This window comes from Schistocerca serialis, chromosome 3 (assembly GCF_023864345.2).
Source record: "Schistocerca serialis cubense isolate TAMUIC-IGC-003099 chromosome 3, iqSchSeri2.2, whole genome shotgun sequence".
Lineage (NCBI taxonomy): Eukaryota > Metazoa > Arthropoda > Insecta > Orthoptera > Acrididae > Schistocerca > Schistocerca serialis.
Window position 1 is genome coordinate 1,072,063,919 of NC_064640.1, and position 288,358 is coordinate 1,072,352,276.

The following is a 288,358-nucleotide window of genomic DNA, read 5'->3' on the forward strand; positions in this document are numbered from 1 at the left end:
CCGTGCAGGTGAGCGCCACAATCAGGACTGCATACGACCGAGGCACACAGGGCCAACACCCGGCATCATGGTGTGGGGAGCGATCTCCTACACTGGCCGTACACCACTGGTGATCGTCGAGGGGACACTGAATAGTGCACGGTACATCCAAACCGTCATCGAACCCATCGTTCTGCCATTCCTAGACCGGCAAGGGAACTTGCTGTTCCAACAGGACAATGCACGTCCGCTTTTATCCCGTGCCACCCAACGTGCTCTAGAAGGTGTAAGTCAACTACCCTGGCCAGCAAGATCTCCGGATCTGTCCCCCATTGAGCATGTTTGGGACTGGATGAAGCGTCGTCTCACGCGGTCTGCACGTCCATCACGAACGCTGGTCCAACTGAGGCGCCAGGTGGAAATGGCATGACAAGCCGTTCCACAGGACTACATCCAGCATCTCTACGATCGTCTCCATGGGAGAATAGCAGCCTGCATTGCTGCGAAAGGTGGATATACACTGTACTAGTGCCGATATTGTGCATGCTCTGTTGCCTGTGTCTATGTGCCTGTGGTTCTGTCAGTGTGATCATGTGATGTATCTGACCCCAGGAATGTGTCAAAAAGTTTCCCCTTCCTGGGACAATGAATTCACGGTGTTCTTATTTCAATTTCCAGGAGTGTACAAGCACCGGTGCAGCGTTTTTCAAGGAAATCAAAAAACGGTCAGTAATGTTGAGATCTGCTGACTGCTGGCCAGGGGTGATGCGACAATTCGCCCTGGCGCTGACAACACCAGTGCTGGGCGATGCGAGCCGTGTGGAGCCCCGGAGCCCCGTCGCCCTGCAGGCGTCGCCCTGCAGACGCCGACCTGACCAGCCCAGCCAGCACGGCCTCGTGACGCTCGGCAGCAGCGCTGCCTTGTGGGCCGACCGCGAAGCCCGAGCAGTGCCGCGATGTGGCTCCCGAAGTCATCACTGAAGCCTCGCTCTTGGGACGTAAATTCGGCCAGAAACTAGAAACAACGTTAAACGAGATTCATCCGACCAAATGACATTCTTCCATTCGTCCATAGTCCACAGTCCTGGCTCGCGCTGCAATTCCTTATTCGTGGAGCGCCCTTCGTGTTGTTTTGGCGCTGACAGGGTACGTGAGCGCGACATTCAGTTTTGCCACAATCCTCTTCGATGATCATCCGTCACGATCACTCAACACATTCGTCCGCGCTGTGACTTAGAAGATGACGTATTTTTCTCTTTCCCTGTATGCAGCATAAATCTCCGACACGGTGCCCCTCGAAACACCAAACACTTCGGCTGCCTCGCATAGGGAATAACAAAAATGTGGAACATATTCTTAAACTTTGACCCATTTTCAGGGGCATCGTTTATGAGGGTGCTGCAATTAATCCACCCACTGTTACAACGAAGAAAACCAGATTCCTAATTTATGCCATTTACAGATGCTTGGCAAATTAAGTGCAGCATGTTTACTTTTCCTCAGATTTCTATTTTTTAAATCGATACCAAGAACAACATCCTGCGGTAGAGGATGGCGCTGTATAAATAATGTAACTTAATATCTAGGCAATAATAATCAAATATCAAAAGTGGTACAATTAGGCAGCTTTCCCCTAACATGTTGTAACCTCTCCACTATGTTTGTCTCTAGCTGAAATTTAGCCCCAACTTTATAACACTTAGTGTGAACTGAACTGATCTGAATGCAGCTTCACTTTGTATTAAATGTGCAACGGAAGTAAAACAATTATCCGCCCCTCAGCAAGATTTCCACGTACACTTTGTGATCAAAAGAATCTGGATATCTGGCTCAAAATAACTTACACGTCCGTGGCGCCCTCCATCGGTAATTCTGGAATTCAATATGGTGATGGCCTGCCCTTAGCCTTGATGACAACTTCAGTAGTGGCTCAAAGTGACGCTACCTTATATAAGATGGTGGCGATGACGTCATCCAAGATCGTGGCGTGTAGACTTGGAAACAGCCCATGATGTCATCAAAAATAGCTGCCATGATATCATTCGAGATAGTGGATTTTGGTGGGAAGTCTGAATTTTTGGCGGGAAGATAGGTCACTTGGGCTACCTCCATTAACCTAACCCCCCCCCCCCCCCCATAAAAATGTCGGGGGGTGGCCAAGATAGATACAAAGGCCGCACCTACCACGGTAGTGCAAGTTCATATGCCAACTAGCTCTGCAGATGACGAAGAAATTGAAGAAATGTATGATGAAATAAAAGAGATTATTCATATAATGAAGGGTGACGAAAATTTAATAATCATGGGTGACTGGAATTCGGTAGTAGGAAAAGCGAGAGAAGGAAACGTAGTAGGTGAATATGGATTGGGGCTAAGAAATGAAAGAGGAAGCCGCCTGCTAGAATTTTGCACAGAGCACAACTTAATCATCACTAACGCTTGGTTCAACAATCATACATGGAAGAAGCCTGGAGATACTAGAAGGTATCACATAGATTACATAATGGTAAGACAGAGATTTAGGAACTAGGTTTTAAATTGTAAGACATTTCCAGGGGCAGTTGTGGACTCTGACCACAATCTATTGGTTATGAACTGTAGATTAAAACTGAAGAAACTGCAAAAAGGTGGGAATTTAAAAAGATGGTGTGGTGTCACCGCCAGACACCACACTTGCTAGGTGGTAGCCTTTAAATCGGCCGCGGTCCATTAGTATACGTCGGACCCGCGTGTCGCCAATGTCAGTGATAGCAGACCGAGCGCCACCACACGGCGGGTCTAGAGACTTCCTAGCACTCGCCCCAGTTGTACAGCCGACTTAGCCAGAGAGGGATCACTGACAAATACGCTCTCATTTGCCGAGACGATAGTTAGCATAGCCATCAGCTACGTCATTTGCTACTAATATTATGAAGCATGTACCGTAACGAGAGATGTTCTACAATTGTGGATTAAAGTTAAGTATTACATCATCTACGTACTTTGTTTGCAATTCTCAAGATATTGTCCTGTTCCAGACCTCACGCTAGTCAGCGTGTAATTAAACGCGTGCATTTCGGCCTCCTCTAGAAACACAGTGTTGGCTCTTCTGCCAACACTACAGATGGGACCTGGATAAACTGACTAAACCAGAGGTTGTACAGAGTTTCAGGGAGGGCATAAGGGAACAATTGACAGGAATGGGGGAAAGAAATACAGTAGAAGAAGAATGGGTAGCTGTGAGGGATGAAGTAGTGAAGGCAGCAGAGGATCAAGTAGGTAAAAAGACAAGGGCTAGTAGAAATCCTAGGGTAACAGAAGAAATATTGAATTTAATTGATGAAAGGAGAAAATATAAAAATGTAGTAAATGAAGCAGGCAAAATGAGATCGACAGGAAGTGCAAAATGGCTAAGCAGGAATGGCTAGAGGACAAATGTAAGGATGTAGAGGCTTATCTCACTAGGGGTAAGATAGATACTGCCTACAGGAAAATTAAAGAGACCTTTGGAGAAAAGAGAGCCACTTGCATGAACATCAAGAGCTCAGATGGAAACGCAGTTCTAAGCAAAGAAGGGAAAGCAGAAAGGTGGAAGGAGTATATAGAGGGTCTATACAAGGGCGATGTACTTGAGGACAATATTATGGAAATGGAAGAGGATGTAGATGAAGATGAAATGGGAGATACGATACCGCGTGAAGAGTTTGACAGAGCACTGAAAGACTTGAGTCGAAACAAGGCCCCGGGAGTAGACAACATTCCATTAGAACTACTGACGGCCTTGGGAGAGTCAGTCCTGACAAAACTCTACCATCTGGTGAGCAAGATGTACGAGACAGGCGAAATACCCTCAGACTTCAAGAAGAATATAATAATTCCAAACCCAAAGAAAGCAGGTGTTGACAGATGTGAAAATTACCGAACTATCAGTTTAATAAGTCACAGCTGCAAAATACTAACGAGAATTTCTTACAGACGAATGGAAAAACTGGTAGAAGCCGACCTCGGAGAAGATCAGTTTGGATTCCGTAGAAATGTTGGAACACGCGAGGCAATACTGATCCTACGACTTATCGTAGAAGCTAGATTAAGGAAGGGCAAACCTACGTTTCTAGCATTTGTAGACTTAGAGAAAGCTTTTGACAATGTTGACTGGAATACTCTCTTTCAAATTCTGAAGGTGGCAGGGGTAAAATACAGGGAGCGAAAGGCTATTTACAATTTGTACAGAAACCAGATGGCAGTAATAAGAATCGAGGGGCATGAAAGGGAAGCAGTGGTTGGGAAGGGATTAAGACAGGGTTGTAGTCTCTCCCCGATGTTATTCAATCTGTATATTGAGCAAGCAGTGAAGGAAACAGAAGAAAAATTCGGAGTAGGTATTAAAATCCATGGAGAAGAAATAAAAACTTTGAGGTTCGCCGATGACATCGTAATTCTGTCAGAGACAGCAAAGGCCTTGAAAGAGCAGTTGAACGGAATGGATAGTGTCTTGAAAGGAGGATATAAGATGAACATCGACAAAAGCAAAACGAGGATAATGGAATGTAGTCGAATTAAGTCGGGTGATGCTGAGGGAATTAGCAAAACTCCTTTCCTACTTTAAGTGTCTCATTTCCTAATCTATTTGGGGAGCAAAATAACTGATGATGGTCGAAGTAGAGAGGATATAAAATGTAGACCGGCAATGGCGAGGAAATCGTTTCTGAAGAAGAGAAATTTGTTAACATCGAGTATTGATTTAAGTGTCAGGAAGTCGTTTCTGAAAGTATTTCTAAGGAGTGTAGCCATGTGTGGAAGTGAAACATGGACGATAAATGGTTTGGACAAGAAGAGAATAGAAGCTTTCGAAATGTGGTGCTACAGAAGAATGGTGAAGATCAGATGGGTAGATCACATAACTAATGAGGAAGTATTGAATATGATTGGGGAGAAGAGGAGTTTGTGGCACAACTTGATTAGAAGACGGGATTGGTTGGTAGGACACGTTCTGACGTATCAAGGGATCACCAATTTAATATTGGAGGGCAGCGTGGAGGGTAAAAATCGTAGAGGGAGACCAAGAGACGATTACACTAAGCAGATTCAGAAGGATGTAGGTTGCAGTAGGTACTGGGAGGCGAAGAAGCTTGCACAGGTTAGAGAAGCATGGAGAGCTGCATCAAACCAGTCTCAGGACTGAAGACCACAACAACAACAACATGAAATCCCTTGACAATAGCACTCAACACTTCATGTGAATAAAGAGCTTGTTGTGTTTCACAGGAACGATGTTTTCGAAACCTATGTTGACTGTGTGTCAATAGACCGTTTTCTTCGAGTTAATTCATCATGTTCGAACACAATATATGTTCCAAAATCCTGCTGCATATCGACGTTAACGATATGGGCCTGTAATTTAGTGGATTACTCCTACTACCTTTCTTGAGTATTGGTGTGACCTGTGCAACTTTCCAGTCTTCGGGTACCTATCTTTCGTCAACCGAACAGTTGTATATGATTGTTAAGTATGGAGCTAATGCATAAGCATACTCCGAAAGGAACCTAATTGGTATACAGTCTGGACCAGAAGACTTGCTTTTATTAAGTGATTTAAGTTGCTTCACTACTCCGAGGATATTTACTTCTACGTTACTCATGCTGGCAGCTGTTGTCGATTCGAATTTTGAAATATATACTTCGTCTTCTTTTGTTACGGCATTTCGGAAGCCAGTGTTTAGTAACTCTGCTTTGGCAGCACTGTCTTCGATAGTATCTCCATTGCTATCGTGCAGAGAAGGCACTGATTGTTTCTTGCCGCCAATATACTTCACATACGACCAGAATTAATTTGGATTTTCTGCCAGGTTTCGATACAAAGTTTCGTTGTGGAAACTGTTATAGGCATCTCGCATTGAAGTCCGCGCTAAATTTCGAGCTTCTGTAAAAGATGGCCAATCTAGGGGATTTTGCGTCTGTTTAAATTTGGCATGTTTGTTTCGTTGTTTCTGCAACAGTGTTCTAACCCGTTTTGTGTTCCAAGGAAGATCAGTTCCGTCGTTTGTTAATTTATTTGGTATAAATCTCTCAATTGCTGCCGATACTGTTTCTTTGAATTTAAGCCACATCTGGTCTACACTTATATTATTAATTTGGAATGAGTGGAGATTGTCTCTCAGGAAGGCGTCAAGTGAAGTTTTATCTGCTTTTTTTGAATAGATATATTTTTCGCTTATTTTTCGAGGATTTGGGGATTACAATATTCAATCTCGCTACGACAATCCTGTGTTCACTAATCCCTGAATCGGTTTTGATGCTCGTTATTAACTCAGGATTATTTGTTGCTAAGAGGTCAAGTGTGTTCTCACAACCGTTTACTATTCGCGTGGGCTCATGAACTAACTGCTCGAAATAATCTTCGACAGATTTGGTTTGAATCCGTGTGGTTCTAGGCGCTTCAGTCTGGAACCGCGTGACCACTACGGTCGCAGGTTCGAATCCTGCCTCGGGCATGGATGTGTGTGATGTCCTTAGGTTAGTTAGGTTTAAGTAGTTCTAAGTTCTAGGGGAGTGATGCCCTCAGATGTTAAGTCCCATAGTGCTCAGAGCCATTTGAACCATTTGGTTTGAATGTTTATCTAACAGTTGGCAGATCATGGTCGAAGTGATTGCTATGGCAAGCAAAAATCTACAGATAGCAGAGATTCAATGCTGGCGCCTGTTTTGACCAGAACCGAGATGGAACTTGATTTGACATCCTAAAGTGCATGGATGTTATTTCCACATGAAAAAGTCTCTCTGGAGACAAGTGCAAGATCTAGGAATTACTCATGAATACAAAGAAATTGAAGAAGTGAGACAACAAATTCGCAGGTCTACTAAAGCTAAATCTCTAACGATAACAACAGTCGGCGCGACATAAAACACGAAACGCAGAATTTTTTTCGCTAGGTTGTTACGACGATGAGTGAAGATATACTGAGCTGAAATTAAACACATCAGTGAAATGTAAACTTTGTTTCTGTGAGTGAACTGCCAGTCACTTTATAATGCTTCTAAGACACATAACACACACTTTAACGACAAAAGATAAACTCATGAGCTCGTGTTTAAATGTTACTGAATATCTTGGGGATATTTGCTGCGATGAATTTCGAATTTCTACATAATTGTACAAGGAATTCTCTATTTGGTTACCTACACATCAAATGTTTCACTCTGGTTCAGACTGGCGGTTACGCAGTGGTGTAGCTAGGTAGTTTGGTGTCCGGTGCAGATTTGTCCCCCCTCCCCCTCCCCCCCCCCCCCAACTGCGAACCTCACAAAAGCAGAGAATGCAACATTTGTGTGTAGGAGTTTTTTCATATGCGTGACTATGTGATCAAAGTATAATTTTAACTACTTCGCAAACAGCTATTTATGCATGAAAACGAATAAGTAAAGTGAATTAAAAAACAGTTAACTTATTATTAAAAAAGCCGATCAAGTAACGGCAGTTTTCCGTACTGACAGGTGACTAGTACGTAGCTTAGAATTTCTTCACTTTTTGTTGGCTTCAAATTTTGAAATTACCTCATCAATATCGATATCTTTAGCTAGCCCATTTTTATTGAGTAACTGCTAAATTAGACAGTCGAGTCTTACTCGTAGGGGACTCAAGGTAATTCTTAATTAATTTAACTTTTGAAAAAAAAAGAAGATTCTCTTACAAAAAGCTATCGAAACACAGAAAGTTAAGAAAATCTTAGCACCAAAATAAAGTTTCTAAGAGCATCATAAAAAATCTTCTTAGTCGTGAATTTTGTACAAGGAATCTCATAATAATTGTCAACTGGTTTTTGTATAATCGTGGCAATTTCCGTTTCAGAAATTTGAATAAAATAATTAGTGTCTAAAACATCATCTGATACACGTTCCATGGTTTTGCAAGGTGTATCGTTTTCTTGTGCCCTCTTAACATTGGACTTCTCAGTTCGTAGTTTTCTACGTATACTGAAGAGCCAAGGAAACTCGTACACCTCTGTAATATCGTATAGAGCCCCGCAAGCACGCAGGAGTGCGGCAACACGACATGGCATGGACTCGACTAATGTCTGCAGTAGTGCTGGAGGGAACTGACACCACGAATCCTGCAGGTTTCGCCGGCCGGAGTGGCCGAACGGTTCTAGGCGCTACAGTCTGGAACCGCGCTACTGCTACGGTCGCAGGTTCAAATCCTGCCTCTGGCATGGGTGTGTGTGATGTCCTTAGGTTAGTTAGGTTTAAGTAGTTCTAAGTTCTGGGGGACTGATGACCTCAGCAGTTAAGTCCCATAGTGCTCAGAGCCATTTGAACCAATCCTCCAGGGCTGTCCATAAATCCGTAAGAGTACTAGGGCGGAGATCTCTTCTGAACAGCATGTTGCAAGGCATCCCAGACATGCTCAATAATGTTCATGTCTGCGGAGTTTGGTGGCCAGCGCAAGTGTTTAAACTCAGAAGAATGTTTCTGGAGCCACTCTGTAGCAATTCTGGACTTGTGGTGTGTCGCATTGTCTTGCTGGAATTGCCCAGGTCCGTCGGAATGTGCAATGGACACGAATGGGGGCAGGTGATCATGCGTAAGTACTTGTCACCTGTCAGTCGTATCTACAAGTATCAGGGGTTCCGTACCACTCCAGCTGCACACGCCCCACACCATTACAGAGCCACCACCAGCTTGAACAGTTCCCTGCTGACATGCAGGGCCACGGATTCTTGACGTTGTCTCCATACCCGAGACTCGTCCGACCGGGCAACATGTTTTCAGTCATCAACAGTCCAATGTCGGTGTTGACGAGACCAGGCGAGGCGTAAAGCTTTCTGTGTGCAGTCATCAAGGGTACACAAGTGGGCCATCGGCTCCGAAAGCCCATTTCGATGATGTTTCCTCGAATGGTTCGCACGCTGACACTTGGTGATAGCCGAGTATTGAAATCTGCAGCAATTTGCGGAAGGGTTGCACATCTGTCACGTCGAACGATTCTCTTCAGTCGCCATTGGTCCCGTTGTTGCACGATCTTTTTCCAGCCTCAGCAATTCCGGAGATTTGATGTTTTACCGGATTCCTGATATGCACGATACAATCGTGAAATGGTCGCACGGGAGAATCCCCAGTTCATCGCTACCTCGGAGATGCTGTGTCCCATCGCTCGAACGCCCACTGTAACGCGACGTTGAAGATCACTTAAATCTTGACAACCTGCCACTATAGGTGCAGTAACCGATCTGACAACTGCGCCAGACACATGTTGTGCTTATACAGGCATTGCCGACCGCGGCGCCGCTTTCTGCCTGTTTGTTTCAGCAAATACTATCCTCCATGCATTTATCAGTGACTTGTCGATTATGTATATAGATTTGAAAGACGGGATACAGATAAATTCAATAGAGTGGGAGTCTGTAATTGTCTTCGTATAATATGTGTGACCAAACCTTTTTGTTTACTATAAAGTTACAGTAGGAGACCATGTTAAGTGTGTCTAGGACATGGAGAATGATTATGTCTGATTTATATTTTATTTCCAGAAGGATGGACAACGAGTAAAGATGTGGCTCCAGAAAATAAGGAGGAGTAATTTTGTCTCTATGAAATATTCCAAAGTGTGTTCACAACACTTTGAAGAGGAATGTTCAGACAGAGAAAAATTTGGACGTGTGTGGCTGAAGGTAGATGCTATACCAACTATTTCTAATTTTCCGCAGCACCTACTACCAATTTCTGCATTCAGCTTAAATTCATTTTCTGCACAAATCAAATAAAAAACACAAATGTGTAGCTAATCAAAGTACACATTCATCTTCTTTGGTGTATTTTGCCTTCAATTTATTTTCTTCACCATTTGATTAAGAAGCGTAAAATATTAGTAAACATGTCCCCAAACTCTTTCATTTGTGTCACTTTCCACTTCCCTTAATGGTGTTATATGGGTTCACTGTTACATGACCAACTGTATTTGCTTTACAGTACATTTATTCTCCGATCGCCTTTTTCCCCCCTTCTTACTCAGTCTACTATTTATTTAATAAACTGAGAGCAAGTACGTAAAATGCGTTAAATAAACACTTCAAAGTGTCACCTGTAAGAAAAATTGTGCTTTAGGTTGCAAAAACGAGAAAATAAATACGCAGAAATGGCAGAAAAAAGGACAAATTAGCAGGGACCTAATCGCTAATGTGTGGCAAATTCAGTGTTTGTGGGACACTTGCAAAAGTACTAGCGTACTGTCAAGTCGTTTTGCAAGACTATCACTGCAAAATTGTACGACAGGCTCTGTAATACTATAAAGTGCCGTGTCATATCGAAAACTACCAAAAATCGAGTGCATCTGAACTGTGACACATATCGCAAAGAAGCAAAATGCAATATCAGTTGCCCTTAAAAGTTACGTAGCTGGTTTATTCCCGGTATCAAATAGATACTGTTAAAATGTCTGCACAACATATGTAAATAATCCACGACACGTACGAAAAGAATCCGTCTGTACTGGGGATGTAGTGACTTTCTAGATATACAGGACGCTAAGTCTCAGGACTGAAGACGACAACAACAACAACAACATACGGACAAACACACGACTTCCCGAGATCACGTGACCGGGCTGGCATTGTATGTTGACAACACAAAATCTGTTCTGCGCATGTGAATGCTCCTCTTCTTCTTCTTCTTCTTATTCTTCTTCTTCTTCTTCTTCTTCTTTAGTGGCCAATCCAAGGACTGGTTTGCAGCTTGTCTCCAGTCTGTGCGTCTTTCAGCTTTTCTCTTCATTTCTTCATAGGTGTTACATCCCACACCTTTCACGATTTGATCCATGTACCTCAGTCGTGGTCTTCCTCTCGGTCTTTTTCCCTCGCCATATCCCTCTATGATTGTGTTCAAGAGTCCTTTATGTCTTAATAGATGGCCTGTAAATTGCACTCTTCTTCATCATCATCATCATCATTTAAGACTGATTATGCCTTTCAGCGTTCAGTCTGGAGCATAGCCCCCCTTATAAAATTCCTCCATGATCCCCTATTCAGTGCTAACATTGGTGCCTCTTCTGATGTTAAACCGATTACTTCAAAATCATTCTTAACCGAATCCAGGTACCTTCTCCTCGGTCTGCCCCGTCTCCTCCTGCCCTCTAGTGCTGAATCCACGAGTCTCTTGGGTAGCCTTGCTTCTCCCATGCGTGTAACATGACCCCACCATCTAAGCCTGTTCGCCCTGACTGCTACATCTATAGAGTTCATTCCCAGTTTTTCTTTGATTTCCTCATTGTGGACACCCTCCTGCCATTGTTCCCATCTACTAGTACCTGCAATCATCCTAGCTACTTTCATATCCGTAACCTCAACCTTGTTGATAAGGTAACCTGAATCCACCCAGCTTTCGCTCCCGTACAACAAAGTTGGTCGAAAGATTGAACGGTGCACAGATAACTTAGTCTTGGTACTGACTTCCTTCTTGCAGAAGAGAGTAGATCTTAGCTGAACGCTCACTGCATTAGCTTTGCTACACCTCGCTTCCAGTTCTTTCACTATGTTGCCATCCTGTGAGAATATGCATCCTAAGTTCTTGAAACCGTCCACCTGTTCTAACTTTGTTCCTCCTATTTGGCACTCAATCCGTTTATATTTCTTTCCCACTGACATTACTTTCGTTTTGGAGATGCTAATCTTCATACCATAGTCCTTACATTTCTGATCTAGCTCTGAAACATTACTTTGCAAACTTTCAATCGAATCTGCCATCACAACTAAGTCATCCGCATATGCGAGACTGCTTATTTTGTGTTCACACATCTTAATCTCACCCAGCTAGTCTATTGTTTTCAACATATGATCCATAAATAATATGAACAACAGTGGAGACAGGTTGCAGCCTTGTCTTACCCCTGAAACTACTCTGAACCATGAACTCAATTTACCGTCAACTCTAACTGCTGCCTGACTATCCATGTAAAGACCTTTAATTGCTTGCAAAAGTTTGCCTCCTATTCCATAATCTCGTAGAACAGACAATAACTTCCTCCTAGGAACCCGTCATATGCCTTTTCTAGATCTATAAAGCATAGATACAATTCCCTGTTCCACTCATAACACTTCTCCATTATTTGCCGTAAGCTAAAGATCTGGTCCTGACAATCTCTAAGAGGCCTAAACCCACACTGATTTTCATCCAATTGCTGCTCAACTAATACTCGCACTTTCCTTTCAACAATACCTGAGAAGATTTTAATCAGCGTTGTGGGTAAAGAGATACCGCTGTAGTTGTTACAATCTTTTCTGTTTCCATGTTTAAAGACTGGTGTGATTACTGCTTTTGGCCAGTCTGATGGAACCTGTCCCGACTCCCAGGCCATTTCAATTATCCTGTGTAGCCATTTAAGACCTGACATTCCACTGTATTTGATGAGTTCCGACTTAATTTCATCCACCCCAGCCGCTTTATTGCACTGCAATCTATTGACCATTTTTTCCACTTCCTCAAATGTGATCATATTTCCATCATCATTCCTATCCCATTCTACCTCGAAATCTGAAACATTACTGATGGCATTTTCACCTACATTGAGCAACTCTTCAAAATATTCCCACCATCTGCCCAAGGCATCCACAGGATTCACTAGCAGTTTTCCTGACCTGTCCAAAATACGTGTCATTTCCTTCTTACCTCCATTTCGAAGACTGCTGGAAAACCATTCTGGAGTGTAATTAGCAGCTTGACCCATAGTCTCCAACCTGTTTCCAAAGTCTTCCCACGATTTCGTCTTGGATGCTGCAATTATCTGTTTGGATTTGTTTCTTTCTACAACATAACTTTCTGTGTCTGAGTTCTAGTATGTAGCCATTTTTGATAGGCCTTTTTCCTTTTACAGGCTGCCTTGACTGTGTCATTCCACCAAGCTGTTTGCTTCCTCCTACTTTTACACACTACTGTTCCAAGACATTCTTTAGCCACCTAGTACTGTGTCCCTGTACCTTGTCCATTCCTTTTCCAATGACTGTAATTGACTACATTCAACTAACTGGTACCTTTCTGAGATCGCTGTTATGTACTTGTGCCTGATTTCCTTATCCTGAAGTTTCTCCACTCTTATCCTCCTACATATGGACCTGACCTCCTGCACTTTCGGCCTCACAATCCCACTTTCACTGCAGATTAAATAATGATCAGTGTCATCAAAGAATCCCCTGAATACACGTGTGTCCCTCACAGCCTTCCTGAATTCCTGATCTGTTATCATATAGTCAATGACAGATCTGGTTCCAAGTATACCGGTGAATGTTCTTATGTTTAAAAAAGGAGTTTTGATTACTAAGCCCATACTGGCACAGAAATCCAAGAGTTGCTGCCCGTTCCTGTTGGCCTCCATATCCTCTCCAAATTTATCCATAACCTTTTCATATTCTTCTGTTCGATTTCCAATCCTGGCGTTAAAATCACCCATGAGCAGAACACTGTCCTTGTCCTTAACTACATCACTGAGTGCCTCATAAAAACTATCCATCTTATCCTGATCAGTCCCTTCACAATGCGAATATACTGACACAATCCTAATTTTCTTGCTAGACACTGTCAAATCTATCCACATCAGTCGTTCGTTTACATACCTTATTGCAACTACGCTGGGTTCCATTTCTTTCCTGATGTAAAGCCCTACACCCCATTGTGCTATTCCTGCTTTGACTCCTGACAGGTAGACCTTGTATTCTCCCACTTTCTCTTCTTTCTCACCCCATACCCGAATGTCACTAACAGCTAAAACGTCCAGCCCCATCTTACTTGCAGCCTCTGCCAGCTTTACCTTCTTCCCAGAGTAGCCCCCATTGATATTAATAGCTCCCCATCTCATTACCATTTGTTTGCCAAGTCGTATCTTTGGAGTCCCTGGTTTGTCAGTTAGAGGTGGGTCTCCGTCACCTCCAAAGGTCCGAGGCATTTTGCTCTGATTGTTGCCAGCATCATATTTAAAGTACCAGGGAAGCAGGTTGCTAGCCTTACTTGCCCCGAGTCCCATTGGGTTTTAACCCTAACGGCTGAGGGACTAACTGGTGGATTTGGTAGTCTTTGCCGTACGAGCACAAAGGTGACCACGACTCAGAATATGTCCGAGATGCCCAGCCTTATTTCAAAGTAACTGGTATCCCGACTGTCGGGACCACTTACTTGGCCACTCATACGTTGCCCGTGGTTCATGAACTAGGACATGACTACAGGAACCCACACCATGAACCACGCACTCTTCTTTTAACAATGAAACTCCAGAAGCTTCTCTTCTCACCTGCTCTTTCCAGAACCACTTCGCTTGTGACCTTGTCGATCCATTTTATTTTGAGCATGCGTCTATAGCACCACATTTCAAAAGAATTTAGCTTCTGGTCTTCCTCTGCCCCGAGAGTCCATGTTTCACACCCATAGCATGCCACACTCCACACATACGATTTCAAAAATCTTCTCCTGATTCCAAGGCTGATGCTCTTAGATGTTAAGATCTTTTCTTCTTGTTAAAAGCAGCCTTTGCTCGAGCAATTCTACTTCTCACTTCTGCCTTTCTCGTTCCATCCCTGGTAATATTACTGCCCAGATAAGTAAATTTATCAACTTATTGTTCAAGCAGTTCATTGCCTACATGAACATGGACTTTCACTTTATCTTTTTTGTCGTATGCCATTACTTTTGTTTTTGCTTTATTAATTCTCATATTATATTCTTTCCCCATAACTTTATCCATTCTATTCAGTAGGACTACAATGCTCACTCCAGAGATATTTACTCTATGGTTGTACCTCGCTTTCCAGTCCTCCATCCATCTGTATGTACGATGCCAGGTACTAAAATTTGCAGACCGATTTCAGCTCATCGTCCTGGATCTTGCAAGACCTCACCTGCCCATCCTTCAGTGCTAAATATTCTGACTTTGTCCTGCTAATTTTCATGTCTCTTTCTTCTAGTGCCTTCCTCCAATCCTCTAGCTTTGGCGCTTCAGTCTAGTACGGCTTGAAAATGCGACCCCGGAAGCCTGTAGGTAGCATCCCTCAGCTCTTCTACCCGACAGGGCAGGGGACTGGTGGACCCTTCCCCGACCGTTTATGGGAGGAAATTTCAATAGGCGCAGATTTCGGTACAGCAGCTGGGAGCCCTTACAGGAGACGAGCTGCGTATCGGTACGGAGGAAGGCGCCGCGATGTGCAGCGAAGGTCGCGTCCCGTTGTCAAACATCTCATAAAGTGGGCTCCGCTGGAATTCCGCTGCCTTTGAGCTGTGATACTGCGAGCCCTGCACACCCGCTCTTCCTGTACCACTCCAGAGTTATGGCGGCCACGCGGCGGTGCGGCCAGCACGCCCGGCTGGAGATATAAGAGGCAAGGCGCTGACAGAATGCTTCGAGGACGCGACGACAGGTTTGCCGATCCCACGGTGACAACCGCTCAGCCCGGCCTGAGCCACACAGTGGCGGTACATGCACCCTCCCGCACTGGACTACGCGGAACACTGGCCGCACTGCAATGGCCGCAGACCAGATGTCGCCCCGCCGATTCGTCGTCGCAGGTGACGGGTGTCGAGCGCGTTACGAGCGGTCGGTTCGCTGGAGCGGACGTCCGTCTCCCCTCCAAGGCGCACTGTACTCTTCAATTCTGACGACATAGTCTGCAGAGGGCACCGACCCGATGTCACATTTACGTTAAAGTGAACACTCGAGATCGCATTAACATTTCATTATTGACTGGTTTCGCCTTATATACTACCCATCTCTTTGAGGCCCCAGGAGTAGACAACATTCCATTGGAACTACTGACAGCCTTGGGAGAGCCAGGCCTAACAAAACTCAACCACCTGGTGAGCAAGATGTATGAGACAGGCAAAATACCCTCAGACTTCAAGAAGAATATAATAATTCCAATCCCAAAGAAAGCAGGTGTTGACAGATGTGAAAATTACCGAACAATCAGTTTAATAACTCACAGCTGCAAAATACTAACGCATATTCTCTACAGACGAATGGAAAAACTGGTAGAAGCCGACCTCGGGGAAGATCAGTTTGGATTCCGTAGAAATGTTGGAACACGTGAGGCATTACTGACCCTACGACTTATCTTAAAAATGGTTCAAATGGCTCTGAGCACTATGTGACTTAACTTCTTAGGTCATCAGTCCCCTAGAACTTAGAAGTACTTAAACCTAACCAACCTAAGGACATCACACACATCCATGCCCGAGGCAGGATTCGAACCTGCGACCGTAGCGGTCGCGCGGTTCCAGACGACTTATCTTAGAAGAAAGATTAAGGAAAGGCAAACCTACTTTTCTAGCATTTGTAGACTTAGAGAAAGCTTTTGACAATGTTGATTGGAATACTCTCTTTCAAGTTCTAAAGGTGTCAGGGGTAAAATACAGGGAGCGAAGGCTATTTACAATTTGTACAGAAACCAGATGGCAGTTATAAGAGTCGAGGGGCGTGAAAGGGAAGCAGTGGTTGGGAAGGGAGTGAGACAGGGTTGTAGCCGGTCCCCAATGTTATTCAATCTGTATATTGAGCAAGCAGTAAAGCAAACAAAAGAAAAATTCGGAGTAGGTATTAAAATCCATGGAGATGAAATAAAAATTTTGAGGTTCGCTGATGACATTGTAATTCTGTCAGAGACAGCAAAGCATTTGGAAGAGCAGTTGAACGGAATGGACAGTGTCTTGAAAGGAGGATATAAGATCAACATCAACAAAAGGAAAACAAGGACTGTGCAATGTAGTCGAATTAAGTCGGATGATGCTGAGGGAATTAGATTAGGAAATGAGAAACTTAAAGTAGTAAAGAAGCTTTGCTGTTTCGGGAGCAAAATAACTGATGATGGGCGAAGTAGAGAGAATATAAAATGTAGACTGGCAATGGCAAGGAAAGCGTTTCTGAAGAAGACAAATTTGTTAACATCAAGTATAGATTTAAATGTCAGGAAGTCGTTTCTGAAAGTATTTGTATGGAGTGTAGCCATGTATGGAAGTAAAACATGGACGATAAATAGTTTACACGAGAAGGGAATAGAAGCTTTCGAAATGTGGTGCCACAGAAAATGCTGAAGATTAGATGGGTAGATCACACAACTAATGAGGAGGTATTGAATAGAATTGTGGAGAAGACGAATTCTGGCACAACTTGACTATAAGAAGGGTTCGGTTGGTAGGACGTGTTCTGAGGCATCAACGGATCACCAATGTAGTATTGTAGGGCAGCGTGGAGGGTAAAAATCGTAGAGGAAGACCAAGAGATGAATACACTAAGCAGATTCAGAAGGATGTTGGCTGCAGTAGGTACTGGGAGATGAAGCAGCTTGCACAGGATAGAGTAGCATGGAGAGCTGCATCAAACCAGTATCAGTACTGAAGACAACAACAACAACGACAACAACTAGCCATCTTCAGAATTTCTTTGCCTTGCAAGGGTAGGAACAGCGAAGTTACAAACTATACTATTACACCCGGTCTTAAAATAGGTTACAGAAAAGCTGTAGCAAAAATAAACAGTACTATTGTATACAGGGTGAAAAGTATTTAAACCGACAAACTCTGGGAGGTTGTAGGGGACATCAAAACAAATATTTTTCCCTAATGTCATTTTTTCCTCTGAGGAGTATTTAAACCGGTAGAGGAATATTTCTCTGGCGGCAAGTTAATTAAACCAACAACGCTTTTCCATTTTTTTATGACCAAGAGACAACACATTAACAAAACCCAATTTCAGTTACACTAGATTTTCAAAAATTCCTCCATTGACACGTAAACAAAGGTTACACAGTCGGATCATGTTCTGTCCGACACGGGCAAAAACCCCAGGATTATCTTGAATTGTTCCTGCTGCTGCTACTATCCGGGCAACCAGATCCTCTTCTGATGCAACAGGAGTTGCGTAAACAAGGTTGCGCACCTCTCCCCACACAAAGAAGTCCAGAGGGGACATATCTGGGGATCGAGCAGGCCACGGTACAGGACCATCTTTGCCAATCCACGTCTCTGGGAACCGTCGGTCCAGGAATCGACGCACGCGACCACTGAAATGTGCCGGCGCCACATGCGTTGTCTTGTAGGGAGCGGGACGTCTTCCAGCAATTCTGGCAATGCTCTGGCGAGAAAATTGTAATAGTGCCTGCCATTTAATGGCCTAGGTAGCAGACACGGCCCAGTTAAACAGTCCCCAACAACACCGACCCACACATTAACGAAGAACCGCACTTGATGAGCGCTAGTAACTGTGGCATGTAGGTTATCCTCACTGCAAACATGCGAATTGTGCGTGTTGAAGACTCCATCGCGCCCGAACGTTGCTTCATCGGTAAACAACACAGAGGATGGAAATGTAGGATGCATTTCACAGGCCGGCCGGGGTGGTCGTGCGGTTCTAGGCGCTACAGTCTGGATCCGAGCCACCGCTACGGTCACAGGTTCGAATCCTGCCTCGGGCATGGGATTTGTTTACTTTCCATTAAGAACGTAGAAGCGTTTCTCATTGTTGGCAGCCGTTACTGAGTTGTTTCAGTCGTTTCCTAACGTGGAAACGAGTTAGTTTCCTGTATTGTTAAGTGAAATAACATAATGACAGCTGTGTGTTTAAGAGAAACCACATAGTAATTGTTGCAGTTTGTAGATTATTTATGAAGTAGGGATGTCTTTCAAATTTACGACTGACGAGTACGCCGATATGGTGTTTATTTAGGACAAATGTGATGGTAAAGCTACGGCTGCAATTAACAAATATCGCGTACGTTATCCAACTCGGAGGATTCCGAACGCACGAACCGTTAGCGGAGTATTTGGAATGTTAGGGGAGACAGGTTCTCTACCTAGCGTTCGTAATCAGTACGAGCGCTCGATACGTGAAGACGATGATGAGGATGTTATGGATGCTTTTCCACGTAGCCCGGGTACCAGAACACGACGTATCTCTCAACGATTAGGCATTTCGCAATCCAAGGTATGGCGCACACTGAAGTACAGTAATCTGTATCCTTACCATAAACAAAAAGTGCATCATTTACGTCCGGGAGACACTGCCCTTCGCTTGAAGTTGTGCAACTGGTTAAATACTAATCGGCAGTTACACAAATACATTTTATTTACTGATGAGGCACAGTATACTTGAGATAGTATAAACAATTTACATAACGAAATTACTTCTTCGCTTCTCTGGATGTTCTGGAAAACTACTGCAGATACACGTCTGGGACATGTTTTATTAGATTCACCAGGTCAATAACGACAAAATAAATGGAAATGGTGCTTTACTTTACTCTCGTACAGTTTTGCGATGGCTTCATATTAGCGAAGTTGCTAAATTTCAGGCAAAACCTTTTATCAGCCGTAACTAAACATTTGCGGACCTATGTTTATATGAACTTTTTTCTTTAGTTTTACTTGTAGAATAACATATTAAAATATTTGCATATATTCATCAATCCCGTGTATACTGGAGCTATAGTGGCGTCGTCAAATGTTGAACACAAAATCAGCGCCCGCATCGTCGAATGTACAGGGTGTCTGCCACCTCAAATATCTCTGGAACAACAACAGGTATTCAAAAACGGTTTTCACCACTATGAACGTACGGCAGGGGTTTAGGAAACCAAATACAATGCGAAATTTTAAAACGTAGACAAATACTATTTTCAACAAAAACTTGTGTATTTTTAAATGGACACCTATTATTTCGTATGTAATCAGTAGCATGAAAAATCACAAAAATAATGGCGTTGGTTGCATTGCGATACAATTACATTCCGAGAAAGTGCGAAGCGAAGTTGACGCTTGAAATAAATGAAACGCACAGCTAGCGCACGTCCTGAGACTCGAGCGTGCGCCTCACGCTGCCGGTAATCGTGATGTGATGGACGTACGACGCCAGTGGAGTGTTACTGTATGGTGTGGTATTGTGTGACAACACACCATTGGTCCATATTTCATTGATGGCACTCGTAAAGGGGAATAGTTTAGCCCCTTCTTGAGCTGTACCTTACTTGAACCGGTGCACGTCATAACGTGTCAAATAATGTGGTATCAGAAACATGGATGTCCTGTGCATAATGATTATTGTTGCGAAATGACAACTAGATGTACAATTAGTGGTAACACACTTGATTTCACGTTTCGAAACCTCATAAGTTCTGAGATACGTGGCTTGTAAAGGATACCAACGGCGCCACAGTTTCTGACGTAATGTATCGCATATGGTACCGTGCTCAGAGCAGGGGTTGCCTGCACTGCCGCCAGTATCCTGTCGTAAACATAGCGGTATCACCACGGCACGCTCAACCTTCACTGTACAAGTGTCTCCTAATCTGGCCTGCTGAACTGCTCTCGTGTTGTTGTGGTCTTCAGTCCTGAGACTGGTTTGATGCAGCTCTCCATGCTACTCTATCCTGTGCAACCTTCTTCATCTCCCAGTACTTACTGCAACCTACATCCTTCTAAATCTGTTTGGTGTATTCATCTCTTGGTCTCCCTCTACGATTTTTACCCTCCACGCTGCCCTCCAATATTAAATTGGTGATCCCTTGATACGTCAGAACGTGTCCTACCAACCAATCCCGTCTTCTAGTCAAGTTGTGCCAAAAACTTCTCTTCTCCCCAATCCTATTCAACATCTCCTCATTAGTTATGTGATCTACCCATTTAATTTTCAGCATTCTTTTGTAGCACCACATTTCGAAAGCTTCTATTCTCTTCTTGTCTAAACTATTTATCGTCCACGTTTCACTTCCATACATGGCTACACTCCATACAAATACTTTCAGAAACGACTTCCTGACACTCAAATCTATACTCGATGTTAACAAATTTCTCTTCTTCAGAAACGCTTTCCTTGCCATTGCCAGTCTACATTTTATATCCTCTCTACTTCGACCATCATCAGTTATTTTGCTCCCGTAACAGCAAAACTTCTTTACTACTTTAAGTTATTTCCTAATCTAATTACCTCAGCATCACCCTATTTAATTCGACTACAGTCCATTATTCTCGTTTTGCTTTTGTCGATGTTCATCTCATATCCACTGTCCATTCCGTTCAACTGCTCTTCCAAGTCCTTTGCTGTCTCTGACAGAATTACAATGTCGTCGGCAGACCTTAAAGTTTTTATTTCTTCTCCATGGAGTTTTTAATTCCTACTCCGAATTTTTCTTTTGTTTCCTTTACTGCTTGCTCAATATACAGACTGAATAACATTGGGGATAGGCTACAACCCTGTCTCACTTCTTTCCCAACCACTGCTTCCCTTTCATACCCCTCGAGTCTTACAACTGCCGTCTGGTTTCTGTACAAATTGTAAATAGCCTTTCGCTCCCTGTATATTACCCCTGCCACCTTCACAATGTGAAAGAGAGTATTCCAGTCAATATTGTCAAAAGCTTTCTCTAAGTCGACAAATGCGAGAAACGTAGGTTTCCCATTCCTTAATCTATTTTCTAAGATAAGTCAGTATTGCCTCACGTCTTCCAACATTTCAACGGAATCCAAACTGATCTTCTGTGAGGTCGGCTTCTACCAGTTTTCCATTCGTCTGTAAAGAATTCGTATTAGTATTTTGCAGCTGTGGCTTGTTAAACTGATAGTTCGGTAATTTTAGCATCTTTCAACTCCTGCTTTCTTTGGGATTGGAATTATTATATTCTTCTTGAAGTCTAGGGGTATTTCGCTTGTCTCATACATCTTGCTCCGCAGATAGTAGAGTTTTGTTAGGCCTGGCTCTCCCAAGGCTGTCAGTAGTTCTAATGGAATGTTGTCTACTCCCGGGGCCTTGTTTCGACTTAGGTCTTTCAGTGCTCTGTCAAACTCTTCACGCAGTATCATATCTCCCATTTCATCTTCATCTGCCTCCTCTTCCATTTCCATAATATTGTCCTCAAGAACATCGCCCTCTATATACTCCTTCCACCTTTCTCCTTTCCCTTCTTTGCTTAGAACTGCGTTTCCATCTGAGCTCTTGATGTTCATGCAAGTGGCTCTCTTTTCTCCAAAGGTCTCTTTAATTTTCCTGTAGGCAGTATCTATCTTACCCCTAGTGAGATAAGCCTCTACATCCTTACATTTGTCCTCTAGCCATCCCTGCTTAGCCATTTTGCACTTCCTGTCGATCTCATTTTTGAGACGTTTGTATTCCTTTTTGGCCGTTTCATTTACTGCATTTTTATATTTTCTCCTTTCATCAATTAAATTCAATATCCCTTCTGTTACCCAAGCATTTCTACCAACCCTCGTCATTTGCCTACTTGATCCTCTGCTGCCTTCACTATTTCATCTCTCAAAGCTACGCATTCTTCTTCCACTGTATTTCTTTCCCCCATTCTTGTCAATCGTTCCCTAATGCTCTCCCTGTAGCTCTCCACAACCTCTGATTCTGTCAGTTTATCCAGGTCCCATCTCCTTAAAATTCCGACCTTTTTGCAGTTTCTTCAAATCTACAGTTCATAACCAATAGATTGTGGTCAGAGTCCACATCTGCCCATGGAAATGTCTTACAATTTAAAACCTGGTTCCTAAATCTCTGTCTTACCATTATATAATCTATTTGAGACCTTCCAGTATCGCCAGGCTTCTTCCATGTATACAACCTCCTTTTATGATTCTTGAACCAAGTGATATCTATGATTAAGTTATGCTCTGTGCAAAATTCTACAAGACGGCTTCCTCTTTCATTTCTCTCCCCCGTTCCATATTCACCCACTATGTTTCCTTCTCTCCCTTTTCCTACTCTCGAATTCCAGTCACCCATGACTATTAAATTTTCGTCTCCCTTCACTGCCTGAATAATTTCTTTTATCTCATCATACATTTCATCAATTTCTTCGTCATCTGCAGAGCTAGATGGCATATAAACTTGTACTACTGTAGTAGGCGTGGGCTTCGTGTCTATCTTGGCCACAATATTGCGTTCACTATGCTGTTTGTAGTAGCTTACCCGCTCTCCTATTTTTTATTCATTATTAAACCTACTCCTGCATTACCCCTATTTGACTTTGTATTTATAACCCTGTATTCACTTTACCAAAACTCTTGTCCCTCTTGCCACCTAACTTCACTAATTCCCACTATATCTAACTTTAACCTATCCATTTCCCTTTTTAAATTTTCTAACCTACCTGCCCGATTAAGTGATCTGACATTCCACGCTCCAATCCGTAGAACGCCAGTTTTCTTTCTCCTGATAACGACACCCTCTTGAGTAGTCCCCGCCCGGAGATCCGAATGGGGGACAATTTTACCTCCGGAATATTTTACCCAAGAGGACGCCATCATCATTTAATCATACAGTAAAGCTGCATGCCCTCGGGAAAAATTACAGCCGTTGTTTCCCCTTGCTTTCAGCCGTTCGCAGTACCAGCACAGCAAGGCCATTTTGGTTAGTGTTACAAGGCCAGATCAGTCAATCATCCAGACTGTTGCCCCTGCAACTACTGAAAAGGCTGCTGCCCCTCTTCAGGAACCACACGTTTGTCTGGCCTCTCAACAGATACCCCTCCGTTGTGGTTACACCTACGGTACGGCCATCTGTATCGCTGAGGCACGCAAGCCTCCCCACCAACGGCAAGGTCCATGGTTCATTGGGGGGAGGGGGAGGGACTGCTCTCACACTGTAACGTAATTCACATACGTTGCCACATTAAAACCTGATTTCTTGTGGCTTGTTACATTTGCCGTCATCTAGTCGATACGCTGGCCTTCAGTAATGAAGAAAAGCTAGATATTATTTTAATTTATGGCGAATGTCACAGAAATACAACCGCAGCTGTGACACTGTAGCTGAAGGTTAACCAGACCGGCAGTGTCCGTCAAGTGACAGCATCAGGAAGACACTGGGAAACAGGAAGCTGGGCTCCCACAAAACGTCGACGTACAACGCCAGCGACTGGCAATGGAAACGAAACTCCTGTCCTGGCTGCTGTGGCGCACAGTCCCCAGGTGGGTGTACGAGAAATTGCACGAGGTGCAGGAATAAGCCGCAGTAGTGTGTGCAGAATCTTGCATCGGCATCGGTTTCATCCGTTCCATATCTTACTGCACCAAGAACCATCTACATCTACATCCATACTCCACAACCCACCTGACGGTGTGTGGCGGAGGGTACCTTGAGTACTTCTATCGATTCTCCCTTCTGTTCCAGTCTCGTATTGTTCGTGGAAAGAAGGATTGTCGGTATGCCTCTGTGTGGGCTCTAATCTCTCTGATTTTATCCTCACGGTCTCTTCGCGAGACATACGTAGGGGGAAGCAAATATACTGCTTGACTCCTCGGTAAAGGTATGTTCTCGAAACTTCAACAAAAGCCCGTACCGAGCTACTGAGCGTCTCTCCTGCAGAGTCTTCCACTGGACTTTATCTATCATCTCCGTAACGCTTTCGCGATTACTAAATGATCCTGTAACGAAGCGCGCTGCTCTGCGTTGGATCTTCTCTATCTCATCTATCGACCCTATCTAGTACGGATCCCACACTGCTGAGCAGTATTCAAGCAGTGGGCGAACAAGCGTACTGTAACCTACTTCCTTTGTTTTCGGATTGCATTTCCTTAGGATTCTTCCAATGAATCTCAGTCTGGCATCTGCTTCACCGACGATCAACTTTATATGATCATTCCATTTTAAATGACTCCTAATGCGTACTCCCAGATAATTTATGGAATTAACTGCTTCCAGTTTGCTGACCTGCTATTTTGTAGCTAAATGATAAGGAATATATATTTCTATCTATTCGCCGCACATTACACTTGTCTACATTGAGATTCAATTGCCATTCCCTGCACCGTGCGTCAATTCGCTGCAGATCCTCCTGCATTTCAGTACAATTTTCCATTGTTACAACCTCTCGATACACCATAGCATCATCTGCAAAAAGCCTCAGTGAACTTCCGATGTCATCCACGAGGTCATTTATGTATATTGTGAATAGCAACGGTCCTAAGACAGTCCCCTGCGGCACACCTGAAATCACTCTTACTTCGGTAGACTTCTCTCCATTGAGAATGACATGCTACGTTCTGTTATCTAGGAACTCTTCAATCCAATCACACAATTGGTCTGATAGTCCATATGCTCTTACTTTGTTCATTAAATGACTGTGGGGAACTGTATCGAACGCCTTGCAGAAGTCAAGAAACACGGCATCTACCTGTGAACCCGTGTCTATGGCCCTCTCTGAGCCTCGTGGACGAATAGCGCGAGCTGGGTTTCACACGACCGTCTATTTCGAAACCCATGCTGATTCCTACAGGGTAGATTTCTAGTTTCCAGAAAAGTCATTATACTCGAACATAATACTTGTTCCAAAGTTCTACAACTGATCGACGTTAGAGATATAGGTCTATAGTTCTGCACATCTGTTCGACGTCCCTTCTTGAAAACGGGGATGACCTGTGCTCTTTTCCAATCCTTTGGAACGCTACGCTCTAATGGTTCAAATGGTTCTGAGCACTATTGGACTTAACATCTGTGGTCATCAGTCCCCTAGAACTTACAACTACTTAAACCTAACTAACCTAAGGACATCACACACATCCATGCCCGAGGCAGGATTCGAACCTGCGACCGTAGCAGTCGCGCGGTTCCGGTCTGCGAGCCTAGAACCGCTAGACCACCGCGGCCGGCCGCTACGCTCTTCTAGAGACCTACGGTACACCGGGAATGACTTTGAATCCCGCATTGCATTCTGTCGTTTTGCACTTAAGCAGTTGCAAGGTAATCCAGTCACACACAAATCATGGTAATGCGAATCTGCGGAACATGCACTTCCGATCCGTGCAAAATCCCCACTGGATTCGCCAAGTTGCTCGTCAACGGCAGTAGAGTGTCAATGTTTGGTGCGGTATCATTGCTAACTGTATTGTAGGCCCCTATTTTTACCGCGGAACATTGAATGGACAGTGATATCCATCATTTCTTCAAAACACACTAGCGCTCCTCATGGAGGATCTAGGACTGGAAACTCGTCTATCAATGTGGTCCCAACATGATGGATGCCCCGCACGCAATGCAGAAGTTGCCAGAGACGTTCTAGATGCGACATTTCTGTGCGATAGCCAGCACGGTCCCCCGACTTGACGCTATTAGACGTCTTTCACTGGGTAGCAGTGAAAGACAGAGTGTATCAAGAACCCCCAACGACTGTGTAGGATATGCAACATCGTCTAACTGCGGCGTGTGCGGCAACATTTGTAGAAACTATACAATCTGTGCAAGACTCTCTCGTTTACCCGTCTGCAAGCGTGTATCGATGCAAACGGAGGGAACTTCGAACATACGTTGACGTGACACAGTTTCATCGGTCAAGATGTGGGTGTATTGTCTATGCTGAATCTAATCCACAACAATTCAGTTTCTGTGGGCAACAGAGCACTAGTAAATGTGTTTATCAAAGTGAATTCAAGTGTGTTATCTCTAATTGTAGCTCTAGTTGTCATATTGGTAGAATCACCATATTTACAATTTGAAAAACATAACTTTGCGTTGGACGTGTTACTTGTTTATTTTTGTGAAATGTGCATACCTTCCCATTGCGTGAGCCCCTGACACAGGCAGCGTGAGGTGCACACTTAAGTTTCAGAACGTGCGCTAGCTGTGTGCTTCATTTATTTCAAGCGTCAACTTCGCTTCGAAATTTCTCGTGATATAATTGGCGTATTGCTATGCAACCAACGCCATTATTTTTTTGATTTTTCATGCTATTGATTGCATACGAAATAATAGGGGGTTTCTATTTAAAAATACACAAATTCGTGTTGAAAATAGTATTTGTTTACATTTTAAAATTTCTCATAGTATTTGGTTTCCTAAGCCCCTGCCGTGCGCTCATGCTGGTGGAAACCGGTTTTAAATACCTACTGTTGTCCCAGAGATATTTGAAGTGGCGGAGTTAGGTGAGAAACCCTGTGTATAAATAACGGCGTATGCAAGAGTCATCTTGTCGGCTGCACTGGTGTTCAAATCGAACTGGCACGAGATGTTTGCGTGGCAAGTTCACCATACGTCGCTGCTGTAGGCATACACATATTCTTCAGTGATTAATTGTACAACTTAAAATAAAGGGGATACAATCAGTTAAGTCTGTAATGGGCTTATAAGGTGTAAGAGGCATTACAGTAATAAAAAGCGATGAAGTAAAACAGGAAAAACGTTAGATTGTTAAAAAGGGGAAGAGTTAAGAGACAGAACTGCCAATATTATAGATATGACATAAACAATAAATAACTTTCCGAGTGCACAGAATAATATAAAAATTATAAAACAAATAGCTAAAGAAGCCTCAATCAAAGAAAACAGGCTGCCGCACATAATTAGCGCCCTCTGTGAACACTAACGCCAGAACGCCGCATAGGCGAGAATTGGTTAGAGGAACGTGACCACCAGAGGGGGGCCCTCGTACCCTGCGGCACGCCATTGCAAGAAGAAATACAGATGATAAACAGGTATTTATTGGACAAATATATTATACTAGAACTGGCATGTGATTACATTTTCACGCAACTTGGTTGCATAGATCCTGAGAGATCAGTACCCAGAACAACCACCTCTGGCCGTTATAGCGGCCTTGATACGCCTGGGCAATGAGTCAAACAGAGCTTGGATGACGTTTACAGGTACAGCTGCCCATGCAGCTTCAACATGATACCACAGGTCATCAAGAGTAGTGACTGGCGCATTGTGACGAGCCATTTGCCCGGCCACCATTGACCAGACGTCTTCACTCGTGAAAGGTCTAGAGAATGTGCTGACCAGGCCAGCAGTCGAACATTTTCTGTATCCAGAAAGGCCCGTACAGAACCTGCAACATACGGTCGTGCATTATCCTGCTGAAATGTAGGGTTTCGTAGGGATCGAATGAAGGGTAGGGTCACGGGTTGTAACACATCTGAAATGTAACGTCCACTGTTGAAAGTGCCGTCAATGCGAACAAGAGGTGACCGAGACGTGTAACCAATGGCGCCCTATACCATCACGCCGGGTGATACGCCAGTATGGCGATAACGAATACACACTTGCAATGTGGGTTCACCGCAATGTCGCCAAACACGGATGCGACCATCATGATGCTGAAAACAGAAACTGGATTCATCCGAAGAAATGACGTTTTGCCATTCGTGCACCCAGGTTCATCGTTGAGTACACCATCGCAGGCGCTGCTGTCTGTGATGCAGCGTCAAGGGTTACCGCAGCCAGGGTCTCCGAGCTGATAGCCCATGCTGTTGCAAACGTCGTCGAACTGTTCGTGCAGATGTTTGTTGTCTCGAAAACGTTCCCATCTGTTGACTCCGGGATCGAGACGTGGCTGCACGATCCGTTACAGTCATGCGGGTAAGATGCCTGTCATCTCGACTGCTAATGATACGAGGCCGTTGGGATCCAGCACGGCGTTCCGTATTACCCTCCTGAACCCACCGATTCCATATTCTGCTAACACTCATTGGATCTCGACCAACGCGAGCAGCAATATCGCTATACGATAAACCGCAATCGCGAGAGGCTACAATCCGACCTTTATCAAAGTCGGAAACGTGATGGTACGCATTTCTTCTGCTTGCACGAGGCATCTCAACAAAGTTTCACCAGGCAACGCCGGCCGGTGTGGCCGTGCGGTTCTAGGGGCTACAATCTGGATCCGCGAGACCGCTATGGTCGCAGGTTCGAATCCTACCTTGGGCATGGATGTGTGTGATTTCCGTAGGTTACAACTACTTAAACCTAACTAAACTCTAGGGGACTGATGACCTCAGAATTTGTCCCATAGTGCTCAGAGCCATTTAAACCAGGCAATGCCGGTCAACTGCTGTTTGTGTATGAGAAATCGGTTGGAAACTTTCCTCATGTCAGCACGTTGTAGGTGTCGCCACCGGCACCAACCTTGTGTGAATGCTCTGAAAAGCTAATCACTTGCATATCACAGCATCTTCTTCCTGTCGGTTAAATTTCGCGTTTGTAGCACGTCATCTTCGTGGTGTAGCAATTTTAATGGCCAGTAGTGTATATAAACAGTTGGTGAACTTGCCTGACAAACATTTTGTGGCTACTGTGCGGCAGTTTGTGTGAAACAGTAGTGTTGCTGACAAGGTGATTCTTGCATGTGCTGTTATTTACATATATTTTGTGTTTAACATTTGACGATGCTACTATGGCTCCAGTACACTAGGACATGTTTGCACAAAACGCGTCTGCTCCTTTGTACTTTCAGTCACATCCCAGATGTGTGCGATTGGGTTCAGACCTGGCAAGTTGGGGGCAAGCACACGAATTGGAATTCGCCACTGTGTTCCTCGAAGCACTCCATCACACTCCTGGCCTCTTGTTGAAAAATGCCACTTCCGTCTGGAAACATGGGCATCATGAAGGGATGCGCGCAGTCTGCAATCACTGTTCGATACTCCTTGGCCGTCACAGTGCCTTGCAAGAGCTCCACTGGACCCTGAGTGCCCACATGTGAATGTTCCCCAGAGCAAATGGAGCCGCAGCCAGCCTGTCTCCGTCCTGCAGACGACACATTAGAACATGGTGAAGTCTGCGTAAGCAGAAGAAACTAACGATCAAAGTCCGAAAACAATTTATTGGGCTGTTCAATTAACCAAAACAAATTCTCCAAGTATAACACCAACACAAAACAGTGATCCGTCTTCGAAATACAACTACATACAAGAATAATATAGAAAACAACTGAAATAATTTCCTACTAGTCTCCACCAGAGACTTCTCCGATATACCGAGCCTAATCCAGAGATCAGCGAGAAGATTCAAGCCGGGCTGCTGGGGCGGCAGCTATCCACGTTTGCTGGCGGTCGATGAACTGCCGATGTGCGGCCGAGCGCCGGCCTTTATAGCCCTTCGGCGGATGAGTACCTCGGAACTATTTTCCATCACGTAGTTTGACGTGTGAAAAGAGTTCCGGGATCTGCAGCGACCTCTTCCTTATGTTTATGTGGTAGTGGCTCCTGGTGGCCGCTGGTGTCTTTGCTGTGTTGTTGTTGTTGTTGATGTGGCCGTTCATCAATAGTACCTGTCGGTTGTGTAGTGCTTCGGTGCGCCTGCGAAGCGGGCAACCCGCGGCTGCAGGCTGTCAGATTGGTTGCTGATACTCTAGGCGCCGTGATGTCTGGTGGAGAAGGCCACAGCAGTCCAATGCCCGTAGTCAAGCGCCCATTTCAGTCGTAGCTGCCGATGTCGCGCTGTTGACCCTGGCACATGCGCACGCCGTCGACTGCGGAGGCCCATCGTTAGGAGCGTTCGGTGCACAGTGTACTCTGCCCAGCATTAAAGTCTGATATTATTTCCGCCACATTTCGCCGCCTGTCCTGTCGCACCAGTCTGACCACCCTACGACATCCGATATGTGTAACGAAGGGTGGCGGCCCAACACCACAACGTCTGGACGTGGTTTCACCTCGGTTTTGCCACCTATTGAAAACACTCACCACGGCATTCCTCGAACACCCGGCAGGTCGTGCAGTTTCCGAAATGCTCGTGCCGAGCCTCTGGGCCATCACACTGTGCTCTCTGTCAGACTCAAACTGGTCGTCTGCCTTCCCTTCTCTACACACGGACAGAGTGCTCACTGATACTACACGCAGTCATTCCTCGCCTTGTAAAGCTGTTATCACCTGGACGGGTTTTTATTGACACTTTGTCGGTTGTCATAATGTTCCAGCTGAACTGTTTACATGCTTTGAGGGGTGATAGGATAAGATGGGGCTAAACAAATGATTTCAATTTCTTGGGCCCGAAATCGCAACACCAAAAATGTTAATGTAGAGTAATGAAATTTTGTGAATACTAATGTTTAGGTAACATATTTCAGTCATTAACTTTGCAAGATCACAGGTTAATGTAAGCGCAAGATAAGCCATTGCAAGTGAAAAATGCTGGAACAATAATAAGTGATGTAGCTCTCAGAATGTTGAATGCAATCATGCAAACGCATGTGCATTCTGTTAAATAGATGCCAGATGTCAGTTTGTGGGATGGAGTTGCACGCCTGCTGTACTTGGTCGGTCAATACAGTGTCGGTTAAAGCTGGCTGTGGATGACGCTGGAGTTATCGACATCTACACCTACATTTATACTCCGCAAGCCACCCAACGGTGTGTGGCGGAGGGCACTTTACGTGCCACTGTCATTACCTCCCTCTCCTGTTCCAGTTGTGTATCGTTCGCGGGAAGAACGATTGCCAGAAAGCCTTCGTGCGCGCTGGAATCTCTCTAATTTTACATTCGTGATGTCCTCGGGGAGTATATGTAGGGGGAAGCAATATATTCGATACTTCATCCAGAAACTCCCGTCTCGAAACCTGGACAGCAAGCTACACCGCGATGCAGAGCGCCTGTCTTGCAGAGTCTGCCACTCGAGTTTGCTAAACGTCTCTGTAACGCTATCACGCTTACCAAATAACCCTGTGACGAAACGCGCCCCTCTTCTTTGGATCTTCTCTATCTCCTCTGTCAACCCGACCTGGTATGGATCCCACACTGATGAGCAATACTCAAGTTAGGTCGAACGAGTGTCTTGTAAGCCATCTCCCTTGTTGATGGACTACATTTTCTAAGGACACTCCCAATGAATCTCAACCTGGCACCCGCCTTACCAACAATTAATTTTATATGGTCATTCCACTTCAAATCGTTCTGCACGGATACTCCCAGATATTTTACAGAAGTAACTGCTACGAGTGTTTGTTCCACTATCATATAATCATACAGTAAAGGTACCTTCTTTCTATGTATTCGCAATACATTACTTTTGTCTATGTTAAGGGTCAGTTGCCAATCCCTGCACCAAGTGCCTATCCGCTGCAGATCTTGCTGCATTTCGCTGCAATTTTCTAATGCTGCAACTTCTCTGTATATTGCAGCATCATCCACGGAAAACCGCATGGAACTTCCGACATTATCTACTAGGTCATTTATATACCAGGTGATCAAAAAGTCAGTATAAATTTGAAAACTTAATAAACCACGGAATAATGTAGATAAAGAGGTAAAAATTGACACACATGCTTGGAATGACATGGGGTTTTATTAGAAAAAAAAGTATTGCTAGACGCGTGAAAGATCTCTTGTGTGCGTCGTTTGGTGACGATCGGGTGCTCAGCCGCCACTTTCGTCATGCTTGGTCTCCCAGGTCCCCAGACCTCAGTCCGTGCGATTATTGGCTTTGGGGTTACCTGAAGTCGCAAGTGTATCGTGATCGACCGATATCTCTAGGGATGCCGAAAGACAACATCCGACGCCAATGCCTCACCATAACTCCGGTCATGCTTTACAGTGCTGTTCACAACATTATTCCTCGACTATAGCTATTGTTGAGGAATGATGGTGGACATATTGCGCATTTCCTGTAAAGAACATCATCTTTTGTTTCGTCTTACTTTGTTATGCTAATTATTGCTATTCTGATCAGATGAAGCGCCATCTGTCGGACATTTTTTGAACGTTTGTATTTTTTGGTTCTAATAAAACCCCATGTAATTCGAAGGATGTGTGTCAATTTGTACCTCTCTATCTACATCATTCCGTGATTTATTCAGTTGTCATATTTATACTGACTTTTTGGTCTCCCGGTATATTGTGAAGGATCGAAGCCCCTCTGCGCTCGACTGGAGAGAGATCTGGTGACCGAGCATGCTGAGGCACCGTGTCGACACTCGGTAGAGGATGTTGGGTTACAATAGCGGTACGTGGGCGAGCGTTATCCTGTTAGAAAACATCTCCTGGAATGCTGTCCACGCATGGCATTGCACCGGGTCGAATCACCAGACTGAGGACAGTTTTGCAGTCAGTTTGCGTGGGATAACCACAGAAGTGCTCCTACGGAATCGCGCTCGAGTGTGTGTAGCACGCAGACAGGTTCGCTGTAGCCCCTCCCAACCAACAGTCGGCCATCACTGGCAGCGAACAGGTCCAGCCTCCACCAGACCCCCACCCAGCCCTCCACTGAGCTCTCGCTTGACACCACTGTATGGCTGTGGTTTGTGGTCACTGGAATGCACCCTACACGTTATCGATTTGTAACCGTTCGTTGCATCACTGAGGAGCCAAATACTCCCAAAATGCTGCTGCAGATGCATACGATGCGCCAGAGCCGTACGCCGAACACGATGGACTTCCTTCTCTGTAGTGCCACGTGGCCGTCCGCAGTCCGGTCTTCTTCGGACCTTACATTCACGTGATCACCGTTGCCAGCAATTACGTACAATGACTTTTTTTTTTAGGGCGCAAAACTGCTACGGTCATTAGCGCCCGGTCTGTGACTTAGGACAAGGTAAAAAAAAACGAAACTGGAAACCATCAGCAATGGGAGCGAAACTCAATAAAGTGGGAAACTAAAACAGAAGGAAAACTTAAAAAACCACTATAGAAGGGGGATTGTTTGTCCCCAAAAAGAGCTTCAAATGACTGACGTCATCTCACTGGCACTAATAAACTCGAGAACGCGATCGACTGAGCGCGTGTCATCTGCTAAAATGGAAGATATATCAGGCGACAGCTGTAGACGGGCGCGTAACGGAGTAAAATAGGGGCACTCGAGTAAAAGGTGTCTTACCGTCCACAGCTGAGAGCAGTGGGGACAGATGGGGGGCGGATCGCCACTTAAAAGATGTCGATGGCTAAAAAGACAGTGCCCTATCCGGAGTCCAGTTAAAATTACCTCCTCCCGACAACGAGTTCGGGAGGAAGAGGTCCAAGCACAGGGAAGAGCTTTCACGTCCCGCAGTTTATTATTGGGAAGTGTCGACCAATGTGCGTGCCATAAAAGAACAACACGACGACATAAAACACTCCGCAGATGGGCGAAGGGAATCGTGCGAATAGCTGGCTGAAGAAGACAGACTGCAGCCTTGGCCGCAATATCGGCCGCCTCATTTCCACAGATACCAACGTGTCCTGGGATCCAGAGGAACGCCACCGAGACGCCCCCCAGGTGGAGCAAGCGCAGACAGTCCTGAATCCGGTGGACCAGAGGGTCGACAGGGTACAGGGCTTGGAGTCTGAGGAGAGAGCTTGAAACGACCCCTTAGAAAAATTATAAATGACTGTGCTTAAGCTGACACACAATATTTTTAGCGCAACGCAATGTTTCAAAAATCCCTACAAAAGAATGGCCCTGACTAACAATAACCTATACCTTTCGTGAATCACTTACCTCACAAAAATCTTCGTTAATCGAACTACTGCAATACAGCGAGCGCCAATACTGCCAGCTAAATAAAAGATTCAAACGACTGAAGGCACTAACTACTGATAGGCATAGTTACCAAATGAAAGATTTTGGTAGAGAACAAACAATGTATTTACCTTAACAGTGTTCAAAAGTCATAATACATATATCAGTTCATGACATCGAGTCTTACAAATTTACTGTCTCTGATGGACACACGTCCAGATCGTCCGCTCTCAAACCTCCGCCGCCTCTCTCCCCACATCCACCACTGCTGGCGGCTCACCTCCAACTGCGCAACTCTACACGCTGTTCACATCCAACACTACAATAGCGAATATTCCAACAATGGCAACCAGCCACAGACTGCACACAGCACAGTCAGTGATTTTCATATAGAGCGCTACATGGCGTTACCAACATAAAAACCTAAACAGCCTACTTACAAGCTGAGCGAATCTGAGCAGATAACATGCTGTATCCGCTGATGGCGACGGATGTGTTGGACAGCCGGGAGACCAGCGTAAAGCTCCGCAGTATAAACCAAACACTGGTCGGCAAGCAGAAATCGATTTGGGGTGTCGCCAACAATATAGGCACTCCCTACACCAAAAGATGTTTCTTAGCCATCAGTGTAAATAAATGTGGCATGCTTCATTTGTGCACATAGAGCAGCAAATGCCCGACGATAAACAAGTGAAGGCGTACCATCCTTGGGAAACTGACGAAGGTCACGGAGCAGGCAGATCCGGGGAAGGAGCCAAGGCGGTGCTGTACCCCAAGTTGTCAAGAAGGTTTTAGGAAAGCGGAAGGAAAGAGAATGGAGCAGTTGACGGAAGCGGACTCCCGGTGGTAGCAGGGAGGAAGGGCGGCCTGCAAATCCTAAATCCAAGGAGGCGTCGAAAAAAATGTCATGGGCCGGATTAGCGGGCATGGAAGACAGATGGCTAGCATAACGACTCAGAAGGACTGCTCGCCGATTGGACAGCGGAGGTTCAGCAGTCTCAGCATAAAGGCTTTCCACAGGGCTGGTGTAAAAAGCTCCGGACACTAAACGTATGTTGCTGCCAAATCTTTGTGCAGTATCCCAGATGGACATCCAGCATCTCCTAGCCCTGTAACACGACCTCTTTCAAACTTAGTAAGACGCCGAAAATGGCGCCTTTGTCGCCTAGTGGGCATTCTTGACAAACATCAAATCGTCTCAAAGGTAACTGACGCTCACTACAGTTATACAGTAGCTTGTGTTTGCATCCACATCGTGGGGCTGGTAGCGCCACTGTTATGCAAGTGGTGTGAACACTGAAGAGACGTCATCTCTCAGTTCTAGAATCACGTCAACCAACTTATGTCGCACAACTCCCTCTCGGTGCTGTGATTTTTTCCCGTCAGTGTGTTGTATTAAGTATGTCAAATTTTAATGGTGGGAAGTTCATAATTATAAGTTTTGTGTGATATAGATGCATTATTTCAAGATCTTTTGTTCTTCATTATAAACAGATAATTTTGAAAAGTTGAAACAACAGAATATTCAAAAATTTGTAGGGCTGTTTGAATCGTCAATCATTGCGAAGTGTCATACATTTATACACAGTACGTAAAATTACGCTTTTTAACTGTTTCAGTTGTAGCTACACGCATTTGTCACAGCAGAATTGGTTACGACCAGCAGGCTCCACACAAATTTCGTGAAACCACATATTGCACCTATCACACCTGATCCATTCCGCTTCCTATACAGACCTAGGGTCGTAATATTTGATGCTGCGGAAAACACAAGATATGTTTTATGTCTCCGACTCAGCTTCAGCTGATGATGAAGATGAATCTTCTTCTCGATTTGAAGGTTTCTCTCGAACATTCTGCGCATTTCTGCAGCTACTGACTTTCTTTCTTTGACGGTTTTAAAAATGCAACTTCGTCTTCCCTCTTTTAAGACTGGGATGAAATCCTGAAATCAGATGGCAAGTTGAATTTTTCTCTCTATGTGTGGTACCGGTTGTTACCGTTGGGGTTGGCAAACCAAAAGAAAGTGATCATAACGCGATGACGGTGTTGTTGAGCTCTGACTTTCCGAATTTCTTGGAGGTTAAGGAGGAGTTCCAGGGCGTCGATTTACTTCGGGGTACAGAACGGGTCTCGTCATTCAGGAATGTAGGCGAAGGAAGCAGTTAGCGTGACGGTATTTTCTTGGGGCTGAAGGGGAAAACTGCAGTGCTCTCAAATCCCTCCACAGCATTTCGTATATTTGCTTCATGTCTTCAGGCGGCGTCGAAAATTTTACCAAAGAGAAATTTTCTGGTGAAAGCTGAGTGATTGTTGTGTATAGTCAGGATACGTAAACACTTTACTAAAGAAGAAATAACACATATCATATTCTGATTCAGAATGCCTCAAATTTATAATACATAGGCTGAGCAGGCATGGCTAGATGACAAATGTAAGGATGTAGAGGCTTATCTCACTAGGGAAGAGATAGATACTGCCTACAGGAAAATTAAAGAGACCTTTGGAGAAAAGAGAACCACTAGTATGAATATCAAGAGCTCAGATGGAAACCCAGTTCTAAGCAAAGAAGAGAAAGCAGAAAGGTGGAAGGAGTATATAGAGGGTCTATACAAGGGCGATGTACTTGAGGACAATATTATGGAAATGGAAGAGGATGTAGATGAAGATGAAATGGGAGATACGATACTGCGTGAAGAGTTTGACAGAGCACTGAAAGACCTAAGCCAAAACAAGGCCCCCGGAGTAGACAACGTTCCATTAGAACTACTGACAGCCTTGGGAGAGACAGTCCTGACAAAACTCTACCATCTGGTGAGCAAGATGCATGAGACAGGCGAAATACCCTCCGACTTCAATAAGAATATAATAATTCCAATCCCAAAGAAAGCAGGTGTTGGCAGATGTGAAAATTACCGAACAATCAGTTTAATAAGTCACGGCTGCAAAATACTAACGCGAATTCTTTACAGACGAATGGAAACACTGGTAGAAGCCGATCTCGGGGAAGATCAGTTTGGATTCCGTAGAAATATCGGAACACATGAGGCAATACTGACCCTACGACTTATTTTAGAAGCTAGATTAAGAAAAGGCAAATCTACGTTTCTGGCATTTGTAGACTTAGAGAAAGCTTTTGACTATGTTGACTGGAATACTCTCTTTCAAATTCTAAAGGTGGCAGGGGTAAAATACAGGGAGCGAAAGACTATTCACAATTTGTACAGACACCAGATGGTAGTTGTAAGAGTCGAGGGACATGAAAGGGAAGCAATGGTTGGGAACGGAGTGAGATAGGGTTGTAGCCTCTCCCTGATGTTGTTTAATCTGTATATTGACCAAGCAGTAAAGGAAACAAAAGAAAAATTCGGAGTAGGTATTAAAATCCATGGGGAAGACATAAAAACTTTAAGGTTCGCTGATGACATTGTAATTCTGTCAGAGACAGCAAAGGACTTGGAAGAGCAGTTGAACAGAATGGACAGTGTCTTGAAAGGAGGATATAAGATCAACATCAACAAAAGGAAAACAAGGATAATGGAATGTAGTCGAATTAAATCAGGTGATGCTGAAGGAATTATATTAGGAAATGAGACGCTTAATGTAGTAAAGGAGTTTTGCTATTTGGGGAGCAAAATAAATGATGATGGTCGAAGTAGAGAAGATACAAAATGTAGAGTGGCAATGGCAAGGAAAGCGTTTCTGAAGAAGTGAAATTTGTTAACATCGAGTATAGATTTAAGTGACAGGAAGTCGTTTCTGAAAGTATTTGCACGGAGAGTAGCCATGTATGGAAGTGAAACATGGACGATTAATAGTTTGGACAAGAAGAGAATAGAAGCTTTCGAAATGTGGTGCTACAGAAGGATGCTAAAGATTAGATGGGTAGATCACATAACTAATGAGGAGGTATTGAATAGGATTGGGGAGGAGTTTGTGGCACAACTTGACCAGAAGAAGGGATCGGTTGGTAGGACATGTACTGAGGCATCAAGGGATCACCAATTTAGTACTGGGGGGCAGCTTGGAGGGTAAAAATCGTGGAGGGAGACCAAGAGATGAATACACTAAGCAGATTCAGAAGGATGTAGGCTGCAGTAGGTACTGGGAGATGAAGAAGCTTGCGCAGGATAGGGTGGCATGGAGAGCTGCATCAAACCAGTCTCAGGACTGAAGACCACCACCACAACAACAACAACCGATAGTTGTTCTGTCGATCGACCCTGGTGCAGTCTGTACCACTGGTAACTGAGAGATTTATAATCGGCCTTCCTGCATTTCAACAATGGACCTTACATTAAACAGACTCACTATTGCATCGAGATTTGTCAGTACGTATACTATCTTACCTCTTTTATTTGCTTCTGGATGATTCCTGTCTGGATTAAATATACATGATGTATAAAAAAGAATCATCCGATTTTAAAAAATGTTACGTTATCCGAACTGCGCCACTGACGGTCCCAAGCCCGGGGCCTCATCTCTCAAGTGATGAGGAAGGAGGAGGGGGAGGAGGGGGAGGAGTAACACCTCGTAAAAAAACCTGCGTCCATCTGTCTCCGGATGGTAGGGCCCTAAAACCCAGCCACCGGTTCTCCGGCCAGCGTCTGTTGGCTCTGTGAGCTCGGCTGTGTTTGAATCTTCTGGAACTCAAAACTCAAAATTATGTGAGATCCTTTGTGATTTCACAAAAAAAACCTCAACACAAAGCAATAATCGTGACAGAACAATGACAAAGAATCCACTACCCTGGGCGCCAGTCGGTAAGACTAGGTAACAGATCGTGTCATCGGATTCCATAGGATCAGACACGTCATGAAGAGAAGAATCGGAGCTTCCAAAAAATCCTCAAGACGAAGAGAATATTTTACGTGGGAACACTCAACACAGACACACTACTGCAGGTAGGTAAATTAAAACAATTAACAAACACCATGCGCAGATGAGAACCACTTTGATTCGGAAAATTACAGAATATATAAGGGGAAACCAGCCATAACCATTCCAGGAATTAATCTTAAGCTCTTCGGAACAGGATTTGTAGTACATAAATTGATACTGGACTCTGTAATAGATTTCACCTCAAAATCAGAAAAAATTTCAACACTCACGATACGATCTGGAAACAAAGCCTATACACTAAGTAGTGCACATGCCCCCACAAATAATTATAACAAGAAGAACCCAGAGATGATAGAGGAATTCTGGGAAGATCTGGAGGAAGCTACCAGCAAAATCCACAGGAATCACATAAAAGTGTTACTAGGGTATTTCAATGACCAGTTAGGCACGGAAACAAAATACCGAGACACGACAGGGAAACTCGTCCCACAAGAGAACAAACAAAAATGGAGAGAACTTGATAAATTTCTGCAGGAAATTTGAGCTGAAAATCACGTCAATGCAATTCCAGAAACCACACAGAAAACTTGTAATTTGGAAATCCCCCTAGGAGAAATCCCTCTAGGAGAATTTCAAACAGACCACGTAGCAATATCCGTGAAAAACACTAGAGAAATAATGAACTTATGAACTAGGAAAGGAGTTTTTGAATCTGATCATCATCATCTCCAAATCAAAGCAAAACGTACACCCAACAGACAAATGAAGAGAACCAACAGACCTTTCACAACGGATCCAGAGTACCTGCAACTAAACAAGAAAGAAATAATAGAAGAAATTACGAACAGCAACAACCGGACAGAACTGTCGGAAAAAATGAGAGAACTGATAAAACTGGGGCAACTACTGAGAAAAAGGAAACATCGATGATAGAACATAACATGCAACAGAGTCATAGAAGACAGAAAAAAATTAACAGCCATAGAACACAAGAGAAATGGGAACAGTTCAACAGGATACAGGAAAACACTTCAAAAACAATCCGCAGAGATAAAAGAGGTTACGAAAACAGCAGGTTGAAGGAGATAGAAGAGGACTTAACCATAAACAACACACGGATTTTTTACAGAATATTCCGAGAAAATATGACAGGATATCAGCCTCCAAGCTTATGCTTCAAAAGGCAAGATGGAACACTGGAGACAAATCCGAAGAAAAACTGTGAAATATTAGCCAGATACTTTGACACATCACTCAACTGCGATGAACCAAAATAGAGATTACAGTTTACAAAACCAGAACCTAACCAGGACTCCAAACCCCCAACATACGAAGAAATAGTGAAAATAGTAAAATCATTGAAAAATAACAGAGCACCAGGAGGAGAAGGACTGATTGCAGAAATATGGAAATTGGACCATGAAAACATTACACCCAAAACACAGAATAATCAAAAACATCTGGAAAACAGAAAAGGTTCCAGAAGAATGGAAGTCAGCCCAAATACACCCCCTCCACAAGAAAGGAGACAAAACAGACCCTAGCCGGCCGCGGTGGCCGTGCGGTTCTGGCGCTGCAGTCCGGAACCGCGGGACTGCTACAGTCGCAGGTTCGAATCCTGCCTCGGGCATGGGTGTGTGTGATGTCCTTAGGTTAGTTAGGTTTAAGTAGTTCTAAGTTCTAGGGGACTTATGACCTAAGATGTTGAGTCCCATAGTGCTCAGAGCCATTTGAAAACAGACCCTATTAACTGTAGAGGAATTTCGTTACTGTCTGTGACATACAAAATTCTATCCAGAGCTCTGTTAAATTGCAGACAGATCCACATATCGGAGAGTCCCAAGCAGGGTTCAGGATGGGAAGATCGTGCAGTGAACAGATCTGGTGCCTGAGAACGATATTAACAACGAGAAAGTCCAGAAACACCACATTAACATCTTTTGATTTCAAAAAGGCCTACGATTCCATAGACAGAGAAACACTTTTCAGTACACGGGAAGAAATGAAGGTAGACAACAAGACCAGGAAACATTAACAAGTAGAAAATCCGAAGTGAAGTTCATGGGAGAGATCTCAGAACCGTTTCGAAATCAAGACAGCACTGAGATAGGGAGATGGCTTGTCACCCATTTTATTTAACGGAGTTGTAGAGAAAATAATCAGGACATGGGACAAAGGAGTCAATGGGGTAAAGATGGGTAGACACAAAAATAGAACCATCAACATAAAATGTCTGGCCTTTGCCGATGATATAGTCATCATAATAAATAACAGAAAAGAGCCAAAGAAGCCCTAGAGACACTACATGAATTCGCGGCCAGACCAGGATTAAAAATTTCGTATGAAAAAACGCAGCACATGGACACAAAATCCACAGACAGAAACCCATTGGTAGCATAGTACGGAAAGAAAGCACAAGTAGAGAGTTTCAAATACCTAGGAGAGATCATACAGAAAACAGGACTAAACTGGACAGCCAAAGAAGAAAGAGTTGCAAAGCTAAAAAAAGCATACAGACATACACGGAACCATTACAACAAAAGAACTATTTCCGTTAATGCCAAATTAAGACATTACAAAACAGTAGTGTTACCAGAAGCCTTGTATGCCTCAGAAACGACAGTAATCAGGGGAAGAACGAAAATCAAGGGAATGGAAAAGCTAGAGAGGAAAATTCTGAGAAAGATCAATGGGTCATTTCAGAGACAGGGGATCTGGATAAAATGACAGATGAAATAACTATACAAGCAGACACAGACAGTTAACAGATATCAGAAAAAGAAGGGCTATATTCTATGGGCACATTTATAGGATGAACGAAAACAGGCTGAGAAAGAAGATTTTTAAAATAGTGATGAGTAATACGATGAAAACTAACTGGGCATAGGAAACCATGGAAGACCTAAAGAAAATAAATATGTCCACAGGAGAAATAACGATCAGAGAAAAATGCAGAGAAAAAAATCAGGAAACAGAAATTCGAGGAAACACCAAAAAAAAAAAAGAAACCAGGAAAGAAGTGGACAGAAGAGAGAAATAACATACGCAGTGAATGTATGAGAGGTTTTTGGAAAGAGAAAATAAAGATACAAAAAAAAAAGTGCCATGAAAATTGATTCTGTTTTAATGCTCTCCTAAATGGGGAATTAACGACAATAATAATTACGTTATTTGAGATATGTTCGTCAACAACGTACTGTTGGAAAGAGCTAACTTCCCGCTAGGTAGCAGCAGTGTACGCCCACTCCAGTTCTAGTAAAAATGGTTCAAATGGCTCTGAGCACTATGGGACTTAACTTCTGAGGTCATGAGTCCCCTAGAACTCAGAACTATTTAAACCTAACTAACCTGAGGACATCACACACATCCGTGCCCGAGGCAGGATTCGAACCTGCGACCGTAGCGGTCGCGCGGCTCCAGACTGCAGCGCGTAGAATCGCTCGGCCACTTCGGCCGGTAGTACATATGGCGTCGGGGCAACAGAAAGCGTTTTGTGTTCCACGTTTTGCGCAGTATGGGTTAGTAATAACTGTTCAGCGTGTCTTTGGTACTAGGTATGATGTGGATCCTCGTACAGCACAGAGCATTAGGCGATGGCACGAACAATTCCGAGAAACAGGATGTTACGGCAAATCGCCGGGCCGTCCCCGAGTGTCTGACACGACGTCGAACGCGTCCGCCACAGTTTCAGGAGGAGTCCGCAGAAACCCTTTCGCGTGCAGCTCGGCAGCTCAGCATGTCCCCGATGTCCGTCTGGCGCGTGTTGCGTCTACGTTTACACGTGGAACCGCACAAAATCCAGCTTCTGCAAGCTCTTGGTGAAGGTGACAAACAACAACAACGTGTGGAGTTCTGTAATTTCGTTCTTGGCAAGATGGAGGATGACAGTTTTCTTCCACGCTTAGTGTTTAGTGACGACGCAGCATTACATTTAAATGGAAAGGTGAACCGTCATAATGTGAAAATATGAGGTACAGAACAACCCTATGAAGTTGTACAACACAAGAGGGACTCTGCAAAATGTAATGTATGTTGAGCAGTTTCACGGGAAAAGGCGTACGGTCCATCTTTCACCGCTGACAACACTGTTACTCGAAGCACATATCTCGATATGCTTAAGAACTTTCTTTTCCCACAGTTGGAGTCCGATTCGAACAACTTCATCTAGCAACAGGATGTGGCACCGCGACGCTGTCGTCCGGAAGATGTGGTGTTTCTTTTTTTTAATTATATTCTGCTCAAATTATTATTCTCTTGTGAAGATTCAGAAATATGTTGTGAGTTCTGCACCACTTATTGGCGGGAAGAGCAAAGACTTTTTAAAAAACGTAAGTACTGTAAGTGATAGTTTATATTTCACCTGAAATCGTTTGCAGAAGGCGTAGCGTTCTCAATATTAAGAACAGAGTTCGCATTGCCACTTAATTTATCATGTTCGATCACGACCGGATATGAGACACAGCAACTACGAACACTGGACTCGCATTCGGGAGGACGACGGTTCAATCCCGCGTCCGGCCATCCTGATTTAGGTTTTCCGTGATTTCCCTAAATCACTCCAGGCAAATGCCGGGATGGTTCCTCTGAAAGGGCACGGCCGACTTCCTTCCCCATCCTTCCCTAATCCGATGGGACCGATGACCACGCTGTCTGGTCTCCTTCCCCAAAACCAACCAACCAACTACGAACAGAGAAACCTAAGGGACCAGACAGAGCTGCTAATTTTCTTTGCTATACTACACCACACATTAAAAGTAGTTGGATTTAAATCGCAAACAAGGTAAATAGCAATGCGCCTTCGGCCTTAACTATGACGTTTGCCGAGATGCAGTGGGTCCCTGGTAGCTGTATGAAAACTATAAACCCACCGTTATTTCTGTTGACATTAATAGGAGATGGATAGTATAGAAGTACTTTAAGTAATAAGCAGGCACTACAGCATTTGAGACCACAATAAACCAATTTAATTACCTTAGTCAGTATTTCTAACAATAGGCTCCGTACATTTCAATTTTATATCTTGCTGGCTGTTTCTTTAAATAAAGTCATTTAATATTTACGACATTTCATCTTAGCTGCACACATAAATTCTTACATAGCACAGCACAATAGTAATATTTTATTATAACTAGTTAGTGATTGCGGACCACCGTCCGCCGTCTTTAAATAATATCACGACTGTGTTAAAAGAAGAGGATTACAATTCTTCAGCTGTCAAAAGATAAGAAACACAAAATATCTCTAGCGATACAAATTATGAACAATTCGTATTCTGCGCCGTGGCGCGTAAGGTATTCTTTGAAATATCAGGTGGTCGCTGCTCAGCGACGATCTAAGAAACCTTTACACAGATGGGTTTTACGAACCTGCATGGTTAGATTATCGAATGTAAATTTATTTAAGTTATCGAAACAGATACTAATATTACAGTGCCTCCCATGAGGAGGGGAGGAATATCGTCCTCATGTCACTCGTAACATTAGTGGCTTTTAATACATGTCTATTGCTGAAATTGTGTGGTCATATAGTACTATACACTTGACGTTTCATAAAGTTACGATACTAGAGAAAACAGTCATTATTAAGATCATCAGTAAAAATTGTCTTTGTGCACTTATTCTGCATCTGTGTTTTGGTCACATGGTTTCTTAACATCTACAACAACATGGGAAGTATTACTATTCACAATACAGAGCTATATATACATTAAGTGGACATGACAGGCATTGTCGCAGAAAAAAAATACATACACATAGAAGTACCTATATAATCCTAAAATGCAACAAACTATGAATTTGGCATGACATTTTCATTATTCTTTCACACGGTTTCCAAATTTTCAATGTCTCTACAAGCTCGATAGGCTCGTGTTTATTCCATCGTAATATTCTTTCTTATTTTACACACATTGTACATTGGTTCGTGGATCACACTGTGCCGTCGAGTTATTTGTCAAGAATCTCTCACGATGAGAGTCCCTTTTCCACCACTTCACTGAATGGAGTTTTCCATTCTCCGTCAACTCATGGAATATGGAACATAAATAGAGAATACTCTGCATTAGTATTACTTAAAATTATCGGTTTAATTACAATAGGTTCAGGATGGCTAAGGATCATTTCTTTCTTTCTTTCATTTCGCACTGATTTCTGCTCTTGTTTACGACAGCGGTTAAGGCAAATATAAATCTCGTTCTGACCGTGACCGAAATTTATTCTAGTAGTGACCGTATTATTATTTGCTTAGTACAAATCGTTCTCTATCAGTCTCTAAAATATGATGTTTTCTATGTACATATAGAACAGTGTCCTTCAAAGTAGTATGATTATTGCCGGAGCGAGCCACGCGGACCTGGCCATTAAAGTTTCCAATATCCATTATTTCGTCAGACGCCGCTGCGCGGCGATGTTGACAGACCAACACCGGCCAGTATGGCGCGCGCTATCGTAGACTGTGTGTGTGTTGTGTTGTCCGCCGACAACGTGCTGCGTTTAAAGCACGTTGTTTGAGGGCTGCTGCTGTTGCGTCACCGAGGGAGCCTGCACGAAGTCATCTCGTCGTACCACTCGCCAACTGTCTGTTAAGGACTCACAGGTAAGTGAATAGATTTTGCTGGCTTGCGTGGGCTGCATGGCGAACGATACTTATTCACTGACCGTTGCACACGTTAAAAATAAACTGATGCACACAAGGTGTGGTTTAAAGAGTCGTGACACAGACTCGCTTTTGGGTGCACAAATTTTCACATTCACTTTCACAGGCGTTCGTGAACTAAACGTCGTCCTTCATCTCACTTTCTCTTTGCAAAAATAACACTTTCACAGAAGGATAACAAGATACCTTGCCTAACAATATTTACATAGTTTGTTTATATATACATATATATTCTTAATCTAATTGTCACGTCCGGTACAGAAATGCTGTTGATAATTCTCTTTATGGCTCTCTCTCTCGTCTACCAGTTAAAATTAACTCAGCTACCAGTTTCATTTATTCTTTACCGTCCAATTCTTATAAAAATTTTTAATTGTCTCAAAGACAAAGTAATAGACTTTCTCTTTGAGAACACGCCTCTTTTTATTACTCTTTTCATTTATGTGTCCATTAATTTGTGTTTACTGTGTTGTTTAAATTGAGGGCAGCCTCCATACAGAGAGACTGCCTCCTTTTCCATGCTGAATACTATTCGCTTCAAAATATACCGGCGATGACGGACTAATCGCTTGTTACAAAGACAACAAACTCAACTGCATGCCAAACAAGTGGCTTCACTCTAATTTGCTTCAACAAGCAAAATTTAACTGATCTCGTCGCGAACCTACACGCTTTTCATACGAGTTTGCTTCGCCTAGTACAAGTAAACCTCTACGAGCTGATCCTTGAAATAGGATGTTTGAAGGATTATCAGGGGTCGGTATTTTGGATAAGATTTTATAAAGGAACACAAAATTCAGCCTTTAAATAATCTGGACATTATAAAAATTATCATACTAAACAAGAAACATTTGTATGCGATCGCTTATGCTGCTGCAGTTGCTTTTTGCGTGTCATTCACTTAGAAAATATAACTGATTCATTTACATGCCTCTATGGATGTGCTTGTTTGACCAATTGTTTACTTGGTTACTTGACTCTGTAGTCTTCTACAAGAAGCTGTCATCCATTCATTTTATTTTTCATTTACTTTTTTTTTTTTTTTTTTTTTTTTTTTTTTTTTTTTTTTTTGAGGCATCACTTTTTAAAAGCATTGCGGACTGCTGTTATTAATCGCTACATTTAGTCTTGTGGCTGGCATTTCTCAAGTATAACATTTCCGTGGAACTTATAGTGTTATCTCTACCCCTTCTTTTACTTGCTACACCTTCGAATTTGCGTCAGCATAACTTATCTGCCATAGAATTTAAAACTCTGTTCCTAATTAAGTTTTCCCACATACATTACTTCTTCTAAGCATCCGATCTGACACATGTTCTTTAGCATATTATAATTTACTCCCTTTCTCTTTTACGTAATGTGTCGCTCTCATTACGATATCCTCTGTTATTCTTTGATTCTAGTCACGAAAAGTTATGACCCTTTATTTTACACAGGACTACAACTTGTCCTCCGAGAGCCTTTAGTTTCTCAAAAACAAAAAAAAAAAAAAAAAAAACGAGCATGCATCATATACTTATGTACTAAGTTCTCTCTTTATTAACTGCTGGCTTGTCATTTTTCTTGAGTTATCATTCGACGTCGACGACTTACCTTGTTCTCTGATGATGCTTTGTAATCGCCTCGTACTACTAATACTTGTAAATTTCTTGTGTTAGCATTGTGGAATTTTCTGAAGTCACTATGGTGGAACAGACCTTTAACGGTTCCAGTGACGGGGCCGGCTAGCAAGTAGCTTCCTGTGTGCGGCTTCCCGACAATAACAGATGGGCCTTCATAAACGCGCTGCCACTTACGATTTTTATTTCGTAGCTTCGATGGTTTAAAATGAGTCCTTAGTAAGAGTCTCTCACCTTCTCCATATTCAATAACCTTATTTACCTTTTTGTCAAATGCTTTCTTACGGAGGTTTGTATACGTTGTCGGTGAAATCAACGCCTGCCTGATTTTGGTGTCAGCTTCTTGTGGAGGCTAAAAAATGCTGTTTCTAGTTTTCTTAATTGTAGTGGTTATCCCTAGCGGATATCGCCCTTAACGTCTCCTCTCTTTCGTGTTGGTGTTGTGACTGTGGCACGAAGGGTGCTGGACAAGGATCTTGTCCCGTGTTCGATCCACTTTGCGCATAATAGATTTCTGTAGTCCTTAGCCGTTTAGGCTTCGGATTTCCTGCATAATCATTTGAGGGACCGGAAAAATTCATGTTTGTCGGAGGTCGAAATGTATTCTGGGCCATGTAGTGTATTGTGTTGTTATTATTAGCAAAATGTTGTTGTCTTCCACTTGTCCCATGCCATTTATGTGATTTCCACTCACGCGTCCTGTTAAAGACTGGTCCGCACTGATAATTTCCTTTGGTGGTTTGTTTCCGTACTGATTCTGTGGATAATTGTGTGTTGAGTTTCCGTACTGTGGCCGTTGTGTACTATCCACTGGATTGTACCGTTGTTTATTATTACCCTTCGGTCGAAACTGTCCACTTCCGTGCGACACCTGTTGATTTCTGCAGCCGCCGGACGGTTGGCAGTAAGCGTCGCTTCCGCGCGCCCTTCCCTCATTGCCATTGTTGGCCGCGTAAGGCCGGTATTACACTATCAAATTTCTTTGTCAAATATCTTTGTCAAAAAACCTTTGTCAAAGATATTTGATGGTGTAATAGGAACTTTGTCAAATGTCGTCCAATATTTGATCAAATGTAGGATCTCGCTGTAGATTTGATCAAAGAAGTCGCTTGTCTTCTGTTCACTGCAGTGTGACATGTTACCAAATGGAGCGCTAGCATCGCTGCAGCGTTCTGCCGTCTGTAGTGTTTTCATAAACATTGCCGGTAAATACAGTTGGTGTGTGCCGACAACTAGAAAATTAATAGTGATGTATGAAGCTGATGAGGCGCTTTACAACGTGAGGCACGCTGAATAGAAAAATAGATTAAGAAGATTGGAGACCTGACCTGACCTGACCTAACATAACATAACATAACATAACATAACCCTCTCCTGTAGCAAGGAATCGGAGTGTTACAGTGAGCCTGTCTTCTGCAGATGTGGCAGTTCTTAAGTGAGTATTGTGTTTTGTGATATGAGGATACACTTCATTGAGCACATACAGAAATGTATGCTCATCCATTCTTAAGTAATTGATGTATGACTTGACGTCTTCCACTGTAAGCTCACGTAACAAGTTTTGTTGAATGCTTTTATCGTGTCGTCGTAAAACCCACGGCTTCACCCAGATTAGATTAGTTTTTCATTCCATAGATCCGTGCTGAGGAGATCCTCGTGGATGTGGAACATGTCAATTTTTTAAGCTGAAATAACAATACTAATAGTATGAATAAATACAATACATCATTTGTTTCTGTTAAAAATTTCGTCAATGGAGTAGGAGTGGGCCACTAGTAAGTCTTTCAGGCTCCTTTTAACTGATCTTTATTTGTAACTAAATTTTTTGTGTTTGCTGGCAAACTATTGAAGATTAGTGTTCCTGAGCAGTGGAACCCTTTTTGAACTGAAGTAAGTGCTTTTAAGTCCTTGTGCAGATCATTTTTGTTCCTGGTATTGTATGTATGAACTGAGTTGTTTGTTGGAAAAAGAGATATATTATTTAGGACAAATTTCATTAAGGAGTAAATATACTGAGAGGCAGTAGTTAGAATACCCAGTTCTTTGAAGAGGTTTCAGCAGGACGTCCGTGAATTTACTCCACAAATAATACGTATTACACGCTTTTGGACTCTGAAAACTTTTGTTTGACTTGGAGAGTTACCCCAAAATATTATACCATATGGCATAATGGTATGAAAGTAGGCAAAGTATGCAAGCTTTTTCATTTTTATGTTGCCTTTGTGTGCTAACACTCGAATTGCAAATACAGATTTGTTAAGGCGTTTCTGCAGTTCTGTGGTGTGCTCCTCCCAACTGAATTTATTATCAAGTTGTAATCCCAGGAATTTAAAACTGTCAACCTCGTATGTATGGTCCCTTTTTTCCCCCCCACTTCTTTTCCGCATGTGCACACAATGCAATTGCGGTACGTGCAACTGCTGCAGTTAATAACAAGTTGTTGTCGGCCATCTTGAACTTTGACGAAAAATTTGATGACAGTGTAATACCCCTTCTAGAGCTACGTCAAAGATCTTTGTCAAATATATTTGACGGAATATTTGATCACATATTTGATCAAATCTTTGACAAAGAAATTTGATAGTGTAATACCGGTCTATTAAACTCCACTGTTTCGGCTGCTCACTTCATTCGGAGCGCTACCAACGTTTGCTACCGTGTCTTTGCGAATCAAATGCAATGAGTCCAATATGGAAAGAAATGCTTCAGTATCGTCCTCTCCCTTATAGAGATGGACAATTTAGTTTTCAAAATCATGATCGCGTCTTTATTTGTAATTGGCGAGTCCCAGAATTTAATTTTTGCTAAATATTTTTCTAAATATCTTCTGAGGCTGCCGTGTTTCGAACCGAACATTTCGGCATTGAACACTTCTTTTGTTAAGCGCTGCTGAACACCATCACTCCAAAATTTGTTCAGAAACATCCTCTAGAATTCATTATAGGCTCTGCACTTGTCTGTCATTTCTGTTCCCCATAAGGCGGCATCTCCTGTTATATACCTCGTTACGAACTGTATTCTTTGCTTGTCTGTCCAACTGTTCGGAAATACTCCAGATCGGGTGTATGACAAGTTTTTGCGGGTGAAAGGTTGGAAATGTTTTGTTTCAATACACTTTCTTCCTGCATTTGGGTTATGAGTGTTGGTGGGCTGTTCACTTCAGTGTGGTTCTGCACTGCGTCTGTCGGACTGTGGTATGACGTGTCGTCAAGTGGAGTGCGGTAATGATTTGCCTATTGTCATTTCGGTATGGGGTGGGGAGTGATTCCATGCGCTACCCATCGGATGTGAGGGACTTTCCACTTTGTTCTTTAGTGTCTGCACCTCTTCAGTGACCTGCTGCTTCCATTGAGGAAGGTCTTGTGCCAAAGTTCGCCTTATCTGTCCTAGCTCAGATAACACGGTGTTTCACAATTTTCCTGGTTCCGCCAAAAGATCGTAAGTAACTTCCCTCACTACTTCCTACAGTTCTGTCTTTATCTTTTTTTCTATCAGATGGTCTTTGGTTTTTATCCACTCTGTGTAGTGGTCGGATAACGCTTCGGCGTGAGCTTGTACCGTAATTTTTACATGCTCCTCTATGCCAAGGGATTCTACTTGTTTCGTCAAATCATCTGTCTCCTTTCCCATATTAAAGACAACCAGTTTCACGGCGCTGACCTTCTTTGACTTCGTATCACAATTACCCTTTAATGCTACAGTTTCGTTATGGTATGCTTCTACCGTGGCATTAACCCTTTCGTGGGCAAAATTATTGAGCAATTGTTTTTAATGAATGGAGAGCAGACAGTAGTTAACAGATAGGTATATTTATCATACAGAATATCAAATTTGCTCCAACTGTGAAAGTGAGGTCACACAACAAGGTGGGAAGTATTCTTCGCACTGCCCTTCCTTGGAGTTAAATTACAAAAACAACTTTTTCAATATATGTCATATTTATTTGATAAATTTACTTCTCTTGTTACAATGCTTATTCACAATTACATGCCATGAAATTTTCTGAAACTTGGGTCTATACAAAGTAGTATTTGACAATATGTACAAACACAGCAAGTGCGCTTTTCCGCAGCTTTGGTACTACAATCATGCCACCTCCTGTAGGTTTCTCCTAAAATGGCTTGATGCTCCCCTACAGCCACATGACGAACATTTTCAGGTACTTTACCCCTTTCTGCCAGAAAGATTTTTGTCCACGCCTTTTTCGGGATGAGAAGCCAGCGATCAATTGTCTGGCTACATGGATCCTGTATGTGAGCTGATCATGCTGTCGACTTTCTCTGTTACTTATTTTCTACAGGATAAAACTGTTCACTACGGCAACGTCCACCAGGAAACAAAATATTCTGTGCCACCATTTTACAGAACGTTTGCCAGTAGCATACCTTTCTCGTAATCGATAAAACTTATCGACACCACCCATTATTTTGTTGTTTACAGCCACAACTCCAGGACAAGAAATCTCTGTACTAGTACCATCCTTGTTTTCCCTTTTCACTGTGGCTGTTGATCTTGGGTCATGAATTGAGGACAAAAAAGTAACTGGGCGGCTATCCATCCATTTTACTGCAGAAATGGCTCCTTTTGTTTCAAACTGGAATTCTCCTCGTTCCAATTTTACGTTTTCCTTCATAAATTTGGGTAAATCTTTCCTTTTGGTCTTCACTGTCGCTCATCCATACACACCCTTCTTCAAAAGTGTTGACATCAATTTCACGGTGGTGAAGAATCTGTCAAATGCAACTACATTATTTTTATTATTTATTTCCTTTGTTAGATCTACTACAGCCCTTTCGCCCAATGAAAAGTCACTATCTGCCTATACTTCCCTGTGTAAACATCAAAGTTCATTATATATCCAGTGAGTGAATCTGACAAGCACCACACTTTGTAGCCTCGTTTCACCGGCTTCATTGGCATATACTGTTTCACAGACGATCGTCCTTTGAAAGGAATCATCGATTCATCCATTCACATAAATGATGAGGGCTCATAATTATTCTTACAGCTCTGCAAAAGCTTTTTAATCAATGGCAATTTATGCATTTATCATATTCTGGACGATTTCTTGGCTTTGCAGTTTCGTTGTTATTACAGTGGACATTCTCTACAATCTTTTTAAATCTTTTACTTGTCATTTCATTAGCAATTGGCTCTATTTTTAGTATAGGGTCTGAACTCCAGAAGTTAGAGAGCAAGAAGTTGGTGAATTCCCATTAGAATAAGACATCCAAGCGCTCATTGCTTGAGTAGTTGTGTCCACCCAGGTGTTTGATTGACATATACTACCACGATTTTGTTTTTGCATACAAGTTTGTTTCATTTACAATAAGAGTGAAAGCATCGTCATCAAAGAACTTAGAGAAATAAGTGAGCTCCCGATCATTGGCACTACAGAGAAATTTTGGTTTTCCTTCCATTCGTGTTTCAAAGTTGTTCTTTCCATTGTTGAAGTAATAACAGTCGCAGTTGCATTCTTCTTCACTTTCACTGTCCAACGTATCACTACTGGCAACAGTCGGAAGCACGAATGATTCACTGTCATGTTTATCACCATAAATGTCTTGTTCCACAGAAACATGCCTTGAATCACTGGTGACTGTGTTACCTAGAACATTCAGTTCATCTGCTGCACCTTCATCTCCTTCAGGTTCTGTCATCAGGTAATGAAAATAATATATTGTAAATTTCGTTAACATGTTTAGGATTGCTGAGGTCTAGGGAATGAGACATCTGAAAGGAAGGCAATGCAAATAAATAGAGAACTGGAGAGTGTAAAAAATACTATGACAGATTCAACGGAAGCAAGCACTTGGTTTGGTATGGTAAACTTGACATTCTTTAGTAACATAATGATCAGTGCATTATTTCTGAAACCCACTAAGTCAAAAGTGTCAAATAAATGTGGCTAAATATAGAAATATTCGTTCTAGAGATTAAAACAATGGGCTACCAAAGAGGTGGTGGGACGGACACTTCCCACCAACAAAATCAAATATTACAAGTAAAGTCCACAAGTAATGTAAGTAAAACACATTTTACAACAAACAGGGAACAGCAGATAATAAGACACCATAGCAAAAATCAAAAGTATCACAAAATGTCACGCAAACAGCACTGAAAGGATCCTCTACAGAGCAACACTCAGCTATACTAAGCCTCTGCGCGAAGGTACAGCAAAAAAACAGTGGGAACTGTGAATCCCACGGGACTAGGAGCTAGTTCATTGTAGTGGGAAGCATGTTTCCCACGGATCACGAAAGGGTTAATTTCACCCTTGGCAGCTCCTAGTGCTGCATCAAATTTATTAGAGACAGATTATTTATTAGAGATCTCAGCCTCAACCTGTTTACAGATCTCAGTTTTTACTGCTTCGATTTGCCCACTTATTTCCGACATGACCTTGCCCAATCGGGTATTCAGATCAGTTTTCAAGTCGGTAGTTATTTCAGTTTTTACCACTTCAAATTGTTTATTTAAATCGGTAAAAGCTCGCATTAGTTCTTTTTGTTTTCCTCCTCTCGTTCAGCTCTCTCTCTTGCTTTTCGTTCTTTTTCTAACCGCAATTGTCCCTTTTACCTATCATTATTTTCCATCCAATTTTGGATTTGAAGACGCGTAGCATTCGTATCTACAGTTGGGTTGCTACCCGCAGGAATCGTTTGAATTGTTTGGTCTTTGTTAATCGTATCACCGGCGTTAGCCCCCGCCTCCACTCGCATGCTAATTGCACGTGAGCGCAACGAATATTGAGTGCTGTTCATATTGTCATTGTCACCTGCTGTCGGGATTGATTTCTGTTTACCCTCCTCCATCTCGCGGTGTCTGTTCGTCAACAGTATTACGTCAGCTACACGCGGTCTGCTACGCGGGTCGTCTGTCCTTTGCTTGTGACGTCAGGTCACGTGCTGTCTGTCAAGTATGGGAGTTTCACTCACCTAACAAGCGACTGTGAACTGAAGCGGACAAGACAAGATGGAAGACGGGTACACTAAACAACTGAATTAGCACACAGCGCTAGCATTTTACATGTAACACGACGCCATATTTAAACATTGACATCAAGCTCAACAATGGAATTCCGACACTACGTTGCAAAACCTACTAAATTCTGACTAAAAAAATAAGTTTAAGCTGATTTTATAAATGTGCTGATGGAAATAAAAGGAAGAATGGTAATGTAGCTCGAAAGACAACTGTACTACTGAAGCGTCACAACTGCATATGAAATTTTTTCTTAATTTACGTTTGATGTCTTGGAAGTCGGTAACTGGGTATAAAATTTCTCCTTTTTCCGCCGTCGGCTCGCCTTTCCTCCTTGAAATTTTCGTCCACAATTTTTTAAGCGCGTAGCGTCCGCATGAAAAATAAATGTATTGTTAGATACATCTTTATTAACAGCAAAGAGGAGTGATTTTCGTGATTTCAGTCAAGTCCCTGTTCGGGCGCCAAGTGTGGTGGTATTTTTTTCTTTTAAAAATATTATATTTTGATCAAATTATTATTCTCTTGTGAAGATTCAGAAATGTGTTGTGAGTTTTGCACCACTTATTGGCGGGAAGAGCAAAGACTTTTGAAAAAACTTAAGTACTGTTAGTTATAGTTTATCTATATATCACCTGACATCGTTTGCAGAAGGCGTAGCGTTCTCAAGATTAAGAACACAATTCGCATTGCCACTTAATTTATTTGTGTTCGTGATCATGTTCGGATATGAGACATAGCAACTACGAACAGAGAAACCTAAGGGACCAGACAGAGCTGTTAATTTTCTTTGCTATACTACACCACACGTTAAAAGAAGTTGGATTTAAATCGCAAACAAGGTAAATAGCAGTGCGCCTTCAGCCTTAACTATGACGTTTGCCGAGATGCAGTGGGTCCCTGGTGGCTGTATGAAAACTATAAACGCACCATTATTTCTGTTGCCATTAATAGGAGATGGATAGTATAGAAGTACTTTAAGTAATAAGCAGGCACTACAGCATTTGAGACCACAATAAACCAATTTAATTACCTTAGTCAGTATTTCTAACAATAGGCTCCGTACATTTCAATTTTATATCATGCTGGCTGTTTCTTTAAATAAAGTCTTTTAATATTTACGACATTTCATCTTAGCTGCACACATAAATTCTTACATAGCACAGCACAATAGTAATATTTTATTATAACTAGTTAGTGATTGCGGACCACCGTCCGCCGTCTTTAAATAATATCACGACTGTGTTAAAAGAAGAGGATTACAATTCTTCAGCTGTCGAAAAATAAGAAACACAAAATATCTCTAGCGATACAAATTATGAACAATTCGTATTCTGCGCCGTGGCGCGTAAGGTATTCTTTGAAGTATCAGGTGGTCGCTGCTCAGCGACGATCTAAGAAATTTTTACACAGATGCGTTTTATGAACCTGCATGGTTAGATTATCGAATGTTAGTTTATTTAAGCTATCGAAACAGATACTAAAAATGGCGTCGGGGCAACAGAAAGCGTTTTGTGTTCCACGTTTTGCGCAGTATGGGTCAGTAATAACTGTTCAGCGTGTCTTTGGTACTAGGTATGGTGTGGATCCTCTTACAGCACAGAGCATTAGGCGATGGCACAAACAGTTCCGAGAAACAGGATGATAAAGCAAATCGCCGGGCCGTCCCCGAGTGTCTGACACGACGTCGAACGCGTCCGCCACAGTTTCAGGAGGAGTCCGCAGAAACCCTTTCGCGTGCAGCTCGGCAGCTCAGCATGTCCCCGATGTCCGTCTGGCGCGTGTTGCGTCTACGTTTACACGTGGAACCGCACAAAATCCAGCTACTGCAAGCTCTTCGTGAAGGTGACAAACAACAACGTGTGGAGTTCTGTAATTTCGTTCTTGGCGAGATGCAGGATGACAGTTTTCTTCCACGCTTAGTGTTTAGTGACGACGCAGCATTACATTTAAATGGAAAGGTGAACCGTCATAATGTGAGAATATGAGGTACAGAACAACCCTATGAAGTTGTACAACACAAGAGGGACTCTGCAAAATGTAATGTATGTTGAGCAGTTTCACGGGAAAAGGCGTACGGTCCATCTTTCTTCGCTGACAACACTGTTACTCGAAGCACATATCTCGATATGCTTAAGAACTTTCTTTTCCCACAGTTGGAGTCCGATTCGAACAACTTCATCTAGCAACAGGATGGGGCACCGCGACGCTGTCGCGCGGAAGTGCGGAAGTCTTTAGATCAAAGGATTACTGAACGATGGATCGGCCACACTGGACCAAATGATTCAGCCTTACATTAGTGGCCTCAAATGTCACGGGACCCGACCCTATCTGATTATTTCTTGCGGGGGCTTATAAAAAACTGTTTATGTGCCTCCGTTACCGACAACGAGGAATGAACTGAGACATCACGTAACAGCAGCTTTGGAAGCTGTAACTCGAGGCATGCTCGCTGCAGTGTGGGAACAATTCGAACACCGCATCTCGAGGGGGTCATATTGGACACCTATGAAAAGGTATGCGAAAAACTTTTCTAGTTTCCCGTTCATCAGAAACCAAATTCATTGTATATGTTTATTAGTTTCAGAAATATAGACGTGCGAAATCGGATGATTCTTTTTGGTACATCCTGTGTTTGGCGTCTTGCCGCTTATGCACGACTTGTCTAGCAACGGCCCTGCAACACAGGGGTGTCCGAGCTGTGCACACGGGCTGAGCAGCAGGATATTTTCTTACTTCTATCCACACAGACCATAGCTCTGAAAGCTCCAAAACTTCGTATGAACAGATAATTATACTGTTCTTGACTGTTTCTGCGAAACTAATGAAGACGATGGGGAACAGGACAAACGTTTTGTTTAATTGCGTACATTTCCTCACAAATGATGTTCAAAACGCTCGCCGTCGACTGCAACGCACATAGCGTCTGTAGCGTCTGTTGTAGGCAGCGGCTGTGTTCCTCGCCTGAGCACACGCAAGTGAGCTACGCCTTGAAATTGTCACGCACCACGACACTACGTAGCCTAATGTCACTTTGGTTGTTTCGCGTGTGAGTGCTTGCGATGATGCGCGTGGTACTTACACCCGTGATTTTCAAACAGCTGTATCAGATATGGTTAAGGTAAAGGGCAAATGTTCATTTGAAGTTTTTTTGTTCACATCACCAGTACTGACACCAGTCAAAGCGTGTACCTTTCCTCCTGAGTCACCTTGTATAACAGATACAACGAGAAAAAGGAAGATTACATTTTATGGACACTTAAAAAGGATGGGTAACCAGAGGCTCCCGCCATCTTGGATTACGTCATCGCCGCCACCTTGAATAAATTTGGCAACAAAGCACCGTGTATTGACGCATAGGTTGCCCTACTACTTATATATTGCATTGTAAAGTCCTGTGGTCAATGTTGTGGCATGACTAGAGAGGATGACTGTGTGTCCTATTGTGAGGTACGTATAGATTCAGCACATCGATAACCGTGAGAGATTTTTTTACATGGAAAATTATGTGCGCTATAGATGCTGAGATTGGTTCCAGAAGCACAGCTGTGAATTGCAGACATTACCTATGCATGGATCTGTGTCAGACTGTAGCAGCAATGGTAATATTTAATTGTAGTTACACTGGTAATAATTTAGTTCCTGGCTTCCATTATCCTTGTGAGTCTAGTATGTATTTGATGATCTATAGACAACTTTAGGGGTTTAACTGTGAATGCACTTTAGCGATCTGTGCAAAATAATTTTACCACTGAAAGTCACGCCTGCAGAAAGAAAAGGTGGATGGTGCTTTGATACCGACAACAGTAATTTGGTGGGTAAATTCGGTTAGAGGCAATCATAGTGCTCGATTCATTCACGTCCTTTGTGCTGGGATATAGGAGCCTCTACATAGCAGTGAGAACATTTGCGTATGTTGAGAGCAGGGAGCGTAACATGTGATGGAGTGGGTAGCACGTTACATCCACGAGGAAGACTGCATTCGACATTATTCTGCGTTATTTTCGTAAACAGGTTCCGTTAGGGCAGGAAGTTTTGTGCATACAGGCTGAGACATCAAGAAAGCGAGCGTTAACTATTTCTGGGGCAGTATACAATTTCTGTGAGGTCAACCCAGTTATTGTTTTTTACACAGTCACGTGATATGACTAAGACTGAGAACATTATTAGATGCGTTTGCGAAGGTTTGTGGCTACTCTGTCATCAACAGTGAAGACAGGCGCTGCCGTGAAGTGCCCCGCAAACAGGGGCTGCGCCTTGGAGTTCTGTGACTTCAGTATAACAGCGGCTGTATACCTGAAAATAGATGCAACTTCCAACTGCATTCGGCGGTGGCTCGCGTGTGTTACAGATCGTGGGTCCCTGGCTGGTCGCACCAGCACCAGTGTCTAGGTGAACACCTATTTGGATAGCAATTTCCCTGCTGTCAAGTATGAAAGGGGCACCACCACCACCTCATGTGTGCGGGCCCTTATTGGGCGTCTGTGTGTGGTTTGACAGCTGATAGCTGCGTCACTTGGCAGGGGTTGTCGCTAACCTCCCATGGGCTCTAGTGCATAGGGGGTGGCGGTGGTGCTTCTAGGTGTTGATTGCATTATTTTGAGCGTAGGGCTGTAGGCTGTGCTATGCGTTATTTGGACAGTTTATGAGTACTGAGCGTGTCTACACATCACTGTGCTGCAGTTTTCAGGTCTGTACTGAAATTATTTCGGTAAATTAGGAGTTGTTTGTGTGTCTGCAGACTGTGTATTGTGACCCCAAGCACATCAGGGGGAGTGTTTTGTGTCAGTGTGATAAATATACTCCATCCATAAATAAAATGTTCCAAAATAAACAGAGCGCACTCCTTGCTTACTCTCCCCAGCAGCCCAGCACAGCCTGAGTCATTTTTGTGCCATTTTCTCCCTACAGAGCACAAACTGAGATAAGGTCGCAGGAGGGATGACAGTGCCCTCTGGTGGCAGTAATGTGTACTAGGTCAGTTGGAGTCTAGATCTAGTGGTGGAGACATTGCTTGCAAAATAAAAACTTATGTCCATCATAGGCAGAGGCGTTTTCCTGCCAATTCCCCCACCATCTTGGATGGCACCATGTGCTGTGCACATTATCACACGTTAGTACATGTTGCACTGAGATGTCAGTCAGTTGAGGATCCTGGTCGAGAGTTTAACTATTTCCTTCCAAGTCAAGGTGGGCAAGCCACTCACGAATGTTCATTCCAAGTGCACGGTAGTTCTTTCTGGTGGTGTCAATATGTACTAGGCCTCACAATCTATGCCGCCATCTTTAATAACGGTAGTCACATCATAAGATGACGTCATGGACGACAGCAACCTCTGGTGCAAGTACTGTGTACTAAGTCAGTTAGGGTCTGCAGCTCTTGGTGAACACAATGTATGGCGCCATCTTGGATTATGTCACAGCTGACAGAGCCCTCTGGTGGGGGCGCTGTGTACTAAGTCAGTTGGAGTCTGGAGCTCTTGGTGAACACATTGTATGCCGCCATCTTGGATAATAGTACTTGCATCATCACCTGAAGTCACAGTAGCGCCCTCTGGTGCTGGTTCTGTGTACTATGTCAGTTTGAGTCCAGATCTCTTGGCGAACACACTATTTGCCGCCATCTTGGATTATGTCACAGATGAGGGCGCCCTCTGGTGGTGGCGCTGTGTACTAAGTCCGGAGCTCTTGGTAAACGCACTGGATGGCCGTACTGTATGAAAATGATTAAATAAAGACTTATGACCATGTCATTTTCCCAAGTATCTTTAAGAGGAGGTGGCAATCGGGTGACTGAGGTTAGTACAAGTGTCCTTTCTGTCGCGTCATTTCCTTAGCTTAGTAGAGACACGAATTGACCTTTGTTTACCGCCAAAATTCAAACTTGGCGGCATTTCATAGGAAGAATTGACAGTCGGGAGTGGCCGAGCGGTTCTAGGCGCTACAGTTTGGAACCGCGCGACCGCTACGGTCGCAGATTCGAATCCTGCCTCAGGCATGGATGTGTGTGATGTCATTAGGTTAGTTAGGTTTAAGTAGTTCTAAGTTCTAGGGGACTGAAGACCTCAGAAGTTAAGTCCCACAATGCTCAGACCCATTTGAACCATTTTTTGACTTAGTTTAGTGGAGGTGGTCCAAGTGACCTATTTTCCTGCGATTTTCTTCGGTGTCATGCATTGTCCTGTTTCTTCGTCATCTGCAGAGCTAGTTGGCATATGAACTTGTACTACTGTAGTAGGTGTGGGCTTTGTATCTATCTTGGCCACAATAATGCGTTCACTATGCTGTTTGTAGTAGCTTACCCGCATTCCTATTTTCCTATTCATTATTAAACCTACTCCTTCATTACCCCTATTTGATTTTGTGTTTATAACCCTGTAGTCACCTTACCAGAAGTCTTGTTCCTCCTGCCACCGAACTTCACTAATTCTCACTATATCTAACTTTATCCTATCCATTTCCATTTTTAAATTTTTCTAACCTACCTGCCCGATTAAGGGATCTGACATTCCACGCTCCGATCCGTAGAACGCCAGTTTTCTTTCTCCTGATAATGACATCCTCTTGAGTAGTCCCCGCCCGGAGATCAGAATGGGGGACTATTTTACCTCCGGAATATTTTACCCAAGAGGACGCCATCATCATTTAATCATATAGTAAAGCTGCATGCCCTCGGGAAAAATTACAGCTGTAGTTTCCCCTTGCTTTCAGCCGTTTGCAGTACCAGCACAGCAAGGCCATTTTGGTTGCAAGGCCAGATCAGTCAATCATCCGGGCTGTTGCCCCTGCAACTACTGAAAAGGCTGCTGCCCCTCTTCAGGAACCACACGTTTGTCTGGCCTCTCAACAGATACCCCTCCATTGTGGTTGCACCTACGGTACGGCTATCTGTATCGCTGAGGCACGCAAGCCTCCCCACCAACGGCAAGGTCCATGGTTCATGGGGGAGGGGGGGGGGGGAGGGATTTCATATCGATTCCGTATTCCTGGATTTCCGGAAATCTTTTAACACTGTACCACACAAGCGGCTGGTTGTGAAATTACGTGCTTATGGAATATCGTCTCAGTTATGTGACTGGATTTGTGATTTCCTGTCAGAGAGGTCACAGTTCATAGTAATTGACGGAAAGTCATCGAGTAGTGTTATAGGCCCTTTGCTGTTCCCTATCTTTATAAACGATTTTGGAGACAATCTGAGCAGCCGTCTTCGATTGTTTGCAGACGCTGTCGTTTATCGACTAATAAAGTCATCAGAAGATCAGAACAAACTGAAAAATGATTTAGAAGAAATAACGGAATGGTGCGAAAAGTGGCAGTGGACCCTAAATAAGGAAAAGTGTGAGGTCATCCACATGAGTTCTAAAAGAAAGTCGTTAAAGTTCGGTTACACGATACATCAGTCTAATCTAAAAGCCGTAAATTCAACTAAATACCTAGGTATTACAATTATTAACAACTTAAATTGGAAGGAACACATAGAAAATGTTGTGGGGAAGGCTAACCAAAGACTGTGTTTTATTGGCAGTAAACTTAGAAAATGTAACAGACCTACTATGGAGACTGCCTACACTACGCTTGTCCGTCCTCTTTTAGAATACTGCTGTGCGGTGTGGGATCCTTACCAGATGGGACTGATGGAAAACATCGAAAAAGTTCAGAGAAAGTCAGCACGTTTTGTATGATCGCGAAATATGGGAGAGAGTGTCACAGAAATGATACAGGATTTGGGATGGACATCATTAAAAGAAAGGCGTTTTTCGTTGCGGCGGAATCTTCTCACGAAATTCCAATCACCAACTTTCTCCGCCGAATGTGTAAATATGTTATTGACACCGACTTACATACGGAGGAACGATCACCACGATAAAATAAGGGAAATCAGAGCTCGTACGGAAAGATATAGGTGTTCATTCTTTCTGCGCGCTGTACAGGATTGGAATAATAGAGAATTGTGAAGGTGGTTCCATGAACCCTCTGCCAGGCACTTAATTGTGATTTGCAGAGTATCCATGTAGATGTAGAAGATGGTGCTTGAAGTGATCGCTGTAGCAAGCAGAAATCTACAGATACCAGAAATTCAGTGCTGGCACCTGGTTTGACCAGAACCGAGGTGGAATCGCCCTACACGTCAGGAGCCCGAAGATAGCGTAGTAAATCGCTGAAACTGGTAGCCAAATAAAATGTTTGGAAATTAGGCGGCTGAAAGGTGTTTGATTTGACATTCTGAACCGAACAGCCGAGTCCCGCAACCATCTTTGGAAAGATGGACATACAAAGACTCCATGCACTTCCACTTTCGGTAGTACAACTTGAATCGCAGAAATCTGCGCTCATTTCATTCTGGAATATTTTTCACCAAATGTCTCTCTTCTTTCGTTGGGCAATAATGCCAAGGCAGCTTTATAGATGTTTGTCTCGTTATTTGAAAGCCCAAAGTCGGCGAGAATGGTGTATACTTGCGAAAACTGTTTGCTACAACACTTGGACGTATCATCTGTTGACAAGTCTTATTTACTTCTTACAGCCTCTCTCCCTGCTCTTCCGGGGTAGCCGCGCGGTCTGAGGCACCTTGTCACGATCCGCGCGGCTGCCCCCGTCGGAGGTTCGAGTCCTCCCTCGGCCATGAGTGTGTCTGTTGTCCTTAGCGAAGTCAGTTTAAGTAGTGTATAAGTCTAGGGACCGATGATCTCTGCACTTTGGTCCCATAGAAGCTTACCACAAATTTCCAAAAATTTTCTCTTGTCTCTGCATCTTAGAGATGGGTAGTTCGCGAACGAACGGGTGCAAAGGAACGGTTCACCAAGATGAACGAAAGGACCGGGGAACGAATTCCAAGGAACGATCGGTTCATAGTTCACTTCGGTCGCGGCGGTCTACTTACAGTTCCCGGGAATGAGGAACGATCGGTTCATAGTTCACTAGTTCACTTCGGTCGCGGCGGTCACTTCGGCAGTTCTCGTTCCAGCCTCGGTCGCGTGCTCGCCTCAGTCTCGGTCTCCCTCGGCCGCACTCGTCGTTCTTCGCATGACCACCTGTCTCAGTTCCAACGCCGACTGCTCCTAGTTAGTTCAATATCCAGTTGTTCGTTTCGTTCACTGCGCTCGCCTATTTTACATGTGTTCCAAACTTTTCTTGCACTTGGCTCTGGCTATTCAGCGTCCACGACCGGTAATCAGAGAGTATTTTATAGTTACGTAAATTACATAAAAGTTACGTTGTATGTAATAGGTACGTCTTTTCAGGTAACAAAAGGGCATTTCAGCTCACTTCATTATATCGATGAACAGCAGAAGACATACTTATAACAAGGCAAGTTTTTTTGTTATTCATATATTTTTTGGTTTCATCGACTTGATTTGGCAACTAACTTTCAATAATTTGCTTAATTTGTAGTGTAAGAAATTCATATAAAACGATTTTCGTGTATCTTTCATATACAAAACATTACATTTAGGAAGGCTCTAATTATTTTTAAGTTTAGTTGTTTCCAATTTGCATTACCTGCTAGTTTGGTTTCTGTGAAAAAAAAAGTGGGTTGTGGGTCATTCTGGCTCAGTAGGAAAAGCGGTGCCTCTCCATTTGAAAAGACTCAGATTACCATAAAATCGTATTTACTTATTATCTCAAAAACAATTATTCAGAAGGAGCTTTCAAACCAAAAACTTTATTACTGCGAACTTAATTATTATTATTATTATTATTATTATTATTGCTGCATTAACTTTAATAATGCGACATAGAAACCTAATTTTTACTAAGCGTGTGACGCAAGTATGATGAGAAAACCACATTTTATTTTATGCTTCCAAAGAGTCTGTCCTTCGCCTACGAACTCAGAGACAACGTGAAGTATACACAGCGTGTAAACGATTATTGTTTAGAACGTAGCATTGCTATGTAGCGGAAGCCGAATTTTATACAAGACACTTGTGGTCTATTAAGTTGGGAAACAGCCACAAACAGGTTTACAAGACTACATGTGCTATATAGCCCATGCGCGTCGCGTGAGATTTTCATGTTCTCTTCTCCAGCTCTCTACACATCGACATCGATTGTTTTGCAGTTGTTGCTTGCATTAGCTTGTTATTTCTTCACTGCCTAATTATTATATGTTTGTCTGTTTGTTGTATCTGTTGTATCTGCTCGTAACGGGTAACACATCGTCCGTAATTGGCGAGCAGTCTGTACTCGGGGCCGGTTTTCCGTACGCCACCCTATATTATTTCCCTGCGATCAGCCACACAACGCTACAGTTGGCTGAACGAGAGGTTCTGCACAATCATAGAAATTACTTCTAAAAGTGTGTAAGAATTCTGTAATGAATAAAAACTCTATACCCCCAGGGGGAGGCAAGTGCCCCCTCTTGGTGCCCTCCATCCTTCAGTCACCTACACTCCTAGTTTTCAGCTTTTCATAAGGACCGTATACCAAGCACAAATGAAGGGTGAACGAGTAAAAATGAACGGTTCCCAAAAAAGAACGATCAGCAGTGAACTAGTTCCCAAGAATGAACGAGTTTGCCCATCTATAGTGCATCTCTCTGATTTTCCTGCGATTTTGCCCCTACTAATATAAAGTTCTCTTAGTTGGTTGCTGCTCATATCCTCGATTATGCAGGCAACCCAGCTCCTCTCAATATATTTTGGAAATAGAAGTCTCTCCCTTTCGTGCCCTTTTCTTTGCCTGGTTCAAAGTCTTCCTTACTTCCGACCGAGTGTCATCCAGAACTCCAGACTTCTATAATCACTGCATGGAACCTCTCCTGTGATGGCTTGTTTGTGATTTGCCAGGCCTGTTTACTGTATCCTTCGCACTCTCACATTGGTTGAAAAATGGTTCAAATGGCTCTGAGCACTATGGGACTTAACAGCTGTGGTCATCAGTCCCCTAGAACTTAGAACTATTTAAACCTAACTAACCTAAGGACATCACACATATCCATGCCCGAGGCAGGATTCGAACCTGCGACCGTAGCAGTCGCGCGGTTACTCTCACATTGACGGACAATACAGAAATTGTGTTGCTTTTGAATACTACATGCTTCAAGCCGATTTATTATCAAGTGACTTACGTGGCTACATTCACCAAATGGAACCTTTCCTGGGAAGCGAGTAGCTTGTTTCCAATGCACTACTGCCCATTTACTCTAACTCCCGCACACTCACATTGACGACGCGACATGCAGGCTTCTCTCCCAGCGACTAATACGGCTACAGTCACCACATGGAACCTCTCCTCAGAGTTCAGTAGCTTGTTTCCGATGCACCACTGCCCGTTTACTGCAAGCCTTGGTCCCTCACATTTACGATGTGACACACAAATTGCGACGCGGTTGAGTACTCAGGCTCCACGCCGACTTCCCTGCAAGTGACTAATGCGGCTACAGTCACTGCATGGAAACTCTTTTGGGTGTCCAGTTGCTTGTTTCCGGTGAACCACTGCCCTTTGCTTTAACCCTCGCACTCTCACGTTAACGGTGCTACACAGAAATTGCGTCGAGGTTGAATGCTACGGTTTCCATGCCGATGTTTCCTCCAAGCAACTAATGCGGCTACCGTTACCGCATGCAATCTCTCCTGGATTGCCAGTAGCTTGTTTCCGATGCACCACTGCCCATTTACTGCAACCTTCGGACGCTCACGTTGATGATGCGACACAGAAATTCATTTGCGATTGAATACTACAGGCTCCATGCCGACTTCTCTCCAATCGATTAACGGGGCTACGGTCTCTTGAATGGAACCTCTCTTGGGAAGCTATTAGCCCGTTTCCGATGCACCACTGCCAATTAATGTAACCTTCGCACCATGTGATTGACGATGCGATAAAGAAATTGCGTCGAGATTGAATACTATAGGCTCCATCCTGACTTGTTTCCAAGCACCGCATATGGTATGGCAGACCAGTATTCGATCGAGAGGACACGAGGTACTTTGTACCGCAGCCTAAAATCGGCCTCTTGCCTCATGACGATAATAGGGATGTTTGTGATGACGGGATTTAAAGTCTCCCATACTTACACTACTCACTTGTTACGAGAAAAGGGCTGGGGGGAGTGAGAGGGAGCGAGCGACAGAGAGAGAGAGAGAGAGAGAGAGAGAGAGAGAGAGAGAGAGAGAGAGAGAGACAGAGAGTCCGCAGAGTAGTAGTATGACACTTTTATCATATTGTAAGTTATTTTTGTGTGTGTGTGTGTGTGTGTGTGTGTGTGTGTGTGGGAAAATAAAGGGTAAAATAAGAAAAAGTGAAAAATTTATATATATGCACACCATTTGTGCGAAAGAAAGAATAACCATAAACAGAAAAAATATTAAAAAGCAAAAAAAGTAGAAAAATATATTTATATAGTTGTTCATACGCAATGTTATGTCTAGCCTCAAAATATACCGGGTGATCAAAAAGTCAGTACAAATTTGAAAACTTAATAAACCACGGCATAATGTAGATAGAGAGGTAAAAATTGACACACATGCTTAGAATGACATGGGGTTTTATTACAACAACAACAAAAAAAAACGAAGTATTCCTAGACGCGTGGAAGATCTCTTGCGCGCGTCGTTTGGTGATGATCGTGTGCTCAGCCGTCACTTTCGTCATGCTTGGCCTCTCAGGTGCGATTATTGGCTTTGGGGTTACCTGAAGTCGCAAGTGTATCGTGATCGACCGACATCCCTAGGGATGCTGAAAGACAACATCCGACGCCAATGCCTCACCATAACTCCGGACATGCTTTGCAGTGCTGTTCACAACATTATTCCTCGACTACAGCTATTGTTGAGGAATGATGGCGGACATATTGAGCATTTTCTGTAAAGAACATCATCTTTGCTTTGTCTTACTTTGTTATGCTAATTATTGCTATTCTGATCAGATGAAGCGCCATCTGTGGGACATTTTTTGAACTTTGTATTTTTTTTTTTTTGGTTCTAATAAAACCCCACGTCATTCCAAGCACGTGTGTCAATTTGTACCTCTCTATCTACATTATTCCGTGATTTATGAAGTTTTCAAATTTATACTGACTTTTTGATCACCCGGTATATTTACTCAGCATGTGCGTGTCGTGAATAGAATAGCTTTTAGATTTTTCAACTGCCACTAGTCATTCAAGTCACAATATTTTTTGAATGTACAGTCTTAGACATAAAAAGTGACCGCAGGCCGGCCGTCACAGAGACTGAGTCCGAGTCGTTCACTTAAGGTGGAGAATAAAACCGACCGCCCCTGACAACGCTAATTCAGGCCATCCACACAATGTGGCAACACTGTTACATGCGGAAGTGTCAGCAGAAACTGTTGTCTACTTGCGAGAGATGGTTGTGTTGGGTGAGCCCGTGGTCTAGTGGTAACCGTCACGAATTCTAATCTTACAGTCGCGTGTTCGCGTCCAGTTCTATAATTTTCTTTTTGTCTCTTTTCGGCCGTCGTCTTAAGTTTTGAGGCTGATTGAGCATCGGAGATAATTGGCTTCACATTCTACCCACAAGCAATAACTAATACTTCCAGAAACAATTCCGCAGAACAGCTCGTGGCTGCGTCGCGATCACAACAGCTTACGCTCGAGTGTTTCCCCGCGCTGCAGCGGCTACCGGCCTCCGGCCAGACGCCACCCGCCGCCTGAAGTTGGGTGCCAGTGTATGTATCAACTGCCATTTTCGAATCTGAAGTTCTAGTTATCATCTTGCAGTTAAGCATTGGATTTTGCATACTTGAAAATCATGAACTACTGTTAAGCGTTGTAAAATTGGGTCGCAAGTGGAAAAAGGTGTAACATCTGCCACACAATATTTACTTTTGGTATAATAAAGGGGTGAATGCAGAGGAGGCAGCTCGTAAGATTTGAACTGTGTGTGGAGTGACTGCTTTTGGAAAAAAATATGCCAGATAAAGAAGTTCTTGCTTCAACAAAGATCGTTGTGGCTTGAACGATTTTCCACATTAAGGAAGTCTCGACTACTGATATAAGTGATGGATTACCATTTAACCATCATGCGACATTTACGTTCAGCAGACAAAGTCCAGAAGTCTGATGTAGGTGTACTGCATGCACTAATTCGAAACAACAAAAATCAACGAAGCGCCTTTTATTGCAGTTCTGCTTGACCGTCGTCAGGTCGCTCATTGAGCATTCCTACGCAGTACTGTTACTGGTGACGAGTTATGGTGCCTTTATCGTTAACTGCCTAAGAAGAAATAAAAGGCTGAGCCCCACCAAAAGACGTAAACTCGAGCAAAGAGTAGTGTGCACAGAATGTTTTGCATCTGCTAGCTCCAAATGTGTGTTTTGCACAACGAATTCTTCATCAAGGGTTTGTCCATCACAGCTGGAATTTGGTGTTAAGAATTGAGACAACTTTCGTTCGCAGTGTAAGAAAATCGGCCGACAAAACTACATCACGTCTGATACTACATGATAATGCACTCTGTTGATTTGAGAAACAAAACTAGCCATAAGCTTGATAGGGAAGTCATATTTTAGGCACTTGTCCCTCTGATCGTTTACTCATAACATTTTACCTTTCCCGCTTTTGATCGATCAACCGTGAAGGCAATTCATTTCTAGACGAAAATGCTCTTCAAACTACACTGGCTTAATGACATCGTTAGATCCAGTAGGTTTCTACAGGAGTAGAATTGGTAAACTACTTTAGCATTGTCAGATTGTTTTACATATTGTGGACGAATATACTGTTGCTGATTAATTTCTCTTTGATGATTACTGTTATGTTCAATAAACTAACGTAAAACGCAATTAAATATTCACTTTACTAAAAGCAAATTGAATTCAACTTACTACAGAAACATCTCGACGCCAGTCTACCTTAATAAAGCATTAAGCACTTGTAACACGATTGTGCCTATTTTAATACGAATTAGTAGGATATTACCGACTTTTGACTCCGAAAAGGTATGTATTTACTTCATGTCCTGTATCATACTCAAGTCTTATGAAAATGTGGCAGTTCATAATTCAAATTACGTATCCACAACAACAGAATATATGTCGGCAGAAGTCAAAAGTGGAATTATGAATATTCGTAGTACCATAAGGTTTTCGCTCTGACGCTAAGGGGGTACTGAATGTAGGAAGACGACTTTTGCTGGAGAGTTGTCTTACGATTGCCTTATTGAGTTTCTACCTACCTGCTTCTAGCTCTGCTACGAACGGAATTGAAAACATGGCTTTCAGCGAATCTCGAAAGGCGAACGAAAGCAACTTGCACCTGGTAGGCAAGAACATTACCTCGCAGCTAGCGAAAATGTGCGGCAGATGTGCCTTACTTATAGGCCCAGTAGCCCCCCCCCCCCCCTCATGATCCGTGGACCTTGCCGTTGGTGGGGAGGCTTGCGTGCCTCAGCAATACAGATGGCCGTACCGTAGGTGCAACCACAACGGAGGGGTATCTGTTGAGAGGCCAGACAAACGTGTGGTTCCTGAAGAGGGGCAGCAGCCTTTTCAGTAGTTGCAGGGGCAACAGTCTGGATGATTGACTGATCTGGCCTTGTAACAATAACCAAAACGTCATTGCTGTTCTGGTACTGCAAACGGCTGAAAGCAAGGGGAAACTACAGCCGTAATTTTTCCCGAGGGCATGCAGCTTTACTGTATGATTAAATGATGATGGCGTCCTCTTGGGTAAAATATTCCGGAGGTAAAACAGTCCCCCATTCGGACCTCCGGGCGGGGGCTACTCAAGAGGACGTCGTTATCAGGAGAAAGAAAACTGGCGTTCTACGGATTGGAGCGTGCAATGTCAGATCCCTTAATCGGGCAGGTAGGTTAGAAAATTTAAAAAGGGAAATGGATAGGTTAAAGTTAGATATAGCGGGAATTAGTGACGTTCGGTCGCAGGAGGAACAAGAATTTTAGTCAGATGAGAACAGGGCTAAAAATACAAAAACAAATATGGGTAATGCAGGAGTAGGTTTAATAATGAACAAAAAGTAGGAGTGCGGGTAAGCTACTACAAACAGCATAGTGAACGCAGTATTGTGGCCAAGATAGACACGAAGCCCATGCCTACTACAGTAGTACAAGTTTATATGCCAACTAGCTCTGCAGATGATGAAGAAATTGATGAAATGTATGATGAGATAAAAGAAATTATACAGGTAGTAAAGGGAGACGAAAATTTAATAGTGATGGGTGACTGGAATTCGAGAGTAGGAAAAGGGAGAGAAGCAAACATAGTAGGTGAATATGGACTGGGGGTAAGAAATGAAAGAGGAAGCCGTCTCGTAGAATTTTGCACACAGCATGGTTCAAGAACCATGAAAGAAAGTTGTATACATCGAAGAATCCTGGAGATAATAGAAAGCATCAGATATATTACATAATGGTAAGACAGAGATTTAGGAACCAGGTTTTAAATTGTAAGACATTTCCAGGGGCAGATGTTGACTCTGACCACAACTATTAGTTGTGAACTGTAGTTGACTGGAATACTCTCTTTCAAATTCTGAAGGTGGCAGGGGTAAAATACAGGGAGCGAAAGGCTATTTACAATTTGTACAGAAACCAGATGGCAGTTATAAGAGTTGAGGGGCATGAAAGGGAAGCAGTGGTTGGGAAGGGAGTGAGACAGGGTTGTAGTCTCTCCCCGAAGCTATTCAATATGTATATTGAGCAAGCAGTAAAGGAAACAAATGAAAAATTCGAAGTAGGTATTAAAATCCATGGAGAAGAAGAAGGGATCGGTTGGTAGGACATGTTATGAGGCATCAAGGGATCACAAATTTAGCATTGGAGGGCAGCGTGGAGGGTAAAAATCGTAGAGGGAGACCAAGAGATGAATACACTAAGCAGATTCAGAAGGATGTAGGTTGCAGTAGGTACTGGGAGACTTGCACAGGATAGAGTAGCATGGAGAGCTGCAGCAAACCAGTCTCAGGACTGAAGACCACAACAACAACAACAACAACAACAACAACAACAACAACAACAACAGTCTCTAAAATAGATAAACCGCAACACAAGAGACGAGAGTAGCTGTATTTCTCGTGTGGAACGACGTGGACTACAAAGCATCAACTGATGTCCTTTTATCACATCTCGAGAGAAAATCATTCACATTATTCAATTGAAATGTCATGATAATATCAAGTGAATGTAGCAGGATAGTTCTGTACCATCAAGGAGGTAACTCGTCGGTCACAGAGTTGCCGTACATATTCTGTTATACTTCCAGGAAGGATACCACCTGATGTGTTCTGTGGGTGACCTCGAAAGTGACCACAGGATCGTGTCAAAGCTGTGGGTGGCAAGGGCCGGAGTACCCTCATTATAAGTCAGTGAGTCTTATTCGCACTTCTCTGTCTAGGTTTAGGGGCTAGAGTGTAATTACTTGTAACACAACGATGCACTAAGTGCAAACGATACGTCATAAATTAATAGCTCCGAAATTATTTATGTTTTACTGTCTTAATCGGAACAAAACCTTGGAAGCGTATTCACCAGAAGCGATTCACAATTTCGGATCTTCTCCAGTGGTTGACTTGACAACGTATCTTTGCTATACATTATTGTTATTGAGATACCTGACATTGGCACACCCTCCAGAACACAGACGTGACCTAGCTTCTTGTTGTTAGCTTTTCTGACGGATATTCTGCCGTTGCTCGAAACGTGAAGACTTTAAGTTGAATTCGAACATCCCATACGGCGAAAATCTGATGTTTCTATTCTTCTAACTTTCAAAAGACAGTTACAATAAGCGGCAGAAAAGCGCCTGTGAACCAACAATTAATAAAGCAGTCATAATTAGTGGAATGTGGCGAACTGGTAACTGTGAAAAACTACTTTTTTCATCTGCTCAGCACCGCAGTATGAACTTAAGAGTTTCGTAGGATTACTACACTTTATTTCGTTGTGATCGTTTTCAATGACAGTAGAGGAGGAACAAAACCATCTGACTTGAAATATACTTTTCCAGCGGGATTTGAATCTTTAGCTGCAGTTGCAGTAGTACATCCAGTGAGGTACGAGAACGAAACTCATCTAGCTTGAAGGGGGAAACCAGATGGCGCTATGGTTGGCCCGCTAGATAGGTGAAATGGATATCAACTGCGTTTTTTTTAAAAATAGGAACCCTCATTTTTTATTACATATTCGTGTAGTACGTAAAGAAATATGAATGTTGTAGTTAGACCACTTTTTTTCGCTTTGTGATAGATGGCGCTGTAATAGTCACAAACGTATAAGTACGTGGTATCACGTAACATTCCGCCAGTGCGTACGGTATTTGCTTCGTGATACATTACCCTTGTTAAAATGGACCATTTACCAATTGCGGAAAAGGTCGATATCGTGTTGATGTATGGCTATTGTGATCAAAATGCCCAACGTGCGTCTGCTATGTATGCTGCTCGGTATCCTGGACGACATCATCCAAGAGTTCGGACCGTTCGCCGGACAGTTGCGTTATTTAAGGAAACAGGAAGTGTTCAGCCACATGTGAAACGTCAACCACGACCTGCAACAAATAATGATGCCCGAGTAGGTGTTTTAGCTGCTGTCGCGGCTAATCCGTATAGAAGTCGGCATGGAGCATGTAGTAGTCAATTGCGACGGAATCTCTGTGTTACATTGTCACTGTGGTGGAGCGAGGGTTACAGTAAGCGGGCAGTGGTTCATTAGAAACAACCTACCGCTTTCCCAGGAGAGCATTCGTGCGGTCACCGTAGCACCGTCACTCGCTTGGAGAGAAATCACCATAGAAACTGTAGCATTCAAGCTCGACGTAATTTCTGTGTAGTATCATTAACGTACGTGTGCGAAGGTTAAAGAAAATGGGCAGTGGTTCATCGGAAACAAGAAACTGGACTCCCAGTAGAAGTTCCATGTAATGACTGTAGCCACGTTAGTCGCTTGGAGTGAAATCAGCATGGAGCCTGTAGTATCAATCACGACAGAAATTCTGTGTCGCATTGTCAATGTGATGGTGTGAGGGTTACAGTTAATGGGCATTGGTGCACCGGAAACAAGCTACTAACCTCCCAGGAGAGGTTCCATTTGATGAATGTAGCCACGTAAGTCATTTGATAAGAATTCGGGATGAAGCCTGCAGTTTTGAAAATCGATACAATTTCTGTGTCGTCCGTCAATGTGAGGGTGTGAAGGATACAGTAAACGGGAGTGGCAAAACAGAAACAAGCAACTGGCACCCCAGGAGAGGTTCCATGCGGTGACTGTAGCCGCGTTAGTCGCTCGGAGAGAAGTCGGCATGGTGCCTGTAGTTTTCAATCGAGACAGAAATTCGGTGTCGCATTGTCAATGTGATGGTGAGAGGTTTTACAGTAAATGGGCAGTGGTGCATCGGAAACAAGCTACTGGCCTCCCAGGATAAGTTCCTTGTGGTGACCGTGGTGGCATTAGTCGCTCAGAGAGAAGCCGGCATGGAGCCTGTAGTATTCAATCGCGACGCTATTTCTGTGTTGCATCGTCAATGTGATACTCCGAGGGTTACAGTAAATGGACAGTGGTGCACCAGAAACAAACCGCTGGCCTCCCAGGAGAGGTTCCATTTGGTGACCGTAGTAACGTAAGTCACATGAAGATAAGTCGTCATCAAGCCTGTAGTATTCAACGCGACGCAATTTCTGTGTCGCATCGTCAATGTGAGGGTCACAGTGAACAGACAGTAGGGCATTTGAAACAACCTACTGGTCTCCCAGGAAAGGTCCCATGCAGTGACTGTGGCCATGTCAGACGCTCGGAGAGAAGTCAGCGTGGAGTCTGTAGTATTCAATCGTGATGGCATATCTGCGTCACATTGTCAATATGAGGGTGCGAGGGTTACAATAAACGGGCAGTGGTGCATCAGAAACAGACTACTCGCTTCACTTGAAGAGAAGTCAGGATGGAACCTGCAGTACTCAATCGCATTGCAGTTTCTGCGTCGCATCATCAATATGAGGGTGCGAGGGTAACAGTAAATGGGCAGTGGTGCACCGGAGACAAGCTACTGACTCGGAAGAGAGATTCCATGCGGTGACCGTAGCCGTATTAGTCACTTGGACAGAAGTTGGCATGGAGCCTGTAGCATTCATTTGTGACAGAAATTCTGTGTTGCATCATCGATGTGAAGGTGCGAGGGTAACAACAAATGGGAAGTTGAGCATCGGAAAAAGGCTGCTGGCCTCCCATGAGAGATTCCATGTGCTGAAGGTATCCACGTTAGTAGTTTGGAGAGCAGTCGACATGGATCCCGTAGTATTCAAACGAGACGCAATTTCTGTGACGCATCGTCAGTGTGCCGGTGTGAAGGGTTAATGTGCATGATCTGTGGTCTGTCGGAAACAAGCTACTGGACTCCGAAGAGAGGTTTCAAGCGGTGAACGTAGCTGCCTTAGTTGCTTGGAGAGAAGTCAACATTGTTCCTGTAGTAATGAAACGCGATTCTTCTCCTTACACGAGGCATCACAACAACGTTTCACCAGGCAACGCCGGCCAGCTGCTGTTTGTGTATGAGAAATCGGTTGGAAACTTTCCTCATGTCAGTACATTGTAGGTGTCGCCACCGGCGCCAACTTGTGTGAATGCTCTGAAAAGCTAATCATTTGCATATCACAGCATCTTCTTCCTGTCGCTTAAATTTCGCGCCTGTAGCACGTCATCTTCGTGGTGTACCAATTTTAATGGCCAGTAGTGTAGTTCGCGCACGAGAAATTTGCTTTGTGCAGGACCCTGGATTCTTGTTTTGACAAATTTTAAAAGGATAGAATGATCTTCACATCATAGTCCAAAGGTGGTAGGTACATTATTTATAAATTCATTTAATGTTGACTTAGTGCCATCAAAGGCCTGAGGGATCAACTGTAACGCATCGCTTATTGAAATACTGCTCTCAGTATCGGCAGAGTTAGGGGTCGTCATGACTCGCTGTGTAGAGGCTGAGTAGAGGCAAGCTGGCGCTGCTCCATTGTGGTACGTGCAGATGCTGCCCTTGGAGCCGAGTTGCTACCACCTGTCCAGAGCTGCGCTATCTCGGGCCGGGCGTGGTGTCGTGTAGCCCGCAGCCGCTGGAGCCGCTGGAGGCGCCTGCTGACGCCCAGGCGGTCCTCCCAGGACCGTGATACGGATTTAGGGCAGTGGTTGCCGGAAGGGCCTACCACTTTAAGCAGATTGAAGGTTACGTTGGACTTCAGGGATGGGATCATTCTGGCAGAGTTTACAGGTGGAGGAGTCAGGTAACTGGCAGAGACCTTCCGCCTTCTATTAACTGTGATTCATAACAACAGTGGTGGAAGAACCTTTGTCTGCAGGTCTACATCTACATCTACATTTATACACCGCAAGCCACCCAACGGTGTGTGGCGGAGGGCACTTTACGTGCCACTGTCATTACCTCCCTTTCCTGTTCCCGTCGCGTATGGTTCGCGGGAAGAACGACTGCCGGAAAGCCTCCGTGCACGCTCGAATCTCTCTAATTTTACATTCGTGATCTCCTCGGGAGGTATAAGTAGGGGGAAGCAATATATTCGATACCTCATCCAGAAACGCACCCTCTCGAAACCTGGACAGCAAGCTACACCGCGATGCAGAGCGCCTCTCTTGCAGTGTCTGCCACTCGAGTTTGCTAAACGTCTCCGTAACGCTATCACGCTTACCAAATAACCCCGTGACGAAACGCGCCGCTCTTCTTCGGATCTTCTCTATCTCCTCTGTCAACCCGACCTAGTACGGATCCCACACTGATGAGCAATACTCAAGCATAGGTCGAACGAGTGTTTTGTAAGCCACCTCCTTTGTTGATAGACTACATTTTCTAAGGACTCTCCCAATGAATCTCAACCTGGCACCCGGCTTCCAACAATTAATTTCATATGATCATTCCACTTCAAATCGTTCCGCACGCATACTCCCAGATATTTTACAGAAGTAACTGCTACCAGTGTTTGTTCCGCTATCACATAATCATACAATAAAGGATCCTTCTTTCTATGTATTCGCAATACATTACATTTGTCTATGTTAAGGGTCAGTTGCCACTCCCTGCACCAAGTGCCTATCCGCTGCAGATCTTCCTGCATTTCGCAGGAATTTTCTAATGCTGAAACTTCTCTGTATACTACAGCATCATCCGCGAAAAGCCGCATGGAACTTCCGACACTATGTACTAGGTCATATATATATATATATATATATATATATATATATATATATATATATATATATATATGTTGTGAAAGCAATGGTCCCAAAACACTCCCCTCTGGCACGCCAGAGGTTACTTTAACGTCTGTAGACGTCTGTCCATTGAGAACAACATCCTGTGTTCTGTTTGCTAAAAACTCTTCAATCCAGCCACACAGCTGGTCTGATATTCCGTAGGCTCTTACTTTGTTTATCAGGCGACAGTGCGGAACTGTATCGAACGCCTTCCGGAAGTCAAGGAAAATGGCATCTGCCTGGGAGCCTGTATCTAATATTTCTGGGTCTCATGAACAAATAAAGCGAGTTGGGTCTCACACTATCGCTGTTTCCGGAATCCATGTTGATTCCTACAGAGTAGATTCTGGGGTTCCAGAAATGACATGATACGCGAGCAAAAAACATGTTCTAAAATTCTACAACAGATCGTTGTCAGAGATATAGGTCTATAGTTTTGCGCATCTGCCGACGACCTTTCTTGAAGACTGGGACTACCTGTGCTCTTTTCCAATCATTTGGAACCTTCCGGTCCTCTACAGACTTGCGTTACACGGCTGTTAGAAGGGGGGGGGGGGGGGGGGGCAAGTTCTTTCGCGTACTCTGTGTAGAATCGAATTGGTACCCCGTCAGGTCCAGTGGACTTTCCTCTCTTGAGTGATTTCAGTTGCTTTTCTATTCCTTGGACACTTATTTCGATGTCAGCCATTTTTTCGTTTGTGCGAGGATTTAGAGAAGGAACTGCAGTGCGGTCTTCCTCTGTGAAACAGCTTTGGAAAAAGGTGTTTAGTATTTCAGCTTTACGCGTGTCTTCCTCTGTTTCAATGCCATTATCGTCCCAGAGGGTCTGGATATGCTGTTTCGATCCACTTACTGATTTAACGTAAGACCAGAACTTCCTAGGATTTTCTGTCAAGTTGGTACATAGAATTTTACTTTCGAATTCACTGAACGCTTCACGCATAGCCCTCCTTTCGCTAACTTTGACATCGTTTAGCTTCTGTTTGTGTGAGAGGTTTTGGTTGCATTTAAACTTACAGTGAAGCTCTCTTTGCTTTCGCAGTAGTTTCCTAACTTTGTTGTTGAACCACGGTGGGTTTTTCCCGTTCCTCACAGTTTTACTCGGCACGACGATTAGGTCATGATTGGTTTTGAGGCTGTGTACGGCTGTACTTGCTGTCGTGTCCTGACACAGTTGCCAGAGGAAGGAAAGGGGTTGCTGGTCAGTCTGCGCTCCCGAGCAGTACACAGCAGTACACAGAAGGACAATTCACAGTGAAGGCATTTGAATGCTTCCATCTATCTGAGCCAACACTGGTGCACGCGCTTACTAGAATGCAGGTGGTGAGACTCGGTAGGGAACTCGTTGTGGAGACTCTCGGACAAACAGGTGTTTGAAATAGTTGTTTATTCCAGAGAGGACTAACTAATACACTGGAGGCTAGGGTTAGAAAAAGCACGAATAACACTGTTACAACAGAAGCCAGTGCACAAGTCCCAGGAGTGGATGCTAACCACAGTAGCAAACACTAGCACCATCTTAAGGCAACAACTTACTTGCGAAACAAAACATACTGAATGTGACACTGTTCACTGAGGCACTCCAAGTGAGAGAGAGCAGACTTACGCGGAGCTGGACCGAGGCTGGAGTCGACGGACGCGGATTCGGCGCCCAGATCGTCTGACTGAGAACTCCGCCAAGATGCGGAATCTAGGAGTTTTACAGAGTCGCGTGGGGGCACTGTTTTTCCCACTTAAAGCCACCCAGCCAAACCCGCAGGTCTCTTGCAGGCGCCTGCCAATCGCGGTTTAGTTAGGTCCCCTCTACTGCTCCTCAGGCAGGGATGATAATGCAGTTGCACTAAGTCCGTATTTGGTATCAACATTGTTCAGCTGAAAGCTAAACGTAACTGCTCTGCCAAATAAGACTTGCAACATTATCGTCACACGTCATTTAGCCCCACCCTTCGGGCTCCCCGGAGTGGGGACTGCTGGGTCAACAGCTTTTTGGCGTTGTCGCTCTCTTCCTAAGCCTTGTGAGCCTACTGACGCTGCTGGCCTCAGGGCTGGTATCAATCTGGCTTTATACACTACTACATGCCCGTAGGTTACAAAGTTCTACGGTGGCAACTTAGCACAGCGTTTAGACGACATATGAAGTTACGTGTGAATTCCCCGAAGAGTAACTAGCGCCCTGGGGCCGCGTCTGCATTTTCGCAAGGCTTTCCCCTTACGGTTTACTTCCTGTAGTAACAGCATCTCTCCCAGTTTTGTCTGCCCCCAGCATCGTCTCTGCTTCCGCACCTTGGTGGGCCTGTCCTCCTTTCTCACAGCTTCAAGATAACACTGCAGTAGCAAGGAAAAATCTATATACACTACTGGCCATTAAAATTGCTGCACCACGAAGATGACGTGCTACAGACGCGAAATTTAACCGACAGGAAGAAGATGCTGTTATATGCAAATGATTAGCTTTTCAGAGCATTCACACAAGGTTGGCGCCGGTGGCGACACCTACAACGTGCTGACATGAGGAAAGTTTCCGACCGATTTCTCATACACAAACAGCAGTTGGCCGGCGTTGCCTGGTGAAACGTTGTTGTGATGCCTCGTGTAAGGAGGAGGAATGCGTACCATCACGTTTCCGACTTTGATAAACGTCGGATTGTAGCCTATCGCGATTGCGGTTTATCGTATCGCGACATTGCTGCTCGCGTTGGTCCAGATCTAATGACTGTTAGCTCAATATAGAAGCGCCTGCGATGCTGTACTCAACGACGAACGTGGGTGCACGAATGGCGAAACGTCATTTTTTCGGATGAATCCGGGTTCTGTTTACAGCATCATGATGGTCGCATCCGTGTTTGGCGACATAGCGGAGAAAGCACATTGGCTCTGAGCACTATGGGACTCAACTGCTGAGGTCATTAGTCCCCTAGAACTTAGAACTAGTTAAACCTAACTAACCTAAGGACATCACAAACAGCCATGCCCGAGGCAGGATTCGAACCTGCGACCGTAGCGGTCTTGCGGTTCCAGACTGCAGCGCCTTTAACCGCACGGCCACTTCGGCCGGCGGAGAAAGCACATTGGAAACGTGTATTCGTCATCGCCGTACTGGCGTATCACCCGGTGTGATGGTACGGGGTGCCATTGGTTACACGTCTCGGTCACCTCTTGTTCACATTGACGGTACTTTGAACAATGAACGTTACGTTTCAGATGTGTTACGACCCGTGGCTCTACCCTTCATTCGATCCCTGCGAAACCCTACATTTCAGCAGGATAATGCACTACCGCATGTTGCAGGACCTGTACGAGACTTTCTGGATACAGAAAATGTTCGACTTCTGCCCTGGCCAGCACATTCTCCAGATCTCTCACCAATTGAAAACGTGTGGTCAATGGTGGCCGAGCAACTGGCTCGTCACACTCTCACTACTCTCACTACTCTCGATGAACTGTGGTATTGTGTTGAAGCTGCATAGGTAGCTGTACCTGTACACGCCATCCAAGCTCTGTTTGACTCAATGCCAAGGCGTATCGAGGCCGTTACTAAGGCTAGATGTGGTTGTTCTGGGTACTGATTTCTCAGGATCTATGCACCCAACTTGCGTGAAAATGTAATCACATGTCAGTTGTAGTATAATATATTTGTCCAATCAGTACCCGTTTATCATCTGCATTTCTTCTTGGTGTAGCAATTTTAATGGCCCGTAGTGTATTACATTGCTTCTGCTGAAAGGCTGGTGTTCTGAGGAAGGGACAGGTCAAGCTGGAGGTAAGGAATTCCTGGATCGTGACCAGTGGCTGGTTAGGTGGAGGGTGGAGGGGGGATGAGGATCATGGTTGGACAGTGCTATGAACTAGGAGAGACAGGGATCAGTGTTGGGATTACGTTGGCTCTGGTTGGAGAGACTGGTGGCAAAAGACGTGTTTCCATTTCATGAATCAGGAGAAGGAGAGTAGGTCTTTGACACATCATCAAGGTCAAGCTCAGGTGTCGGGCGGAAGGTGAGGCCTCTACCTACGACCGAAACATCTGTGGGGCTGAGGGTTTTGGAGGAAATGTTAACAACAGTGTTAGGGGAATGTTCTGGCTCTGGATTTGGTGCAGTGTTACCAGGGAGTTTTAGGGATGTGGCAAGTTGAAAAGATCAGCTAGGCAGGGTTTGGAGCGCTGTGGGGAGGATAGGGACTGGATACTGGTTCACTGAGGTGGCAGTAGCATGTCAGCAGGTTGGATGACTTATGAAAGCGGTGCTCATAATGCCGTTCCAGGTGCTGGACAGTGTGGGATTCAGTTTCAGAGACACGACGTATACAGCTTGTCTTGGAGGGTTGCTGAGGTAGTTCTGGCATGCCTGTGCCATACAGATGTGTATTTGCAGTACCAGTTTAGTGAGGACCAGGGACCAGCGGAACCTGAGAAGATGCTCATTATGAAAGCAGGGGTGGGATCCAGAGAAAGGAATTTTTGCAGTTAGACCATTGTACGGGTGGGGGGTGTACTGTGGTTTAGGCAGCGTTTAAGAAACAGTATGTGGGACTGGGTTTTAGCCAGGGAAAGGGATACTCTTCTCAACTGGTGCAGAAAGATGGAGCAGGTACATTGTGGTAGGGACACTGTAGGTAAAACGGGAAGGACACGGAAATGGGCAAATGAAGGAGTTAGATTGTCGTGAGGGGAGCTCAATAACAGAAAAGAGGAGTAAAAAAATACGACACGCAAAAACATGCACAGATACGTTAAAAATGTACAGAAACACGAGAAAAAAGGAACCGACGAGGAACGGGATATGCGTGCGTAAGGGAAAAGTGGGGGACGGGGGATCGGTTAGACTGAGGATCAAAGTTCGTGTGGCACAGGTAGGTGTGGAGAATAAAATGTAAAAATAAGTGAGGATGAGGGATAAAATGGGATCAACAGGAATAATTATCATTTGCAGTGGGAAGAACTTGGAGCATCAGATGCTGCACCGACACCCCGTGCAGTCACGAAGCCACATTTTTAGTGGAAGAAATCGTTCGTACAGAGTTGCTCGGAAGTGTGTGCAGTTTGAAAGGCGGTGAATAAACACTGGAAAGAAGAGAGGAAATGCACAGAGAGAAGAATAATACTATAGAGAATAGTAACAAAGGAAAACATTGCAGAGTTGTGCGATTGTAGAAAACCCGTTAGGCAAAAATCAAACAATGGAAACTCCAGGTTTGAATTTCAACAGTATAAGGAAAAGATAGATCTACTAACTGTAAAGATGACACATTGGCTTGCTGACAGGCGCAATGAAAAGATGCTTACACATTTAGCTTCCAGTCAAAGCCTTCAGAAAGTGAAACACACACACATTCACTCACACGAGCAACCACACCACACACACACACACACACACACACACACACACACACACACACACACACACACACGCGCGACCACCATCTCTGACAGGTGGGACTGGGATGTGGCTGTAATGTGGGATGGAAACAGCAATCTCTAGAGGAGGGGGGGGGGGGACAGCAGCAAATGGGTGGGGGGGGGGGGGAGAGAGAGGAACGCTGACTGGCGGACTGTGTAGGACCAGACTGCCGAAAGGCGCAGTGTCAGCAGGTTGTGGGGCTGGGAGGTGAGGGGAAAAGGACAGGAGTGGGGAAGGGGGAAGACGGGGGGACGCATTGGCAGAGTGTGGCACACAAAGAGGGTGAGCGGGCGAGAACGGGAAGGAGGTGACGGGACAGAGGGTGCGAAAACTGTCGGACGGAGCGTGTGGGGACTGTAGGTTGACGGGAATGGAGAAACCGAAATGATGCTATTTGAAGCTAAATCGTTAAAAGGTAACATACGATGATTAGGATGTCATAGAAGCAAAATGTATGACGTTTTTACACCTTAAATCTCCAAAAATATCTAAACTGGAAGGCACACATTGACTACTTAACAGCTTAGTATTTTCAATTTGTATTTTGGCAGGTGCGAGAAACACAGACTAGAAAGGTAGTCTATAACTTCTACTTTGAGTCAGTTATTCATTATGGCATAATCTTATGGGGAAATTCAACAAATGAGACTCCTAGTATTACAGAAGAAAATACTTAGGAACATAAGTGTTACCAAACAACAGGTGTCCTGTCAACTATTGTTAAAAGATTTCAATACACTATCTATACCCTCCCTTTACATATATGAGGTGATGTTATTCTTATATAAAAGTCAGCATACAGTAAACTCTGTTTCGTCCACAACTAAAATACTCACCACAGAGAGAATTTTAAACTCTTGAAACACTACTGAAAACTTTTTACCCAAACACCAGGGTAGAAGGGACTTAAAATTTACAATAAAATAAAAGGCAGTAATATATTTAACATGGAGTTTGGTTCATTTAAAAGATTAGTTTTTACCATTCTAGTGGAAAAGTGTCATTAGTCTATTGACGAATTCATTGGGGACAGTTTCAGAGTTTTAAGATGGTAATTATGCATTTTATTTTTGTATACTGGAAACTGCAGTATGCATTTGTGTAGCAGTATCTCAGTAGTATACATAAAATAATGTAAACTATTGCATTTCTCTTTAAAAATGTTTCTTATTTTAAATCCTGACACGTCTCCCACAAATTGTGTATTACGAGACAAATAAGAATGACGACAAGTCATGAATGAGTGCGTGTTTCCACCTGCTGTGGAGGGTCGCTTATGCTTTAGACTCACAGCTTTGCAGGTCTGTCAGCAAGCAAAATCGAGAATGGTGACCACAAGATATTTATAATGTGTAAGTTGGCACACACATCAGCAGGGTGACAGATCATTCATGGAGTGGATCACCAAACCCACACTTGTGCCAATCCACAATGTGTGCTGAAACCACGACAAATGAAATAAAATGACAAAAATTGTTTTCCTAATGAGCCCTCCAATTGTGATGTTGTTAATGTTTATGTTTTATAACTTCTAATTATATGTAAATCGTGAAATATAGATTAGAAATACTGAACAATGGAATGGCAGTGAAGTGTGACTTCTGGTGACACTGACTGTGCAGCAATGTGTTTCAGAACCTCTAGAATATGAAAACTGGTCAGATCTGACAGTTGAGCTCTGGATCAGTGCAACATGGAAAGCATGTAATGTATGTATGACTGACACTTTATTAACAACATTATGAGAAGGAAAGTTGCTACTCAACATATAGCGGAAATGCCGAGTCCGTCCTGGATTTTCCATTGTTTGACACTTTATTAATTTATTTCCATTTCGTCCCAAATAAAAATCGTTGTGTCCTTTCGTTAGTGTATTACTATCTGCAGGTGACATCAAAATAGTGCACATATGAAATAACTGAAAAGTGTGAAACAGGCATCTGAAAGACATTCAGGACACATGGAGGTAGGATTGCCTGCCCATTCAGATTTAAAGGACAATTTCATCAACACAAGGATATGGCAATAAAAGGTATGAATATGACATTCACTATGGTGCCAAAAATTCCCATTTGTGTAATGATAATTGTGACAATGAGCTTCAATATGGAGGGAAATAAAATCAGTTTCAGTGGCTGACATAATGAATTCTTTTGTGAAATAAATTTTTTTTAAACACGAAAAATTGCATTTTTATTTCGGCCAACACTTTCTTGGCTCTTATACAATAATTTCATAAATCCATATTTTGTCTTTTACTTGCTTTTCAAACAGTTCACTCATCCAGGGGCTCCAATGTTACATTCTGCAGTCTGAAAACCAAAATTATTTCTCAGTACCCTATGTCAGTGTCATCATCATCATCCGTTTCGTAATCTGTTAGGAAGTCATTCTCTGTCCATCGGAAAGTATTAATTATCCTGAGCCGAGGCATTTGACTCTGCATCTCAGCAAAAACATTTTTGTAGAAAACCTCATCCTGTTCCTCATTCGTCACATGTAGTTCTCTGGAAAAAGAAAGAGAAAAAGTTACTGCAACATTTGTATTTCTGTATTTTATTACACCCTATTTCTTGCAATACTACAAACCATAAACATTGGTGAACTGTGTCATAAATGAAGTGCAAAGGAAATTTATCAGAATTTTTAAACTTAGGAGATACAAATTCTAGTTAATACCTATCTTCATATTAAACAGGTTTTAACTGTGGAAATATGTAGGTAGCATATGGTGTTTTGACTGATATCTCAATAAAGGACTTGGAGAAATGAAGAACCCACAAAAACAGTGAAAACTGGTCTCAACATGCAGCTGAGGTAAGTACTAAATGATTTCTATTGTGTTTTTCATTCTAATTATTTCTCGAATACATCAAATCCAATGAAATTTGGAATAATGCACTATTTTGCGACTGATGATTTTAAAGAAAGTGTTTTTTTCCTCTGTGCCTTAAATACCTGAGGACCATCCTACAAGATATTTTCAAAATTTTTCCTTCTTTCCAGTCAGTCTTCTGACTGGTTCAATACAACCCACCACAAAGTCCTCCCGTGAGCCAATCTCTTGATTTCAGTTGCATCTTGTGTCCTCAATTATTTGTTGGATGTGTTACACTCTCCTTCTACACTTTTTACTCCTCACAACTCCTCCTAGTACCACGGAAGTCATTGCTCAATGTCCTAACACATATCCTATCATCCTGTTTCTCTCCTATCATCCTATCCCTCTTCTTGTCAGTGTTCTCCACACTGATTCTGCACATAACCCATTTCTCATTTCTTATAACAGCCCACCTAACTTTCAACACTCTTCCATCAATTTTCTTCTCTTCTCTTCCAGTTTTCTCATAGTCTGTGCCTCGCTTTCATACAATGCTGTACTCCAAACGTACATTATCAGAAATTTCTTCTTCTAATTAAGGTTGATGTTTGATACCAGCAGACTTCTCCTGGCCAGAAATGCCCTCTATGCCTGTGCTAATTTGCTTTATACGTATTGTTTGGTTATAATTAAAGTTCAGCCACTTACACAGGTCCAGTGTGGGCTGAATTATCATATGGCAGTGAATCTTGGTAGGTATGCTAATGTGTTAATGCAGGACCAATTTATGCTGGAAAAACAATTACTTCCAACTACGGCCACTACGAGCAAATCTGGCACAGTACACCGTTTGTACGACATCCACACTATCGTTTGACAAGCTGTAACGTGAGTGAACAGTAGTGATAATTGAGGAGAAAGACTGCGTGCTGTTAGTGAAACAGTTTCATGTGAACGGCAGCAATTCCAGTGCTGCACTGACAGAGGGGCCAGATGTCATTAAATGCTTTAAAGAAAATGACGATGAAATTCAAAAACGTGGGTGGGCTTGGTGTGGCACCTGGAAGAGGAATGCATCCTACCGCAGTGGAAGTTATTGACACAGTTATTGTTGCTGCAACTCAGTATGTAGCACGTGTCCCAGCTAATGCTAGTGTTTGTGCCCTTCCACGAGAATTGTCCATCCTGTGGTCAATGGTGTGGACAGTTTTTGTGTGGTGTCACCGCCAGACACCACACTTGCTAGGTGGTAGCCTTTAAATCGGCCACGGTCCGTTAGTATACGTCGGACCCGCGTGTCGCCACTGTCAGTGATTGCAGACCGAGCGCCGCCACACGGCAGGTCTAGTCTAGAGAGACTCCCTAGCACTCGCCGCAGTTGTACAGCCGACTCTGCTAGCGATGGTTCACTTACTACAGACACTCTCATCTGCAGAGACAACAGTTTAGCATAGCCTTCAGCTACGTCATTTGCTACGACCTAGCAAGGCGCCATATTCAGTTACTGTAACTAATTACTTCAAGACTGTATTCTGAACAAATAATATTGTGAATCATGTACCGTCAAGAGCGACGTTCATCATCAATGGATTAAAGTTAAGTATGAAAGTAATTACGTCCGCTTTCTGAATTCTCATTCCCTGTCATGTTCCAGACCTCACGTCAGCATAGTCCTTCCCTCCTCACGCCAGCCTGCGTGAGCTAAAACGCGTGCATTTAGACTGGTGCCCCTACAAGATCCGGACGGTGCAGCAACCAAATCATCATATCTGCAGCAACGTACTGAATTAGCTCTTCAGTTTTCGGACAGATAGAAGTCGATGACATGCGACCAGGAAATTTTCTATGGAGTGAAGAGGCACATTCTACACTACAGGGTACAGTAAATACACTGAACTGCCAAATTTAAGGGTACTGTTAAACTGCATGTTGTGCACCAAGAACCACTGCAGTTGCTGTATATGACTGCTTGGTCACAAGCATCTTTATTCTTGGTCCGTTCTCTGAAGAGGATACATCCGTAGAGCCTGTCGGGGGTGGTGGGGGGGGGGGGGGGGCCTTCTGTGATGCCTTTACGTTATGGAGACCTCCTTGTACAGCACGTGATTCCTGCTTTGGAAGAGCACAACTGTGTGGAAACCATTCTTTTCATGTAAGATGGGCCAACATTGCATGTCACTCACCCAGTGAAAGATCTGCTTAGTGCAACCTTCCTTAAAACATATTATATCGATAGGTTTTCAGATGCATTGCCTGCAAGATGACCTGATCTGAATCCATATGACTCTCGACTCTCGGAATACCTAAAAGAATACCTTTACCAGAGGCACATTAGGTCTCTACCTGATCTGAAGGCCAGTACGCAGGAACACATCGCTTAAATTCCACCGGAACTACCGTGAGCAAGTGTTGATCACATCGTTTTACAGAAGTAGCATCTCATTCGACATCTCCAGTGCTCGTACAGAATGAATTAACCCTTTAGTGACCAAATTATTTCCGGAAGTTGTAGATTTTTTATGAACACTTTATTGGGCTAAGAAACCGTTCATAAAATCATAGTTTAAATCTTGAAATGAGAGTTTAGCCTATGAGTGTAAAAAAATTAGTGGGAACTATTGGAACTGTGGAGTAACTTCACTTGCTAATTTAAAACAAATGTATTTCCTTTATTTTTTAGTACAAAAACATGTTAAACATTACATTTATATTTGTATTAGTTCATACTGTCCTTTGAGTTCACTAAGGTGATGTACTATGGAACTTAGAGAAGCATGGTGCTACATACAAAGGTACACGACAGTTGCTACTCATTACTTTTGTTCGCTTTTCTTTGTTCTTGGTGCTACATTGGCGGCATCTTCTGTTTGTTGTACCTTTTGTAGGGAAATGAGTTCCAACTTTCTCCAGACGAACTTCATCTGGTACTCCAGACACACCTCTTATTGGTGTTTGACCTTCCTCTTCTCTTACGACTTGAGAAGCCAGAGATAAGCTGCCTTGCCAAGTGCAATCTAAATGTTAGCTGGTCTGCTTTTGTCTTCTGTAGCTTCCACATAACGTAGGAACTGACAACTGCCAAATGCACAAGAAAGGAAAACAGTTTGTGCCACCACTTCCACGAACGACGGCGTACAGCATACCGTTGACGCAGCTGATCAAATCTATCGACTCCTCCCATTATTTTATTATACTCTGCCACAGCCAATGGGCAGAATACTTCAGTTCTGTTTCCACTAACTTACCTTGTAATATGTATGTAATTTTCAGTCAAATGCAGCAAATATCCACGAATACTATCTCCCTCATAAATACAAAAATAGATAAATACAACACAAGTCACTTCACACGCAAAAGGAAAGCACACTATCCAAAAAACGCTGTAGCGGTCGAAACAGTGGCTCGTTTTCACACGGGAACTGCGCTTCTGCAATGATTGACTCACAAGGTAGAAAAACAACAGCTTTAGCCTAACTGTTGACAATCTATACATAGTTAGCACACTCTAACAGAGATGGTAGCATAAGTTAGAAGTGGGAACACGGATTACCACTGAACTTACAGAGAAAACAAATAAGTGGGAACTATTTGCATTCGCAGCACCAGATTCGCACCTGGTCGCCAAAATTGAAACTAATTTTTCTCCAGCGTAAAACTGTTCTGTGTTAACGCATTAGAATACAAATCGAGTTTCGCTTCCATATGATAATTACAGCCCACACTGGACCTCTGCGAGTATCTGCACTTTAATTACAGCCATTTGGTATGTCATCGTGTGTCACTTTATTTCCAATGTATCAGAACTGCATCACTTCTTCATGGACACCAGTTTTGATGTTAAATCCATAACTAATCTGATATAGCTAATGCTCATTAATTTCATCTTTCCTGGTTTCTTTCTCAATCTGTAGTGTGTTCTCATTAGACTGTTCTTTCCATTCAACAGGTTCTGAAATTCTTCCTCCCTTTCACAAGCCAATAGGAGTATCATCAGTGAATGATATTAATATCCATTCTCCCTGAATTTTAATCCACTCTTCCATCTTTCTTTTATTTCTTTGACTGCTTCTTTGATATATAAACTGGAAAGTTGGGATTGAAAGTTTACATCCCTGCCTTACACTCTCTCTAATACTAGCACTCCGTTCCCAGTCTCGTGGAAGTCATCGAGGTCATACGGTAGAAACGCAAAGTCATCGGAACCGGGCTCGGACGGTGAACAGAAGCAGCAGGAGCAACCTACCTGAGGTTCACGAGCCTCACAGAAAATTCTTCAAATGGCACAGCTCTGATGTGGCCGCTGTACAGGATATCGAGGCACCGCAGTTGCTTCAAGTCCAGGACGTGCCGTAGGCTCGGCTGCAGATCTGTCAGGTCGTCAATGTACTGGAGGAGCAGCGTGCGGAGGGCTGGCAGCTGCGTCACGTGCGCCACGGCAGATCCGCCCAGCCCACTGCATCCGGAAAGATCCAGTCTAGAAGAACAAACAGAAAAATAATGTAACACTTTAAGATGTTGGTGACAACACGAAATTTGCTGTGTAATACACAGTACGACAAAAAAGAAAGGCAATGAATTATCCAAATGGGACAGAAATCAGTACATGTACAGACAAACAAATGGTTACATGTTGTATACATAGTTCCGTGTAGTCAGCGCGTACACAACTTTCCCACTAGAGCGCGCCCCGCTAAGCACAACAGCGCAGGCGCAGCGCTCGTCCGTCTCCTCACTACGAGATGGCGCTGCCTTAGAGACGGACCAAATTCTGCTTCCGCCGATCTGCGTATTAATATGTAACGCAGCCAATGAGATTGCTGCTAACGTAGAACCTTTTCTCCTCGCGGATCACACTCGCGCAGTGATACCTGAACGCGCGAGGTATTATAACGAGTGTACAGACCTCCAATTAGTCAGTCTGCATTAGTCTGTACCAGTCTATAGTCAAGTTTCAGTGTGCGCCTAATAAGATTATCATATTCCTGTACATAGCCACGAAGATAAATGTATAGACACTTTGTCAAGTATCAGAGATATGTGAGAATAAGATTAACGTACCAAGACCAAAGGAACTTCAGATTGTCAATTGTAAATAGCATCCAGAATCAAGTTACGTAATGTTTATGCTTGTTATCATTTTAATAAATGTGTGAGAAAATTAATCAAGTTCTGTTTGAAGTCGGTCACCGTCAACCTGCTACTCTAAGCGTGCAAGTGGCATATCTACCGTCCGACCTAACGGCAGAAGATAAACACGCCACAATAAGACCACGAGACATATTGCTGACACTCGCCTACTTCGTTAGATCGACAAGTCAAATAATCTGATGGTGTGTGTACCGAATGTCTTACAGTACGCACACCACATTACAATTTCAGAAAAAACTGGATGATTCATTCAGGAGAGAGAGCTCCACAAATTGAGCAAATCAATAGCGCATTGGTCCATCTCTGGCACCTGTGCAAGATTGGCACTGATGACAGAGTTGTCGAGTGTCCTCCTGAGGAATATCGGGCCAAATTCTGTCCTATTGATCCATCAGATCGTCATAATTCTGAGACTGTTGGAGGACCCTACCCATAACGCTCCAAATGCTCTCAATTGGGAAGACATCCGGCAAACTTGTTGACCGAGGTAGGGTTTGCGAAGCACCAAGAAAAGCAGTAGAAACTCTCGCCCTGTGGAGGCAGGCATTATCTTGCCGAAACGTAAGCCAAGGACAGCTCGCCACGAACGGCGACAAAACGAGGCGTAGAGTAGCATCGACTTACTGTCGTGCCGCAAGTGTTCCGAGGATGACAACCGAAGGAGTGCTGAAAACAAATGGCACCTCAAACCGTCACTTCCGGTTGTCGCACCGTATGGCGGGTGACAGACACGTTGATATCCCTCTGCTATCCGGGGTACCTCCAGACGCGTCTTCAGTCTGGAATAAAATTGTCTTCAGTGATGAGCTCTGCTTGAAATTGAGCCACAGTGACCAGGAAAGACCTGCCTGGGGACACCCCGGAGTGTAGTGGGATACCAACCGACAGCAAAACAACCGGAACTGATAGTCTGGAGTGCCACTTGTTTTCGTAGCAGGTCACTTTCGGTTGTTATCCTCGGAAAACTTGTGGCATAGCAGTAAGTCGACACTATTTGGTTGCCATCCACAGCACCCTTACAGCACAGTGATACGTCAACGATAATCTACGCCCCTTTTGATTGCCCTTCCTGCTCTTACATTTCAGCAAGATAATGCCCGCCCGCACACTGCGAGAGTTGCTATTGCTCGTCTTCACGCTCGCCAAACTCTACCTCGGCCAGCGAGGTTGCCGGATCTCTCCCCAACTGAGAACATTTGGAGCATTACGGGCAGGGCTTTAATGATGTCAGGATTTCGATGACAGAATTGGGCACCCAATATCCGTCAGGACGACATCCGACAACTCTGTCGATCGAAGCCGAGCCGAATAACTGCTTGCGTACAGGCCAGAGGTAGACCGACGCGTAGTCGAATTGCTCAATTTCTGAAGCTCTTTCTCTCGAATAAATCATCCAACTTTTCTGAAATTTTAATGATTTGTTTGTCTGTGCACGTACATCACATGTGCCAGTTTCCATCCCTCTGGACAATTCCTTCGTGGTGTGACGTTTTCTTGACTTAGAGCGGCATTTACACGTGAGTAATTTCCTGTGCACACTAAGTGCAGCAGCTGTTGCAAGTACATGCACGGGAACAGACTTTCACTCAGCTCTGTCCCGTGGCACAATCTTCTGGGCCTTTGCAGCTAAGGGGAAAAAGTACAGGGTCTTCATTAATGAGTGGTGCATTTTCATATATTTATTGATTTATATGGGCACATTTTACATCATAATTTTACATCACTACATGACTACGGAGAGCACAGGCTCGCTGTGTCGTTGGGACCGGAACACGGGTCCGGGAACTGCGACGGACGAGCCCGGACGCGGTCGGGGTAGTATCTGGAGCTCAGCGGGAACGTGACACGCACACCGACAGTGGCCCCAATGCCCGATGCGACGACGGTGGGCCCGGGAGCTGTGACGGGCAGTCGGCCGACGAGACGGGAGGAGACGTCTGGCGAACTGAAGACGAGATCACAGCCAGTGAAGTGGCCTGCCGGGGACAGTGTGTTAATAGCAGATGGCAGGCAGGGTGCAAGCTGGCCGTATCGTGTGGTGTGACGTCATTACGGTGCGGCACGGGCATTCGAAATGGACGCGGCGGCCAGCTCGCGTGACGCAGTCTGCCGGCTGCCGGAGTGCCCGTTTGGAGCACGGTCTCGGGGGCTGCCCGGCCAGGTCGGGGACGGGACGAGGTGGGTGTGGCTGCGCACTGGCAGCTGGCGGTACCCGTGCACCGCTGATGGCTAGGGGAGTGGGCTCTGCCTAACAGGTCACACGGGGAGTGTCGTCCGTGGACAAGTCCTCCACTGAAACTTCCTAGCAGATTAAAACTGTGTGCCGGACCGAGACTCGAACTGCTAGGAAGTTTCATATCAGCGCACACTCCGCTGCAGAGTGAAAATCTCATTCTGGGAACATCCTCCAGGCTGTGGCTGAGCCATGTCTCCGCAATATCCTTTCTTTCAGGAGTGCTAGTTCTGCAAGTTTCGCAGGAGAGCTTCTGTAAAGTTTGGAAGGTAGGAGACGAGATACTGGCAGAAGTAAAGCTGTGAGGACGGGGCGTGAGTCGTGCTTGGGTAGCTCAGGGGTAGAGCACTTGCCCACGAAAGGCAAAGGTCCCGAGTTCGAATCTCGGTGCGGCACACAGTTTTAATCTGCTAGGAAGTTTCATATCAGCGCACACTCCGCTGCAGAGTGAAAATCGCATTCAAGTCCTCCACTGGTTTGAAGAACTGAATGAGAATCGGAGTAGTTGAGGTGAAATCTGTCTCAATTCTGTCCACGGAGACTTTAGTCGGCTCGCCCTTACATTTGATCTGCAAAATGTTCTCGTCACGGTGATCGTGCGGTGCACTCTATGGCAGCGTAAGTGGTGGCCGTGCCACGTCTACGCACAATACCGGGTCAAAAGTATTTAATGCGACAAACTCCTGGAGGTTGTAGGGGACGTCAAAACAAATATTTTCCCTAATGTCATTTTTACCTATGAGGATTATTTAAACTGGTGGAGGCTGTATTATGCTCGTCAGTTGTTAGACGCCGTATTGCGATCTTGAGATGTTAGAGGGTTTATTACGCTCTTCAGTTGTGGGCAACTGCTGTCCACCAGTGTAGTAGTGCATTGTCTCTGTTTACTAGTAGAGCGATACATCTGGAGTGAGTACACTGACACGGTTTGTGCGTACTACGTAGCGCACCACAACGGACGAGCTGCACAGCGGGTTTAGCAACAGCAATATCCTAATCGCCGTATCCCGCATCATACGACCTTTGCTGCTGTGTACCAACGTCTGCGTGAGACCGGGTCATTTAGCACATTACCTGGACAGGGACGCCGTCGCACGGTAAGAACGCTGCAGTTTGAGGAAGCTGTCTTGTAGCATGTGGAGCCGGGTGCTTCAGTCAGCACTCGTGCAATTGCACGTGACATTGGGACTAATCAGACGAATGTAAGAACAGTCCTTCGAGAGCAATTGTTACGTCCATTTCACTTATAGCGTGTCCACAACCTGGAACCAGTTGATTATCCACCCAGAGCACAGTTTTCGCAGTGGTACCTGGAACAGTGTGAAATGCATCCTACATTTCCATCCTCCGTGTTGTTTAGCGATGAAGCAACGTTCGGGCGCGATGGAGTCTTCAACATGCACAATTCGCATGTTTGGAGTGAGGATAACCTACATGCCACAGTTACTAGCGCTCATCAAGTGCGGTTCTTCGTTAATGTGTGGGTCGGTGTTGTTGGGGATTGTTTAATTGGGCCGTATGTGCTACCTAGGCCATTAAATGGCAGGCACTATTACAGTTTTCTCGCCAGAGCATTGCCAGAATTGCTGGAAGACGTCCCGCTCCCTACAAGACAACGCACGTGGTGCCAACATGACGGGCCGCCGGCATATTTCAGTCGTCGTGTGCGTCGATTCCTGGACCGACGATTCCCAGAAACGTGGATTGGCAGAGGTGGTCCTGTACCGTGGCCTGCTCGATCCCCAGATATGTCCCCTCTGGACTTTTTTGTGTGGGGAGAGATGCGCAACCTTGTTTACGCACCTCCTGTTGCATCAGAAGAGGATCTGGTTGCCCGGATAGTAGCAGCAGCAGGAACAGTTAAGGATACTGCTGGGGTTTTGCCCGTGTCAGACATAACATGATCCGACGGTGTAACCTTTGTTTAGGTGTGTCAATGGAGGCATTTCTGAAAATCTATTGTAATTGAAATTGGGTTGTGTTAATGAGTTGTCTCTTGGTCATAAAAAAATGGAAAAGTGTTTCTTGGTTTAATTAATTTGCCGCCAGAGAAATCTTCCTCTACCGGTTTAAATACTCCTCATAGGAAAAAATGACATTAGGGAAAAATATTTGTTTTGATGCCCCTACAACCTCCCAGAGTTTGTCGGTATAAATACTTTTCACCCTGTATAATGTGGAACAGTGTAAATCGGCTCGAGCAAATACCCACCGGTACTGTGCCGTGTCGGCGCGTGCAGTCGGAGGTCGGCTGTACGACTGCGCAGATGTTGTGCCGGTGTCGGGCACCGAGGCAGCGTGTGACGGTAGTACCTCCTCCACTAATTCACCGGGAATGGCGAGCGAGTGAGCACAGGCGAGGTGTACAGGTGGAATACCGATGTCGTCCTTGGGATTATTCGCAGGTCGAGAAGTACGAGCCGAAGTGCGTCCGTCCGGGTGATGCCGTGACACGTCAGGGATGCTTCCGGTATACAGTGGAGCCGTTCCGGGTGGCTACGCAGACGTCAAGTGCACGACGACGAGCCCGGAACTGTGTCGGACTGCCGTCGCGTGCCGCCGAATGTGCAAACTACGTCTCATCTCACTGGCTCAAATGGCTCTGAGCACTATGGGACTTAACTTCTGAGGTCATCAGTCCCCTAGAACTTAGAACTACTTAAACCTAACTAACCTAAGGACATCACACACATCCATGCCCGAGGCAGGATTCGAACCTGCGACCGTAGCAGTCGCGCGGTTCCAAACTGTAGTGCCTAGAACCGCTAGACCACCGCGGCCGGCTCATCTCACTGGCACCGTTTGATTCGTGGACACGACAGGACGAAGCAAACAGTCGGCACTCGTTCAAATCCGTCAAGGTGTCAGTGGGGGGCCACGCATTGTACTCGATCCGCGTGGTCCGCGGCTGACAGAATCGGAAATAGGCGTAACTGTCCACGAGGCGTGGACATCTAGCTCACACTGGCTTTTGCTTCGCTGGGTGCTCCACCGTCGTCACAGGTTGGCCCGGCCATTAAATCTCCCCCCACAGGTAAACGCTGACGTGCTGCTACCCACGTGATGCTGTGGGATGCCTGCCACAAGTTTGGCATAAGCTACGTTTAATATTTTTTGTGGGATCTGAAATTTAAAAACCTCTCTCACACCGGCCCGATTGAGCTTCACAGATCAGGATAGTAAAAAACACGCGAATATTTAGGGAATTTTCATTCACAAAGCAGGCTTATCACATTCACACAGTTCAATGCTGTCCTATCCTGATTAAATTGAGCTTAACTTAAATTCCATAAGGCAGTGAAGCAATTTCGAAGTCTCGGTGCGACGAAAATTGTCAGTCGATCTTCTGAAAACATTTGTAATAATTATTAACTTTCGGTGACCACACGGGGAAGACCGGAGATGTGCTGGTAAGACCGTGTTAGCCCATTTATTGAAAGTAATAAACTGGATATCTCGAGCGTACAAAACGGCAGGTTCGTCCAATGTAAATCAGACGTTCCCCACTGATCCCGTGCAACACAGCATAGTAAGCAGACACTGTCAATAGTAATCAGTTAAATAATACGCGAACACACTTCCTTTAGTTTAGTTCATGTATTAAATTCCTTCTCATACAGAATCTCATCAAGATGGCGACTAGCTCAACAATACATACATATACATCTTCGTTCTTTCACGGCTAATCGGCAAGATCTCCTTCATTCTTTTCATAAGAGAAAACATAGATAGCAGAGAAGGTATTCCATGGAGTAAATGCACGCTCCAAGGAATAATAGGGCTTGAAACTACTTTGCATTGATAAAAGATAAGAAGAGATATTTCGAGATATGTACTGAGTTATATATTTTTATAATATTTCTGAAAATATCGCGTAGAGACCGCAGCAAGAGACATTACATACGGTAGTGCTCAGGTGATCATTAGTGACAACGTCGGATTTCAAACAGAGTCCACAAAGTGGGTACCCCATCTTCTCACCACAGACGACAAATTTCATCATCTTGAGGCGTACAAACAGCTACTGTTACGCTACCAAATTGAAGGGGAACATTTTGTGCACCGGATTTTGATCTGTGATGAAACGTGAGTACACTATTACGCACGGGAATCGAAAAAAGCAGCCCAAAATGGCACAAAAAAGACCAATCTACACCCACTGACGACTCTACACCCACGGAGTGCCTAAAATTGTCTCTGTGTGGGGAAGGTTATTGCGACAGTCTTTTTTTATATTAAGGAAGTTCTCATCAGTTTTGTCCAAGAATGCTGTACTGTGAGCGCCGTATACTACTGCCATTTTTTGCATAGATCGGAAAGCGAATATCGTCAGAAAATACCAAATCTGGGGCGTGACTAGGCCGCGTGACTGTGCTCGGCCCCACACGGCAGCCCGGACTCGACAAAAAGTTCGGGAGCTGTCGTGTGCCACACTAGGACATCCTCCCTACACTTCGCACTTATTGTCCTGTCATTTTCATTTGTTTGGACCACTAAAAGAAGCAGTCGGACGACACAGATCTAACAACAATTGCGCTGTCAAAGTGTTTGTGTGAACCCTGCTGTTACAGCCACATTCATTTTGTGAAAACGGGGTTGAGAAAACTACCTATCCCCTGGGAAAAATGTATTTCCCATTCAGAAGACTATACACAGATTAAATAACTTGTGTGTATGAGTTTTTCTGAAGTGAACTTTTCTGAAGTGAACTTATAAACAAAAAATTCAAATTAATATTTGAATTTCCTTTGTACGTGAGCATAAAACATGTTCAAAAACTGCGCAACAGCGACGTCAGGTACTTACATCTGTAAGTGTTTAAGACGGTGGATCTCGGCAAGTGCTCCGTCTGTGAGACTCGTCGCAAAAGTCAGGCTCAGGTGGCGCAGTGACGGGCACCCCCGAGAAATGGTGACCACCGCGTCATCCGGGAGGTCGGTGGCGTGCGGCAGGTCCAACTTCTGCAGCAGTGGTAGGCAGCCGGGCCTGCAGTTGTTCAAAACAACACCTGTTGTGAATGTAAATCTAAGCCGCACAGGTGAAATATTAGTCAGACCCTCAAAAGAGTACCGTATTTACTCGAATCTAACAAGGGGAAGGCCTCAGACACGGCCAACCGATTCGGCTCAAATTTGGCAGGTCGCTTGTGTACAACCCAAAACGAAGGAATCTAAGATACACTCCTGGAAATGGAAAAAAGAACACATTGACACCGGTGTGTCAGACCCACCATACTTGCTCCGGACACTGCGAGAGGGCTGTACAAGCAATGATCACACGCACGGCACAGCGGACACACCAGGAACCGCGGTGTTGGCCGTCGAATGGCGCTAGCTGCGCAGCATTTGTGCACCGCCGCCGTCAGTGTCAGCCAGTTTGCCGTGGCATACGGAGCTCCATCGCAGTCTTTAACACTGGTAGCATGCCGCGACAGCGTGGACGTGAACCGTATGTGCAGTTGACGGACTTTGAGCGAGGGCGTCTAGTGGGCATGCGGGAGGCCGGGTGGACGTACCGCCGAATTGCTCAACACGTGGGGCGTGAGGTCTCCACAGTACATCGATGTTGTCGCCAGTGGTCGGCGGAAGGTGCACGTGCCCGTCGACCTGGGACCGGACCGCAGCGACGCACGGATGCACGCCAAGACCGTAGGATCCTACGCAGTGCCGTAGGGGACCGCACCGCCACTTCCCAGCAAATTAGGGACACTGTTGCTCCTGGGGTATCGGCGAGGACCATTCGCAACCGTCTCCATGAAGCTGGGCTACGGTCCCGCACACCGTTAGGCCGTCTTCCGCTCACGCCCCAACATCGTGCAGCCCGCCTCCAGTGGTGTCGCGACAGGCGTGAATGGAGGGACGAATGGAGACGTGTCGTCTTCAGCGATGAGAGTCGCTTCTGCCTTGGTGCCAATGATGGTCGTATGCGTGTTTGGCGCCGTGCAGGTGAGCGCCACAATCAGGACTGCATACGACCGAGGCACACAGGGCCAACACCCGGCATCATGGTGTGGGGAGCGATCTCCTACACTGGCCGTACACCACTGGTGATCGTCGAGGGGACACTGAATAGTGCACGGTACATCCAAACAGTCATCGAACCCATCGTTCTACCATTCCTAGACCGGCAAGGGAACTTGCTGTTCCAACAGGACAATGCACGTCCGCATGTATCCCGTGCCACCCAACGTGCTCTAGAAGGTGTAAGTCAACTACCCTGGCCAGCAAGATCTCCGGATCTGTCCCCCATTGAGCATGTTTGGGACTGGATGAAGCGTCGTCTCACGCGGTCTGCACGTCCAGCACGAACGCTGGTCCAACTGAGGCGCCAGGTGGAAATGGCATGGCAAGCCGTTCCACAGGACTACATCCAGCATCTCTACGATCGTCTCCATGGGAGAATAGCAGCCTGCATTGCTGCGAAAGGTGGATATACACTGTACTAGTGCCGACATTGTGCATGCTCTGTTGCCTGTGTCTATGTGCCTGTGGTTCTGTCAGTGTGATCATGTGATATATCTGACCCCAGGAATGTGCCAATAAAGTTTCCCCTTCCTGGGACAATGAATTCACGGTGTTCTTATTTCAATTTCCAGGAGTGTATTTTGGGTCAACACCCCCTCGTTTTTGAGAAAATCACCCCTAAAGGTTATGGCGAGCAATCAACTCAAAATTGGCGGGATCGATACATAATTGTAATTACATTTTTCATCATCAGGTATGAGTTCCGAAAACGCATACTTTTCCAGAAATGGGGGTAAGAAACTTTTACAACTGCCGCTTCTGTACCGACGTGCAAAACGCTTTCCGCCGGCAGCGCCGATAGCACAAAGGTAACTGGCTCGGAATGGGAGAACCCGGGTTCGAATCTCGAAGAAACCTAGCGGATGTTATTATTTTCATTTGTATTTTTCCATATCTCAATTGATAAGGATAGGACGGTTAATAAGGTAAGTGAATCAATAACGAATGATAATAATAAGGTAAGCAAACTAACTTCCCAAACGCCGTGAGTTAGTAAAGTATTAAACTTTTAAGCCTCGCCACATGAAAACAACTCCGAGCAAGAGTGCTGCGAATTCCTCACGAGGGATCACAGACAGCCAACCGTGCGACGCTTGTTTACAGCGAGGCACGGGACAGAATGTACGCGCGGAGAGTTTTGTTGTCCCGGTTGCCTCTTCGTCATATCATAGTTGAGAACCTGGAAGAGTGAAGGTGTGCAGCACGAGCCTTATAGAAGTCAATCGGAAAGAGTTGTTTTCCGTCATAGGCTGCCGCGAACCTCGCCGATACATGTAGTGATTTTTCCATCGTTAATGCGCCGAATGAAATACGATTTATGAATGAATACAGTCCTTCCGTAAGTAACATATGACGAGTATTGTCTGTAGTTTGTGGTGATTAGCTCGTCTGTTTATGCTGTAGTAACTAGTTATTGTTTGTTGTGAAATATTTTTTCGAGATTCGAACCCGGGTTCTTCGAGACCCAGCCAGTTACCTTGGCCGGTGCGCTATCAGCGCTGTCGCCGAATAGCGTTTACCACCTGGGCACAGAAGCGGCAGTTATAAAAGTTTCTTTCCTCGATTTCTGGAAAAGTTTGCGTTTACGGACCCCATACCCGATGATGAAAAATGTTCTATTTACAATTATCTATCGATCCCTCCAATTTCGAGTCGATTGCTCTTCACAACTTTTAGGGGCGATTTTCTCAAAAACGCGGGGGTGTTGACCCAAAATAACTTAGATTCCTTCGTTTTAGGTTGTACACAAGCGACCTGCCAAATTTGAGCCGAATCGGTTGGCCGTGTCTGAGGCCTTCCCCTTGTAAGCCGCACTTGAATCGAAGCCGCACCTGAAAAATGAGACTCGAAAGCAAGGAAAAAAATTTTTCCCGAATCTAAGCCGCACCTGAAATTTGAGACTCGAAATTCAAGGGGAGAGAGAAGTTTTAGGCCGCACCTCCAAATCGAAACAAAGTTGGTTCATTTTAATACGAGACACAATTTAGGTCGAATGAATGACGATACAGCTACAGTAGTTTGGTTCGAGTCGTAAGCTTAGCAATTAAGCTTTACCAGGTAGCCATTGCTATGCGTCAGGCGCTCCGTCGGTATTTATACGGGTACCCTTCCTTTTTCACGTGCTTCGTCTGGTTTGAATTGATTGCTTATATTTCTTTGATCTCGTAAGTGCCGTTCTCTTTGTTATAGGTGTTTACGTCACTCTGAGCGGAAAATGCATTACTGTACTGTGTCACGCATTGTTTGTAGCATTATGATAGTGAGTGTTTACGGCCTGTCGCCGCTCGCGGCATGGCTTGCTTATGTGCGCGCTACCGCCGCTTACAATGGCAGCGGGGGGTGGGGGGCGGGGGAAGATGTTCTGAACGAGAGTTTAGCGAAAATTTTTCTCCGTTTGAAAATCTTTGCAGACGCCTCTTTAGTACATTACATTCTGCACAGAAATTAGAGTCATCTTAGATTTAAAAATCTAGTCAATTGCCGTGCTTCATTTCTGACTGTATCACTAATAGGCATAAGAATAATACGAATAGGTCTAGCGGTTCTAGGCGCTCAGTCCGGAACCGCGCAACTGCTACAGTCGCCATGCCTCGGGCATGGATGTGTGTGATGTCCTTAGGTTAGTTAGGTTTAAGTAGTTCTAAGTTCTAGGGGACTGATGACCACAGATGTTAAGTCCCATAGTGCTCACAGCCATTTGAACCATTTAATACGAATATAAACATGACATGATATGTACATTCTTCCGCGTTTGCTGTTGTCTCACTCTAGTTTCGTAGTTTATTGCGCAGACAGGATTTAAATGAGATAGCAGCAAACACGAAAGAATACATGGCAAAATGTTTATATTCGTATTATTATATTGTGGTGAAGAGAATACCGCATGTGATTCACAATTCATAAAATTTCCTATTAGCAATCATCTCTTCTCACAGGTAGGTAAAAATTCAGAATATAGAGTTGGCCATATTGACAAAAACCCCAAACAGTCTTGCCAGTCGGATTTTCATAGTACATTGAAATGCTGCTACATTCGAAGATGAACAATACGGTATTTGTATTTACTTCGTTGGATAATGTATGAAAATGCAGTGGTCGAAACTCGGGGCGGAGGAAAAAGCTCATCTTCCATTTTTTTTTTTAAATTTATTTACTGACGCAGAGGTTTTGGCCCCAGTATTTATCTTTGTGCCTGCAAAGCAAGCCTGTGTAGCACTACATATATTCGACGGCAGAAGTTAGTTGTGGCGGCACCTATGAACATTTTTCAGAACTTCCGCTTACTTTGCACTCGATTCTAAGCCGCAGGCGGATTTTTGGATTACAAAAACCGGAAAAAAAGTGTGGCTTAGATTCGAGTAAACACGGTACACAGGGATGGCTAGAGGACAAATGTAAGGAGGTAGAGGCTTATCTCACCAGGGGTAAGATAGATACTGCCTACAGGAAAATTAAAGAGACCTTTGGAGAAAAGAGAACCACTTGTATGAATATCAGGAGCTCAGATGGAAACCCAGTTCTAAGCAAAGAAGGGAAAGCAGAAAGGTGGAAGGAGTATATAGAGGGTCTATACAAGGGCGATGTTCTTGAGGACAATATTATAGAAATGGAAGAGAGTGTAGAAGAAGATGAAATAGGAGATATGATACTGCGTGAAGAGTTTGACAGAGCACTGAAAGACCTGTGTCGAAACAAGGCCCCGGGAGTGGACAACATTCCATTAAAATTACTGACAGCCTTGGGAGAGCCAGTCCTGACAAAACTCTACTATCTGGTGAGCAAGATATATGAGACAGGCGAAATACCCTCAGACTTCAAGAAGAATATAATAATTCCAATCCCAAAGAAAGCAGGTGTTGACATATGTGAAAATTACCGAACAATCAGTTTAATAAGTCACGGCTGCAAACTACTAACGCGAATTCTTTACAGACGAATGGAAAAACTAGTAGAAGCCGACCTCGGGGAGGATCAGTTTGGATTCCGTAGAAATATTGGAACACGTGAGGCAATACTGACCCTACGACTTATCTTAGAAGCTAGATTAAGGAACGTCAAACCTACGTTTCTAGCATTTGTAGACTTAGAGAAAGCTTTTGACAATGTTGACTGGAATACTCTCTTTCAAATTCTGAAGGTGGCAGGGGTAAAATACAGGGGGCGAATGGCTATTTACAATTTGTACAGAAACCAGATGGCAGTTATAGGAGTTGAGGGACACGAAAGGGAAGCAGTGGTTGGGAAGGGAGTGAGACAGGATTGTAGCCTCTCCCCAATGTTATTCAATCTGTATATTGAGCAAACAGTGAAGGAAACAAAAGAAAAATTCGGAGTAGGTATTAAAATCCATGGAGAAGAAATAAAAACTTTGAGGTTCGCCGATGACATTGTAATTCTGTCAGAGACAGCAAAGGACTTGGAAGAGCAGTTGAACGGAATGGATAGTGTCTTGAAAGGAGGATATAAGATGAACATCAACAAAAGCAAAACGAGGATAGTGGAATGTAGTCGAATTAAGTCGGGTGATGCTGAGGGACTTAGATTAGGAAATGAGACACTTAAAGTAGTAAAGCAGTTTTGCTATTTGGGAAGCAAAATAACTGATGATGGTCGCAGTAGAGAAGATATAAAATGTAAACTGGCAATGGCAAGGAAAGCGTGTCTGAAGCAGAGAAATTTGTTAACATCGAGTATAGATTTGAGTGTCAGGAAGTCGTTTCTGAAAGTATTTGTATGGAGTGTAGCCATGTATGGAAGTGAAACATGGACGATAAATAGTTTGGCCAAGAAGAGAATAGAAGCTTTCGAAATGTGGTGCTACAGAAGAATGCTGAAGATTAGATGGGTAGATAACGTAACTAATGAGGAAGTATTGAATAGGATTGGGGAGAAGAGAAGTTTGTGGCACAACTTGACCAGAAGAAGGGATCGGTTGGTAGGACATGTTCTGAGGCATCAAGGGATCACCAATTTAGTATTGGAGGGCAGCGTGGAGGGTAAAAATCGTAGAGGGAGACCAAGAGATGAATACACTAAGCAGATTCAGAAGGATGTAGGTTGCAGTAGTTACTGGGAGATGGAGCAGCTTGTAGAGTAGCATGGAGAGCTGCATCAAACCAGTCTCAGGACTGAAGACCACAACAACAACAACAACAACAACGGTACACAGATCGCTCTGGAGCGCTGCACACGTGTGGAACTGGTAGTGAGCGGTCACGAGGCGGTGCAGTAAGGCGTGCTGAGCAGGAGACGTGGCAGAGTGGCGCAGAGGAGGTGTCTCGTCTGCAGGTGCCCGTGGCCACACCGTCAGCGAAGTTGCCGCATTTATTGGGGTATCGACACAGAGCGTCTGCTGTGCCTACAGAGGCTACTGCACAACTCACAGCATAATAGAACAGAGGTCCTAACGAGATTCTAACTGACAGGGAGACGAGTGTCGCGCCTTTTCGACGATAATTTCGTACCTGACAAGAACTGCTGCATTTTCGAGATGAACATTGTAAAGAGAACTGCACGTAACGAACGTACGGTGTTTGGTGCCTCACAGAAGGCTGTCATTCAGAGCTGCACGTAAAGCTCAAAGTTGCAGCTCGAGTTACGCACTGTAATTGAGTCGACAACTTCACGAGCGGTCCGTCATCCGAGTATTATTCTCGATGACTTTTACCTCGATTGTCTTCTCACACAGTTGCCTTTCTCAAATTTTCTCGGTGCACAGGACCTGCTACACAATGCCAAATATTGCAGTCTGACTTCTTCTCCGTCTACAAAATACCGAGGGCGGGAAGAGAGCTTTGTAGTATTTACACTACTAAATGATGTAACAACTCTTTGAAGAACCATTATGTTTTCGGTTGTTCTTTCTAACAATTACAACACAGTGTGAGGGTAGTGGTGTGTAGTATCTGTAAGTGGTTGTTCTTTGGTGGGCGACAATGCCCAGTGGCGCAGAGAGTCGCTAAGTAGAGGCAGTTGTTGAGAGGCTGTGGACGGTGTAGGCTGCGTGAGCCGAAGGCGGTTGCGTAGCGAAGGATTTATCTCTGTGTTTAATAGTAGTGGCACAGTTTGATTAATAGTGTGTTTATGTTTGTGCAGTGTGATAAGGGAAAAAAATTAAATTTTACCAGTTCTTAATGCGTCTCCATCAGTTAGTACCACACCACTGCATGTAACAATGAACGAAATCTCGATATACACGGTCAACTAAAACAAGAGGAATGTAACATAATAATCATTAGTTAAGCCATATAATCTCGAAGGAGACGGGAGCTTATAATTGCATCTCTTGTTAATCAGAAAAACATATCCAAAGGAATCTCAGAACAGATCAGAAGAGAATGACACCTTTCTTCAGCTCCTTTCAACCGTCCGTCTGGACGTCGTCATTCTGGGTGGCCCATCTCATTCTCTGCCTTCTGAGACACAGCCGAGCCACGACGCAAAGCACGAGTGACGCCTACACTACAGGTGGCGACACCTGACCGCTATCGCACCCTGGTGACATTCTGTGCTAGCTTGGCTCGCTCCGACTCTGCACACTCGTGAAACCGGCACGAACACAGTGGAAAATTCTCTGCAGCCCAACCACCTAAGCAATAGTTTTACACTGACACCTTCCATCTGACCGTGAGGAAGTGGTGGAGCAACCACGAGCTGCACACATTCGACGAGCCAAATGACACGGACTGGACAGTACCCAGTTGGAGTTGTACGGTTTGGTCCAGTGGGTCGTGATACTGCTCATTTTTGTACGACACGAGGTATCGAGTGTACTGGTGACCCAATGAGGTGTTTAATCTGCAGTATGTACCGTGACTTGAGCACTTTTGTTGAGGTTACTGTGAACATTAACAGTGTTTATTTCCACATTCTCAGTAACCAAACGTTTTCCTTCTGTGTATGTTCCTGATCAGTATGCTGTGGACACTCCTGTCATTTGAGATGACAACAGCCATGTTCACAGGGCTGTAAGCATACATACCCAGTTTCATGAACATTCAATAGCCCTGCCACACCTTGACTTCTCCTCTATATCAGCCAGTATAAATCCCATTGGAGAATATGTGGGACTCATACAATGTAGGCTTTCACAGCCGGTGTTGTCTTCAGTTGAAACTTCCTGGCTGAGAGGCCGTGGTCGATGTATAAAATTTCCACCTGACGTTTCGTCTCCATCTGCGGGAGACATCTTCTGAGGTCGACCAGCTACTGCCACTGAGGCACCATGTACTCTCGCATTTATAGAGGGCACCACCGTTCGTCACGTGATGCCGACGGTATGCCTATCTTTGGAAGGCATCATCATTCTCGATTAAGAGTAATTGATTGTCATTCTGCTGGCGCAACGTCGACATCCATATTTTGTCCAACTTTAAAACTTCCTCTTTTCTATTAAAGTTGTTATGGTGTTTGTGAATTTCTATTGCTTCTCTACACATGCGAGCACGATAATGGGATGTTCGTGCTAGAACGCTTGTCTCATTAAATTTAATTTCGTGATTCCCATCTCGAAAAACATGCTCAGCTACGGCCGATTTTTCGGTGTGTCCTAAGCGACAGTTACTTCTTTGTTCGGCTAAGCGGGTGTTTACACTTCTTTTCGTTGTTCCAATATATACTTGTCCACAACTGCATGGAATTTTGTATACCCCAGGTGTTGATAGGGGATGTCGGGCGTCTTTTGCAGTTCTTAAATATTCCTTAATCTTCTTGGTGGGTCTCAAGATTGTTTCTAACCCATACTTGGCCAGAACTTTCTCGATACGGTCCATGACCCACCATGAAGTTTAAGGAATATTTAAGAAATGCAAAAGACGCCCGATATCCCCTATGAACACCTGGGGTATACAAAATTCCATGCAGTTGTGGACAAGTACATATTTCAACAACGAAAAGAAGTGTAAACACCCGCTTAGCCGAACATAGAAGTAACTGTCGCTTAGGACACATCGAAAAATCGGCCGTAGCTGAGCATGTTTTTCGAGATGGGAATCACGAAATTAAATTTAATGAGACAAGCGTTCTAGCACGAACATCCCATTATCATGCTCGCATGTGTAGAGAAGCAATAGAAATTCACAAACACCATAACAACTTTAATAGAAAAGAGGAAGTTTTAAAGTTGGACAAAATATGGATGTCGACGTTGCGCCAGCAGAATGACAATCAATTACTCTTAATCCAGAATGATGACGCCTCCCAAAGATAGGCATACCGTCGGCATCACGTGACGAATGGTGGTGCCCTCTATGCGCTCTATAAATGCGAGAGTACATGGTGCCTCAGTGGCAGTAGCCGGTCGACCTCAGAAGACGTCTCCCGCAGATGGAGACGAAATTTCAGGTGGAAATTTTATACATCGACCACGGCCTCTCAGCCCAGAAGTTTCAACTGAAAAATATGTAGGACTATCTCAAATAGTGGTGGGAAGTAGCAATCGATATCCCCACATTTTTTGTAGCTCTTTGTTTTTTTTCTTTTCTTTGGTTTTTTTTTTTTTTAATCTCATTTTGTTCGTTGCATTTGCTCGGGGCGGACGTCGTAAGACGTCCATTGAAGTTCGTTGTTGATCGATTAACTCAGTTTTTTATTACAGAGGGCAGCTAACCCTCTGGCCGAAAACGCTGAGCTACCGTGCCGGCGTAGCTCTAGATGATCTGAGCATTGACGAGTGGCTCCGGCTGGGTTTGGCATACCTGAAACAGCGTCTGGACTCTCAGCCACTGTGAAGGTGTTAATGTGATGTCTTTATGGGGTGAGTAACTTTGTGTACGGTGCACTTAGAATGGCACTCTCTGCTGGCACACGCAAATGTTCACTTAGGTCGTATCAAAGCCAATCACAAACTTGTGAAACTTGAATTTCTGCTGATGTATAAGATATTCAAACAACTTGAGGGAGCACAGTCAGGAGATGTTTTAGGCAACCAATGACACGTAGCCAGGTGAACAGCCCTTCATTTTCGCAGCACAAATGCAATAGGGCAGCATTGTGTGAGGAAGTTTAAAACCTCAATATGCAGGTCACATTCAGACAAACACTGTGATGATAGATGTCAAAAGTTATCAATAGCAAATACTAAATGGTGACGTCTCTAGAAATGGAAGTTTTTGCTTAAATTCCATTTACAATCCAGCTCTCTCCCTCTCTCTCTCTCTCTCTCTCTCTCTCTCTCTCTCTCTCTCTCTCTCCTGAAACAACAGAGAGACAGAGTTAATGTTGCTTCCTCTCCTGCTGATAATTAATATTCACAATCAATAACTTCCGGTGTTCATCATCTTTGGTTGTGCAGTGGAGCTAGTATTTACTCTCTCTCTCTCTCTCTCTCTCTCTCTCTCTCTCTCTGTGTGTGTGTGTGTGTGTGTGTGTGTGTGTGTGTGTGTGTCCTTTTTGACCAGCATACCGAGGTTTTAAACTTCCTTGCACAGCACACTCTCATCTCTCATTGCATATGTGGCTCTCAAACGGTGGGGTGTGTGCCTATCGAAATATTGGTGGTTGTCAAACACGTCACCAGCTGTGTTCTAATAAGACATTTGAACAAGTACACTCTCGAATAGTACCAAATACGAGAGTCGAGGAAAAAAGTATTTGGTTTTTGGTTCTCCAGCACTTTTCTTTGAAGATAATTGAAGAAAACTTATTTTACAACATATTTTGGTAGCTGAGCTACTTTTCTATGTAGCTGCCACTTAAATTTAAATACCTGTCACAGACTCATTTGCCATCAAGTTGTTGAGCCAGTCACTACTGACCTCTTTCAGTTTGTTGTCATTACCACTGTGCTCTCAGCTCAAAAAGTTCTTCATTTTGTGAAAAATATCATAATCATTTCATGACCAGATCTGGGCTATGACGTCGCTGTTCAAAAGCTTTCCACGTAAACTACCATGGCGACGCAGCAGAATGCGGCTGAACATTATCGTGAAGAACCACAGTGCTGCCGGAAAACAACCCATGCATCAGTTTTGATTTGCCTGGCACAGTCTCCGAAGGGTCTGACGGCAGGCTGCAGCATTTTTGGTCTCTCCTTTAACCCTACAGCCAACGAGCAGGATGCCCATTCAATCCCTAAACACTGTGGCTGTAGCCTTTCTGGTGATCAGAATTTGTTGATTTTTTTTTTTGTTTTGATGTAAATCACGAATGGTGCCATTTGAATGACACGCACTTTGTTTCTGTACTTTTACATGGAACCCACGTCTTGCAACCAGTGACAATGCGGTTACAAAAATCCCCACCATACTTGTTATGCTGTGTGAGAAATGTTGCTGCCAAATGTCAAGAATACCACCTGGTACACACTTTCTATAGCCGAAATCACCAAAATCAGTTTGATAAAATCCATGTGGTACACACTTTCTATAGCCCAAATCACCAGAATCAATTTGAAAAAACTGATCATGAAATTTCAGGAAAGTACAAGTTCAGTCCATCAAAAGTGGAACGTTTATGGCATCGAATTTTTTTCCTGGGTTTGTCAGTAGCAACTGCCAGTCTGGCTGATCGTTCTTCATCATAAATTTTCCTCTGTCTGCCACTAAATGTGATGCACAATTTTTGAACTAAAACTTCATTCAACACACTTCCATAATGTTTTGTTATGTGTTTATAAATTTCAATACAGCAGACTTTTTGGCATTCAGAAACCACATTATGCTAAGAACCTCACACTTCATGATCATTACAAGGTGCTGTGACTATTGCCTACTTGCTGACACCATTTTCCATAGGTCAACTGCTTCCTGCGCTGGAATCTTCCTCTTTTGACTTCATCCTACCTTTTTATTCTACTCCTTCCCACTTTCTTCTGTGCTCTCACTGAACCTTCAAGAGCTGTTGTCAGAAATCCTTTTACTCATTTTATGTGTTCCGCTAAATCTGTTCCCCTTTTCTTAATGAAGTTTAGGAGATTTCTTTGCTTCTTTATGCTTTTCACTACCCCATTACTCCTCACTTTACCCACTCATGTTGTTTTCTCCATTCTTCTTTCAACCTCACATCTCAAATTCTTTAAATCTCCCTCACACACACACACACACACACACACACACACACACACACACACACACACACACACACACACACACACACACACACTCTCTACATCTAGATCTACATCCACATAGATATTCTGCAAGTCGTCATATGGTGTGTGGCAGGGGGTGTTCTGTACCAATACTTGTCATTTCTGTTTCTGCTCTATTCGCAAATAGAGCAAGGGAAAAATGATTATCTACGTGCCTCCATATGAGCCCTAATTTCTCTATCTTATCTTCACGGCCCTTCACACAGAGTATATTACTGACAGTAGAATCGTTTGGCACCCTGCTTCAAATGTGGGTTCTCTACATCTTCTCAATAGTGTTTCTCGAAAATAACTTCACCTTTCCTCCAGAGATTCCCCTTTGAGTTCCTGAAACATCTCCATAACATTCACGTACAGTTCGAACCTACTGGTAACGAACCTAGCAGCCCACCTCTAAACTGCTTCGACGTCTTCCTTCAATCCGGCCTGATACAGATCCCAAACACTCAAGTAGTACTAGCTTCCTATATGCAGTCTCCTTTACAGGTGAACCACTCTTTCCTAAAATTCTCCCAATAAACTGAAGTCGACCATTCAGCTTCCCTGCCACAGTGATCACACACTCGTTCCACCTCGTATCACTTTGCAACGTTAATCCCAGATAGTTAAATGACTTGACTGTGTCAAACACGACACTAGTAATACTGTATCTGAACATTACAGGTTTGATCTTCCTACTCATCCACATTAACTTACATTTTTCCACATTTTGGGCTAGCTGCTATTCATCACACCAACTAAATTTTGTCTAAGTCATCTTGCATCTTCATACAGTCACTGAACTTTGACACCTGCAAACAACTGCAGATTGCCACCCACCCTGTCCACGAAATCATTTACGTATACAGAGAACAACAGCACTACTGTCACACTTCACTGGGGCACTCCTGGAGAAACACTTGTCTCTGACAAACACTCACCGTCGAGGACAACATACTTGGGTTCTATTATTTAAGAAGTCTTCGAGCCACTCACATATCTGTGAACTCATTCCATATGCTCGTACTTTTGTTAACAGCCTGCAAGGGGGTAGCGTGTCAAATTCTTTCTGGAAATCTGCATGTTGCCCACCATCCATAATTCTCAGTATGTCACGTGGGAAAAGGGCAAGCTGACTCACACAAGCGAAACTGTGCTGATCCGTGTACATAAGCTTCTCATTCTCAAGAAAGTTAATTATATTCTTCTTAAATTTATTATATTCTGTCTCTCTCGCCTTCAATTCCCAGCTTTCACAGCCATACAGAAAAACACTCTACACTCTCACTTGGTGGGATCATTAATTTTGTCACACGTTTAAAAATCATACAAATAAACAGTAAATGACACATGCTGTTTGTGTCATACTGGCACTGAAGACAATGAAGGTGTAAGACACAGTGGTGGGATTGGGGGTAGAATTGTGCAGCTCTCAGATCAAAACATTCTTTACTTTTTTTTTTGAAAGACCCTCTATTTCCCTGGATAAACTGAAAGAACCAGAGGATGTAGAGAGCTTCAGGGAAAGTATAAGGGAACAATTGACAAGAATGGGGGAAAGAAATACAGTAGAATAAGAATGGGTAGGTTTGAGAGATGAAATAGTGAAGGTAGCAGAGGATCAAGTAGGTAAAAAGACGAGGGCTAGTAGAAATCCTTGGGTAACAGAAGAGATATTAAATTTAATTGATGAAAGGAGAAAATATAAATATGCAGTAAATGATGCAGGCAAAAAGGAATAGAAACGTCTCAAAAATGAGATCGACAGGAAGTGCAAAATGGCTAAGCAGGGATGGCTAGTGGACAAATGTAAGGATGTAGAGGTGCATATCACTAGCGATAAGATAGATACTGTCTACACAAAAATTAAAGACACCTATCGAGAAAAGGGAAGCACTTGCATGAATACCAAGAGCTCAGATGGAAACGCAGTTCTAAGCAAAGAAGGGAAAGCATAAAGATGGAAAGAGTATATAGAGGATATATACAAGGGCAATGTTCTTGAGGACTATATTATAGAAATGGAAGAGAATGTAGATGAAGATGAAATAGGAGATACGATAATGCGTGAAGAGTTTGACAGAGCACTGAAAGAACTCAGTCGAAATAAGGTCCCGGGAATAGACAACATTCCATTAGAAATACTGACAGCCTTGGGAGAGCCAGGCCACATAAAACTCTACCATCTAGTGAGCATGATCTATGAGACAGGCGAAATACCCTCAGACTTCAAGAAGAATATAATAATTCCAATCCCATAGAAAGCAGGTGTTGACAGATGTGAAAATTACTGAACTATACGCTTAATGAGCCCCGGCTGCAAAACACTAACACGAATTCTTTACAGACGAATGGAAAAACTGGTAGAAGCCAACCTTGGGGAAGATCAGTTTGGATTCCATAGAAATGTTGGAACACGTGAGGCAATACTGACCCTGTGACTTATCTTAGAAAACAGATTAACAAAAGGCAAACCTACATTTCTAGCATTTGTAGACTAAGAGAGAGCTTTTGACAACGTTGACTGGAATACTCTCTTTCAAGTTCTGAAGGTGGCAGGGGTAAAATATAGGGAGCGAAAGGCTATTTACAATTTGTATAGAAACCAAATGGCAGTTATAAGAGTTGAGGGGCATGAAAGGGGAGCAGTGGTTGGGAAGGGAGTGAGACAGGATTGTAGCCTCTCCCCAATGTTATTCAATCTGTATATTGAGCAAGCAGTGAAGGAAACAAAAGAAAAATTCGGAGTAGGTATTAAAATCCATGGAGAAGAAATAAAAACTTTGATGTTCGCCAATAACACTGTAATTCTGCCAGAGACAGCAAGGGACCTGGAAGAGCAGTTGAACGGAATGGACAGTGTCTTGAAAGTAGGATATAAGATGAACACCAACAAAAGCAAAACGAGGATAATGGAATGTAGTCGAATTAAATCGGGTGATGCTGTGGGAATGAGATTAGGAAATGAGACACTTAAAGTAGCAAATGAGTTACTGATGATGGTTGAAGTAGAGAGGATATAAAATGTAGACTGGCAATGGCAAGGAAAGCGTTTCTGAAGAAGAGGAATTTGTTAACATCGAGTATAGATTTAAGCATCAGGAAGTAGTTTCTGCAAGTATTTGTACGGAGTGTAGCCTTGTATGGAAGTGAAATGTGGACGATAAATAGTTTCGACAAGAAGAGAATAGAAGCTTTCGAAATGTGGTGCTACAGAAGTATGCTGAAGATTAGATGGGTAGATCGCATAACTAATGAGGAGGTGTTGAATAGAATTGGAGATAAGAGGAGTCTGTGGCACAACTTGACTAGAAGAAGGGATCGGTTGGTAGGGCATATTCTGAGACATCAAGGGATCACCAATTTAGTACTGGAGGGCAGCGTGGAGGGTAAAAATTGTGGAGGGAGACCAAGAGATGAATATACTAAGCAGATTCAGAAGGATGTAGGTTGCAGTAAGTACTGGGAGATGAAGAAGGTTGCACAGGATAGAGTAGCATGGAGAGCTGCATAAAACCAGTCTCTGGACTGAAGAGCACAACAACAACAGTAAAGTGGAAAAGTGAAGGGACACATACAGCACAAAAGCGTACAGGCTGACCTCGTCTGTTGACTGACAAAGACTGCTGACAGTTGAAGAGGGTCGTAATGTGTAATAGGCAGATATCTATCCAAACCATCACACAGGAATTCCCAACTGCATTATGATCCACTGCAAGTACTATGACAGTTAGGCAGGAGGTGAGAAAACTTGGAATTCATGGTGATAAGCCGCACATCACACCGGTAAATGGCAAACAACACCTTGCTCGGTGTAAGGAGCATAAACATACAATGGACGATTGAACAGTGGAAAAACATTGTGTGGAGTGACAAATCACGGTATGCAATGTGGCGATCCGATGGCAGGGTGTGGGTATGGCGAATGCCCAGTGAACGTCATCTACCAGCGTGTGTAGTGGCAACAGTAAAATTTATAGCTCGTGGTGTTATAGTGTGGACGTGTGTTTCATGGAATGGACTTGCACCCCTTGTTGTTTTGAGTGGCACTATCACAGTACAGGCCTACATTGACGTTTTAAGCACCTTCTTGCTTCCCACTGTTGAAGAGCAATTCAAGGATGGCGATTGTATCTTTCGACATGATCGAGCACCTGTTCATAATGCACCGCCTATGGCGGAGTGGTTACATGACAATAACATCCCTGTAATGGACTGGCCTGCACAGAGTCCTGACCTGAATCCTATAGAACACCTATGGGATGTTTTGGAGCACTGACTTCATGCCAGGCCTTACTACTGCCATCGATACCTCTTCTCAGTGCAGTGCTCTGTGGTGAAGAATGGGCTGTCATTCCCCAAGAAACCTTCCAGCACCTGATTGGACGTTTGCCTGCAAGAGTGGATGGTGTCATCAAGACTAAGGGTGGGCCAACAACAAAGTGAATGCCAGAATTACCGATGGAGGGTTCCACAAACTTGTAAGTCATTTTTAGTCAGGTGTCCAGATACATTTGATCACATAGTCTATCTTACAACCTGCCTCATAACTGCTTGACAGAAAGTCACCTCAATTTTCTGCTCGGTCTATGTGATTAAATAATCTTAATCGGGGGCCAGTGAGCTCTATCTCACACAGCAATCCACACCTTTTATTTCTTCGCTTATGCTGTTATTATCAATTATCGGCACTTCTGAGCACTAGACTTTCTCTCATCTCTCACAGTTGGTCCCGTTCAACTCGATGTATTTCTCTTTAACAGCAGCATTTCTCCTGGAAGCAAAGAAGTACTGAGTTTTGATGTCGTCTACTCAAATGCTCAACTCTTCTGCTTTCTTTTCTAGTCTGCCAAATACTTGTTCCAGTTCTTTCAATTTTCTGGACAACATGCAATCATCATAGGGATATGCTCAGTTTTGGTTCACTTGGTTAAACAGAGTACCACATGGGTTATTGATCTTTCCCCTTCTCATCACTTTCTCCAACACTATGTTGAAAGGTAGTGCAGATAGTAGATCCCCCTGTCGTAACTCTTGGTTAACTTCAAATTTTTAGAAGAATTTCTTTCTATTTGCACTTGGCATTTCATGCTGGTGAGGACCAATTGTACCAATCTCATTAGTTTATAATGAAATTTCATACCCATTACAATCTGATATAGCTTCTTCCTTTTAAAGCTATTGTAAGCCTTTTTGAAACCTACAATGAGCTGATGTACATCCACATTATGTTCATAGTGCTTCTCCATTATTTGCCTTATAGTAAATATACAGTCAGTCACTGATCTGCCCTGTCAGAAATCACACTGATGGTCTCCAAGTATCTCTTCTGCAAATGGAATGAGTCTCACAGGAATGACTTTGGCTAAGACTTTGTACACAACATCAAATAAGGCGATAACACAGTAATTTTCACAATCTGCTTTCTCCTTCTTCTTATAAATCGGGCAAATAATGGCCAAGTTCCACTGGTCTGACATCACTTCTTTTTCTCATATTTCAAAGATCAGCTGGTGGACAGGGTGTGTCAGATGTTCATCACCACCTTCAGTCATCTCTGCTGAAATGTTATTGTTCTCCGAGACCCCATTATTCTTCAGGCTTTTAACTGGCAACCTAATTTTCTCTACTATTGTTGTGGGTGCAAATATTTCATCCTAGCTACCACTGTGCATGGCCGACTGTGCCCTGTTTCATTTTCTTCCAGTATTACTACAGTGAAATCTCTCTATGATATTTTTTTTCAAGGGACCACGAATTCTCAACACTGCATCGAGGTAAACACTGTAAAGGTGAAGACTTCTAATTGATGATTATAAAAGTTGAGTCAAATTTTACTGAGGTTATACTACATAAGAAGACAGTAAATAGTAAAAATTAAAAAAGAATTAGCTACAAATAATTACTTTAATAATGAACTTGTAAAATACAACTTCAGTCAGACTTTCGCAAAAATCTACGCACTGACACAAATTGAACATCCTGTACCCAGGGATCTTTGAAGTAATCAAGCAAACATGTTTGCTTCCTATTTCCTCTGGGCTGTATTAGAACCATTTCTTGCTCCAAATGAGAAAGTTGTGCTATTGTTGTACCCGAGGGGTCATCATAAATCTTCTGAATGTTTTGAATGTTTCAAATCCTTCAGCCACCTTTGTATAAATGGATCTTCAGGCCCCAGATTCCTTCTTCCCATCCAGGGTGAACCAAAAAACGTTTGTTTTTTTCATCACAGTCATTGACATCATCATCCTGCCCTCATCCTAATGGTTACAGACACTGCCAGGGAAATATTCGAAAAACGGCTACGTCTACCGTGTGTAAATTTATGGCCTGTGTGGTTGTGTGTACTACTGCTGGAAGAAGAGTAAATGCTCAAAAGCTAGGATGAATGTTGTTGCTTTTAAGTGTTTCTATGTTCCACATACCAATCTGTTAGACCATAGGTAATTGCCTTTCCCTTATTTTACGTATTGCTCCATCCTGGAATTTCCATTATTGTTATAAATTTAGATAAAGTGTCCTTGAGCAAACAACCATTATAATACAAAACAGTTGGGTCATAATTCAGAACAGTAATAAAATAATTTTGTGCTAGCTACGTAACAGAACAACAATTACTTTAAAAAATAGGAACCTCAAGGTCACACCTGTCATAAATTTTTAATTCAAATGAATTTTGTTACGAAAAATCACTAATTCTCCTTCCATTTTCACATTTTATTCCATCTAGTGTAAACACGCAGATTCGTGCCAGGGATACCCTGTGTGTACTGTGTAATTGGTTGACGTGAACCAATCTGCAGTTCCAAACACGTATGCCTGCAGTGCACCTCAGGTGTACAGTGTAATTGAGGTGGAGTGTTAAACACACCGTACAGCTGTTCACCGTTTGCTCACACGAAAAACAAAAAAAACAGTGCTGGTGAGACAAACGACAAGCACAATGTGTGTCACATCTCACATCACGCGGGCACTGACGCTGACGTGTGACTCACGCCCAGTGTGACCTTTCAGAGCTTGTGCAAATACACAGGACGGGAAATGAAGCACCTCCACCAAAGGCTTAAATGCTATGAGGAGAGAAATAATTGGTTAGGGTTCCAAAAATATGAATGTTACATGGAGGAAAGTGTTGTACAGAGTAAACATACTAAAGAGGAAACTTTAGCAGTGGGCAAACGGGCTTTTCGTCGGGACTGGAAAAGAAAGACAGAACACGGGGGAAACATTATCTGAGGGAAAGTTATAAAGAGGTTTCCGTATATCTCTGATCAGCAGTTTACTAAAATATTCAGCCCACCATTCCAGAATCTGTTCTTCTCCTCCTATAAAATTTCCTTCTTTAGCACTGCAGAATACAGTACACGAATAAAAGCCTTTATTTAGTTCACGAACCCTTTCATAGAATTTTCTTACTTCTTGGCCGTTACATTTTTATTCTAGCTCCATAATTCGTGTCTTCTCTGATTTTCATTTCTTTCTTCTGTTGATTCTGTTTACTTCCTCCCTTTCCTTTGTGAAATCTTCCATATTAGATTTTGTTGCCCTGTTTATCATTTCTTTCTTGCCTCATTTCCCTCTGTCATTTTCTTTTTACAGTCTTCTTCAAACCATCCTGACACTTAACAGAGTTGGTACGAGGGTGAATCAAATACAAATGGGATTTTTGTTCCTGAGCACCAACAGTTGGTAGGACCGGACCTGTGCTGCTAGTATTGTCGGGTGGTTCCGTGAGGAGCAGGGAGAGCCGGCTATCGCATACCTCCGACAGCTCCGTCCGTAATGCGCAAGATATCTGAGTGACAGGTCTACCTCTCCACTGCACGATGCATAATTATTACAAAAATTCTTGCTCGTGAAAGAGTTAGAGTGATAGAAATCTTCCAGAGACTGATTGCACAGTTCGGTGATCAAATACTGTCAAGGATGCGTGTGTTTGCTGGCATAAAGATTTTGAGGAAGAACGGGAACGTGTGGAAAATCAGCAATACGATCATCATCCTCGGACCAGTATTACAAACTGAGACATTTGTGCAGTTCGATACATTCTCGAAGGCGACCGATAGGTGAGAGTATCAGAAATAAGTTACGGGAGCTTTCGAGCGATCGTCACAAATTACCTACAGCTCCGGAAAGTTTGTTCCACATGGATACCTCGCCTTTTGATCAAAAATCAGAAGCTGACACATTCGGAGGTCTGTCAAAGTCTTACAGCAAGGTTTGAGAAATAAAGTGATGCACTTTTGAGTCGGATCATCAGCTGTGACCTGTGTGTCGGTCCACCACTGCACTCGCACATCCAGACGGGCCAGTAAGGAGTGTTGGAGGAAGGGGGAGGAAGCCCCAGGGAAAGACAGGGCTCAGCTGTCAGCTGGCGTGGTTCTTTCCACCATTTTTCATTTTTACCGGTAAGCCATTTTGCTCAGTGCATTTTTACACGAGCAATGCACAATCGGTGCTGCACGCTACTGTGAGCTGCCGAAGAAGGTGAGGGCTGCGTATCGCCTCAAAAGACGAGGTCGACTGCTTTGACAGGTCGTCATCCTCTGTGACAGTGCTGGACCCGATACTGCAGCTCTGGTGATCTCCAAATTATAGAAAATGCACTGGACTTACCTTAGTCGTCCTCCTTACAGCCCGCACCTATCACAATGTGATTTCAATTTATTTGGACAGCTTGAAAAAAGCTCTAGGAGAGCACCAATTTGAAGATGACGGGGGTGTGGAGGAATCCGTGCGCAGTTGGCTTCTGACGTGACCAGCTGCATTCTATAATGCTGCAATAAAGAAACCTTCCTTCTCCCTGGGAAAAATGTACTTCTAAAGCAGGGAATTATGTGGAAAAATAAATTGTAACTGCCTTTTTTTCAATAAATGAATTTTTAAAAAATAAAATCTGATTTATATCGACTCAGCCTCGTACCTATAAATAGTGAGGAATGACTTACTGGAAGGCGAGAGAGATGAGGCGAGGCCGGTGCGGGCAGAGCTGATTGCAGTGCAGTTCACGCAGGTTGTGCAGCTCTCCGAGATCTGCAAACGTCGCGGCCTCCTCCTCGGGTGCCACGTCAAAGAGGCGCAGCTGCAGTTTCTTGAGAGAGCTGGCGGCCTCTTTCAGCACGGGAACCACACATCTGTCAGCAAGTGACACACTTTAAGCTTTTTACAAATTTTTATTATACGGGATGTACAGAAATACCAAAATTTCCAATACCGGCTGTATTAGAGTGGAAAACATATTTTAGGTATTTATTAAGTGGACAACCTTACACTGTGTGTGCCCTAATTTTACGTCTGTGCAGATGAACTGTAAATAATGTCAGCTACAGACATCAGCAAGGCACGACGGTGAATAAAACACTCCACCTGCCGTGGCAGAGCGCTTTTTCTTTGGGACGTCGCAGCTCAGTGGTGGCTTGAAGGACGAGGAGTGAAAAGAAGTGTGCAAGAAAGTCAACAGAGAAATCAAATGATGAAAGTTGTTAGAACTGTCACTCAGTCATTGGCTAATATCAAAGCAAGACTTATGTATGTTGAGACTTCCTGAGATCTGTTCACCTAGGATGTCACTGAAGTTGTACACAGAGAAGTAGTGAACATATAATACAGAAGATTTAACGATACACTGTTTACATCTTTGTGTAAATAGTTGACGTACATCTGCACTCTCTTACAGACTGAGTAATTTTTCCTCCTACCTATGTAATTATGTAGTTATGTAGTTCTCAATTCGTTCAAGCAATCAGTCATTCATAATAGGAAACACAATCATATCTCAGTCACTCAAATGATTCAGAAATTTTACTTGTTAGAATGAAATCAGGCGATGATTCTTCTTCTCTGCAGGCTCGTGCTTTGTGGCAGTCTGCTAATCTGTACAAATAAAATGCCTCGTAATTTTGGGAGCGTTGTATAATCAGTCGGGAAACCTCAGATTATGCGGATATTTGGCTTTGATGAAGTTTAACCTTCTGAATAAGTAATGGAGCTCTTGGATTATTAAATGCAGGTTCGTATCCAGTCTTTCGGAAGGTCCCTTCTGATTAGCAACTACGCAATATATTGATGGATATCATTAATTCTCAAATTTCAAATACACACCTTTTATATAAAGGAGCAATATATATATATATATATTTCCCTTTTAATCGTACAATTTCGTATCAGTTATCTTTTGTCATAAATTTCAATATTCAGATTACAATTCTTCAAACAAAGCTCAGGCTAATCGGCACGAAGACAATCTCGGAAGCTTTTTCTGACAACCACCAGAGAGAGTACTACAAAGAATAATTATGTGCTCATGGCATAGCTATTGTATGAAACTACTTTGCGCATGGATTCTGCAAGTATGAAGATAGAAAGTTAGTAAACATCATTCAAGGGTAGAATTGTATCAGAATAATTCATCGAATATAAAGAGGTATTACAACCTCGACCTTCTGCAGGAGGAGTCGAAGTCACACGGCTAGAAGTAGTGGCACTGTGCAGAATTTCCACAGCGTCGAGAGAGCTACGAGAAGGCAAGCGTCGGGCTCAAATGAGACAAAGGTGATCACGTGAAGCATCAGAATGACAGACAGAACTATAAACAAGGACTCGGTTACTACTGACAACCGGAGACCATTTTATTTCACTACAGAACATGAAACTAACATGACGCTTGAGAACTATAGAGTTTTGGGCAGGGAGAAACAAAATTAAAAGACATTCCTAAAATAAACACATTCTTGAGCAAAGCATTATGGAATGATCAATGTACAGTTGAAATGTTAGTGTGGTTGGGCACTGGTGAAGTCAATGAATGTGAATGGAAGAAAATGATCACAGTACACAAGGATCTGTAGTGTAGCTATAAGCCTAGGCTACTTTGGAATGTCACAGTTTGGTTGCAAGATGGTGAAGCCAACAAATGTGAATCAAAGAAAACTCACTGTGATGACAAACACATATGTAGCATAGCCTGAAGTTTATGTTAATGTGGAATGTTTAATTAACTGTCAGTTGGGGAAGCCATCAAATGTGAATGGAAGAAAACTGGCTGCCGTGGCAGACTGATCTGTAGTGTAGCCCAAAGTCTAAGTCACATCTGAATGTGGGAGTTTAAATAATCATCTCAAAAACGTAGTGTGGTTTTTGTTTTGTTTAGGAATGCTCCATTTTCCAAGGTCGTGATTTCGCAGGAGCCTAAAAGAACAGCTTAAATATTACACAGCATTAAATTTCATATGTCAGCATTCTGCACACCTATATTTCATTATACCGCCCTGTATTTTCAGTTACTCACCATGATTACATTTATCATACGCTTTTGTCTCACTGGTTCCCATATTTGATCTATTTCTCTTAAAAGATACTTTTCAGTGCACTGCTTAGCAATTTTGGTGATTTATATAAAATGACGTACTTCTTACAATATAGCAGAGATGCTGAGTCGCAGATAGGCACAACAAAAAGACTGTCACAAAATAAGGCCTTTGTAAAAATAGACACACACACACACACACACACACACACACACACACACACACACACACACACGCAGGTGTCCACAGTCTCTTCAGCTTCCTGGATTTTTCATTGTTCGATGTACTTCTTACCTACATGTCAGTGCCTAAAATCTGATTTTGATATATGACAATCTCTTTTAATTGGATTCAGATATATTCTTAAGTTTTATCACACTGCCCCACACACTCTCTCTCTCTCTCTCTCTCTCTCTCTCTCTCACACACACACACACACACACACACACACACACACACACACACACACACACACACACACACACACACACACACACATCTTTCCCTGCTAATGAAGTTCGTCTGTGTGTGTGTGTGTGTGTGTGTGTGTGTGTGTGTGTGCACGTGCGCAAGCGTGCGCGTGTGAAGGGGGATTTTGCTTGATAAGTACATTTTTAATTTTTTGCATTTTAAGAAGAATGTCGTGGATTTATTTGATATAGCAGAATGTGATTCAGTTGTATACCTAAATATATGAGTGTCAGGCAGCGTGGAGCGTAAAAATCATAGGGGGAGACCAAGAGATGAATACACTAAGCAGATTCAGAAGGATGTAGGTTGCAGTAGGTACTGGGAGATGAAGAAGCTTGCACAGGATAGAGTAGCATGGAGAGCTGCATCAAACCAGTCTCAGGACTGAAGACCACAACAACAACATGAGTGTCAGGGCCAGTGAATGCTGTGTGTCTGATGCTCATAGGTTGGCAATGTGTCAGTTATGCATGTACATCAAGTGATGTTTTCAGTAACAGTTTTTGCAGCATGTTTTGCTTTCTTGGTACTGAGGACAGAATTCTAGTTATATAGGTCAAGTGGAGGTTTCAGTGCCAATTTTTGTAGCAAGTTTTGCTTTCTTAGTATCGTGGACTTCTTTCTAGCTATGTGGTCAATTGAAGTTTCCAATACGAGAATTTGTAGTGAGGTTTGGATTTTTGGTTAGACTTTTTTGATACATTTTCTTACAGATTTACTCATTAATTGGTATTATAAAGCTCGGTTTACCTAAACAGGTTAATAAAAAATGACAATACCAAATTGTGTGGGTTTTTGTGGCCTTCATGCAATGTAGATGTTATTGATTCCTGTGTATTATTTTGCTTGGGTATGTGAGTTAACACAGAAAGTCATTTGTTTTGTTTATCACTACCCAAAATCCCCTAATTCCTACGTGTTTCCTGTTACTTTCATGTTATTCTTTAAATTACTAAATCAAATTTTGTATTTGATTTTGTTTTGTTAATTTACTGAGTTTGTCAATGTGGTGGACAGAGGTAATATGGCTAAGTATGCCATATTCGTGGCTTCTTGGATCAAAGGTGACAGCCAGTAATGTCTCGACATTTCCACTGTCCACATTTATCGTAAATTTTAACGACTATAACTCTGAAAGTAAGTTTCATGAAATTAGTAATTTTTGTCCCAGGTTGCTTTACGGAAATACTGTTTTGTATGCTTATTGCTTCAGCACTTAAAGGGAATTAGTAATACTTTTAGCTTAACAAATCCAGAAATTAAAAGAGAATCAGCAGACTTATTTTAAAGTTATTTGTTGCTGTTTAGTAAAACATTGCACCCGCCACAACGGAGCCTCACTGTGAAGGCTGTTCTCAAACATGGGATGAGATAGATGGAAATTGCCTAACTATTGTCAAACAATTGGAAACTGCTTTGAATATGTGTGTTGGGAGAGCTCCCCAGAGTTTTGTACCAGAGGTAACAAAGTTACCTCCAGCACTATCCTCTCCTGTCTCCTCTACAGAAGACTATTCACCCACTCGGCTGTGGGTGACGTGTCAGTGGGAGGGCTAGGCAACATTTCCAGGGGAGACAGGAACCAGGAAGAACTCCGTGTGTTAGACCCATTTCAATAACAGACAAGTTCAAAATGCTGACTTCCCCTGAAACTACACTCAGCCAGTGAGACTCACTTTCACTGTCGGAAACCTGTTCTGTCTCAGGTCAAGAGAAGGGAAATGTGAAAGTGTACAGTCTATCACTAATTTGTAGTTCAAATGTATGGCAAATAATGGTACCTGTTAGGGAAATGTCAGCTAGGGATGTAAAGGAAGATAAGATTCACCTGCCTGGGGGGTCTCATTCAGCATACCGAAGAGGCTAGTCTGGCAGCCGTTGACAAAATGAGGTACAACCGAGAACCGGTTGTGGTGGGTGTTGGAACAAATGATGCCTGTCATCTTGGCTCCGAGGTCATACTCAAATTATCCCAAGCAGATGGCAGGAAAGGCTGAGGAGACCATCCTTGTTCAAAGGTCACGGTTTACAGCACTGACCCCAGAACTTACTGTGGCACCACAGTTCTGAATGGAGTGGAAGGGTCGAATGACAGGCTTCAAAGGTTCTGAAACTTTCTGGAATAGCAAGATAACGTCGAGAACTGTACGGTCCCCCTAAATGGGTAAGAAATGCACTACATATCAGAGGCTGCTACCCAGGTAGCTGAATGTGTATTGAGTGCACCCAAGGGCTTTTTAGATTAGGTAACCCAATATTCACTCCAGACAATGACAGATGTAGGGGACGCAGAAGTGTCCGTATAAGATTCAAAGAAATGCCTCGTACAGGTGAGAGTCTTAAAATCCTACTGATTAATTGCAGCAGGATTCAGATGAGAGTGACTCACATAATGCTAGGTGCAGAAATCCGGTTAAAACCGGAAACTGATGGCAGTGAGATTTTTGTGAAAACTTTAAATGCGTATTGAAAGAGTAGGCTAATGGTAAATGGATGTGGTGTATTTCTCATAGTAGATGAGAAGAATACAGTTTTGTAAGTGGTGGGCATGGCAGGGTACCCTGCAAAACATTATTAAACCACCTACTTCATACTGTCTGGAAGACCAGTCAAGATAGAAATATATTGGATATAACAATAATAAATAAACCTGAGCTCTTTGAGGATTTACACATAGGCCGGTATCAGTGACTGAGGCAGCTGTAGTAACAATGATTAGCAAAATACAAAAAGCACCAAAATGAGTAGAAACATTCACAAATTCAGTAAACTAGATAGAGATGACGTAGTGCCATATCTCAGTAAGGAACTCAAAACATTGAGCTCTAGTGAGAATACTGCAGACAAACTGTGGCTTAGGTTTAAAAAAATAATTGCCCATAAATTTGACAGATATGTACCTAGTAGAGCAGTTCATTTTCTTAAAACATTGGGCTACGGACAGAGAGGCGCTACAAATTTGGCTGTAAAGAGAGTAATGACTACCGTCACAGAAATTTATCGAAGGCCTGTCGAGAAACCAAAAGAAATTCAGATCGCGAGTAAAGGCTGTTGCTGGTATGTCTCCAGACACTCGTGGGCACGACAGGGACTGATACTGAGAGTAGCAAAGCAAAAGCAGAAATGCTTAACTTGATTTTCAAATGTTCTTTTACAAAGGAAAATCTACGGGTGCTGACTCAATTTAATTCTTGCACCACTGCAAAGATAAGCAATATAGATTTTAGTGTCAGTGGTGTTGAAAAATAACTGAAATCACTAGAACTGAACAAATCTACAGGGCCTGACGGAATCTCCATCAAATTCCATATCAGACCTGTGGCTAATTTACAATAATCTATCGCAGATCACTCAAACAAAAACATGTGCCCTGTAGTTGGGAGCAAGCACAGGACACACACTTCCACAAGAAGGATGGCAGAAGTGATCTACAAAACTACCATCCAATATATTTAGCATCCATCTGCTGTAGAATCTTAGAATATATTCTGAGTACAAATGTAATGCTGTATGTTGAACAGAATGACCTCCTCCATCCCAACCAGCACGGATTTTGAAATCATTGATCGTGTGGATCCCAACTCATACTTTTCTCACAGGAAATCTTAAAAGCCACAGATCGAGGCAGTCACGGAGATGCAACATGTCTCAATTTCCGAAAAGCGTCTGACTCAGTACCGTAGCTATCCTTATTACTGAAAGGATCATTGTATGGGCTGTGAAGTGTAAGTTGTGAGCAGGCTGAGGAATTCTCGGGAGGGAGGACACAGTGTGCTATCTTGATGGAGAGTCACTGTCAGGTGTTGCAGTAACTCAGGTTGTGCCCCACAGAAGTGTGTCCAGACACTTCTGTTCGTGTTGTATATTAATGACCTTGAAGACAATATTAACTGTAATCTCAGACTTTTTGCAAGTGATGCAGTTATCTATAATGAAATACTATCTGAAAGAAGCTGCATAAATAATCAGTAAGCTCTTGACAAAATTTCAAAGTGGTACAAAGATTGGCAACTTGCTCTAAATGTTCAGAAATGTAAAATAGTGGACTTCGAAAAATAGAAAAAATGTAGTATCCTATGACGAAAATATCAATGAGTCACTGTTGGAATCGGCCAAATCATACAAATACCTGGGTGTAACACTTTATAGGGATACGAAATTGAATGATCACATAGGCTCAGTAATGAGTAAAGAAAGCAGGCAGTAGAGTTCAGTTTATTGGTAGATTACTGGGGAAGTGCAATCAGTCCATAAAGGAGATTGCTTACAAATCATTCGTGCGACCTATTCTAGAATATCGCTCAAGTGTGTGGGACCTGTACTACGTAGGATTAACATGAGATGCTGAACGTATACGGAGAAGGGCAGAATGAATGGTCACAGGTTTGTTTGAGCCGTAGCAAGAGACTGTCACAGAGATGTTGAAAGAAGTGAACTGGCAGGCTCTTGAAGTGAGACGTAAACCATACCAGGAAAGTCTACTGAAGTTCTAAGAACTGGCTTTAAATGCTGACTCTAAGAATATACTACAATGCCTTACATATCACTCACACAGGAAGATTTTCACTGTACAGCGGAGTGTGCGCTGATATGAAGCTTCCTGGCAGATTAAAACGGTGTGCCGGACCGAGACTCAAACTCGGGACCTTTGCCTTTTGCGGGCAAATGCTCTACCAACTGAGCTACCCAAGCACGACTCATGCCCCGTCCTCACAGCTTTACTTCTGCCAGTACCTTGTCTCCTACCTTCCAAACTTTACAGAAGCTCTCCTGCAAACCATGCAGAACTAGCATGGAGTGTGTGCTGATATGAGACTTCCTGGCAGATTACAATGGTGTGCTGGACCGAGACTCGAACTCGGGACCTTTGCCTTTCACAGGCAAATGCTCTACCAACTGAGCTACCCAAGCACGACTCACGCCCTGTCCTCACAGCTTTACTTCTGCCAATACCTCGTCTCCTACCTTCCAAACTTTACAGAAGCTCTCCGCTGCAGAGTGAAAATCTCATTCTGGAAACATCCCCCAGGCTGTGGCTAAGCCATGTCTCCGTAATATCCTTTCTTTCAGGAGTGCTAGTTTTGCATGGTTCGCAGGAGAGCTTCTGTAAAGTTTGGAAGGTAGGAGATGAGGTACTGGCAGAAGTAAAGCTGTGAAGATGGGGCGTGAGTCGTGCTTGGGTAGCTCAGTTGGTAGAGCACTTGCCTGCAAAAGGCAAAGGTCCCGAGTTTGAGTCTCGGTCTGGCACACCATTTTAACCTGCCAGGAAGTTGCAAGATCAGAATAATTACAGCATGCACAGAAGCATTAACAATCATTCTTCCTGCACTCTGTACAAGAGTGGAACAGGAAGAAACCCTAATAACAGGTACAGTGGGAGGTACCCTCTGCCAAGCACCTCACAGTGATTATTGAAATCTTGATTAGATGTAGATGTAGATGTAGATGTACGTTAGTGATGCTAAAAGTGCTGGGCACTATCTGGATTCTGACTGCCTCTGAACTGAGAATTTAAATTCAAAACAGTTGTGTGTGCGTGCGCAAACTACTGCAAGACCGCCTTACATTGATTTCGAGTCTGGACAATGGCTAGATTGCAGAGATGAAATTAGCTTCCACACTGCCACAGAGAGGAGAGGGACAGATATAGAAGAGATAAAAGGTTTCACACTTTATGCAACACCATCCATAACTTATCAAGCACCTCTCGTCGAGCTTGTAGTCAACACTGGAATGTATGTGCCAGCCAGCTAACTAATGGGCTGCTTCAAGTACAGACTACACAAACCTGCAAAGCTCAGATCCAGCAAAAATGTCTATTGGCACAGCTTTACCTTTCTTAGTAGATATGACACAGCTGATGAGGTAAGCTCTGTTGCCTCATCTCTGAGACAACTACATGCTCTCATTAATACAAGGGTTGCCCAGAAAATAATGCAAAGCATTTTATTTTTTCAGCCAGAAACAATGCTACAAATGCAAAACATTACATAAGTATTATTTGAAGTCTCCCGAGAGAGTGTGCCAAGTTTCAGTCACTTCCGACGGATAGCGTAGCTTCGGGACAGTTTCAGAATGGCGTCTGTAGGTGACAGACGTTACGAGTGATGAGCCGTCATCGAATGACTCGCTGCAGGAAAAGAAATTGTGGGGAATACTCAAAAACGCTTGTCCAGAGTTTAAGGAGCACCTGCTGTTGACAGAAGTACAGTCAGTTGTTGGGCACTGAGGGTGAAGTGACACGAAGGCAGTTCGGCAGAGCTCCACGATTTTCAGCGGTCGGAGAGACCGTTGACAGCTCTCGCACCTGACCTAGCCCCCTCGCACTTCCACTTGTTTGGGCCATTAAAGGATGCAATTCGTGGAAGACATTTTGAGGGCAATGAGGAGACGATTCAGACAGTGAAGCACTGGCTCTGGCCCCAGAACAAGGATCGGTACCGACAGGGCACACACGCCCTCGTCTCGTGCCAGAGGAAGGCTGTAGAACAGGATGGAGATTACATAGAAAAATAGGGTGTGTAGATTAAGGAAAGGCAAACCTACGTTTCTAGCATTTGTAGACTTACAGAAAGCTTTTGACAATGTTGACTGGAATACTCTCTTTCAAATTCTGAAGGTGGCAGGGGTAAAATATAGGGAGTGAAAGGCTATTTACAATTTGTATAGAAACCAAATGGCAGTTATAAGAGTTGAGGGGCATGAAAGGGAAGCAGTGGTTGGGAAGGGAGTGAGACAGGGTTGTAGCCTCTCCCCGATGTTATTCAATCTGTATATTGAGCAAGCAGTGAAGGAAACAAAAGAAAAATTCGGAGTAGGTATTAAAATCCATGGAGAAGAAATAAAATGTTTGAGGTTCGCCGATGACATTGTAATTCTGTGAGAGACAGCAAAGGACTTGGAAGAGCAGTTGAACAGAATGGACAGTGTCTTGAAAGGAGGATATAAGATGAACATCAACAAAGGTAAAACGAGGATAATGGAATGTAGTTGAATTAAGTTGTGTGATGCTGAGGGAATTAGATTAGGAACTGAGACACTTAAAGTAGTAAAGGAGTTTTGGTATTTGGGGAGCAAAATAACTGATGATGGTCGAAGTACAGGGGATATAAAATGTAGACTGGCAATGGTAAGGAAAGCATTTCTCAAGAAGAGAAATTTGTTAACATCGAGTATAGATTTAAGTGTCAGGAAGTCGTTTCTGAAAGTATTCGTATGGAGTGTAGCCATGTATAGAAGTGAAACATGGACGATAACTAGTTTGGACAAGAAGAGAATAGAAGCTTTTGAAATGTGGTGCTACAGAAGAATGCTGAAGATTAGATAGGTAGATCACATAACTGATGAGGAGGTATTGAATAGGATTGGGGAGAAGAGAAATTTGTGGCACAACTTGACCAGAAGAAGGGATCGGTTGGTAGGACATGTTCTGAGGCATCAAGGGATCACCAATTTAGTATTGGAGGGAAGCGTGGAGGGAAAAAATCGTAGAGGGAGACCAAGAGATGAATACACTAAGCAGATTCAGAAGGATGTAGGCTGCAGTAGGTACTGGGAGATGAAGAAGCTCGCACAGGATAGAGTAGCATGGAGAGCTGCATCAAACCAGTCTCAGGACTGAAGACCACAACAACAGCAACAGATGAAACACCATTATTTTGTGTGTGTAATTCTCATTACGTTCAATAAAGAGTTGTTGAAGAAAAAAAAATGTGGCGCATTACTTTCTGGGCAACCCTCGTAAGTCGACGTGGGAGGAATCGTGCAATAGAAGGCAGGACCCGACCTAAAAATAGTACAAATCAATGCAGTCCAACCAGTTTTATTCCAAATACCTTAGTATGGGGGTATGCTGGAATGGTAGAGTGGTGATTCTGAAGCTTAACGATGTTGCTTACTTAGCCTCATAATTGTGTGACACACTACTGATCCTCGTGTTAGCACATTGACGAGATATCTCTGAGGAAGAGGGAGGTGAAAAATTGGCTCAGTCAGTCACCCAACACTCCCTATTCCAGTGCTGTCACCCTATCAGGGGCCAGGCCTTCTGTGAAAGCAGCCATGCCATTTACCAGCTCTGTTGCAACCACTCCACAGCTTTTCATATCAGTACGACTACCAGCCAGCTGTCCACCGGGAGGAACGGCCACTGCCAAACTGTGGCCGAGAGCGAAGTGGACCGCCCTGGGGCACGGCGTGCAGCTGAACATAATTTGCTCGATTTCGACGCCTGCATCGTTACCTGGGGCATCTGGGTCCTCCCATTCACTACCAGCCTTTCCGAACTGTGCTCCTGTAACTATCCCAAACTCAACCTACAGTAACATACTGTTCCTGCACTCTGTATCCGACAGTTTCCACTCCCCTACATTCTGTTATCTCCTCTCCATTCCCATCTCCCACCCTCCTTGTTTGCTATTCTCTGCCATTACACCTGCCCACGTTTCCTCGCTCCTCTCCTCGTTTGCTCCTTGTTTTCCCTACCTACCTGTCCCACGACCTCCTAACGCCGCACTCGTCAGCATTCGAGTCCCCACTCACTCCGCTAGGCAGCGTTCGTCTCTCTCTGCACTCGTACACTACCGCCCCTTCCCCTTCCTTGCCCCTCCAGATTGTCGCTCGTATCCCACATCGCAGTCGCATTCCGGCCTGAGAAACTGAAGTCGGTGGTCGTGTCTGCGTGAGGTATGCTTTCTTGTACGTACGAATGGCACGTGTCTCTCTTTTACTGATGATGGCTGTGGCTGAAAGCTTTATATAAATGTCTTTAAATTGTGCTCGTCTGTAACTTAATATGTCTTCTTTACGGTAAGTAGCAATCTGTCTTTTCCTACATTGTCGATATTCCTACCCGGAGTTTCCATTACAACAAATCTTCTCGAGAGAGAAAAGCTCGTATCCAAAAATCGATAGGGATCTAGATATCACCATTCCGGTGAAACTCGGCTCGTCCTCTTCTCACACGATGTCCTGCAAACTGTAAATCGAGGGCAACAGGCAGACTGCAAATTCCTAGATCTGCAGGAAGCATTCGACACGGTGCCAAACAGCAGACCGTTAATGAAGGTTCGAGCTCGTAGAATAGGTTCTCAGATAAGTAAGCGTCTCTAAGAGTGTTTACGTAATAGAAAAGTTAGTTAGTTCATTTCGTGTTCCACGGATCATTTTTGCACGATAAATCGTAATCATCAAACGAGTCTTATTTGATGTTCGCACTGCAAATTAATTTGTAAATATGGTTATATGCTGAACATTTATAAGTTTTTTTTATTATGTATTAAATGTACAGATGTGAGTTAGTAATTCTTACCCACAACATTTTACATGTTACAATAATGGAAATTCTTGTACAGAACAGGAGTTGTCAAGTAGAAAGTTTTTTAATTTGTTTTCAAATTTTACTTGGCTGCCTGTCAGACATTTTATGTCCTTGTGTAAGTGATCAAAAATGTTAGTTGCAGCACTGTGCACCCCTTTTTGTGCAAAAGACAACCTTAATGTGGAGTGATGAATGTCATTTCTCCTTCTCCTATTGTAATTTTGTACATCATTGCTCCTTTCGAACTGTAGTGGATTATTTACAACAAACTTCATGAGGGGATAAATACACTGGGAAGCAGCAGTCAGAACTCCTTAAACAGATGTCTACAAGTTGATCACAGGTGAGCAACACATATTATTCTTACAGCCCTTTTTGAGTTATGAAGACTTTCTTTTTTAAAGATGAGTTATCCCAGAAAATTATTTCATATGACGTTATAGAATTAAAATATACAAAATGTCAGCTTACTGTTTTGTCTTTCCGTGGGATTTTCAATGTTTCTAAGCGCAAATGTGGGTGAACTAAGTTGTTTCAGGAATTCCAAAATTTGTTTTTTCCAATTTAAATCCTCATCAATGAGGACAGTGAATGTTCCTCACAGAGAAAGTAACCATCAGGATTTCCCCAGGGAAGTGTGCTAGGACCACTCTTGTCCTCTGTACATCTATATACACAAATGACCAGACAGATAGGGTGAACAGCAACAATTTTCTGACAATCTCAGTCGGTCCGTTGCAATTAGGGGACATCGGCTAGTATGTACTTTTCAATGTCAATAAACCTTACCGACAGCTGTACACTTTAAGATATTTTATTTTATTTTGAAAGCAACCAGTTTCGGCAATTCGTGTTCGCGTTGCCATCTTCAGGCCCCGTACGCTATACAATAAGTTCTGCACGGTTCACAGAAGAGTTTCTGTGAAGTCTGGAAGGTAGGAGACGAGGTAATGGCAGAACTGAGGCTGTGAGGATGGCTCATGAGTCGTGCTCGGGTAGCTCAGACGGTAGAGCACTTGCCCGAGTTCGTGTCTCTGTCTGGCACACAGTTTTAATCTGCCAGGAAGTTTCATATTATAAGTTCATTGACACTGAAAATTTTCTGATGCTGTAGTTTATGGAAAGTGTCATCTTTGAGTGATTGTAGGAAGATTCAGGACGTCTTAGACAGAGTTTCTATTTTATGAGATGGATGGCAGCTTGCTCTAAATGTGGGGAAATGTAAGTTAATAAAAATGACTACGAAAAACAATTCTGTAATGTCTGAATACAGTATTAGTGGTGTGTGACCTGACAGAAAATCTAGGCATAATGTAGCAAAGTGATAGGAAATGGAATGAGTGTGCAAAGAGAAGGCAAGTGGTTGACTTTGGTTTTTTGGGAGAATTTTATGGAAATGTAGCTTAGCTATAAAGAAGTCTGCAAATAGAATACTTGTGTTTTGAATGCTGCTCAAGTGTTTGGAATCCATACCAGATTGGATTAAAGGAATACATGCAATTATTTCAGATTTGAAATCTGTTACAGGTTTGATCAACGCGTATTGCAGAAATACTCTGAGACCTGAAATCCGAATGCCTGTAGGGAAGAAAATATCATTTTTGTGAAGCACTATTGAGAATATTTAGATAACTGGCATTTGTGACAGACTGCAGAACGATTCTACAGCAAGCGACATACGTATCACATAATGACCACAAAGGTAAGGTAAGAGAAATCGGCACTGGTACAGAGGAGAACAGATAGCCACTTTTCAACTTGCTCCATTTACAAGTGTAGCAGGAAAGATAGTGACTAGAGGTGGTAAAAGGTATCCTCCGCCACGCACTGTACACTGGCTCGTGGAGTATTTTACGTCTGTGTGAATTTAGGTGACGTACCAGAACGCGGAGAAAGATGCCGACAGACTCACCTCTTCCCCGCCATGGTCCAGTGCACGGTGGCAGAAGTGAGTGTGTCCCTCTTGGCCTTCACGAAGTACTCGACGTCCTCCAGTGGGTGGTAGTCACAGCTGAGGTTTATCTCCCGCAACTTCGAGCAGGTGTCTGCCAGGAAGCGCAGCAGCACGGGCCCCGCACCTCTCCGATTCTCGAACACTTCCAGGCTCTGCAAGTGTTCCAGGCGCGACACCAACTCCGCGTACTGTCGGTCGGCCAGTAAGTTGTTGGCAATTATCAGCTTCTCTATCTTCGGACACTTCTCAAATATGTACTTCAGGAGCTGCAGGGAGAACAAATTGCAGTGTATTTGTTAGTACATCAGTATTTTCCATAGATTACATCTCATTATGGGATGTAACTATTCATTTACTATTGTCATATTTCATACACTGAAACCAACCTTCTCAATACCAGTATTGCTATTAATATTCTCTACGAATTTATACAGCTGCATTCTCGTTAATGTGAAAATGAGTGTAAGAACACCATCTACATCCACACTCAGCAAACTGCAGTGAAGTTGGAGCGTGCCGGGACATGTATCATGTATTAGTGCCACTTAAAGTTCATGTCACAACTGGATGAACCGGTTTTGAAACATTTCCTCACCCAGTAGATAGTGCGCAGTGTTCTTGACCTACCTTGCTTTGCTTATTCAATATTGTCTTCCCGGTAGCTGCGTCTGTCTCACCTAAATCACACTGAAATTAAGAAGCCAGGATCCTAGGTTAAGTTTTCCAAAATCAAAAGTCAAGATCGTATTCACTGTTGAACATTTATGTCAACCACAGTGCGATTTATTTGTTATCACTCGCACACACAATATTCATGTGACCAGGCCTCTTACACTTAATCGTCAAGTTAATATATCATACTTTATAATTTCCCAGGGTTAAAATGATCCTTTCTAATTGGTTTTGAAGTTAACTATAGGGTTTTATTACTTAAATAACATGAGTGAGCTGTATCAATTTAAATACAGGGAACTAACTTATGCATCCGCCGTGGGAATTCCCGACTTATAACCATGGCACCTCTTGAACAATAATTTTTACATATTCAAATTTACTTAATTCTTAATTAATGCACTTACAAAGTTGAGACTGGAGTCATTTTACGAAGAAAATATAGGTAGCAAAAGTATCAAAACAGATCTCAGAATTATACAGTAGTTTGGTCCCAATTGGCACTTAAAGTCATACAGGCTGCAGATTTCAAGTCTTAATATCTATTTAATTAATAGACTTTAGGTTAATTTAAACACTTTGCTGGAATCAGTAAAATTTAGGCTTTCTTTTGGATGCAGTCTTCTAGCTGAATTCGATCTATTAGCTCACTCGAATTTTATTTAATATGTATTGCACAATATATGTCATTGTTCATAACTGTTAATATGATGCATTTCCAATAAAACTAATTAGCTCATTACTTTCAGAATGGACATTAGAATGTACTGAAATAATAGATTTTACAAGGGGAATTTTATTTAAACTATTTCTGAATTCTGTACAATGAGGCTGAATGTCACAGAATCTGTAGTCGGAATCTGAGTAGTGAAAATGAAAAAAAAAATACAAGTTCATTGCTTAACTAAGTTACTAAAGCAGTGTAAAACCAAAACAGGATATCAGTGGGCAACCCTGCTTCATTACAAAGTGAGTGGAACAGGGGATGACCCACTGTGTCATCTATTAGGGTTTCTTTCCATTCCATTCATGTACGGAGCACAGGAAGAATGATTGTTTGAATGCCCCTCTGCATACTGTAAATAACCTACTCTTGTTCTCACAATCCTTATGTGAGCAATATATATAAGGGGATGTAGTATATTTATAGAATTATCATTACAAGCATGTTCTTGAAGCTTTTAACAGGCTTTCTCAAGATATATGTAAACTATACGAGTTGGTCGACGTTCAGAAGCAGTCGGAAATTACCACGACTACTGACAAACGATTGACAGCTGCTGCGAATTGGTGTGTCGGAAGAACTCCCGAGAGTCGTGTACCTGTGATACCTCTACCAGAGGTACCTCTTCTCCTGTGGATCCTGCCTCCTCTGCAGAAAGTACAGGATCTGTCATTACCTGTCCAACTGACTTTGCGTGGCTTGTACAGGGCGGACGGTGACCGAGGAGGACTCAGACTGTCGTACCGATCCCCCTAACCGACAAGTTCGAAGTGCCGTCTTTCACTGAAACCCAGTGGGACCCACTACACCTGTTGTGGGGAAACCTGTTTTGTCCGGTGTCGGGAGGAAGCAAACGCAAAAGGGTAGGGGTCAATTAATCGTCAGCACTTTGAATGTACGGTGAATGGTGGTACCCCTCAGGGAAATGGCAGCAAGGGACGGGAAAGAACATCAGGTGCACTCAGTGCCTGGGGGGGGGGGGCTCATTCAACATGTTGAACGGGCTGTTCCAGGAGTCATTGAAAGAATAAGTTGCAGCCAACTACAGACTGTGGCACACATTGGAACAAATGATGTCTGTCGTCTGGGCTCTGAAATCATTCTTGTGTCATTCCGACAACTGGCAGAGAAGGTTGAGAGGACCAGCATTGCGCGTGGAGTTTCAATGAAGCTCACAATTTGCAGCATTGTCCCCGGAAGTGATGGTGGCCCTTTGGTTATGAGTAGAGTGGAAGGACTGAACCAGAGAATTCAAAAGTTGTGTGACAAACTAGGCTACAACTTCCTGGACTTGCACCATAGGGTTGAGAACTGTAGGGACTCCCTAAGTAGGTCAGGCATGCACTACACATCAGAGGTAACTCACTGTGTGTGGGATTCACACAAGGGTTTCTCAGGTTAGGCGACTCTCCATCCAATCCAGATAACAATAGATGTAGGAAACCCAGAAGTATCAGTGTAAGATCGAAAGAAATGTCTCCCACAGGTGAGAGTATTGAAATCCTAATGGTTAACTGTACAATACAAGAAGAATGGGCAGCTTTGAGAGATGAAATAGTGGAGGCAGCAGAGGATCAAGTAGGTAAAAATATGAGGGCTAGCAGAAATCCTTGGGTAACTCAGCAGTTATTGAATTTAACTGATGAAAGAAGAAAATATAAAAATGCCATAAATGAAGCAGGCAAAAAGAAATACGAACATCTCAAAAATGAGATCGACAGGGAGGGCAAAATGCTTATGCAGGGATGGCTAGAGGTCAACTGTAAAGATGAGCGCAGATGGAAAACCAGCCCTAAGCAAAGAAGGAAATGCAGAAAGGTGGAAGGAGTATATTGAGGGTCTATACAAGGGTAATGTACTTGAGGGTAATATTATGGAAATGCAAGATGACGTAGATGAAAATGAAATGGGAGATATGATACGGCTGAAGAATTTGACAGAGCATTGAAAGACCTAAGTCAAAACAAGGCCTGGGAAGTAGACAACACTCCACAACACTCAGCCATGTGAGAGCCTGTCATGGCAAAACTCTTCCATCTGGTGAGAAAGATGTATGAGACAGGTGAAATACCCTTAGACTTCAAGAAGAATACAATAATTTCAATCCCAAAGAAAGCAGGTGTTGATAGATGTGAAAATTACCAAACTATCGGTTTAATACATCACGGTTGCAAAATACTAACATGAATTTTTTGCAGACGAATGGAAGAACTGGTAGAAGCCAAGTCACCAAAGATCAATTTGGATTCTGTAGAAATGTTGAAAAATGTGAGGCAATACTGGCCCTACAACTTGGAAGATGGGTTAAGGAAAGGCAAACCTATGTTTCTAGCATTTGTAAACTCAGAAAAAGCTTTTGACAATGTTGACTGGAATAATCTTGTTCAAATACTGAAGGTAGCAGGTGTTATTTACAGGGAGCGAAAAACTATTTACAACTTGTACAGAAACCGGATTGCAATTATAAGAGTCAAAGGGCATGAAAGGGAAGCAGCAGTTGAGAAGGGAGTGAGACAGGGTTGTAGCCTATCCCTGATATTATTCAATCTGTACATTGAGCAAGCAGTAAAGGAAACAAAAGAAAATTTGGAGAAAGAATTAAAATTTATGGAGAAGAAATAAAACCTTTGAGGTTTGCCGATGACATTGTAATTCTCTCAAAGACAGCAAAGGACCTGGAAGAGCAGCTGAACAGAATGGACAATGTCTTGAAAGAAGGAAATGAGATTAATGTTGTAAGGGATCTGTGATCCCACGAACACAGATACTAGTATCCGACGCCCAGGTCAATAGTAGACAGGAGTCGATTGTCGAGCGCTGCAGGAGGCAGTGAGAGGAGTGTCGAGTGAGCGGCAGTACTGAGAAGATGGGCAAGAAGGGTGGTCGAGCCGAGTATGGTGTCAATGGCGGATGTGCCGAATGAGAAGTAAATTGTAAATTCACAGAAGTGTAACAAATGAGCGCGTCCCCATTATCATTGTGGGGTTGACCCTCATCAATACTGATTTGTGAGTGATATAAAACCGAAAGTGACAAGTGCCGAATTTTGTGTTTCGCATGAACCGCGTCTGCCAGTAACGACCGTCGATTGCAGTGAGGATTGTTGTGAATGTTAACCATCATCATTGTGTGTGACAAAGTACTTAAAAATCAGCAACCAATAACAGATATAACCGTAATTAAGCGTGTAAGGCGAAGGTAGCCACTGCCTCAGAATTTGCACGCAGGTTGCAGGCTGAGCTGTCTATTTGTAGCATCGTACCCAGGGTCGATCGTGGTCCTCTGGTTTGGAGCAGAGTGGAAGATCTAAACCAGAGGCTCAGACGACTCTGTGGCAGTATCGGATGCAAATTTCACGACCTCCGCTATCGGGTGCAGAATTTTAAGGTTCCCATTAATAGGTCAGGCGTGCACTAAAGTGCGCGTCATTTACGACGGTGGGCAAGTTTAGGTTCTTTCTGCGCATCTGACGTCACAAAACACAGTCAGCCGATGAACAGAGAACGACGTTGCCAGAACTCGACTGCAGTGCAGAGCATGGACGAGTGTCTTAAGTTTTAGAAACGTTCAGTCATAAATAAAGTAATCGAACAAAAGCAAAGTCTTGATAGCAGACTTTTTTTTATAGAAAGTTTGGAAAAAGCATTCTTTATACCAACTGCTTCATATTCTATTAATTAATTAAGCCAAACAAGCAATAAGCCTCCTAATTCAGGTGATAGCAAGGAAAGGTGTTTGTATCATTCTCACGAACCGCTTTTTTGCAATAAAGAAAAGCGGTAATTGTTTATTTCCTATTGTACTTCGATGAAACGTGAGCAATTCGTAGTCATACCAACAGTGTTTGTCGGTATTTTGCTTGATATTTTAGAGTACTCCAGGACTTTTGTTAAACGGAATGCGGGGAGCACGTCTCTTAGCAGCGAAAGGGTTAGTGCGGCCGTGATGGCTTTACTTCATAAACTGTGCGCTCCCGCCTAAACGTAAGTTGGCGCTGCTTCTCTTGGCGTGTACATCGTTTGCAACTGGCAACGCAGCAATCTCCCGCATCTGGGCAGGCATGCGCAAGCCGCCAAGATAAAAGAATTGAACTATAAATGCAGGATGCGGCTACTAGAGTAGTGGAGTACGTGTGGTGTGCACACGGAGCTGTTTCAGGTTAGAGAACTCCTCCCTTGGGAGCAAAGATGATTTGCATGTCAAATCAACCACAGCAACCACGGAGATTCTTGGTCCTCGCAGATCAGAGATAGAAAGATTAATACGATTTTAGTAAACTGCAGGAGCATCCCAGGAAAGGTCCAAGAATTAGTATCGCTTACTGAAGGTGGCATTGCACAGTTAGTATTGGGAACAGAAAGCTGGTTGAAACCAGACATCAGTGACAATGAAATCCTAAGTTCAGACTGGAATGTTTATCCTAGGGATAGGTTAGTCGCCAATGGTGGCAGCGTGCATATTGCAGTAAAAAATTCGATAATATCTAGTGAGGTTACCACGGACTCCGAATGTGAATTAATCTGGGTGAAATTGAGTATCAAATAACGGTCAACAATGGTTATCCAATGCTTTCATAGACCACCTGGGTCAGGATCTGTAGTTGTAGAATGCTTCGGACAGAACTTGCACAATATCATTAGTAATTTTTCTGATTGTGCCGCTGTAATAGAGGGTGACTTCAACTTGCCAGGTATAGATTGGAAGTGTTATGCCATCAAAAGTGGTGCCAGAGACAGAGAATCATGAGCCATTGTCCTGGATGTCTTGCCCTAAAATTACTTTGAGTAGATAGTTAGAGAACCAACTCGAGAGGATAACGTTTTAGACCTCCTGGCAACAAACATACCTGAACTTATAAAATCAGTTAACGCAGAGAAAGGTATCAGTAATCACAAGGCTGTGACAGAATCTATGATGACGGGTCCTACAAGGAATGTTAAGAAAGGTAGGAAGACATATTTGCTCAGCAAGGGTGACAGGATATAAATTTCAGAATATCTCAGCAGTTAGTATCAAATATTCGGTGATGAGGACAAAGATGTGGAGAACAAATGGAAAAAATTCAAAGGCATCGTACAATATGCCCTACACAAGTATGTTATGAGTAATGTTTTAAGAGATTGAAAAGATCCACCATGGTGTAATAGTCATGTTAGAAAAGCCTACATAAACAAAGAGCACTTCAACTCAGATTCAAGAGAAGTAAAAACCTAGGTGACAAACAAAAGCTGAACAAAGCGAAAATAAGTGTAAGGAGAGCGATGAGAGAAGCGTTGAATGATTTTGAAAGTAAGACATTGTCAACAAATCTGAGAAAAAACCCTAAGAGAGGCTGTGTCGCCTGGCCACCAAGAGCTGTTGCACAATGATTTGAATCACGGATCCAGTTATATGGCTCCCTCCGTGTATAGCAATTTTACGACTATGACGTGTGGGGCCTGAAGATGGCATCAATGTAATGCCGAAACTGATAGCACATAGAATTTCATAAAATAAAATAAATTTCTACAATACATACGGCTGTTGGTAAATTATCGCATCAGGAAGTTCATGCCAGCGTCCATAATGGATCAACGAAGACTACGAGATTTTGGTTGTATGTAAAATCAGTAAGTGGGTCAAAATCATTTATTCATTCTCTTGGTGACCACACTGGCACCAAAATGGAAGATAACAAAGAGAAGGCCAAAATACTGAATTCGGTCTTCTGAAGTTGCTTCACCGTGGACTTTCAATCATCGTACGAACATCGAAGTGGCAGATATTGAGATAACTGATCACGGAACTGAAAAGCAGCTACAATAGCTTAATAGTGGAAAGGTTTGAGACCCAGATGAGATACCTATAAGATTCTATAAAGATTATGCAAAAGAACTTGCTCCCCTTCTAGCAGTAATTTATTGCAGATCGCTTGAGCAATGAAAAATACCTAACAACTGGAAAAAAGGCAGGTCATTCCCGTTTTTAAGAAAGGCCGTAAGACAGATCCAGACAGTTACAGACGTATATCATTGATGTCAATCTGTTGTAGAATTATGGAACATGTTTTATGCTCAAGAATTATGACATTTTTGGAAAATGAACATCTCCTTTATAAAAATCAACATGGATTCCACAAATAGGAATCCTGTGAAACTCAGCCCACTCTATTCCTCCATGAGATCCACAGCACAGTGGACAATGGTGCTCAGGTTGACGCCGTGTTCCTTGATTTCAGTAAGGCATTTGACACCGTCCCTCATTGCCATTTAATGAAAAAAATATGTGGTTACGGAGTATCACAGCAGACCTGCAATTGGATTCAAGACATTCTTGCAGACAGAACTCAACATGTTGCTCTTAATGGAACTAAATCGACAGGTGTAAAGGTAATATTCGGAGTACCACAGAGAAGTGTGATAGGACCGTTGCTGTTAACAATATACATAAATGATTTAGAAGAAAGCATCGGATGCTCTTTAAGGCTATTCGCAGATGACACAGTTGTCTATACCAAAGTAGCAACATCAGAAGATAATATGAATTTGCAGAACAACCTGTAGAGAACTGATGAATGGAACAGACTCTGGCAGTTGACCCTGAACATAAATAAGTGTAACATATTGCGCATACATAGAAAAAGAAATCCACTACTGTACAGCTACACTATTGATGACAAACACATTGAGACAGTGTCTGCCATAAAATATCCAAGTGTAACTATCCAGAGTGACCTTAAGTGGAATGACCATATAAAACAGATACTGGGAAAAGCAGACACAAGACTCAGATTCATCGGAAGAATCTTAAGGAAATATAACTCATTCACAAAAGAAGTGGCTTATAAGGCACTTGTTCATCTGATTCTTGAGTATTGTTCATCTATCTGGGATCCCTATCAGGTAGAACTGGTAGAGAAGATAAAGAAGATCCAACAAAGAGCAGCACATTTCATCACGGGATCTTTTAGCTGGCGAGAGAGCATTACAGAGATGTTATACAAACTCAACTGGTAGATGTTACAAGAGAGGCATTGTGCATCACAGAGAGATTTCCTATTGAAATTTCAGGACACCACTTTTCAGGAGGATTCCGACAACATATTACTTCGCCCCGACATACATCCCGTGTATTAACCACGAGGAGAAAATTCAAGAAATTAGAGCCAATACAGAGACTTACCGACAATCAATCTTCCCACACACTATTCAGGAGTGGAACAGGGTTGCAGGGTCAAAAAGTGGTAGTGAAAGTACCCTCCACCACACATCATTAGGTGGCTTGCAGAGTATGATGTAGATGTAGATGAAAGGGTGAAATGCTTAACTCAATTTTCAAATGTTCCTTTACAAAGGAAAACCCAGGAGAATTGCTCCAATTTAATCCTCAAACCACTGGAAAGATGAATTAAATAAGTGTTAGTGTCAATGGTGCTGAGAAACAGCTGAAATTGTTAAAACTAAACAAAGCTCCAGGGCCCAATGGAGTTCCTGTCAGATTCTCTGCTGAATTTGCAGCCAAGTTAACCCCTCTCCTCACTACAATCTATCGTAGATCCTCGAACAAAAAGCCGTGCCGAATTTTTGAAAAAATGGCACAGGTCACACTCATCTACAAGAAGCGTTGTAGAAGTGATGCACGGTTTTTTAAAAAATTGATCATGTGAAAATCCCAATTTGCACTTTTCTCACATGTCATACTGAAAGCTTTGGATCAAGGCAACCAGGTAGACACAGTGTTTCTCGATTTCCAAAAAGCATTTGTCTTAGTACTGCAATGTCAAAAGTATGATCATATGGGTATCAAATGAAATTTGTGACTGGGTTGAGGACTTTTTGGTAGGGAGAGTGCAGCCTGTTATCTCGGATGGAGAGCCATCATCAGATGTAGAAGTAACTTTGGCTGTGCACCAGGGACCATTGCTGTTCATGTTGTATATTAATGACTTGTAGGCAATATGAATAGTAAAACCAGTCTTTTTGCAGATGATTCAGCTATCTATAATGAAGTACTAATTGAGAGAAACCGCATAAATATTCAGTCAGATCTTGATAAGATTTCAACATGATGCAGAGTATGGCAACTGGCTCTAAATGTTCAGAAATGTAAAATTTTGCACTTCACAAAATGAAAAAAATGTAGTAACCTATGACCAAAATACCAATGAGTCACTGCTGGAATCAGCCATCTCTACAACCAGGTGCTTGTATATGCTTTGTAGGTACATGAAATGGAATAATCACATAGGTTCAGTCATGGATAAAGCACGTAGTAGACTTCAGTTTATTGGTAGAATACTAGGGAAGTGCTATCAGTTTACAACAGAGATTGTTTACAAATCACTCGTGTGACCTATCCTAAAATATTGCTCCAGTGGGTAGGAGCCGTACCAGATAGGACTGACAGGGGATATTAATGTATACAGAGAAGGGGAACACTAATGGTCACAGGTTTTTTAATCTGTGGGAGACTGTCACAAAGATACTGAAGGAACTGAACCAGAAGACTCTTGGAGATAAATGTAAACTATCCCAACAAACTCTGTTAATGATCCCTCAAGAGCTGGCTTTAGATAATTACTCTAGGAATGTACTACAACTCCCTACGTATTGCTCACAGAGGTGGCGCGATGGTACGATTAGAATAATTACTGCACACACAGAGGCATTTAAACAATCATTCTTCCCATGCTCCATACACGAATGTCACAGGAAGAAACCGCAGTAACTGGTAAAACGGGACATACTCTCCGCCGTGTAGCTCACCGTGGTTTGCAGAGTATAGATGCAGATGTAGATGTAGATGAGTCTGTCAATTCAGTATCCGCAGTATATCTGTGACACTCTCTCACGGGTCAGACAAGCCTGTGATCATTTGGGCTGCCTTTCTTTCTATCCTCTGAATATTCCCTATCAGTCTTGTCTGGTATGGGTCTCACACACCTGAGCATTATTCTAGAATGGATTGCAGAAGTGTTTTGCAAGCAATCTCTTTTGTGCACTCATTCTATTTTCTTAGTGTTCTACCAATGAACCAAAGTCTGCCACCTGTTTACCTATGGCAGAGGCTACAAAACAGTTCAGTTCAATTTCCCTACAAATTCTTACATCCATAGATTTGTATGAGTTGCCTAGTTTGATGCAGCTGTCTGCCTCTTCATCTCTGAATAACCACTCAGCCTACACTTGTTTGAATGTCTTTCCTTCTTTCCTGTAATTAAGTTCTGGTCTGCCTCTAAAATATGTAGTCTTACTAACATTCCCTGCCCAAATGACATCAGGCAAACATTCATAATTTTATACTTCACAGCATTTACGTTAGCTTCATCTCAATACATTTGGCAGTGGCCTTGCCATAGTGGTAACATCTGTTCCCACCAGATTACCGAAGTTAAGCACTGTCGGGCCGGGCTAGCACCCGGACAGGTCACCATCCGATCTGCCGACCGCTGTCGGCAAACGGGGTGCACTCGGCCCTCGCGAGGCAAACTGAGGAGCTACTCAATCGAGAAGTGGCAGCTCCGGTCTCTTAAACGTACGTACGGCCGGGAGAGCAGTGTGCTGACCACGTCCCCCTCTGTATCCGGTGACACCTGTGGGCTGAGGACGGCACGGCAGCCGGTTGGTACCGTTGTGCCTTCACGGCCTGTTCGGGCGTAGTTTAGTTTAGTTTCTTTTCGATACATTTACTCAAATGTTTTCTCATTCTCCATTTCATGTGGAGTTTACAATACTGACAGTGTGGTATCATCTTTCTCATCTGATGCACCACCAGGCACCACAATTTTTTAGCTGACAGTCAGCAAAGGTGAGAACACGGCAGCTGTATAGTAAAAAAAAAAAAAGGTGACGGCTCTGTAACTGTACCGTGTAATTTATATTAAGAAAATGTTCAGTTATTGCCTATTGCCAGTAGAATTATTTTCCACCTGTTCATCATAGGAAATGATTTGTGAATGTATAATGTAGATTCATAGTGAGTAGTGAGAGGAATTATCACAATTATCACAATTCACAATATCACATTATCTGTAGTGACAGGAATTATTCACAATTTAAAAAAATTTGCAACTGGGTATTTTTATTTATTTTGCACAGAGTTTGGGAAGTTATATGGAAAAGAAGCATTAAAGACCCATTTAGCCCAAATGGAAGATTGCAATTAGAAACTCAGAGAATGTAATAAGCCTTTTATTACAGCAATGAGTGGTAGTTGTCTTTGACTTAAAAATAAGAACAAATTATTTTACTAAATCCAAGAAAACTGATCTACTAATAGTTTTCTACACTGAGGTGGGTAAACAAAAGAAGGAAGTATTACAACAAAACTATTATATTATTGCGATGAAATGGAGATTTATTATGGTGTACAGAGTTTCCTCATATTCCTTCAAAGTCCGCTTCATATAGCAGGCACTAGTAACTGAAAAGTATTTTGAACTTCAGTCCAAGTAAAGCATTATAATCAAATATACTTCCCTTCACCACCAAATTAATTATTCCTCAATGCCGCAGATTGTGCTGTATCGAGCTACTCCTTCCTTTAGCCATATTGTGCCAGGGAGTTATTTTCCCCCCAATTTATTTATTTATTTATTATCATCCGAATGATCACACTTGTGATATAGGATTTGTCAGGATACATTTCAACAACTATATAATATCTTAACAAAATGTTTTTCTATGCTGAATTCATATGAATCTATCTTATGTTTAATACAATATACAACTAATAAGTGTTTTTATAACATAATTTCTTATGTGCTTAACAGACCTATTCCTTGATGTTGTGATTTCATTTGTCACATTTATGATATCATATATTCTTATACAGTTGAGCAGAGCTATTCACTTATCCTGTAGTGACATTTGTCAAGCATGTGGTTCTTTATATTCTAATACAGTTGAGCCTAGAAATTCACTTACACTGTATCAACATTTGTCAAGCATGTGACTCTTTATAACAGTTTTAAATTTATCTCCATTTTCCAGCTCTTTGATATGTTTTGGTAGTGCATTAAAAAAAGTTTGATGCCTTGATTACAAACATGTTTCTGACTTCGGGTCCTTGTTACAGCTTGTAAGGGGAGATCTTTACATTGCCGTGTATCGTAATTATGATAGTCTGTATTGGTTTTAATTTTGTCCTGATTTCTTTTGATCATCAACAGAAATTTCAGAATGTATAATTATGGAATTGTTAAAATTTTCAATGCTTTAAAAAGGGGCCTACAATGTGTTTGAGGTGGGCTCTGGCTCATTATCTGAATAGCGCATTTTTGCAATTTGAAAGTCTCATTTAGACGACAATTTATTTTTTCCCAGAATACTATCCCATAGGACACAATGGACTGAAAATAGCCAAAATATACTAATCTGGTACAGTCATTACTACAGACTCTTGAAATTATTCTAAGTACAAAACATGCTGAATTTAGTTTTAGTGCTAAGCTCACCAAATGGTCCTTCCAGTTTATCTTCTCATCACTGTGCATACCGAGGAATTTTGCACACTGTACTCAAGTTGTTTGTCCTCCATGGTGGCATTTAGGTCATCATGTTCACTTATTTTTCCATATTGCACATAATTAGTTTTTTTTTTTTTTTTCATTCACTGTTAGCTTGTTTGCACTAAACCATTTTTGTATATCTTGTAGGACATGGTCCACAGCACTGTGCAATGACTGCTTCATATCACTAACTATTAAACTAGTATCATCAGCAAATAACACGATTCTAGCTTTTCTCTCTGACACCCGGATATCACTAATGTAAATGAGGAATAGCAAAGGGCCTAATATACTTCCTTGGGGTACTCCTACAGTGACCTCCCTTGGACCTGACCTTAGTTTAATTTTTTGGTTAATATTTGGTGCTGTAATTTCAACTACCTGCATCCTCTTTTCCAGATACGACTCAAACCACTTTTTTACCGGTCCTCTAATACCTATAGCTTCACGTTTTTCCAAAATGTCAAAGGTTTTTGACAGATCTAGATTTAATCCAACTACACTTTTTCCCTCTCTCAATTTACTGATTATTTCTTTTGTGTATTCCAGTACAGCTGTTTCGGTACTTCTCCCAGCTTGAAAACTGTGCTGATTACTGTTTACCAGATTGTGGATATTAAGATTAAGGTTTTACAGATACAAATGAAATATAGAGTCACACATTGAGAAAGTTGGGAGAAGTGAGAGAGGTCTGTAGTTTTCTATTTTAAGCTTAATTCTCTTTTTCAACAGGGGGACGACTTTAGAAATTTTCAGTTTCTGTGGAAACACTCCCTCAGCCATTGACACGTTTGCTACGTGCACCAATGGTTTCGCTATTTGATTAGCTGTTTTCTTTGCTATTATTATTGACACCTCAACTACTCCAGCTGACATCTTGGACTTGAGACTTTTAATCATTTTTAAAACTTCCTTTTCGTATGTTGGGACTGCCATCATACTGCTGGGTGCCTTGGGTGCTGCTCTCCTCATCTGCTCCCCAAAATTCCTGCTTCATGTCTGGGGTATATTTAAAAAGTAATTATTTATATAACTGGGCATGGCATATTTATCTAACATTTTATTCTCCTCATCTTTTAGAATAATTTCCTTATCTTTGATAGGTACCCCAGTTTCTTTTCTCACAATTTCCCATGCTATTTTAGTTTTATTTCTGGACTGTTTTATTTCCATGTCATTACTTATTAACTTTGCATTTGCAATTACTCTGCAGTATATTTTCCTATACGTTTTGACATATTCTATAAAATCAGTATCTGCACACTCCCTCAACTCTGAATTGAGTTTTTTCATTTTTTCACACGATTTATTAATGCCAAGAGTCATCCGAGAACCTGACTTTATGTGTCCATTAGACTTGATTCTGGTCAGTTTCTTTGGGAAACACATATCAAAGTTCATCAGATAATTCGATGAAAATACACTATATGCCTCATCTGTACTTGTTTGTTTCATAACATCTAACCAGTTTTTCTTTTCTAAGATACTTATGAACAGATGACAGCTGTCCACAGAGAAGTTTCTTTTGTAAATATTATTTATACCTTTATCATCGTTTGACCTTAAAGGGATTTCAATGGTGAGAGCATTGTCGTCAGACAATCCTAAATCTATGTTACCTCTATTTCACAGAGTACCTCTTTGTCAGTTACTCATCTAACCTTCAGCTTTCTTCTGTAGCACCATATTTCAAAAGGATCTGTTTTACTGTTGTCTGAATTGCTTATCAATCACGTCCCAATTACATACAAGTGTAGACTCCACACAAGTACCTTCAGGAAAGGTCTCCTAACATAAACGTAAACACCGCTCACGGGACCGAGCGGGGTGGCGCAGTGGTTAGACACTGGACTCGCATTCGGGAGGACGACGGTTCAATCCCGCGTCCGGCCATCCTGATTTAGGTTTTCCGTGATTTCCCTAAATCACTCCAGGCAAATGCCGGGATGGTTCCTCTGAAAGGGCACGGCCGACTTCCTTCCCAATCCTTCCCTAATCCGATGAGACCGATGACCATGCTGTCTGGTCTCCTTCCCCAAACCAACCAACCAACCGCTCACGGATTAGGCCTCAAGCCTGTTCTGGCTGGCCAACTGCTGCCTAAAAGGCACTACGAGGAGCGGTCTACGACGGTGGAACGTGTGATCGGCATGCTGACAATTGCTCCAGCCGTTGTAGCCACCAAATGAATCCTGATGATGCTGTTGCTTCTTAATTTGACCTCACAAGGGCTGAGTGAATACCGTACCATATCTCCCTATCTCAAAAGATATCTGAAGAGGTACCAGGAATTGAACCTGCGACCTCCACACTGAAGGCAGCAACATTAATCGTTTGGTTTCAGAGGTGGACTTTCTGACACTTAAGTTTGAATTTGATGTTAACAGAGTCCTCTTTTTCAGAAATGCTTTTCTTGTTAGTGATAACCTGCATTTTACATCCTCTCTAATTCAGCAATTATGTTATTTTGCTACTCAGATAACATAACTCCTCCACTACTTTTAGTGTCCAATTTCCCAATCTAATTCTCTCGCCACAGCCCGTTTTAATTCGACTATATTCTGCTACCCTGTCTTGCTTTTGTCGACGTTCGTCTAATATCCTCCTTTCGAGACATTATCCGTTCTGTTCACCTACTCTTCCGAGCCCTCTCCCGACACTAACAGAAATTACAGAGTCATCAGGAAACCTCAAGCTTTTAATTTCTTCTTCCTGAACTTTAATTCCATTTTCAAATTTATTCCCAGTTTCCTTTACTGCTCGCTCAGTGAACAGACTGAACGACACCTGGTTTAGGCTACAACTCCATCTTCCTCGCTTTGCAGCACTGCTTCCCTTTCGTCGGATCCGCATGTGGCGGGTGTCATGGAATAGCGGGTGCTTAGACAGAGAGCAGATACGATTAGAAGTACGCACAATCACAGTGGCACTGCTGTTTACGTAAATTCGTACAGCATGTCCAAGAGATTCCATTAGACAGAGCCTAATCATTATAAATGATCAAAATACAGAAATGCCACTATAACCTTCACTCATAGACTACTAGTTGGCTCATTGCAGTGTCTTCTTATCCAGTTCAGAAGTGGTGCTACATACGTGTACGACCAGAGATGTGGCTTCAAGACGGCAGCGGATGCATTCTGCCTGGCACGGTATCGATACTATACGGCACTGCAACTTTCGTGCCCTTAAACTCTTACATCTGCAGTCTACTTTCTGTACGTGCCATAAATATCCTTTCACTCCCCGTATTTTATGCCAGCTAACTTCAGGGGCAGTATTGCCCAGTGTGTTTCTACATTTCTCTGGAACCCAAACTGACCTTCCTCGAGGCCAGCTTCCACTAGTTTTCCCGTACCTCTGTAAGCGTGATGGCGTGTCAATAAATAAGTTGCAAAACAGGCTAGAGGCAATAAAAATCGAAGTAACTTCCTGAAATTTGTTTCACTTTGCTACATATTCACACTGTACATTCAGACACTTATCCCACCTTTTTACAAGCCTTCAATAAATGGCAGCAAAGAAGTCTTCCGAGGGTAAGTTGGGACCGTAGGGCAACTGTTCAAAGCATTCCCAATTAAATATCGGTAACAGGCCCCGTATTTGTCTTTCTGTACGAGGGCAGGCACTGTCATCTAGAGGAATCACTACATTTGTGGTGAATGGTGTGTCAAGAGTTCCCACACACTGGTGCAGTATGACACGGCATTCGGTGCCTCACCGTGAGGCCGGAATTTCACCAGTACAGCCCTCACGTGTCCCAAAATGTGGTGAGCAGAATCTTGCAGGCTGACGGAATGGCCTTCAGTGTTTTTATTGTCGAGGAGGTAGAATGCTTCCGTTCCGTGGATGGTCGTTTGGTCTCTGGTTGAAAGTGGTGAACCCAAAACTTGACCCCTGCAACAATTTGTGCCACTAAATCCTCTCCTTCCCTCCTTCCTTCCCCAGAGTATCGAATGAGGTGCTGTTGAGAAAAGCCCATTATATTCATTTTGTGCTCCTCAGTCACCATGCTAGGCAACCACTGTGCACAAACTTTATGAAACTTCAGCTGCTCACCCATTATAGTGTAAGCTGTTTGACACGAACAGCCTACAGCACGTGCTACGTCACTGATCGCCACATACCACTCGTTACGAATTATCTGCTCCACACACTGCTTCTCGGTTTCAGTTGCAACCACTGCAGGACAGCAAGCACGCTCCCAATCTCTGACGCTTTGCCTTCCCTTTATAAACTCCTGATACGAGTGAACGCAGATTTCTGTGATAAACAGTTGTCAACATACACGGGACCCATTTCACGATACACTTCCCCTGTGAACAGCCCTTCCACCCACAAGAAATGCACGACCACATACTATTCTAATCGTGTACACTTCCCTGCAGCCTCTAAATGTGTACACGTGCCACTATCTGCTGGCAAAGTATGTATGCACGATTTAAACACAGTATAAGGTAAACTGATATTTGTGACTCATTCGTTGACTTGTCCTCACGGTGTCAGTATTTTGCAACAATGGTTTAGTAAACCGTTGGTCTAGTAGAATACACAACTGTAAGTACAGCAACTGCCTTCTCTGGAATTGGAATCGTGACACCCTCCTTGAACTCGGAGAGTATTTTGCCTGTTTCATACACCTTACGAGGTCTGTTCAAATAATTCTAGAACTTTGTCCAAAAAATTTGTCTATGCTTACCTTCTATTTCTACACGCTCTCTTTCGAAATACTCTTCACAACAATTGATAACACCGCTCGCAATGTCGTTTCTACATGTGGAGGCAGTCCTGGTACGCCTCTAGACGGATTACACAAAATGCTGTTTTAAAATCTTCTTTTACGTCGTCTATCATTGCAGATTTTCGTCCTTTCAAAAGGGATTTCAACTTCGAAAATAAAAAAAGTCCACAGAGGCCAGGTGTGGAGAGTACGGAGCATCAGGCAGCAGAGTGATTTCATTTTTTGTGCTACAGTCGTGCAGCAACAGGGAGAGATGTGTGGACGCGTTATCGCGAAGCGAGAGCCGTGAACTGTCTCGCCACTTTTCAGGCTGTTTCCTTCTCACATTTTATTGGGCTTCGTAACACGTCCCAATCCTACCATCGGTTAACAGTTTGTCCCTGTGGAAAAAATTCGTGATGAAGATGAACTAATCATTCAAAGTCAAAGAAAACTGTCCGCGTCGCTTTGACATTTGATCTGACCTGATGAGCTAGTTTTGGTGTCGGAGAATCCTTCCTGATCCATTGTGAAGATTGAACCTGAGTCTCAACATCATAACTGTAGACCCACATCTCATCACCCGTTATGATACTCTTAAGGACCATCTCATTCTCATTTGTGCGATGCGAGAGCCCTTCACAGGTTGCACGGCGAAGATCTTTCTGGTCTCAACTCACGAGCTGTGGGACGAATTTGCTGGCAACACATAGCACTCCAATATGCTGTGTCAAGATTTCATGACACGGTCCAATTGAAATGTTACATTCTTCCGAAATCTCTCGGACAGTCAGTCTGTGACTGGATCGCACAATTTTGTCGATGTTACCGACACGAGTGTCGGTGGTAGACGTCGGAGGGTGTCCCGAATGAGGGTCATCTCTAACTTCTGTCCAGCCATTTTTAAACTGTGTCAGCCATTTGTAACACAGAGTACGACTTAATCACTCATCACCGTAGGCTTCCTGCATTGTTTGGAGTGTCTCTGCAGATTTTCTTGAGTTTCGTGCACAATTGAATGCAGATGCATTGCTCCTCTAGCTCTTCCATCTCGAAATTCACAAACTGTGCAACACAACATTCTACTAAATGCAGCACTCAACAATAACTAACAGAAATACAACAATGAAACACATTAAACACAAGCATACGCGGATGCCAACCACATTTCACTCTAAATTACAAATGTTCTGGAATATTTTGAACAGACCTTGTACACACACAATGGAATAGTTCTGTCATGGCTGACTCTCCCAAGGATCTCAATAATTCTGAGGGAATGTCATTTTCTCCAGGGGCCTTATTTCAACCTTCAGTGCTCCAACAAATGCTTCTCGCACAATAAGATCCCCCGTCTCATTTTCATTTACGTCATCATCCCTTTGCTTTCAAGTTGATTTCCATTGTAAAGTCCTTCTACACACTCCTTCCACCGTTCAGCTTTCTATTCTTTGCGTAGTACTGGCGAGCCACTTGAGCTCTTTATATTTGTACAGCTGTTTCTCTTTTCTCCGAAAGTCATTTTAATGCTCCTCTACATGGCATCTATCTTTCCCCACAGTAATGCGTGCTCCTGTAGCCTTGCATTCATCCATTAGCCATTCCTGCTTAGCAATTTTGCACTTTCTGTACAACTGACACACACACACACACACACACACACACACACACACACACACACACACACTAAGAACCACAAGGGCCTCAAGCAAACCATCATCAAACCGAATATCAGAGAAGCCAGTGAGATAGCTTTTCATGACTGTTCATACATACAATGTGGATCTAGAGCACAGACAAACGTGACACAGCTTAAGATTGATGGATGTCAGAAGCATAAATAAATGCTACAGTCTCAATCAATGATGATACGCTTTGGCCTCTTATGGTTCTCAGTGGCTCATATAATTTATGGTTGTATAATTTTATCAAGCAGTGTAATATAATTAACACAAATTTCCTTATGTCTCTCAGTAATTCACATACATTTGTAAATTGATTAAACATGTCCTATTTTTTATGTGTAATTTATGCAGTATACTCCTGATTACATGTTCACATGCAAAATTAAATAATTAAATACAAGTACATTCTAAATTATTGAAAATTAGATAAAAATTTAAGAATTTTTTAAATTAAGGAACTTAGTACTGTAGAGCAGTACAGGTCATTGTCCTAGGAAGTATTATTATTGATGCTGAAATTTATTGACTGCACGGTACTATGAAATATCAAAAATCAGGTTGTTCTGCAAAATAAAATTTCGTCACAAACACTGACTGTCTATCCTAGCATTTACCCCATCATAAGGCACTACTATTTAACACGATTTGGCAGATTTTGTTTTTATTTTAAATTTGAGGCCAGATACCCTTCCTGGTGCCACAGTCACCAGTTAACGTCAGGGAGGAGAGCTGTGGCTGCCACACGACTATGGATCGTGTAAACTTTGTCCTTTGTGTAACCGTATATTACAGATATTTGTACCGAGTGGAGATTGGGGACCAGCCCAGCATTTCCCTACACGAGTGCAGGAAACCACCTAAAAGCCACACTCGGGCTGACCGAAGTACCAGACCACCGGTTCCCAACCCCTCACGGGACTCGCCACTCTTCGTCGGGTCCGTGCTCGGCTACCGTGAGGCCGCTGCCTTTGCAGCACAGTTTCCCTTCGGTGCTGCACGTATATTCTCACACTGTTCTATTTCTTCTCCCTCGGGGAACGTGTCCGGAATGTTTCTGGAAAGGTGTTTTGCATTTTCAGTGGCCAATATCAGAACAGTCTCTGCACTGTTTTTCATTTCTTTTTTCTTTCCTTGTTCCCCTTCTCCTATCCTTCCTCCGTTTCAGCGTTCGAGGTCCTCCTTTTTTCTTCTTCCTCCCCTCGTAGAGGCCGGGCCTGAGGAGAGATGATTGCCCGAGCTGCTAGCTTCTCAAATTGCCAATTGGAACGTCTGTTAGGTGTTCGTGAGGTGCAATCTGAAGTGTGAACAATCGTCTGAGGCAAGTGTGCCCCCTTCTGATGTGTGCCCCCCAGTAGTAAGGAGCACGCCGTCGGAGATGCCGAAAATTGTGGGGGATTTTCTCGCAACGAGCCAATCGTCTTCACCTTCAACGTCTACAAAACATAAACGGAATGAGGCCAATGATTCAAAAGACCCTGCCAGCTGCACCACGGTTCCACGTGGTTTCACATATTGAAGACGGTCAGTCACTACGCTAAATCCGTATATTACCCGGAAAGGTGTTGATGCAACTGCTGGCCCTGTGAACTCCTGCTCTCATTTACACAATGTCACTTTGCTTTCGAAGGCTACTTCTGACTCTCAGGCGCGACACTGTTCGCAGCTCCGCTCCTCCGCGGCTATCCCGTCGGTGTCGAGGCCCGCCGAATGCGGAATTCTTCCTGCGGTGATATTTACACTACACCGCTCGACGGTCTGACTGAGGCAGAAATCCGAACATATCTCTCCGATCGGAGTGCCATTGCAGTCTATCATGTGATGAAAAAGATAGATGCCTCCTCAGTGCCCACACGCACTCTGTTTCTCACTTTTGACAGAGTGGTTCTTCCGTCAAAGATCAAAGCAGGTGATGAAGTTATCACAGTCAGACTGTATATTCCAAACCCGACGCACTGCTACCGGTGTCACCGTTACGACCACACCTGAGAGTCCCGTCGACTCCCGGCCAGATGTGTAACCTGCGGTAGTGACGCTCACGAGGGCGAGTGCCCACCTCCTTCTCCCTGCTGCAGCGACAGCGCTGACGACCGTGCCAAATCTTCCTGCGATTATCCCGCGTATCTCGACGAGTCGGCTGTCCGGGAGATATGAGTGAAGGAAAAACTGCATTACCCGGCTGCTCGTAAGTTGTCGGCTACTCGTAAACCCCACGTCCTACCGCCTGGCACCTACAGTATCGTTCTCGCTCTACGGAGGAACCGGCCGTGCAGACGTCCGACCTAATATTTAGCACCGCGATTGTGAAATTGCTCAGTGTCCCGGTAGCATCCCCGTCTCCTCCTCCAGCTGTGCGACAAACTTTCGCCTCCCAGGGTTAAGCCACCTGCTACACAACCGGCAGGCATAAAGGACAGAAGGAACACTCCTACAAAGACTTTGTACATCCCTCCAGCCAGCCGACATCAGAGTCTTCCTCTGCCAACCGGAAAGGCTCCGAGAAGTGGAACGGAGGCGGCCGGTCTCCCCTGCGACGCTGACGCCACGTGATACTCTCACCTGGCCTAACTCTGTGTCGCCGGTGTGCACTCTCGGCTGTTTTTCTGCCCTGGAATACGCAGGCCGACAGACGGAGAATGCCGACACTCCTGTAGACTTCACGGAGTGGGATGTTCCCGCTTCCGTGTCCCGTAGTGACAGGTATACGTAGGCCGGCACTCGGCAGCCGCCGAGGTGACACCCCTCCGTGTTTTCCTCGTCGTGACTCTCCTCCGGTGGAACGTTTGCGTTCTTCGATCCGACGACGACAATTTATGGGTGCTCTTAGAATCACAGTGTCCACTCGTCCTCTGCCTCCGGGAAAACAATATTGCATCCTCACGACCACTTTGAGCTCTCGCATTTCTTTCCAGTCTGTTTTGACCTCCTCCCCCTCGTGGAGGAGCCTTGCAGCTCGTAGGGGATGATGTTTACAGTCGATCCACCTCTCCGATTACCCATCTCCGAGCTGTTGCAGTTTGCCTTTTCTTTCCTCACTTGACCTTTTCCTTCTGTACCATTTATGTCCCTCCGTCATTTGATATTGCCGGGGCAGACTTTCTAGAGTTTATTGGGCAGCTACCTCACCCCATTCTGCTGCTCAGTGACTTTAATGTGCATCGGCCCCTTTGGGGTTCTACCAGAATGTGTCGGAGAGGTGACCTCTCGGCTGACCTTCTCAATCAAATTAACCTCCTCTGCCTTAATGTAGGAGCACCCATGTTCCTTTCAGACTTCACGCACACCTATTCCCATTTGGAGCTATCCTTCTGCACTGACCAGCTCGCCCACTGTCTGAGGCGTACGTTCTCTGAATCGTAATCGAGTGACCGTTTTTCCCGTGTAATATCCATTTGCTGACTCCTATCCCATCTACGTGCACACCCAAATGGCAGCTTACTAAGTCTGACTGGAGGCTCTACTCCTCTCTGGTGACCTTCGACAAACATTGTGCTGACCAGGTAGAGTATCTTACAGATGTTATCATTACTGTGACACAACATTCCATTCCTCACACTTTCTCTTCACCACACTGCGCCCCCCGGTCCCTCGGTGGACCGAGGCGTGCCGCGACGCAATTTGTGTATGGACACGTGCTCTCTGCATTTTTAACCGTAATCCTACAATGGCAAACTGCATTCATTGTAAACAGTTGTGTGCACAGTGTCATCACCTTCTTCAGGACAGCAAACAATCTAGTTCGGTTTCATTCATTAGCTCTTTTAACATTCCATCCCTCGCCCACCATGTGGGCCAATCTCTGACAGATCTCTGGGATTTTCGGGCCTGACAGTAGCAGACAATGTCACAGTAGACCCTACTGCTATCTCCGACACCTTGGGCTGCCATTTTCCTGCCTTCTCATCCGTCGGAAATGAGTGGAGGAGGCTCGGGCAGGGCAAGCACTTTCTGCTTAACATGTACGACCGCATCTGGGCAGAGGGCACATTTCCCACAACGGCTCTCGATCTTCCACCATAATCAAGTCCGTCAACACGAGGTGGCGAAGATGAGGTAGCCGAGGAGGTGGAAACGTGGGTTCAACTATGCCAAGACTGCTCGGTAGCTACAACAGGAAAACACAATTAATTAGCAGGAGTACAAAATAAGAAAGAAGTTATTATTTAACTTTGCTGCAGTCCACGATCAGTTGGTCATCAATTATAGAAGGCGCGACTAGACTAAGCGTCTGTAGAATGACATAATATACATGTCAAAAATCGTGCAGTGATGACTTAATGTCTCGTAATCTCAAATGTCGAATCCAGTGAATTTGAAGACTAACTTGGAATGAAGCAACAAAGACTCAATGGCAGCAATACTGAGCTGCAGATGATGACTAACGTCGGCACTGGCTGACCACTGAGCGCGGCTACGAACTGTGGACTGGCACAACTGCATTACTCTCCTGCTGCACACGAAATGGCCCAGCAGTGCCTCGTGGCAAGCGTAAGTACTGTGACTGGTTGTGTACTCTTTGGCTAACACAGACATTCTTCTGTTCCATTTATTGAGAGAATCACATCCGGCGGATCGGTGTCTCAGGCGTTGGTGTGGTCGTATGACTGATGACATCACATCCCAGATTCTGGCATGAATCCACTGTCATACCCATATCTAAGGCCGGTAAGGACCTTCCTTCTAGCTACTGCCCCATTTCTCTCACCAGCTGTGTTTGCAAGGTGACGGAACATATGATTCTCGCAATTTACTAAACATTGCACACTGTGGATTTAGTTGCAGTCGACCATCTCTTCATTTCGTCCACCCGTGTCACGAACGGTTTGCTGCGGAACTCCCAGATTGTGGCCATGTTTTTCGATTTGGAGAAAGCCTACGACAACTGCTGGAGGACCGGTATCCTCTGTCCTCTCTACAGGTGGGGCTTCGGTAGCCGCATATCCCGTTTCCTTCAGGAATTTTTAAAAGACCGAGTTTTCAAAGTACGTGAGGGTTCTGCCTTGTCAGACACCTTTATCCGGGAAAACAGTGTGCCTCGAGGTTCCATCCCAAGTGTCGTCCTCTTCGCTGTCGCCATTAGTCCCATAATGGCCTGACTCCCACTGGACATCTTTGGCTCCCTTTTTTTCGACGATTTTGCATCTATTCCAGTTCTCCACTGACTCGGCTCATCGAGCAGCATCTTCAGCGATGTCTCGATCGTCTCTACTTGTAGAGCACGGACAGTGGCTTTTGTTCTTCTGTTGACAAAACTGTTTGTACATATTTCTTGTGGCGCAACGGGTTTCTTCCGCCATCTTTGCACCTCAGACCTGTACCTCTTCAGTTTGTTGAAACTATGAAATTATTGGGTCTCACGCTCGATGGAAACTTTCTCGGTCCTCTCACATGTCTTACCTAACAGCCCACTGTATGCAGTCCCTCAATGTTGTACGTGTCCTCAGTGGTACTTCCTGGGGAGCAGATCGAACCACCCTCCACTGTTTGTACCGGTCCCTTTTCCATTCAAAACTACACTAGGGGTGTTTCGTTTTTGCATCTGCACATCTGTCCCTCTTATCCTGTTTCAATACTATTCACCATTGTGGCATCTGTTTGGTCACTGGCACCTATTCACTGGACCGGCTGAGAGTCTGTACGCTGAAGCTGCCAAACTACCGCTATCCTACTTTCTCCTCAGCAGGTAAGCACACCGTTTGTCTGCCGTGCAGGCCACCCACCCTATGCCTCCTTCTTCAATGACTCCTTTGATCGCCAGCATGGGGCACGTCCCTTTTCTCTGTTACCTCCCGGAGTTCACTTTCGGCTCTTCCTCCGACAGCTTAACTTCACAATACCTGCCACTTTCCTGACGCGTGTGAACCCTTCACCAGCTCGACTTCACGCAGCGGCCCGTGTTCGCCTCAGCCTCCATTCGCTTCCTAAAGTCACTACCTCCAGCCTCGCTCTATCGCCTTCAGTTTCACGACCTTCACACGGAAATTCACAATAGTACCTTTGCATATACTGACAGCTCTCGAACTGACCGTGATGTCAGGGGTGCCTTCGTCATTGGCACCGACATTCTACATTTCTGACACGGGTGCATATGACCCTGCACCCTAAAACAAAAACAGAAGACCTGGTCATTAATCTGCTGCACAGAGCTGATCCGTGTCTGGTTTCCCTCACTGTCATCCGAGGTAGCACGCTGCAGCTAAGCTGTACGAGAAGCTGCTTCCTCGACAAGACTAATTACACTCTACCGTAATGATAAAAAATTACAGCTGAGAACATGACATCTGTCTTCAGAGTGAGACTCCAGATGAGGAGAGAAGCCAGTATCAAGTAGTATCTGTCCCAGACAGCAACAGGCATCACACAACAGAGCTTGGCACAGGCTCCTCCATCATCTGGGGTCTCAGTCTGAAGTCGGTTTAATGACTGAAACCAATTACTGACACCAGATATAAAACAAATTTGTGATCCCGGTTGCTACTTTTTATTATTCTATTAACCGTGATTGCCGAGTTTGGTCATTGCATCAAAAATTCTCACACTACAGAAATAAGCAAATTGTCATTTGCATCTTAATCAATTTCACCCAAATTTGGAAGACATGCTGCTTGCTGTATCACATTCAGCACTATGGCAGTTAGAACTTCCTAGCTTCCACAGGAGTGGTTATATGGGCACAAAAGGGTTTCCTACCACTGACATGTAGGCTGCCCTGCATGACTGGCATGTCATGTGAGTAGTATCTGCACGACTTGCAGTGGCACAGCTGAGCAAGGTGGGGTGGGGGCACAGGAGAGACTGACGGTGAGAAAGGGAGGAGGAGGAAGCTGAGAGAGAAAAGGGGAGGAAGAGATGGGCAGAGAGAGAGAGTAGGGAAGAGGTGGGAGTAGGGAAGAGGTGGGAGGATGAGGGAGACAGGGAGAGGAAGAAGTAGACACAGCGAGCAAGAGGAGGACGTGTGTGTAATATATGCGTCAAAAGTGTATGTGACCGAAGCCACAGGGAAAAGGCTAGTTAACGATAATATGAGAAATGTAACCTACAATATAATTTTAACAGGTAACTGTAGTCCAAAAATAAATTAAAAAATGAAAAAAAAGAAACATACCATGTATGAACTCTAAGAGTGATCTCAAAGCAAGATGAGAGGTCCCACATTGCTACATTTTGAATCACGTGCACTTTCTGTTTCTCAGAAGCACACGTATCTTTTAACCCGTCCAATCCCTCACTATAAAGTACAGAAAACAGGAATTGTCCATCTGGTTAAAAACAGTACTCGCACAAGTGGGCCCTCATTTATATCTCACACCATAGCTGAAGGTTCAACTTACCGAGTAGTTCATCTTCTGACAGCCGTGAAGCTGCAAAGTTGTGAGATTCGGACAGTTCCTGCAGATCTTACGTAAGATGCGAGCTCTGGTACCACGCATCATCGTAAGTGTCCGGAGTTGTGGCATCATACCGGCTGTCCGTAAGACCTCTCTGTCCGTCTTCTCACACCTGCAGTGGGCGCACTCGGAGCAGGTGACACCGCAGCAGCTCCTCCCATTCTGTGCCCTGCAGTGTGAGAGGCGCACAATGAGAAACACATAATGATCGAATTCTTATACTTTGACGTAAGTTTCGTGCGTAAAACTACTCTCGTTAACTGTGTAGTCCATTTATAGTGAATTAATCCACAAGATCTTGAAGGCAGCAAATATTGGTGCCCAGGTTGACGTTCCTCGACTTTTGGAAGATGTCTGACAGGGTTCCACACTGTAGCCTAATAAACAAAAGATGAGCGTACGGAATATTGGACCAGTTTTGTGACTGAACAGAAGAGCTCCTAACAAATGGAACATAGTATGCCATTCTTAGTAAAGAGAAACCTTCAGACATATTAGTAACCTCTGAAATATCCCAAGGGAGTTCTTAAAAGATGTCATTTTCACTTTTAGCTGTAACTGTTTTTATTGTGCTACTGCAATTTTGGATTATAAGCCACTGTCTTGTAACAAGAACCGACACGACCTCACTGTGCCAGTACTGCAAACAGTTAAATGCAGCAGGAAAATACAGCTGTTAGTTTTCCTGGGGGCGTGCTACCTCTACTGTGTAGTTAAACGATGATGGCATTCTCTTGGGTAAAATATTCTGGAGGTAAAATAGTTCCCCGTTCGGGTCTCCACGTGGGTCCGATAAGGAGGATGTCGTCATCGTGAAAAACCAAACATACAATCTACAGGTGAGGTCGTAGACTGCTAGATCCCTTAATTGGGCAGGTAGGTTAGAAAATTTAAAAAGGGAACTGGATGATTTGAAGTTGGATATTGTGGGAATTAGTGAAGTTCTGTGGCAAGTGGAAAAGGAGTTTCAGTCAGGTGAGTACAGGACCATAAATACAAATCAAATAGGGTAGTGCAAGAGTAGGTTTAATAATGCATACAAAATAGGAGTCCATGCAGGCCAAAAATGGATATGAAGCCAACATTCACCACAGTAGTACAGGTTTATATACCAACTAGCTCCACAGATGATGAAATAAAAGAAATTCTTCAGACACATAGTTAAGGTACAGAAAAATTTAGTTGTGACAGGGTAATAATTCCTGCTGTCGATGTGCACTAAGGTCGTAAGCTGAAGCGAAGACTTGTTATTTTTCATATATCAAACAATCGAAACTCGAGGTACGAACACCAACAATGTAGGAAGAGACGGACTGCTAGTTACCATAAAGAAGACACATCAGGTTGCAGTCAGATGAGATTAAAAGGCACTCACACATATAGCTTTTGGCCACAGCCTGTGTCAGTAAAGACACACACACACACACACACACACACACACACACACACACACACACACACACACACACACAATGCACACATGACCGCCAATCCAGCATCTTGGGCTGGAATGCACATCACATTGATCACATTGGTTGCAGCAGCTATTTGGAGACGTAGGGGCTTGCACAGGAAAGAGTGGCAGGGGGAAGTGCATCACACGAATCTTTGGAATGAAAATCAGAACAATAACAACAATACGGCACTGAATCTTAAGTGTGACAAAGGCATGTAAGCCAAAATTGCAATAGCATTATAACAAAGGAAGTTGATACCCCAAAGGAGTGCTGTAGGACCGTAACTATCCACAGAGTGTATAAATGACCTTGTGGAGAACATCAAGAGGCCCGTCAGTCAGTTTGCAGATGATGACTGCAGAGGACTGACACTTGGTGCAGTGACTGTTAGTTGACCCCCAAAGTAAACAAATTAACATATTGCGCATAAATAAACAGAAAGACCCATTACTGGACAATTACACAATTGCCAAACAATCCCTGGAAGCAGCCATATTTATTATATTGGAATATGTGCACAGAGCATTTTAAAATAGAATATCCTTGTAAAACTAAGTGTAGGAAAACGTTGATGCCACACTGAGATTAGCTGACCACCCACAAAGGAGCTAGTCCAAAAGTCCTCGTTCAGCCAATACAGTGGAACCTCACTTAATAAGCAGCTCCCACAATGTGCAATTCACATAATGAGCTAAACAAATTATTAAAAACAGACACACATAACAAGCACGAGTCACGACGATTTAGTGCAACATCACCAGCCGTATGCACGCGGTGGGGGAAACAGTTGCCAATATGAGCAACTTTCATTGTCAGCAGCAGCATATCAGTAATGTCTTTAGTACATACCACAGTCCGGGCTTAGCGCTCTTTCTGCTACCCACCTTACTGCAGCTTGCAATCACACATTTTTTCTAAAATAGTGTTCCCACAGTGTTTTTTATGCACAAATTTTAATAAGCTTCTTAAAAATGTCCCAGAAGCTAAAGCTGCAAGAATATGATCGTAAGAGTAAGAAAATGACCTTAGAAATGAAACGTAAAATAATTGAAAAATGCAGACGTGGTGTGAGCATTGCTGATTTAGCATCACCTATTTGCACTATCCTCAAGAACCGGGACAAGATTAAGGAGATACAGGCTGCAAAGCGAGTGACATGAACATCCAAACAATGGTTTCGTATTCTGGACGATACTGACAGGTTGTTCCTTATACGGATAAAATGGATAAATGAAAAGCAATTGCAAAACACTATTAATGAGAACATAATTTGTGAAAAGGTGAGAATGATTCACTGAAGTGTTTAAGGGAAGCGGTGGGTGGTCCGAGAAGTTTAAGAGAAGAACTAGCGTCCACTGCATGGCGGACACAGAGGCAGCAGAGAGCTTTCATCAGAAACTTCAAAATGCTCGTAGATTCTGAGTGTTATCTGCCACAGCAGGTTTTTAATTGTGATGAGACAGGTCTGTTCTGGAAAAATATACTGAAACATACCTTTGTAAGAGCAGGGGAGAATGCATTACCCAGGTGTGAGACAACCAAAGCCGATCTCACACTGCTATTCTGTGCCAATGCGAGAGATTATTTGAAAATTAAACCTCTCCCTGTTTACCATTCAGAAACTCTTCAAGCCTTCAAAAAGTGTAAAGGGCACAAGAGCAGGTTAAATGTGATGTGGAGATCCGACAACAAGGCTCAGGTGACACACGATCTTTTTTGTGATCAGATCGACGAAGTGTTCGGTCCTTCGATGAAAAAATATTCTCTCGAGATTAATCTACCACTCTGTATCTTGCTCATTATGGACAATGCTCCTGCCTATTCTCCAATCCTCCAGGCCTACAAGACCACTTCCTTGAAGAATTTCAATTCATCAAAATCCGTTACTCCAGCCTATGGACCAGTAAATTATTTCTAATTTTAAGAAGCCCTACACTAAGGCACTCTTCAGGCATTTCTTTGAGTCGACTGAAGTTACCAATCTCACTCTCGGAGAGTTTTGGAAATATCACTTACACACGATTACCTGTGTCAAGATCACCAAAAAGGTGTGGGATGGGATTACCGAGAGAAATCTCACTTCTACTCAGAAGAAACTTTGGCCAGAGTGCACTGTCGAATGTGACTCGGAGGCAATAGAGTCAGTACCTGTGGAGCCTGTAGTCAATGAGATTGTGTCTTTGTTAAGAGCACGGGACTAAAAGTGGACAACAGTGATATCAATCAGCTTGTGGAAGATTACAGCCAAGAAATGAGCACCGAAGAGCTTATAGAGTTGCAGTGTGTTTCACGGCAGGGAGTTGTGGAGAGGAGTTCTTCAAAGGAGGAGGAACAGGAGAAAGAGGAGGCGGCAGTAACAGCAAAGCAGCAATCTTCTGGTCCAATACGAGAAATGCTGAAAGTGTGGGAATTGGTTGCATCGTCCACTGAAAATCGTCACCCCAAAAAAAGTCAGTCCATAAGTTTAAGTAAACGCAGTCAACAATACAACATAAGAATCAGCTTAATTTTTCAAGGAACTCCACAACAGAATACAAGAAGTGACCCGTGAGGAAACTCTTCAGTTTCGATTTGAAAGTGCGTGGATTACTGCTAAGATTTTTGAATTCTTGTGGTAGCTTATTGAAAATGGATGCAGCAGTATACTGCACACCTTTTTGCCTACGAGTCAAGGAAGTACGATACAAAGGCAGGTTGGATTTATGCCGAGGATTAACTGAGTGAAAGCTGCTTATTCTTGCGAATAAGCTGATATTGCGAATAATCTGATATTGCTAACAAGAAACAGCAGTAAAGAATATATAAATTGAGAAGCCAATGTCAAAATACCCAGACTAGTGAACCGGGGCAGACAAGAGGTTCGCGAACTTACACCACTTATTGCCCAAACCACCCATTTCTGAGCCAAAAATATCCTTTTAGAATGAGAAGAGTTACCCCAAAATATAATACCGTATGACATAAGTGAATTTAAATAAGCAAAGTAGACTAATTTTCATGTCGAACCATCAGTTACTTCAGATACCATTCGAATAGTACAAATGGCAGCATTAAGTCTTTGAACGAGATCCTGAACGTGGGCTTTTCCACGTCAGTTTACTATCTATCTGAACACCCAGAAATTTGAACTGTTCAGTTTCACTAATCATAAGCCCATTCTGTGAAATTAAAATGTCAGGTTTTGTTGAATTACGTGTAGAAACTCTAAAAATGAGTCTTACTGTGATTTAGTGTTAGTTTATTTCCCAGAAGCCATGAACTTGGGTCATGAACTGCACTATTTGAAACCAAGCCATTGTTGCACACAACATCCCTTATTACCAAGCTAGTGTCGTCAGCAAACAGAAATATTTTAGAATTACCCATAATACTAGAGGGCATATCATTTACATAAATAAGGAACAGGAGCGGCCCCAACACTGATCCCTGGGGCAACCCCCCATTTGACAGTACCCCACTCAGATCCCACATCACAGACATTCTCAACATTGTGAGTAATGACCTTTTGCTATCTGTTTCTAAAGTAAGAGATGAACCAATTGAGCTACTCTCCCTATTCTGTAATGGACCAACTTATGGAGCTATAGTCGGTGATCAAAACAATCAAACATCTTAGTTAAATCAAAAAATATGCCTAACATTCAAACCCTTTTGTTTAACCCATCCAGTACCTCACAGAGAAAAGAGAATATAGCATTTTCAGCTGTTAAATGATTTCTAAAGCCGAACTGTACATTTGATAGCAAATCGTGTGACATAAAATGATCAATTATCCTTACATAAGCAGCCTTTTCAATAACTTTAGCAAACACTGATGGCATAGAAATAGGTCTAAAACTGTCTACATTATCCCTTTCTATAAAGCAGCTTTACTTCTGACAAGGGAACCTCCCCATCGCACCCCCCTCAGATTTAGTTAAAAGTTGGCACAGTGGATAGGCCTTGAAAAGCTGAACACAGATCAATCGAGAAAAGAGGAAGAAGTTGTGTGAAACTATGAAAAAAATAAGCAAAATATACAAACTGAGTAGTCCATGTGCAAGATAGGCAACATCAAGGATAGTGTGACCTCAGGAGCGCCGTGGTCCCGTGGTTAGTGTGAGCAGCTGCGGAACGAGAGGTCCTTGGTGCAAGTCTTCCCTCCAGTGTAAAGTTTAATTTTTTATTTTCAGACAATTATCAAAGTTCAGGCACTTACACATAACCAACTTCGCTCTCCAAAATTCCAGAACATGTTCAGATTTGCTTGGACATATGCAGGATTTGACAGTCTGCACACGGAAAAATTTGAAAATGTTAAAAACATATGTTTTGACAGAGCACAGGAAAACAGTGTGACTGTGAAACCGTTGCATTCATTTGTTGCAGTTTATGAGACAAACTCTTATGTTTTCATCACTTTTTTGGGAGTGATTATCACATCCACAAGAAAACCTAAATCGGGCAAGGTAGAATCTTTTTACCCATTCGCCAAGTGCACAAGTTAGGTGGATCGACAACATACTCTTGTCATGTGATGCACATGGCGTCACCAGTGTCATATAGAATATATCGGACGTGTTTTCCTGTGGAGGAATTGGTTGACCTATGACCTTGCGATCAAATGTTTTCGGTTCCCATTGGAGAGACACATCCTTTCGTCTACTAATCGCACGGTTTTGCAGTGCGGTCACAAAACACAGACACTAAACTTATTACAGTGAACAGAGACGTCAATGAACGAATGGACAGATCATAACTTTGCGAAAATAAAGAAAAAAAACTTTTCACTCGAGGGAAGAACTGAACCAAGGACCTCTCGTTCCACAGCTGCTCACGCTAACCACGGGACCACGGCGCTCCTGAGCTCACACTAGCCTTGATGTTGCATATCTTCCACATGGACTACCCAGTTTGTATATTTTGCTTATTTTTTTGATAGTTCCACACAACTTCTTCCTGTTTTCTCAATTGTTTTGTGTTCAGTTTTTCAAGGCCTATCCACTGCGCCAACTTATAACTAAATCTCAGGGGAGTGCGATGTGGAGGTTCCCTTGTGAGTATTTTAATTGTTCAGGAAACTGACCATACCTAAAGGAAAAATTACAAATATGGCTAAGTACAGGGCTTACATGTGCATCACTGTACTTTAATACTCTGCAAGGAACTCCATCATATCCATGAGAATCCTTAGTCTTCAGTGATTTAATTATTTACTAAATCTCCCCCTTGTCAGTATCACAGAGGAGTATTTCAGACATCAGCCTTGGAAAGGCATTTTCTAAGAGAATTATATGATTCCCTGTAGAAATTAAATTTTTATTTAATTCACCAGCAATGCTCAGACAATGATTGTTAAATACTGTACATATATCTGATTTAATAGTAACAGAAATATTTTTACTACGAACTGACTTTATATTGTCAACCTTCAGACACTTCCTTCACAACTGACCATATGGTCTTAATTTTATCCTGTGAATTAGCTATTCTATTTGCGCACCACATACTCTTGCCTTCCTAGTAATATTTTTAAGCGCCATACAATACAGCTTGCAATGGGCAACTGTAGCTTGTTTGTGACTACTTCTAACATTTTGATATAATTCCCACTTTGTTCTACATGATATCCTTACCCCAGTAGTCAGCCACCCAGGCTGCCTTTTACTGCTAGTACTCCATGTAGAACGTTCTAATGGAAAGCAGCTCTGAAAGAGCAGGAGCAATGTGTTAAGGAAAGCGTTATATTCATCATCTATGTTATCGGCACTATAAACATCCTGACACTCTCGTTCCTTGACGAGTTTTAAAAAACTCTCAATTGCCCTTGTATTAACTTTTCTACACAGTTTGTAATTATATGTGACATTCGTTTGAGTACAAAAGCCTTTTAGAGCTAAAATTTGTGCATCATGGTCTGAAAGGACATTCACCCTTTTACTAACAGAATGCCCATCTGGTAATGAAGAATGAATAAAAATATTGTCTATGGCTGTGCTACTGTTCCCCTGCACCCTAGTAGGAAAAAACACAGTCTGTATCAGATCACACGAATTTAGGAGATCTACCAACACCATTTTTCTTGCACAATCATATACAAAATTAACACTGAAGTCACCATGTATAACTAATTTCTGGTACTTATTATAAAGTGAATCGAGAAACCTCACTAGCTTGAGCAGAAATGCTCTGAAGTCGGAGTTGGGGGACCTATAAGCAAGAAAAAATACAAGTTTAGTTTCATTAAATTCAACTGCCCCTGCACAACATTCAAATATCTGTTCAGTGCAGTGCCGTGATACGTCTATGGACTCGAATGGAATACTATTTTTTACGTACATAGCCACTCCCCCATCCTGCAAGGAACTGCTTGAAAAACAGCCAGCTAATCTGTATCCTGGTAAAAGAAGCCTCTGAATTGTCAAATTATTTATGTGGTGCTCTCATATACCAATAATTTCAGAGTCAACATCTATAAGCAGTTCACTAACTTTATCTCTAATACCTCTTACATTTTGATGAAATACGCTAATTCCTTCTCTACTCGGGAACATGACGTCCTCTGACGGTGATTCCTTAGTTAGAGGGGCTTCCTTTAAGCAGGTATACCTATCAGCTGACTTCAATCTAAAAAAGGTGCAGCTCTAACACCAACTACTACAGGAATTTTTCCACGAGTGATCCCACCACCCCCTCCCACTACACTGTCACCTATAAGCTTTGCCAGCCTCCCCTCCCTATATCTTTTGAGGTGCAGGCCATGCCTAGTGAAACCTGATCTACTGATAAGACTGTACTGGCACAATTGCAAGGTGACCCATCCCCTCTGCCACCAGTGCCTTCTCCAGCACCATGTTAACGTGCCTAACAGCCGCATTAAGATGAGGCCAATTGTGATGCTGAAACGCTGCACGAAATGCACATAGTGTTATGTTTGGGTAGCTATCTTTACCAGGTCACCACCTACTTCACATTCCCTGTCCCTATCATGTACGTAATACTGTATGTATAATTTTCTTTGAACAAATGGCACAAGGAAGATAAAACTTTTAGTACTTTTTCTGCACGGAACGCATTATCGTATTTTACATCACTTTATACGGGATAAATTATTTCCCTTAAAGAGTGTTTTGCACTACGAGTAAGATTCTGGAACGAATTGTGCTCACTGTGCGAGGTTTCACTGTATTTGAATACTGCTCGTGAGTCTGGGATCTGTAACAAATAGGACTGATAGAAGAAACAGACAATACCCAAAAGTAGAGCAGAACATTTTGTCATATAATAATAAAGATTTTATTGTCTTTAGGCCATTACAGCAATTGACAACGTCAAATGAAGTTACAATTTATAATACAGTGTGATAAGGTATTGACTACTGAAATATTTTAGCTTATATTACAATAAATGTACAGTGGGTCATCTGTTGGATTACTGCATTTTACAGTTGAAGAATTCATTGATATCATAGAACGGGTGGGCAATAAACCATTCATGCAGTCTTTCTTTGAATGTATGTTCAGGAAGATCCTGTATAGCATGTGGGAGCTTATTAAATAGTTTGTGCCCTGTGACTTCATAGCTATTTATTGATTTTGATAGTCTGTGGTAAGGCGTGTATATGTGTTTGATGCTTCTTGTGTTGCAACAATGTACATTTTCTCTACGTTTCACATCTTGTAGGTTCTTCTTCGTAAAGGTTCATTTAGTAAGTGCAAAAGCATCGAGGAGATGTCCAGTCAACTCAAATGGTAAACACTGCGAGAGGAGTGTCGTGTACCACAGAATAGCTTACTTTTAAAATTACGAGTGCGTACGTTCCCAGAAGTCAACCTCCCGGAAGTCCACCAGTATATCGATCCTTCCTTCGTACAGCATATCCCAACAGGAACAGTCAATATTCGGAGGTACGACAGGAATGATCGATTGAAGCAAAAAATTTCGTAGGAATGGGCTGTAAAATGTGCCTATGGTCATACCTTAAAAGCTATGACCACTGGTTCATCTTTGCTATTTTGAAAAACATCTCTTCTACTGAATAAATGTTTGTAGCTCTTAAGCTATGCACTTAAGAGCCCCTGCTTACTGGAAATTTTTTATTTGTTTTGATCCATACCACCACCTCTCAAAATGCGGAAAGCAGAGAGCTTGCAGTACAAGGGACTTGTTACACAATATACAGGGTGTATTCATAGCTCTTATGGTATGTACTTTAGAGCCCATGCTTATGTGACGTTTTTTGTTTACAATGATCGTTTCTGTCACGTTCCCAAATCCTGGGACACTCTGTAGATGCAGATGTGGATATAGGATAATGCTAGAATATTGCACACTTTTTACTTGCTTTCGGTCGGTACAACATTGAAGGTTTTTTCTTACCTCAAAAATAAGATGTGTACTGAAATTACTTAATTCTATTATTAGATACTGTGTGAATGTCACCCTAAATAGTTTATAACACTGGTTTGGTGCAAGTGGATTACAACTGAACAGGAAAAGAACTAAATACTACAGTTTAAAAAACCAAAATCAATGGACTTCCAAATTATCCATAAAAATGAGGAACTTGGAGAAGCAGAATCTGTCAAATTCCTTGGGGTATTTTTAGAAAAAAAAATTATCCCGGTCTTCTCATATAAGCCTATCTCAATGACAATACTGTTCTATGCAAGTGACACGGACACTAGGAAAGTTCTCCGAATGACATTTTCACTATGCAGCGGAGTGTGCGCTGATATGAAACTTCCTGGAAGATTAAAACTGTGTGCTGAACCGAGACTCGAACTCGGGACCTTTGCCTTTTGCGGGCAAGTGCTCTACCAACTGAGCTACCCAAGCACGACTCACGTCCCATCCCCACAGCTTCAATTCTGCCAGTACCTCATTTCCTCTCTTCTAAACTTCACAGAAAAGCTTCTGTGAAGTTTGAGTCTCGGTCTGGCACACAGTTTTAATCTGCTAGGAAGTTTCACTAGGAATGTTGTTTACCACAACTCTTTTGAATCTATTATAAGATATAGTATAATCTTTTGGGAGGGGGGGGGGGCAAGAAGTAGTGTAAATAGAATATTATTAGTTTGAAAAAGTATTAGTATAAATATATGAACTATTGATCCTACAGCGTCATGCCGACCTTTATTCAAAGGTCTAAAAATTTTAACTACTTCATGTATTTACATTTATGAACTGTTTGTCTTTGCCCATATCAATCCAGAATTATTTATGGGAAACCATTTTCAATTTATATATGGCACAAGAAACGAAGATAATTTTCTGTTGCTATATCATAGGCTAAATCTCTACTCCCAGGCTCCTCAATAAACAGCTATAAAAATTTATGATAAATTAAAAATGAAAAACTTTCTCAGTATGGAACTAGGTTCACTGAAGATAAAATTATGCACCATCCTAGTGCAAAAATGTTATTGTTCATGCATGGAATTTCTGAATGACGGGGAAGATTCCTTTTGTAGAATAATGAAACAAATTTGTAATGATTTTTATAGATTAGGTTTCTTTCTACATTGTATGTACCTCTGGTACATTATTTACAATTACAAGCATCCTCTACTTTAAATCAATTATGTATGTCATGAGACAATAAAATTGTGATTCTGACACACACACACACACACACACACACACACACACACACACACACGGACATACACTTTCAGTGACTAGTCTCCTTTAATCTAAAAAGAGTTTAAATTCTATCAAAACTTTGCTAGAATATTATAAACAGCTTGATTCATGCAAGGCACACCCCCTTCAGCTTCAAGATACTGACATGAGGTTTTCAGCAATTGGTAGTAAGCACAGGGGCATCTAAATTTGTTATGGAGTGAACACAGTTAACCCTTTTCCCAATCATAATTTGTTTTAATGGAACAGCATACATTTTAATGGCAATCAAAACCTCTTTTTTTTAAATGGCAATCAAAATATCTCAAAAAGACGAGTATGGCGTTATACCACTCATAAATACTGGTGTTGAAATTTTTCATAAAAATATCTGTCAAATATGCTGGAGTTGAGAGGCAAGGTGGACAGATACTGATACTTGGATGTAAACACAGTCAAATTGGGCTCTTGTGCAAGGGAGTGTATTGTGTGCAGTGAGAAGAAGGACTGAGGCTGATAAAATGAAACATATTTCCTCTTCGTTTTGGCGCTACAGGTCTCGGTGGACCTCGAGCTCCTCAATACTCTTCCTCCATACGTATCTGTTCTCTGTTTTTCTCCTCCATCAGATCTCTATCTCAGTAAGGTCAGTGGATACAGTATCCCGCCATCTAGCTCTCGGTCAGCCCTTCCATCTGGTGGAACACAACCTGTCTTTCATTATTCATTTGGGCATCTTGTCATCTGTATCTTCCCCACAAATCCCAACCAGAGTATGCTTTCAGAGTTAACAATATTAGGGAAGGAAAGTTGCTACTCACTATATAGCAGAGATGCTGAGTTGTGATAGGCACAACAAAAAGATTCACACAATTATAGCTTTCGGCCATTAAGGCCTTTGTCAGCAATAGACATGTGTACGCATACGCATACACACACACACACACACACACACACACACACACACACACACACACACACACAAACACAAATGCAACTTGCACTCACATCTGGCATCTCAGACAAATGAAATCATACTGTGGCACCTACTGAACCTAATATGAAAGACATACGTTTCTAGGGGTGTCTGTATACTTTTGATCACAGTGTATGTTCAATTCAAAATCAAAATGAAAAACCTAAGCAAGTGAATTCTTATGAAATGGAGTAAACGAATTTCAGTTTACAATTTAATTGTGCCAACCATGTTGAAGAATAATTCAACTGTTTCACTTTAACAGCAAGCTTTCCAATCAAAAGAAAATAATGCAAATAAGTTATGTTGATAATAAAGTAGTACTATGCTGTCTACTTAATGACACACTCATTTCATTAATTTACACAGCAATTGTGAATCACAACATAAAACTTGTCACAGCAAAGCACAGCAAAACAAAGAGAGCTCTGGCACCAGCTGCCGATTAAAAACTGTACATCTCGACACGACTATCACTTGTCGGTTCAGAAGCATGACGAAGAGGAAATTCTTACTTACTTCGCTACACAGTATTTTGCACTCGGGCATTAGGTGGTGTGAGAGAGAAACAACCAAAGCATGCAAAGTATAAAAGCTGTACATTCAGAAGTTCATAACTGTATACTATCAGAATTGTGGCCCAAACTTTAGTGCAGGCTCGATTGCTGAGCAACTACAATTTGTGACCACACTGAGGACTTCTCAGTGAGGAGAATGCAGCATTTTATATCAGATGGAGTGCCGTCGGCAGGTGTAGAAGTAACTTCAAGTGTGACTGAGGGAAGTGCATTAATGAACTGGCACACAATAGTAACAGTAGCCTGTAATGGGCTTAACACTACACAGAAGTGAGACATATCCCTACGTCTTCTTACCAACAAATGATACTCTAAATAAAAGTAATTTATAATAACAGAACATACAATAATACACTGAGGCCACGAAAGTCATAGGATACCCTTTAAATTGCTGACGGACCTCCTTTTACCCGGCACAGTGCAGCAAGTTGACATGCACTCGACAAGTCACTGGAGTCCTCTACATCTACATCTACATCTACATCCATACTCCGCAAGCCACCTGACGGTGTGTGGTGGAGGGTACCCTGAGTACCTCTATTGGTTCTCCCTTCTATTCCAGTCTCGTATTGTTCGTGGAAAGAAGGAGTGTCAGTATGCCTTTGTGTGGGCTCTAATTTTATTCTCAGGGGCTCTTTGCATGATAAATGTAGGAGGGAGCAATATACTGCTTGACTCCTCAGTTAAGGTATGTACTCGAAACTTCAACAACAGCCCCTACCGAGCTACTGAGCGTCTCACCTGCAGAGTCTTCCACTCGAGTTTATTTATCATCTCCGTAATGCTTTCGCGATTACTAAATGATCCTGTAACGAAGCGCGCTGCTCTCTATTGGAGCTTCTCTATCTCTTCTATCAACCCTAACTGATACGGATCCCACACTGCTGAGCAGTATTCAAGCAATGGGCGAACAAGCATACTGTAACCTACTTCCTTTGCTTTCGGATTGCATTTCCTTAGGATTCTTCCAATGAATCTCAGTCTGGCATCTGCTTTACCGACGATCAACTTTATATGATCATTCCATTTTAAATCACTCCTAATGCGTACTCCCAAATAATTTATGGAATTAACTGCTTCCAGTTGCTGACCTGCTATTTTGTAGCTAAATGATAAGGGATCTATCTTTCTATGTATTCGCAGCACATTACACTTGTCTACATTGAGATTCAATTGCAATTCCCTGCACCGTGCGTCAATTCGCTGCAGATCCTCCTGCATTTCAGTACAATTTATCGTTGTTACAACCTCTCGATACACCACAGCATCATCCGCAAAAAGCCTCAGTGGACTTCCGATGTCACCCACAAGGTCATTTACGTACATTTCCTCTGCGGAAGTACTGAGCCGCGCTGCCTCTGTAGCTGTTTACACAGTAGTTGCAAAAGTGTTGCCACAGCACAGTACTGTGCACAGCCCGACCTCTCGATTACGTCCCACAAATGTTCAACGAGATTTGCATTTCAGGCATTCCGGGTGGCCGAATTGTTCACTCGAGTTGTCTGGAATGCGGTCCAGTGATATGGTACATTGCCATCCATAAAAATTCCATCACTGTTTGCAAAAAAGAAGTCAATGAATGGCTGTAAATTGTCTCCTAGTAGCCAAACAGAACTGCTCCAATGGACCAGTTTGGTTCCGTGTGAAGACAGCCCACACCATTGTGGAGCCACCACCAGCTCGCACAACACACTGTTGACAACTCGGGTCCACAACTACGTGGGCTACGTGCCACACTCAGACCCTACCGTCAGCTCTTACCGACTTAAATCGGGACTCGTCTGGCCGGGCCACAGTTTTCAAATAATCTAACATTCGACCGATACGCTCACGAGCCCAGGAGAGGCACTGCAGACAGTCTCGTACTGTTAGCAAAGACACCCGCATCGGTCGTCTGCTGCCGTGGCCCCTTAACGCCAAATTTCCCTAACGGACACGTCTGTCGTATGTCCCCGATTCGTTTCTCCAGTTATTTCACGAAGTGTCGCTCGTGAGTAAGCAATGACAACTCTGAGCAAATGCCACTGCTCTCAGTCATTAAGTGAAGGCTATCGGACACTGTGTTGTCCACGGTGAGAGTTAATGCCCTAAATCCGGTATTCTCGCCACACTCCAGACACTACCGATCTCAGAATTTTGAATTCCCTAACGATTTCTGAAACGGAATGTCTGACGCGTCTAGCTCCGACTACTGTTCCACATTAAAAGTCCGTTAACTTCTGTCGTACGGCCATAATCATGTCGGAAACCTTTCGGCAGGAATCGGCTGAGTATTAATGACAGCTCACCGATGCACTGCCCTTTTATACCCCACCTGTATACGTGCACATTGCAATTCCGTGAGTTTTGTCACCTCAGTGTAAGTCTAATATAAACAGGCACATATTGTGTGCTGGTTTTATTTTTATTGCACATTTGGTGGGCCATATCTACATCTATGTCTACACAGATATTCCACAAGCCACTGTACAGTATGTGGCGGAGGGCACTGTGTACCACTACTTGTCATTTCCTTTCCTGCTCCACTCACAAATAGGGCGAGGGAAAAACGACTGTCGATACCCCTCCTCGTGAGCTCTAATTTCTGGTATCTTATCTTCGTGGTCCTTATGCACAATGTATGTTGGCGGCAGTACAATCGTTTGGCAGTCAGTTTCAAATGCAGGTTCTCTAAATTTCCTCAATAGTGTTTCTCAAAAATGACATTGGCTTTCCTCCAGGAATTCCCATTTGAGTTCCCAAAGCATCTCCATAACACTCGCACATTGTCTGAACCTACTGGCAACAAATCTAGCGGCCCACCTCTGAATTGCTCCGACGTCTTCCTCCGGTCCGACCCGGTACGGATCTCGACCACTAGAGCAGCACTCGAGATGAGGTCGCACCGGTGTCCTATATGCAGTCTCCTTTACATTCGAACCACTCTTTCCTAAAATTCTCCCAATGAATCAAAGTTAGCCGTTCACCTTCCTTACTACAGTTCTCACACGCTCGTTCCAGCTCGTACCGGTATGCGATGTCACGCCCAGATATTTAAATGACTCGACTGTGTCGACCAGGACACTAGTAATACTGTATCCGAACACTACGGGTTCGATCTTTCTACTCTGTTCTCTGCCAGATCTCTCGCTAAAGTATCATGTCGGTAGTTGTTGTATGCTTCGCGTGTAGATCTCACAGACACACGAATCTCTACTGACCTTCACTTGTCGTCAATTATGCACTCGCTTTTGAACCGAGAGTGCAACAGCCTCTACTTCCACAGCATCCGACGAATTTTGTTATTAAACCGTGGTGGGTCTTTTCCATTGTTTTCTGCTTACTAGGCATGTAACTCTCCAGACCACGATTTACAATAGGCTTATACTTTGGCCATAATTCCTCAACATCCATGGTACTGGAAGTAAATGATGCCAATAAACAGTCTAAGTGAGATGTTAATAACTGCCCATATGCTCTATTGAGCAGAAACTCTCTCCTAGCCTTCTTGACTGAATTAATAACTTTCGTACTCATAATTGCTACAATGACATCACGATCGCTAATCCTTGTTTCTGTACTGTCTCTGTCAATAAGGTCAAGACTGTTTATTGCTACAAGGTCTAAGATATTTCCACTGCATGCGGGCTGCCGAGCTAGCTGCTCGAGACAATTTTCAGAAAACATGTTCACAAGTGTTTCGCATGACTGGATGTCTGTATATTCCCACAATGAATCGACAGACATCCCAGTCTATTCTCGGTAGGTTAAAATCACCTTCAGTTAGTACTACACGATCTGAGTATTTATGCATGAAGGTACATTTTCTTCTAATGACTCTTAGAAGTGTCACAGCAGAATTGGGTGGACAGTAAAAACATCCAACAATTAACTTGGTTTCACCTACACCTGTTATATGTGACTTCTTTGTCACACCCACTTCGACCTCAGAGACAACATTTTTGTCAACTGCAACGAATACTTCCCCTCCTATGGCCTCTAATCTGTCTTTCCAATATACACTCCACAGCTAGCTAAATATCTCTTAACTTTACTCTTCACGTTTCAGCTACCTCTCAGCCCAAGAATAATTTGAGAGTGAGAACTTTCCTGGACGGCAGTACATTCAGGTACGTTATTACGAAGACTTCGACAGTTTACTCATAAAATTGACAGGCAAAATGTCTTTATTCTGAACGCCGTTTGACTCCCCTCGATGCTTATTGAATGGTGAGTGTCCGTCAGAGCACCTCAAACTACTGCCTAGCCAAAAAAATCCCATGTGCACTCCAGAATTACTCTGCTACCTTAGTAGCTGTTTCCTTGTGTGGTGCAAATTGTGTAGTGGATACTGAGAGATGACATGCATCTTCGGCATGGGACTGCAGTTGCAGCAACTTAGTGAGAGGAAACAGCTGCTCGGACATGGCAGTAAGCATTTCGTGGGTCGCCATCCTGCCCTGGAGATGTGCAATGTTCTCAAGAACTGTTATATCGACAATAAAAATGGTGAACTGGAAGGGAGATGCATTTCTGAATTTGATATTAATCTTTTATGAGCAACGATAAAAACATTTGAATAGTACAAGTTATCAATGTACATAAAGTATAGGAATATATATCGCATCTTCAGTTGCAAATTGTGTGAAAAGTTTAAAATTTAAAAAATGTTTTCTGTTCTACATCACATTTTACAATTAAAGTAATTATTACAATATCACTGATGAAGTCTGGGAGATTAACATGGGAAGTACAAGGACGAACTAATGCTATGCAGGTGTAATTGAGAAGTTCATAATAGTTTTTAAAAAAAATTTACCTTGCACTGATACTGAATGGTGGCCATTTTTATTTGTAATCACATGATGGTTTTTCAATTTGGAGACCAGGAAGTAACAGCTACATCAAGAATCTCAGACTTTTTGCAGATTACGCAGTCTTCGAATTGAGTGCTATCCAAAAACATATCCAGTCAGATACCTATATACGATTTCAAATTGTTGCACAAATTGGCAGCTTACTTTAGGGCCAGTCCTAATGAAGTGATCCAATAAAAATTAAGTTAGTTGCTTGACCATTTTTAAATATTTTGATTTTTTATGGGTGATTACCCTGTAATTGAAAAGTTCAAAATAGTTTTTAAAACGAATTTTACCTTGCACCGTTACCGAATGGCAGCCATTTTTGTTTGTAAGCACATGGTGGTTTTTCAATTTGGAGACATTAGGTTAATTTTAATATCATTGCACTGTGTTAAGTTACAACACTGCAACTGACATGATTGTTTTTAGAAAAGTCTCCTCTACAACATTGTTTATTACCCAAAATATCCTAAATTCAAAAATAACCAGTCAAAATAACCTCCAAAGTTTGGTATTGAAAATTTAGAAAAGCCACTTTTTAGGCCCATAAATGACAACCAAGAAACAATTTTTTTTCTAGTTAGACATCATAAACTACTAGCCTTATATAGAGCCTTATACAGAACAAGAACACTGACAAATGTTTCCTTAATTTTTATAAATATTTGAAATTTGAAAATCTTAATTTTTTGTAAAGTGTGGGACTAGTTATCCTTGGTGGGACTGATTGATTTTTGCACATTTTGTGCACCTATATGATAGCAAAGTACTGTAAAAAACTCAACATTGACATTTGACTGTGAACATAGATACGAATTTTTGAAAATGAGGAAATAATTCCCATCACATTACAATTGATCTTATGGCTGTTGCCTAATTCATGTGTGATATTGGCTAGACGTAATCAAATTGAAGTTAAGGTACTGAATTATATGCATAAACTCTAAAGTACGTTAACTGAAAATATTTATTTAAAATTTTTCAACATAATACAAATGTTGAGTTCAGTAATTTTTCAAGATGTGGTGCTTCTGAATCCTAGTAGTTTCTGTTAAGACCACTTATTTCTTCAGACAGCTTGAGGGATATAGAATAAGACCTCCCAGTTGTTGTGGCAAGTTCAAGAACTGAAATCATCATGATGATCATCATCATCATCATTTAAACCGAGCGAGGTGGTGCAGTGGTTAGCACACTGGACTCGCATTCGGGAGGACGACGGTTCAATCCCGTCTCCGGCCATCCTGATTTAGGTTTTCCGTGATTTCCCTAAATCGCTTCAGGCAAATGCCGGGATGGTTCCTTTGAAAGGGCACGGCCGACTTCCTTCCCCATCCTTCCCTCACCTGAGCTTGCGCTCCGTCTCTAATGACCTCGTTGTCGACGGGACGTTAAACACTAACCACCACCACCACCATCATCATTTAAGACTGATTATGCCTTTCAGCGTTCAGTCTGGAGCATAGCCCCCTTTATAAAATTCCTCCATGATCCCCTATTCCGTGCTAACATTGGTGCCTCTTCTGATGTTAAGCCTATTACTTCAAAATCATTCGTAACCGAATCCAGGTACCTTCTCCTCGGTCTGCCCCGACTCCTCCTACCCTCTACGGCTGAATCCACGAGTCTCTCGGGTAACCTTGCTTCTCCCATGCGTGTAACATGACCCCACCATCTAAGCCTGTTCGTAACCTCAACCTTATGATAAGGTAACCTGAATCCACCCAGCTTTCGCTCCCATACAACAAAGTCGGTCGAAAGATTGAACGGTGCACAGATAACTTAGTCTCGGTACCGACTTCCTTCTTGCAGAAGAGAGTAGATCGAAGCTGAGCGCTCACTGCATTAGCTTTGCTACACCTCACTTCCAGTTCTTTCACTGTGTTGCCATCCTGTGAGAATATGCATCCCAAGTACTTGAAACTGTCCACCTGTTCTAACTTTGTTCCTCCTATTTGGCACTCAATCCGTTTATATCTCTTTCCCACTGACATTACTTTCGTTTCGGAGATGCTAATCTTCATACCATAGTCCTTACATTTCTGATCTAGCTCTGAAATATTACTTTGCAAACTTTCAATCGAATCTGCCATCACAACTAAGTCATCCGCATATGCAAGACTGCTTATTTTGTGTTCACACATCTTAATCTCACCCAGGCAGTCTATTGTTTTCAACATATGATCCATATATAATACAAACAACAGTGGAGACAGGTTGCAGCCTTGTCTTACCCCTGAAACTACTCTGAACTGTGAACTCAATTTACTGTCAACTCTAACTGCTGCCTGACTATCCATGTAAAGACCTTTAATTGCTTGCAAAAGTTTGCCTCCTATTCCATAATCTCGTAGAACAGACAATAACTTCCTCCTAGGAACCCGGTCATATGCCTTTTCTAGATCTATAAAGCATAGATACAATTCCCTGTTCCACTCATAACACTTCTCCATTATTTGCCGTAAGCTAAAGATCTGGTCCTGACAACCTCTAAGAGGCCTAAACCCACACTGATTTCCATGCAATTGGTCCTCAACTAATAGTCGCACTTTCCTTTCAACAATACCTGAGAAGATTTTACCCACAATGCTGATTAAAGAGATACCTCTGTAGTTGTTACAATCTTTTCTGTTTCCATGTTTAAAGATTGGTGTGATTACTGCTTTTGTCCAGTCTGATGGAACCTGTCCCGACTCCCAGGCCATTTCAATTATCCTGTGTAGCCATTTAAGACCTGACATTCCACTGAATTTGACGAGTTCCGACTTAATTTCATCCACCCCAGCTGCTTTATTGCACTGCAATCTATTGACCATTTTCACCACTTCCTGAAATGTGATCCTATTTCCATCATCATTCCTATCCCATTGTACATCGAAATCTGAAACATTACTGATTGTATTTTCACCTACATTGAGCAACTCTCCAAAATATTTCCTCCATCTGCCCAAGGAATCCACAGGATTCACAAGCAGTTTTCCTGACCTGTCCAAAATACTTGTCATTTCCTTCTTACCTCCCTTTCGAAGACTGCTAATTACACTCCAGAATGGTTTCCCAGCAGCTTGACCCAAAGTCTCCAACCTGTTTCCAAAGTCTTCCCAAGATTTCTTCTTGGATGCTGCAATTATCTGTTTGGCTTTGTTTCTTTCTTCAACATAACTTTCTCTGTCTACCTGAGTTCTAGTATGTAGCCATTTTTGATACACCTTCTTTTTCCTTTTACAGGCTGCCTTGACTGTGTCATTCCACCAAGCTGTTTGCTTCATCCTACCTTTACACACTACTGTTCCAAGACATTCTTTAGCCGCTTCTAGTACTGTGTCCCTGTACCTTGTCCATTCCTTTTCCAATGACTGTAATTGACTACATTCAACTAACTGGTACCTTTCTGAGATCGCTGTTATGTACTTGTGCCTGATTTCCTTATCCTGAAGTTTGTCCACTCTTATCCTCCTACATATGGACCTGAACTCCTGCACTTTCGGCTTCGCAATCCCAATTTCACTGCAGATTAAATAATGATCAGTGTCGTCAAGGAATCCCCTGAATACACGTGTGTCCCTCACAGCCTTCCTGCCTTCCTGAAGTCCTTAAAAACTTTGTCACTATTCGATTTCTTGAATGGTGTTATTGGGCCAGCAGGGTGGTAAAAATGCACAGAAACATAATTATTTTCCAAACTTATGACTTTCAACCTCTGCATGCCACCATTGTCTATCACACACACATGCTCCTGTGTCATTCAGTGTTAAAGACAGAGAAGTACTTTTACTGACACAATGATCCTGGTAAATTTCGGTATCTGATGTTATGTAACATCGAACTTAGTATTCTGCAATTCCAAGGAATCTAGATTAGATTAGTACTTGTTCCATAGATTGTGAATACGACACTTCGTAATAATGTGGAATGTGTCATAGATATGACATTACATAAAATATTACATGACACTCAATATTTTTAATTTTTTTTTAGGGGGGGGGGGGGGGGGAGGGGGCGGGGGGAGAATGACCCACTTACTATATCCAAAAATTCATCTAATGAGTAGAAGGAGTTGCCATTAAGAAATTCTTTTAATTTCCGTTCAAATGCTATATGGCTATCTGTCAGACTTTTGATGCTATTAGGTAAGTGACCAAAGACTTTTGTGGCAGCATAATTTGCCCCCTTCTGAGCCAAAGTTAGATTTAACCTTGAGTAGTGAAGATCATCCTTCCTCCTAGTGTTGTAGCCATGTACACTGCTATTACTTTTGAATTCATTCGGATTATTAATAACAAATTTCATAAGTGAATATATGTATTGTGAGGCTATAGTGAAGATCCCTAGCTCTTTAAATAAGTGTCTGCAGGATGATCTTGGATCAGCTCCAGCAATTATTCTGATTACACGCTTTTGTGCAATGAACGCTCTTTTACTCAATGATGAGTTACCCCAGAATATGATGTCATACAAAAGCAGAGAATGAAAACAGGCGCGTTAAGCTAATTTACTGAGATGTATATCACCAAAATTTGCAATGACCCTAATAGCATAAGTAGCTGAACTCAAACGTTTCAGCAGATCCTCAGTGTGTTTTTTCCAGTTCAACCCCTCATCAATGCATATACCTAGAAATTTTGAATATTCCACCTTAGCTACCGATTTTTGATTGAAGTCTATATTTATTAATGGTGTCATTCCATTTACTGTGTGGAACTGTATATACTGTGTTTTGTCAAAGTTTAATGAGAGCCCATTTGCAGAGAACCACTTAATGATTTTCTAAAAAACATCATTTACAATTTCACCAGTTAATTCTTGTCTGTTGGGTGTGATAGCTATACTTGTATCACCGGCAAAACGTACCAGCTTTGCATCTTCGTGAATATAGAATGGCAAGTCATTAATATATATTAGGAACAGCAGAGGACCCAAGACCGAACCTTGCGGCACCCCATTCTTGATTGTTCCCCAGTTTGAGAAATCGCCAGTTTTTTGCATATTATGTGAACTGTTTATTTCAACTTTCTGCACTCTTCCAGTTAGGTATGATTTAAACCATTTGAGCACTGTCCCATTCATACCACAGTACTTGAGCTTATCTAGAAGTATTCCATGATTTACACAATCAAAAGCCTTTGATAGGTCACAAAAAATCCCAACGGGTGACTTCCAGTTACCCAGCCATTTAATATTTCATTAGTGAAAGTGGAATTGCATTGTTCCTTTAATTGCTATACAGTTTTCAGATCTGATTTGAAGTGTTGTTTCTATATGAAGCACTATCTCTTCTTTCTTGATGGGAAAATAGGTGATATCTTTAATATTATGCTTGCAAAAGGCATACATATCCTCTTCTGTAAGAAATTTGTCTGTGGTCTTTCTTTGTATGCTGGATTTACTCACTTCACATTTTGTTGTACCTCCTACTTCAATGTTCGGTCTCCAACCCAAAATCTACTTTGCGGTTGCAAAGATTTGAAAATTCTTTTTGTTCTTGTATTGACTACCACTTCTATCTCAAAAGTGTATGAGCTTCTCAGCCTTGGACAACTTTTCTTTTATGTAATTTGTTACATACACATGGAAAACCAAAGTGCTGTGCTCCAAGCAGTTACTTAGAATGCAAATTGATGAACTGCAAATTTCGTCCTCATTTTTAAAGTACAGAACAAATGGATGCACTGTCACCTGGTCATTGACCCAGTGGTACCCTTGTATTGCATCATGAAGCACAAACGTAAAGTAAAAACTTAGTTTGGTATTTAGAAACATAGTGGTGACTTTGTGATTCTCTAAGTTATCAATTAAAGATTCAAAGTACTCTTCCTGAGATTTAATCACTTAAGCATTTCAGCACTGCAGTTGTGACCCACTGTCTCAAGGTAGCACTGTCGGGCATTTCCTCCTCAGATTCGCTAAACAATTCGAGAGCAGTTTCATTATTGTAGCATTTATCATACAAAATCATCATGCAGTCATCATTGTTAGTGTCACAGCCTGTTAAATCTAGTAACTTTTTGTAGATAACATCATTGGGTTTTGCACCCATAGTCACCAGTCTGACGTTTTGATGACATAAACATGGCTCTAAGTCTTTTCTAATATTGTCTGAAATTCATTGTACCTTGCTTTCAATAGCTGCTTTTATTTTTCTGCAACTCAGTTTTCTTATTTTTGAGGCACAAGATATTTCTACATCAGGAAAAACAAAATCCAATTTGCTAATAGCTTTTTCATTAGGAACCAAAATGTCATTTACAATATTACACAGTTTTGGTCCTGGATTCATCACAAATATTTTTGAATAACAATTTGGGCATGGGGAATTTCCAGGATTTACATTAAGTTTCATTTGGGTAGCTGTTTTACTCTCACTTAGCAAGGACAAATGTTCAAATTTTATTTCCCTCGAACCTTTAGTAACTGGCTTTTTATAAACTTTGAATGGATCAGAGCATTTTTTTTTCCAGAAATGTGATTGTATGTCAGAACATATTTTCCCTTAAGATACTCAGAAACTGGTGATACAGAAGACCCTACTTGTTATTTTAGACAAAGTTTGTCTATCTTCGTCAAAGTCACTAACATATTTTACATATTTTGAAACTGAACCATACACTGTTTTGTGACACACTTAACTTAGAGCACTGTTCATCCATTTTATTGCATTCCAATTAGGCTTTCAAATTTATTTATTATTAAATTTTAAAATTATTTTAGTTGATTTCAAATTACACTAAAAACAAAAGTACATAAAATATTCTATGCTCTCAATGAAGTATGTAGATCCATACTAACAGAGGTTTCTGGACAGACCGGCTAAAACAATACCACCATACCCAGCAAATGTAGTGGGGGAACACAGTTTATGTCACCGACTACTGGGCTGCAGTACAGACTTGTAACTCTGGCTACCAAGCCCCTGTACACACTTGTCATGCACAAAATAGTAGACTTACCAACAATAGGGAAATTTTTCATGTTTATTATTTTACTTTTATCATTTTGAACTTGTAATAATGTGCTACTTTTTTTGAGAATAAACCTAGGTGTAAATGGGCAATTTTTTTTAACATAGAACCAAAGCAAAAGCTCCTATTGTTGAATATTTTGTTATTAAAATAAATAATAATAACTAAATATAGGATGACGGTGTTAACTTAATATATTAAACTAAACTCCACCCCGAACAGGCCACGGAGGCCCGAGGGTACTGACCGCGAGCCGTGTCATCCTCAGCTCACAGGCAACGTCATCAGATGCGGATACGGAGGGGCACGCGGTCGGCACACCGCTCTCCTGGCCGAATGTCAGTTTCCGAGACCGGAGCCACTACTTCTCAATCGAGTAGCTCCTCAGTTTGCTTCGCGAGGGCCGAGTGCACCCCACTTGCCGACAGCACTCGGACAAGTGACCTTTCGGTCTGCCGAATGCTGTCGGCAGACCGAAAGGTCACTCGTCCGAGTGCTAGCTCGGTCCGAGAGCATTCGGCAGACCGAAAGGTCACTCGTCCGAGTGCTAGCTCGGTCCGACAGCACTTAACTTCGGTGATCTGATGGGAACCGGTGTTACCACTGTGGCAACTAAATTTTATTACAATGGAACAATAAACCATTTAAACGGACACAATATCAACTATTTCATCGTATTCAAAAATTCATATCTTTGTTCACAGTCAAATATCAATGTTGAAATTTTTACAGTACTTTGCTATCATATAAGTGTACAATAAGTGAACAAAACAAATTTTTATATTCAGTCTCACCAGAGATAAATAGCTCCAAACCTTACAAAAAAATAATGATTTTCAAAAATTTATAAAAATTTAAGGAAACCTTTGTCAGTGTTCTTGCTCTATTTAAGGCTAGGAGTTTATGACATCTAACTAGAGAAAAAAAATACACTCTGATAATCACTCCTTGGTTGTTATTTTTGGGTCTAAAAAGTGGATTTTCTGAGTTTTCAATACCAAACTTTGGAAGTAATTTTGACTGGTTATTTTTTAATTTAGGGTGTTTTGGGTAATAAACGATGTTGCAGAGGACATTTTTCTAAAAACACTCATGTCAGTTGCAATGTTGTAACTTAGTCTAGTGCAGAGATATTAAAATTAATGCTAGTGTCTCCAAATTGAAAAACCGTTGTGCACTCACAAATAAAAATGGGTGCCATTCAGTAAGGGTGCAAGGTAAATCTTTTTAAAAAACTGTTTTGAACTTTTAAATTAAGGTTAATCACATGAAAAAAAAACAACAAAATATTTAAAAATGGTCAAGCAACTCTCATTAGATCTTTTCATATGGACTGATCCTTACAACATAAAACAAAGGTAATGAAGTGCAATCTGATCAAGTCAGGTGATGCTGGAGGGAATTGGACTAAAAAAATTAGTTTCTATATGTTGTAGATACATTTACTATCCGGACTGGAATGTAATTTAAGTCATCAGAAATAAAGAGGGTATAAAATTAGTACTGCCAAAAGAAGGAAATGTGTCTCTGAAAAAGTGAGTATGTTATCATCTAATCTAAGTATATGTGTTAGCTAGCATTTTGTTATGCATTCATTTGGAGAGTAGTCTTCCATGGATAATAAATAGTATAGATGAGGCAAAGATAATAGTTTTTGAAATCTGGTTCTACAGGTGAATGATGAAAATGGAATGGGTACATCAGATAATACACTTAAACTAATAAACAAAAATAATCAGTTTTTGAAAATATAACAAAAAAATACACTCTGATAATCACACCGAGGTCACCACTTCGACGCTGTAGAGCACTCTCTGGAACAGGATAGTGCGTGTTGCCGGTGTGCACCCTCTGCCTATGCGTATTCACCTTAACTGATAACTTGGTGGTAGTTGTGCCAATGTAAAAGGCCGAACAGTGTTTAAATAACAGCTGGTGCATGATGTGTGTCATTTCACAGGTGGCTCTCTCTTTGACTGTACATGTTCTGCCAGTTACAGGGCTAGTACAGGTGGTGGTAGGAGGGTGCAAGTCTTACAGTGAAGACAACCACAGGGGTAGGAGAAATAGCATAGGGAGAGAGGTGCAGAAGGAGAATGAGGTCTGAAAGGATATTGCAGAGATTGCGAGGGTTGTTGTTGTTGTGGTCTTCAGTCCTGAGACTGGTTTGATGCAGCTCTCCATGCTACTCTATCCTGTGCAAGCTTTTTCATCTCCCAGTACCTACTGCAACCTACATCCTTCTGAATCTGCTTAGTGTATTCATCTCTTGGTCTCCCTCTACGATTTTTACCCTCCACTCTGCCCTCCAATGCTAAATTGGTGATCCCTTGATGCCTCAGAACATGTCCTACCAACCGATCCCTTCTTCTGGTCAAGTTGTGCCACAAACTTCTCTTCTCCCCAATCCTATTCAATACTTCCTCATTAGTTACGTGATCTACCCATCTAATCTTCACCATTCTTCTGTAGCACCACATTTCGAAAGCTTCTATTCTCTTCTTGTCCAAACTATTTATCGTCCATGTTTCACTTCCATACATGGCTACACTCCATACGAATACTTTCAGAAATGACTTCCTGACACTTAAATCAATACTGGATGTTAACAAATTTCTCTTCTTCAGAAAAGCTTTCCTTGCCATTGCCAGCCTACATTTTATATCCTCTCTACTTCGACCATCATCAGTTATTTTGTTCCCCAAATAGCAAAACTCCTTTACTACTTTAAGCGCCTCATTTCCTAATCTAATTCCCTCAGCATCACCCGACTTAATTAGACTACATTCCATTATCCTTGTTTTGATTTGTTGATGTTCATCTTATATCCTCCTTTCAAGACACTGTCCATTCCATTCAACTGCTCTTCCAAGTCCTTTGCTGTCTCTGACAGAATTACAATGTCATCGGCGAACCTCAAAGTTTTTATTTCTTCTCCATGAATTTTAATACCTACTCCGAATTTTTCTTTTGTTTCCTTTACTGCTTGCTCAATATACAGATTGAACAACATCGGGGAGAGGCTACAACCCTGTCTTACTCCCTTCCCAACCACTGCTTCCCTTTCATGTCCCTCGACTCTTATAACTGCCATCTGGTTTCTGTACAAATTGTAAATAGCCTTTCGCTCCCTGTATTTTACCCCTGCCACCTTTAGAATTTGAAAGAGAGTATTCCAGTCAACATTGTCAAAAGCTTTCTCTAAGTCTACAAATGCTAGAAACGTAGGTTTGCCTTTCCTTAATCTTTCTTCTAAGATAAGTCGTAAGGTCAGTATTGCCTCACGTGTTCCAGTGTTTCTACAGAATCCAAACTGATCTTCCCCGAGGTTGGCTTCTACTAGTTTTTCCATTCGTCTGTAAAGAATTCGTGTTAGTATTTTGCAGCTGTGACTTATTAAGCTGATAGTTCGGTAATTTTCACATCTGTCAACACCTGCTTTCTTTGGGATTGGAATTATTATATTCTTCTTGAAGTCTGAAGGTATTTCGCCTGTTTCATACATCTTGCTCACCAGATGGTAGAGTTTTGTCAGGACTGGCTCTCCCACGGTCGTCAGTAGTTCCAATGGAATATTGTCTACTCCGGGGGCCTTGTTTCGACTCAGGTCTTTCAGTGCTCTGTCAAACTCTTCACGCAGTATCGTATCTCCCATTTCATCTTCATCTACATCCTCTTCCATTTCCATAATATTGTCCTCAAGTACATCGCCCTTGTATAGACCCTCGATATACTCCTTCCACCTTTCTGCTTTCCCGTCTTTGCTTAGAACTGGGTTTCCATCTGAGCTCTTGATATTCACACAAGTGGTTCTCTTTTCTCCAAAGGTCTCTTTAATTTTCCTGTAGGCGGTATCTATCTTACCCCTAGTGAGATAGGCCTCTACATCCTTACATTTGTGCTCTAGCCATCCCTGCTTAGCCATTTTGCACTTCCTGTCGATCTCATTTTTGAGACGTTTGTATTCCTTTTTGCCTGTTTCACTTACTGCATTTTTATATTTTCTCCTTTCATCAATTAAATTCAATATTTCTTCTGTTACCCAAGGATTTCTACCAGCCTTCGTCTTTTTACCTACTTGATGCTCTGCTGCATTCACTACTTCATCCCTCAAAGCTACCCATTCTTCTTCTACTGTATTTCTTTCCCCCATTCCTGTCAATTGTTCCCTTATGCTCTCCCTGAAACTCTGTACAACCTCTGGTTTAGTCAGTTTATCCATGTCCCATCTCCTTAAATTCCCACCTTTTTGCAGTTTCTTCAGTTTTAATCTACAGGTCATAACCAATAGATTGTGGTCAGAGTCCACATCTGCCCCTGGAAATGTCTTACAATTTAAAACCTGGTTCCTAAATCTCTGTCTTACCATTATATAATCTATCTGATACCTTTTAGTATCTCCAGGGTTCTTCCATGTATACAACCTTCTTTCATGATTCTTAAACCAAGTGTTAGTTATGATTATGTTGTGCTCTGTGCAAAATTCTACCAGGCGGCTTCCTCTTTCATTTCTGTCCCCCAATCCATATTCACCTACTGTGTTTCCTTCTCTCCCTTTTCCTACACTCGAATTCCAGTCACCCATGACTATTAAATTTTCGTCTCCCTTCACAATCTGAATAATTTCTTTTATTTCATCACACATTTCTTCAATTTCTTCGTCATCTGCAGAGCTAGTTGGCATATAAACTTGTACTACTGTAGTAGGTGTGGGCTTCGTATCTATCTTGGCCACAATAATGCGTTCACTATGCTGTTTGTAGTAGCTTACCCGCATTCCTATTTTCCTATTTATTATTAAACCTACTCCTGCATTCCCCCTATTTGATTTTGTGTTTATAACCCTGTAGTCACCTGACCAGAAGTCTTGTTCCTCCTGCCACCGAACTTCACTAATTCCCACTATATCTAACTTCAACCTATCCATTTCCCTTTTTAAATTTTCTAACCTACCTGCCCGATTAAGGGATCTGACATTCCACGCTCCGATCCGTAGAACGCCAGTTTTCTTTCTCCTGATAACGACATCCTCTTGAGTAGTCCCCGCCCGGAGATCCGAATGGGGGACTATTTTACCTCCGGAATATTTTACCCAAGAGGACGCCATCATCATGTAATCATACAGTAAAGCTAAAGCTGCATGCCCTCGGGAAAAATTATGGCTGTAGTTTCCCCTTGCTTTCAGCCATTATTGGGAGGGTGGCAGGCAAAATGTCAGACAGAATGAACCCCATTTCAGGGCACAATTTAGGGAAGTCAAAGCCTTGTCAGAGTAGTTAACTGTATTTAATTGGGACAAACTGACAAAAAGAAGGGACAGGTTGTTAAGACATTCTGAGGCATCAAGGAATGGAGGAAAGTGTGGTGAATGGGTAAAAGTCATACAGAAGACCAAACTTGAATACAATGAGCAAATTCAAATGTACAAGGGTAATCCCAAAAGTAAGGTCTCCTATTTTTTTTTTGTAAGTACATAGACCTGTTTATTTCTACAATCGTTTACATCAGTTTACAGCTTGAACATTTAGCTATTTTTCGACATAATCATCATTTCTGTCAATGCATTTTTGTAGACGCTGTGGCAGTTTTTGTATGCCCACATCATACCAGCTCGCCACCGTGCTGTTCAGAAAGTTATGAACCTCTCCTTTCACCTTGTGGTCAGAGCTGGGACCACAGTTAGCACTGACAGGTACTGTGAGACTCTGAAAAAACTTGAATGGGCAATTCAGAACCAGAGAAGAGGAATGTCAAGCAAGGGCGTACACATTCTCCGTGACAATGCTCGCCCACACGTTGCTCGGCAAACCTTTGCTCTCCTGCAACAGTTTCATGGAACATAATCACCCACCCACCCTGTGGTCCTGACTTGGCGGCCAGTGACTATCAACTGTTCCCTAGGTTAAAAGAACATTTGGCCGAAAAGTGATTCAGCTCCAATGGTGAGGTGTAAGAAGAGGTTCATAATTTTCTGAAAAGCATGGCAGTGAGCTGGTATGATGTGGGCATACAAAAACTGCCACAGCATCTACAAAAATGCATCGTCAGAAATGGTGATTATGTTGAAAAATAGCTAAATGTTCAAGCTGTAAACTGATGTAAACCATTGTAGAAATAAACAGGTCTATGTACTTATAAAAAAAATAGGAGACCTTACTTTTGGGATTACCCTCGTATGTAGGTTTTTGTGTTTATATAAATGTGAAGAGACTTCTACCTCTACATCTACACTCCACAAAACACCGTGAGGTTCATGGCAGAGGGTACATTCCAGTGTACCAGTTATTAGGGTTTCTTCCTGTTCCATTCACATATGGAATGCGGGAAGAATGATTGTTTGAGGGCCTCTGTGCATGCAGTAATTAGTCTAATTTTATCTTCACCATCCCTATGTGAGCGATACATAAGGGGTTGTAGTCTCTTGCTAGAGTAATCATTTAAAGCCAGTTCTTGAACTTTGTTAGTAGACTTTCTCGGGATAATTTACGCCTGTCTTAGAGAGTCCGTTAAGTTTTTTCAGTATCTCTGTGACACTCTGCCACTGACCAAACAAACCTGTGACCAGTCATGCTGTTCTTCTCTCTATTCATTCAATATCCTCTGTTAGTGCTATTTGGTATGGGTCCCACACCCTTGAGGAATATTCTAGAATCAGTCACACAAGTGACTTGTAAGTGATCTCCTTTTTAGACTGATTGCACTTCCCCCACTATTCTACCAATAACCCATGAGCTCACAGGAAGAAATTATCAAAATCCTACGGAACAACATTCACACTTTAAAAGCAGAACTATCAGTGCAGAAGCAAAAAAAAATTGGGACCTGAAAGGGGAAGAAAATGTTTTTGTGAAATAGCTGTGGCAATTGACGAAAATAACTTCAAAAACACGCGGACTATTACATCTGTTCAAAACAATGCACCTGCAACACCTACAGAAGAAACTAGCACAGAAATCACAAAAACTCCAATTTAATGTAAACGGGCAAGTGTAACATGCAGAAAAAAGAACTCAAAGCACCTCAGTAATGTAAAACAGAACGAAAACAGTGATTTCCTTGTTATGGGCAATTCTCTGCTCAAAAATGTGGCAGTGCCAAATTCCACAATAGACATTCGCCCAGGTTTCAAGACCCATCAACTGAAGAAACGTTTTAACAACATATATAACTCGAAGGATGGTTCAGCAGAGGCATCTCGGAAGAATTACAAGGGGATATTCATCCACGTAGGTACAAATTCCCTTACAAGCAACACTGAAGAGGAAATTGTAAACAAAACAAAAAATTTAATTTGATCTGACAGATACGTCTACAAGATGTTTAGAATGGTAGTGAGTGGTATTGTCTACAGAAGATCTGTGAGTGATAGTTAAATAGCGAGAATAAATAGTGATATAAATGAAAGCTGTAATGATATGGGAGCCGTGTATGTAAATCCTAATAAGTTCTTAAGTAATAAATGCTTGGGTAAAGATGGTCTTCATTTTAACAGATTAGGATCAAAAATTCACAGTAAATTGTTCACTGATAGTTGTAAAATTCTGAATAAAGGGGGAAACTTATAAGGAATGATGGGGATGAGAAACAGTGTTTGGTAACAAAAATGACAAAACCGAAATGATACCCAAGAAAGAAAATACTGCTTGAAACCATAAATAAGAAAGAATGTTCCTACATAATGCACTTGAATATAAATGGTGTAAGTGCTGACTTTCAAAACAAAAGTCATTAAATGGACGAATTACAAATTATTCTTTTGCAGTATAAAAATATCAAAGTTATTTGCCTCAATGAACATTGGCTTACATGTGACAATATCAAAATTCTTAACAAAATCGAAAATTTTGAAGTAGCAAACAGCTTTTGTAGATGTGAGAAATTATGTGGAAGCTCTTGCATACTTACACATTCTGAAATAAAATATGCAATAAGAAATAATTTTAATCATTTGAATGAAGACAGTATATTTGAGAGCTGCTGTATCGAGTTAAGGGACCTAAATATCAAAGTAGTTTCTATTTACAGAGTATCAGAGAAAGCTGCAATTGAAACTTTTCTGTCCAAGGTTCAGTGCCTCCTTGAAAATCTAAAAAAATAAAAAGAAAAAAGGTTGTAACAGCTGCTGACTTCAACAATAATATCCTAGGTGAAAGCAATGATGTGTCCAAATTCACTGACAGTAAAAACTTTTGGCTTCAAAGTAAACTTTAAGCAAGCCACTAGGGTAAATGCACAGTCAGCCATTTGTATTGATAATATCCTAACCAACTGTGTATTTGAAGATGTCCATAAATTTTGCTTAGATCTAAGGAACTCTGACCACTCTGCATTATTCATAGAATTACCAAAAATTAACAAAGAAATTGCATGTAACAGAAGCTCTATGAAAAGTAACTCCAATGAAAAAAATTAATTGTATTTAGAAATAAGTTAAGAGAGGTTGAATGGCTTTATGACAACTGTATTTCAAGTAGTAGTAACTTTGACAAATATTTAAGCAGTTTTCTTGGGGTGTTTAATGAAACTTTTCCACATCTACATCTACATACATACTCTGCAATGCACCATATGGTGCATGGTGGAGGGTACCTCGCACCACAACTATCATCTTCTCTCACTGTTCCAGTCCCAAACAAAACGAGGGAAAAATGACTGTCGATATGCCTCTGTACGAGCCCTAATCTCTCTTATCTTAACTTTGTGGTCTTTCCGCGAAATGTAAGTTGGTGGCAGTAAAATTTTACTGCAGTCAGCCTCAAATGCTGGTTCTCTAAATTTCCTCAGTAGCGATTCACGAAAAGAATGCCTCCTTTCCTCCAGAGACTCCCACCCGAGTTCCTGAAGCATTTTCGTAACACTCGTGTGATGATCAAACCTACCAGTAACAAATCTAGCAGCCCGCCTCTGAATTGCTTCTATGTCCTCCCTCAATCTGACCTGATAGGGATCCAAAACGCTCGAGCAGTACTCAAGAATAGGTCGTATTAGTGTTTTATAAGCGGTCTCCTTTACAGATGAACCATATCTTCAAAAAATTCTACCAATGAACCGAAGATGACTATACGCCTTCCCCACAACTGCCATTACATGCTTGTCCCACTTCATATCGCTCTGCAACGTTACGCCCAAATATTTAATCGATGTGACTGTGTCAAGCACTACACTACGAATGGAGTATTCAAACATTACAGAATTCTTTTTCCTATTCATCTTCATTAATTTACATGTATCTATATTTAGAGTTAGCTGCCATTCTTTACACCAATCACAAATCCTGTCCAAGTCATCTTGTATCCTCCTACAGTCACTCAACGACGACACCTTCCCGTACACCACAGCATTGCTATGCACCGTATCCAAAAGATCATTTATGTAGATAGAAAACAACCAGCGGACCTACCACACTTCCCTGGGGCACTCCAGATGATACCCTCACCTCCGATGAACACTCACCATCGAGGACAACGTACTGGGTTTTATTACTTAAGAAGTCTTCGAGCCACTCACATATTTGGGAACCAATCCAATATGCTCGTTCTTTAGTTAGGAGTCTGCAGTGGGGCAGCGAGTCAAACGCTTTCCGGAAGTCAAGGAATATGGCATCCGTCTGATACCCTTCATCCATGGTTCGCACTTAGAACCACATGTAACAAAATCACTGGTAAAGTTAAATGGATAACTCTGGGTATAAAAATTTCTAGTGTTAGGAAGAGGCAATGAAATGAGATATAATAAAAACAGGTATTTTACTGAATATGTATGACATTATAAAGCTACATTCGAAAAAGTTGTGAAAGCAGCCAAACAAATGGCAAACAATAAGTTCATTTCACAACATTAAAGTGAAACAAAGGTAGTGCAGCCTGTTGTCAAATCAGAGTTACGTGTTAGAATTAATAGAAATGGAATATCTAGGATTAAAGTAAATGATAGCCTTATTGTAAGCCCAGCTCAAATATCGGAGTGTTTAAATGAATTCTTCATAAGTATGGCAAAGTCAGATGTTGATACAGTAGAGTATCAGAGCAAAGTAAACCCCTTTGGACTCCAGCAAAGAGATGAGTATCTCACAGATTTTAAAAAAGTCTCAATAAAGCATGTGGAAAATATTATACTGTCATTAAAAATATTCAGTTGGGTGGGATGGGATACCGACTAAAGTGATAAAAGCATTGTATTACATAATAGCATCTCCACTAACTAAAATAATTAAGCAATATTTTGAACAGGGATGCTTTCCTGATGTGTTGAAGTATGCTGAAGTCACACCTCTGTTCGAGAAAGGGTCGAGGGAAGAAATGGGAAACTATTGTCCTATTTCTATTCTTCCAATCTTATTGAAAGTGTTTGAGGAAGTAGTTGCAAATCAGATGCAAAATTTTATTGTAAAAAATGATATTATTATAAATAATCAATTTGGATTCCAACCAGGAAAAAACACCCTGGATGCAATAAATAACTTTACTGAAAAGATATGCAAAGCACTGGACCAGAGGAGTAAAGTTGCTGGTATTTTCTGTGATCTTACTAAAACTTTCGACTCTGTAAAACATCCCTTGCACATCTATAAATTAGATAAATATGGAATTACGGGCAATATTCTCAAATGGCTTACATTTTACCTGCAGAACAGAAAACAAAGGGTAACTGTCACTTCAAATGTGGTGAGTTATTTTCCGAAGTGGAATACTGTATCACAAGGTGTGCCTCAAGGCTCCATTTTGGGGCCAATCTTGTTCCTATTCTATGTAAATGACTTCTCCACAAATATCAATTCCCCATCACTTCCGTTTGCAGACAATACTTCTGTTTTAATCGAAGATGGCGATGCAGAAAAAATTCCAAGCCTCATTGTGAGCACACTGGATACTCTAGAAAACTGGTTCCAGTTAAATGGGTTGAAACTGAACATTGCAAAAACCCATATGGTACATTTCCAAACCAAACACTTAAAATGCACAGAGCTTACAATAACACACAATAATCAACTTGCGAAGAAGTTGACACTGTCAAATTCCAAGGACTAAATGTGGACAAGAACTTGAACTGGAACACACATATTGACTCCTTATCAAATAAACTAAGCAGTTTTGCATTTGCAGTGCAGATACTTGCAAATTCTACTGACACGTCTACACGAAAAATAGCATACAGTAGTTATTTTGAATCTGTCATTAGGTATGGTATAATTTATTTTTAATATTTCTCATATACTGAAACTTCAGAAAAAGAATATCAGATACATGTGTACCACACAGAAAACAGAATCTTGTCACCCATTATTTCGACAACTGCAAATCCTAACTCTACCCTCCATATACATTTATGAAATTATTATCTTTCTACACAGCAGGCAAAAATTATTTGAGGAAAATCATTTTAATCACACATACAACACAACAAATAAAAATAATTTTATGCTCCCTAAACACAAATTGAAATAATATGAACATGCTCCACAGTATATGAGGATGACAATATATAATAAATTAATGGGCAAAAATATATTTAATGTTAAGCCAGAGATCCTAAAAATAATGCTACATCAGATTCTGGGAGAGAAATGCTACTGTGACTCGATAGAAGGATTTTTAGAGGATGACATGATAATTTGAGTTTGGGCAATTTAGTGTTACATTTTTAGATACTATTTTTATTACTGTTGTCATTATTATCTCTGCCTTTTGTGCATATAAAACAAAATTGTATTATTATTATGATTCTGTATGTAAAGATCAGCTTTCTATGTTTACAGTAAATTTTACCCAACTTTTGATGTGTCTCCTGTACCTGGATCAAATGGTTATGTATGTTATGAAACTAATAAACCACAATTCTATCAACTGCTTTACCCATCACTGAAGCTATGTCAGCATTCCATTTCGTATCCCTACAAAGTGTTACACTCAGGTATTTTTACGAGTTGGCCAATTCCGACAGTGACTTACTGATATTATAGTCATAGCATACTACATTTTTCGTTTTGTGAAGTGCACAATTTTACATATCTGAATATTTAGAGCAAGTTCCCAGTCTCTGCACCACACTGAAATCTTATCGAGATCTGATTGAATATTTATGTAGCTTTTATCGGATAGTACTTCATTACAGATAACTGCATCATCTTCAAAAAGCCTGATTTTTACTATTAATATTATCTGCAAGGACATTAATGTAGAGCATCAAGAGCAAGGGTCCCAACACACTTCCCTGGGCAGACCCGAAGTTACTTCTACATCTGATGAAGCCTCTCCGTCTAAAATAACATGTTGTGTGCTACCTACCAAAAAGTCCTCAATCCATTCACAAATTTCACTCGATACCCCATACGATCATCCTTTTGGCAATAAGTGTAGGTGTGGTACGAGTCATATGCATTGTGGAAACTGAGAAATACTGCACCTACCTGGTTGCCTCGATCCAAAGTTTTCAGTATGTCACGTGAGAAAAGTGCGAGTTGCGTTTCTCACGATCAGTGTGTTGAAATCTGTGCTAGCTGGCATCGAGGATGTCATTCCGTTCAAGATACCTCACTTTTGAGGGATCTACAATAGATTACAGTTAAAAGAGGGGCTAACTCAGCTGCAAAATCAGTATAGAATCTGACAGCGATTTCGTCGGACCCTGGAGCTTTGTTTAATTTTGGCAATTGCAGCTGTTTCTCAACATCACTGACACCAATAATATTTCATTCACATTTTCAGCGGCATGAGGATTAAACTGTGGCAATCCTCCTCTGTTTTCCTTTGTAAAGGAACATTTGAAAACGGAGTTAAGCACAGGATAGTTTAGCAACCGAGCTACCTGAAGCCACTCTTTGGACTGATGACTCTATCAGCAACAACAGAACATTAACAATAACTGCTTACCTTCCTCTGACGATATACTCTTTGTCACGCCAGAGCACCGGGTCGTGTGCCAATCTCTTCCATCGCACACACACATTTTGCAAGATGTCTATAAGCTCATTAAAACTGAAGAATGAAAATACATCTAGTATTATTTCATCTGGGAGATCATGAATATTCTTCCCCTGACCATCTCCTGCAACCATTCTCAGAGCTGTCCTACTACTGTCGAAGGTGAGCTCCAGCACAGCGGCGCGTATCGGACCGGCAGTCTCTCTCCGACTCGCCGCGGCAGCCTCCGGTAATGCGGTCGGTCTGCAGCCTCGCCGTGCCACGTGGCCGGTGCGAACCTCTGCTCCGTCTCTGCAGCCGCAGTGGTGTGTCGCCACCTGTCAGCGGCGACTGCTTCCGGCTGCTGAAACAAAAATTTTCTACTCTGCCTGATCACAAATTTCTCATTAGCAGCAATTATTTCTGACTGATGAGTAATCACTCCAGTTGATAAAAAGTTCTACATTTTACTCGAGGACTGGTTTTGGGTTTATACTGAACTCATTTTGTAATGGAACCAGAAAATTGTGCTACGTTGAAGGGAAGTCATACGATTTTGAGTTTGCTTCAATGTAGCGCAATTTTCAAACTTGATTTTACTTCACCACAATACAGTTTTCAGATTCTACTAGAAAATTGTTTCAATGTAAGAGCCAAAAAAAAAAATGTTCAAATGTGTGTGAAATCTTATGGGAACACACACACACACACACACACACACACACACACACACACACACACACACACACACACACACACCAATGCCCGAGGGAGGACTCGAACCTCCGCCGATACCAGCCGCACTGTCCATGACTGCAGCACCCTAGACCGCTTCGCTAATCCCGTGTGGCTAAGAGCCAAAGTTGGTCATGAAGTAAACGTAAGTACTTTTTAGCAACTGGAGCAGTTACTTGTCAATTCAGTCGACATTTTCAGAGCAGCAGCACTATCCAGTTGTGCAGAAACTAGTAGTTATTCTGTTAACTGTATGGTCAACCACAGGACATTATTATACACTATGTTAGAGATACATTAATGTGACCACCTGTCTGACACCTGAGTAACCATCTTTTATGACACAAATCACTGTGAGATGTGCAGAAAGAGTGTCAGTAAGGTTTCTGACGGTACCGATGGGGGTGTGGAACTGTGCCGATTCACGTGCTGTGGTCAGCTACGCTGGGTTTCTCAGCAGGAATAACCCGACTGACGTGGTCCCACAGATTCTCGATCGGGTTTAAATTCGGGTAGTACGGCGGTCTACCGAGTACGGCAAATTCATCCTGGGGCTCTTCGAACCACAATGAGATGTCGCATTGTCCTGCCGGTAGATGTCATTGTGCCCAGAATATTGTTGTTGTGGTCTTCAGTCCTGAGACTGGTTTGATGCAGCTCTCCATGCTTCTCTATCCTGTGCAAGCTTCTTCATCTCCCAGTACCTACTGCAACCTACATCCTTCTGAATCTGCTTAGTGTATTCATCTCTTGGTCTCCCTCTACGATTTTTACCCTCCACGCTGCCCCCCCCCCCCCCCCCCTCAATACTAGATTGGTGATCCCTTGATGCCTCAGAACATGTCCTACCAAGCGGTCCCTTCTTCTTGTCAAGTTGTGGCACAAGCTCCTCTTCTCCCCAATTCTATTCAATACCTCCTCATTAGTTATGTGATCTACCCATCTAATCTTCAGCATTCTCCTGTAGCACCACATTTCGAAAGCTTCTATTCTCTTCTTGTCCAAACTATTTATCGTCCATGTTTCACTTCCATACATGACTACACTCCCTACAAATACCTTCAGAAACAACTTCCTGACATTTAAATCTATACTCGATGTTAATAAATTTCTCTTCTTCAGAAACGCTTTCCTTGCCATTGCCAGTCTACATTTTATATCCTCTCTACTTCGACCTTCATCAGTTATCTTGCTCCCCAAATAGCAAAACTGCTTTACTACTTTAAGTGTCTCATTTCCTAATCTAATTCCCTCAGCATCACCCGACTTAATTCCACTACATTCCATTATCCTCGTTTTGCTTTTGTTGATGTTCATCTTATACCCTCCTTTCAAGACACTGTCCATTCCGTTCAGCTGCTCTTCCAGGTCCTTTGCTGTCTGACAGAATTACAATGTCATCGCAAAACCTCAAAGTTTTTATTTCTTCTCCATGGATTTTAATTCCTACTCCAAATTTTTCTTTTGTTTCCTTCACTACTTGCTCAATATGCAGATTGAATAACATCGGGGAGAGGCTATAACCCTGTCTCCCTCCCTTCCCAACCGCTGCTTCCCTCTCATGCCCCTCGACTGTTATAATTGCCATCTGGTTTCTGTACAAATTGTAAATACCCTTTCGCTCCCTGTATTTTACCCCTGCCATCTTTAGAATTTGAAACAGAGTATTCCAATCAACATTGTCAAAAGCTTTCTCTAAGTCTACAAATGCTAGAAATGTAGGTTTGCCTTTCCTTAATCTAGCTTCTAAGACAAGTCATATGGTCAGCATTGCCTCACATGTTCCAACATTTCTACGGAATCCAAACTGATCTTCCCTGAGGTCGGCTTCTGCCAGTTTTTCCATTCGTCTGTAAAGAGTTCGTGTTAGTATTTTGCAGCTGTGGCTTATTAAACTGATAGTTCGGTAATTTTCACATCTGTCAACACCTGCTTTCTTTGTGATTGGAATTATTATATTCTTCTTGAAGTCTGAGGGTATTTTGCCTGTCTCATACATCTTGCTCACCAGATGGTTGAGTTTTGTCAGGACTGGCTCTCCCAAGGCCGTCAGTAGTTCTAATGGAATGTTGTCTACTTTGGGGGCCTTGTTTCGACTCAGGTCCTTCAGTGCTCTGTCAAACTCTTCACGCAGTATCATATCTACCAGAGTAAATGAGCTGTATATACGGTTAAACACGGGCCCGAGGATAGGTGCACAATTCTGTCGATTCACTATGGCTTCCACGACAATACCGCCCTGGGAATGACGCAAAAACATTCCACAAGACCGTAATGCTTTCTCCTCGTTTGCTTTCACACTTACAAAACTGTACACAAAGGCCACCTGACGTCACCCGGTGAACATCCAGTTGCGGTATTGGTGTGCAAATTCCAGCCTTCATCCAATGAACAGCAGTCAGCATAGATGCACGAACCAGGCACCTGCTGTGGAGCCCCATACACACCAACTTTTGCTGAACGATCGCCGAGGAGACACCGGTGGTAGCCCGTGGGTTCATCCGGGTGGTCATTTGCTCGACACTTACACGTTTATTCACCTGTACACATCTCCGCAGCTATTTTTCACCCCTGTCACCTACGGCAACCTGTGGTGCAACACAGTTGCCTTGGCACCACTTCTGGTTAGTGCCATTTTGCCGCACATGGTATACTTTAATCGCGGTAGCATACAAACAGTTTACACACTTATCTGTTTCAAAAATGCTTCCACCCTCGGCTCAAAAGCCTATGATCATGCACTTCTGGATGCCAGATAGATCACTCCATTTCTGCATTACGACAATGAATACACAATTTTTCGTATCACCCCAACATTTTATGTGTGTGTACATAGTTCCGCGTAGTCAGCGCGTACACAGCTTTCCCACTAGAGCGCTCCCCGCTAAGCACAACAGCGCAGGCGCAGCGCTCGTCCGTCTCCGCACTATGAGATGGCGCTGCCTTAGAGACGGACCAAATTCTGCTTCCGCCGATCCGCGTATTAATATGTAACGCAGCCAGTGAGATTGCTGCTAACGTAGAACCTTTTCTCCTCGCGGATCACACTCGCACAGTGATTACCTGAACGCGTGAGGTATTATAACGAGTGTACAGACCTCTGATTAGTCAGTCTGCATTTATCTGCACCTGTCTGTACCAGTCTACATTAGTCTGTACCAGTCTATAGTCAAGTTTCAGTCTGCGCCTGTACATAGCCATGAATATAAATGTATAGACACTTTGTCAAGTATCAGAGATATGTGAGAATAAGATTAACGTACTCAGACCAAAGGAACTTCAGATTGTCAATTGTAAATAGCATCCAGAATCAAGTTACATAATGTTTATGTTTGTTCTTATTTTAATAAATGTGTGTGAAAATTAATCAAGTTCTGTTTAAAGTTGGTCACCGTCAATCTGCTACTCTAAGCGTGCAAGTGGCATTTCTATCGTCTGACCTAACGGCAGAAGATAAACACACCACGATAAGACCACGAGACATATTGCTGACACTCGCCTACTTCATTAGAGCGACAAGCCAAATAATCTGATGGTGTGTGTACTGAAGGTCTTACAGTACGCACACCACAACGTGCCGTCCTCGAGTGCTTATTGCGTGTCAATGTCGAATGTGGGTAGTGGTCAGATTAACGTCAGTAGACTGTGTATAAAGAAAGCAATACTAATGGAAAACAGAGAAAACATAGATTGCAAATATATTTTCATAGAGAATGCACTCAAACTACAATAACAAAATTTCAAAGTTTGTCTACTTGACTCATATCATATACACTGATGAAAGCTACACTGCAGCTGAAGTCTAGATCTGCAAGAATGTACAGACTGAATTGTGGCTGACTGCTGACATACTTCCTGTGCAAACAATGTTTATCAATGCATGCTTTTGCAGAATAAGTACTTTTTCACATTAGACATTAGGTGCCTTGTCCCAGAAGATCATATCATAAAACCATATTGGAAGTACAAGACCACTGCAAAACAGATGTAAAGTGAAGCATAGTGCTATAGCTAGAGAGACGCATTTGGCTCTCGAGACAGCAATGTGTGACGCCTTCAATGACTCCTGTCACAGAATACTTTCAAATGATCTTTTACACAACCCAAAGAAATTCCGGTGTTATGCAAATGAGACAGGGACTGAAATTGAGGGTAGCAAAGCAAAATTTGAAAAGACTAACTCCATTTCCAAACGTTCCTTTACAAAGGAAAACCAAGGAGAATTGCTCCAATTTAATCCTCAAGCCATTGAGAAGAGTCAGTGAAATAAGTATTAGTGACAGTGGTGTTGACACACAGCTGAAATTGTTAAAACTGAACACAGCTCCAGGGCCCAATGGAGTCCCTGTAGATTCTATACTGAATTTGCAGCTGAGTTAGCCCCTCTTCTAACCGCAATCTATTGTAGATCCCTTGACCAAAAAACCATGCCCAGTTCTTGGAAAAAGGCATAGGTCACACCCATGTAACAAGAAGGGTAGTAGAAGTGATCCACGAAACTACTGTCCAATATCCGTGACATCGATTTTTGTAGAAACGTACAACATATTCTGAGCTCAAACATTATGACCTCCTCAATGCTAAAAAGCATGAAAACATCAATCATGTGAAACCAAACTCACACTTTTCTCAAATGATGTAGTAAAAGCTTTGTATCAAGCAATCAGGTAGATGCATTTTTCTTGATTTCTCAAAAACATTTGATCAGTACCACACCCAGGCTTATTGTCAAAAGTACGGTCAAATAGGATATCGAGTGAAATTTTTATCTGGACGGAGGGCATTTTGGTAGGGAGAATGCAGCATGTTATCTTGGATGGAGAGTCATTGTCAGATGTAGAAGTAACTTCAACTTTGGGTGTGACCCAGGGAAGTGTGTTGGGACACTTGCTGTTCACAGTGTATATTAGTGACCTTGCAGATAATATTAACAGTAAAATCAGTCTTTTCACAGTTGATGCAGTTATCTATAACAAAGCACTATCTGAGAAAAGTTGCATAAATACTGAGTCAGATCTTGATAAGATTTCAATGTAGTGCACAGATTGGGAACTTGTTCTAAATGTTCAGAAATGTAAAATTGTGCACTTCACTAAACAAAAAGGTATAGTATCCTATGACTATAACATCAATGAGTCACTGTTGGAATCAGACAACTCATACAAATACCTGGGAATGATCACATAGGTTCAGCTGTGGGTATAGCAGAGGGTAAACTTTGGTTTATTGCTAGAATACTGGGGAAGCGCCATTGGTCTCTGAAGAAGATACCTTACAAATTGCTTGTGCGACCACTTCTAGAATATTGCACAAGTGCGCGGGACTCATATCAAATAGGACTAACAGGGGATATTGATCATATACAGAGAAGGGAAGCATGAACAATCACAGGTGTGTTTAATCCGGGGGAGAGTGTCACAGAGATACTGAAGTAACTGAACCGGAAGACTCTTTAAGATAGATGTAAACTATCCCGAGAAAGTCTATTAACAATGTTTCAAGAGCTAGCTTTAGATAATTATTATAGGAATATACTACAACACCCTATGTATTGCTCACAGAGGTGGCCTGAGGGTATGATAAGAACAATTACTGCACACACACAGAGGCACTCTTCCCGTGCTCCGTACGTGAATGGAACAGGAAGAAACCCTAAGAACTGGTAGAATGGGACGTACCCCTGCTATGCACCTCATGGTGATTTGTGGATTATAGATGTAGATATGTAAGTCATTCTCAGAATAATCCAGGTAGCAGCGGGCTTTTCAGTTATCAAATCCACCTCTGTTGTTATCCATCTCGATTCCTTGGAATTTCACACCTCACACTTCCACCTTCAACCAGTGTACAGCCACTGATCTATACTCACAGTCCCTGTAAGTCAGTTTTATAATGGAACAGTGTAATATCAGTTTTTGTACTGTTGGCTGTGAAACAGTTATTCTCTTTGCTGTGTCTGGTACTTTATCAATATGCTTGTGTCATCACGAGACACTAAAGTTTTTGAAGAGTCCTACAGTATCCCGCATAAATCATTTGCGTGGATCGAGAATAGAAAGGGTTCGAGCACTGATCCTTGTGGCACACTATATTTAATGTTTCCCTGAATTATTCATTCCATGATTCCTTATTCTTGTTGTATCATTTGGAAATGTAACCTTCTGTTTTCTATTGTTAGGGTAAGACTCCTTGTATGCAACAGGAAGGCCTTTAACACCATACCATTTTAGTTTTCCTAGTAGAGTTTTCTGATAAAACACAAGCAAAAATTGCCACAAGATCACAGAAAATTTCAAAAGTGTAATTTTTGTTGTTTACATCTACATCTACATCTACATCTACATCTATACTCCGCGAGCCACCTTACGGTGTGTGGCGGAGGGTACTTATTGTACCACTATCTGATCCCCCCTTCCCTGTTCCATTCACGAATTGTGCGTGGGAAGAACGACTGCTTGTAAGTCTCCGTATTTGCTCTAATTTCTTGGATCTTTTCGTTGTGATCATTACGCGAGATATATGTGGGCGGTAGTAATATGTTGCCCATCTCTTCCCGGAATGTGCTCTCTCGTAATTTCGATAATAAACCTCTCCGTATTGCGTAACGCCTTTCTTGAAGTGTCCGCCACTGGAGCTTGTTCAGCATCTCCGTAACGCTCTCGCACTGACTAAATGTCTCCATGACGAATCGCGCTGCTTTTCGCTGGATCATGTCTATCTCTTCTATTAATCCAACCTGGTAAGGGTCCCATACTGATGAGCAATACTCAAGAATCGGACGAACAAGCGTTTTGTAAGCTACTTCTTTCGTCGATGAGTCACATTTTCTTAGAATTCTTCCTATGAATCTCAACCTGGCGCCTGCTTTTCCCACTATTTGTTTTATGTGATCATTCCACTTCAGATCGCTCCGGATAGTAACTCCTAAGTATTTTACGGTCGTTACCGCTTCCAATGATTTACCACCTATGGCATAATCGTACTGGAATGGATTTCTGCCCCTATGTATGCGCATTATATTACATTTATCTACGTTTAGGGAAAGCTGCCAGCTGTCGCACCATGCATTAATCCTCTGCAGGTCCTCCTGGAGTACGTACGAGTCTTCTGATGTTGCTACTTTCTTGTAGACAACCGTGTCATCTGCAAATAGCCTCACGGAGCTACCGATGTTGTCAACTAAGTCATTTATGTATATTGTAAACAATAAAGGTCCTATCACGCTTCCCTGCGGTACTCCCGAAATTACCTCTACATCTGCAGATTTTGAACCTTTAAGAATGACATGTTGTGTTCTTTCTTCTAAGAAATCCTGAATCCAATCACAAACCTGGTCCGATATTCCGTAAGCTCGTATTTTTTTCACTAAACGTAAGTGCGGAACCGTATCAAATGCCTTCCTGAAGTCCAGGAATACGGCATCAATCTGCTCGCCAGTGTCTACGGCACTGTGAATTTCTTGGGCAAATAGGGCGAGCTGAGTTTCACATGATCTCTGTTTGCGGAATCCATGTTGGTTATGATGAAGGAGATTTGTATTATCTAAGAACGTCATAATACGAGAACACAAAACATGTTCCATTATTCTACAACAGATTGACGTAAGCGAAATAGGCCTATAATTATTCGCATCTGATTTATGACCCTTCTTGAAAATGGGAACGACCTGCGCTTTCTTCCAGTCGCTAGGTACTTTACATTCTTCCAGCGATCTACGATAAATTGCTGATAGAAAGGGGGCAAGTTCTTTAGCATAATCACTGTAGAATCTTAAGGGTATCTCGTCTGGTCCGGATGCTTTTCCGCTACTAAGTGATAGCAGTTGTTTTTCAATTCCGATATCGTTTATTTCAATATTTTCCATTTTGGCGTCCGTGCGACGGCTGAAATCAGGGACCGTGTTACGATTTTCCGCAGTGAAACAGTTTCGGAACACTGAATTCAGTATTTCTGCCTTTCTTCGGTCGTCCTCTGTTTCGGTGCCATCGTGGTCAACGAGTGACTGAATAGGGGATTTAGATCCGCTTACCGATTTTACATATGACCAAAACTTTTTAGGGTTCTTGTTTAGATTGTTTGCCAATGTTTTATGTTCGAATTCGTTGAATGCTTCTCTCATTGCTCTCTTTACGCTCTTTTTCGCTTCGTTCAGCTTTTCCTTATCAGCTATGATTCGACTACTCTTAAACCTATGATGAAGCTTTCTTTGTTTCCGTAGTACCTTTCGTACATGATTGTTATACCACGGTGGATCTTTCCCCTCGCTTTGGACCTTAGTCGGTACGAACTTATCTAAGGCGTACTGGACGATGTTTCTGAATTTTTTCCATTTTTGTTCCACATCCTCTTCCTCAGAAATGAACGTTTGATGGTGGTCACTCAGATATTCTGCGATTTGTGCCCTATCACTCTTGTTAAGCAAATATATTTTCCTTCCTTTCTTGGCATTTCTTATTACACTTGTAGTCATTGATGCAACTACTGACTTATGATCACTGATACCCTCTTCTACATTCACGGAGTCGAAAAGTTCCGGTCTATTTGTTGCTATGAGGTCTAAAACGTTAGCTTCACGAGTTGGTTCTCTAACTATCTGCTCGAAGTAATTCTCGGACAAGGCAGTCAGGATAATGTCACAAGAGTCTCTGTCCCTGGCTCCAGTTCTGATTGTGTGACTATCCCATTCTATACCTGGTAGATTGAAGTCTCCCCCTATTACAATAGTATGATCACGAAACTTCTTCACGACGTTCTGCAGGTTCTCTCTGAGGCGCTCAACTACTACGGTTGCTGATGCAGGTGGTCTATAGAAGCATCCGACTATCATATCTGACCCACCTTTGATACTTAACTTAACCCAGATTATTTCACATTCGCATTCGCTAATAACTTCACTGGATATTATTGAATTCTTTACTGCTATAAATACTCCTCCACCATTGGCGTTTATCCTATCCTTGCGGTATATATTCCATTCTGTGTCTAGGATTTCGTTACTGTTCACTTCCGGTTTTAACCAACTTTCCGTTCCTAATACTATATGCGCACTATTTCCTTCAATAAGAGATACTAATTCAGGAACCTTGCCCTGGATACTCCTGCAGTTTACCAATATTACGTTGACTTTTCCTGTTTTTGGTCTCTGAGGACGGACGTTCTTTATCAACGATGATAATGTCCTCTCTGGTAAGCCGTCAGGTATTTTATCGTTTCGCCCAAGGGGGGGTCCCTCTAACCTAAAAAAACCCCGTGTGCACGCCACACGTACTCTGCTACCCTAGTAGCTGCTTCCGGTGTGTAGTGCACGCCTGACCTGTCTAGGGGGGCCCTACAGTTCTCCACCCAATAACGGAGGTCGATGAATTTGCAACCATTATAGTCGCAGAGTCGTCTGAGCCTCTGGTTTAGACCCTCCACACGGCTCCAAACCAGAGGACCGCGATCGACTCTGGGCACTATGCTGCAGATATTAAGCTCAGCTTGCACTCCGCGTGCGATGCTGGTTGTCTTCACCAAATCAGCCAGCCGCCGGAAGGAACCAAGGATGGCCTCAGAACCCTAGCGGCAGGCATCATTCATTCCGACATGTGCTACTATCTGCAGCCGGTCACACCCAGTGCGTTCAATAGCTGCCGGAAGGGCCTCCTCCACATTACGGACGAGACCCCCCGGCAAGCACACCGAGTGCACACTGGCATTCTTCCCCGACCTACCCGCTATTTTCCTAAGGGGCTCCATAACCCGCCTAATGTTGGAGCTCCCTATAACTAATAGGCCCGCCCTCTGTGACTGTCGGGACCTTGCCGGAGAATCGGCCACTGGCCCAACAGGCGAGGCATCCTGTGGTGGCTCGGAAACGATGTCATCACCACTAGGAAGCACCCCGTACCTGTTGGAAAGGGGTAAGGCTGCTGCCACGCGGCCAGATCCCACCTTCGCCTTTCGGCCAGGCACGCGCGAGCCCACCACTGTCCGCCATTCACCCTGGAGTGATGGCTGACCGGTAAGATGCTCACTGCCGGAAGACGCAGCGACATCAGGGGTTCCATGCGATTCCAAGGCCACCGAAGTAGGCATAGGTCTCACCACAGTTGCCCCAACGCCACTACGAGCCAACGCCTGCGCCTCGAGCTCAATGAGCCTAACAGACAAAGCCTCCACCTGCCCCCGAAGAGTGGCCAATTCTCCTTGTGTCCGCTCACAACAACCACAGTCCCTACACATGACTATGTTTACCCTACAAGCGAACGGTGTACTCGCCTTATTAGCAGCAGGAAATCGAAGTGCTCTCTCACTGACGGTCTAACCGACACTGAGCTGTTCTAACCAAACAAACAAAAGCCTGTACGATACAAGGGTCGATAGCAACGGCGATACTGTACACTACACTGTTATTAAAATAAACAGTTGTGTCTAGTAGGCACTCAAACACGCAAGAAATTACAAAAATAAAATAGTAACTACCCAGATAACTGAAAATAAGTTGTACCTGTTTGAAGCTCGCAAAAATGTGTAACAAGCGAACGGTGTACTCGCCTTATTAGCAGCAGGAAATCGAAGTGCTCTCTCACTGACGGTCTAACCGACACTTTACTTAGACCAGAATTGAGTTTTGGGTATCATATAATGCTTTCTCAGTAGACAACCCATTATGAAAGCCAAACTCAGCTGTTATTAAGAGGTTAATCTTACAAAGAAGGTTAAACATTCTCTTGTTAGCCATTTTCTCAAAAAAATTGTAAGAACACAGAAATGAGGAAGAGGGATCAACAATTAAAGGTTAGATACTTATCTCCATGATTGTAAATGGGTATTACTACTGAATACTCCAGGGATTTCAGGTGATTCATTTTCAATCATTGACTGGTTACAAAGATAAATCAAGGACGGCACTGCCAAGTTTTTAATAATTTTCCTGAGCAATTGAAATAGCCAGAAGAGTTACTACTTTTAGTGACTTAATGATTTCTGTGGTCCTTCTAACAGGTGATTTACAAATGCCTGGCTAAGTAAATCTGAGGGTGTGCAATTAAGGGATCATTTTCTCACTCTTGTGTTTTCAGCTGCTGTTAGGAAGAATTCACTGAATTCAGTAGCCAATGATTCAAGTTTTATATCATTTGCTTGGCCTTACCCTGTTTCTACAGTTTTGAACTTCTTTTTTCTGCACAGTATGTGGGTTTTGCATTTTTTATGATAAAGTGAGAACAATTGACAGGAATGGGGGAAAGAAATACAGTAGAAGAGGAATGGGTAGCTTTGAGGGACGAAATAGTGAAGGCAGCAGAGGATCAAATAGGTAAAAAGACGAGGACCAGTAGAAACCCTTGGGTAACAGAAGAAATATTGAATTTAATTGATGAAAGGAGAAAATATAAAAATGCAGTGAATGAAGCAGGCAAAAAGGAATACAAACATCTCAAAAATGATATCGACAGGAAGTGCAAAATGGCTAAGCAGGAATGGCTAGGGGACAAATGTAAGGGTGTAGAGACTTATCTCACTAGGGGTAAGATAGATACAGCCTACAGGAAAATTAAAGAAACCTTTGAAGAAAGGAGAACCACTTGCAGGAATATCAAGAGCTTTGATGGAAACCCAGTTTTAAGCAAAGAAGGGAAAGCAGAAAGGTGGAAGTAGTATATAGAGGGTCTGTACAGGGGCAATGTACTTGAGGACAATATTATGGAAGTGGAAGAGGATGTAGATGAAGATGAAATGGGAGATATGATACTGAGTGAAGAGATTGACAGAGCACTGAAAGACATAAACCGAAGCAAGGCCCCCGGAGTAGACAACATTCCATTAGAGCCTTGGGAGAGCCAGTCCTGACAAAATTCTACCATCTGGTGAGCAAGATGTGTGAGACAGGCGATATACCCTCAGACTTCAAGAAGAATATAATAATTCCAATCCCACAGAAAGCCGGTGTTGACAGATGTGAAAATTACTGAACTATCAGTTTAATAAGTCACAGCTGCAAAATACTAATGCGAATTCTTTACAGACGAATGGAAAAACTGATAGAAGCCAACTTTGGGGAAGATCAGTTTGGATTCTGTAGAAATGTTGGAACATGTGAGTGACCCTAAGACTTATCTCAGAAGAAAGATTAAGGAAAGGCAAACCTATGTTTCTAGCATTTGTAGACTTAGAGAAAGCTTTTGATAATGTTGATTGGAATACTCTCTTTCAAATTCTGAGGGTGGCAGGGGTAAAATACAGGGAGCGAATGGCTATTTACAATTTGTACAGAAAGCAGATGGTAGTTATAAGAGTCGAGGGGTATGAAAGGGAAGCAGTGGTTGGGAAGGGAGTGAGACAGGGTTGTAGCCTATCTCCGATGTTATTCAATCTGTATGTTGAGCAAGCAATAAAGGAAACAAAAGAGAAGTTCGGAGTAGGTATTAAAATCCATGGAGAAGAAATAAAAACTTGGAGGTTTGCTGAATACATTGTAATTCTGTCAGAGACAGCAAAGGACTTGGAAGAGCAGTTGAACGGAATGGACAGTGTCTTGAAAGGAGGGTATAAGATGAACATCAACAAAAGCAAAACGAGGATAATGGAATGTAGTCAAATGAAGTCGGGTGATGCTGAGGGAATTAGATTAGGAAATGAGACACTTAAAGTAGTAAAGCAGTTTTGCTATTTGGGGAGCAAAATAACTGCTGATGGTCGAAGTAGAGAGGATTTAAAATGTAGACTGGCAATGGCAAGAAATGCGTTTCTGAAGAAGTGAAATTTGTTAACATCGAGTATAGATTTAAGTGTCAGGAAGTCGTTTCTGAAAGTATTTGTATGGAGTGTAGTCATGTATGGAAGTGAAACATGGACGATAAATAGTTTGCACAGGAAGAGAATAGAAGCTTTCAAAATGTGGTGCTACAGAAGAATGCTGAAGATTAGATGGGTAGATCACATAACTAATGAGGAGGAATTGAATAGAATTGGGGAGAAGAGGAGTTTGTGGCACAACTTGACAAGAAGATGGGACCAGTTGGTAGGACATGTTCTGAGGCATCAAGGGATCACAAATTTAGCATTGGAGGGCAGAGTGGAGGGTAAAAATCGTAGAGAGAGACCAAGAGATGAATACACTAAGCAGATTCAGAAGGATGTAGGCTGCAGTAGGTACTGGGAGATGAACAAGCTTGCACAGGATAGAGTAGCATGGAGAGCTGCATCAAACCAGTCTCAGGGCTCAAGACCACAACAACAACAACATGATAAAGTGAAGAATTTTTCAATACTTCTTGTAATACATTTTAAAGTCTTTATTAGAGCTAGTCCTTTCCATTAAATAAAGCTATATCTTCATACTGGAGGATATTTTGTTCCCAAATGTAGGCCCGCCTTTCTCTGGGCTTCAAACGTATGTTTCCCCGACTCAGTGTACATGATTATTGGATTCATAAAAATGTAGGCATATTTCTAGAAAACAAATTTCTCATATAATGTGTGTTCATAGTAAACTTCTCCCCATTTCTCATCACACGAATTCTCTATTAGTACTGTGAGTTGACATTTACATACATATCTATGAAATTTTACTTTCCCCTTTTTTTTCAAACTGGACTAATGCTTTATTGCTGCTATTTGATTAAGGTTACCAGATAAACCACTTCCTGCCCTATTCTCATTTTATATTATCCTATTTTGTTAATATTTTATCTGTATACAGGGTGATTATTATTAACATTTTAAAACCCTCCAAGTGACGTAGATGACACAGAGACAAGTAATTTGATACAACACGTGTGTCCTCGCAAATGTTGAGAAATACTCCAAAATTGGAATGGCAAATGTTGAACATGTGACATCACCAGACGACACACCCTCGCCCATAGGGGGCATTGCTATACATCACTCCGCCAGACTACTCTGTTTTTGTAAATGTAAAATGATTAATTATCATATTGGATTACCACTACTGCAAGTACTACTGTGTCACATTGGTAATGTGAGAATGAATACAGAGTACACTAGCGGAGTAGTGTGTAACAGAGCCCTTGGACCAACAAGTGTAGAACCAACAAGCCCAATGACTGCACAAGTGGTTAGTTATGTTACCTGGACACATCACATGACTGCCATCCACTTTTGGGATATCTCCCGACATTTGAAACTCTGTGCGTCTTATATCAAATGAATTGTCTCAGTGTCATCTACGTCGCTTCAGAAGTTTTCAAATGTTAATAAGAATCACTCTGTATATTATTTCTGTAATGTTTCTGACATGTCTGATACTATTGCACTAAGTGGTTGACGGGGGAATAAGTAAATAATGAGGCTTATATATATTTCACAAAATACAGTTGCCTTAAGAAATAAATTATCAATGCTATCACACTATGTCCGTCTGTTCTTGTTGGGAATATTACTGAGGGTGTCAAAGCAAAGCTGGACATCATTAATTCTGTGTGTCCTCAGTACAAAATATATGTGATGAAACTGATATTGAAGTCCCCACATACAATCATTTCCCTGTTATTAATACTATCTTTAGCAGCCCCTCTAATTGTTTAATGAAGTTTAAAACATTTGCTGTTGGGGAGCCACTACATATACAGCCAGGACTGGTATCTTGTATGTTTCCAAGGTTAAGCACAGCTTTCAAACAGCTGTTCAGTGCAGTACTTAGTGAGTTCACTGGCCTGGGAGTATATTCCACTTTTCGTGTATATGGCCATTCCTCCTTTCCTCATATTACACCTACAGTAAAGTGATACTAACTTGTTAGAAATTTGGGCAATAACAAAAGGGTGGCAGGAATTACCCTACATCTTTCTAAGGCCTTTGATAAAGTAAACCACCAAATTATCCTTGACAAACTGGAGACAATACACATCAGATGAACTGGGAGGAAATTGATTTAATCCCGTCTCCAGGCAGAAGTCAGGTTGTGGAACTCCTCTCATCTCAAAACAGGCACAAAATAAAGTGCATCTCACATGCTAAGAAAGTGGAAGCAGGAGTCCAGGGTAGCGTTCTTGGCCTCCTATCATTCTTGATCCATACAGATGACATTGAAAGCCCCAACAGTTCACTTGGCCCCCTATTATTCTCGATCTATATAAATAACATTAAAAGCCCCAACACTTCGACCAAAATTATACTATTTGATAATGATACAAGCATAATTATTAGTAATGATAGGCAATCCTTATCCACTAAAGCTGAAAATGTTCTGAAGTGTGTGCAGCAGTGGTTTCATGCTAACAAGTTAACATTTCATTTAAATAAAACAATCTGCATACAGTACAGTGAAATAAAAGAGAAGGATGACCTCTGTTTATTATTGAGCGACCAAGAGACAGAGAAAGTAATGTCTACAAAATTTTTGGGCATGTGCATTGATAATTACTTGAGCTGGAAAGACCATGTCATATACACACCTCAAAAATTCCATTCTGGAAGTTTTGCATTGAGAATAATTTGTGCAGTCTGTAGCACGGAGTGTGTAAGATCAGTATATTTTGCTCATTTCCATTCTATTGTATCTTGTGGAATAATGTTCTGGGGTGTAACAAAATCTCATCTGTAAAACATTTTTAAATTACAGAAAAGAGCCATTTGAATTATTACACGCAGCTCTCCACAAACACTGCTGGTCCAAATTGAGAAACCAGTAGTTAAAAATACCTACAGTACCATGTTTTTACATATTCAAAAGTGTACTGTTTACAAGAACACATATGAGTAGTTTACATACAAATTCTGATTTTCATAATTACAATACACATATCAGTAAGAATCTGCTTGTAGAAAGACAATGCTCCTCCAGTTTGCATCAAGGGAATGGAAGATGACAGAAAATTTAAATGTGAATTCAAAAATTGCCTTTTAAATACACTCCTGGAAATTGAAATAAGAACATCGTGAATTCATTGTCCCAGGAAGGGGAAACTTTATTGACACATTCCTGGGGTCAGATACATCACATGATCACACTGACAGAACCACAGGCACATAGACACAGGCAACAGAGCATGCACAATGTCGGCACTAGTACAGTGTATATCCACCTTTCGCAGCAATGCAGGCTGCTATTCTCCCATGGAGACGATCGTAGAGATGCTGGATGTAGTCCTGTGGAATGGCTTGCCATGCCATTTCCACCTGGCGCCTCAGTTGGACCAGCGTTCGTGCTGGACGTGCAGACCGCGTGAGACGACGCTTCATCCAGTCCCAAACATGCTCAATGGGGGACAGATCCTGAGATCTTGCTGGCCAGGGTAGTTGACGTACACCTTCTAGAGCACGTTGGGTGGCACGGGATACATGCGGACGTGCATTGTCCTGTTGGAACAGCAAGTTCCCTTGCCGGTCTAGGAATGGTAGAACGATGGGTTCGATGACGGTTTGGATGTACCGTGCAATATTCAGTGTCCCCTCGACGATCACAAGTGGTGTACGGCCAGTGTAGGAGATCGCTCCCCACACCATGATGCCGGGTGTTGGCCCTGTGTGCCTCGGTCGTATGCAGTCCTGATTGTGGCGCTCACCTGCACGGCGCCAAACACGCATACGACCATCATTGGCACCAAGGCAGAAGCGACTCTCATCGCTGAAGACGACACGTCTCCATTCGTCCCTCCATTCACGCCTGTCGCGACACCACTGGAGGCGGGCTGCACGATGTTGGGGCGTGAGCGGAAGACGGCCTAACGGTGTGCGGGCCCGTAGCCCAGCTTCATGGAGACGGTTGCGAATGGTCCTCGCCGATACCCCAGGAGCAACAGTGTCCCTAATTTGCTGGGAAGTGGTGGTGCGGTCCCCTACGGCACTGCGTAGGATCCTACGGTCTTGGCGTGCATCCGTGCGTCGCTGCGGTCCGGTCCCAGGTCGACGGGCATGTGCACCTTCCGCCGACCACTGGCGACAACATCGATGTACTGTGGAGACCTCACGCCCCACGTGTTGAGCAATTCGGCGGTACGTCCACCCGGCCTCCCGCATGCCCACTATACGCCCTCGCTCAAAGTCCGTCAACTGCACATACGGTTCACGTCCACGCTGTCGCGGCATGCTACCAGTGTTAAAGACTGCGATGGAGCTCCATATGCCACAGCAAACTGGCTGACACTGACGGAGGCGGTGCACAAATGCTGCGCAGCTAGCGCCATTCAATGGCCAACACCGCGGTTCCTGGTGTGTCCGCTGTGCCGTGCGTGTGATCATTGCTTGTACAGCCCTCTCGCAGTGTCCGGAGCATGTATGGTGGGTCTGACACACCGGTGTCAATGTGTTCTTTTTTCCATTTCCAGGAGTGTAAATGTGTTTAACCCTAAATTACTGGCAAATACTTGTATGTTCTTCATTGTCATATGAATCATTCTGTTCTCATTGTAAATTTTATACTTTGTTTTTATACTCTTTTAATTTCAAATGGTGTGATAAATGTGTTTCTCAAAGTGTACTGCATGTATTTCAAACCATTATTTACTTGAAACTCCCTCGCAGATTAAAACTGTGTGCCAGACCAAGACTCAAACCCGGGACCTTTGCCTTTCCGAGGCAAGTGTTCTACCCACAAGCTTGGGTAGCTCATTGGGTAGAGCACTTGCCTCGGAAAGGCAAAGGTCCCGAGTTCGAGTCTCGGTCAGGCACACAGTTTTAATCTGCGAGGGAGTTTCATATCAGCGCACACTCCGCTGCAGAGTGAAAATGTCATTCTGGAAGCATTATTTACTTATTCAGAAAGCATCTAGAAGACCAATGCATTAGTTCACTGTATCACATTTTTTAATGGGTTGTAAAATGTTAATTTTATATTTATTATATTAGTTTGTAAAATTGGGCTGTGCATATACAATATATCGTATTATGGTAATTCCTTTATCATGTAAGTTCTGCAAAGGTTGATAACAAACTAAACTATCAATTTAGAGACCTCTGTTCATGCTCTGCGAGTTCCACATGGTGTTCGTTATGCATAGCGCATCTGTAGAAATATCTTCACTGTACTGGTAGGAGCAGTACATCTTTTATATCTAACATGTGTCTTATATTTTAATGTAAAATTCCAAATTTATTATGGTAGCCACCATTTCTGCTGTCCAAGCTGCAGTTCTTTTCCTAGTGATTGTTACAACTGTGTCTGTCGTTATTTGGTATCTCTGTCTTTCAGAAATATTTGCCCTAAGATAGACCCTGTGAAAATATTCACATCGAAGGGATTGAAATTATTTGTGCAAGTAACATCTAATTGGAAACATTGAAACATAGCTCTTACCATCTTCATATCTGAGCAAGGGCCATACCTGGCATGACAATGAAATGCCATATTGTTTTTCACACCCAAGCCTGAAAATGTTAGAGTCTTGCACAATACACATGGCTGAACACTCAAAGATATGTGAACCACTTGGGTGCTACTCTTCATAATGCCCTACCAACATACATAAAGAGATTGGAGACAGAAACTGCTTTTAGATCAGAGTTAAAATTATTTCTTGCTGAGAAGTGTTTCTACATTGTAAATGAATATGTTAGTGTATAGGATTCCTAGGCCCTCATTCACTGTTGGGTTCTTTTGATCGTGTTAATGATATACCATCTATATTGTGTTTTTCTTTGCAAGGATGTTTCTGCTGTTGGTTTTCTGTTTCAGATGCTGTGTAATACACCTCTGCTGAGGAGAGATATGGTACTAACCTAATTGTGATGATTATAATGGTAGGTTTTCGAGTGTTCATGCATTACATCTTTTAGCAGTGTTACATAATGTGCTCAATTTTTTGAGCATTGTTTTGAATAGAAGTTTAATGATTTACCTACATCATTGATTGCAGAAAAATGCAAAATACACAATACGTCATTCTTTCATATAATTTGGTCATTTATTTTCAATTTTTCGACGGTGTTTTTATTTGCAACATTTCGTGTTCATTGATTCACTTTTTGTAGCTGTTGCAGTCACAATATACGCGATGTATTTTATGATTACCCTTATTGTACCGGACTGACATTCAAAACATTGGGATTTGTTTCTCATCGGGCCATACTGACTTGTTTTTTCATCTTTCCCCTTGTTGCTAACATGAATGCTGGGATGCTTCCTTTGATCTGGTCCTGGCCGACTTTATGCAGTATCGCATTTTGTTAATGCCTTATGTAGAGTATATTATTTCTGTTATGTTTTCGACAGGTTCTATACTATTGTACTAAATAATCCATGGGTGAATAAATAATTATGAAATAGGTCTACTATCTGAAAAATAATCCCATGTTCTGTCACATCTTAATAAGATTTCGAAGTGGTGCAAGGATTGGCAACACGCTTTAAAAACTCAAAAATTTAAAACTTCCCAAATATTTTTGTTTGTAAGGAAGAAATAATCTCCTGCTACGAGAATCGTTTTCGTTATTACAGTTACAAAGTTATGCATGTTACAGGAACATGTTGTTGACCATTTTCAGTACATCAGCAGCACCGCAATTTGAGCGAGTACTACATTTGTTATAGTTGCAGAAATAGCGAGGTTCAACAAATAACGTACAAGATAATTTGTTATGCACACCACATCCCGCAACTGTGAGTTGCCTTAGTAGTTAGTAAACACACCTTGACAGTAACGAATAGTATATACAATATTATCGGAGAAACAGAGCGAGAGTTAGAAAGTGAAACACCGCTTTGCAAACCTTTCTTTTTGAAAAAAGTTCTGTAAAGCATGTCAACTACGCACACAATAATTCAATTAATCGGTATTCAAACATGAGTTGTTAAGCAATTTATATAGAACTATCGTATAGTACATACATCATGTGTGTTCATTTATCGTGTTGGCAATGCTAGTATTCAAATGTTTTCTCACACTCCGTTGTCAGGACAATAACGCTGAAAGCATTTGAAATTTATCAATTTTCACTCTAGCAGAAGGTAGTTTCGGACTTTGCCGATTATTACAAATGAGGCCTTATCACTGAAGTTTGTAACATCCGATATCAGCGGATAACTGCCATTGTGAGCATTATCATGTTACATACCCTTTACATAAAATATATTGGTAATTCTTAAATTTAGTTACAGACCATATATTGACCTTAACCATGCGTAACAAGAAGTAATATGTTCGGAAGTATTCTCACCTGAAAAGCTATCAATCATGTACTGCAGAGTGAATCAGCCAGTCTACTCATTTTTATTTCCGCTTACTGGCAGTTATTCCCCCTCCTGCACAGGGCTAGTGATGACATCGCGTTCCTTTAACTGTCGCCCGTCGTTAAGCCATCCACAAGCAAAGTGAAGGCAAAAAATCTTGCATTCGCATATTGTTGCACAGTGCTAGGAGGTAGTGTGTTGAACACAAAAAATCGTGGCCGGTGCGGTGTGAGCGTTGGGGTGGATGTGGATTTATTTATTTATTTCGTGTTCCATAGATCCATATGGGAACATATCCCTGGATATAGAACGAGTCAAGGTTTTTACAGATTATTGTTTTGTGCACATATACATTGATCTTATCATTAGATTAAAGAAACTGTGAAGTTTACCATATACCCTTAATATTAGTTAAGATACAAGACATCTGAAAGAATATACAGTCATACATAAATTTGGGTATTGTTCTTAAGTTATAAAGGCGTCATATACAGACATACATAAATTTGGGTATTGTATTAAGTTACACTGTACTTACGGAGTATGATTAATCAATTGTAAAGGTCACACAGTAAGTTTTAAGCACAAACAAGAGATTTTGCTAAGAAATTCATCAATACTGTAACAAGACTCATCTAAAAGGAACTGCTTCAGATTTTCTTTAAACGTTGGCATGTTTCCAACCAGTTCTTTAATGAGCGGTGGGAGGGCATTAAAAATCTGGACCATGCTTTTCGTTTTTAGCTCATAATGGATATCCAGTTTTCTTTGGGTGTTATAACTGTGGTATGATTTTGAATAAGATGCTATTTTTTGAAACAAAGCACATCAGGGAAAAAATATATTGGGCAGGTGTTGTAAGGATTTGTAGAGCTCTAAACAGATCCCTGCACGAGTGCCTAGGGTGTACTCCACACATAATTCTGATTGCTCGCTTCTGTGCATGGAACATTTTTTTGCTATTGGTTGATTTTCCCAAAATATTATACCATAGGCCATAAGTTGGTGAAAATAGCTAAAATATGCAGTTTTTATTGTGCTCATTTCCCTAGTGTCTGAAATTATTTTTAAGGCAAATGTTGCTGAGCTTAGCCTTTTGCACAGATCTTGAATATGGTGGTGCCACTTTGCTATCTATATGCAGATCCAAGAATTTGGAGGACTCAACCTTCAAAATCTCGTGCTCACCCATTTTTAGGTTCATTTCATTAGTAACATTTGTGTTAGAAGAGAAGTGAATGTAATTTGTCATTTTTAGGTTGACTGTAAGGCCACTGGTTTCAAACCAGTTTGTCAAATCTGCAAAAGCTTTATTTGCAGCCTCATTTGACATATTCCCTGAGAGATTATTAACTGATAACATGGTGTCGTCAGCAAACATGAGTATTTTCCCATATTCTGTACATAGTGCTAAGTTATTTATAAATATTAGAACGAGCAGTGGGCCCAGTACTGAGCCTTGAGGTACTCCTGCAGTAATGGAGCCCCATTCTGAAGATACCTGGCCACCATGCAGTCCTTCCACGATTACTTTCTGCTTTCTACCACACAGATAGGATTCAAGCCACGTGCCTACGGTTCCACCCATTCCTAGGGTCTTGGCTTTACTCAAGAGAATATGGTGACTTAAACTGTCAAAAGCTTTTGACAGGTCACAAAATATTCCAACCGTCGTCATATTATTATTTATGGCTTCCATAACATTGTCAACAAAGGCATGTATTGCATCCACAGTTGATACCCCTTTCCAAAAGCCAAACTGGCTACTGCTGAGGATATTATATTTACTAAGATGCTCAACCATTCTGCTATGCATCAATTTCTCTAGTACCTTGGAGAAAACTGAGAGTAATGAAATTGGTTGATAGTTTGTAGCCTCAGTCTTTTCTCCCTTTTTATAAATTGGTCTTATAAGCCCATATTTTAGCCTGTCGGGAAAAACACCTGCTTCCAATGATGTATTACTAATATGGCAGAGGACTGTACTTATTTCTTTACAACAATATTTCAGTAATTTGCTGGAAGTGTTGTCAACTCCAGCAGAATTTTTACATTTTAAAGACAATCATTTTTTCTAATTCTATCACTGTAGTTTTTCGAAGATGCTTCTCATCTATTTTGTTAGTTAAGGTGTTATGCAAGTATTCTGTAGCATTCTTTACAGAACCCTGGCATCCCATTTGGTTGGTGACTGTTAGGAAATGATTGTTAAAGATATTAGCCACCATTTCGGGAGCATCCACCGAAAGGCTCCCAGTTCTTAAGCTAATCACTTCTTTGGCAGACAGGCTTTTCCCTGTCTCGCTTTTAACATATTTCCATATGGTTTTCATTTTGTCATTTGATTTGTCAATTTCCTTTTTTTAGATACATACTTTTAGATTTCCGGATCACCTTCCTTCATATTCATTACCTGTGTGTTATTTTTTCTCCAACGAATCGAAAACCTCGGCTTCTGGCAAAATTGTTCTCCAGTGCAAAATTACACTACATTCAATTTCCTACAAAAAGGGTCTGTACTTTTCTTCCTCTTGGACCAATAATTTGGAACGGGTTAAAAACAACTATTAAATATCTAAGTGCAGTAGAGACATACTAATGGATAAATTGTGTTCCAGGGGTGAAACAGGCTGGGCTGTGGGAGGTGTGTGGAGTAGAGTGTGAGTGAAGGTAGCTCACTGCACTGTGTTTGTGCACTTCCCACCTCCATAGGTCTGCAAATCTGAAGGTGGAGCTGGTGATTCTCCACTCTATCTCGTCCACTGCGTCACAAGAAGCAACTACAGAGTATATCACAAACTTATATGGCCCCTCTGTAGTGCACTATATGAATCACTGCCGACACAGTGCACAGACACGCTTGAGGAGGGTTTAGTTTGCACAACGTGCATTAACACTACATGGAATGCGAATATAAGGTACTAATAACACTAATACAGGTAATGAATGTGAACAGAATCTACTTTAATCTCTGCATACTGTGCTACACTGCTACAGGAGAAATTGGTTCTTTATGGTTCTGTTCAGAAGACGTAGTGTTCTTCTAAGAAAGATCACTTCCACCATTGTGAGTAATGCTCACTTCTCTGTTTACAGACAGGCTGTAACTGCCTTGTGTTTCGTGTCCACTTATCTTTTGCTGATAGACAAAATAGCTTTGATGAACTTGTGTTTAATATAATCCATTATGGAGTCGAGGTAGCAGTTTTCGTTATACTGGTTATCACTGTTAACATTCAACCGCGATTCTTATACATATATTTTAACAATGCGTTTCAAGATATGATGATGAGAGCATTGTCTCTTGAAACGCGTTGTTAAAATATATGTATAAGAATCGCGGTTGAATGCTAACAGTGATAACCAGAACTTGTGTTTATATAGTGAAGTTATTTCCTGTTTGGAAAGGGAGTAGGCCTATTTATTTGAAGGTGTTAAGTGAGCTATTATGTTGTCAGTTACTTATGTGGTGTTGGTGGGAAAGGGACTGGACTGTAAAAAGTGGCACCCTGCTGCTGTGTATTGTAAAACCGTGTAATTGTGTTTTAGGCACTTGGTGGTGAATTAATGGATGACTAAAAATGTTACTGCACTTCTCTCCCATTAATTGTGTTACAGGTAGACTGCATAAATATTTTCCATTCATAATTCACGAATTGCTGCATTTGCAGAGTGGGCTGCACCGAGTGGAACCACTTAATGCACATCCACAGTACATCTTCCGAGATAGGTGTGGCTATGTCTGATGGAATGTGACTGTTAATATTGAAGTCTATAACAGTTATCTGCTGTAACGCATTGCTTGACTTATGTTGAAATATCTGACCAACTGTTATAGTCTTGGTGACCTACTTTTGTTGCAGTGGATTAAGCCTCTGAGCCTCATCGTATTTTTGGAGAACTGAGGCAGGGTGATGCATTTGATAACCCTCGTGCTGTGAAAAGTATTCCAGCTTGTGACAATGAAATCTATGATGTCCTGTACATATTGACAGTGTGTCCTATTTGGAAGAGTCTCTTCAGCGTGGTAGACAATTGACAGTTCCAGCTGTTGAACTTTTTTACATGATATGAGTAGCGCACTCAACAACTGCAAATAAGTACCCAGTAAACTGAAAATAACTCCACTGTGTAAACATGAGCTCAGTGAAGCTATTCTGTCCATTTGCATAATACAAATGGACAGGAAATGCTGGGGAGCAGCACCTGTGGTGGGGGAAGCTGCCTTTCCCATAACGGATCACTAAGAATCAGTTTCTCCTCTTGCAGTGTAGAACATTGTGCAGAGATTTACATACGTCCAGTTCATGTACATTCCCTGCATTAGTGTTGTTAGTAACTTGTATCTGCATTCTGTGTAGTGTTAACTCATTTTGTGCAAAATAAACCCTCCCCGCGGACATCTGCACGCTGTGTCACCAGCGATTCGTGTGGCGTATTGTGAACGGAGAACTTTGTGATGTACCCTGTAGTTGCTTCTTGTGATGTAGCGAGGGGGATCACCTGCTTAACCTTCAGTTTGCTTACCTAGGAAGGAGGGAAATACATTAATTTTTTACCATTGGAACAATATTTTTAGTGCCGTAATTTGCAATTTTTTTCATCCTCTGCAAACTATTAGTCCTAGAGAAAAAGTGACTAGAACCTTTTTTGGCAGGGAAGTGAATGCAGGTTAATTTTGTATTGGGGAAGAATTTCCCCAGGATCCGTTGTTTTTGAGTCATTCAAGAACAAAAATAAAAAATTACCTTTAAACCTACCCCCACACCAATGCTCACACTCCATAGTTCAGGGTTTTTAGTACAATGTTTGTGACAATATATCCTAGAACTGTGTAAAACTTTGTGACTACATGACTTTTCCCCTAATTTTCCTTCATTGACTGGACTAAATGTTAGTGTTTGGAACTGACACAGATAGTGAAGGGCTTCATCATCAAAGGTAGTGTTGAGATGTGTATGTAAGTAAACTGGTTTTCAGAATTTTTGGTGTTACCATTGTTTGTATTTTTGCACGATAAGGCATTTAGCGACAGCTGTAAACAGAATGGCAGAAGAACCTTTTGAGAGGACGGAAAAGAAACCCGAGCCTGTCAGCATTACCTCCCCTGAAATGTAAGAAACTGGTGGATTCCAAGACAAAATTGTGGAAAATGGAGACATCTTCAAATAACAGAAAGAAATAAAGGCTGAAGAGGCAGGATCACAGATGTCAGATGAAAGTTACCGCAAAAAAGGTTAAGTTGGAAAAGAGTGAAAATGAAAATGGATGCTTGTGCAGTGACTGAAGTTGAAGTCATAAATTGAGGATGATGGTGAGTAGTTCATATAATGTGTAATGCTACCTACATTTGAACTGTTGGCCTAAAGTGCACTTACAGTATACTTCAGGCTCTTGAGTTGCATGCTGCTGTTGGCAGATTGTATATCTCTGTTTAGCAATGGAGCTGTTAAGGAGCACTTAACTGTGCTAACAACACATTAAAGAACCATGTAGGCCTACTGTATACAGATTGTCCACATTGTGTAGCTATTTAGATTGAGGTGTAGTTTCTTAATAGATGGCTAATGTGCTACTCAGTATCAAAAAGTAATTTGTGTTTTTATCTTATCAGTTTTGTTTGAAATGCACAAACGAGGAGCCACAGTTAGTTGCTTGAACCTTTAACATTAAAGTCCTGTTGCATTATAAGGGAGATATATTTGCTACCAGTGAATGTTAATTTTTATTCCATGCACTCTCCGTTGACATTCTTAACTGCGAAAATAACAGTATTGGAGAATTGTACATAAATGTGTTGTCAAGGCAACACACTTCTAAAGACCAAGAGTAAAAGAAGTCAGATACAATGCACACTTAAAATTTACATTCTTCATTTGCCAGAGGAAAACTTCAGAATTGGGTGGTTGCTTTTACCAAACGTTGCAGAACATTGAAGTTGTAGGTTGCCTCTTTTGCTATTTAACCACTGTATGCACTTGAATCTGTAATGAAAAATCTGTTACCTGGTGCCCTTTTGTGAGACTTACATTCATTTCTTTTTTTGTGACTCTTTATTATGTTGTATTTTAAATGTAGGCATACTTTGTGGCCTTCAGTCCAAAGGATGGTTTGATGTAGCTGGTTTGATACTAGCCAATCATGTGCAGACCTCTTAATCTATGTATAAATACTGCAGCTACATCAATTTGAACCTGCTTACTGTGTTCGTGACATCCACTACCTGTACAATTTTTACTCCCCCCCCCCCCCCCCACTTCCCTCCATTAACAAATTGTATTTGCCACAATGCCTCTGGATGTGTCCTATCAACTGATCCATTCCTTTTGTTACACTGTGCCACAAATTTCTTGTCGTCCACAACTCTTTTGTGCATGGTGGGCACGTGACCCCGAGCTCGTGCAACTCTCTTTCCTTTCTGGGCTGCGTGCCTTCCCTTTCCACATCCCTTCCTGTCCCCGATCCTCCTCCTCCCCCCCTCCCCCCTTTTCCCTTCCCCTTCCCCTTCCCCTTCCCCTTCTCTTTGGGAGTCTGTTTTGCGCCTACATCCAGAGATGGACACTTGTGAATGAATGAAGTGATTTCTCTTCTTTTATCTCTACAATGTAACATATCTGCCCTTACTTTGCCCTTCTCTTTTCTCAATTCTTCTCTTTCCCTTCTTCTCAGCTGCAGCGCTTGAGAATTCTTCTCTACTTTCCTTTTCTTTCTTTCCTCCCTGTGCCTGTCTGAAGACCAACCCACGCGTAGCCGGTGACGGGGTAACGGGTAATTCCCCACCCCAGATAGACAAGTAGGACACGTACGTACCCCCTGGTAAAGGCCAGGCCCGAGGAGGGGCGGTTACCCGAGTTGGTACTTTCCGAACGTGCCGATCGGTCCTTCCGTCCGTTTCTCGGGAGGTGTGGCCTGAGGTGTACACAATCACCTAAGGCGGGAGTGCCCTCAGAGAGGGCTCCCACTAGGAAGGAGCACGCCATCAGAGACGCCAGTAATCGTGGTGGATACTTTTGCAATGGTTTCTTCTAATTCTAAAACTTCTGCCCACAAGAGAAAGCTAGACGAGTCTCAGCCACGGACAATTCTTCTGTCAGTGCCAAAGTTCCTAGTCATTTCTCTGTCTGACGAAGGTCGAGACTTCTCGACAGTCGACCCTTTCATTATTCAGAAAGGTGTCAATGCAATTGCAGGTCCTGTAAAGTCATGTTCCTGGATGCGAAATGGCACTTTGTTGCTAGAAGCAGATAGTGCCCTCCAGGCACATAAATTGCTTCAAACTACGCTGCTACACACCTCCCCTATCCAGGCGGGAGCGCACCGTACTTTAAGCTCATCACGTGGTGTGGTTTATACAAGATCACACAACGGATTATCAAATGAGAACATTAAAAATTACCTGTCTGATCAGGGAGTAATGGCCGTACAATGAGTCACGAAAAGGGTTGAGAAGGAATTGGTGCCGATCCGCACTCTCTTTTTGATGTTTGACAGAGTTCAACTTCCATTGAACATTAAAGCAAGATATTTTCAGTTCATGTTTACCATCCCCGACCCTATGCATTGCTATCGGTGTCAGAGGTTTAATCACACCAGCCAGTCATGTTCCAATATGGCCAAACGTGTAATGTTGCATCAACTGTATGGGCGACCATGCTGCTTCCTCTATAGATTGCCCCATTTTCAAAGACAAACGGTTATTTCAGGAAATCAGAGTAAAGGAAAAGGTGTCGATCTTTGCTGCTCGAAAGTTATTCGCCAGTCGAAAGCCCACTGTGCCTCACGCAGGTAAATACAGCACTGTCCTTGCCTCTCCTCGGCCAATAAAGGAGGCGGCCACGCAGACTTGTGATCTCACCTTTAGTGCCACGGTCGTCAGATCGGCCAGTGCAAAGATCACCCCTTCAACCTCCCCACTCTGTGGCTCACCCTTCATCGGGCTCTGCTAAATCACAAGCCCCAAAATCAGACACCCAGACTTCCAAAAAAGAGCCTACTCGTGAAGATTTTTTACGTACCCCGACTTCACAACCGTCGATCCCTCCCTCATCTCAACGTCCTGTTTCCAAGAAGGCTAATTAGAAACCCAGTTCCTCTCCTTCTCCGCCACGGCGTGTCTCATCTACAGCACCACCTGGCAGTCACCGCGATTGGCCATCTTCTGTGTGGCCCAGGCGCACTGCTGGCGGCCGATCAACCGGCCAATTGCTGGTGGCAGCAGCTGCTGCCGAACAACCTATGGATCGGGATCTTCTGCCTTCGGCTGAATGCTGTTCCACGCTGTCGGCCACTGGCTCTGAGCAGTCGTTGAGTTGACGGCAACCTTGGTCACATTCTTCCCTTTTCTGTCCACCCGATGTCCATTATCCATTGGAATATCCGTGGCATTCGAGCCAGTTGGGATGAATTGTCGATCCTCTTACGATCCTACTCGCCGGTCATCTTCTGTCATCAGGAAACAAAACTGCGTCCCCGCGATCACATTGTTTTTCCTCATTTTAAGTGAATCTGATTTGATCTCCCCTCTGTTGATGGCACTCCAGCATATGGAGGACTCGTGACTCTTCTCCATGTTCCTTCCAAACTGTAGCTGTCCATCTTTCCCTTTCTGGATACACCTTCTCTCTTTGTGCTGTATACATTCCATCGTCCACACCAATGGCAAGAGCTGATCTCCCTCATCTTCTTCGTCAGCTTCCGCCCCCCTATTTGCTGGTTGGGGACTTCAATCCCCACCACCTACTTTGTGGACCTCTGCGTCCTTGTCCGAGAGTCTCCCTGTTGATTGACCTCTTCCACCAAGTGGATGTTGTTTGCCTCAACGCTGGGGAACCTACATTTTTGTGTGCCTCCATGTCAACCTACTCATTTGGACCTTTCGGTCAGTACTGTTCAGCTAGCTTGGCACTTTGAATGGTTCCCTCTTGCCAATAAATACTCGAGTGACCATTTTCCATGTGTCCTTCGATTACAGCCACAATTGCCATCTATGCGCCCAAGACACTGGAAGTTTTCTTAAGCCGATTGGACGCTTTTCTCCTATCTAGCAACATTTGATGACCGTCAATTTCCTAGCATAGATTATCAGGTCACTCGTGTTACAGAAGTTTTTCTTACAGCCACAGAATGTTCGATACCTCGTAGTTCCCCTTTGCCCCAGTGCCCCCCAGTTCCTCGGTGGAACGAGGTGTGCCATGACGCGATACGCGAGTGGAGACGTGCTCTTCGTGTTTGCCGCCATCATCCTACGTTGGCCAACTGTATCTGCTATAAGCAGTTACGTGCGCGATGCCTTCACATCATATACGACTGCAAGAAGGCAAGCTGGAATTTCTTTAGCAGCTCATTTAATACCTTCACTCCCTCATCAATTGTTTGGAGTCAATCCGACAGATATCCGTCACTTCCAGTTTTCCCCCAACCTCTGGGCTAACTGTCATGCAGGATACCTTAGTGTACCCAGTCGCAATCTCTAAGTCATTGGGTCAACACTTTGCTGAAATTTTGAGCTCTTTGAATTACCCCCCAGCCTTTCTCCTGAAGAAATGGGTTGCAGAAGAGTGACCAGCGACCTCTTGCTTTTTCCTCTCAATATCGTGAAAGGTATAATGCCGTTCTTTCTATGCGGGAACTCAGACGTGCATTCTCCTCCTCTCGCTCTTCTGCTCTGGGAGCAGATGGTATCCACGTCCACATGTTGCTGCATCTATCATACCCTTGTCTGTGCAACCTCCTTCACCTTCATAATCAACTTTTGTGTTGACAGTACCTTTCCCAGAAAATAGCGGGAAGCTATTGTCATACCTGTTCCGAAACCTGGAAAGGACAAACATCTCCCCTCCAACTATCGCCCAATCTCTTTCACGAGTAGTGTTTGTAAGGTTTTGGAGCATATGGTAAATAGCCATTTAGGCTGGTGGCTGTGGTCCCAAAACCTTTTAACAACAGCCCGATGCGGTTTCTGAAAGCATCGTTCGACTGTTGCTCTGTCCACTTATATCATGAACAATTTTCTCAGCAAACACCAAACGATAGCTATATTTTTTGATACGGAGAGGGCATACGACACCTGTTGGAGGACAGGCATCCTCTGCACGCTGTTCTCTTGGGGCTTTCAAGGTCGGCTACTCCGTTTCATCCGTGAATTTATGACAGAGTACACATTTGAGGTGCAGGTGAACACTACTCTATCCCGCACTTTCTCTCAAGAAAAAGGGGTGCCCCAAGGCTCCGTGCTAAGCGTTGTACTGTTTGCCATCACCACAAATCCAATTATGGATTGTCTACTTTCCGATGTCTCGGGCTTCCTCTTTCTCGATGACTTTGCAGTCTACTACACCTCTCAACAGACCAGCCTTCTTGAATGACGTCATCAAGGATGCCTCGATTGCCTCCATTCGTAGAGCATCAAAACCAGTTTCCAATTTTCTCCCAGTAAGACTGTCTGTGTAAATTTTTGGCGTGGTATGGAGTTTTATCTGCCATCTTTACATCTAGGCCCTGTTGACCTTCCATTCACAGATGTCGCCAATTTTTTTGTTTGACAGAAAACTGTGCTGGTCTTCCCACATTTCATATCTTTCGGCTCGCTGTCTGCGATCCCTCAACACCCTCTGTGCTCTGCTCCTGGGCAACGGACAGAGTGATCCTCCTCCGCCTATGCTGCGCCTTACTGTGCTCAAAATTGGACCGTGGAAGCATAGTTTACTCCTCTGCACAGCCGTCTATTCTTCAGTGTCTCGACTCTGTCCACCACCGTGGATTGCATTTAGCATCTGGAGCTTTTTACACCAGCCCCATGGAGAGCCTTTACGCTGAAACTGCTGAACCTCCGCTGTCCGATCAGTGAGCTGTCTGAGTCATTTTGATAGTCATCTGTCTTCCATGCCTGCTAATCTGACCCGTGTTTTTTTTTCCCCCCCCCCCCCCGATGCCTCCTTGAATTTAGGGTATGCAGGCAACCCTTCCTCTCTGCTGCCACCAGGAGTCCACTTCCGTCAACTGCTACATTCACTTTCCTTCCAATTTCCTAAAACCTTCCTGACAAATAGGAGTACGCTGCCACCTTGGCCCCACCCCTGGACATGCCTTCTCTGTGACCTTTGTCAGCTTCCCAAGGATAGTACCCCTCCCCCTAGTTTATCGTTGGGCATTAGCTGCTCTATGCACACAAATGGAGGATGCCACATTTATTTATACTGACGGCTCCAAGACCACCTTTGGTGTCAGGAAAGCCTATATTATTGACGACACCCCTATTAAATTTCAGTTTCCTGACCAGTGTTCAGTTTTTACTGCTGTTCTCCGTGCTGTCCAATACATCTGTTGCCGTCAGCGGATACAGTATATTATATGCTAGTATTCGCTGAGCTCTCTTCTCAATCTCCAAGCTCTTTATCCTGTCCACCCTCTGGTCCACCAGATTCAGGCCTGCCTCCATATGCTCCACTTGGGGGGCATCTCTGTGGCATTCCCAGGGCATGTTGGTATATGTGGAAAGAGGCAGCCCATATAGTGGCGAAGGTTGCTCTCTGTATTCCTCAGCCCGCCGTTTGCACGGTTCCGTTTGCTGGTCTACAGAGCATTTTATGTTGTTGTGTTACTCTTTTATGGCACACTCATTGGTCTGCACTTCAGGATAATAAATTGTGGGTCATAAAACCTCTTCCCTGTGCTTAGACCTCTTCCGTCTGGCCCTGTTGTTGGGAGGAGGTAACTTTAACTTGACTCTGGATTGGGCATTGTCTTTTTAGCCATTGAGATCTTTTAAGTGGCGCTCCTCCTCTGCTTTGTCCCCACTTCTCTCAGTCGTGGATGGTGAGACACCTGTTACTTCAGTGCCCCTATTTTAAACCGCTTTGTGCCCGTTTACAGCTGTTTCCCGATATATGTTCCATTTTAGCAGATGACTCGTGCTCAGCTGATCGTGTCCTTGAGTTTATAAGTGTGAGTGAGATGACATTGGTCATTTGAAACTCTTTTTGGGGAAAATAACCCCCTCTTCAATAGCACTTTTCTAAGATTTCCTTCTGTTTTTTTAGTTTTCCTCCTCATTAAGTTTCGCTCCCATTGATGCTGATTTCAATTCCTGTTTTATCCTTCACTAAGTCACAAATGGGCGCTTATGACCATAGCTATTTTGTGCACTGAAACTTTTTTTAATCGTATTGACCAATTAGGATCATGTTAACAACTTCAGTTCCTCATCTTCCTTTGTTATTTTCTATTTTTCCAGTATTCCCTCATTTTCTCTCCATAAAGTCTCTTCATTTCTTCTGTCCATGTTGTTCCCCGTATTTTATTTCTTCTGCTTTGAATGCCTCCCAAATTTAGTATTTTATTTTTAAAACAGTTTCTTTCTGCTATTTCTGGTTCTTTAATGTTGTTTCTTTCTAGATCTTTCCTTACTACTGTAATCCATGCTATTGTCGATTTCTTCTTTCAGAAATATAGCAGTATTTGCTTTGTTAGTTTATTTCCATCCATTCGGTAGAGGTGTCCAAAAAAGGTTAATCTTTGTGTGGCCATTACTTCATATATTTTCTTTATATTTTTGTAGATCTCCTCATTACTTCTTATATTCCAACCATCTGCAGTTTTTACTGCAGTTGTTATTTTTCTAATAATCCTTCTTTTGAGAACCTCTAATCTGTCCATCTTATAGTTCATTTTTAGGCATTAAGATCCATATAAACATTCTGGTCGAACCAGTGTGGTGTGGGGTTTTAGTTTTGTTTTTCTAGATATACATTTCTTGTAAATATTTTTGGTCAAACCCTATGCTCTTTCCATTTTGTTAATCCTTACATCTATTGCAGATTTTTGTAGTCCATTCTGTTGAATAGTCTCCCAAGATATGTATATTTATTTATTCGCTCTATTTTACCTATTTGTTTTGCTGTGAATTTTGGCACATTTTTTATACTTGTCATGAATTTTGTTTTTTTCCAGCTGAAATTTTGAAACCAGTTCTGTTTGCTATTTATTCCAGAAGGTTTATCTGAAGAACAGCTTTTGTCAGGTTTTCTGAAAGTATTGCAAAATCATCCACAAAAGCCAAGCAGTTTACCTTAATTCCATTTGTTTTCCTTCCCAGATTCATTGGTTCAATTTTGTGATTTGTTTAGCTCCGAATTTCAGATCCTTATAGTTTTTTCTAGAACACAATTAAACAGTAAATCACCTTATTTTATTTTTATTTTTTTAAGTTCTTATCACCAAACCTCAAAATTTTTATTTCTTTTCCCGAAACTTTAATTTGTTCAGAAAATTTTTCTTTGGTTTCCTGTACTGCATGTTCATCATACAGTCCAAATGATAGGGTATAGGCCACAACCCTGTCTCACTCCCTTCCCAACCAGTGGTTCCCTTTTGTGCTCCATGACTCTTATAACTGCCATTTGGTTCCTGTAGAAATTCTGAATAGCATTTCACTTCCTGTATTTTACCCTTGCTTCTTTCAGAATTTAAAAGAGTGTATTCCAGTCAGCAATGTCAAAAACTTTCTGTAGGTTTACAAATCATATAAGTGTAAGTTCGCCTTTCCTTATGCAGTCTTTTAAGATAAGTCACAGGGTCAGTATTGCCTTGCCTGTCCCTACATTTTTCTGGAAATCAAATTGATTTTCCCCAAGGTAGGCATCTACCAGTTTTCCATTCTTCTGTAAATAATTTTTGTTAGTATTTTGCAACTATGACTTAGTAGCCTGATAGTTTGGTAACATCCACACCTGTCAGCACCTGCTTTATTCGCAATTGGAATTATTACATTCTTCATGAAGTCTGAGGGTATTTCGCCTGTCTCACACATCATGCATGTCAGATGGAATAGTTTTGTTGTGGCTGGGTCTCCCAAAGCTATCAGCGGTTCTGACAGAATGTTGTCTACTCCAGGGGCCTTGTTTCGCCTTAGTTCTTTCAGTGCTCTGTCAGTCTTCCCGCAGTATAATGTCTCCCACCCCATCTTCATCAGCATCCCCTTCCCTTTCTACAATACTGTATTCAAGTTCATTTCCTTTGTAGAACTCATCTATATATTGGCTCCACCTTTCAGCTTTCCTTTCTTTGTTTAGTACTGCTTTTCCTTCTGAGCTCTCAATATTCAGAGAGCTGCTTCTCTTTTTGCCAAAGGTCTCTTTAATTTTCCTGTAGGTGGCATCTATCTTTCCCTCAGTTATGCAGGCTTATAACGGCTTGCATTGTCCTTTAGCCATTCCTGCTTAGTCATTTAGCACTTTCTGTCAATCTCATTCTTTAGACATCTGTATTCCATTGCACCCAGTTCATTTGCTGCATTTTATGTTTTCTCCTTTCATCATTTAAATTCAGTGTCTGCTGTGTTATCCAAGGATCCTATTAGCCCTTCGTTGTTTGCCTATTTGATCCCCTGCTGCCTTGACTATTTCATCTGTCAAAGCTACCCATTCATTTTCTGCTGTTTCAGTCAAAGGTTGCCTAATTCTCCCTTTGAAACTCTCAGTAATCTTCGGTTCTTTCAACTTATCCAGGTTCCATCTCCATAATTTCCTATCATTTTGTGATTTATTGAGTTTTAATCTACAGTTCATAAAAAATAAATTGTGGTCAGAGCCCACATCTGTCCCTGGAAATGTCTTACAGTATAAATGTGGTTTCAAAATCTTGTGTCTTACCATTATGTTAGGTGACACATTTGAGATGTTGGAAAAATAAAGCACTATATACAAGAAAGTGTGCAAACTTGTTGCTTATTAGCAGCACATACATGTGGAGGGGAGGCTGGACTTTGTGTCTGAAATTTGTCACACAGCACATTAGCTCTCAACATGTCGGTCACTGCAAATGGGGCACATATTGTGCCTCGGGGGTGTGCAGCATTCCTGGAGTGATTTGATAAAAGGCTACTGTAACATGACTCTGTAGGTCAGTCAGATTCTGCGGTTTTTATGGAAATAATGTTGATGTTAGGCCGGAATATTAAAGGCTGTGGGAGGGGTCTACCAAACCCGCACTGGCGATCGTTGAATATCTGAATATCTGGTTTAATTGTCCTCACACAATGACATCCAAGTGTGCTGGAGCACCATCCTGTTGATAGACATCGATGTCCAGTATCCCATCTTTCTGTAATTGATAAATGACATACTGGTCAATTATTTCCAGGTAATTGAGAGCACAAACAGTCTCCTCCACAAGAAAGAATGGGCTGATAACACTGCACCGACACCTGAAAACTCCCTGGGTCTCTACAACACTCGAAAATTTTTTAGGCCACATGCCACATTGACTTCGTTGTTGCGGTGTAACAACCATTTTCACTTACAAGGTAGCACACTCAGCGTGTGTTGACTGTTGTCACCTCTGTAGGTTATACAATGTGCTTCTGACATCTGCTGTTTGCACTGTGAACTAGGTGCTGACAGCTTGCCTCACAAAGCATGGTCATTCATTGTTAACTCGCCCCATTTTCATGTACTTTGCAGAAAATCGCTTGGAGATTTATTCACTAACTTAATAAATATAATGCAATACTCTTATGACGTCTTAGACGGATCACCCTGTACAATCAATCTGAAACTTGCCATTGTCTACAGGTCTCTTGCACATATACAACCTTCTTAGACGATTCTTAAACCAGATTACAATGAAATGAACACCCTTAGCTGCTTACAGGCATTGACATACGTCAACGGGGACAGATGAAAATGTGTGCCCCGACCGGGACCTGAACCCGGGATCTCCTGCTTACATGGCAGACGCTCTATCCATCTGAGTCACCGAGGACACAGAGGATAGCGCGACTGCAGGGATTTATCTCTGGCACGCCTCCCGCGAAACCCACATTCTCAACGTATTGTCCCGCACTACATTCATCGGGGCACACATTTTCATCTGTTCCCGTTGATGTATGTCAACGCCTGTAAGCAGCTAAGGGTGTTCATTTCATTGTAATTTCATTCTAATGAGCTGCACGGTCACCGATGGTATCTGTTCTTTCAGGCATGTCCGAAAGAACTGATACCCTCTTAGTAAATCTTAAAATTTTGCACAGGACATAAAATCACTGCTAACATCTGGTTTATCAGGCACATTTCTTTTTCATACCTTTCCCTGTCCATGTTTTTCTACTATTTTTCCTTCTCTTCCCTTTCCTACTATACCAAATTGCATGTTTGAAGGCACTGTACACTCTCTAAACTAAATGTTTTTATTTTCAGAAGCTACACGAAAAAGCTCTCAGCTCTACAGTCCGAGTCTGACCGACTTGTCCGACGAGCCACTGTCGGCGGCACTGCGATCGCAGGCCCCTCACGGTGTGTGCTTACTCAGGCAAGTGTCGTGGGGATTTGTTAATGTAGAGGCTGACTGTACGCTGTAGGTGTCTGCAGACTTCCATCATTAGAGGAACAGTTCTATGAACAGTACATGCCATTCTCGGGAGTGTGGACCACTTCGTTGGTTACTCGAGTTCCTCATCTGACCCCAGAACTGTCATTTACTGCAGCTAGGCATTTAGCACTAATAAAATGTGAGTTACATAAAATGGAAGTGTCCGACATATCAGCAGCCGTGAAGATATGAAAATTTAAAGGCATCTCCATTTTGAGCAGTACAAACTTTAGAATTATTATTCTCATTTGTTAATCCTGTGGTGTAGTCCACGTACTGTGTGAAAGTGACTTGTCAACATATGATCGAAGAACATTTATTATAAACTTTCCTGGCGATCTCAGTGAACTGCATTTGGTAATATCAAGACCTATGAACTGGTTAAGAGACTTACTCAGCTATAAAACTTTTGTGCCTGTGTTTGTTTATATTATGCATTATATGTATATTTAACCAATTGTATAAGAAATCTTTAAATAAGAATGTAAAATGACTGTGTAAACTTGTGACTAGTAATAATTGAAGGTTATTGGCAACGAAATGTTGTTGTAAGCTTGTAGTGTATCTTACGGAATATGCCCATGACACAGGCAAGTCCTAGGAGCAATACACATTGGGTTCAGAGCTGGCTAGAAATAACTTTTTCAGTTATTTTGAAATTTAACTTAGTCATCTGCCAGAATGCCTATGATGTTGGGGGCTAGAATAAATCTGCAGTAACTCATTTTCTGTTGTAAAAGGCAAATAAAAGGTGTTTTATACCTAGCTAAGGTTTTACGTTGGTGAATCAACTGTTATTGAGACGACCTTTCCATCAACCTTTTTGCTTAATTATACATGGATCTTCTTAGGGTTTGTTGTACACTTTTCTAAATTTCAAAGAAGTATGGGTTTTCTGGGTAAGGACACCTTACATGTTGTGTAACCTATCCACCATGTGCTATGATCTCCTGCACATACTATTAGAGTGGATTTACGTCTGCACCTGAGATCCAGCACAGTACGAGGGCAGTTCAATAAGTAATGCAACACATTTTTTTTTCTGAAACAGGGGTTGTTTTATTCAGCATTGAAATACACCAGGTTATTCCCCAATCTTTTAGCTACACAACACTATTTTTCAACGTAATCTCCATTCAATGCTACGGCCTTACGCCACCTTGAAATGAGGGCCTGTATGCCTGCACGGTACCATTCCACTGGTCGATGTCGGAGCCAACGTCGTACTGCATCAATAACTTCTTCATCATCCGCATAGTGCCTCCCACGGATTGCGTCCTTCATTGGGCCAAACATATGGAAATCCGACGGTGCGAGATCGGGGCTGTAGGGTGCATGAGGAAGAACAGTCCACTGAAGTTTTGTGAGCTCCTCTCGGGTGCGAAGACTTGTGTGAGGTCTCGCGTTGTCATGAAGAAGGAGAAGTTCGTTCAGATTTTTGTGCCTATGAACACACTGAAGTCGTTTCTTCAATTTCTGAAGAGTAGCACAATACACTTCAGAGTTGATCGTTTGACCATGGGGAAGGACATCGAACAGAATAACCTCTTCAGCGTCCCAGAAGACTGTAAGCATGACTTTACCGGCTGAGGGTACGGCTTTAAACTTTTTCTCGGTAGGGGAGTGGGTGTGGCGCCACTCCATTGATTGCCGTTTTGTTTCAAGTTCGAAGTGATGAACCCATGTTTCATCGCCTGTAACAATCTTTGACAAGAAGTTGTCACCCTCAGCCACATGACGAGCAAGCAATTCCGCACAGATGGTTCTCCTTTGCTCTTTATGGTGTTCGGTTAGACAACGAGGGACCCAGCGGGAACAAACCTTTGAATATCCCAACTGGTGAACAATTGTGACAGCACTACCAACAGAGATGTCAAGTTGAGCACTGAGTTGTTCGACGGTGATCCGTCGATCATCTCGAACGAGTGTGTTCGCACGCTCCGCCATTGCAGGAGTCACAGCTGTGCACGGCCGGCCCGCACGCGGGAGATCAGACAGTCTCGCTTGACCTTGCGGCGATGATGACACACGCTTTGCCCAACGACTCACCGTGCTTTTGTCCACTGCCAGATCACCGTAGACATTCTGCAAGCGCCTATGAATATCTGAGATGCCCTGGTTTTCCGCCAAAAGAAACTCGATCACTGCCCGTTGTTTGCAACGCACATCCGTTACAGACGCCATTTTAACAGCTCCGTACAGCGCTGCAACCTGTTGGAAGTCAATGAAACTATACGAGACGAAGCAGGAATGTTTGAAAATATTCCACAAGAAATTTCCGGTTTTTTCAACCAAAATTGGCCGAGAAAAAAAATGTGTTGCATTACTTATTGAACTGCCCTCGTAGTTAATCCATCATAGGGGAGTGGAGGGGGCAGGGGTGGTCATCGTGCACCCTCTTTGGTCACACTCTGGTGGTGCTCAGACCATCTGTACCAAAGGAGGACAAATATGTATCAAGTGCATACAGTAATTGTACACAGTGTCTTATAAATAATTTTTCATCAAGGTTACATACATTATACAAGTACCATGTAAATAAACAAAGAATGTCTTTCAATAGTCATATTTAACTGTGCATTTCACAGTTGCAGTAATTAATCAAATCACAAAAGGCTCCATTTTTGGTATAACTCCTGATGTAACTAATCTAGTACTTTTATCTTCCAAAGTAAACACCTGGCACACTTGGAACAAGCCTAGGGTTTTGTCTACTATACAGATATCTACTATACAGATATTCTAAAATGTGTAGTCCTCATTTTCAGGCTTGGTCCATTCAAAAAGTATCTGACTTTTAGCTACAAAATCAATCTTTATTCAGATACAATAGTTTCAGCTTCAAAGCAGTGCCCATCAGCTTCTACACACCTCTCCCAACACTGCTGCCACTGCTGGAAGCATCACCAGAAAGCCTCTTTCGGTAGGGCGTTCAACTGCTCCGTCGAATTCTGCACGTTGTCTTCCCTGTTCTGAAATCTGATCCCTTTCAGAGCCTTTTCCTGTGTACGGAAAAGCCAGAAGTCACTCAGTGCTAGGTCAGGGGAACAGGAAGCTGACAAACCACAGTCTTTTTTTGTTTTCAAAAAAAAACTCCGAATTAATGGAGAACGATGAGAGGACGCATATTGTCACGGTGAAGGGTGCCCACTGCCTGCGAGTCCAGCTGTTTGTATCTCACCGATTCATGCAGGTAACCTTTCGGTCATACTCCTCGTTGACATTAGTACCTTCTGGGGCGTACTTGTGACAGACTGCACCATTGGAGTCAGGAAAGATGGTCAGCATGACTTACACATTGATGCGGACCTGCCTCACTCTTTTGGGTCTCAGGGATGACAGATACTTCCATTGCAATGAGAGGAACTTTGTTTCTCCGTTGTACATGTAAACTCAGGACTCATCACCAGTGATTACTGCGTTACAAAAGTTCGGATTACTACGGACAGTATCCAGCACGTCCTGTCTGATCTCCAAATGAAGTTGCTTATGCTCAGTTGTTAGAAACTTCGGCATAAATTCTCCTGAGATGGCATGAATGGGTTCAACACTAATTTTAACCTTATGTGCAAGTTCTCTGCTCGTGTTTAATCTACCCTGCATCACTAGTGTCCTTACGTTATCAGCTCTCTGGATGGTGAAGACCTACCTGAATGTGCTTCACTCTTCACTGATGCGTGGCCATCTTTGAAGTGGTCGTGCCACTCCTTTATATATGTGGTACCCGTCACTTCGTCCCCAAACACTTCTCAAATCTTGTCGATTCTATCGACCTGAGAATTGCCTAGCTTAAAACAAATTTGGTGCAATAATGTTGTCCCACTTTTTCTGTCATTTTGCCCTCACGACCAAATCCGATAACTATCTCTTATAAGTGTTCACCTGGCAACAACTAGGCAGTGACTGGTTGTTTCTGCAATTGTGAAAAAAAATCACACGTTTGCACTATGTACGCTTACCAACATAGAGGGGATGTGTGTCCCAAAGCCACTATTGGTTTCGACATAAAAAATAAGATTGGATACATTTTGAATAGTCCTCGTATAATGCTAAAGCACGTGCTCAGAAACTGAGAGCTCTCGGTATCAAATCCTGGTTGAAACACAGAGGTATTTCAGTCTGCCTTTACCCCAGCCCTAACCTCACCCTGACGAGAAGGCGTGAGACACGGTTCAGATTCCACGTTAAATTGTAGGTTCCCTTTCCCCGATTGGACAACTGGAGTAGATTAGGGACTCGCATGCCGCTAAAGTGGTATCCAATTGAAAGAGTTGCAACAAACTGTTGAGCCATGTAAAATTATTATATTAGCCACTGTTGTCCTGCAGTACCTAGTTGACACCCACGTGGTGACCCTTTTGTAATGTTATGTTAGGGCACACTAAGGTGAAATGTTACTGAAGCTCACTGTGAGCTTGTTGGTTAGTTATTATTCCTGTCTCCTCCCACCCTCCCCCACCCACCCCACTCTCTCTCTCTCTCTCTCTCTCTCTCTCTCTCTCTCTCTCTCCCTCCAATCCCCCTCTCTCTCTCCCTCCCTCCCTCTTTCCCCCAGTCCCTCCCTCCCTCTCTGTCTCTCAAACTATTTGAAGGTTCATTCTGCGTTTGCACACGGATCAATCAGAAGCAGTGTGTGTGCTAGTTTGAAAGTTTCTGGCAGACTAAAACTCTGTGTGCCTGACCGGCACATACACCTTGTCTTTCACAGCAGTGCTCTGCTAACTGAGTTGTCTGAACACAACTCGTGACCTTCCCTTGTAGCTTTACTTCTGCCACTACCTCCCGAACTTCACAGTAGTTGTTCTGCATATCTTGTCATTCTATTGCTCAGTCAGTAGAGAACTTGCCAGTGAAAGGCACTCGCTCCAGGTTTGAGTCCCAGTCTAGCACACAAAGCCAGGAAGATTCGTAATTGAAGTCAGGCATTTATGTTTTTGAAGCACTAGGCACAATCTTTCACAGCAGTTGTGATTAAACAAATACAGTTCGTACTCTTCATCCTGGCACATCCCTTTCTGTGTAATAACTGACAGTCGGGTTAGCCCGCATCCCATTCACACGACACCGACATTTCGGTCTCGCTGCACTCGGCCTATCTTCTGTGGGTGCTCTGACCTGCAGGTCCTGCATGTTGCGCCCATTGCTGATCTGTGTCCTTGCCTTTTGTGGAACAGGCCTATGGTATTTCATTTCATAAACTTGTGATTAATTTTTATAGCTTTCGATTAGGGCACAGCTCTCAAAACTGTAGGATACAAAGGGCAGAAGGAAAGTCGTGAACACAGTAGGTTTAGATCTTAGAGGAAGTAAGTCTTTTTACATTACTGAAGGATTGGAGTCCTTGCGTAGCCTGTTCAGAACATGGAAATGACACTCTTGTCACGGCAGACTACTGAATTGCCACTGTCTCGTTTCTGTTTCCATTTACCAGTTAGCCCAACTTCTCGAATTTAGTATTTGACACATTCAGTTTCCTTGTACCTCTGTGTTGGCTTAACCCCAAATGGCGACACACCTGCAAATATGAAAGCATTTAGATTTCTTCCTTCAGTACAGAACCTGACTGTGGTGAAGAGTAAGTGGGAAAGGGAACTTACCTGTTGTGCACCTTTCTTTATTCTAAACGACTTTAATTTCCATTTTTCTTTTGTAATCTCAACACACAAGTATCATAGAGCATCTAAATTTTTGTAGTTAAAGAGTTGAGGACATTGTGTTTGTCCAGGCAATCATATATTTTATACTTCAGCATTTTATCGTCTGTCTAACTATCCAAAACAATGAGCCTACACTTACATCCTTACTCCACAAACCACAATGAACTGCATGACACAGGGTACTTACCACAGACCCACTGTACCACTTTTCCTATTCCATTCAAATGTGGAGTGCAGAAAGTACGGTTCCTGTACACAGTTTAATAAGTTTAATCTTGTGCAAATTCCTATAAGAATGATGTATAGGAGGTTTGTAGTATATTTCTACTCCCCTCACTTAATGCTAGTAGGCTCTCTCGGGATAGCTTTCGTTATCTACAGGTGTCTGCCACTTCTGTCTTTTTAGTATTTCTGTGATGCTATCCTGTGGGTCAAACAAACTTGTGACTTTTCATTGTACTCTTTTTTTTTCTTTGCATACATTCAGTATCCCCTGTTAGTCCTATTTGGTATGAGATTACATTTCCATACCATTCTTCCGACGAACCAAAGCCTGCCAGCCACTTTAGATGACCGAGCCTTTGTGATCATTCTATTTTATGACCCTGCATATTGTTACACCCAGGTATCTGTGCGAAGTGATTTGATTCTAATTGTGAGTTATTGGTATTGTGGTCATAGGACTAGTACTTTATTTTGTTTTGTGAAGTGCAGTATTTCACATTTCTGTACATTTAAAGCTAGTTGCCAGTCTCTGTGCCACTTAGAAATCAAAATTGTACAAATATGTGACTCTGTGCAGCTTTGTTGAGGCAGTGCTTCATAATAGATAAATGCGTCATCTGCAAAAGGTCTGAGGTTACTATGAATGCTGTCGGCCAAACCGTTGAATATTCAACATGAATATCACCCTTCCCTGAGACACACCTGAAGTTAGATGACAGTGCCTTCAGCTTTCCAGCTTTCCCTTTCATCTCTGAAAGGGATTGATTTCTAGCACTGAGATCTTTGTAATTAAACCGTAATTTGTTTTGACATTAGCATGCATGACCTCTTCAGTGTAATTCTCTCTGCTTCAGTGGCAGCAGACACACCACTTCTCCCTCACCTGTACACTGTTGCATCATTTACTGAGATACGTCACAGTCTAGTTGCCATGCTGATCTGGCTGGCAGAGCACATGGCTCCAGCCCTGAAAGTCCTGGGTTCAGTCCCAGATGGGGGAAGGGATATTTCTCATCCCAGTTGGAACTTAGTCAGGGGGGAATGAATAATATATTTTATAATCCTCCATTGTGCCTCCTATCTCGGTAACTGGTAGAACATAAACATATCGGTTGGATGTCAGTCAAAACTTAGTCGAGTGCTCACATGTCATCCACTTCATTTACCATGGTGGGCAGCATGACGAGAGCCATCTCACTTTTTCTGAAATGGTGCGAGCGCCACGAACCCCGATATTTCACCGTCTCGCCAGTAAGAGATCCGTGCTAATCCGACTCTCGTAGGTACGCACTGTCATTACCCAAATTGTACTTATGTGAGGTAGCCTGGGAAGTAAGGTTGGTTAGCCACAAATAAAAGTAACAGAACTGCAATAACATTCAAATGTAATTGAGAAGCACTTTGTCCTCTAATAAACGACAGTTGCCAAACTCGACTGTAATTATCGATCCCTCGCTATTGTAACTGTCGTTCAAGACGAGAGCACACGAGAGACAGCAGTATCGGGCAAACGTCTTCCTTTATGTGCCTTATACGATACTTCCATCAGTAGTGTTGAACACGATTCTTCTTGCTAATCGAGAACTCACTACAAAATGGGCTGGCCGCAGTGGCCGTGCGGTTCTGGCGCTGCAGTCCGGAACCGCGGGACTGCTACAGTCGCAGGTTCGAATCCTGCCTCGGGCATGGGTGTGTGTGATGTCCTTAGGTTAGTTAGGTTTAAGTAGTTCTAAGTTCTAGGGGACTTGTGATCTAAGATGTTGTGTCCCATAGTGCTCAGAGCCATTTTTGAGCTACAAAATGGTTTAAATGGCTCTAAGCACTATGGGACTTAACATCTGAGGTCATCAGTCCCCTAGACTTAGAACTACATAACCACGTAAACCTAACTAACCTAAGGACATCACACACATCCGTGCCCGAGGCAGGATTCGAACCTGCGACCGTAGCAGCATCGCAGTTCTGGACTGATGCGCCTAGAACCGCTCGGCCACAGTGGTCGGCGAGAACTCGCTACAGAGAGAATTTATCTCACATTAGTCATTTCTAGGACCTCATAAATTTATGTCACACTCTCTGTACTTACACAGTTACAACATGGAAAAATAATATGTAAAGGAACTTTCATTTGCATTAATCAGCTTTACACGGTCATGCAGACCTTTCAATAATGATTCTAAACTATATTTTTGCACATTTGCACATAATAAAGAGAATAAAAGAGTGATTGTTTAATACTTCCATTACACAACCAACTGGCCATACGTGTGGTTAAATTCACGACCATCAGAAATCTCGCAAACACTGAACCGTGCGCTAAAATCTTTTACTTGTAATGTTGAAACAGGACAATGACTTGAGAGTGTGATCCTACCATTGTTGTAATAATCATCATAGTTGGAAATGATACTTGTAGACACATTCAAAGCTACTTCCTTCTCCTGCATATTACTGCATATACTTTTTGCAGAATAATCTGTTACTATTCAGATGCTGTTTCAGACACTCGGAGCAGTCTCCAAAAAGCAATAGTACCAAAACGTAACATATTACATCTGAAAATGAAAATTTTTCCCGACCATTCATCTGTGTGACATGCCTCTCTGGCAGCCCACTAGTGACTTCATCTCCTGATTGTGCCAGTGGATTAGCTGGTGCCCTGCTCCACTGAACGCACTCGTCAATCACAGTTTTGTATCCTGCCTGGAAGACGGCGCGTGGGTCTGCTCCTGGAAACTGAAAGGTTGGCCAAATGTAGGAAGTGAGTAGGAGCAGGAAAAGGTAAACACGTCGGTACTGCAAATACAGTTAAAGCACCTTTACTCTAGCAAGAAGAATACATAACTTTGCAATGAAGTGCGAAGTGTCCCGGCCGTCTGCTCCTGATCAAATGGGGAGAATCTGGAGCGGAACTCGTAGATCTGCACAGCACCTGCTAGAGGGCGCTGTCGTCGGTGTTGGTGTCGTAGTGCCAACCTACACCACGGCATCGTAGCTATCGATACCACACACAGTAGATGTATTCACTTTTAAAAACGAGTGAAAACATTTGAACTGAAAGAGAGGATTGTCATCCATTACGTATCTCCCAAATTACCTTCTTCTGATAACAGTTAAAATAAATAGTTCTTAACCTCGAGGGTTAATAGCTCCTGGGACTATTTTATGTCTTTGTGCGATATCTCGATCTGTCGCATAGCAGAGCAGTACAGGGATTCCCCTCTGGCAGAGCTGTTCTGAGCATTTTTAAGCTGGCAGAAATGTCTACCTACTTGAATGTCCTTCTAGAATAATCGAGAAAGTTTCTGTTTTCATGCTCTATGCAACTCGCTACCTTCTGTACATAATGTTCAGTCGTCCACCTGCCTAATGTTCTTTCAAGTGCTCCCTCTTACTTTAATTGGAGTACAAGGTAAATAGTTTATTTCACATCACCTTACGAGTGGCGTAAAATTCTTTTCTTTAAATTTAGGTGAAGTCTTTAGTTATTACTATTATTATCAAATGTAAGTAAGAAGAAAAACAGAGGAGGATACATGTATACATTAATACACTGGTATCCAAAATTAAAGCAACAAGATTTTATTTCCCTGTCCTCATTCGTGATAGACTCATACAAACTGTCAAAGACATCTGTACAATCATGTTCTGCATGGAACATGGCATTATGGGGGAATGGACAACCATTCCAGTGATGACATTAGAGGACCTATCAAATGGAGTAGCATTCACCGGGTAGTCCCAAATCCACAGTCGCTGTATACACAGCCACAGATGGTGCAGCGTGGCACGGAGAAGACGCCCACACGACTCTCTGCATTCGACGAGGACCTAGGAAGAATGAAAGCGGGACATTCACAAACTAATGTGGCTTGCTGGCTTATGTGAATCATTCTGTTGTTTCTCAGGTGTGGCAACAGTTCAGAGAGACCGAAACTGTATCCCAAAGAGCAGTGCAGGGCCAACCACATGTGACGTCAGAAAGACGGTTCCGTTATTTGGCTGTAAGGACACGACAGTACCCCCTTAGTACTGCATGACTACTGGCATCTGACCTCGTAACATTCACTGGACGTGTGGTATTGTGGCAAACGGTGTACAGAAGGCTTCGGCAGAAGGGCCTTTATTGTCGAAGACCTACTGTATGTGTAACTCTAAATGTCTCCTTCCGTGAAGACGCGTTAGAGTGGAGTCCTTAATGTGCCACTCGGATGGTGGAACAGTGGTCCAATGTTATTTTCGTAGAGAAGACCCGATTTCGTCTGGAGAGTTACTTTCGACAGATTATCATCTGGAGGGAACGTGGAACACGATAGCGGGATCCAAACATTGTGGAAAGAAATCAGTGTTGAAGAGGATTCCTAATTGTTTTGGCAGGCATTATGTTGACCACTCAAACATTTCTTCTTGAAATTGTACTGGTGAATTGGCAAGGTTTAACAGCTGTCAGTTATTGTGACAAGATCTCGGGACTTCACGTGCAGTTGCTGCTAGGTATTGCGGGGCAAGACTTTGTGCTGACGGATGATAATGCTCAATCTCATAGAGTACAGGTGCTTGAAGTTTTCTTGGGACAGAAGATACTGCACAGATGGTGTGGCCTGCACACTCTTCTAATTTGAATCCCATAGAGCATGTCTGGGCTGCACTAGAAAGGCGACTCGCATCGAGTCAGCATCCACCAACCACTCTCGAAGACATGCTAGCAGCTCTGCAGGAAGCATGGGAAAAATGGCAGTTATTCCCTCAGCAAGAGATTCGTGACATCATTCACAACGTGCCCCGCCATTGTCAGACCTGTACTGCTGCTGTATGTGGTAACACCCCACCCTGAGTAACTGCATTGTTTCTTTTGAGAGGATATTGTCCTCGTGTAAACCGTGTTTATATAGGGTGTCCCAAAAGTAGTGCACTCTTTTTAATGACAGAAATTGTAACTCCATTATCAAACAAATTACCTAACTATTTACAACTTGTAGTCACGAGTTTATTTGTGACAAACAACATTAGGCGTACGTCGACCATTTGCATATTGACAGTAATGAGTCCGTAATGTGACACTTGGAAAAAGTACACGTATGACGTCAGTGGCTGTCGTGTTACATGTCGATATCAGTAACAACTCACACGTTGAACGATGGGAAATGAATACGACAAATCGTGAGTTGGCTGTCATTGGCAAACCACAATGCTCATAGATAATTTCCTGTGGTTTGTAAAAAAGGTTTTGTTATAGAAGCAGAACCGCCGACTACTACAGATTGTCCATAATTGTAGTGGATTTGTTATCTTAATTCTACATCTACACGTGTACTCGGCAAACCACCGTCAGATGCGTGACAGAGGGTATGTCCCACTGCACCAGTTACTGTGGTTTCTTCCCATTCTGTTCACGTCTGGAGCACAGGAAGAATGACTGCTTGAATGCCTCTGTGTGTGCAGTAACTATTCTATCTTAGACTCCTGATCTCCATGTGAATGATACGTAGGGTGTCTCATTATGTTCCTAGAATCACCATCTGAATCTGGTTCTTGAAACTGTGTCAGCAGACTTCCTCAGGATTGTTTACTACTGTCTTCAAGAGCCAGTTCAGTTTCTTCAGTATCTCTGTGACACTCTCCCATCGACCAAACAAAGCTCTAACCATTTGTGCTGCCCTTCTCTGTATACCTTCACATACCCTATTAGTCCTATTTGGTTCAGTTCCCACACACTTGTGAAATATTCTAGAACCAGTCACACGAGTGATTTGTAAGCGATCCCCTTTGTAGATAGATTGCATTTCTCCAGTGTTCTACCAATAAACCAAAAGCTACCACCTGCTTTACCCAAGACTGAACCCGTATGATCATTCCATTTCATATCCCTAAAAAGCGTTACACCCAGGTATTTGTAAGAGTTGGCGGATTCCAACAATGACTCATTGATATTATAGTCATAGGATACATGTTTTTGTTTTGTGAATGTACAGGTTTACATTTCTGAACATTTAAAGCAAGTTGCCAATATTTACACCACTTTAAAATCTTTTCAAGACGTGACTGAATATTTATGCAGCTTCTCTCAGATGGTATAGACAACTGCATCATATACAAGAAGCCTGATTTCACTATTAATATTATCTGCAAGGCCATTAATATACAACACAAACAGCACAGGTCCCAACATACATCCCTGCGGTACACTGGAAGTTACTTCTACATCAGTCGACGGTTCTCCACCACGATAAGATGCTGTGTCTTCCCTACCAAAATGTCTTCAATCCAGTCAAAAATTTCACTTGATACACCATATGATCATACTTTTGTGAATAAGTGCAAGATTGGTAGTGAGTTAAATGTTTTTTCAGAAATCAAGACATACTGCATCTAGCTGCTTGCCTTGATCCAAAGCTTTCAGTATGTCACAAGAGAAAAGTACGAGTTGGGTTTCACGTGATCAATGTTTCTGGAATTGTGCCTGTTGGTATTGCGGTGGTCATTCTATTCGAGATACCTCATTATGTTCGAGATCAGAATATGTTCTACAATTCTACAACAAACCGTTTTCGAGACTATTGGATTACCCTTTTGGTACACGGGTGTAACCTGTGCTTTTTCCCAAGAACTGCACACAGTTTTGTGTTTGAGGGATCTACGATAGATTATAGTTAGAAGAGGGACTGACTTAGCCTCAAATTCAATATAGAATCTGACGGAGACAATATTGGGCCCCTCAGCTTTGTTCAGTTTTAATGACTTCAGCTGTTGGTCAACCCTACTGACACTAATGCTGAATTTCCAGTGGTACAAGGATTATACTGGGGCAATGCTCTCAAGTTTTCCTTTGTAAAGGAACATTTGAAAATGGAGTTAAGCTTTTCAACTTTTGCATTGCTACCCTCGATTTCAGGTCCTGTCTCCTTCGCTAGTGACTGTTAGTGGCACCAAAGTTAGTGTCGAGTCTTTACATAAGACCAGAATTTCTTTGGATTCTGTGAAAGATCGCTTGACTATATTCTGCTGCGGTAGTCATTGCTCTCTCGGCAGCCAAATGCTTTTCATTCAGACTCTCTTTATCTGTAGCCCTATAATTTGTTTTACACCTGTAGTGCAGTGATCTCCATTTCCTTCACAATTACTGTATACCATTGAAGTTTCCTCCCATTATGAACTGTTCTACTGGGAACATGTCTATTCAGTGCATGGTCAATTATTCTTTTAAATTGAGCCATAGTTCCTCTACACGCTCGTGACCTGTGCTGAAAGTTTCAAGTTCCTCACTGAGGCTGTAGTTGTACTTTGGTAATCATTGTTGCCACAGGCATGTCATAGTCACTGGTTACCAGTTTCAATGTGGACATCCTCAAAGAGGTCAGGTCTATTTGTTGCCATTAGATCAAATATATTTCCATAATCAATGGCGTTCCTAAATATCTGTTCTAGGCCATATTCAGAGAAGGCATGTAGTAATGTTTCAGATGTGTTATCATGCCCACCACTAAGAAAACTGTAATTTTTCCAATTATCTGTCAGACAATTAAAGTCTCCGCTGACGATTTTAGTAAGATTTGGGAGCTTACATACAAGTGAACTGAGGTTTTCTCTAAAATTTTTGGTTACGTCAAGAGATGAGTGTGGTGGCCGACAGAAGGATACAGTTATCTTTTTACGCCCACCCCTGATACCGAGTCTCGCCAGAATAGTCTCACATGCAGCTTCGACTTCTGTCTTGGTGGATTTGAGTTTCTTGTCTACTGCAACAAATACACCACCTCCATTTGCTATTTGCCTATCCTTTCGATATACTGGCTGATGAAAAACTCGGTATACATTATTCCGTGATTTATTCAGTTTCAAATTTAGATAGAGAGGTACAAATTGACACACATGCTTGGAATGACATGAGGTTTTATTAGAACCAAAAAAATACAAAAGTTCGAAAAATGCCCGACATATGGCGCTTCATCTGATCAGAATAGCAATAATTAGCATAACACAGTAAGACAAAGCAAAGATGATCTTTACAGGAAATGCTCAATATGTCCACCATTATTCCTCGACTACAGTTATTGTTGAGGAATGATGTTGTGAACAGCACTGTAAAGCATGTCCGGAGTTATGGTGAGGATTTGGCATTGGATGTTGTCTTTCAGCATCCCTAGAGATGTCGGTCGATCACGATACACTTGCGACTTCAGGTAACCCCAAAGCAAATAATCGCACGGACTGAGGTTTGGGGACCTGGGAGGCCAAGTATGACGAAAGTGGCGGCTGAGCACACGATCACCACAAAACGACGCGCGCAAGAGATCTTTCATGCGTCTAGCAGTATGGGGTTGAGCGTCATCCTGCATAAACATCTTACGTTCCAGCAGGTGTTTATCAGCCGGGCTGGGGATGATGCGATTCTGTAATATATAGGCGTACCTCCCACCCGTCACGGTAGCAGTTACAAAACCAGAGTCACGCATTTCCTCGAAGAAAAACGGCCCGATAACGGCAGATGTGGTAAATCCAACCCATACCGTGACTTTCTCGTCGTGCAATGGCGTTTCCATGACAGTTCTAGAATTTTCGGTAGCCCAAATTCTGCAGTTGTGGGCGTTGACAGACCCTCGGAGCGTGCAATGAGCTTCGTCGGTCCACAACACGTTACTCAACCAATCGTCATCTTCCGCCATCTTTTGAAACGCCCACACCGCAAATGCCCTCCGTTTCACTAAATCGCCAGGTAACAGTTCATAATGCCGATGGATTTTGTACGGATAGCATCGGAGGGTACGCCTAAGTGCCAACCAAACAGTAGTGTATGGAATGCCGGTGCGACGTGCGACTGCACGAGCGCTGACTTCCCCGTGCATAGACTGAACTGTCTCAGCAGCATTACGCCTTGTGCTCGGTCGGCCAATACGGGGTCTATCGTCTAAACAATCCGTGGCTTCGAACTTCGAAATCATTCTCGCCACAGCTGCATTTGTCAACGGACCTTTACCCGTTCGAATCCCCTTCCTATGGCGATAAGATCGTAACGCTGAATTAGCACATTCCCCATTCTGATAATACAGCTTCACTAAAAGCGCCTTTTCAGGTAACGTCAACATGCTGCGACTGCTGGCGCATCTGATTCTCTCTCTCATTACAGCTCCTTTTATGCACGATTGTCATGCGGAGTCACTGACGTTTTGCTATCCAGCGCCATCTGTCGGACATTTTTTGAACTTTTGTATTTTTTTGGTTCTAATAAAACCCCATGTCATTGCAAGCATGTGTGTCAATTTTTAACTCTCTATCTACATTATTCCGTGGTTTATTAAGTTTTCAAATTTATACTGACTTTTTGATCATCCGGTACACTAAATTTTCCTCAAAAATCTCACTGCTATAGATTTCAGGTTTCAACCAGCTTTATGTACCTAATATTGTGTGAGCTTCGCTGCTTTTCACGAGCACTTCCAGTTGGGAAACTGGGAATCGGCTGCGAATGCTATGAAATTTTACCATTAGGATTTTAATACCCTTGCGTGTGGGAGGAATTTGTTTCGATCTTGCACTGATACTTCTGGGTTTCCTACAGCTATTGTTATCTGGACTGGATGAAGAGTCACCTAAACTAAACTAAAAAAAAAAAAAAAAAAAACCTTGTGTGCATCCCACACACAGTCAGCTACCTGAGTAGCAGTCTCTGTTGTGTAGTGCACACATGACCAATTTAGTGGAATCCTACAGTTCTCATTCCTATTACACAAGTCCAGGAAGTTACAGCCTAGCTTATCACAGAACTTTCACAAGTCTCTGTCCCCAGAATTCAAGTGGAAGGACTGAACCAATGCTGCTAATTCTGGGTTTCACTGAAACTCCATGCGCAAGGCTAGTCTTCTCAACCTGCTCTGCCAGTTGCTGGAGTGACACAAGTATGGCCTCAGAGCTGAGACGTCGGGCGTCATTTGTTCCAATGTGTGCCACACCCCTCTGCAGTTGATTGCACCGTGTTCCCTCAGTGGCTGCCCTGCCAGAACAGCCTCTTCGATGTGCCGAATGAGGTCCCCAGTCATTCACACTGAGAGCACCTGGTGTCCCGTCCTGTCCCTTGCTGCCATTTCCGTAAGGGGTACCACCACCCGCCGTACATTAAACTCCTGACACTGGACAAATGATGTTTCCCCACGACAAATCTAGTGACTCCCACTGGCTCAGTTTCAGTGAAAGGCAACACCTCGAACTCGTCGGTCAGGGGGATCTGTACGACGCCTCGAGTCCACTCCGTGCGTGGCACCGAGATCTACCACTGACACACCACTCACAAGTGGACGAGTAGTGGCAGATCCTGTACTTTGTGCAGGAGAGACAGGATGGTACTAGATGTACCTCTGGTACCGGTGTCACAGGTACACGACTCTCTGGAGGTCTCCCGGCACACCAACTTGCTGCAGCTGCCAATCATTTGACAGTAGTGAGTGGTATTTCCAACTCCTTACTAATGCCAACTGACTTGTCGCATGTCCAAGAATAGCATTCACAGTGGGGTTGCATTTTGGCTGGGGTAACATATTACCCTACATCCTTGAGATGTGACACTTGGCAGCTAAATTCTTCCACATAAATTATAAAAATTCTGGTCTTACTGTACAGGCAGTATATGTAAACGTATTTGACCCAAGGACAGTATTCTCTTAAAAGGAGCAATGCTATCAAGCGTTTTATAGTGAGCTGTCCATTTGAGGTGGTACAGTAAGATGAAATTGTGATTGTGGTGAATAAAATTTAAGAACATCTTAGCAGAAATTGTGGTCCTTCATAAAATATTGCAAGACTGTGGACACGAGCAAGCAGAAAATAGCAGACACACCATTGCTGGGCAGTGCTTAACTTCAGGAGGCCGAATGTGTGGTTCTGCCAATAGACAGTTATCGAACTAAATGGGACACATCACCTAGCTTTCAGGTCCTTCGTCTGGGAGGGAAGAGGAATAGTTAGGGGGTAGGTCCAAAGGGAAGGGTAGGTTACTCCGACCCCCGAGACGAGAGAGACCTATCCGTAGTGACTGTGAGGGGAGACAGAGGTGAAGGAGGAAAGGATCAGAACCATTAGCGGTGGAACATTTATAAGCGCTCTGCCAAATAAAAACTTTGTTGAAAAAAGAGAGGGGAAGATACGTTGGAGATGTGTTACTGGAGACACATCCCAGAGCGGATCAGGCTTTGAGGAAGTGTAGGACAAGTTCTCATCTCTGGAGGGCGCAGAAATCGGTATTGGGTGGGAGAACTGAAGCAGCCTGTAGGTGTAAAGGTAGCAGGCACTCGTGTCCCTCGTGCCATGCTGCAGAATTTAGAGCATGCTCGGAAACTTTCCATTTATTATTACCAATTCATTTATTACCAGTTTTATGTCATTCCCTAGCCAGACGCAGTCGGTGTCAAGATTATAATAATATTGCCACAATAAAATGAATACACTATTAATATTTAACTATGATACTAAAACAGATACTATGAAACGTAATTACAAACTAGATTACAGTATTCTTTATGACCATAACACAACTGTAGAATCAGTGTGTAATTAAGTATCAGAGTTGCTGTTGTGTGTGCTTGGTGAAAATGCACGTGCAACGGTCGGTTCTGTGGTTTTCTCCGGAAGGATATCGAGTGACGCTATAACACGTAAAACATTAGTTCACTGTATTACAATACGGATATGAAGATTTACTTAGCTGTGTACAGTCCATTTGGAGAGGAATGTTGTGAGTATTTACAACTGTCTCTGCCTGTATCGAGTGATACTTAAATATTCAATGTAACGAGACTTCACTCGAACTAACAAGGGGAGGCCGCGACGTTTGGAACGTGGATCTACTGCAGACTTCGTACACTCGTAGTACTCCATGAGGACAACAAAATGTGTAAGCAGTAGCGCGTACTTTCTCAAGCGTTACTGAGAAAATCGCAAGATAATTTCGGTCGTCGAATAATATATTATATCTGTGCGTGGCCATTTTATCCATGAAGAGGCTCCAGCCGAGTGGTGACGGCACGGTAGCTCAGCGTGTTCGGTCAGAGCCTGAGCTTCCCTTTATAATAATAAAAAAAAAAAAAACAGAGCGAACGGGCGAATTATCAAACCGAACGGGTATCATCGGACGTCCACCCTGAACTAATTCAGCGAACAATATAGAACAAACTGTTTTTTTTTTTAAAAAAAAAAAAAAAAAAAAGAGTGGTTGGCGTTCAAGCCGCTGGATCGAGTTCCGTTCATCGGAAAAATACGTGTAATCGGATGAACTTTTATTAAATTTACAATGTTATTTGGCAGTCTACTAATTTTTGTCACAAATAATATAATATTCATAGCTATCGACTAGTAAACGACCAAACGCATAAAGTGATACTGAAAATGTATGCTTGTCCGTGTCTTCAAAACTGTTCGTATTTAATCGAAAGAGAGCGAGAAATTGCTTCTCGGAAGACGCTATTAAAATACACTCGATACTGCATAACCGATTATCAGCGCCGATTTTTAAGGAAATACTGCGTTATGCGTGGTTTACTTCCAAACTATCGTCTGAAAGAGAGGTTTTTGAAAATGCTGACGAGGTTTGTTTTTCCACGGAAAACGTTAAAAGACCTTGCGTATGCGGAAACACAGCATTTATTCAATGGAGCTGGTGCAGTTTAACTTTATGTTTTCCATGTTTTTACGAAAAATACCATCCTGCAACTTGTGCTCGTAATATCGAAAGCGATGATTAGCTGTACATCTTTCGAAAGCCGTCTGTGCCGGTCAAAACTCAGAGGTAACAAAGTCGTTTCCGGCTCCTTCTAGGTATAAGGGATTTCTCAAATCACGGACAAGCGTACATTGTTAGTATCACTTTATGCGTTTGGTCGTCTACTAGTCGATAGTCATGAATATTACATTATTTGTGATAATAAAAATTAGTAGACTGCCAAATAACATTGTAAATTTAATAAAAGTTCATCCGATTACACGTATTTTCCCCATTATATCAATTGTAATATAAATAATAAAGAAAATGACTGTGTCAAAAATAAAAAAAAAAACTGACGAACGGAACTCGATCCAGAGGCTTGAAAGCCAAACACTTTCTTTTTTTTACAATTTGTTTGTTGAATTTGTTCAGGGCGGACGTCCGATGTCACCTATTCAGTTTGTCGATGATCCGTTCGCTCCGTTTTTTTTTTTTTTTTATTATAAAGGGTAGCTAACGCTCTGACCGAACACAATTTTTTTTCTTTTTTTTTCGTACTCATTTTGTTCGATTTGGTTCGTTGCATCTGCTCGGGGCGGACGTCGTAAGACATCCGTTTAAGTTCGTCGTTGATCGATTAACTCAGTTTTTTTATTACAGAGGGAGCTCAGGCTCTGACCGAACACGCTGAGCTACCGTGCCACCACCACTTGGCTGCAGCCTCTTCATGGATAAAATGGCCATGCACAGATATAATATATTATTCGACGACCGAAATTATGTTGCGATATTCTGAGTAACGCTTGAGAAGTACGCGGTACTGCTTACACATTTTGTTGTCCTACGAGTGTACGAAGTTTGCGGTAAATCCGCGTGTCAAACGTCGTGGCCTCCCCTTGTAAGACATTTCATACACTGGCATCCTAATTCAGATAATGCTGTCCCTCTGAGTGGTGACTGCGGACACAGCCGAGTGTTTCTCTGCTCGGACAGAAGTAGACCAGTGAAGGCAGTGGCGTAGCGGAGCTGTGCAACACGTGGCTGCACCGGCGCGTCCTGTTCGTTAGTCTGGCACGCAGTGACTGCCGTTTTCTGTGGTTTCGTAGTGAGCTGCCAAACGCGCTCCGACACCCCGTGCTTCACGTGAGATCACATTCCTTCCCCCCCCCCCCCCCCAAACATCCACACCGTCGCCATGTAGGGCGGTGGGACGTGACAACTGGGGGGCAGGTGAGGGCTCGCGAGGACCGAATGTGGAGACGGGGAGTGGAACGGCGGCCGATGACAGATCCCTGCCTGCACCCCCGTATCCACTTTGGTTTTTCGGCCAGTGTTCGCAGTCACCCACAGTCACACCGTGCACAACTGCGTCCGGAGCTGAAAACACTGTGGTCAGTTGAGCGGCAAAGTGATCTTCTGGAGTGGTGTGACGACCTTCCGGGTGCAGGACATCTACGGACATCGGTTCGGGATACCGGTAAGGCGCCGACAGAGATGACATCGGAGGTGGTGATTGCGGCAGTGGTGGGGCGTCGACCTCCGTGTGTACCACAGTGTGTGGCGTTGGCTGCAATGGGCAGAGAGAGACGGCTGTGTGGACTGAAGCAGTACGCTGCATCAGTGAATGAACATTCGTACGTCATATCCAAACACCTGCGGCGAACCGAATTACCAGAAGAGCTAGCCTGGCCCTAATGCGTGAACGTATCAGACACACACGCCGCCAGCTCGACTCCATAGGGCGCAATTTTTTACCCTACATCTAGGATTGGCGCCCCTGCTCTCTCCCGTCACTTGGGAATGGGTTGAGCATTCGTCATTTGGCCTCACGGGGAAGAGAAGCTCCAGCTGTTCTTACAACATCTGAACTCTATCCACCCCCACATTCAGTACACCGCGGAGGTGGAGAAAAACGGGCAGCTACCGTTCTCAGATGTTCTGATACTGAAAAAGCCCGATGGAACACTGGGATACAGCATCTACCGGAAGACAACCCAAACGGATCTGTACCTTTACACCTCCACCTGTCATCACCCGTCACAAAGGGAAGGAGTACTAAACACATTGATTCACAGAGCTCGTGTGATCTCCGACGAAGAAAGCTTAAAACCGGAACTAGACCACCTCGAGGATGTGTTCCACAAGAACGGCTACAGTGACTGCCAAATTCGACGCGCCTTCAAGCAGAAGACCACACCACAGCCGACACCTGATGATGATCCACTGAAAGCGACAGCCTACATAGTGTACGCGGGCAACGTATCTGGAAAAATAGGCAGGATTGTAGGAAGTCATAACATCAAAAGCGTCTACCGCCCACCGCCAAAGATCGAGTCCCTTGTAGGGACAGTGAAGGACGATTTAGGACTACAGAAATCATGAGTTTACTTCATACCATGCGAGTGTGGGAAAGCATATGTGGAGCAAACCATCGAGGAAAGGTGTACTGAACACAAACGGCACACCGATCTCCGACAGCCTACAAAATCTGGAATCGCAGAACATTGCGCCGAGACATATCCTTGTACGAAATACGAGAACACAAAAGTACAACACATCCCGCTTTTGGGACTGTGTATAGAAGAAAGCAATTGAAATCCGGCTGCACGAGAACCTTATTAACAAGGACAACAGGTTTCAACTCAGCCAAGCGTGGAATCCAGCAATAAAAGTTCTGCAGGAGCAGCGGAAACGGGGCACCACACCCGCCGAAGGCGGCATGCGTACTGGCGCCCATCAGTCATCTCGTCAATGCGAGCTACCCCCACCACCACGGCCTGCACATCACTCGGTCCGTACGAGGAGTCAGTGGAGGGGAGAGACGACAGGTATATACAGGGTGTAACAAAAGGGTACGGCCAAACTTTCAGGAAACATTCCTCACACACAAAGAAAAAAAATATGTTATGTGGACATGTGTCCGGAAACGCTTACTTTCCATGTACCTTTTTGTAACACCCTGTATACCACACCACCCACCGGCCTAGGACGTTTGTCAACAGGAGTAACCTGATGATGATGGCACGTTACGCCGTCGAAAATTCGTTCTACAACGACCAGTCAACCCGGCTGCATGCCCGAGAGACCTTCAAGCATTCTGCAGCAGAATCACTGACTCACTCGTATGCACAACACAGCTTATTTTGTTGGCTTTGCTGCTACAGGCCGTCAGAACCTCGGACGATTTAAGAAAAATGTTGACAGCTTTTGTAATGGCTCCATGCTCCCGGAGCTGTTTCCTTACAGAAACTCTGTAGAAGAGTTCATCTTGTGGCTGAAACTTTGTCTTGCTTGGTGGAAGAAATTGTTGTTGTTGGTGAAACAAATTCGCCTCGCTAGATGCAATAGTGGTCTATGACCGTATAACAATTCTGTCAGTGAAGTCCCATCTTGTGGCAAGGAATGCTAGAAAGACAAAAAAACCCGTGAAGCTTGCTCCCATGTGCGAGAGGAATGCAGCTTCTTTGTGTAGCTTTTAAATGTTTAAACAAACCGCTCTGCTCACTGTTAGACTGAGGGTTAAAAGGTGCAGTTGTCACATAGCATATGTCACCTATCCTGTTCAACTTTGCCCTCGAGGAGATTGTACGCAGGACTTTCCAAGAGAACGAAGGGATTGAAATCGAAGGAAAGAGACTGGCATACTTAGCCTCTGCAGATGACATCTGTTTACTCTCTAGGTCGGAAGAGGAATTGGAGCAAATGGCCAAAGCACTAAAGGAGGCTGCCAGCAAATTTGGGCTAAACATAAAGGAAGCCAAGACAGAGTACCTCGTTATGACGCGTGGTCATTGTCAGACTGCTCATCATCTACAATCACTGCAGGTTGGGGACCACTCCTACAAGAGAGTGCAAGAATTCAAATACCTAGTCGCACTTTTCACTAAGAACTCGTCATGGGAAGCAGAGATCAATGCCAGAATACAAGCAGGAAACCGATCATACCACAGCCTAGCACAACTGCTTTGGTCCAAATATCTCTCCAGATAGTTCAAGATTCGACTGTACAAAATCCTGATCCAGCCTGTTGTTCTATATGGCTGTGAGATATGGACTATCCGAAAACAGGACTTCCATAAGCTCCTCGTTTTTGAGAGAAAAGTGCTTCGGAAGATCTTCGGTCCGGTTCTGGATGCAGATACAGTGGAATGGAGCATCACATGCAACCGAGAGCTCGAGGAACTATACCGGCAGCCCAACATAGCAGGAACTGTCAAAGCCAAACGAATGCAGTGGGCCGGCCATGTGTCCCAGATGGAGGATCACAGATGGCCTCGGAAGCTCCTGGATTTCACACCTACAGGAAAGAGACCGCCAGGGAGACCCGAGAAGCGCTGGAGGGATGGCCTCCATGAAGATTTAAACCAAGTGTCAATAGATGTGAACGGATTGCGAATAGCAGCAATGGACAGAGTACAGTGGAGGAGGAAACTTGTAGATGCGTGCGGTCCACTGGGCATGATCACGTAGTAGTAGTAGTAGTCGTATTGGCAGCACAAAATTTTCAGAAATCAGCTGATGTGAATTGTGGTCCTTTTCCGAGGTAATGACCTCTGGAAGACCTTTAAGACAAAAACTGGAAGACAAAACCGATACAATGCTTTCAGTAGTGGTGGATGTACTATGATAACAAAAGGAAACTTACTCTAAGTATCTACCACTAATAACCATTGCTTGCTCCAGAACAGGCCCACGAGATCAATACAAATGCACTGCCTGAAAGGTGTCGTGGTGAAGCTGACTGATGCTCTGCATAAGACTCGCAACGAGCTGTCATTTGCGCAACCTTTTCACCTGTTCTCTGCTGAGTACAATGAAGTCTGGATAGTTTCTTTCTGTGAACTACACCCCAATGACCTCGATGCTATACAGACAAAATTTCCTGCCGAAGGGAGTGAGGAATCGTCGCACACACTTTGTCATTCTCTGTAGGTGACAGCAGAACATCCAGTAGCACGGATACTATGTGACGACTTGAAAAGTAGGATACGCCACTGGGTGGGGAATTTCTTTCAAGCTACATGACCACAAATGGTGCACATATTGCGAAACAACCTGAAGAGCTGACCGACACTCAAATGCTGACTTCTTGTCTCATTTATCGAACAGTTGGCCTGTACAACAACTCATACTGATAATTACACAATCTCAGAGCCCAACTCAGCAGTTTTTGCGCTGTCCGGGGTGGGACGAGCGTGGCATTGTCGAACGAGGCCATCGAACAATGACGATCTGTCAGCAAATAGAACTTCTGATTGTACAAATATCGGTGGTATTTTATAACACCGTAGATAATGGCAAGTGCCTCTTTTTCTAGCCGACTGTAGTTACACTGCACTCTGTTAACAGTTTTCGAGGCAAAATCAATAGGTCTACCAGAAGAACCAATTTTACGGGAGAGCAGAACTCCAGTCCGTAAGAAGATGCACCAACAGCTAACACAATGGACTTTGCTGGATCAAAATGAATCAAACATTGACAACTTAACGATGCATCCTTTAATTGCTGAAAATCCATCTGACATTCTTTGCAGCACACAGAACAACATTTTTCCAGCCTACCATTGTGTGATGCAGCAATTTTCATTGTTAGCAATAATAATAATGAGCGTATGGCATTGGTGGCTGAAAGACCCCTCACGGGGTGGTTCGGCCGCCGCTGCACAAATTCTTTAACGCCACTACGGCGACTTGCGAGTGAATGGGTGTTGTGTCTCTCATCATCATTTCATCCTCAGTCATCCCGAGGCAGAGAAAACCCCTGACCTGCCCGGGAATCGGACCCGGGACCCCGTGCATGGGAAGCGAGAATGCTACTGCAAGACCACGAGCCACGGACAATGTTAGCAGTAACAATATGTATAAATAATAGAGGGAAACATTCAACGTGGGAAAAATATTTATACAAAACAAAGATGCTGTAACTTTCCAAATGAGAAAGTGCTGGTATGTTGATAGACACAATGAAAAACACACAAACACACACAAATATTCAAGCTTTCGCAACCCAAGGTTGCTTCATCAGGAAAGAGGGACGGAGAGGGAAAGACGAAAGGATGTGCGTTTTAAGGGAGAGCGTAAGGAGTCATTCCAATCCCGGGCGCAGAAAGACTTACCTTAAGGGGAACATATGCATTTACACATGTCTGCCTGCCTCTCCCTTAAAACCCACATCCTTTCCTCTTTCCCTCTCCTTCCCTCTTTCCTGATGAAGCAACCTTGGGTTGCGAAAGCTTGAATATTTGTGTGTGTGTGTGTGTGTGTGTGTGTGTGTGTGTGTGTGTGTGTGTGTGTGTGCATTCATACATTGTATGTTTTATTTTGTCTATCAACGTACCAGCAGAGTCTCGCGGCGATAACATTGAATAAAATGTTCTCGGGTTTCCAACCGCATCAATTGGTTAAAACTATACCAGCTTTCGGCCAAGCACTCCTTGGCCATACAACGGCCTGTACTACGATCAGACAGACGGCGTAGCAATGGGCAGCCCGTTGGCTGCAGCTGTTGCAAACCTCTTCATGGAGAATTTTGAGGATATTGCCATAGATACTGCGCCATTGATGCCTAAGTGTTTCTTTCGATACGTTGACGACACGTTCGTCATTTGGCTACACGGACGCGAGAAATTAGACGAGTTTTTGGAACAGCTCAATGGCATCAACAGTAATATCCAGTTCACCATGGAGGTGGAAAAAGATAATGCATTGAACTTCCTCGACGTCCTTGTCCACCGTAAACGAAATGGGTGCCTTGGCCACAGCGTCTACAGAAAACCCACCCACACAGACCTTTACCTGCACGCCACCAGCCATCATCATCCAGCACAGAAGCGCACAGTATTGCAAACATTGGTGCACCGTGCAAGAGTAATATCAGACGACGACAACCTGCCCCACGATCTGAGCCACCTACACAAGGTTTTCAGGAATAACGGCTACAGCGCCCGTCAAGTCAAAGAAGTGATTTCTGGGAAATATCAGAATAAGACCAGCGACGAAGAGCAGGAAAAGAAACTTGCTTTGCTGCCATTCTGTGGCTCTGTGTCGGGCAAGATAAGCCGCTTGTTGAAAAGACACAAGATCAAATCGATCTTCAGACCTCCAACGAAAATCCGTCAATTACTGAGACCAGTTAAAGACGCTGTAGGTCTCAGAACACCTGGAGTTTACGAAATACCTTGTGAGTGTGGCCAGAAGTACATCGGACAAACAGTGCGCACTGTGGAACAACGCAGGAAAGAACATGAGAGGTATTATCGCCTACGCTATCCAGAGGAATCTGCATTAGCTGAGCATGCGTTAGAAAACGGTCACCACATAAAATTTGACGATACCTCTGTCGTGGCTCGCACTAACAGCTTCTGGGACAGTTTAATACAGGAAGCTATTGAAATAAAAATTACCACAAACACGCTGAATAGAGACGGTGACTTGCATCTCAGCACTGCGTAGGATCCAGCGATCGCGCGGTTGAAGAGGGCACATCGAACGCCGACTCAAAACATGCCCATATATGGCAACGTCACGGGCACCAGTGACGTCATAGCCGGCAGCTAGCGTATATAAGGGCGCACCAACAGCCACTGGCAGTCATAACACTTGACGATGGCCAAGGAGTGCTTGGCCAAAAGCTCGGGTAGTTTTAACCAATTGACGCGGTTGGAAACCCGAGAACATTTTATTCAACATACCAGCACTTCCTCGTTTGGTAAGTTACAGCATCTTTGTTATATATATATATATATATATATATATATATATATATATATATATATGAACCCCTAGCCGAGCCTCAGGTACAGGGCGGGTCGCAGGTGGCGGATAGCGAACGATCCATCAGATATGGTGGACAGCTGCGAATAAGGGGAAACCCAAATAAGCAGTCCCGGACCGAGGCGGCAGCATCACGAGGGTGTGGGAGGGTGACTTTTGGCAAGGGTCACACTCATTCAAAAACCACAGAACCCGAAGACGTTGCTGTGTCATGGCGAGTAAGTGCCGCCATTACAATAAGCACTGTCAACACCCAAATCCAGGACGCGTCTGAAGTGGGAACCATCGGCATCCTGGTCAGCGTCTGTTTACACAATGTGCGGCTGGTCATAATGCGCCAGGAACTAACAATCCCTGGTTCTAAACACCCAGTGGAAACACTGGACCAACTTGATTACAAGCAAGTATGACTCGTGCAAGTAATAACAACATTACCCCAGGTGTTAACCAATCCACCCATCAACAGATGGCAACCAGGAATTGGGATTCTGGGGAACCTGGACTTACACGATTACATCAGAGAAAGTCGGAGCTCTCTGGCAAACTTCCACTTAAAACACCTACATACATTGGAACCTTTAACATAAATACATTTCCCAACCAGGAAAACTTCTAAACCTTACAACAGAACTTGAAAAGCAAAAGATAGTAATACTAGCTTTACAGGAGACACGTTTTACAGATGAAGAAACATCAGATTATGGCAACTATCGCATCTTTAAGAGCAAGACGGATAAACGAATCGGAAGAGGAGCCCCCCATCTCGGGATGGCGTTTATCATACACAAGAGCGTGCTCAGCTCCATCAAGGAAGTTACTCCCGTAAATAATAGGATAATGACGATGCACTTACAATGTGCCAACAAAACATACACAATGGTTAATGTTCATGCTCCCACAAACGGAGACAACAAGAAAAACCCCATAGAAACAGAAAAGTTCTGGGAAAATTTGGAGAATATAATGGCCAAGATTCCAAAAGATGATACAAAAGTTCTACTCGGCGATTTTAATGCCCAAATTGGTAGAGAGAAAATCCACCAAAAAACCGTAGGCAAATATCCTGCACATAAATTTACCAATAAAAATGGTACAAGGCTCGTCGAACTATGTAAGCAGAATAACCTGAAGATAATGTCAACATCTCTAAGAAAATGTCCAAGAAAACAAAAGACATGGAGATCTCCTATACAACAAATTGGCGAGTTTCAAATAGATCATGTGGCGATTTCATACCCAGTACAAAAAGAAATTTACGACGTCCAAGTACGCAGAGGAGCAAACATTGATTCACACCATTACCTAACTAGAATTAAAATCAAGTTTACAGCACGAAGAAGTCATCAGAAGAAAACAGAAATACAGAAATATGACACCAAGAAGATTAAAGAATCTAAAGTAAAAGAAGAATGGGAGAAGGAAAAGGCAAACACATGGGAAGAATTTCATTCTAAAATCACGCGAATAGCTAAGGAAACTATTCCCTTGAAAAAGATATTCAAACACCCTTGGTGGGATTCAGACTGTGAAAATGCATTGGAAAGGAGAAAAAAGGCATTTCAAGAATATAACAGTAAAAAATCACGAGAAAGTCTACATTTATTTAACGAGGTTAGAAAACAGGTTTCAAAATCTATTAGGCAAGCAAAAAGGAAGTACACAAAGGCACAACTGGATGCCATAGAAGAAAATTTCCAAAACTATAATACAAGAGACTTCTATAGAACTTTCGCAGATAAAATACGAGGATATATCCCTCAAAATTTATGTTTCAGAATACCAGATGGTAAATTAGCCCTAACAAACCAGGAAAACTGTCAAGTATTGGCTCAATATTTTTCTAACCTACTAAATTGCCCAGAACCTAGTTTAAGGTTTCCCAAAGAAATCAGTGCCAACGCTCAACCGGATTCATTACCACCAACACAGGAAGAAATCAAATGTCACATTAAAAACTTAAAAAATAATAGAACATCTGGCGAAGATGGCATTGTTGCACAGCTATTAAAAAACCTAGGACCAAAGACGTTGCAAGAGCTCACAAAAATAATAACAAAAATATGGGAAACAGAAAAATTTCCAGAGGATTGGAAATGTGCCCTTATTCACCCGTTACATAAATAAGGAGACAGAACAAATGTCAATAACTACAGGGGAATCTCACTTTTACAAGTCACCTACAAAATTCTCTCAACATGCCTGCTGAAAAGAACACAAGAGCAGCTGGAACGCCAAATTGGTGATTATCAAGCAGGCTTCCGCCCCGGTCGCTCATGCATAGAACAAATATTTAATTTAAAGACAATATTAAAACATAAAACAATTAGAAATGCCCCCATAATTTGTACATTTGTAGATTTTAAGAAAGCCTATGACTCAATTGACCGGCAATCTTTGTTTAACATTTTAGAGGAACTTGGACTTGACCCCAAAACACTAAGGCTTATCAAAGAATCACTGACAGACACTGTATCTAAAGTTAAATTCAGGGGAGAAATCTCTGAACCTTTTCTCATAAAAACTGGAGTACGTCAAGGTGACGGGCTATCTCCACTTCTGTTTAATATAGTCCTGGATAAAGTCATTAAGGAATGGGAAAAAGAATTAAAAAATCAATCCTACTGGAAACCAATCCATCTTGGTAGAACGAAAGACAACGTGGAGATATCTTGTTTAGCATTCGCGGACGACTTGGCCATACTTGCAGATGATGAAGAAATCGCCACCAAACAAATAGAGATCCTTAAGGAATGCGCGGATAAAGTAGGTTTACAAATTTCGTTTCAAAAGACAGAATTTTTCTGTACGAAATTCCATATACACAGTTTGAACACAAAATATGGAAAAATAAATAGAGTAAAACATTTTAAATACCTAGGTGAAATTTTGGAGCCAACCGGAGGAGAGAAAGTTGCACAGAAGATCAGACAACAGAAAATGAAGAGAGCATATGGTATGACACATGAAATATACAATAAAAAATGCATCTCCTCGAACACAAAAATCAGACACTACTGCGCAGTAATTAAGCCAGCAGCACTATATGCTAGTGAAACGCTCACACTCCACACAAAATGTGATTTAGAAAAAATACTAAAAGAAGAACGCAAAATTATGAGAAAGATTTTAGGTCCAAAATTAACAGAAGAAGGATACCGGATACAATCAAGAAGAACCACAGAAACTATATCAAACCTGGCAGCAGACATAAGAAGGCGAAGATTAAAATTTTATGGACATGTCACTAGACTTCCCCCCCACACGACTCACCAACAGAATTCTCACTTACATAGAAAACGTCAAATCAACAACACCATGGATTAGCCAAGTAAAATTAGATTTACAAAAAGCAAATATTGAACTTAAAGATGTCAAAGATAGAAAAACTTTTAGAAATAAGGTGGAAAAGTGGATTGTATTGTCGGAGAAGGAAGCACTAAAGAGACCAGGAACAAAATGGACAGAAGAAAGAAAAAGAAAACATGCAGAACGAATGAAAGAAGTATGGAAGAAACGACGTCAGAAAGCTTTGCGTGATCCTTCTGGGTCCATTCGCGATAAGTAAGTAAGTATATATATATGAACACTCACTTAGCTTTGTTCCAGTTCCATAGTAATGCCTGGACTGCTCGTCCAGCGGGAAATGAGTATCTGCTCTGTCCCTGTCTATCACTTCCTCCATATGAGAAAGAGGAAAAGAATCCGTGACAGTTTGTGGATTTACTGTTGCTTTACACAGATATAAACCACCCGATGGCTTCTTTAGAGTGATGAATGATGATGCCCATTAACTTGCAGAAACGGTTTCTGTGTTTCCATCTTTGCAGTTACTGAGCAACTTACTCAAGTACTGCACGAGAAAATCGTGGCTGCGTGTCCCTCAGGAAGAGCTAAAGACTATGATTGAAGCACACATTACACTAAGCCCGGTTCAGTTTTTCATACTTACTGCAAAAGTCAGTAATACTAGTGTGAGGCATCGAAACACTGATATGGAAAACATAGAGGTCGGACAAATCAAATGCGAGGGCTGTTCGGTAAGTAATGGAACAAATTTTTTTTCTCAACAAATTTTGGTTGCAAAAATGTGAAATTTGTTGTGGGACGTTGTGGACCTGCTTCAGCCCCTATAGTTTCATGAAGTCCCAATACGTGGTAGCACTATACGTAGCATTCAAAATGGTGTACATAAGGAGGTGGGTTCCAAACAGAGAGCTGTAATTGGTTTGCTTTTGGCAGAAAACGAGAGCAACACAGATATTCATAGGCATTTGCAGAATGTATACGAAGACCTGGCAGTGAGCAAAACCGTACCGAGTCAACCGGACGAGGCATCTGTCATCACTGCAACGACGTCAAACTGAGCCAACTAGCAGCCGACTGGCTGCAGTCAGCTCTGCTATGCTCAGGAGACTAAAGAAATGATTTCGGTGTAGTTTGTCAATACAGATGCAAACAACTTCTTCTCCATAACGACACAAAGCCTGTCAATTCTGCGCCGCCGAGAGCAGCTCGCAAATTTTCACCGGACTGTTCTTCCTCACCTGACCTAAAGGCCAGTCCTCGCACCTTCCGACTTCTATCAGTTTGGCCCAATGAAGGATGCACTCCACAGGAGTGGATGTCGGGGAAGTTACTGACGGGGCGAGGCGTCGGCTCCAGGGGCCACTAAAACAGTCATTCCACACGGGCGTACGGGCCTTTTCGGTAAGGTGACATCAACACAGTGTATGGAGATTATGCTGAAAAATAGGGTTTTGTAGCCAAATGAATGGGGAATAATATGGAATTCTGAATAAAACTGACCTGCTTTCAGAAAATAAATGTGTTGCATTGCTTTTTGAATGCCCCTTGTAAATCTGACCCAAATATGTTAGCACTGTTTCTAGAATTGAGTACACGAAACAAAACACACTTTGTCACTCTGCGGCGGCGCCGTTCTTTCCGTCTATTTGCGACGGACCTGCACCTACCTGTAAACATTGTCTCAGCATATCATCAGTAGGAAAGCCGAGCGAAACCTACTGTACTTCGACGTGAACCAGGCTGCAATTAAAGTCACTAATCTACGTTTCGGGAGAAAGTTTTCACACGAAATGAAACGTTGGAAATTTTGTCCTCAATTAATATATTCTGGAACTTAGTCTTAACACAGTCACTGGCTTAGCAGTGATACTTGTTCACCTGTCACTCACAATCCCTCTCACTCACGTTAGCTAAATTATGGTGTTGCATTTCCCGAAAACGTAATAGCTACAAAAATACTGATTGTTTTTGATTGAGAATGCTCGCCAAATATTAAGTCTGTCGGTACCTAATGCAGTCACAGTTTTTAACCACCGACCTGCTCAATACGCCACGCGGAATATATATCTTTTCTCGTCACAAAATTCACTTAAAAATTCCGAAATTTCTACACGCAAATCGGAATAATATTGCCGTCACTTTACCACACTTTCGATGTATGAAACTGCTAGATCCGGCAACTTATCGTTTCCATCGGAACTACTACACACGTCTGAACCGTTTCAGGGTTAGGCTCCGACTCTTCTCTAGAATACTCTGTCTTCTCTACCAGCAGAGAAAGGCGCGCGAAGAATATCGCTTTGCCATTGATCATTTTACTCAACAGCCAATAACAAAACAACATTCTCCCGCGTCAATCTGCGCTTTTCATCAATAACCAATCGCAAAATAGTAAACATTACGTCGGTAAAAAGTGCAGTCGTTATTATCTATGCATAAGCAAAACTTCAGCATATAAAGTTATAAATAACAATAGTAAATACCTGAATTAACTTTCCCTTTACCATAAACTTACTTTACAAATCTATTCTACAAAAAACCCCTTTGTCCATATCCATACTTCTTCGAAATGTTCCCACACTAAATCCTACTACGTAACTCGTTAAACAATTATCTTCATATTAACCTTAAACCACATTCACGCATCATTCATACTGCTAAAACACATTTATAACATTTTACATACACAAAAAGACATTATAACACTTTATGAAAATACCAGAACAGTTTATGAAAAACATTCTATTACTTTAGTGCACGCTAGTGGGTACAATCGAAACTAAATCAGTCCCCTATCCAATATTGTCCTCTATCGGCTGATACATGAACTACGTGCGCGTCCAGTTTCGCGTCACCATCTGTCACTATCCAGCTCTGAGGCACATGTCCCACTTAACCGCCTCCAAGGCAGGATCGGTATACGGCGCTACGCCTCAACTCCACCGAAAACTGCTCGCAAACTGCAGATGCCGAGGACTGGAATTGCTTGTCCGTTATAGGCAGACGTAATAGAAGTGGGCTTTTGTGCAGTGGGCTACAGATGCTGCCACATGTGTCTCTAATTAGGGAAATGGAAGCACCAGTATCCAGTTTTAGTCTAATTGTGTGTTGTTCCACTCATAACTAAACGAATAGTTTGTTCATCTGCCTGCATATTGCCACGGAAGATTTCTACACTGCTGCAAATCCTTCACTTCTGCAGATTGTGCCCGATATTCTGACCATTCCCTTGCTCACTACGTTCTGGGTGCAATTCAGGCACAGCAATTTGCGGCAGTGCTGACCGGCGAGAGATTAGCGACATCAGTTGCCGAATGTTGTGCAGCAGGTGTTCGGTCTCTTGTGGTTGAAACTGAACAATTATGGTGAGAGACGTTCCCTGTGGTTCATCAGCTATGGTGGAACACTGGATATGTTACACAAATTTCAAGAACAGCAGCTGGCAACAACAGGTGGTGAAAGTGTGTACACACGCGCAGACAGTAACCGTGCAGGCGTGAGGCGAGTCTAGTTTAGTTTATGACCGGCATCGTCATCGCCTTGTGTTGTGCCAGATGGAAATACATCCACTGGTGCAATGGTGGATCCTTGGTTTTCTCCAGGAGCAGATCGAGTGGAGCTTGGTTCACTTAAGTAAATCTTCATATCTATATGGTAATAAACTTGGTGCAATCCATTTGCACAGTACTATTCAGAGACAGTTGTAAGTACTCAGAAGATTCAAGTATCACTTGATATAGACAAATTTTAATACACAGGCTACACCAGCACTGCTTATTGATCGGTGTGGCATGCAGTGACTGTACTTTGTGTGGTTTCGTTGTGAGGTGCCAACCTGACTTTAGCATTCTAAAACAAGTGTTTAGGGCTGTGGTGTGATCCAAAGTGTGGGGTGCCAATTTCAAAGCTGGGCACTTTCTAGCTATGTTAATGGAAGTACTAAAGTAGAGCTCTAGCTTTTGCTTTCGTAAATGTGCCACTCTGAAAATAAGTTAATTAGCTTAACTCAGGCTGGGAGATGAGTTGGATCCTCATGCCTGACTTAAGATGTAAACATAATTCTGCTTCAGACCAATTCACAATTTTATTATGATTTGTCAAATGATTCACAGCAGCTGTAATAGCAATGACTATGTAACCAAAATCCATAGACTGAGAGATGCCAAGCCAGTACTGAGACGTGCAATCACAGCTCTGTTGATTGTTGAAAGATTAGAAATTTGATCACATTTCTTCTTTGTTTAATATGTAGTTACAGTTTCCAACAAAATTTCATAACAAACTTCTTGCGACAAATTATTTAAAATCTTAGTCCAAAATTTTTAACATTGCATATTTGTAAAAGAATATAATCTTTTCATATGATGTACATATAAAATATCTGGCTTTTCTTGAAATTTGTTAAATGTTAACCATCCAAATGTTTTCAATTACTTAATATCAACTGGAATAGAAAATTCATTTTTGCCGTGTGTATTATTTTGTGTTACAATTTATGGTGAATTAAAAGTGTACATCATGCAAACGGAGGACTGCCCCAACCATCTGTATTTTTAAAAGACTTTGTTTCGGTATTTATGATAATTTGAGAATTTTATTTCATTTTGTTATTCATTATTATCAGAAATGTCAACTTTCTACTCAGAATTACATACAGGGCGTTTGGAAATTCCTATTGCAAACTGCGATATTTGTAGAGGAGAGTGAGTACATAATGTTTTGAATAGGAACATATAGAACAGAAACAGTACATTTCTGGACATGACAGTTTCAGTTCAGATGTTTAACTCATCCACTTTTGCATGAGGAACTGAATCAAGCGTCATGCAGTACAATTATTAGATAACAGTTCGAAAGTAAACATAATCCATTTATCACTTAAGCGCATTTGTCTGTATTAACACTTAAACATTACATTCTGTATGTACAGTGTACTGGGTTCACTTTTGTTTTGGAGTAAAGTAAACATGTAATGTCTGAGTGTTATTAAAAACAAATGTGCTCATAGTGGCACCACCGTTTAGGATAGGGGAAGTTAGTTTTGTGTGATATTCTGAGCACACGTTACAGCCAGGTGCAGGCCGGATTGCAGTGGGTTACACATACCAGCAGTTGCGAAAGCAAATACAGGCCGCAGGGGCATAGAACTACCGGAGGAGGCACACCCAGCTGTTTGCACGGCTCATGTCACAGGCAGAATGGGGCGAGTTTCGAATACGTGGCGCGAAGTGGCGCACTTGGCAAAAGAGAAAATGGCACCTATTTATACTTGGCTGTGTGCCTCTAACGAGAGTCATTCAAATGTGGCAGCTCTCCTGGACAGCAGGGCGTGTCACACCATCAGGCTACACACAGCAACAGATGGGACGCCAGCGTCCCAGTCCATGGCGGGTCATCGGTTCGACCCTCTGAGGCCGATCAACAGCCAGCCAGCAGCAGGCCACTCTTCCGATCACTATCGCGGGCTGTCGTCTAGGAATCCGACACACCCCAGAGACTTCCCGAGGCGAGGGCCGCACATTTGGATGCCAGATAGTGGGCGCTCGTTGCCACTGCGATCTGAGCTATGCCAGCGAGGAAGAAGCATTGCGGGGCCGGCCTACGGCTCCCGGTGGAGCAGCGTGGAGATATCGAGGACGGTGGCCGCTGAGTGGGCTGCTGGCGCAGCCATCCTGACATCGTCGGGACTCAGCGGGGCAACCGAGGCCGGCACGACACAGCGTTGTGTTGCACAGGCCGCTGGGGTGCTTCCTCAGCATTGCGGGGCCCTGTGACGCAGACCGAGGTGAACGAGGGCACCGTAGTTCGAAACAATACATCATTTGGAAAGTTCTCGCCGAGTTTTAATACGGCACCTCCTGGCACCCATCCACTACATTTAGCGTCTTTCTGCTACATTTGGTCACCCTGGTGCATTTGGTGGCGGAAGTCGCCATTACAGTGGTTAACAAATATTCACTTATCACTTATGTTTCCTTTGGATTGCCCTAATAATTGTTCTGCAACATGTCTAATTCAGTCCCTCAAGGAGACGTGGATGAGTTAAATATCTGAAGTTGTTGCAGAACAGAAATGGTACGTTTCCAGAAAAAGCTTCCTATTCAAAATATTATGTACTAACTCCCCTCTACAAACTTCTATGACTTATAATGGGAAAGTCCAAACACCCTGTATTTTGGCCAAAGCCTCAAAATGACAAGTTACAACATCAATCTAACTGGTTAATGAAGAGCCCAATAAACCTACTTTTTTCATCAGTATATTAAGCTGTCCATGACAGTTACATTTTAGTGTGTAATAAACATTCATATTAACGCTTCACCAGCTTTTCTGAAAATTGCCCTTGTGAACTGACAAAGGCTATTTCCAGAATGAATTTTCACTCTGCAGTGGGGTTTCTTGCTGATCTTCTACCTTTGACATGCTGTTTTAATCTTCCAGTAAGTTTCAGAAGAGCTACTTGCAGAAGTAAGGCTGTAAGTGCAGCTAATGACACGGACTTAGATAGTCCTTGCCTGTAGAAGTCAAAAGTCCTAGGTTTGAGACCTGGTCTGGAACACAGTGTTAATCTTTGTGAGAAATTTTCTGGCAAAAGCTCCATTTGTCACTTGAATCTTACTGGAAGATTGTTTTCATAGAAGTACTGTATCCTTGCGCTACAATAACTCAGGACTAGGGCTGTTTCTGGCATATTTCATTAATGCAAATATTGACTCTAGAGATGGCTACCAAAGTGTGCTGAAATCACAAAAACAAAGGAAAAAGGCAAGAGTTATTTATGTGATGAACTCTTCAAGTGTGATGTTATAGATTTTCGTGATTTACAACTTCTAATCATGTGTGGAATGTCAAATCTATACCACTATATAGTGAAAGTTGCAAAGTTATTGACAAATGTACTTCAGATACTTACATGATACTCTAATAAATGTTTCTATGGCCATACACTACATAATTTCTTAAAATATACATGCTATATACAATGAAGAGCCAAAGAAACTGTTACCACTACCTAATATTGTGTAGGGCTCCTGCAGAAGTGCTCCAATACGACGTGGCATGGAGTCGACTAATGTCTGAAGTAGTGCTGGAGGGGACTGAGACCATCAATCCAGCAGGGCTGTCCACAAATCTGTAAGAGTGTGAGGACATGGAGATCTCTTCTGAACAGCACATGTTCAGGGAGTTTGGTAGCTAGCAGAAGTGTTTAAACTCAGAAGAGTGTTCCTGGATCCACTCTGTAGCAATTATGGACATGGTGGGGTCGGGGGGTGGGAGGAGGGGGGCTCGCAATGTCCTGCTGGAATTGCCCAAGTCCATCAGAATGCACACCGGACGCTAATGGATGCATATAATCAGACAGGATGCTTATTTATGTGCCACCTGTCAGAGTCGTATCTAGACATCTCAGGGGTCCCATATCACTCCATCTGCACCCGCCCCACACCATTACTGAGCCTCCACCAGTTTGTCAGTCCCCTGCTGACATGCAGGGTCCATGGATTCATGAGGTTGTCTCCATACCTGCACACGTCCATCCACTTGATACAATCTGAAACAAGACTCGTCCAACCAGGCAACATTTTTTCACTCGCCAACAGTCCAGCGTCGGTGTTGATGGGTCCAGGTGAGGCATAAAGCTTTTTGTTGTGCAGCCTTTGGCTCTGAAAGCTCTTATTGATGATGTCCCATTGAATGGTTCACAAGCTGACACCTGTCGATGACCCAGCATTGAAATCTGCATCAATTCAGGTTTGCGCTTCTGTCACGTTGAAAGATTCTCTTCAGTCATCGTTGGTGCCTTTCTAGCAGGATCTTTTTCCGGCCGCAGCGATGTCAGAGATTTGATGTTTCACCAGATTCCTGCTATTCACAGTACATATGTGAAATGGTTGTACAGGAAAATCCTCACTTCATTGCTGTCTTGTAGATGCTGTGTCCCATCGCTCGTGCGCCGTCTATGGCACCACGTTCAAACTCACTAAAATCTTAATAACCTGCCATTGTAGCAGCAGTAACCCATCTAACAACTGACACAGACACTTGTTGTCTTATATAGACATTGCCAACCGCAGCGCCGTATTCTGCCTGTTTACATATCTCTGTATTTGAATACGCATGCCCGTACCAGTTTCTTTCGTACTTCAGTGTAAATACACATATACTACATAATCGCAAAATGTTGTTAGCAAAAATCTGCAAAAGTACTTGAAAGATTTACTTCAAATTCGTACACGATACTCTAATAAACATGCAGATGAATGTCAGCTATGGATCGTACACAAAAGGGAAACATTGTCTGAACATTTATTAAACTATCATTTACAAATTTGAAGTGAATCTGTCAGCAAAAATTTTGAAACTTTCTAGACGAACATAGGCAATTTTTTAATATATATGGTATACAGGGTGTTACAAAAAGGTACGGCCAAACTTTCAGGAAACCTTCCTCACACACAAATAAAGAAAAGATGTTATGTGGACATGTGTCCGAAAACGCTTAATTTCCATGTTAGAGCTCATTTTAGTTTTGTCAGTATGTACTGTACTTCCTCGATTCACCGCCAGTTGGCCCAATTGAGGGAAGGTAATGTTGACTTCGGTGCTTGTGTTGACATGCGACTCATGTGCTTGATGCTAGTACTGTAGAGCAATCAGTACGTAGCATGAACAGGTTAGTGTTCATCACGAACGTGGTTCTGCAGTCAGTGCAATGTTTACAAACACGAAGTTGGCAGATGCCCCTTTGATTTATGGATTATCACGGGGCAATAGCCGTGGCGCGGTACGTTTGTATCGAGACTGCTTCGAACGTCTTCCTGACGGGACACCTTCGTTCTGGAAATCTATTGATCGGCGTCTTAGGGAGCACGGAACATTCCAGCCTATGACTTGCGACTGGGGAAGACCTAGAACGACGAGAACACCTGCAGTGGACGAGGCAATTCTTCGTGCAGTTGACGATAACCCTAATGTCAGCGTCAGAGAAGTTGCTGCTGTACAAGGTAACGTTGACCACGTCACTGTATGGAGAGTGCTACGGGAGAACCAGTTGTTTCCGTACCATGTACAGCGTGTGCAGGCACTATCAGCAGCTGATTGGCCTCCACGGGTACACTTCTGCGAATGGTTCATCCGACAATGTGTGAATCCTCATTTCAGTGCAAATGTTCTCTTTACGGATGAGGCTTCATTCCAACGTGATTAAATTGTAAATTTTCACAATCAACGTGTGTGGGCTGACGAGAATCCGCACGCAATTGTGCAATCACTTCATCAACACAGATTTTCTGTGAACGTTTGGGCAGGCATTGTTGGTGATGTCTCGATTGGGCCCCATGTTCTTCCACCTACGCTAAATGGAGCACGTTAACATGATTTCATACGGGATACTCCACCTGTGCTGCTAGAACATGTGTCGTACTTGTAAAGGCACAACATTTCAGTCGAAGTGTTGGTCCGCCTCTACCAATCCGTCGGTCACCGAATCTGTTGTTGAGAAGCGTACGAATTCCGTGGACTTCACGCTCTCCTGATCTCAACCCTCTTGACTTTTAAATGCCCCCATAAATGAAAGCTCTTGTCTACGCAACCCCGGTACCAAATGTAGAGACTCATCGTGCTCGTATTGTGGGCGGATGTGATACAATACGCCATTCTCCAGGGCTTCATCAGCGCATCAGCGATTCCATGCGACGGAGGGTGGATGCATGTATCCTCGCTAACAGAGAACATTTTGAACATTTCCTGTAGCAAAGTGGTTGCAGTCACGCTGGTACGTTCTGTTGGTGTGTGTTTCCATTCCATGATTAATGTGATTTGGAGAGAAGTAATAAAATGAGCTCTAACATGGAAAGTAAGCGTTTCCAGACACATGTCCACATAACATCTTTTCTTTCTTTGTGTGTGAGGAATGTTTCCTGAAAGTTTGGGCGTACCTTTTTGTAACACCCTGTATAAGTACATATATAGAATTATATACAGAGAAAATATTTTCGCCAGTGTCTCAAAAAGCTCTTGAATCGTTGAGTATCATGTAAAAATTGGAACTAAAAGACACATAATATATATTAAAACTGTACAGAATATAATATACACATAACATGTAATAGGGACGAATATTTTGCAAAAATATTGAAAAATTCTTGACAAATTTAGATTTTTGCACGATACTCTAAAATTGGTTGGACTGAGACCTTTACTTTTGAATATTTATTAACTATGGCAACAGGGCTTTTAGACCATTACACAAATTGTTTCCCTCTCATATATTATCGCATAACTTACTTTCATTTCAAATAAATGGAACATTTTTTCTCTCTTTCAAAAAGAGTGCTTGGTTAAAGAAAATCTCTTTTACGTTCATTAAGAGCCATGGCTAAATTTCATTTCTCAGGGCGCTATTGCCAAACACATCATACGTATTCGAACATGGAGATGTCAGTCTCACTCACGATGGGTAAAAAAAATTAATTTGCTTATCGCGTAACAGTAAAGAAAGATAAATATAATATTCAAATAATTATTTTTCTCTGTGAGGCTTGATGTTCCAATATAGCTGCCAATGTGCAATGGCACCATACACACACCAGCAAAGGACCTGGAAGAGCAGCTGAACGAAATGGACAGTGTCTTGAAAGGAGGCTATAGGATGAACATCAACAAAAGCATCTTAACACTAATTAACAAATTTATGTGAGAGCATAAAGAATGCTTCTGTCTACTACTCATTCTTCGTAGTTAATGTTGAGATTCAAATTTTACCGCCACATAATATCGTTGGTGTCCACAAATGTTATGTACACAGTTGTCCTAGCAGTGTGTGTTCTCTGAACAAGGAACGCACACAGATAGTGTGCGGTCCTTTTTTGGGTAATTTCCAAGAATGAATGCCTACCGAGGTCGCTCGGTTCAAACGGTACATGACGTTGCTGTAGTGACTAACATAAACATACTCATAGCGCTCGCCACCGGAGTCGCATGATCGATTTCCGATCGCACGTTCGGTATGTACCGTTTGGACACAGCGACTTCGATAGGCAATCATTCTTGGAAATTACCCTTTTATGAATAAAGTTGTTCGTTAAACACGTGTCATTGCCGTAATTTCAAGTCCTAATCCTAACAGGTTATGGGCCCAGATCACGCGATCGGTAAAAGCGATACTCTTAGTTTATTCCCGCACTTCAGCTTACGAATTTCCGTTTTTGTATAAACGGAGTCTGTTAACGCGACCAATATAGAGCACGTGGCTGCTGCACACGCAGTTGGAGTGGAAACTTTATCACGCGATAACTGCGACACATGGAGAATTCAAGTCGAGGCAGTACTCATCAAGACCGACACGTGGGGGTACTTGGTTTGAGCATCGGAACTACTGCTATATCCTCTTCCTCTGCATTGAAGGCTACCAAAAACCAACAGTAGGCCTACATGTCCACAGTGAAAATACCCCGATACCAAGTAAGCCTAATCGTAAAAATGGTGCAGATTTGAGAAAGGCCAATGTTCTGATAGACTATACCACTCACAATTTTCTAAGAGAACTTAAAAAATTCACCAGACCAGCTTCTCTTTCAATATCATTTATGTTTATTAGTAAAGCAACCAGATATACTATGCTTCACCGAGCATCATGTCACTTGTGGTAATCAGATGTGCTTAGACAGATTCAGTTTAGCATCTCAATATTGCCGATCCAACATGGAGAAGGGCGGAACATTGATTTGTGTTAGAAATAATGTAGTATTTAGTACTCTTGATGTAAGCAAATTTTGCGTTGAGCAGCACTTTGAAGTGTGTGATATACAACTGGCAACAAATAGTGTATCAGTAGTTATATTATCAATTTATAGAGCACCTGCAGGGAATCTTGGAATCTTTCTCAAACAGATTGAAATGCTTTTTCTGTACAATTTTGATAACATTGCTTCAGTCATAATACTAGGCGACTTTAATGTAAATTTCCTGGATGAAAGTTATGACAGATTGTAAGAGCTCATTAGTTGCTCCAGCTCCATTCTAATGCAAGTAGTTGAATTTCCCACTAGGGTAAATGACCACTGCAGTACTCTAATTGATAATGTGTTTGTTGATAAGTCTAGGCACAGTAGGTTAGCATCATGGTCTGACAGCCCATTTAGGACTTGACTGACTGTCATACTTCTGACAATCCCCCATTTAATTCTTAACAGAAAACCAAAGGCTACCTGGAAAAATGTGAGACCAATAAATAAAGAAACAATGGCGACATACGGGCAGAAGCTACAGTTAGTTGACTGTTCTAAAGTATTCAGCTCAGTAGATGTCAACACAAAATTTAATGTATTTATTAATTTAACATCAAATCTTTTTGAGGAGGTGTTTCCAAATAAAAGAGTCAGAGAAAATCAATGTATCTCTGCATTTAAGCCATGGATTACCCAGGACATCAAAATTTCATGTAAAACAAAAAGAGAGTTGTATGCCTCAGCCAGACAGTCTAACAATACTGCAGTGATGGGGCAATATAAAGTGTACTCTTAAGATATTAAGGAACGTGGTCCAGAAATCTAAAGTATGTATCTAAAAAAGGAAATTGACAAATCAAATATCAAAATGAAAACCATATGGAAATATGTTAAAAGCGAGACAGGGAAAAGCCTGTCTGCCAAAGAAGTGATTAGCATAAGAACTGGGAGCCTTTCGGTGGATGCTCCCGAATTGGTGGCTAATATCTTTAACAATCATTTCCTAAAAGTCACCAACCAAATGGGATGCCAGGGTTCTGTAAAGAAAGCTACAGAATACTTGCATAACACCTTCACTAACAAAATAGATGAGATGCATCTTCGAAAAACTACAGTGATAGAACTAGAAAAAAATAATTATGTCTTTAAAATGTAAAAATTCTGCTGGAGTTGACAACATTTCCAGTAAGTTACTGAAATACTATTGTATTACTAATATGGCAGAGGACTGTACTTATTTCTTTACATCACTGGAAGAAGTTGTTTTTCCCGATAGGCTAAAATATGGGCTTGTACTACCAATTTATAAAAAGGGAGAAAAGACTGAGGCTACAGACTGTCGACCAATTTCATTACTCTCCGTTTTCTCCAAGGTAATAGAGAAATTGATGCATAGCAGAATGGTTGAGCATCTTAGCCAAACTGGCTACCGCTGAGGATGTTATATTTACTTTCGGAAAGGGGTATCAACCGTGAATGCAATACATGCCTTTGTTGACAATGTTTGGAAGCCATAAATAATAATATGATGACGGTTGGAATATTTTGTGACCTGTCAAAAGCTTTTGACAGTGTAAGTCACCATATTCACCCTAGGAATGGGTGGAACTTTAGGCACGAGGCTTGAATCCTATCTGTATGGTAGAAAGCAGAAAGTAATCGTGGAAGGACTGCATGGTGGCCAGGTATCTTCAGAATGGGGCTCCGTTACTGCAGGAGTACCTCAAGGCTCAGTATTTGGCCCACTGCTCTTTCTAATATTTATAAATAACTTAGCACTATGTACAGAATATGGGAAAATACTCATGTTTGCTGACGACACCATGTTATCAGTTAATAATCTCTCAGGGAATGTGTCAAATGAGGTTGCAAATAAAGCTTTTGCAGACTTGACAAACTGGTTTGAAACGAATTGTCTTTCTTAGAAGAGAAATGAATGTAATTGGCCTTACAGTCAACCTAACACAAATGTTACTAATGAAATGAACCTAAAAATGGGTGAGCAAATACTTGGGTCTGCATATATATAGCAAAATGGAGGACTCAACCTTCAAAATTTCATGAAGTGACACCACCATATTCAAGAGAGGCAAAGCTCTGAAATTATTCTTAAGGCAAACATTGCTGACACTAGGGAAATGAGGACACTAAAAACTGCATATGTTGGCTATTTTCACCAACTTATGGCCTATGGTATAATATTTTGGGGAAATCAACCAATAGCAAAAAAATGTGTACCATGCACAGAAGTGAGCAATAAGAATTATGTGTGGAGTACATCCTAGGCACTCGTGCAGGGATCTGTTTAGAGCTCTACAAATCCTTACAACACCTGCCCAATGTATTTTTTCCCTGATGTGCTTTGTTTCAAAAAATAGCAACTTATTCAAAATCAATAGCTCATACCACCCAAAGGAAATTGGATATCCATTATGAGCTAAAAGCGAGAAGCATGGTCCAGAAGGGGGTTTTGTACAGTGGCACCAAGAGTGTTAATGCCCTCCCATTGCACATTAAACTTTGGCATGTTTCCAACCAGTTCTTTAACATGATTCATCTGAAAGGAACTGCTTCAGATTTTGTTTACAGTATTGATGAATTTCTAACCAAAAATGCATAGAATCTCTTGTGTGTGCTTAAACCTTACAGAGTACGATTAATCAATTGTAGAGGTCACACAGTAAGTACAGTGTAACTTAATACAATACCCAAATTAATGTATGTCTGTATATGACACCTGTATAACTTAAGATACAGGACATCTGACAGAATATACAGTCATATATAAATTTGGGTATTGTTCTTAACTAATATGTAAGGGTATATGCTAAACTTCACACTTTCTTTAATCTAATGATAAGATCAATGTATCTGTGCACAAAACAATAATCTGTAAAAACCTTGACTCGTTCTATATTCAGGGATATGTTCGCATATGGATCTGCGGAACACGAAATAAATAAATAAATAAACAAAGTAAATAAATGTATCTGGAGACATGCCGCAACCTGCAGTGACTGGTGAAGGCGCTGCAGACAGGAGGGCGAAGGCAGTCCTCACTGTGTCCATCAGCGCCACGGAACTGAAGCGAGTGAAGAACTGCAGCACGACGCGCCAGGCAGGGCTCAAACTTGATTCACTTTCCGCATCCAAAGGACGTGCTCGCAGAGCAGCGCTACCCTAACGTCTTACTCTCCACAGGGCGCAGCCTAGTGACGATGTAACACGGCATCTTAATCAATTCTTCGATGCAGCGGACAAATTACAAGCAATGGACGTCGATATAAACGGTGATTTATTGTCGATAATGTTGCTCTAAAGTTTGCCAGACAGTTACGTAATTTTAGGTGTGCAGTCGAATCTCGTGATAACCTACCCGATGTCGAGACACTAAAAGTGAAAATCTTGGAAGAAAACAACGCGAGAGTTCAGAAAGATAGTGAAAATGCGAGTGCTGCGACGTTTGTCAAACCGGTCAGGCCTAAACATTTCGTAAACAAATCAAAAGGTGCATTAAGTGACTGCTTTTGTTTTGATTTTTGTTCCGATTTGGAACAAGGGCGGGAAAATCATCATTGAGGTGCAGTTTTCGCAACAAGAAAGGCCACAAAGCAGAAGAGTATTTGCAGCTTGCGAAATTAGCTTCCTTTTGAAGAAACAAAGCTGATGAAGCTCACTGCTGTTTTTCCATTAACGAACGTATTCCGAAGTCTCGTGAACCAAACGTTTTGTCGTGTATAGACAGTGGTTGCACATCACGCATGTGTAACGACCCTGAAGTGTTCACAAGCGTAACCAAAGCACAAGAAAGTTTAACGCTTGCAGACAACAGTGCTACGCAAGTGACAACTGAAGGTGACGTACGCATCAAAACCTCAGCCAGTGATACCAACTTCATTACGCTGAAAAACACTTTGTGACAAAACTCGGAACCAGTCTAATCTCAGTCGCAATCACAAAGGTTGTGGACAGCATACACTGTAACGATAAAGTTAAGGTGGTTGCAAACAAAGGTTAATGTCCCTTATAACTGCACGATTTTTCTCAGAGTTGGTAACCTGTTTCACTTGCATGAAAACAGCCCAAAGGCCTGTACAGTTGGCGAGACAAAAATTACGAAAAGTGACACGCAAATCTGGCATGCTCGATTAGGACACCTGAACTCTGCATCACTGGAGATATGATTAGAATGCTCAAGGCTGAGTATGTGACACGCTTAAAATTCAGACTTCACCAAGTGCACCATATGTCTTGAAGGAAAGATCGCATCCACCCCCTTCACCAGGCGGGATGAAAAAAGTGACCTTCTGTAGTTTGTACATTCAGATGTCTGTGGGCCAATGAGAGAAAAATCTCTAGGTGGTTCAAGATATTTTGTAACCTTCATATATGAGCACAGCAGATGGTGTCACGTCAACTTTCTTCGACGCAAGGGGGAAGTTATGGACAAAATTGTTGCAAGATTTGATTCTACATCCAAAGTTTTTGAATTCCAGTCTGATTTTCAGCAGTCAGGTAACGGCAAGGAATAATGGACTCCATCTTCCGAGCAGCACGAATACAGCGACGTCGAACAGTTCCTTATACACGACAACAGAATGGTGTTGCTGAACAAAGGAACCGATCCGTGGTTGAAGTGGCTCTCTGCATGATGCTGGAGTCTGGACAGCCAACATCACTTTGGTTGGCTGTGTTAGTAGCTTCGGCCCACATCCGAAGTCGCTGGCTAACCAAAGGACTTTCAGGGGGAAGTCCATATGAAAAGTGGATGAAGAAGAAACCAGACCTGTCACACATTCGTATATTCGGTGAAAGTGTCGTCATCCTGGACAAATCGCCAAACAAGGGGAAGTTTGAGTAGCCTACGAAGATTCCTTGCTTGCCTCTCGGATCAGATTGTTCAAGTACCTATCTTGTGTGGGTGCCAAAAGACCACAAGATACACACATCACAAGATGTCAGGTTCCTTGATCATAACAGTTTTGAACCCAAGCAAACCTATGTAGACCTCTCCGTAGATGAACAACATCATTGACAAAGAAGAAGCATCTGCACGGAGTTTTCACCAGGAGACCTGAGTGACAACAGAAGCTGCGAGTCAGAATCATTCTCTGATGAAGAGCCACTTTACGGTTTTGAAGAAGAAGTCACCTCGCTACCACACGATATCATTTCAGATGATAACTTATCATGTGACGAGGACAGCAATTCCTCAAGTGTCAGATCTGCTCCACAGCTTGCACCAGAAGTTTCAAGTCATGACATCAACACTGATTTCTGTTGCATTAGCAGCAATGTTGAGGATGCATTGAACGGTACAGATAGTCAAGAATGGTTTTGCGCTATATACGATGAAGTCAAGTCGCTAGTCAAGAATGAAACCTGGGACATCGTGGACAGACCAGCAAACAGTTCTGCAGTCAAGTATTTTTCTGTCTTAAGAAACAAATACGGCAGTGATGGATCCTTGCTACGATGAAAGGCCAGAATAGTTGCACGAGGATTTAACCATAGACCTGGAGTTGACTTTGTGGAAACATTCTCTCCAGTTGCAAGAATCGAATCATTCAGACTCCTCATGGCTCTAGCAGTGAGGTTTAACTTGCATGTCTCACAGCTGGATATCACCACTGCATTCCTCAACTGTGAAATTGATACTGAAATCTTCATGAAACAGCCGGACTCATTAGCCAAGTTCTTACAGAAGATGAGAGATGTAGAGGAGGACCATCACATAGCCAAAAAGGGACATGATATGCTCCAGAAGTTATAATCTGGTGACAAAGTGTGCAAGCTTACAAAAACCATCTACAGGTTGTGCCAAGCTGGCAGACAGTGTCATGCCAAATTAAACGCCACATTGATGTCAATCGGATTGCAGTAGTGCAGATCCTTGTGTATATGTGGACAGTGTGGGAAATTCTCAAGTCTTCCTGCTCACTTATATGACGACATCATAATTTCGTCATCAGACCCGGAAAGGACAAGGCAGAGCCAGGACAAGTTATCTGCCAGATTCGACGTCAAGGATCTTGGTCCTGTGAAATGCTACCTGGGCATTGACGTAAATCAGTCTGTTGTCAAACTCACGCTGTGTCAAAGTGGCTACATCAGAGAAGTTTTACACCGATTCCGAATGGATGACTGCAAGCCCGTAAGAACCCCGTTGGCGACCAGGATCAAACTGGATGTTGCAGCTGCAAGTACATCAGATAGGACTCAACGCTCCGAGCAGTTTCCTGAACGGATACTCATGTACATCGCCATTGGCACTCGCCCTGATATATGCCATGCGGTCAACAAGCTAAGCCAATACAACAACAGCCATAATCTTGTTCACTGGCAGGCAGCAAAACGAATCCTTAGTTTCTTGCCAATTGTTCCCTTGAGGTATCTAACCTACATCAAGGATAAAGAGGGAATATTCGGTTTTGCAGATGCTGACTGGGGAAATTCTGATGCACAAGATGAAGTTGTAACCAGTATACGACTTCCTGTCAGCAAGTCAGCAATCTCATGGTGTTCGCACAATCAGAGGATAGTCGCTCTCTCATCAAGTGAGGCTGAGCATATGAGTATCTCCAAAGCAGCAAAGGAGGCAGTTCACCTATCAACCTTCGTGAAGGAGTTGGCTTTAGCGGAGCTGCCACGCATTGGATTATTTGCCAATTTTCCAGCTGATTGGTTGTCATTGAACAGTACAGTTTTCCACTCAAAGACGAAACACATTCACATAAAGTACGACTTCATTCGCCAGGCCCTGCAAGATTATCCACTGAAACTGGAATATCGGTCAACAGAAAACGTGGTAGCAGACATGCTTCGGCGCAGGAAGGACCTTCGTCAGCACGAGATGTGTGTTGTTGGACCCTGACTGCGAACCTAGAACCACAAACTTAAGGACTCGAGTTCATCGATTTATACCGGTGCGTATAAATTGAGGGGGCGTGTTGAGACTCACATTTTACCACCAAATAATATCGTTGGTGTCCACAGATGATGTTATGTACACAGTTGTCCTACCAGTGTTTATTCATAAAAGGACCGCACACTGAACAAGGAACACACACAGACAGAGAACAAAGTTGTTCGTTAAACACGTGTCGTTGCCGTAATTTCAAGTCCTAATCCTAACAGTTAAGGTTACAGCCAGTTGTTACTCATCTTACACAACTCTTCTGAGTAAGTAAAATAATTACGAAATAAGCTATAAAAAGCTTCTCGTCTAATTGCAACACTTGTTAGTTTGTGTTAAGCAGCTAGTGACATGAGTAGGGGTTGCCAGGAACATCATCTAACACATTCGTGAGATCATACAGAATGCTTCTCTCTACTAGCCATTATAAAGACGCCTCTGAAAAAAAGAAAAATTTTTTTGTTTACCACTACTACTACTAGGCTAACTACTACAGGACCTTTATACTGAAATGTTTCCCCACACCACCTTGTATTGTCGTTCTATGTGTGTGAGTAACTGTATGTTCACTGTTGTGGGTAAATACATACAGGGCGGTGTGTGAAACTGATAGCGATTACACGCTTCCGCTGTTGTAGAAATCTGCTCCAGATGCTGTAGATACCGTGTCGAGCTGAAAGTGGTAACCAAAGTACGGAGAAATATTCTTCGGGGCTCTGCTTTCAGTTCTGAGAAATGTCCAGGTACTGATTGCTATGCAACTATCTATTGTGGATTTGAATGATCCATGAAGTGACTTCTTTTCCGAAGAAAACATCGAACTATTTCACTAGAACTGAACGCTCCCGTCGGAATTGTTCTCAAGCTGGTGTTTATTAGTAAATCACAATAGCAGTATATCGCTGGGTGTATAACAACACGTACCTTCTTGAAATGATCAATATTTTATTTGTTTTATTAGCTGATTTCCTTCCATATACACGTATATTTTACAATGTGAATAAAAAACTCGCAATGGTGTCGATTTTTACATCACAAGAATGGCTCTCCTCTCCTAAAATTTTTACTCTTAAGAAGAACAAAAGTTCTATCTCCTAAGAATAATTATGTGAGCACTGACCGCCACAGAGTAATAAACAATATCTTTGTCTCTCTCTCTCTCTCTCTCTCTCTCTCTCTCTCTCTCTCTCTCTCTCTCTCGCACTGTCACAGCAAGTTACACTGCATGATACATCATACCATTCTTCGGAGTTAACGCTACAACCAGTGTGTCAGGCAGCGGTAGCTGATCGAGACAGACGCAGCAAAAGGTAAGTAAACCACTTTTGTGTCATTTAAGAGTTCCTAACCAGGAGCGAATTTTATTGTACCATCTGCGTGCTTTAAATAATTTGCCCCTGATAAGGAACTGGTAATATGTCACATTATCGTTTTACTTTCTGACGCAAACGAAGACGCGAGAACTGTGGGTATTAGTTTTGTTTCATGAGTTTCTGCATGTAAATTTAATATCTATTAGTTTCACTTGAGTGCTTCGGTAATTAGGTTTTTGAATATCTGCCTATTACTAGACACAGTTCGTGCGTTTTAGTCAGGGTCTACAGTAGAGTTGCGCAGGACGTACCGATAGTCCGTTTATCTGAATAGTTTAGTTTTCCACGGTCAGGGACTGCGAGTGTTGTGTGCTGATGCGAGGCGAGTTGGTGACACTTCGCTCTCAGCTTCAGGTTGTGATGGCTTCGGTTTCACAGCTTGAGGCTGCAGTGGATTGGCACCACTGTTGTGGGCCAGCCGTGGGGATCCGACGCAAGTTCAGCATGTCAGAGTCCTCCAATCATTCCTCACCGGTGGCAAACCCAGTTACTGCTAGCACTGGAGTCATTCCAGATGTGGAAAGGGTCCTCCCAGATGCCATGAAGAGCACAGGGTGCAGCCAACTGCAGGTGGTTGGTCACGTCGGTACTAATGATGTGTAATAGCTCTCTGGAACAGGGCATTTTCCCTGATAGACTGAAATATGCTATTGTTATACCTTTGCATAAAAAAGGGGATAGATCTGATGCCAACAATTACCGTCCAATCTCCCTTCTAACAGCTTTATCCAAAATTTTTGAGAAAGTAATGTATTCAAGAGTAGCTTCACATATCTGACATTTTTTTAGTACTTCATTTTTACAGTTTGGTTTCCAGAGAGGTTTTTCATCAGAAAATGCCATATACGCTTTCACCAATCAAATTTTGAATGATCTGAATAACCGAACACCACCCATTGAGAGATCACAAAAAATCCCAAAGGCTTTTGATTGTGTAAATCATGAAATTCTGCTAGACAAGCTCAAGTATTGTGGCATGAGAGGTACGAATTAAACCATTTGTGCACTGTCGCAAACTGGAAGAGTGCATATTATGAGAACTGCTCATTTCAACTTTTTGCAAAGATCAGCACATTCCTCAAACTGGGGAACTATCAGGAATGGGGTTCCACAAGGGTTGGTCTTGGGTCCTTTGCCTCTTCATGAATATAGAACGGCAAGTCATTAATATATATTAACAACAACAAAGTTAGTTCTCTTTGCTGATGATACAAGTATAGTAATCACACCTGACAAACAAGAATTAACTGATGAAATTGTCAATAATGTCTTTCAGAAAATTACTAAGTGGTTCCTTGTAAACGGACTCTCATACCATTTACTGTACAGAACTGTATGTACTGTGACTTATCAAAATTCAGTGAAACTTTGGGAGCCTTTATATTTTATGAAGTAACAGCTTTTTTCATAATATGAGAAAACATTTTATTTTCCAAGCACAGATCAAAAACTAACAAGAATAAACAACTCGTAACCAAGCCGACTACGGCAAAGATAAATATCTATCAACTGCAGCTTTCACCTGCTGTTTTTGGCGCAGTGGATAAATGACGTCGCCATAAAACCATTCATAAATATAGACCTCAATCAGAATCATATATCTAAGGTAGAATATTCACAATTTTTAGGTGTGTCCATTGATGAGAGACTAAATTGGAAGAAACACATTGATGATCTGCTGAAACATTTGAGTTCAGCTACTTATGTTTATCACCAAAATTTGCAATGACCCTATTGCATGTTTGAAAATAGGCGTAGTAAGCTAATTTACTCTCATTACCCCAAAATATGATGCCATATGCAAGCAATTCATCACTGAGGAATAAAGTATTTATTGCACAAAATGATCTAGTGATATTCACAGTAGCTTCTCAGTATATATACTCTCTTATGAAATTTGTTATTAACAACCAAACCCAATTCAAAAGTAATAGCAGTGTGCATAACTACAATACTAGGAGAAAGGATGATCCTCACTATTCAAGATTAAATCTAACTTTGGCACAGAAAGGGGTGAATTATACTGCCACTAAAGCCTTTGGTCACTTACCAAATAGTATCAAAAGTCTGACAGATAACCAGCAAGTATTTAAGAAGAAATTAAAAGAATTTCTGAATGACAACTCCTTTTACTCCATAGAGGAATTTTTAGATATAAATTAAGAAAAAAAGAAAAAAACAAAAAATTATAAAAAAATTAAAAAACAAAAAAGTTGTTAATTTAACAACATAATTAAGTTAATATAACTTAATTATGACATGTATTGGAAAATTTGACTCGTTCCACATCATTACGAAATATCGTATTCATGATCCATCGAACTAGTATTAATCTAATCTAATCTAATCTCTAATCTGTCACTTAGGATCAGAAGACATTCTCTCTGGTTTCGTGCGGCTAACAGAAGTGGTAAAGGCTGCCTGTCTCGCTTGTAAGATGAAAGTAGAGCTGACCGTTTGCAGCATAGTCGACAGGACCGATTGCGGACCTCTGGTACAGAGCCAAGTGGAGGGTCTGAATCGTAGGCTCAGACGGTTCTGCGACCGTGTAGGCTGCAGATTCCCCGACTTGTGCCAAAGGGTGGTTGGGTTTCGGGTTCTGCTGAATATTTCAGGTGTCCACTATACGCAGGAGGCAGTTACACGGGTAGCAGAGTCTGTGTGGCATGGACTGGGCGGTTGTTTAGGTTAGAGAACTAGGGAAAACACAAGAAGTGCTTCAGTCACAAGGAGTGCAGGCTGAACACAGGAAGAACGTAGATACAGGAACCATCGGTATAACAGTCGTAAATTGTCGTAGCTGTGTTGGGAAAGTACCAGAGCTCCAAGCGCTAATATAACGTTTTGAGCATCAGTGCTTTCTAAGCTGGCTAAAGCCGGATATAAGCCCAGCCGAAATTTTTGCGAAGAACCTAAAGGTGTTCCGAAAAGATAGCAACAAACACGTCACCGCCAACCATGTTTAGCCTGTCAGAAGTAGTTTACTTCAATTTAGCGTCAAGTTAGATACTTCCTGTGAGTTAGTATGGGCCATTGTTGGCAACCGGAATAAATTAATAATTGGATCCTTTTACCGACCTCCCAGTTCAAATGATACAGTTGCTGAAAGGTTCAAAGAAATCTTTAATTTCAAACACGTACAATAATAGTTGGTGACGTATTTTCGCCAACATATCGAGGGTAAATTAATGTTCAATTCCGGAGGTACGCATAAAATATCTTCCAAAATTGTGCTAAACGCATTCTCTGAAAATTATTTCGAGCTGTTAGTTCATGAGCCCACTGTCGCTTCCCAAGCGTGGGTATTGGGAGGGATTGAGCGGCACGGTTCGTGAAAGGGATTTAGCCGGTTGACCTTAGTGAGAGGGAGACAGGAAGCGGGTAGAATTAAAGTCTTGCTAACTTTAATACATTGCAGTTTATTCTGAATGATTGCAACCACCACGCAGTCAGGGTGAGCTGTATTCACAGGAAGGCCAAGTCTAACACAGAGACGGTGACTGACTCCACCGTTCCGACTGCCCACTAGAAGCTCAGCAATATTTCCCAGCGCCCTACGTTAGAGTCCCGCGGCTACGCCCTGACGCGCTCCAGCGACTATCTCCGGCTGCCTGCCTACAGCCCGTTCCCCAGCCCAAGTCGGCTGCTGCTATCACGCCGACTACTCGACAATCTCCCGACAAGACGGCCGCAGAGCTGCGTGCTCTCGAGTTTTGTTAGCGTTCCCCCTTCGACCCCGCCAGCGCTTCGCATGACGAGGCGTCGAAGGCAACTTGTCCGTATTTGGTATCGTTAAAGTATTGTTGTTGCTATTGTTCTTCAGAGGCTGGGTGGAGGGATAGAGGCGCCTCTCCCTATATGGTCACGTCACGCACTGCGTCCTGAGCCCTTCATTGGCTCCTCACGACGTAGCGCCGTCGCCACCAAGGGCCCTCTTTTTTTTCCTCTCTCCACTCCCAGACCTCTCTCTAGCCAGAAATGCTTTCTGTTTATACTCCTTAACTGATTGTAGGGACTCGTGATAAGCACAGACCTTCGTTTGTATCTGTTGGGCAGCGGCGCTTCATAAGTCAGCAAACAGCCAGCAAACAGTTTGAGTTCCGCCTCGGCCGACCCTTCGGCCACGCCAGGCGTCCAGCGCTACAATTTTAACTCCTTCCTACGTACTATTCTCAGCGTACTTCCTGAAACGATTGTAACCGCAGGAACAAGCCAAGTCTAATTACAACACCTCCCCCGCCAGGGAAATTGGCGTTACTCCTCAGAGTAGCGTCAATTGTGATTCTCTCATTTTATTTAGGTTATTTGCTTACATCAACACTTCACATGTTTTTTTTTTTTTCTTTCATACACATTCGGTACACTTAATTCCATTAAGTTCTTTGTTAGACACAATTATTTTATACATACATTTATCAAGGTACATTTTTTTACAAATCATTGATACGATTACAATTAACAAACATACGTTTATCAACGTACATTGTTAAAGCATTGATACAAAATACAATTTTCATTCAACGTTGGTCATTACAGTTACATAGTAGGTACAGTTTCATAACACATAAAAAGGTGAAATCAATTTTAGTGTTTTTTCCATAAGACACTTTTAATATATTTTATCTTTTGATTTTACTTAACGCCTGTTTCTGAACAGAACTGACTCTTCTTGGTTTTTCGCACATCTTTCATATATTACTGCACCTTCAGTTTCTTTATTAGCTTGTCTTCTACTTAAGCTATTCTCTGGGTACTGATTTACTATGGTGTTTCTTATACATACTTTACCACAACAGTTACTATCGTCAAAGTACTTCCATAAGCTTTTCAAGCATTCTTTACAGCATCTACAGTTTTTACAGAAACATGTAGCTAAGCGATAGTCATTTTTATTATAATAACATATGTAGTTATTGAGTAATGTGTAAAATATCTGGAATATTTTAGTTCTTCCTCCTGCCTTTCTGCCATTCGCTGGACATCATCCAGTCTTTTCCTAGCGATTTTCAAATCGTCTTATTGTGTTACTACCTGATCCAATGGTAAGAAAAATGCCTCAATGCTAACATTAGAATTTTCTTCGTTTACAACACAACAGTCAAATTCTAAATTAATTTGAGGTATTATATCTTACTTTGTTACGTTGCTATGAATTTCTCTATCTGTTTGTAGGAACACTCTCGTTCCATACCCTTTACATTTACTATAAAAACTTATTAATGAAAGGGGTAGGAAAAATAAGTCCTTTGGGGGTTCCTTTCCACATAATACTGTTTGTGTTAGTCCTTCTCCCTTCGGAGCTACATATAGCCATTCGTTACTGTTTAGATGGATCCAAGGGCTCTGTGTGCGAAAAATAGTCGCACTGA

The 288,358-nt window shown here is 42.6% G+C and overlaps 1 protein-coding gene, 1 long non-coding RNA gene and 2 other non-coding genes across 5 annotated transcripts; 2 read left to right on the forward strand and 2 right to left on the reverse strand.

The window, feature by feature from the left end:
* Window positions 1-83,951: 83,951 nt before the first annotated feature.
* LOC126471502 (F-box/LRR-repeat protein fbxl-1-like) lies at window positions 83,952-217,075 on the reverse strand. Of its 2 annotated transcripts, none has more exons than XM_050099720.1 (8): window positions 216,946-217,075; window positions 196,084-196,474; window positions 158,744-158,969; window positions 132,085-132,392; window positions 118,025-118,210; window positions 96,789-96,968; window positions 88,845-89,075; window positions 83,952-84,287 (listed from the first exon to the last, which is right to left on the reverse strand). In XM_050099720.1, exons 2-8 carry the CDS (start codon window positions 196,266-196,268, stop codon window positions 84,113-84,115), a joined length of 1,491 nt encoding a protein of 496 aa, XP_049955677.1. In that variant the 5' UTR covers window positions 196,269-196,474; window positions 216,946-217,075; the 3' UTR covers window positions 83,952-84,112. The 2 variants fall into 2 exon arrangements, with proteins under 2 accessions (XP_049955677.1, XP_049955676.1); XM_050099719.1 differs by having other exon boundaries at window positions 196,084-196,477; window positions 216,946-216,983.
* Trnah-gug (transfer RNA histidin (anticodon GUG)) lies at window positions 125,691-125,765 on the reverse strand. Its single transcript has one exon. It is a non-coding gene; the product is annotated as a tRNA-His (tRNA).
* Window positions 177,425-177,497, forward strand: Trnaa-cgc (transfer RNA alanine (anticodon CGC)). Its single transcript has one exon. It is a non-coding gene; the product is annotated as a tRNA-Ala (tRNA).
* Window positions 216,679-233,531, forward strand: LOC126471503 (uncharacterized). Its single transcript, XR_007586314.1, has 3 exons — window positions 216,679-216,820; window positions 221,980-222,272; window positions 233,152-233,531. It is a non-coding gene; the product is annotated as an uncharacterized LOC126471503 (long non-coding RNA).
* The last annotated feature ends 54,827 nt before the right edge of the window (window positions 233,532-288,358 follow it).

Bases quoted from the DNA above. Each gene is read 5' to 3' on its own strand.
- LOC126471502 (XM_050099720.1), bottom strand. From the start codon at position 196,268: ATGGTTGCAGGAGATGGTCAGGGGAAGAATATTCATGATCTCCCAGAT. The intron at 158,970-196,083 runs GTAAGCAGTTAT...CTCACACTGCAG, and splicing joins GAGTATATCGTCAGAGGAAG to GGCACAGAATGGGAGGAGCT. The intron at 84,288-88,844 runs GTAGGTTGCTCC...TTCTTTTTCCAG, and splicing joins GTGAGGCTCGTGAACCTCAG to AGAACTACATGTGACGAATG.